The following is a 227383-nucleotide window of genomic DNA, read 5'->3' as shown; positions in this document are numbered from 1 at the left end:
TCTCAATCAAAGCATCCCTGACAGATGGCCATCCAGCCTCTGTTTGAAGACTTCTAAGGACTGCTTTAACTGCCCTGGCTCCAGGCTATGGAATCCTGGGAACTGTAGTTTGTTTTGGCACCAGACAGAGAAGGCTAAATGTCTCGCAAAACCGCAGATGTAATCTAGTTTGAGACCACTTCAGCTGCCCCGGCTCGATGCTAGGGAATCCTGGGATTTGTAGTTTGTTGAGGCATAGGTGCTCTCTGTCAGAGAAGGCTAAATATCTCAGCAAAAATGCATTTCCCAAGATTCCCTAGCATTGAGCCAGGGCAGTTGAAGCAGTCGCAGACTGGATTCTTTGTACAGTGCGTTTTGGACCATAGAAACCTGGGGTTTTTAATTTTTGTGAGGCATTACAGCCTTCAAAATCTCTGGTGCCTCGTCGCCACCAAACTACAAATCCCAGGAGTCCGTAGCACTGGGTCGTGTCTGTTATATTGGGGTCAAATGTGATCATTTCTGAAGTGAGGACACAGGCAGAGCTGGGGCCTCTAACCCCAAAAGAGGACAAGGCATCGCAAAATATCAAGCGTTCAGGAAAATGGGACGACACAACCAAACAAAAGCTCAAAGCGCTCATATAGATGTAAAATGCTTGCTTCTTAGAGGTGCCCAAAATGGAGGACATTTTGGAATTCCTCCTGGACAGGAGGCTAAAGTGGAGGATATGTCCTGGCAAAAGAGAACCTCTGGTCATCCAGGAGATTATCAGACGGGGGACGAAACCTCCTTGTCCCGTCCTTTTCCAGTTCTTATTACACAGTGGCCCCCAAACAGTGCTCTTTAAGAGACTTTGGACTTCAGCTACCAGGAGCCTCAGCCCCATTGGCCAATAATCTGGGATTCTGAGAGCTGAAGTCCAAAATCCCTTAAAAGGCACTGTTTGGAGACCACTGTATGTAACGTGATTGTGAGGTTTTTATACATCACACTTATCCTGTTATTATCCTGTCTAGAAAGCGGGACTGACTGCGATTGCCCAAACGGCTTTCAAACCACTTTATGCATATCCCATCTTGAAGTGGCATTGCCCAGCATTTTGAATTAATGGGAATTTGTGTTAATGTAATGCCGCCTTAATGCCGGGACAATAACGCTGTGATCTGAATACTGTGTCTAGTTCTGGGCACTGCAATTCGAAAAGGATGTTGAGAAGTTGGAGCATGTCCAGAGGAGGGCAACCAAAATGGTAGAAGGTCTGGAAACCATAAAGCCCTATGAGGGGAGGCTTAGAAAGCTGGGTATGTTTAGCCTGGAGGAGAGAAGGTTAAGAGATGATATGATAATCCCTCTTTGAATATTTGAAGGGATGTCATATTGAGGAGGGAGCAAGCTTGTTTTCTGCTGCTCCAGAGACTAGGACCCGGAACAATGGATGCAAGCTCCAGGAAAAGAGATTCCACTTCAACATTAGGAGGAACTTCCTAACAGTAAGGGCTGTTTGACAGTGGAACACACTTCCTCAGAGTGTAGTGGAATCTCCCTCCTTGGAGGTCTTTTGCAGAGGCTGGATAAGTCGAGGGTAAAACTTAGGGGCATATAGCAAAGGATTTAAAGGATGAAGCGAAGTAAAACAACGTCAGAGAATTTACACAATTCCAGCAGACACAACTCTTTGTGCTCACTCTTATGGCTGGGTAGATGAGAGAACAGAGGTCGTGGTCAGTGTTTCCAGGACAGATTATACTCTTGCTTTTCACCAGGGGATAATTCCTTCTTTTAAATAAGAGCTAAGATACAGTACTTAACCCTGACCCATGGATAAGTCAACTCAGGTTTTTTTGGGTCAGTTTTCTGACCTAAATTTCTAGACTTATACATGAGTATATATAGTAATTTGAAACCTGCCTCTGGAGTTATTTGGGTTCGGAACCAATATACATAGGTTAAAAATCCTGGCTAGTTACCTTGGCCCTCTTGCTGCTCCTTATTGCGCTAAATTAATTTCCCCATTGAATACAATTTGTTGTTGTCCTCCAGGGACCCTAGGTTTTTGGGTAACAGATTACTAGAGCAAACACCTGCAGTTTAAGAGGATGGGTGTATGAACACTCTTTGATACATTACAACTACCTGCACTGCCAGACAGTCTGCAGCACAGCTATGGGTGAGATCAAGCAGCATAACCCACCACGATTCGCTCAGACATTCTCCTATAGGGTGATACCCAAATCAGCTATCTGTGGCATTGCAACAGGTGTGTGGAACCCAGCCCAGTTTCCAAGTAGTGCTGGTCTACCAGAAAGATCCAGCATGCCACAAACCCTCCAACCTCTCTTGACTTTGAAGTCCCCTGCAATTAAAAGCTTTGCACAAAATGCTTTGCACAAGACAGGAAAGTTTTTAAAATGTCACCACTGGATCAGGCCTGCACAAAATAAGTAGTAAAAAGAGACCTGAAAAGCACGTAGAAAAGGAAAAAAACAATGAGGAAACAAGCTCCACATGCTCCAGGATGGTCAACGGTTTGTTCAACGTTTTAAAAGCCCAACATGTCATAGCCACAACGAGAAAGACCTTCTTAAGGCCCCTTCAAAATAACTCAATGGAGTTGTAAACACTCTCCAAAATACAGGACCATAGAAATTAAACGTAGAGGGCCAGAGGGGAAGGGAGTGACAGGTAGGGAAAATGTTTAGAGCTATTTTGTGGTATGCCTTTTTCCAGTTAGTAACTCTTTTCCAGCTAGAAACTGTTATCAACTCAGGCATCATGGGCTTGTAAACTCACATTTGGTTTTACAGCCCCTGTTGCATCATTTTACACCATTTCCAATAGCAAATATTGGAATCATACCGTCTGTAGCACAAGAGTGCACAATCCTTATGTGTCCCCCAAAGTTGGAAAGAGACCATCAACATCCCCCTTACTCTTCTCTGGCTTTTCAAATTGCCACCAGCGAGAGAACTGCATCTACAGAGAGATAGGAGATGGTGAGTGGGACAATCCCAAGATATATGGGAAGGGAGAAGAATTTTAAACTTCACATCCCTTTGCATTGAGGTCTGTGGGATAGGGAAGACACGCATGTGTGGACCCCTATTAACATCAGACAAGGATGTACAGCTCTGCTCCAGAAGGTAGAATGTGAGATTCAGGTTCAGATCCTCATTCTAGAATAAGGTATCTGAGTAACTGTGGCCCAATCACATCTCGCTCAGTCTGATCTACCTTACATGGTTGTAGCGATGCTTCTCACTTCTTTCATCAACCCTAGTTTGCCCCAGCTTGGACCACTGTAGTTCTAGTTTGCCAAAAATGGCCTCCTTCAGCATCTATCTGCCACACAGAGCAGAACCAATCTAATTTGGTGTGTGTACATGTCTGTGTGTGAAGCAAATACACCAATCCAAGATTCAGAGTCTCAGAGCAAATTGACCAGCCTTGTTCTTGAAACCTATTACCACACAGGTGTCCAAATTTTAACTATGGGACTCCCCTCCGCACCAATAACATTTAGTAATTTTGGAAACCATTTCATCATGTCTCTTTGGCACTTCTAAATGAGCGCATAAAGTCTTGTTATTGTTCTGATGCAGTGTTCATAGGGTGACCAGACATCCTCCTTTCGCAGGACATGTCCTGCATTTCAACGTTCTGTCCAGGTGGAATCTGAAAATGTCCTCCATTTTGAGCATGACTAAGAAGCATGAATTTATTCTTATATGAGAGTATTTTCAGCTATATTTTTCTTGAACGTCCTACATTTTGCCATGCCTTGTCCCACTATTAGAGTTATGACATCTGGTCACTTTTGAGGTTCACAAAGAATGTCTCTCCTCCAGCATATCTGCATACATATAAAAATGCTGCAGATTAAGCTAAAAGAAACAGATAACTTTCACTTTTTGATTTAGAGGATAGAGTATGTTTGCGCTGTGTCATTATAACTGAGATAAAACATGCCTTTGAAAATGTACACTAAGGCTAAATACACTGACAAGTTGTTTTGTTCCCTTCTGTTGTTTCCATACAACTTCTCGAGGCAGGCATGACTGCAACAATTCTCCGCAGAGGGAATCTGAAGCCCAGAGAGGAAAGAGCCCAGCTGAAGAATGGAGGTCAATGTCTCTGTTGCCACCAGCACACTAGGATCTGTCATCATTTTCAGCCATCACCATGTTCTGGTGACATCACAAAACCATGCTCACTTCTTACCAAAGTAAACAAACATAATTTTAAACCCACAGGTTCACCAACACAATGGCAGTCCTTAGCAAATTCAAAACGAAGACACAAAGATTCTATTTGGACACAAGCACCAGGTTTTAGCTTCTTCATCACCCATAGCTGGCAGGCCACAGCCTCCAAACTAGGAAAATCCCCCCCAGTCCATGTTACTGTACTTTATTACATGGCCAATGCAGCTATCCTTGGATAAGTTCCCCAGCCCAGAGTTTTTGTGCAGTAATTCCACAGCCTAGGATCCCATAATGTGCCATGAGAGGGACCACCACACTCATACATAATCTTGCACCACCCTTTTCAATGCTGAGCAGATATGAACAACATTATATAGTTATATATCTACATTATATAGCATTATATATATATTACAGTGGGCCCTCCACACTCGCTGGGGGTTAGGGGTGCAGGACCCCTATGAAAGTGGGGGGAAATGCAAATAAAAAACACTGTATAAAACTTGTCTAGGAATCTTTAGGTTCTCCAGCACAACTTTATGGCCAATATCTTTATGGCAGAAGCTGACCACAGAATCACACTGGATGACCTACAAATGACTAGAGAATTGTTCTTTCTAGGAATCTCTAGTTCCTCCAGCGTGACTTTGCCTCAACATCTGACAGAGTCATGCTGGAGATTGTTAAAGAGAACATACTAATCAAATCCATGTATAATAAAACCCACAGAAGTCAAAGCTGCAGATGTGGAGGGCCAGCTGTATATAGTCCAGTTCTTTGACAGATTAATAGTACAGTCCTGTGCATGTCAATTTGGAAGCCAGACCTGTCACAAATGGCAGAATGTGGCACTCCTCCTTGCAGAATAGGAAGGTTTGGTTTGCTGTAGAATGAGGTGGTCAACAGTCCGCTTTTCAATGGCATCAGTAGTCTTTTGGAGCTCCTGTAGGACCTCCTGTAGGAGGTAGGATATGGAAGACTTTGTCAGAGGCTTGAGAATACCAGTGTTGGACAATTGCCCTGTTATCATATTTAGGGAATGTTTATGTTCTTGAATGGTAGGTGGTTGCTGTATGCACATGTAGTCATTGCTAAGAGTCCATTTGATGCCTTTCACCAGCACCACTTTCCCACTTGGAGGCTCACACACCTCTACAGTTGAGTAGGCAGAGGTATGCACCATTTTGCTGCTATTACTGATCTATCCTCCCAAGTAAAAGCAGTCTTGGAAAAGCAGGTTGTTGTTATAAAAACAATTATTATTATAGAATTAATCTATAATATATCCAACAGCAATCAAAGTACAAATAAAACTGGTAATCCCCTGATAAAAATAGCAATCATGCAAAAAAAGACCCTTTTTGGCAAATGAAAAGATACTAACACTCTATCAGAATATATACAGACTAGAGAGGCGGTCTGTTCCATAGATCAGACAGTTTTTTGGCACCTGAGGAGACGATACACCTGCCATTTACATCTACAGGAAGAGAGGGGGAAAGAAGAGGAGAGAACAAGCAAAGAAGAATGACTCAAGAATAATGGGAGGAAATGGAGACCAGCACTTAGAGAGAGAAAAAATGACTTCAACTTCCAAAATCCCTTACCCACCATGGCCACTGACCATGCTATCTGGGTGATTTCTGGAAGTTACAGTCCAAAAAAGTCTTTCTCAAACTGCTGAGGCCCATTTGTCCAGGAGACCCACCATTGGCTGGAAGTGCAATTCCCTGAAACAAAAAATGAGGCTAAATTGTACAAAATGTTCAAGGATGTTTAGGAAATCTTATTTCCTGTGCAACTTTCAAAGAGTCCTTAGAACTTGCTGAGTTTGGCCTTTTCTCTCCAACAATCTGACATTAGCCTTGTCTATACAGGTCAAAATACCAGTTTCCCCTCTGCACACTCTGGCATTGTCCTGTTCAGACGATGCACAGTCCAAACCCTGGTTCTGGTGTGGGCAGTCCAGACCACGTCTGGTATGTCTTGTACCAGAACCAGGGCATAACAAGGTTGTGTGTGTGTGTTGTGTGCCTTCAAGTCATTTCCGACTTATGGCAACCTTAAGGCAAACAAACCTATCATGGGGTTTTCTTGGCAAGATTTGTTCAGAGGAGGTTTCCATTGCTGTTCCCTGAGGCTGAGAACATGTGACTTGCCTAAGGTCATCCAGTGGGTTTCATGAACAAGCAGGAGCAAACCCTGGTCTCCAGAGTTGTAGTCCAACCTTCAAACCACTGTGGTAGAAAAAGTACCTGTTGCTCTCCATCCTCACACCATGACATCTGCCTGCCTGGACGTCCCACCAAGCCACCCAGGGTTTTTAGAGCTGCATCAGGTTGCTTGTTCTGAGATCAGAACAAGGCACACAGCATGCAACCATTGCTGGCCATCTCATTCTGATCTGTGAGTGACTTGAGGCAGGGGCAGATGTGCAGGGCAGCTCAGCCCATGCAGATAGCCACGGTGGAGCAAGAATAGAGTGCTAAGTAAATGGGTCAGGTTGGGGCAACAGTGAGGCCAGGATACACCAGGCTATCCCAGTATTCTGAACCATGTAGATAAGGCATTAAAGGTAAAGGTTTTCCCTTTGACGAGGCTGTCAAGTTGTGTCCAACAGTAGGGAGCAGTGTTCATCTCCATTACTAAGCCAAAGAGACAGTGCTGTCAAAGACAACTCTGAGATCATGTGGCCAGCAGGACTGCACAGAACACTGTTACCTTCCCACCGAAGTGGTACCTATTTATCTACTTGCATTTTCACATGTTTTGGAAAAGCTAGGTTGGCAGAAGCTGGGACTCTGTCATGTGGCGCTTCAGGCTCAAACTGCTGATCTGCCCATCTTGTGATCGGTGTCTCAACTGCTGGGCTACCACAACCCTGTGTGTGGATGGTGGTGGTATGGGACTGGTTGTTGCTTACCTTCTGTGTGTGAATACTGATTACTCTGCTTGTGAGACACTATTTTTCACATTCCACAGCACAGAAGAGGAATACATTCCCCATAAAATTCCATGAAGTAAGCCAGCTGTATGCTAAAATGCCTCATCTAGATACCAGGAACACAAAACAATGTCTGAAATAATTTTCCAGTGCATGTATGAATGATACCATCTTTGGAAATGTAATTTTGCTTGGACTACAACTCCTATAATCCCCCACCTTGCATGGGCACTGGTTATCATCCAAAAAGTTAACTTTTCCAAACTCTGGTATGATTACTAATGAATATTCACTACATTGCCATGTGTGCTTACGCACTGCATGTAAATTGTATAACCATAAATGAAAGGAGAATAATAAAAGAAATTAAAATAAACTAAAGGACAATATTAAATCAGTCTTTTTCACAGAAAATGTCAAAGGATGTCAGAGGCAGATAAACTTAGGCGGGGTAGAGACTGCCCAAAAAGGGCAACTTGCCGGCGCCTGGTTTTCCGCCGGAGGGAAACCTCACCCGCCAAACAGCAAGGCTTCCCATCGGTGGAAAAAGAACCCATAAAAAGCGGGTTCTTTCTATGCCACAGTTACGCAAGTGCCACGTGGCGTCTGTACAGGACACCGCCATTTTGACACCCCCATCATGTGCGAGGCCCATCTGGACTGGGCCCTAGTTTTACAAATTCATAGGTCCAAAAAAATTATAGTAAACCATCAGATTTTTTTTTTAAAATCCATGGATTCAAGTATCCACAACTTTAAAATATTTTTAAAAATATATAAATTCCAAAAAGCAAACCTTGATTTTGCCATTTTATATAAGGGACACCATTTTACTATGTCATTATATATAATGGGACTTGAGCATCCACAGATTTTGGTATCCATGGTGAGTCTTGGAACCAAACCTCAGCAGATACCAAGGCCCCACTGTATGTTCAACATTGTATGCATAAGAGGACTGCCTATGTTGCTACCTGTTGAAGATAGGATATGAACCAATTTTTGTATGTGCAAACAGATGCATACACAGACGACAGCAACAGTCTTGCTTGTCTTGCTTCACCCACTGCAGGGGAAACCTAGAAAATAAATACGGCTGCAGTTTTCTGTCTCTTTTCAGGAAGTGCCTTTAGAGCCAGTTGCTATCCAGAGGTCACAGAAGTTTCAGCAGAAGTATTCTGGAAGATTTGCATTTGTTAGATACTGTGTCTTGGCCAGGGCTCATTCTCTCTTATTTCCTTTGCCAATCACAGCATAAATAATCAATATATTTTAAAACCTAAGAATTTGCAAATTTACTTAGGAAATGCTATAACAGTGGGAACAAGAGTAACAGGTATGGTACATCTTCTACATGGCACCCAGGATATGTCACAAGCATGATTCAACTATAGTAGCAGCCATGTCCTATAATGCTAACTTACCATTCATTTAATTCCTGTGAAATTAGTATATATAATAAAGTATATATGCATTATATATTAATTACAAATTCCAGGATCCCATAGGATGTAGCCACAACAATTATAGTGGAATGAAAATGCTATAATTATGTAGTATACATTCACTTCATGTTTGCTTTAAAAGAACCAATCTTGCTGACATGTTCTAGACTGGCAGTTTAATGTATTTTGAATTCTTTTGGCATTGTATTGCCTTTGATTTCATTTCTTATCAGCTTTTTCATCTGTATGCATGTATACCTGTCAACTAAGGATATCCATGTGTACATGTTCTGAAAAGGTGGGCTTTAAGAACACAACTAGCATATTCTTAGTTTTTAAGGCACCACAGAATTCTTCCATGCATTTAAATTATTCAGAACATCCGGCTGCTGGAGAAGGCAGATCAAAATATTAGGTTGGAAGCATTTAAAGAAAGTGTCAAACAGGGCATGATCCCAAATATTTTATGTCTGCAGCAAAGATAGCAATAATAATTTTCTTTTTGGTTTCCTGGGTCATATAAATACATGGACAATGGTGTTAATTACAGACATTCAATTATCAGTGTCCTGTTCAGATCCTTCTGCCTTCTTTTGTTGCCATCATTCCAGAAATGAAGAATATCTGGAGCTATAGTCATTCTTATTAATTCCAACGAAGGATGGGGGAAAACATTATAGAAACGGATAGAACCAACAGGAGCTTCTCTTTTTCCTCAGGTGATCCAAATCCAGAGTGTGTGGTGAGGAGTACTCTCAGGAGCACCTCAAGACATGAAGGCAATATGCCCCATGATGATGACGAACATTGATCTTCTTGTCCAAACCACCCAATGAACTTGGTTGCTGTTGGTGCTCTGAGAGAAATGACATGGCGGTCAAGGATGTAAGAGAACAGGAGGTCATTTTAAAGCTCTGAATGTAGAGAAGTCTGTTTTTCCTACTGATTTGACAGATGAAAATCTTGTTCCCATAGCCGTGGAGCTAAAGGTACCTTGGTTCTCTACAGCTTCTTGTCCTGAGTTCTTCTACGATGAAAAAGTCAGGATGGATAAAAATGGAGATTAAAAAATACTGGTGAGGGAGGTAAAGCATGAGGATGCGCACCATGTCAAGCCAATTCACAAGGAAACTTTCCCCCACTTGCATCATATGGACCACCATAATATTTCCCTGCTCCACAACACTTTCTTAGATGCCTCTGAATGATCCCCATTAGTGGAGTTACCAGCTCCTAGGCCCTCCATCATCACTGCTGAAAGGAACTGTTTTCTTACCCCTGGATCTTTCCTTGTCAACTTACCACAGAAACGGTGAACATGCAGTTATCAAAAGACGTCTCTGTGAAAGAAGCAGAATGAATAAGATGACTAAGAGAGGAGTTACTGAAATACCTTGACATCTAAAACAGATGTATACTGTGCCACTATTTATTTTCCTAGGAATAGTTGCCAAGGAAGGAATGATGCCACAAAATGCAGAAGTAAGATTAGCACTGAAGGCAGCACATATTCAAGTGCTCTTGCACTGACTGCTGGCAATAATGGTTCTGAATTCTTTCAATAGGAAAAGATTAATAGAAAATACAGCAATTTAAATACTGATTTGCCTCTTTTAGTGTCCCCAGTCTCTACACACAAACACACAAACCTAGCATTCACATCTTATTATTATACATCTGGTAACTCAGCTGGCAAAAAAGGTAGAAGGTCTGTGGACATGGGAGAGAAAGCTAAGAATGAACGACTAAGAATCCTCTGGTCTCCAAATTAAGGCATTGATGCATATGCCCAACAATTTGAAGTCTTCTATCCAAAGCACTGGATTCAAATTTCCAGCATTCTTTACAGCTAGTTTTTTTAACCCTGCTGGAAACCAACAAGTTATGATCAAACATAACAAGTGGGGTCCGGGTTGCAGTTTGGGCACTCAGTCTGTAAAAGGTTCTCCATCACTGCCCTAGAAGGTTTAGTTCCAAAGAAACAATAAGAAGGGTGGGATAGAACTGTAAATCTTTCCACCCTCTCTTTTCAGGAATAGAATGTAAGGACACAGTTTGTGTTGAAGTATTCATGAATATCATGAATATCTAGAGGAATACTGGATGATCCAGTGGAAGTGTGAGGGTTATGTCTCCTATTTTCTGAGCAATCTGTTTGTGGGCTTTGTTGTGTACCTTGGCTCTACAGAAAGATTCATTCAGAAAGTCTCATTATTAGCAGACCCTGCAGGATGAATAGTAGAGAATGCTTTCAGTTTTAGGGCTGAGGTCAAGAGGACCAATTCAGGGTCTCACTTCTTCAGAGGCTTGGACAATCCTGGACCCATTCCAGTTACATTTTTATGTTCTTTAAGTCAAATATTGCTAAGTGAGCACTTTCGATTAATTACCGTAGAAGCTGTCTCTATGTAAAGTTTTTTCTTATGTTCATCATGCCACAGAAAATGTGCCTTACTGAGGCATGCTTTCTTTCTCCAGCCATCAGGCTACCAAATGTCAGAGTCCCTTCCTTCCCTACCCCCAGTCAGTCTGCTTTTGTTTTGTTTTTCCAGAGCGTCTCAATTCATTTGCATTTCTTCCCTAGAATTTCAGACCTAAGTAATAGGCTGTCTTCTTGAAAGATCTAATTCCCATCGAGTAAGAATGAAGAGAAACTTGCAAAGCCCTCTTAGGATCAAGAGTACAGCTGCACCAGTCTCAAATTAAGTAGTGCTGTGGCATCTCTGGCAACTTATCGTCCAGTGCTAGCTCTGGGTAACTGGGATGGAGTGGGGAGAGAAATAAGTGGGTTTTTGGCATTTGCATTTTACATACCTGTTGAAGGGTAGTTTGTTTCTGTCCAGCAAGAATCTAGCACCCTATCAAAACAAAAACATATAACTAATTAATGAGACCGTTTCACAATCCCACAATACTTGCCTGCTCTGAAAACCTGGCTGAGGATTGCTGAGTATATTATCTTGCTTGTTACCTGTGTTCTATCTTAAATTTATTACTGTTATTGTAGTTTGTTTGTATTTTACCATAATTATATTGAATTGTGATGGCTTATAGCTTTTAGCAAAAGACAAACTCATACATTTTCCTCTTGCCAAGCATGGACAGGGGAGAAGAGTAAATCTTATCCTTTCCTAGAGCAGGATAAGATTTGCATAAGAGGATAGTGAGCAATTCCCTCGTATCTTTAGTATCCCTTTGCTGTGGAAAAAATGTTCTTCAAGGAAACGTTCTTGAAAGCACATCTTTCAGCCAAGGGGAAAAATACTCTCTGGCTGCATCCATACTGCAGAAATAATGCAGTTTGACACCACTTTAACGGCCATGGCTCACTGCTATGGAATTCTGGAAATTGTAGTTTTATGAGACATTTTGCCTTCTCTGGGGTTCTTCAGATAGTGAAAATAATCCTGGTAGGTTGAATCTTTTGTTGTTCACAAGCATTCTGAATGCACCCAAGTACATTTTTGAGAAGGCTATCAAAAAACCCACTTAATCCTGGATATAATCAATCTTGGTGTTTTTTTCCCTGAGTTTTCCTAAAAGATTCACACTGTTGGTTGTATGACTAAACGATAGGAATGGACAGGGGATAAATCAGGGTAAAACTCTGCATGCCTTGAACATATTTTAAATACATCCATATCATTGACTCCATCTTTATTCACAGTGCTGACAGTTGTGAGCAACAGAACCTGCAGAGATGTGCAGAAATGATATCAATTTAAAAAAAAAAATAGTGTGAACAAAACCAGAATGCATGAGTAAGATTATTTAGATAGCCACACTAAAAAAAAGTCTGAATAACCCCTCTATTAGATATTCCTAATGCCAGAACAAACTATGGCAGGGTACAGACCGCCCAGAAGAGGCACCTCCTTGGCGCCTCTCTCTGCTGCACAGCTGCGCCGCAGCATACAAATTGTGTGGCGCAGCTGTGCAGCAGAAAAGGAGCTCAAAAAGTGGCTCCTTTTTGCTGTGCCACAAAGCGCCACAAATGGCGCATATACGTCGCAGCTGCACAGCTCCGTATGGAAGCTGCGCAGCTGCGACGTAACGGTTACGCACACCATGTGTAAGGCGCTGCGTAACGGTGGCGTGTGCACAACGTGCTAGGGTTGCTGGGCATGTGCACACACCACCCTGAGGCAACCCTAGCACGTCGTGAACACGCCGCAAAGGGACCGTCTGGAGAGGGCCTATAATTCCCAGAATGCCATAGCCTTGAGCATGGCAGTTAAAGTGGTGTCAAACTCGATTATGTGTACAATGCAGATATGCTCCCTACAAATATTTTATTTCCACCAGACGTCTGGGACTACAGTGTCCACAGACTGAATTTTCTGGAAGTTGAGGTCCAAAATATAGAAAGAGTCAAAGGTTGCACACTCCTGCTCTGTTCCAACCAGCTAGTCCTTCCACTTGATCCTTGAAGGAGACTCATCAATGTTTCAACTTGACTACTCCATGTGAAAAACGTCCTACACATTGAAAGCTCTCACCTTTTTTTCTGTCTTCTTTCTTTCACTGTCAAAAACAAACAAACATAACTGAGGAGGGTTGGCATAATAGGAAAAGCACGCATAGCTTCACTAGGCACAATGAAAGCCAAATTCTGGCTTGTCCAGTGAAGGACTACAGTTTTATGTGTTGACAGCAGGCAAGCGTATTCCCTTACTGACCTAGAAATTGGAAAAGAATAGGCGTCCTTTTAAAAAGGACTATTGAAGGAGGGCAAAAAGAGAAATAGTGACCTCTTTACATTTTGGCCCTAAAGGCGGAGGAAAATTTTCCACACCATTGCTTATATGTGGCATCATCATCCTCATCCTCATCCTCATCATCCATCATCATCATCATAATCTAATAGAGAAAAGCAAGTGGCTCAAAAGATTATATATTTTAGATCGGTGGTTCCCAGACATTTGTCTTGCAGATGTTTTGGCTAGGGCTTCAGGGATCCAAAACACCTAGAAGACTAAAGTTTAGGAATCACTTCTTTAGACAATTAAAAACAAATTATTCCTTTACCTAGTGAAATCTAATGCTGTTGTTGTGTGCTTTCAGTTTGTTTTCAACTTATGGCAACCCTATGGCAATCCTGTCATGAAGATTTCGTGGCCAGATTTGTTCAGAAGAGGGTTGCCATTGCCTTGCTCTACAGTTAAGAGAGTGTCTTGGTCATCCAAGACCAAGCAGGCATTTAGGTCCTGGTCTCCAGAGTCATCATAGATTATTATACCACACTATACTACACTACATGTTGTTGTTGATGTTGTTGTGTGGGCCTTCAAGTGATCTCCGACTTATGCCCACTCTAAGACCGCTGTCATGGCAAGTGTGTTTTTTTTCTTCAAGATTTATCATAGGGTTGAGAGAATGTGATTTGCACAAGATCACCCAGTGGGTTTCCATGCCCAACAGGGTATTTGAATCATATTTCAATGCTCAAACCATTACACCACACTGGCTCTCTAGCTGAGCCTAATTAATATTGCTTGTCTAACACAGTTTTATTGAAACAACAACAACTACTACTACTATTACTTTAAACATTCTTCTGATCATCATAAAAGTCCCTAATCTTGTACAACTGCACATCTTCCCAAGGCTTTATGACTCTAGTGTCTCCAATTTATCCCATTGTCTGGTAAGCCAGCATAAGCGCTATCAAGCCACAGACACTGGAAGATGTAAGTCAAATGTTCTTAAAATAAGGCCTTGGCATATGAACCAATTACAATAATATATTCTCTTTAGCTGCCATGGTATCATCCCCTGGAATCTTGGGGTTTGAAGTTTGATGCCATGGAAGTTAAAGTGGAATCACAGCACTATAACTGTGTAGTGTGAAATGCCTATCATTACTCCAAGGGAAGCCATACGGTGAAATGAGCCCTAAGGGGTTTCCATCCTAAACATCATCTGTATTGCTCTGTGCTCTTAAACAGGCTGATTGATAGAAACCCAGTTTCTTCTTTCCACGTACATCGTCCAACTGCAATCACAGCAACTACTAGGATCAAAACCAACAGCAGTACTCCAGTCACACTCAAAGTGATGGGAAGAACCCCGGCTGAACCTGGAAACAGAGAAAAGAGGTCAGCTATAGAATCATAGAGTTGGAAGAGACCTCAAGGGTCATTCAGTCCGATCCCATTCTGTCATGCCAGAAATCACAATCAAAAAAACCCAACAGATGGCCATCCAGCCTCTATTTAAAGACTTCCAAAGAAGGAGACTCCAGCACCCTCTGAGGGAGCATCTTCCACTATTGTCAACAAGTTCTTCTTGAGGCTTAGATGGAATCTCTTTTCCTGTAGCTTGCATCCATTATTCGGGGTCCTGTTCTCTGGAGAAGCAGAAAACAAGCTTGCTCCATCCTCAATATGACATCCTTTCAAATATTTAAATGGGGATATCATGTCACCTCTTAACCTTCTTTTCTCTCGGATGAACATACCCAGCCAAACTCTGGCACCACAACAAACTACATGGTTAGAATTCCATAGCACTGAAGCATGGCAAATAAAGTGCTGTCAATTCAAACTGGATTATTTCTGTAGTGCGGAGGCAGCCTTGGTGGCGGTCTAATGGCCCTTGGAGGCTGAGAGAGAATGACTTCTGCCTTGTTTCCCTGTAGTGTTCAATGTCTGAGGGAGGTTGCAGAGGTGTGTGTATGTTTTCATGGAGGAAGGCTGCCAGCATTGCAGAGTGGCTGTAATTGCAATTTAAAATAAGAAAAACAGTAGAGGAGCTTCTTGCTAGAGGAGCAAATCTGTCATTTCCTTTCCTTTATAATTCCCCAGAAACGGAAAGGTTTTTAATTACCCAACGAGAAGGTTTAATTCCCCAAAAATTCCCCATACATTTTTATTACCCGGAAACCAGGGAATTCCCCGGAAATTGGCAACACTGCTGCCTGCCCTCTGAATTCCCCCCCCCCCAAAAAAGATTTTGAGTTGAGGGCCATCACCGCTCACCTTCTGAGTCAGAGCTTGGAGGATCTGTTGTAGCAGAGGTGCTCAAGCTGGACCCTGAAACAAAAGGAGAGATGATAACTGGGCAATTTTTTTTTATTCTTTAGATTAGAAGAATGGACAAATGAAAAAGAAAAAGTGGGTACACTAAAGATGACACCTTTCAAAGAGGAAGTTCAGCGTTACCAGGTCAGGACTATTGCAGTCACAGAGCCCCCATCCACAATGCAGAAATAATCCAGTTTGACACCACTTTAACTGCCCTGGCTCAGTGCTATGGAATTCTGTGAATTTGAGTTTATTTTTTATTTTTGTTAGAATGAAGTATTGCATTGTAGTATTGTTTAGATTTTAATGTGATAATAATAATAATAATAATAATAATAATAATAATAATAATACTGATAGTAAAATTGTGACCCTTATTAAAATGGCAAAATCAAGTTTTGCTTTTTGGAATATATACATTATTTGAATGTTTTCAAGCCATGGATTCTTGAATCAGTGGATATAGAGGGCCAACTGTGTTAGTATAATGAGGGATTTGCTGACAGAGGGGCACTTTCTTTTGGTGCACACAGCAGTTCCTAACTAATCCAGGCTCCTGTCTCTTCATTCCCAAGGAAAGGGATGGAAAGAGTGGCAAACAGACTCAGGGACTCGGTGACAATAAATGTGCCAATCCAGAGGAGCCACCTACCCATTGATCTCCTTTTTTCACAATGTACTAACATATTCATGTTGTATCGTGGGGAAACACTCAATCTTGCAAGCATGCGTGTATGATGTGTGCCTTCAAATAAATTATGACTTATGGAGACCATAAAGCATTGGGTTTTCTTGGCAAAATTTGTTTAGCTTTGTTCTGAATATCATGGGGTTTTCTTGGTAAAGTTTGTTCAGAGGAGGTTTGCCATGGCCATCTCGAGGCTGAGAAAGTGTGACTTGCCCAAGGTCACCCAGTAGGTTTCATGGCTGAGCTGTAAACTGAGCCTTGGTCTCCTAGCACTCCAGAACTGATCATGATTCATTATACTATGTTGAGTCCCAGGACTCAAAACACTACACCACACTGGCTCAGCTGATAAAATGCAATTCTGACTTCAGATATTTATTGTTGCTGCTGCCGGTATCTAAGTTGTACCATGGTTAAACAATTGTATGGAGATTTTCACACAGGAGCATTCCATTTCTCTCCCGTTTCTTACCTCCATGTGATAATGTCCTATCTATTAGAACATTGTCTACACTATCAGCATAAGACAGTTGCCATGCACAAGTGCTCACAATTTTCTTGTATTTCAGGGTATATTTAGAGAGCCGGCATGGCAGAGGAGTTTGAGTGCTGGACAATGACTTTGGAGACAAGGGTTCAATTCCTGCTCGGCCATGAAACAGAGAAGGCTAAATATCTCACAGAACTACAAATCCCAGAATTACAAATCATTGAACCATGGCAGCTAAAGTGGTGTCAAACTGCATTATTTCTGCAGTGCAGATGCAGCCTGAGTTTGATTAGAGCCACCCACAGTTGTCCAGGATCTAGATGAAATGCAGGATTGCTGCTTGTTCTAAACAGAAACTCTCACTTTGTTATTCCTGTTCACTAATGAGGAAGGACTGAGCTAATGTGATGTAGTGTTTTGAGTGCTGTACTATCACTCTGGAGACTAGGAGTCAATTCCCAGTTTGGCCATGAAACCCATTGGGTGACCTTGGACAAGTCATACACTCTCAGCCTCAGGAAAAGGCAATGGCAAACCTCCTCTGAACAAATCTTGCCAAGAAAACTCACCTTTTGGTTCCATAAGTCGGAAATGACTTGAAGGCGCACAACGCACACACACATTGAAAAGGAAGGACAGCACATAAACCCAGGACTCAGGGTAAAATAGGAGCAAGGGAATTTCCTTCATTGGCTAAAATCCTGGAAAAATACACAAAAATAAAAATAAGAAAGCTTTGCTTGTTTCCAAAAAGACTGAAGTAGGCACCAAATGAGCAATCCTGTGGTGAGCCATAAATGGATTGCCATAATCAGGGAGGGACCTTTTCTTATGTGTGAGAGACTGTGTTGATACATTTTACTGTTTCTTCATTAACAGTTAGCAAGGCCACAGAGGGGGCCAGATAAAATTCAGGGATTGAATCATCATCTGGCCATACTTCTGCATGACTCTTCTTTTGTGCCATCCACAAGCAAAGTAGTATGATGAATCATGATCATTTCTAAACTTAGTTGCCTGTTCTCCTGATTATGAACTTGGGAAATACTTACCCTCCACTGTAACCTCCAGGATGAAGCTGAGTTCAGACAGCTGCAACTGACTTCCATTGTACTGGCCATATTGGCACCTATACTGGCCCCCATCTCTGGTAGTGATGTTCTCCAGATGGAAGTCAACACGATGCTGGGTCTCTGCAGCAGGCAAAATCTGAAATGGCTGAGCTTGGCCCACCTTGTACAAATAAAACCAGGCATCCACGTAGGCCATGGGGGCATGGCATGCTATCTTAATGGAGTCTCCTTCTCTGAGACCATCAGACAATACGTTGAGGAAAATAAGTGGATAAGGAAATAGGCTGGAAGCCCCCAAAGAGCCTGAAAAAGCACAACACAAGGAGGGAGGTGTAAAGAAATTAATGTCTCTATACCAGGTCGTAACATTCATTTGTTTAATTGGGAGTGATGCTAACAATTGCTACAGGTACGTCTTTTGCAGGGATCAACTCTGGGTTTGCACATTCTCAAACAACATGAAGTTCTTGACCAGCAATAAAGCTTGTAGGCAAATTTTCAAAGAAAGCACAATTGAGTTTCTGCCGAAACCGCAGAAATAAAGCAATTTGATACCACTTTAACTGTCATGGCTCTATCCTGTGTAATCGTGGGATTAGTAGTTTGGCAAGGTATTCAGCCTAACCCCTCAGAGAGCTCTGGTGTCACACCAAACTACAAATCCCAGAATTCTGCAGGATAGAGTCATGGCAGTTAGTGGTGGATATACCCTAACTTTCTGCAGTGTGGATATACCCTAACTTTCAACACTTGGAAAATGTATTCTCCGTGTATATCGTACTCCATTGCGTTTACGCTGGTCAAGTCATGAAGCTGGAGAAGTGACAATTCACCTAAGCATTCCCTTTTAACCTCTTCTTTAGTTAGTTTTTATACATTTTAGGCATTTTTAAAATACATAATTGTATCGAAGACAATTAAAAATGTTTGTGAGTGAGAGGAGGGAGGAAAATTGGCAGAGTAAAACATAGTCATCAACTGGTACAAATAAGAAAGACCAGAATGGCAGTGTAATGTTATTATTGCAATAATTATTTAAATTTGCACTAAAATGTTTAACTGCTATTGCATTAAGTTTTTACTACGGTATAAAAAAGGTGAAACACATAAATTAAGACTGTTTTTTTAATGTTGCAAAAATGACTGAAGCCAGAAAGTTAAAAAGGAGAGCCCCCAGCTCACCATTACACCCAGCAAAACCAAAAGGAGGATGATGTTTTTCCCCCTGCCTCCTCTTCATACATTCTTAATGGTGTCCTGCATTAGAATAATAGAAATCTAGAGTTGAAAGAGACTACAAAGATCATCCAGTGCAACCCCCTGCCATGCAGGAAATCACAATCAAAGGACCCTCCCAACAGACGGCCATCCAGCCTCTGTTTAAAAACCTCCAATGAAGGAGACTCCCCCACACTCTGAGGAAGCATATTCCACTGTTTAACATCTCTTACTGTCAAGAGGTTCCTCCTAATGTTTAGGTGGAAAATCTTTTCATGTAGCTTGAATCCACTGCTCTGTGTCCTATTCTTTGAAGCAGAAGAAAACAAGCATGCTCCATCCTCAATATGACACCCCTTCAAATACTTAAACAGGGCTATCATATCACCTTTTAACCTTCTCTTCCCCAGGCTAATCATACCCAGCTCCTTAAGTCTCTCTTCATAGGGATTCATGGTTTTTGGACCCTTCACTATTTTGGTCGCCCTGCTCTAGACACGCTCCAGCTTCTCAACATCCTTTTTAAACTGTGGTGCCCAGAACTGGACACAGAGTTCCAGGTGAGGTCTGCTCAAAGCAGAATACAGTAGTACTATTACTTTCTTGCCTCTCTACACTTTATACTCCTAATGATGCAGCTTAGAATTGCATTGGCTTTCTTAGGTACTGTACCACATTGGTGACTCATCATCATCATCATCATCATCATCATCATCATCATCATCATCATCATCTCTTTAATAATAATAATAATAATAATAATAATTAATCATCATCATCATCTCTTTAATAATAATAATAATAATAATAATAATAATAATAATTACTTTCCTGCCTCTCCTCAAGGTTCGAGGCAGGGTACCCAAAGGAGAACAAGACACCCTGCCTCCAGTCTTGAGGAGAGACAGGAAAGAAATATTATTATTATTATTATTATTATTATTAATAATATTTCTTTAATAATAAAAACAATTTATTTCCTGCCTCTCCTCAAGACTGGAGGCAGAGTACGCAAAGGAGAACAAGGCACTGCAAAATAATAATAATAATAATAATAATAATAATAATAATTTATTAATTTGCTGAGGCACCAGAGTTCTCTGGCAGAGAAGGCTCAATGTCTCACGACACTACAGTTCCCAGAATTCCATAGCACTGAGCCAAGACAGTTAAAGTGGAGTCAATCCGGATCATTTCCCCAGTTCGGATGCAACCTAAGAGAAGGCAACTGTTCCAAAGGGAAGGAGAGTGGATTAGATTCACGGAGCATGGAGAATAAGGGAAAATGGATTGTTTCTGCACTCCTCCAAAATGGGTCAAATCAAGAAAGCCTTTCAAGAATTCTATAAAAATTTATATAAAAATAATTGTAAAGATGGCGAATTAGATGACAAGACCAAAAAGTATTTAGAAAAAAAGACAATAAGCAAATTGACCAAAGACCAAATAGACAGTTTGGAAAAACCAATGCAGATGGAGGAAATTATACAGGCAATAAGGGCTTTAAAGGAAGGGAAAACACCAGGGCCAGACGGCTTCACCTCTCTCTTTTATAAAACATTTGAAGGAGAAATAATTAAAAGTTTGTACCAAGTTTTTAATAACATTGCAGAAGAAGGAATTCCCAGCTCATGGGAAACAGCAAACATAGTATTAATCCCAAAAGAGGGTAAAAACGATATGATAATGGCAAACTACAGACCTATAGCCCTATTGAACAACGATTATAAAATCTTTACAGGAATAATAGCTAATAGATGGAAAAAGATCTTAGTCAAAATCATGAATAATGATCAGAATGGCTTCCTACCGGGAAGGCATATGCGAAATAACATAAGAACAATATTGAATGCGATAGAATATTATTCCATACATAAAGAAAAAGAGATGGCGCTCATATTTGTCGACGCGGAGAAGGCTTTTGATAGTACAGGCTGGGATTTTATGTTTCAAGTGTTAAATATCATGGGCTTGGGAGCAAATGGCATGGCAAATATAACTCAATTATACTCAAATCAAAAGATACAACTGGTAATAAATGGGCAGAAAACGGATTATATACATGTAGAGAAAGGGACAAAACAAGGATGCCCACTACTTTTTATAATAACTTTAGAAGTACTAAATAATGCAATCAGATTAAATACAAATATAAGGGGGCTTAGAATCAAAGGATATGAATATAAGATTCGAGCATATGCGGACGATATAGTATTAATAGCGGAGGACCCCAAAAAAAGTGTAGAAAACATTTTAAAAGAGTTAAACGATTTTGGACGTCTGTCAGGAATTAAAATGAATAAAGAAAAGACTTTAATGATTACAAAGAACATGAAAGTGAAGGATGAACAAGAATTAGTTATAAAATCGGGAATTCAGATAGTAAAGAAAGTAAAATACTTGGGAATCTGGATCACAAATAAAAATATTGAATTATTCGAAAATAATTACAAAAGCACTTGGAAACAAATTAAAAAAGATATAGAGAAGTGGAACAACATGGATGTGTCACTATTAGGAAGAATCGCAATTATAAAAATGAATATACTTCTGAGGTTAATATTTCTATATCAAAATGTACCGATAATTACAAAAGAAAAAGTATTTCAAGAATGGGATAAGGAAGTAAAGACATTCCTATGGAAAAATAAAAAGGCTAGAATTAATAATCATGTATTGAAAAAAGAAAACACAAAGGGCGGCTGTGCGCTTCCTGATTTAAAAATTTATTACTGTGCATGTGGATTAGTATGGGTAATGGATTGGATTAAGGCAGAGGATACAAAATTGTTAAGTATTGAATCATGCAACATAAGATTTGGGTGGCATGCCTATATGTGGTATCAAAAAGACCAGGTTAATATTGATTTTACACATCACGTAATTCGCAAGCCCTTGTTAAAAATATGGAATATAGTCAAGAAAAGATATTATCAAAAAATTCCAAATTGGGTGTCAACACAGGAGGCCTTCTTTAGCAGATGGGAAAATGGCAGAGATTGGCTCAGATACAAAGACCTTCTAAAAACAAATGAACAAGGGGTAGTAAATATAAAATCTAAGGATGAATTGGAACGGGAGGGGAAGGATATCCAGTGGTTTGGATATTTGCAAATAAAATCTAGATTTAAACAGGATAGTAAAGAAGGATTTGAAAAAAGAGAGAATGAAATAGACAAAATAATATGGGCTCAAGATAAAGGGAAGGTGGCAAAATTATATAAGGTACTTCTGACTTACGAGTTAGAGAAAGAATCCATCACTGATAGTATGACAAAGTGGGCACAAGAAGTGGGGCACACAATTAGTATAGAGCAATGGGAAAATTCATGGAAACGAACAAGTAAATTCACTGTTGCGCAAGATCTGAAAGAAAATTATGTGAAGGTAGCCAATAGATGGTATTTTACACCTGTTAAAATAGCCAAAATTTATAAATTGGGCAACGATAAATGCTGGAAATGTGGGACAGAAAGGGGTTCATACTATCATATGTGGTGAGGCTGTTCAAAAATTAAAAATTACTGGAAGGAAATTCATCAGCTCATACAAAGAATGTTCAAAAGAAAATTCCCCATGACCCCAGAGCTTTACTTACTAAACATGACAACCTTCATGGGAAATTCAATAGAAAAAAAATACTGGAAAATCATGCTCTACTTTGTTACAGCAGCCAGAATATTACTAGCAAAATATTGGAAAAAGGAAAATGTCCCAAATATAGAAGAATGGCTAATAAAAATAATGGATCTAAAAGAAATGGACAGATTAACGATGATACTAAAGGGGGAAAAAGAGGAGGTTAAAAATTGGAATATAGTAGACGACTTTCTGAAAAAATATTGTAAATTAGAAGACCAAGTCTGAATATATCATTAATAGGTTGGAAATGAAGAGTAATAAATAAATATATATGTATATAGGATATGTATAGGATTGACCGAATCTCAACGAGAAAATGCCTTATACCGGAAAAGATGCAAGGATGTATGGATTGCAGTAAAAATATTGGCCTGTTACAGACTGCCAAAATAAAGCTGCTTTGGGTCTCTTTGAAGGTATGCTATTTAAATGATGCATGCGTCCTAAGAATCCGGAAGCTGCACCAAAAGCTGCACTCCGGTGCTTAGGAATGGAGTGTGGCTTTGGCGTGACCTCCGGACTCTTAGGACCCATGCGTCATTTAAATAGCATACCTCCAAAGAGACCCCAAGCAGCTTTATTTTGGCAGTCTGTAACAGGCCATTGTAATTGCAAACGAAACCAATTTTCAAGAAGATGTATGTAATATTTATTTATTTAATTAACTGTAACTGTATTGCAAATAACTCTATGTAACAAGTACTGTTTTTAAATTAATAAAATTATTTTAAAAAAACAAAAACAAAATGGGTCTCCTTCAGATCCAAAGGATTTACTTCCAAGTAAAGCTGCAGCTTCTACACTGATTATGCTGCAGTGAAAGAAATTATCCAGCCTTTAATTAATTTAAAATGATTCTAACTCAGTGAGATTAGTGTTTTATAACTAACACATGTATGTATGATGTGGAGGGACTAATGGCAAAGGGGTATTTACCATCCCTCCTCAGTTTTTGGTAGATTCAACACACACACACACAGTACGGCCTCTGTGCTGGGTGCATGATTTTTTTTAATTGATAGAAGATTTGATTCACTGATTTTGCAACTACTTGCAATTACTTGAGCAGCAAGCCAGGCAATCGAGCTGATGGCAGCTCAGTGAGGCAAGCTGTAGCAAAACCAACGAATCAAATCTTCTATCAGTTCCCAAGCTGGGCTGTCACTTACATCACTGATGACACACAGATGATTGACATGCAATCCATTTCACCACATCTACGTCTACCTTCCTGTCATTGTCATCCATTTCAGCCACATATACATCTATCCTCCTGCCATTCTCCTCATCCATTTCAACCGCATCTATTTGCAAACAAGCTTGTAAAATGTAGGCTAGACAAGGTAAATGTTACATTGATTTGTAACTGATTGATCGGCCAAACCCAAAGGGTATTCAATAATGGCTCTTCTTCATCCTGGAGAGAAGTGACCAGTGGGGTGCCACAGGGTTCGCTCCTGGGCCTAGTGCTATTCAACATCTTTATTAATGACTTGGATGACAAAATTAGGGGCATACTTATCAAATTTGTAGATGACACCAGCTTAGGAGGAACAGCTAATACCTCAGAGGACAGGATCAAAATTCAAAATGACAGTATTCAGTACTGATCAATGTATTGGGAGGCCTGGACTTACACTCAGAAGATAAAACCTATTGCTCATTACTACTGGGTATGAAGCTGAGTCTTTGGTCCAAATTTGGGATGTTCCAGTTGTTTCTTTTTCTTAGTATATTTGACTTGTTTTGGAAGTTTCTCATCTTTTGAATCACTGCCATTTTCAAGTAGATGGTACTATCTCAGCTTTCTGGATATAACATACAACAGTTGTTCCGACTAAATGCTTTTTCTTTGAGGTGTTGTTTTCATTGGTTTCCACCTACTTTTTGCACAGTCATACTTCCATTTTTAGTTTTTGCTGATTTAGATTCTTTCAAAACCCTGGAAAATTAACAGCTGCTTGTTTTTATGTAAAATGGTCACATCCTATTATTTGGCTTCACTGTGTCTTCAGCAGAAATATATAACGTATTGCTGTAAATATAAATGGCTTCGGTCGAAACTATCTTCGGGACCACCTCCTTCCATATAATCCTCCCCGCACACTCAGATCCTCAGGGAAAAATTTGTTACAGCTTTGCAAAACAAGGCTGTCTACGACCTCCCAGAGGACCTTCTCAGCTACTGCGTCCGGATTATGGAATGGCCTGCCGGACGAGATCCATCATATTACCACCCTAAATATAAATCAATCATAGAATCATAGAGTTGGAAGAGACCGCAAGGGCCATCCAGTCCAACCCTCTGCCATGCAGGAAATCTCAATCAAAACATCCCCGACAGATGGCCATCCAGCCTCTGTTTAAAGACCTCCAAGGAGGGAGACTCCACTATGCTCCGAAGGAGTGTGTTCCTCTGTCGAATTGCTTTAAAAAAGCTATACCGATGGATCTCTTCCGGGAGGCCTTTCCTGAATAGTTCTCTGGCTATCAGAAAGAAAATCTAACTGCTGACCTCTGACTTCACCACAGTTATTGTATTGTTTTTAAGTATGGTTTATGTTTTAAATTCTACATGGTTTAATTGTATTTTAAAGGGTGGGTGGGTTGTGGGTTCGGACTGTATATTTTAATCTTGCAAGCCGCCTCGACTGCATTTTGTAGAGAGGCGGGAAATAAATAAATTTTATTATTATTATTATTATTAAACAGCAATACAAACAGCAAACAGTAGAAAAATTGAAGTCATAAAGAGTTTTTCAAAGATCGTATGAGGAACTATTGCTGTAGTTGGCAACCTGTTGTTCTTCTTGCAGTTTCAGAATTATACATGTACTTCAGTTTTAATTGATACACGGTTATTTTGCTAATCATTTGTTTCTTCTTGGAAAAATTAGAGAAGACTGTATACACCAGCAATGGGTTCTGCAGGAATGATAAATGAACAAGATAGGATAAATGGCTGTTGTTAATCAGTGTTGGGGAGTTCTAAAGAATCATAGAATCATAGAGTTGGAAGAGACCACAAGGGCCATCCAGTCCAACCTCCCCTGCCATGCAGGAACTCTTAGTTAAAGCATCCCCGACAGAAAACCAGACTCTTTCCTTTTATTTTTATTTATTTTATTTTTCATAGAATCATATGTTGGAAAAGACCACAAGGGCCTTCCAGTCCCACCTTTAACTATTTCAATTTCTTCATTGTCTAGATTGAATTTATGTATTTCTTCTGTGGTCATTATTTTTATTTTCTTTATGTTCAGCGTTAAACCTGCCTTTGCACTTTTATTAACTGTTTATTTACTATTATTAACCTTACTTATTAACTGATTAAAGTCTGTGATGTCTTCGGCCAATATTATGGTGTCGTCCATGTACCTTAAGGCTGTTGATGTTCCTTCTTCCTCTCTTCACTCCTCCTTCTTTTGATTCTAACTCTGCTTTTATTATGATGTTTTCAGCATAGACATTTCATAAATGTATGCTATGTTTACCTAATTTTGTTTCCCAGTTAGTAGTTGTATTCAGATATGGAATTCCAAAGAGCAGCACCTGTTCCCTCTTTACCAGCTGTGCAATAGTAGCTGGATGATGCCCAGGTGCAGAGAAGCAGTGGCGGCGGCAGCAGTTTTCATCCCGTCAGTCCTGCTTGAAGTCCAGAAGAGTGACAGCTATTCCTTTTTGGCTGTGTGACATTAGTCAGATGGCACGAGGACACTGTCTCCCCAGGACACTGGCTGGCTGGGGGGCAGGGGGGCACCGTACCACTTCTGGGCTACGGTTGCACAGCCAAGAAAAAGACACCAATAAAGAGGTACTGGGTACATCCCTGAACAATTCTCAACAAGCTATTTTAACCCCCATAATAACACTGAGCTATCTGGCAGGACTGGCAAACCTACAATCTCTAGACTGCTACCTTACCTCCTCAAAGATGGGTTTAATAATCACATTTCAAAATACCTAAAGTAAGGTCTTGTTCATGCAAAATGATATTCCATTGTAAAGTCAAAGGGTTTCATGGCCGGCATCCATAGTTTTTTGTGGGTTTTTCGGGCTACGTGGCCATGTTCTAGCAGTTTCTTTCTGACGTTTCGCCATCATCTGTGGCTGCCATCTTCAGAGAATGTCAAGATGCCAGCCACAGATGCTGGCGAAACGTCAGAAAGAAACTCTGCTAGAACATGGCCACATAGCCCAAAAAACCCACAAAAAACTATGATATTCCATTATCATTTCTTAAGAGTCCAATTACTGTAAAATATTGCAAAAGAAGCATCACTGGATAGGAACAAGCAGCATGAATCCGAGTTGTCCTCTTGCCCAGAAAGGGTTGTTCTTCAGAAATGCACAGTCCAGGTCTACCAGCCAAATTCTCAATAGGAATCATCACTCTGAAGCCCTTGCTATTTACCTAGATGTGCATCTGTCTGTGCAAATTTTATTACAATAATAAACGTAGGATTTAGGTGAGATAAAACACCCATGGGGAGAGAAACGTCTCATAGTTCTGCATTATCCTTTTGCCACTATGCTGGTACTAGCTATGACCACTGGAATAGCAGGACCTTACAATCAGCTATATCTGTTGACTGTGTATGTAAAACACCAGCTTTTCATTGAGGTTTTGTGACCTCTGCTCTTATCTGATGTCAATTTCTCATTTAAAATTCCTTTGTTATCCACAGGGATCCTGGAACCAAACTCCAACAAATACCAAGGGTCCACTGTATAATAATTTGGCATTAATCTTTTGGACTGTGAACAATTAATACTGTTATTGCAGTAACTAAATCTTTTAATCCAATCACATCTAAAGTTGCATTCAGTAGTTCAGACAATTGATTTCTAACGTTCCACTTCCTCCTCTTTCGCTCCCCTCTTGTGGAAGTAAATCTGCTTGGAACCACAGCCTATGATCCAGAAAGATGGAAGCCTGTACTGACTCAGAAAGTTAAACGTAACAATAAATAGCAGGATTCTCACCATAGGCGTTATGTAAATAACATTCCTTCACCCAAATCTCTCTCATTTTGTCCAGATACGTCTTGCAGGTGATATAGAATAAATCAGAAGAGTAAACATACCAGCTAGAAGAAAGAGAATTTTCAGATTTGGGTTACTGTAGAACATCTTGCATCTTTAGCAGACGGTGGGAAAAAGCCAACTTCTCATTACAAATTATTTACAAGATCTGAACAACAAAAAGGAGAAGATGCTTGCTTAATATTGGGTTCCATGGTGCAAGGAGGAAATTGCAATTTGTCCCACAAAGGGGAAACAGAAATTTTTCCATTTCCTCTTGCACACTGAACTTTATGTAGTGGGCCCTTGGCAACCATTGGGGTGTGTTTCAAGAACAAGGTACCAAAATCCGTCCCATTAAATGCAGTGGCACAGTAAAATGCTGTCCCTTATATAAAATGGCAAAATCAAGCTTTGCTTTATGCATTTTATATATTTTAAAAATATTTCAAAACCATGAATGCTTCAATCCATGGATAAAAAATCTAGGGATACAGAGAGCTGACTGTAGTTTTCTTCTAAGAGGCATTGTTTCAGCTAATGCAGAATTTGTTGGAGGGAGATTTAATTACTACAGTCACTACTTCCATCCAACATTTGCTAACCCAGAGGAAAGGAAGCATACTGACATACCATCTATCTTTGTCTGTCTATTCATCTGTCCATTCATCTTGCTCCTTGATCTGAAGCCATCGAGAAATTTTGGACTGGCTTGGTTGCAGAGGGTTGCAAAGAGGTGGGTGGACTTTCTGTGGGCTGCCTCATTTGGACCCAGTTAGAATCATAGAATTATAGAGTTGGAAGAGACCACAAGGGCCATCCAGTCCAACCCCCTGCCATGCAGGAAATCACAATCAAAGCATCCCCAACAGATGGCCATCCAGCCTCTGCTTGAAGACCTCCAAGGAAGGAGACTCCACTACACTCCGGTGCTTAAATTAATTCTCTTAGTACTGATCTCTCTACATATTAAGTCAGAAAGGAGAGAAGGCAGTAGACTTACTTATTTATAGCAATTTGCACTATCAGGGCTGCAGGGACATAGCCAGGATTTTGGGAAGGGTGGGTCCAGACTAAGTGCCACCATTATAATGGGGCTTGGGTGCGGAGGTGCAGCAGTGCACACCATTCATTGTATCTAACGGAAGGGGGGGGGGGTCCAGACCCCACGGACACCCCCCCCCCCAACCTGGCTACATCCCTGAGGGCTATCACTGGTTATGCAAATGAATACTTCAAGATGTGGTGTCTCACAGACCAAAGAGAGCACCAAAGAGATGAGAAATAATTGAACATTTATATACATATAACATCTGCCATGCAAGCCCTTCCCAATAGTATATTCACACCAAAAGGAATACACATGATGTCTTCTTTTCCACGTTAAAATTGAGTAAACCGGACTGCTAGCCACATACACATTAATAAGTTCTGGAAACAGATAAAAAATAACCCCAGGTTCAAATGAAACACAATAAATTGCTGGCGGAATGCCAGATTAGTTGAATTTCTTTATACTTAAAAACAAACAAAATAAAACCCAACCTTGCCAATATTCCCTTTAAAAAATGAAAGCACCACTTCATTAATACTATCACATTTTGGTTTCGTAGTATGGGATGGGAGGAAGTAAACAGGAGGGGGTGACACTATGAGTTACTGCACCAGGTGACACCAACCCTAGTGATGCCACTGGATGGAACCAGGATGGTTAAAGTAGAAAATGGCACTGTAACAGTGTAGTGTGGAAGGGTTCTAAGTGAGCGTTAGATTGGAGCCTTAAATGCTAAGACACAGAATCATAGAGTTGGAAGAGACCTCTAGGACCATCCAGTCCGACTCCCTGCCATGCAAGAACTCACAATTAAAGCACTCCATGTGACAAATGGCCATCCAGCCTCTGCTTAAATTCCTCCAAAGGAGACTCCACCACTCTTCAAGGCAGCTTGTTCTACTGTTGAGCAACTCTTACTGTCAAGAAATTCCTCCTAATGTTGAAGTGGACTCTTTTTTCACCGTAGCTTCCATCCATTGTTCTGGGTCTTAGTCTCTGGACATCCCCATAGGGAATCATTGGGGAATAACTGCCCATAGGGAATCATTGGGGAACCCTTGCCCATAGGGAATCATTGGGGAATAAGTGCCCATAGGGAATCATTGGGGAACCCTTGCCCATAGAGGATCATTGAGCAATAACTGCCCATAGGGAATAATTGAGGAATAACTGCCCATAGGGAATCATTGGGGATCCGCGGGAGTCGCGTCCAGCAGAGTTGTTCAGGGTAGTCAGGGAGCTAACTCAGCTCCCTCCTGCCCTGAACCAGATCCTTGAACCTTCTAAGGCCTGCTGTGACCAGTTTAACAACTTCTTCGCGGATAAAACCTCTCGGATAAGCGAAGGTCTTAACGCCGGTATTAAAGCAGAACCTAGGGTAGAGGCGTCCAGAGCCTCCGTGGACTCTATTAAACTGGATCAGTTTGAGTTGGTAAATACCGATGATGTGGACAAGATCCTTGGAAGTGTTCGGAAGACAACCTGTTCTCTCGATCCCTGTCCCTCATGGCTAGCGGCTCAGGGGGGACCGGCAGTAACTTTATTGTTACACCGGATTATTAATACATCCTTGAGGGAAGGGCAATTTCCAACTGATTTGAAATTGGCCATTGTAAAACCTTTGTTAAAAAAGCCCTCCCTCGACCCCCTGGTACATAGTAACTATCGGCCAGTCTCGCTGCTGCCATTTTTGGGGAAGGTGATCGAGAGGGCGGTTGCAATCCAGCTTCGATCGATCTTGGATGAAACGGATTATCTGGACCCATTTCAAACTGGCTTTCGGGCAGGTTACGGGGTTGAGACGGACATGGTCACCTTGGTCGATGATCTCCGTCTGGGCATTGACAGGGGAAGCGTGTCCCTGTTGGTGCTCTTGGACATCTCAGCGGCTTTCGATACCATAGACCATGGTATCCTTCTGGAGCGCCTGGCAGAGGTGGGAATCGGGGGCACTGCGCTCCAGTGGTTCCGGTCCTACCTATCTGGGAGGTTCCAGATGGTGCAGCTGGGAGATGAATACTCCGATAAGAGCGCCCTTACAACCGGGGTCCCTCAAGGAGCTATTCTATCTCCCATGCTTTTTAACATTTACATGAAACCGCTGGGAGAGATCATCCGGAGACATGGGGCGCGGGGTTATCAGTACGCTGATGACACCCAAATAATCTTCTCTATGTCTCCAACTGATGCAGTGACCGAGAATGGCGTCTCTCCTCTCGTGGCCTGTCTGAGGTCAGTAATGGGCTGGATGAGGGAAAACCGACTCAGTCTGAATCCAAGGAAAACGGAGGTACTTGTGATAGGTTCCCCTGGTCCAGGAATGGCGGTGGTTCCACCTGTTCTGAACGGGATCACGCTTCCTGTGAAGGACTCCGTGCGCAGTCTGGGGGTGCTTCTTGACTCGTCGCTCCACCTTACAGCTCAGGTGGATGCGACGGTCAGGAGCACCTGTTAACAGCTTCGGCTTATTCGCCAGCTGCGCCCATACCTGGCCCAGAGAGACCTTGAAACGGTAGTACATGCTCTGGTAACCTCTCGATTGGATTTCTGCAACGCGCTCTACATGGGGCAACCCTTGTACCACACCCGGAAGCTACAGATGGTACAGAACATGGCAGCCAGACTGGTCACTGGTACCTCCAGGGCCAGTCGTATTACACCTGTACTTAAAGATCTACACTGGCTGCCCATCCGCTTCCGGGCACAATACAAGGTGTTGGTGATAACCTATAAAGCCCTACATGGCTTGGGCCCAGGATACCTGGAGGACAGCCTCTCCCCATACATTCCGCCCCGCACCCTCATAACATCTGGGCAGCAACTTTTGAGGGTCCCTGGGGCTAGACTGGCCTCCACAACAAGGAGGTCATATACCATCGTCGCCCCGACCCTCTGGAATACGCTGCCCTTAGAGCTCCGCTCAGCCACCTCCCTGGCCCAGTTCAGGAGGGAGCTAAAAACCTTCCTGTTCAGGTTGGCGTTCCCTGAATTAGATCCCAGCTAGTCTCCCCCTACCCTTCGATGGTGATGGCAGCTGGCTGTTGGGGTTTTAATGTTCATGATGTGTTTTAATGTTTATTTTAATATTGTTATTGATATATGTATTTGTATTTTAATGTATTAGCTGTTGTTCACCGCCCTGATCGTTGGAAGGGCGGTATATAAATAAAACTTTATTATTATTATTATATATCCCTTGCCCATAGGGGATCATTGGAGAATAACTGCCCATAGGGAATCATTGGGGATCTCTTGCCCATAGGGAATCATTGGAGAATAATGCCCATAGGGAATCATTGGGGAACCCTTGCCCATAGGGGATCATTGGGGTACTCTTGCCCATAGGGAATCACTGAGGAACACTTGCCCATAGGGAATCATTGGGGAATAATGCCCATAGGGAATCATTGGGGAACCCTTGCCTATAGGGGATCATTGAGGAATAATTGCCCATAGGGAATCATTGGGGAACCCAATCATTGGGGAATAATTGCCCATAGGGAATCATTGGGGAACCCAATCATTGGGGAATAATTGCCCATAGGGAATCATTGGGGAACCCTTGCCTATGGGGGATCATTGGGGAATAACTGCCCATAGGGAATCATTGGGGAACCCTTGCAATTAGGGCATAATTGGGGTACCCTTGTCCATAGGGGATCATTGGGGTACCCTTGCCCATAGGGAATCATTGAGGAACACTTGCCCATAGGGAATCATTGGGGAATAATGCCCATAGGGAATCATTGGGGAACCCTTGCCCATAGGGAATCATTGGGGAATAATGCCCATAGGGAATCATTGGGGAACCCTTGCAATTAGGGCATAATTGGGGTACCCTTGCCCATAGGGAATCATTAGGGAACCCTTGTCCATAGGAGATCATTGGGGAACCCTTTCCTATGGGGAATAATGGCCAAGTAACCCCCTGAATTCTCTATGGGCAAGTATGGCTTGTGTACCTATTTGGCCTTGGTCCTTTGTTTTAGTAGGTCTTAAAAACAAGGCTGCTCCTTCCTCAGTAGGTCAGCCCTTCAAATGCTTCAACAGGGTTTATCAAATCCCCCCTTAGCCTTCTCTTCAACAGGCTAACCAACCAGCCTCTCCGAGTCCCAGGGCCTCATGGTTAATCCCGACCCTTCTTCCCCTCCTGCCTGCCAGGCCTTGGGAAAGGAAGAGGAGGAGAAGGAGAAGGAGGAGGCCTAGTAGACTGGAGGAGGGGGGCGGCCCGCCATTTCGCTCCCGAGTCGTCCTGGCGGGGCTGGCGGGCGGCTCCCTCTTCCGGAGGAAGGCTGGGCCAACAAAATGTCGTCGGGCGGGCTTCCTTTGCTGCTGGTCTTCCTTGTAGTTGTCGTCGTTGTGTTTGGGGCGCCTTCGCTGCTGGCGCTGGCCTCCCTCCCTCAGGACGCCGAGTTCACCTTCCTGCTGCCGGCCGGGCGCCGAGAGTGCTTCTACCAGTTCGCCCCGGCCAACAGCTCCATGGAGGTCGAGTACCAGGTGCGGAGGCACGGAGCCAGGGCTGGCCCTCCTCCTCTCCAGGAGGAACCCCAAAATGTCCTCCTAGTCAGGGCACCAGGCGTCCTCCTTTTCCAGGACAGCGCCCTCCATTCCAGCCTTCTTCTGCTCAGGAGGAATCAGGACTCAGAAGCCTGGGTTTAGGAGGGTTTCCAGCTTTGCTGTTGCTCACGTCCTACATTTTGTCATGATAATCCTACATTTTGTGGTGCCTTGTCCTCCTTTGGGGTGAGGAGGACATCCAGCCCAGTGTGACCAGGCGCCCTCCTTTCCCAGTTCGTGTCCTCCATGTCAGCCTTCTGTCCGGGAGGAGTTCCAAAATGTCCTCCTTTTTCAGCAGGACTAAGAAGCATACCTTTATATCGTTCTTTTTAGCTTTTATTTTAGTCACGCGCTACATTTTTTCACGAAGGTCCTCCATTTTGTGGCGCCTTTTACCTCCCCACAAAGGAGGACAAGGCTGGCTAAAGCCCAGGGTGACTAAAGACCCTCCTTTTCTAGGACATGTCCTCCATAATTGTCCACTATTACCAGGGACAAAATGTAGGACAAAATCGAGACCAAACTGTAGGACAACCGCAGGACAAAACTCAGCCCAAAATGTAGGACGTTGAAGAAAAAGGGAGGACCTTAAATGGCCTACATTTTGGGCTGAGTTTTGTCCTACAGTTTGGTCTTGAATATGTCCTACATTTTGTCCCTGGTAATAGTGGACAATTATGGCAACCCTCAGGAGGAATATCAAAACATCCTCCCTTTTTAGCAGGACTAAGAAGCATGGATTTATATTTCTGGGAGTGTTTTGAGCTTTTGCTTGGGAACGTCGTACGTTTTTCAAGATGGTCCTACATTTTGGGGGGCCTTGTCCTCCTTTGCGGCAAGGACACTGGGTCACACTGTCACTGCCTCCTCCTCTCACACGCTGCTGCTTTATGCCAAGGGTTTTTCTGTTTTGAGGCTCTGGTTTTTCAGCTAAGGTTTTAACCATCCGCTGTTTTGATCTGAGTTCCCCCCACAAACACACACTATTTGTGGTGTAACTTCTTGTTGTCGTCTGCCTTTGTTTCCAACTTCTGGCGACTAAGGCCACTTGACTAAGGCAAGATTTCTTCAGAGGCAGTGCGTCCCTTGCCATCCTGAGGCTGAGAGAGTGTGACTCACCCAAGGATCAACCAGTGGTCTTACATGGCTGAACTGGGAATCGAACCCTGGTCTCCAGAGTCATTGAATCGAACACTGAGACCACTACGCCAGCTCTGTAGTTGCTGTTGTTGTGTGCCTTCAAGTTGTTTCTGACTTAGCCTATCAACAAATTTCTTTAGAGGGGGTTTGCCATTGCCTTCCCCTGAGGCTGAGAGAGTGTGTCTTGAACCAACATCACTCACTGGGTTTACATGGCCGAGCTGGGAATCAAACCCAGGTCTCCATGCAGTCCAACACTCAAGCCACTACACCACACTTTATTGTGTAAGTACAGTAGGTCCTTGGTATCCACTGAGTTTGGTTCTAGGATACCAAAATCCACGAATAAACAAATCACATTGAATTCAGTGGCAGAGGAAGATGGTGTCTCTTTTATAAAATAGCAAAATCATGAGTTGCTTTTTGGAATTTATGGCCTGTTACAGACTGCCCAAATAAAGCTGCTTCAGGTCTCTTTGGAGATATGCTATTTAAATGATGCATGGGTCCTAAGAGTCCGGAGGTCGCGCCAAAGCCACACTCCATTCCTAAGCACTGGAGGGCAGCTTTGGTGCAGCTTCCGGATTCTTAGGATGCATGCATCATTTAAATAGCATACTTCCAAAAAGACCTGAAGCAGCTTTATTTTGACAGTCTGTAACAGGCCTATATATTGTATTTTTGAAAGATTTTCAGGCTGTGGATGATTGAATCCATGGATGCAGAATTTGTGGGTATGGAGGGCTGGCTGTAATTCCTTGAGTGAGAGCCAGTTTGGCATAGTGGTTTGAGTTTTAGACTAGGACCCTGGAGATCGGGGTTCGAATGTCAGCTTGGCTATGGAAACCGACTGGGTGGCCTTGGGCAAGTCACACTCTCTCAGCCTTAGAGGATGGCAGTGGCAAACCCCCTCTGAAGACACTTGCCAAGAAAACCCAGTGATATGTTCACCATTGGGTCACCTAAGTCTGAAACAACTTGAAGGTGCACTACAACAACAACGATTCCTCGAATGACTTCTGGGAGAAAGGGGGATATAAATAAAAGGATTGATTGATTGTTGGAGGGAACCCTTTTTGTAGCAGGACAAGCATATTTCCCTACATGGAGTAGTTCTGTTCTGGAAAGTTTGGGTACGCCATGAGTTTGATTTTCCCCAAACTAGTTGCTGTTACTCTTGCCCAGATGTAGCTTTTCCTTGTCACAGAAAGAATAGCTAGGGAGAAACTGACAAAATAATGAACTATGGCCTGTTACAGACTGCCAAAATAAAGCTGCTTCGGGTCTCTTTGGAGGTATACTGTTTAAATGATGCCTGGGTCCTAAGAGTCCGGAGGTCGCGCCAAAGCCACATTCCATTCCTAAGCACTGGAGTGCAGCTTTGGTGCAGCTTCCGGATTCTTAGGGTGCATGCATCATTTAAACAGCATACCTCCAAAGAGACCCGAAGCAGCTTTATTTTGCCAGTCTGTAACAGGCCTATATTACAACAGTGTCCCAAAGTTTATTTACTACCTACAGTTTCCACAACCTGTATTGCTGTAACCACCAATGTGGTGAATAATTGTTTATGATCTTGTGGCTCCAGAGTCCAGGAGCACCCCCAAGCTACGAACACAGTCCTTTAGGGGAGGTGTGACCCCGTCCAGAACTGGAGAGTTTATCACCATACCCGGATTGGGATTGCCTATAGCGAGTACCTCCGTTTTATTTGGATTCAATTTAAGTCTGTTTTCTCTCATCCAATCCATTACCGACTTCAGACAGTCATTCAGAGGGGAGATGCCATCCTTGGTTACTGAAACAGTCCGAGACATGGAGAAGCAAATTTGGGTGTCATCAGTGTACTGATAACATCCCGCTCCATGTCTCCGGATGATCTCACCCAGCGGCTTCATGTAAATATACGCAATGTGAACAAATAATTTAGAAAGGAAAAGAACTAGAGGAAATTGAAAGTATGAAAGGAATAACTAGCAAAATGTGTAAAATATTAATGGAGAATAAAAGAAAAGAAATAAACCAAAATATTTGGAAAGAGATATGGGAAGAAGAATTAGGATGTAAATTTTGTGAAAATGAATGGAATAAAATTTGGGAACAAATTTGGGAAGAAAGCACGTTCTACTATTGTTTGCTATCTTATCTACCACTTGTGGAAATCATTTTGCCAAAACATTTTGCTATCCGCTGCTTGTGGAAATAAATCATCATACTAGACCTGAGGTTGTTAAGATCGGGGGAACCACAGTGGACACAGTTTGAGATATATAGTTCTCTATAGCGTTTTGTATTGTGCATTCTGTGTTTGTAGCATTACTGCAATGTGATTACTTCCATATAAATATATGGCCATTGTATATATAGTGGAGTTTTGGTTTCATTCCTTTGACACATTTTTATAATATACACTCGTCCTTCCACATTCGCTGAGGTTAGGGACACAGGACCCCCGTGAATGTGGAAAATCTGCAAATAACAAAAACACCATGTTTTTACCTGAAAGACCACCTCTCTAAGAATCTCTAGATCCTCCAGTGCAACTCTGTGGTCAACATCTGCCAGACATTGAACATAGAACTGCACTGGAGGAGCTACAAATGCCTAATGGTGAGTTCTCTCTAGGAATCTCTCTAGGTCCTTCAGTGTGACTTTTGGTTAAAGTTAACCATAGAGTTGTGCTGGGGGAACTAGATATTCCTAGAGAGAGCATACAAATAAAATCCATGAATTATCAAATCTGCAAAAGTCAAAACCTCAAATGTGGAGGGATAGGTGTAGTTCATTATTTTGTCACTTCCTCCCTAGCTGTTCTTTCTGTGTTTTCTGTGAAACCCTCCTGTTGTGCGTTTCCCACTTTTGCTTGTCATGCTTCTTTTCACAGAGGACCTGCTCCTTAGCACAGCACTCCTGTAAGGCAGATTAGTTTGGAAAAGAGGAACTTTTTCTCTGGAGTGTTTCCTAATGCAAGCTCAGATTTGCACCCATTTGGCACTCCTTGCTGTCTTTCCTCCCTCATCAGTTGCTTTTTGTCTCCTTCAGGTTATTGGTGGGGCCGGGCTAGATGTGGATTTCTTCTTGGAAAGCCCTTCAGGCTCATTGCTAATTGATGAATATCGGACATCAGATGGGGTGCACACGTAAGTGGCATGTTTACTTGCTGTTTCACCCAGTCCTGCAGGCAGAGGCAGGTTATTTCATGCAAATGGTTGCACTTACAACACATCTAGAAGGAATCCAGTTCTCTCTCCGCCTTGGGACAGTTAGCTCGGATGATTGTCTTTTGCAACCAGGGGATGTTTACTTTTGCTGTTGATTTTATCTTTGATTGCAATAACATAATGAAGGAGAGGAGAGATTTTTATTTATTTATTTTGGCTTTGTAGCTTTGACTTTTGTGGATTTGATTGTTCATGGATTTCATTAATATGCTCTTTCTAGGAATCTCTGGGTCCTCCAGTACAATACTGTGGTCAACATCCACCAGAAGTCACATTGGAGAATATAGAGATTCTTAGACAGAACACTTCTTCAGGCATTTATAGCTCCTTCACCGAAATCATGTGGTCAACCTATGGCAGATGTTAACCATAGAGTTGTCTTAGAGGACCTAGAAATCCTAGAGAAGTGTTATCCAGCCCCCCCCCCCCCCCAGTCCCAATGAATATGAAGGGCCCACTGTAGTTCTTCAGACAGTGGCTAGCTAACTATGGTATTTCCTACCAGGTTGTGGTGATAGCCAACAATTTGAATAGTTTGGAGAAACGATTAGATAAATTTATGAATGAGAACTCTGTTTATCAATGGCCACCAGTCATGATGGTTCTAAATTAATCTCCAGTTTCAGAAGCAGTATGCCTCTCAGTATGAGTCATTGTGGTGTAGAGGTTTAAGTGTTGGCGTAGGACTCAGGAAGAACAAGATTTCAATCCTTCAGCCACAGAGACACTAGGTGACCTTCGGCAATTCTTACTCTCTCAGCCTCAGAGGAAGTAAATGGCAAACCACTTCCTGTCCAAATCTTGTGATGAACTGTAGCAACTAGGAGGGAGTTGCTATAAAATGAAGTGAACTTGAAAGGCACATAGCAACAGAGGTATCTCAATACTAGATGCTGTGGAACATGTGTAGGAAAGTGCATTTGCACCTGTGTTCTGCAGACATGTCAGACCATGGTGTGAAAGAATACTGGCCTGGATGAGATTTTGGTCTGATCCAGCAAGACTCCTATATTTCAGTATCCCCCTGTGTGTGTATATATGTACTTTTAAGTTGCCCGTTGACTTATGGCAACCCTGTGAATTTCATAGGATTTTCTTAAGGAATATTCAAGTGGTTTTGCCAGTTCCTTCATTTGAAATAGAGCATACAGCACCTGGTATTCATTGGTAGTCTCCATTGTTAAATTTGCTGATACACAGAACTAAGTAATGCATTAAAAGTCCTGCTGGAAATGAGCCACATTGATTGGGATGAACAAAAATGTGTCTTACCATTAAATGAGCTAGAATCAGAAGCTGAAGTAAGTGTGATCTTTAGATGAGTTAAGGAGAATAGACACATTTTTCACCTATTCTCTGAAGCAATAGAAACTGGAATGAGATTTATATGTCTTGTGCACATGTGCTGTTTTAGTATATATGAACTTTGGCTTGCCCAGCTGAAATGGAAATATGCTTTTTTTTGTTATGAAAATCTTGGCTCAGGCTCTCTACTACTTTCTTTTCTTTGTCTGCAGCGTTGAACCCATAGAGAGTGGAGATTACAAACTGTGCTTTGACAACTCCTTCAGTACCATCTCAGAGAAGTTAGTGTTCTTTGAACTAATCTTCGATAGCCCCCAGGATGATGAAGATTTGAATCAATGGGCGGAAGTGGCCGAACCAGACGAAATGCTTGACATTAAGATAGAAGATATTAAGGTGGGCAAAGAGGAAAGGGAACATGATTACCGCAAAGTGTAGAGAACCAGATATTTTAGACCCCAACAGAAACTTTGCACTGGGGTGGCATCATAAGACAGAGTAATGGAGAGTTTTCAAGATTGGGACTTAGAAACACAGTGCAAGTTCAGGAACCATATGTTGCTCTCTGTGGCTCCATGACTGGAGCTGGGAAAGGAAGAATGGGGAGAGCTGCTTGGATGAAACGGCCAAGCTAAAGTCAGAATTGGTCCCATCTGCCTCTGCTTTCCCCACTTCAGCTCAGAGCCTCCATGCCCCACCATGCTTTCCATGTGCTCACAGGGGCAGAGCTGTTGCCACTGCAGTGAAGAGTTGCTCCAGGAGAAGGCTATAAAAGAGAATCTGCTTTTACTTTTAATTAATGTTTTAGTTTGATGGCCAAGTAGCTGCTTGGTCCTCATTTAATTTACTACTGGTCTTTCAAAAAATAGGTACTCCCCAATAAAACCCAAGGTCTGTGCTGAACTCTAAGCAATATAACAAATGCCTTGAAGAGGTTAAGAGCTGACTGCTGCTTTCTTCTTTTTTATTTACTTGAGTTATATCATGCCTTTTTTCCAAAAATGGGACTCAAGGAGGCTCACAGTAAACCTGATTCTTTAAAAAATATGTTTAAAACATGAAATGTTCAAATAGGAAAACCCAACAAAATTTTAAAAAATCAAAATTTAAAAAAACAGTAAAGAAAATACAGTGCCTACCTGGTAAAAAGTTCCTTCCAGTTGACAAAAACTTGGCTACATAAAAGGGCTCCTTTTGCTTCTCAGAGTCTCTCCCTTGCCCCATATTTTTGCAGTGGGATTTGACTATCAAAGTCCAGAACGGGCTGATAGCCAAGACCCTCTGAACAAGCAAGATATTTAATTTTGAAACCAGCTTTTGATGTTTGTTAATTGGGGGAATAATAATGCAGACGGTTTTGAAAGTAAAGGAGTTTTGTGAAGAAGAAAAAGTTGAGAGAAGCGAGAAATTTGGACAGTGAAAAGAGGTGGTGGTGGGAGATTGTGATTCAAATTAATCCCAATGTAGTAAAGATGTAGGGAAGCAAGTGATGCCATTATAGAGGAGACTTTTGCAAATGAATGTCTCCTGGATACAGGGACTTCCCATCTTATGGCATGAGATGTAGTATTAAGAAATCAAGATAGTGTGCCTTTCTCTTCTGAGCTCATTTCCCAGTGACAATGGAACTGATTTTTTTATCCTTTTTGAACAGCAATAGTTACCATCAGGCCTCTTTCCTGTTTAAGAATAATAATAATAATATAGTTTATTTATATTTTCCCACCTCTCCCAGATGGATCAAGGCAGGATTACAGCTCACTAAAATTCACATAAAAACACATCAATAAAATAAAGTAACAATTAATATTAAAACTAGCTCAATTATCAGGTGGAAATGCGATAGAGTTATACAACGGTCAGGAGGATGGGAGATCTCTTATATAAGGTCAGGTGGATAAGCTCGCTTGAAGAGATCTGTCTTAAGTGCCCTCTTCAATACCTCCAAGGAGGCAAGAAGACGGATCTCCTCCAGAAGACTATTCCACAATTTCGGAGCAGCTACAGTAAAGGCTCTTTGGGAAGTTGATGTGAGCCTAGTTGATTGATGTTCTAATACATTCTTCCCAGTTATTCTTGAGAGTGCAGAGCGGATTATGTAAGGAGAGGCATTCCCGCAAGTAACTTGGGCCCAAGCCATGTAGGGCTTTAAAGGTAATAACCAACACCTTGTATTGTGCCCAGAAGCTAATTGGCAGCCAGTGAAGAGATTTTAAAACAGGTGTAACATGGTCAAACCTGGATAAGCTGGTGACCAGTCTGGCTGCCGCGTTTTGAATCAATTTATAACTAGGAAAGGATACAAGTGGTGTCTCTCTCTTTCCTATGATCCCTTGATTCCTCTGGGTTTGCCCATCATCAGGATGAATCGCACATCAAAGCCAATAATCTCTGTACTACCTTTTTTTCTGGTCACTATAGGAATCTATTGAAACCATGAAGAGCCACCTTGAGCGGAGTATCCAAATGCAGGCATTGCTACGTGCCTTTGAAGCACGGGACCGCAATTTGCAGGAGAACAACCTGACCCGGGTCAACTTCTGGTCAGCTGTCAACCTCAGTGTGCTGGTGGTGGTATCCTTCCTCCAGGTGTATATGTTGAAAAGCCTTTTTGAAGACAAGAGGAGAGTCTGGACGTAACAGAAAGAGAAACTGACTACCCCACCCCATTGGTAGCTGTGGGATCCAAGACCAGTGCCAGCACTCATATTACCAAAGCTTAGTACTGCCAGAATTCACCACCAATTCAATTTTGAGTTCTCTGCAGAAGGGGTTCAAGGATTATGGGCAGGATAAGGGCAGGAATTGGAATGGGGGCATGTAACATCCACACATGGAGCAGTGGCTGTGGCAAAGGGCAAAACAGGAGCATGTGGAAATTGTTAAAAGGACAAGTAGGAGTAGAGGAGACAGATCTGTTGGGTGAGAGCAGACCTGAATAAGAACACCAGGCAACTTCAGTGCCCCCTCTGCTTCAGTAGCTCTTCTGTTGACAACAAAGGATGCAGGGTGTCCTGAAATACTATAGCTTGCAAGGGGTTTGTCCGTTGGCCTTAATCCTGGATATTCTGCATCAGACTGGATCCATGTGTGCCTTAACCAGAGGTGCTAGCCTGATTGGAAGTAGGTGTGCCCCTACTCTTCTGTAGTGAAAACGTTCTTAGCCCTTCCTCTGTTTTGAATTTCCTCGCCCAAAAATGCGTCACAGTATTTCAAAACATTAAGAATCTCCCTGGCTAGCTTTGATGATCTTTGCCCTCCATGATTGTCTGCCATTCCTTTCTAGGCATGGATACACAAGGAATATGTGCAATTGCTGAAGAGATTGTTGAAAAAGCTTTAGTTCCAGCAGTCTGGTAAGGATGAGGTGGAAAGGGCTGCTGGTAGTCTCATTTGGATTACCCACCTCCCCTCCCTTGGTCCAGAATTCTTACGTATGAATTCTTACATACATTATTCACATATGAAATGTGAAACATTTCTTTCCCTGGAAGGGGAAAAACCCATTGCATTTCAAAATTACCTGTTTAGGTGTCTTCAGATATTAGAATTCAGTAACAAATAGCCTCTCTTGGATTTATTTGGAACTGATATTCATAGTTTATGAGTTACTAATGCAATCTGAGTCCATACTGTTTTTTGTCCTCAGGTTGATACTACAGTACTTGCAATTTTTTAGCTGGTCCTCGGATATGAGGTCCCTTTCACATGACCATTGTAGTACTATGGTTCCTCTTTAATTGCCATGGCAACATTCCGTATAATGATGGGATTTGTAGTTTGGCCAATTCTCTGCCCAAGAATTCTAAATGCCCCTCCCTCAACTGCAGTTCCCACAATTCCTTTGGACAAAACCATGACCATTGAAGTGAAATCATAGTGCTATAACTGTACAGTATGAAAGGGGCTAGAGATATTTCAGTTGTGTGATGTGTGCATATATTTCTATGAAGGTAGCAGATCCCAATCTTTATATATAATAACCAGGAGAGATCTGTGTTGGGTAACAGTGGGTGAGACGCCAAATCCTTCCAATCTGCTGCTACCTGTGTTATTCTTTAGACCCTCCATGATCCTTTACCCACTAGCTAGGCTCCAGTTCAGGAAATAAACTGGGCTAGAAGAGCAAGTGTAAGAGGAGTGGCGGTGAGGGTGAGGAGGATTATGAACAAAGCAAGAATTTAGCAGCCCCTTCACATTTGGCACTGCATCCCTGCCCTGACTTTACACAATGTTAGGGTGAGATTCCTTATAGCTTGAGCCTTGGCTCTTTCATCTCATTGGCAATGATTTGAATGGTCAAGAGCAATTGATGTCTTGCCCCAACAGCCATATTCTAATGCGGAGTTAATTTCACTTTCTCCTACATATGATAAGTGTATGATAAAACTTACTTGAATATAGCAATATGTAAGGCCTAGGCTGGTTTTTCATGGTACTATGCCTTGAGCAGGACAGGTTCCTAGCGGTTTTGGAAGCTGCATCCAAAGGCGGGTGATGGTAGGAAAATAATACATGCTGAAATATTTTAGGCTTTTTTGGGCTTCCTCATCTTACAGAACAACTGACATAGTGTTAACGAAAGAGACTGACAACATTGACTCCTTTGAATGTCAGTGTTTCTGGTTCAATAAATTGTCTTTTGAATTAGATCTGTTACTGGTCTTGGATGGTATTAAATAGTGTTAACATACCCTTCCCTTCTGTAGAAGTTCTAGTGTACATGGATGGGAAAAGAGCAGCCTATGCAGGATGACCAGATGTCCTCCTTTTCCAGGACATGTCCTCCATTTCAACTTTCCACCTAGGAGGAATTTCAAGCTGTCCTCCATTTTGAGCATGACCAAGAAGCATGAATTTATATTTATATTAGTGTTTTTAGCTTTTATTTGGTAGCACCCAACATTTTTCTTCAATGTAGCATTTTGCAGTGCCTTATTCTCTTTTATGGTTATGACATCTTGTCACCCGGATCCCCCACAAAAACGGAGGGCCAACTGTACTTTGTCCTTCCTGTGTATGCCTTTATAGGATTTTCTTAGGCCAGGAATCCTCAGATTTTGCCAGTTCTTTCCTCTGATATTCATCAACAATCTCCCATCCCAAGTACTAACCAGGGCTGGCCCTGTCTAGATTCCCAAGATCAGACGGGATCTTGTGACTTTAGGGTATTTAGGTCTATACTTTACAATAAATGTCTGACTCCAGACAAGCCCCTGTTCTTGAATCAAAAAAGGCTGCCTGCTTATTATGCCAGTCAGCTCAAATCTGCATTGCTCAAGAAGCCAAGTTAACGCAAGGCTCTCCAATGGAACACCCATCTTTCCCACCTAAACTTAGCTTTGATTTGAATTGTTCACCATTTTCTTGTTGAAAAGAATGGCTTTGATAAACCTCATTCTTCATCTAATAATACTTAGTTGACCTTGCTTTGTCGATACATTTCCAATGTGGTTTAATATTATTTATTACATGTCTTACATCCATCTAAGAGATGAGCACATACCAATAGATTTATCAGTGAGACTTTCTATTATTTATTTGTAATGCTACCTTATGGAACAATTTGAAGGCCACATACCTTGGTAAGGCATCTTTTTCTCATAATGTATAAGGTATACATTATATGTCTAGGACAGACATAATAAAAATGCCCATTGATACAGCTTCACAGATAATTTGATGAGAAGGACCTTTGAGGTCTCAGATAGTTTATTATTCTTATAAGTTTGGTATTTAGCAAAAATTATTAATGAGCCAAACTTCTCCCAAATATTTGCAGGAATATTGGGAATGGGGATGACTTAGATTAATAAGGTATCTCCTTCAGTTAACAGATCAGAGGGATGGCAAACAACAGATGAAAGAGACTTATAGAAAATCTATAAAACTCCATATCATTTTGAACAAAGCTGCTTATAGCTGTAGTTCCAAAAGTAATGGTTCCAAATTCTGGTTTTGAGCAGTAATAAGAGCTGATTAATTAAAATCAATTAAACTGGAAATCTGTCAAGAAAAAGGAATTGTTTAATCAAAATATGATTAACTTAGGTTGAAATTTCAGCATTCCCCAGATTGGTTATTATGTAATGAACCATAGTGTAAAGAGACATTTTTTTTTGTTATCCAGTTGGTGCTTTATCAAAGGCAAGTTCTCTTGGATTTTTTTTTTTTTTACCTAAAACATCTTTTTCCAGTTCTGGGCCCCACAATTCGAAAAGGACATTGAGAAACGAGTGTGTCCAGAAGAGGGTGACCAAAATGGTGAAGGGTCTGGAAACCATGCTCTTTGAGGAGTGACTTAGGGAGATGGGTATGTTTGGAGAAGAGAAGGTTAAGAGGTGATATGATGGCCCTGTTTTAATATTTGAAGGAGTGTCATATTGAGGAGGGAACAAGCTTGTCTTCTGCTGCTCCAGTGACTAGGACCTGGAGCAATGGATGCAAACTGCAGGAAAAGTGATGCCACCTCAACATTAGGAAAAACCTTCTGACAATAAGGGCTGTTTGACAGTGAAAGAACTTCTTTGGAGAGTGGTGGACTCTCCTTTGGAGGTCTTTAAAAAGAAGCTGGATGGCCATCTGTCTGGAGGGCTTTGATTGTGAGTTCCAGCATGGCAGAAGGGGGTTGGACTGGGATGGCCCTTGGGGTCTCTTCCAACTCTGATTTTACTTTTATAGTCCTTCAGGGCTAGGTTTAGATAATAGATGGTAAGGGCAGTTTGGCAAAGTGATTCCCCTTGTATCCAGGTGGTGTGCTTGTTTTTACACTGAACACCACACAGGGGCTGTCCATCTGTCCAAGAAAACTGAATTTTGACACTCTTAAACCTGAGACTATGTCTGTGGTCTACAGGGTCCCAGAAAGTGGGAGAGTAAGGAGATGAGACTATAAGAGACAGACAGACAGACCGGAGAGGGGGGGCGAAGAAGGTAAAAGAAGAGAAGAATTGTTGGAGGGGTAGGTGAGAAATAAGATTTTCAAAAATCCATGCATTTATTTTCTCATCTTCGCACATGACAGGTGGGGGGCAGGGGTAGAGTAAGATGATGGTGTTTTCCAACATGTAATAACCATGAGCAAGCACGGCATAGCAGTTTGAGTGTTCGCCTACAACTGGAGACCAGGGTTCGATTCTCAGCTCGGTCACAAAACCTACTGGGTGACGTTGGAATAACAATGGAATAACAGAGTTGGAAGAGACCTCAAGGGCCATCCAGTCCAATGCCCTGCCATGTAGGAATAGAGAATCAAAGCACCCCCAACACATGGCCATCCAGCCTCTGCTTAAAGACCTCAAAAAAAAAGGAGACTGCAATTTAATTGCTCTCAGCCTGAGGAAGGCCATGGCAAACCTCTGAACAAATCTTGCAAAGAAAACCCCATAATAGAGGTCTGCTCTGGTGTCGCAACAAACTAAAGTTGCCAGAATTTCATAGCAACGAGTCATGGCAGTTAAAAGTGGTGTCAAACTAGATTATTTGTGCAGTGCGGATGCAGCCCATGATACTGTACTTGCAGAGCTTTGGACTTTACTGCATGAGAAATGAAAGGCAAAACCAAGCAGCAGCTTTCTCCATGCAGTTAAAGGCATGCTTTGATGACTGTCTTCTCAGGAAGAACATGAAAGTGCTATGAAGGCATATGGAGAGGCATGGAAAAAGTCACTATTCTTCCAATTGGTTTGGCTTTCTTTTCTTGAATGGTCAAGTCCTGCAAGTTCAGTGTTGCAGTTGGAGGCTGCATAGAATCAGAATCCACGTTTCTTTCTTGGCTGGTATCTGAATGTAGGAAATGCGGAGACTCGACACAGATTTTCTAATCTGTCCGAAAGGTTTAGAACCTGATGTAATCTGCTAATAACATTTTGAAGAATTCAGTTTCATTCAAAATTATTTGTATCTCATGTTTATAAGGGAGTAATCCAACAAATATGCCTCTTATACGTGTTTGCATTTACTGAAAGTAATGTCTACTTGAAGTAGTTAAATTTTTTTGATTAAAGTGAATACTCTGAATTAGTTAAGAATGTAGTCTTATCAATGGGTGTAAATTCTGATGTAATGAGATTCGTACAGGAAGATCTCAAATTAGAGCTCAAACTAAAGATAAAGGATTAACAATATGTGTGAGATTCATTCTAAGAAAGGAAGCCTCTTGTGCTTAAAAGCTCTCGTTCCTGCCAAGCATGATGGATAATTGTTTTATTATTAACAGCAGTCGAATTTAAATGTTTCTTTTCAATAGCATACAATAATGAAAAGCACATTCTGTGCAGAAAAGTAACTATTTGATCTGTTCAAGAATGGCTGCTACGTTCTTAAATGAAAACATATAGTGAAGGAGAAATCTAATATTAAATCATAGTGTTTCTACTCTGACTTTACTCCAGTGAAGGGGATAGAGTTCAGGTTCAGCTTCCTTGCCTCCCCACCTTTGCATGCAGCCTGATTTGATGTTCCAACATCTGCTCCTGTAGAATGCAAGAAACATTAGGAATGGTGTGTAAACACCATTGCAACTATTACTGTGCAGTAGCATCTTATTACCCCAATGTCTAGCCTCCCTGTGCCCCTTTCTTTTCTCATATCAAGGTGATAGTAAAAGGGACGTTTAAGACATGTGGTTGCAAGAGTGTGTCACTACGGGAAATTGCCTTGCCACATTGAGGATGGAGCAAACTTGTTTTCTGCTTCTCCAGAGAATAGGGCATGCAACAATGAATGCAAGCTACAGGAAAAGAAATTCCACCTCAACATTAGGAGGAACTTCTTGACAGTAAGACTTGTTCAACAGTGGAAGATGTTCCCTTGACAAGTAGTGGAAAGTCCTCCTTTGGAGGTCTTTAAACAGAGGCTGGATAGCCATCTGTCGGGGTGCTTTGATTGTGTGTCCCTACATAGCAGAATGGGGTTGAACTGGATAGTCTTTGAGATCTATTCCAACTCTATGATTCTATAGTAGGAGATCCAGGTGGCTCAGCATGAGGAAATCAAGATAGATTGATCAAGATTGGAATCTGCATAATCCCTTCACCGATAAGAGTGATGCTAGGTGATAGACCTTGTGCTTACAAGTGAACAGAAATCCAAGTACACGTCCCTCTGGGATGCACAAAGATATTTGCACTGATTGTCTGGCCATTCCCAACTTCCCCATTCTTTCCTCCTGGAAATATAATAATAAATAAATAAATAAATAATAAAACTTTAATTTATATCCCGCTTTTTGTTACCACAATCAAAGCGGCATACAACCTTTAAAAAATACAATATATACAATTCCCCCCCTTTAAAAAAGGATTAAACAATTCTATGCATTAAAATTACAAACGATAAAATCTAAAAACAATAATACGATGATAAAATAACAGTGGGCAGAGTCTTCGCTCATATATCTCTGTGGGGGGAGTGTTATATGGCCGGGTTCTATTCCGGGAAGGCCTGCCGGAAGAGATCTGTCTTGACAGCTTTCTTGAAGCTCTCTAGGTTGGCATTTGATGGATCTCGCCCAGCAGGCCATTCTATAAAGTGGGAGCGATCGTGGAAAAAGTCCTCTGGGAGCTTGTCATCAATCTGGTCTTTGTGGACTGCAACAAATTCCTTCCAGAGGATCTGAGGGTACGGGGGGGGGGGGGATTGTACAGAAGGAGGCAATCCCTTAAGTAGGTTGGGCCCAAGCCATGGAGGGCTTTAAAGGTAATGACCAACAAACACCTTGTACTGTGCCTGGAAACGAATAGGCAGCCAGTGGAGTGATTTTAATATAGGTGTATCGAATACAGGAAACTACCCCTGAATCCCAAATTCTGCCCCAGGACAGGTTTTGCCCTATAACAACACCTGCAACAAATTGGTCTTGCTTGAGGTCAGGCAGACACTTTGTCCATATCTTGCTTTACTCCCCAGCGTTGCTGGCTACACTATGATCCTCACGCAAATTGCTGAGCCACTTCTCTTCCCATTATCCCCCGACTGGAACTCTGCATCTGGGATAAATACAATATCTTCCTCTGCAACCCCTTACGTCACTATCTGCTACCACTTTTCATTCCATTAGTCCTTGAACGTGTGTGAGTGAATGTATTTGTATGGATGGTGATTGTCTTTGACGCATAAAAAAAACCTGTTTTGGAACTTGCACTCTGGAGTTCTGCTTTTCAGAACTGGTATATCCAGGTTTGAGACCCATTTTGAATTTCTGAAGCCTTCTCGGCTGCTTTTAATTAGAATCGTAGAGTTGGAACATACCACATGGGCCATCCAGTCCAACCCCATTCTGCCATGCAGGAACTCACAGCCGAATTACCCCCAACAGATGGCCATTCAACCTCTGTTTAAAGACTTCCAAGGAAGGAAACTCCATCACACTTTGAGGAAGTGTATTCCACTGTTGAACAGCCCTTACTATCAGGACGTTCCTCCTAATGTTGAGGTGGAATCTCTTTTCCTGCAGTTTGCATCCATTGCTCCAGATCCTAGTCTCTGGAGCAGCAGAAAACAAGCTTGCTCCCTCCTCAACATGACACCCCTTCAAATACTTAAACAGGGCTTTCATATCACCTCTTAACCATCTCCTATCCAAGCTAAACATACCCAGCTCCCCAAGTCTCTCCTCATAGGGCTTTATGGCTTCCAGCACTGCCATTTGAGCTACTAAAATTCCCCTATTTGTGGTTGCCCTGGCATTTTGAGCAACAGTCTTATTGCAGATAGCTCGAGGTGGACAAAATTGCCATGTCCTTATGTGAAATGAGAGACTAGGAGAAATTCTCTTGGATTATTTTGGTTTAGTGGAAGATAGGCCGATAGGTTGAGTGAAAATTATGTAAGAATCGTGCGAAGAGACAGCTCTCAAAGAAGAAAACGGGCTTTCTAGAGCGGTGGTCCCCAAACTGTGCCCTGCAAGAGATTTTGGATTTCAGCTCCCAGAATCCTCAGCCATGTTGGTCAATAGTCTGGGATTCTGGGAGCTGAAGTCCAACATCCCTTAAAGAGCACAGTTTGTGGCCCAAGGGTCTAGAGCAAACAACAGCAGGAACTCAAACTGTCAATGACATTTAAAAGCATGAAAAGGGGAAAAATTGGGAATAATTGGGAACAGGACAATATTCTGGAAATTAAGTTGACAATGCCTGCCATGTCAAAAAGAACAGAAGATAATAATTTAAGGTTTTATCCGGTTCAGCATGAAATATGGGGAGAGAAAATAATAATTTAAAATCTGAGATAAACACTAGCTCAAGAGACCTCCTGCCTGTTCAGAGGTTAAATGGTATTCATTCCCAAATAATTGCATATAGGAGGACAGCCTAAAATAACAGCTTTACAAATTATTCCTTTCAAAAATGACAGCATCCACAACCTGTAATTATAATAGTGATTGCATTTTTCCCTATTGAGCAACGGAAGTACCTTTAAAGTACATATTGGTTTTTCCCCTCTTAAATACAAGTCTCCCAAGGAGGCTTATATAAAGAAAAATATAGCAGATATTCCAACCGTGCCAGTTTGGCAGGGATAGTTCTAGTTAATCCACTGCCATCCCACTGTTTCAGCTGCTTCTAAAGTGTCCTAGTTTTTTTTCTTCCTCCCATTTTCCCCTTTTGTCCTCAGCTACTTTGGGTGCTGCAAAGTTAGTTTGCAGTAGTTTATAGCTCTCTGCCAGATCAGGCTGAACACCTCACCAAACTATAAATCCCAGGATTCTGTAGGATAGACTCATGGCTGTTAAAGTGTGTCTAATTCTACAGTGTGGATGCAACCTCAGGTGCATATGCTGCTCCTGGAATCTGAACCGCAGGTAATACATCTGAGGATAGTGAAAAGCAGCTAATTGGCTCAAACCTCATTGAGTCAATTTTAATAGAAACATTGCAAAGTATTATATTACCAGCAGTCGCATTTAACTCCCAAATGGCCAAAGGAAGATTTTTGTAACTCCTCAATATGGCCGTAATTCCAAAAAGAACATCCGCATATTTGGGTTTTAGTTTCATGAGAGGTAGCAAGGAATGCCTCCATGAAAGGTATTTGACAAATGGAATTTTTTAAGGTGTGTGTGTATTATATTAGTAAAATAGATTGATCGATAGATAAGTTCCTTTATTTCAATCCATTTACCTAATTTATGACTTAGGTCCGAAACACATTGCAGAAATAATCCACTTTGAGACCGCTTTAACTGCCCTGGCTCATTGCTAGGGAATCCTGGGAACTGTAGGTTATTGTGGCACCAGAGCTCTCTCTGACAGAAAATGCTAGATGTCTCACAAAACTACAATTCCCAAGTTATTAGAACAACAGGAAACAGAGTTAGTGCAACAACTAAAAGAAGGTGACTCAGAGGGAGAAATTTTATCAGATCAAGAAGGTGATACATTGAACAATTAATACCTTTTCTTTCTCCTGTCGCTTCCTTTTTATTTATTCCATCGACTAAGTAAAGATGAATACCCTCAAAATCACTTCATTAAACGTGAAAGGACTAAATGGCAGAGAAAAAAGAGGGAAGGTATTTTATTACCTAAAGAAACAACGATCTGAAATTCTCTGCCTACAGGAAATCAGAATAAGGAGAGATGTAAGATTTCTTAAGAATCTCAAATTGGGGGATGTTTTTGTCTCGGCGGCTAAGAACAAAAAGAAAGGAGTTGCATTATATATTGACTCTAAATATGGAGCCAAAGAAATTCTGAATGATACAAGTGGTAATTTTGTTGGTGTGCAACTGATGCTGGAAAGAGAAAATACTTTAATTTTAGGAGTATATGGTCCATTAGAAAGGAAAGGGAACATTTTAAAAGGAATTGTTAATAAATTGTCCAAATCTCTTTTGATTCATGTTTGGTTATGGGGGACTGGAATGGTGTTGTTGATCCAGTAATTAATAATAATAATAATAAAATTTATTTATGTTTCCCCACCTCTTCCGGTGGATCGAAGTGGGGTTACAGACTAAATAAAAGCACAAAGTGTTTACATCAAAATTCAATTAAAAGCATCTAAAAACAATAAAATATCCAACATCAGACAATAGCAATAGCATCAACAACAAGACAGGGGCATATCATTCATATCATATTGGGAGGGTATTCATATCAGGTGGGGTATGCTCGGCTAAAAAGCTCGGTTTTAACTGCTTTTCTAAATGTTTCTAATGAGGACGCCGAGTGGATCTCCTCAAGGAGACAGTTCCAAAGTCTCAGAGCCGTTGATGAGAACGCTCTTTGCGAAGTAGCAACAAATTTAAAGGTTGCTATTTCCAATAGGTTCTTACCCGATGTTCTAAGAGTGTGGGGCGGATTATATAGGGAGACGCGGTCCCATAAGTAACTCTGGCCCAAGCCATGTAGGGCTTTATAGGTAATAACCAACACCTTGTACTGTGCCCGGAAGCAAATAGGGAGCCAGTGAAGATCTTTTAAAATAGGTGTAATATGGTCGAACCTTGATGAACTGGTGACCAATCTGGCTGCCATATTCTGCACTAACTGAAGCTTCCGAGCTTGGTAGAAGGGTAGCCCCATGTAAAGCGCATTACAGAAATCTAGACAAGAGGTTACCAGAGCGTGTACCACTGTTTCAAGGTCCCTTCCGTCTAGGTAGGGTCGCAGTTGGCATATCAACCAAAATTGATAGCAAGCACTTCTGGCCGTCGCATCTACCTGAGATGTCAATTGCAGGGACGAATCCAGTAGTACTCATAAACTGCGAACATCATCCTTCAGGAGAAGTGTGACTCCGTCCAGGACAGGTTGGCAAATTTTCTTCCTTAGACCCGAGGAAACTATCACTAGTACTTCCGTTTTCTCTAGATTCAGTCTGAGTTTGTTTTCCCTCATCCAGCCCATTACCGACTCCAAGCAGGCATTCAGAGGAGAGATGCCATCCTTAGTCCCTGTATCAGTCGGAGACATAGAGAACATATTTGGGTGTCATCAGCGTACTGATAACATCGCGCCCCATGTCTCCGGATGATCTCTCCCAGCGGTTTCATGTAAATGTTAAACAGCATTGGGGACAGAATAGCTCCTTGAGGGACACCAGATGTCAGTTCCCTCTTAGAGGACCAGGTGTCACCCAGCTGCACCATCTGGAATCTGCCCGAGAGGTAGGAACGGAACCACTGGAGCGCAGTGCCCCCAATGCCCAACTCCCTCAGGTGTTCCAGAAGGATACCTTAGTCAATGGTATCGAAAGGTGCTGAGATGTCCAAGAGCACCACCAAGGTCACACTTCCCCTGTCAATGCCCAGACGGAGATCATCGACTATGGCGACCATGGCAGTCTCAACTCCATATCCCGCCCTGAAGCCGGATTGAAATGGGTTCAGATAATCAGTTTCATCCAAGACAGCTTGGAGTTGGAAGGCGACTGCTCTCTCAATTACCTTGCCCAAGAATGGCAACAGGGAGATAGATATTCAAAAAAGCATAAATCCTAATCAAGGGAAACTACTTAAAGATTTTTTTAATCTTATAGATTTTCTATCCATAAAGGGTATATAGAGAGAAATCCATGGGGAAAAAGAGAATATACCTTTCTTTTTGGATAAGCACTAATCCTGGGCCGGGTTAGATATGTTTTTTGCTTCTCCTCTTTTTATTTCTAGAACTATAGATATTAAAGCTAACCCAAGATTATTTTCGGACCATAAAATGGTGGTACTAACTTTAAGAACAAGACAAAGACAATACGATTGGAAACTAAGGGATCAATTACTATTAAAGGATAAAATAGTGGAAGAAGTGTCGCAATGCTTAAAATATTATTTTAAGGAAAATATGAAAGGAGATACCCCAAAGTATATAGTGTGGGAAGCTGCAAAAGCAGTTATGAAGGAGGGGGGGTTGAAAAAATTGCGAAATTAAAAGAATAAAAGCCCCCAAAATTGAAAGATTTAGAAAAGGACTTAGTTAAAAAGGAGGAATGTCTGAAACAACTACCTAATACAGTGCGCCCGCATCATCCGCAGCTTTCAGTATATGCCGAAAGCCACTAGGGAGCTCATGGGAGCGCATGGGGCACGCGGTTGGCGTGTCCCATTAATGGGGTGCGTGCCCTTGGCGCACATGCGCCACCGCACCGCCACACCATGCACAAACCCCATTATTTTTAATGGGGCATGAGCATACAGGGGTTTTTTTTACATGGGGGGGGTCTGGAGCCGACCCCCCCGCGTAAGAAAAGGGCGCACTGTAATAAAGATTTGATGAAAAAGATAAAGCTTATACAAAACCAGATCTCTTTAATTTTAGTGGAAGAAATAGAAAAGAAGCTTACATTTACTAAGCAATTTTTTTTTGATGGAGCCAATAAACCAGGTAAATGGTTGTCGTACCAACTGAGAAAGGAAAAAATCTAAGAAACGGATGGTATCTTTAAAAGATATGGGTAAATTGTATACGGAACAAGATAAAATAAAATAAATTGTATATGATTTTTATAAGGACTTATATAAAAGAGATCATATTCAGCTCGATAAGATCAGAAACTAACTAAATGTAACGTGACTCCATTCAATAAGGAGCAAAGAGACTTTTTGAATAAAAAAATTACTCTTCAAGAAATATTAGATGCGATTAAGAATGCGAAGTCGGGGAAAACAACAGGATCCGATGGATTTCCATCAGAATATTATAAAAAGTTTGCATATCAGCTAGCCCTGATAATGTGCAAAGTAATGAATGAGTGTTAATGGAGTTTCACCTCCTACCTGGGGACAAACAAATATTACGGTAATATCTAAAGACGGCAAGGATAGCTCAGATATTCGAAATTATAGACCGATATCTCTTCTTAATTGCGATTATAAGATTTTTGCAGCAGTATTAGTGGAAAGATTAAAAAAGATACAGTCGGCCCTTCTTATACATGGATTTTTTATACACGGATTCAAGCATACACAGTTTGAAAATGTTCCAAAAAAGTATAAATTTACCTTGATGTTCCATTTTTTATAAGGGAGACCATTTTGTTATGTCATTATATTTAATGGGACTTGAGCATACACGGATTTTGTTATACACGGGGGATCTTGGAACCAAACCCCAGCGTATAACAAGGGTCCACTGTATTGTCTACTTGGATAAATACAGATCAATGTGGCTTCCTTCCATCTAGAAGAATTAAAGATAACATGAGATTTCTGTTAGATTTAATTGAATCCCATGAACGTAAGATTAATTCTAAGGTAGCTTTAATTTTTATGGATTTCGAAAAAGCTTTCGATAAAGTAAATTGGTCATTTTTAGTTCAGGTTTTGGAGAAAGTAGAAGCAGGAGAAAACTTTATGAAATGGGTCAAAGCTATTTACTGTAGACAGGAAGCCCAGATTTTGATTAACGGAGAAAAATCAGAAAGAATCCCTATACAAAATGGTACTAGGCAGGGATGCCCACTTTCATCCTTATGATTCTTAATGGTGATGGAAATCCTTAATAATAATATTGGAGATGAAAATACAGTGGTACCCCGGGATACGAATTCACCGCGTTACGAAATTTCCGGGGTACGAAAAAGTTACATTGGAAAAAACTGTTCCGGGTTACGAAGGATTTTTCGGGTTACGAAATTAATTTCGGCGCGAAATTCAAATCGGAAGCCGCGGCTAGCGGCTTTCCAGCGCCTTTTCGGGTTGCGAAATGTATCGGGTTACGAACGGCGCCGCGGAACGAATTAAATTCGTAACCCGAGGTAGCACTGTAGAATAAAGGGACTTAACTTCCCAAAACAAGAATTTACGCAGATGATTTGCTTATTATACTATCAGACCCCATTAATGATTTAAAATTGTTGTTAAATACTTATTTTGTGAAACCTCAGGATTGAAAATAAATAGTAGTAAAACGTCGGTTTTAACGATGAATGTGACAAAAGAGGAAAAACAAGTGATTAATGAAGTATCGGGATTCCAAATAAGTCAAAAAATTAAATATTTAGTGATTTGGTTAACAGCTGAGAATGTTTGTTTGTTTAAGAATAATTATGAAAAGGTCTGGGGAGAAATTAAAAATGATTTGAAGAAATGGGGTAAACTAAACCTGTCATGGCTCGGAAGCATCCATGAAAATCTTGCCAAAGTTTATGTTTCTTTTTCAAAATATACCCATTGTTGTGAATAGTAAACCTTTTAAGTTATGGCACAACGAACTCTCCAAATTTGTTTGGAGTGGGGAAAAACCAAGGATAAGGTTTAATGCAAGACTCGAGGGATAGAGGTGCTTTGGCAATCCCTAATTTTCAGATCTACTACGAAGCATGCTGCCTAGATTGGTTGATGGATTGGTTTCTGTTAAAGAACAAAAGAACTTTAAGGCCTGTTACAGACTGCCAAAATAAAGCTGCTTGGGGTCTCTTTGGAGGTATGCTATTTAAATGATGCATGGGTCCTAAGAGTCCAGAGGTTGCTCCAAAGCCACACTTCATTCCTAAGCACTGGAGTGCAGCTTTGGTGCAGCTTCCGGATTCTTAGGGTACATGCGTCATTTAAACAGCATACCTCCAAAGAGACCCCAAGCAGCTTTATTTTGGCAGTCTGTAACAGTTAAGAAAGTGCGGGTTTACGTTTTGGTGGCATGGCTATCTTTTTTATGAAAAACATAAAGTGCATAAAGACTTCCTAAATCATTTTGTTAGGAAATCATTGATGGTTGTTTGGTTAAAATATAAAGCTAGGCTTTGTCCAGGACTTTCGGAATGGACTTCAATTCAGGAAGCATTTCATAAAAGGGGAAAAATAATGGAAGATAGGTGGGTCGCATATGCTGACCTGACAAATAAAAATGAGACGGATAAAAAATTGGAATTTAAAACATTGGAACAATTACATAAAGGAGGTTTCTCTTGTGGATGGTTGCTCTATCGACAGCTGAAAGAATTTTTTTTGATAGACAATATTAAACCAGGGAACCTTAAATTTGAAGTAATTCTAGCCTCAAAAAATTCCCATAAGATTGCTTTATTTTATAAATGTTTGCTGGAGAAAGAGGTGATTAAATAACAAATGGTTAAATGGTCCCAAGATATAAGGCAAAATATTTGCTTAGATCAATGGGAAAAATTATGGCAAATCAGACTGAAATACACCTTATGTAATGAATTGAAGGAGAATTTCTTCAAGATGCAATTTAGGTGGTATTTAACACCTGTTAAGCTAGCAAGAATATATAAAGGTATCTCTAATAAGTGTTGAAAACGTGTTTTGGGATATAATGTTGTTTTGTGGTGATCTTGTGATGTAATGTTGTTTTTTTAACTCAATAAATGTTATTTTAAAAAATCTAGATAGGAACCTGGAACAGTCACTTCAAATAGCGACACGTTACAAAAAGTAATGGGTTACTCAGTAATAGTGAGTAGGGTAATGCATTATTCACACATCATTGCCATTTTCTAAAAAGTCCACTGAGAAAAGCCAATCCCTACCCACACCGTTAACATTTTTGCCATAACATGCCAAAATTACTCATTAGGTTAAAAGCTCAGGCCCTAACATTTGCCTTTCTTAAAAGATCTGAGAGGAAGCAGTGATTTCACTTTTAATGTTTCAAGTTTTGGTAATTTGGTAATGCGTAATTGCTGAAAATGTTAGATTTTAGGCAGACATTTTGAAACCAAACTAACAAAAAATAAACCAACACTAAACTGGAGTAAAATATGTATAACTGAATGCTGTAGTAAACTATGGCACAAAGCTAGATTAGCTTCAATAATCAGCGTGATCCCCATTTCTGAAAACTTGAGATTGTGTTTGTGTGTGTACATATGATTGCAGGAATGAAAAACCACATCCTCACCCCACAGCAACTTTTTGGCAGAATATGGCTTTACCCCTTAACCTCACTTTGCCCTGGGAATTGGTAAAGCTGGGAAAGCTCCAGTGTTTCCCTGAAACCTCAGGTTCATTGTGTGCCTTCAAGTCGTTTCTGACTTACGGTGACCCTATCATGGAGTTTTCTTGGCAAGATTTGTTGGGAAGAGGTTTGCCTTTGTCATCCTCTGGAGCTGAGAGTATGTGACTTGCCCACCCAGTGGCTATCATGGCAGAGCTATTGGTCTCCAGAGTCATAGTCCAATGCTCAAACCACTATGCCATGCTGGCTTCCAACCTCAGGATGTAAGTAGGGTTTTGTGGCATGCGAACAGCTGGATAAGGCCAAATCAGGCCACACCATCTGTTCATACGTCAGCAGGGTGACCTCCATTCCAACTTTCAGTCCAATTCCAAAATCTCCTCCATTTGGAGCATGACGAAAAAGCATGAATGTATATTTCTATGAGCGTTCTTAGCTTTTATTTTGTAACATCCCCATGTTCCTTGAAATGTCCTCCATTTTGCAGTGCCCTGTCCTCCTTTGTGGTGAAGACATCTGGCCACTCTGTACACTAGGAGCTGTGTCATCTCGCATCCATTTTCATAGGAGCTCTGTGGGGAGGACACCTGACACATCCCAGCTTCTCCTGAGGGGCTCACCTGAACAACCAACAGAATGAGAGGGTCGAGGGACTCCCACCTCTTCTCTTTGATTGTAGTGAGCCCACCATAAGGAGAAGAGGTCGATCTGTGGATCTCCTGCAGGGACGGAAGCAATGGAGGCTCTGGGTACAGAGGATGGGTCAGCCGTGTAGATGTGATGTCAGCCTGGCTGGCCCATGCAAGCAACAGTATGCTGCTGCTCCAGGTACAGACTAGAAAGCTGGGCCAAAGCTAACAAAATGAATTTCAACACAGAAAAATGCAAGGTACCGCACTTAAGGCGGAAAAATGAAATGAACAGCTATAGGATGGGTGACATCTGGCTGAATGAGACTACATGTGAAAGGGATCTGGGAGTCCAAGTAGACCACAAGTTGAACATGAGTCAACAGTGCGATGTGGCAGCTAACACGGCCAATGTGATTTTAGGCTGCATCAATAGAAGTAGTGTCTAGATCAAGGGATGTAATAGTGCCACTCTATTCTGCCCTGGTCAGACCCCACCTGAAATATTGTGTCGTTCTGGGCACTACAATTTTAAAAAGATGTTGAGAGACTGGAGAGTGTCTAAAGGACGATTAAAATGGTGAAGGGCCTGGAAACCATGCCCTATGAGGAACGACTTAGGGAGCTGGGGATGCTTAACCTGCAGAAGAGGAGGTTAAGAGGTGATATGATAGACCTGTTTAAATATTTGAAGGGATGTCATACTGAGGAGGGAGCAGGCTTGTTTGCTGCTGCCCCAGAGAACAGGACCCGGAGCAATGGATGCAAGCTCCAGGAAAAGATTCCAGCTCAACATTAGGAGGAACTTCCTGATGGTAAGGGCTATTCGACAGTGTTGTGGAGTCTGGATGGCCATCTGTCAGGGATGCTTTGATTGAGATTTCCTGCATGGCAGGGGGTTGGACTGGATGGCCCTTGTGGTCTCTTCCAACTCTATGAGTCTATGATGCATGTAGCCACCAATTTGGCCAATCCAGAGCATAATCCTCCAAACTAGCCCTGGGGCTCATGGCCAGTGCAGACAGAACCAGAGTGGCTGGTTAGGTAGGCAGATAACTAGTAAAGAGAAACATTTGTTTTTGTATTAGCAAAACCAGTAATGGTTGCTGTGTGCTTTCAAGCCATCTCCAATTTATGGCAACCTTAAGGTGAACTATCATGAGTTTTTCTTGGCAAGATTTGGTCAGAGATGGTTTGCCATTGCCCACCCCTGAGGCTGAGAGTGTATGACTTGCTCAAGTTCACCCAATGGGGAATGTTTACTTCTTTGCCTGTCCAGGAACCTGTTTCATTCAACACAAGAAATATATCCGAGTTATGTCCAGTCTTCACAACATCCAAATACGAATCAGACATTGCTTGGTTTCATAATCCAGGGTGTAACCTAGTACCTGCAGGGCCTGGCAGGACCTATATCCGTGGACAACAAGATCCATAATCATGGCCACAATACCTAGCCTAATTCCCCACACCAATCCCAAGTTTTTGGTACTATTTAGGGACAGGTTCTGGAGAACTCAAAACTTTGCATGATCTTTTATTGACCACATTATTATTATATGTAGATTATTATGGTCCTAATAAAGGTATTGCCCAAGTATCAATTTCTATTTCTGCCTCCTTCACAGACTATCATCCCGCCCTTTGCTTTTTTATTTAATGTATAGAGACAACTAGACATTATGAAAGCATACTACAGTGGCCCCTGCCTATACGCAGGGGATCCAATCCGTTCTGGACCCTCCCGCGTATGGGAAAAAACAAGTTACAGTTAAATCCCATTATTTTCTATGGCAGTGATTTTCTGTTTCAGCTTTAACTGGATTGCTTTAAACTGGTGCAACTAGTAGATAATGTACAACTACATGTATTGAACAGGCAGGCCCAGCTCCATCAGGGCTAGCCTGAAGAAAGAGAGCCCTCCCTCCACAACTGTCATCCTTTAGCCTTGAAAACCAGAAGATGAGACACAAAAAAACCCAACAACACCACAAGCTGCCAGAGACCTTCCACCAGCAGAATTTCCCTTTATTTTAGTTTATTAATAAGATACATAATGGAGGCACTTATCTCAAACTGCTGGGAGCTTTTCTCATCTAAAGATGCGGGAGAGAAGGTCCCATAGCCCCTTCACACAGTGGTAATGGGAAGAGTCAAGAGGAAGCAAATCAGAACAACTGAACTGAAGTAGAAGTCCATGCTCTCAAGCAAAGGCCAGTTTTCAGGGCGTTAAGTTTTCAGGGCATTAAGTGGCAGGAGGTCATGAAATGCACTGGAAGACAAGGTTCAAAGTTCTTGCTAATGACTTTGGAGGCAGAGGGACATTTGCAGGAAGGCAACATTGGTTATGAGGGCAGACGGCATAGAATTCAAGCGGTAAAGGCACAAAGGTAGTATTGTCTGTGGAAGGTTCATATCCTCCAGGACGTGAAACAAGCAACTACTGCTCCAGCTCAGGTAGAAAGGGAAGAGGCCACTGGAAGGAAACATTTAAGGCCAATGGTGTGTGTCGCTGTTCCTTACATCTTGTCTCAGGAAGGGCTGAGGAATCCCTGATAGGCATGTGCATGAGGATGAAGGGGTGCCTAACTGATGATTTAAAAAAAACCTTTTTTTAGAATTTATACAAGTATTAATACAGTCTGTCTTTATGAAAAAATATATACAACCACAGCCCAGGGAGGGCAGAGTGCTTTCAGTAATCCTGCTGAGAAGGTTCCAGTGTCACTTCATGAACCCTCAGGACAAGCAATGGCTCCACAGATAGAGCAGCCATCCACAGAAATCTCTTCTGAGAGAAGAGGCTCCTCTAGGAGCTTCTAAAAGGTAGTGGGCCTTCCAGCACTACAGTCGTGTGTTTCTGGACACTGTTCGCCATGAAGAACATTCCTCAACCTAAAGACAAGAGGCAAGCTGCACTACAGCCGATCTCAAAGTGAGTGGGACAAAGTCAGTCTTCTGAATAGAATAGGGAGGGGAAAGCTTCCCACAGAAACAGGTCACGCTGAGGAGGATCACAATCCTGATCAAATCTTTTGACACCCTGACTCATTGCACCACTTCTCCACACTGGGCTTGGCAGGTTACTAGTAGTAATAGTGAACTGGGGCACGCTGGCATTAACACTAAAAATGACTTGACATGCCTGCAAACTGGCCATCTGGATGTCTCTCTGGTATAAAACAGGAAGGATCTCCAATCATTTTTATCCAGGCCACAACTGGCAAGCTCAGTTCAAACACCACTGCGTCTGTATTAAGTCCAAGCGCTGGTTGGGCAGAGGGTAACCTGGCATGAACATCAGCATTAAATCTGAGGCCCAAGAGCAACCCAGTGCCTTCCTTGTTCCATTTATTTTGCTTGGTAAAGTCTGGCTCCAGTTCAATGAAATGGATTTATTAGCAATTTGCTCTCTGTAGTCCCATCATTTCTTTTTTCTCCTTCCAAGCTATAAAACAGAAATTAAGTGATAAATTCTGCACTGAACTTTAAAGGGGCAAAGTTATGGCAATCTAAGGGGGAGATTGTTTTTATATATCTTATAGTACAAAGAAATCCATTGCAGGATGGGTGGGGCAAAGGAGATGAACAAGTTCAATTAACATGAATGGCAAAAGGAGATTCAATGTGCTGAATGTGTAACTATTGGTGGAAACACATTCTCCAATTGTACACATTCCCAGGTAATCCCTTGGCAGTCACTCAGCTCCGGGTTCTATTCCATGTTTTCAACAAAGTGCAAAACAACTCCACAAAACAGAATCCTCTACTTTCCCATGTGGAATGGGTGTGGTGTGGCCACCAAGAGAGGATGAAGAAACTAACTCTTCTCCCTAGAGAAGGGACTGATCACCAAACCTCTCCCAAGCCAAGACCCAGGGACAGAGAGAGGGAACTACTACAAGGAATGCTTGGCCTCTCATAGCTATTTACAGGTAACTGATCCACAGCACCCATCCCATGATGACTTCTGTTGTTGTTGTGCTATGGTAGTAGGGGTAGGGGTAGGGGAAGGAGAAAGAGGAGATGGGAAAATGGGCCTTGGCTACAGCTGATCAGTTGCAAAGAGCAGTTTTACATGAGATTAGGCATGGGTTCTGTCCACAAGATAGTTAACAAGCAATCATCCCTGCTCAGGGTAGTGGTCATGGTTAATCTAATAAGGAGGGCTCAGCCGGTCTGATAATGGTGGGCCGGTTCGGTGCTGCTGGGGGTCTTCTGCTGCAGAGAGGAAAAAAAGAGAAACAGTGAGATGTGAAGAGTAGGAAGGGGGAGATTACAAAATATTAGTAGGTGAAGTCACTGCTCACAACCCAAGTCAATTTGAGCTAGGGATCTTCTGTCCTGAAAGACGAAACAGCCGCACCTTGGTGCATACTTTGCCAATATGTGAAGAGTACAGAATTTTTCATTTGCTGGAAAAAAGGGGGCCTTTGTCACCTGTTAAGAGACACCAACTCTAGCTTGCTTCTAGCTTGGCCAAGCAGCAGGTAGGCTATGCAAAAGACCGGCCCATTCAGGTCCACTGATATACCTTGTGAGCTTGCAAAGAGACACTAGTTGTTGTTCTGCATCCCTCAAGTGGATGGGTGACTTCTTTAAAGGTCTGCTGCTATTAACACTACTCTCAAGGCTGGGGCACAAGTCACATCAATTAATTAATAAATATATAAGCTTATTAAAAATGCTGTGTATTCTGTGCTTCAAAAGTTACCAAAATTCTGTACCAAGATGTCTCTGCAATAAGTAAAGTTGAATTTTGAAAATAAATGTATTACATAAATTTGGATGGGACTGTTTTAAACTTTTTGAATAGTCTATATTCTGCTGACTTTGTGCAGGTGGCTACCTAAGGGTCTGAACCTAGTTGGTCATCCCAACTATAGCAGACAAGGACTGATAATTTAACATTTGTGTAATTCATACCGATTACTCTAGATGGGACTAGCAATTGAATTTGGATATTAAAATCCAGTTCAGTCCAGTCTCTGATGACTTATTTCAATTACCCATTTTCTGAGAATTCAATAGGTATTGAACTTTTAAGCATATCTTTACATCATAAAAATTAGAAACTTACAACCTTGAAAGTTTCTAATTCTCAGAGAGCTATATTCCATGAACCCTATACCATATTCTGTAACATCTTCATGCTTCATGTTGAGAATGATGGTCCCATGTTCTTCCCACACATACGCTAGAGTGTTTTCAGAACAAATGCTCTACACCCCTTGCCAGCTTTTGGACAGAAGGAACCATGGCAGGCTTGCCCAACTTGCAACCCTCCAATGTACTGGAGTACAATCCTCATCCTCCATAGCCAAGAGGACCATTTTTGGTCTAAAGGGGATGGAGGCTGCAGTCTAACACATCTGGATGGCATGAGGTTGAAGAATTGGGAGAATAGCTTCATTGGGACCATGACAAAATATTTCCATTCTGATGTGATAGCTAAAAAACCATCTGGGAGAGCATGGAACACTACAAAAATTACAAAAGGTTTAGCCAAGATTAAATTATTTGAATTAACTATTAGCATGACAGAGACTGCATACTGTTTGCTCAATCACATTTTTTTCCATCATGGAGCACACTGACACCCTATTCTTGACTACATTCTTCCCTTCTTAGACATCACCAGCCATTTCCCACACACTTCTTTCTACAGCCACAAGAGCTACAAGTTTAAGATGAAAGCAGTAACATCAAGGCAACTAAATTCTACAACCAATGCTAAAATATGCACATTTTCTAAGGAACATTGCAGCCCTAATTAGAAAGAACCAGTCAATTTTAATGGCACTGTTGTCTCAGGATGACTCTGAATTCAGAAATCATTTCTAAGGTACATTGTACTAAATTCCTAGTTTGGAAATGGAGTTTTTCTCTAGCCTGTGGTAGTGAAAATGATCTCTCTCTCTCAAGAAAGAACAGCCATTTCTAAGGTGTGGTATAACAGGTGAACAAAAACGTAGAAGCAGTCTCTTTTTAACTAAAGACAAGGAGACTAGATACCACATCTGATCCTCCTTAAACATACTCCACTAATTCTAGTGAAGCTGCACCAAACCAATGTTGCAAATGCTTTTTTCCCATTTTCAGTTCTAAATTCTTTCATATTCTCCTTCATTTTTAATGGGGACACTGTTATACAGGGGAAAAAAGTAAGACAGATAAGCTTGAGGGTCTACTGAAACAATGTCTCTGGCAGCCCTGCAAAGCCAAGAGAAATGCTGTGGAAAGTGAACTGGCCTCTACCTGGGCACGCCTGGAGGAATGCCGGGTGGAACGCGTGCTGGCCGTGAAGGAATCTGAGGAGGGGCTGAAAAGGGGTCATTATTAGCAACAAAAGCACTCTGGGGTCCAGGGCGTGAAGGAATGGGTGGTGCCACAAAAGAGGAAGGGCCTGCTGCTGGTACTGGGATCAAGGGAGGGCCCGGCATGGGCCCCCTCACAGCTGGGGGTCTCCCTGGTGGCAGAACAGTAGAAGGAGGCCTGCGCTGTGGTGTTGGGCTGCAAAGGAAAGAAAAGAGAACCATTAGAATAGGCAAGACAGGTTAGCACAGATTAATATAGCAGACTCTCAAGTCTGAAGTCCAGTGTTAAAATGGAAGCTGCATGCTTTACAATTTGCATGTGTCTGCCATTTGTTTCCAGAGCTAATCAATGAAATCTAAAAATCCTACTGAATGAGACTGACAATAGAAGAAAACTACCAAGAAACTCAAGCCAAAGATTATATATCTAGTTCAATGCTAAAACTGTAGGGGATGCTGGTCAAATGTAGTTCTCTAAGGTCTTGCTGCAGTTCTGGGGAGAAGATGGATCTGAAAACATCACTTTCACTTTGATTTGTCACTTGTATCTTCTGGACTTGCTGGTTCTCCCTATATCTTAACAAAAAGCCCATCAGATCCAGGTGGTAATCCACTGTAACTCACCTATGACCACTGCTCCCTGCCTGAAGCCACGTGTCATCCACAGGAGGAGGAACTGGTGTAGAAACGGTGCTGGTACTGATGTCTCCAATTATGTGCAAGGCTTCCTTCAGAGCATGGTACATTCGCAACATGTCATCCCTGCGCTGTGCCTGGTCTGCAGACTCCTCCATCAAGCTGTTTTGGTCTGCGGAGGAGTACAGGTAGGCCAGCAGCTCTGAGTGTATGAAATCCTTGGTCTGTGAGGATGAAGGAACATGGGTTACACTGAATAGGTAATATTTTCTGTATTTGATGGGTTGGATGTGATGACCTAAATCATGTTCTAGTCTCAACCAGAGTTAACCCACTGAATCTACAACTGAATGATCAATCAACACTTGTGTAAATCCTATTGACTGAATTGGGATTACTCTACGTGGGATTAATGACTGGCTTTTGGGTAGTATATTCAAACTGGAGCAATGTTAGGAGTCAGTCTTAATCTTGGTCACTAAAACATATGTATTCCATATATTTTGCTGAAAAAGAACTCAAAGAGACAAACAAAGTCAACAACATCATCTTAAAATTCCATGCAAACAATCAACACAGAGAGACAAATCCCACACCTATTGAAACTTTTAGCCATATGCCTTCATGAAGAGCCAGGTTTTACTTATGTGCCACCTTATAACAGTGTGTTCTTAGTGTCAAGAGTCTGACTCTGCTGGCAGAGAATTCCACAAGGTGGATACAAACATCAAAAAGATTCTAGATCAAGGTGGAGTGTTGTGGGTCTGCAGTCCTCTGCACACCACTCCATTAGTAGCCAAAAACTAAACAGAGAGAAACTTGCACTTTCTGGTTTTGGTCAATTTTCTTGGGTAGACAGGGAGATTTGGGGTGGCTGGGGTGTCTCAAAGGGTTGTGCCACTCTCAGAGGCCTCCAGGACTGTCTTTTGGGACAAGTTCGCCCATCAAACAAGATAGAGACCGGCTGGAGGGGGGAGGGACTTCAGGGTTTGCAAAAGGCTATGGGGACTTCATGTCCCCTGTAGGTTGCATGCAGTTCATCAGCCAGTGATTCAGATCTTGAGGCTGCATGTTGAATTTCATGAGGCTGGGGGAATGGGATCAACTGCCTTGTGCTTCCTGCTCTCCAAGAATCTGCATATTACCTAAAACCAGTCTTGTGCATTCTGTAAGTGGCATGCACAAGCTTGATTTTAGAAAAGATTCAGAAGCACAGGAATTAATGTCAGCAAGAAATATGAAGCCAGCAGCTACAAAGGTAAGGCTAAAACTGAGAAACAATCTTAGCAGTAATGGAAAACTCTGTTTCATCTCTGTAAGGAAACAAAAAGCCAACACTCACATTGTTTATCATTAGGTGCATTATCGTCTTTGGCATAAGGTCCCGGATAGACTTGTTGATGATACTGACATACGAGTCAACAAGATTTCGAATAGTTTCCACTTGTCGCTCCAGTTGAGGATCCATGGAAAAGGTGTTTTCCTGACCCCCATCTTCATTCTCTGCCTGCTCAGAGAAAAAGTCAGATGCTGTTGCAATAAACATTTTCATGCCAGCATAGGGACAGTCCATACATTTCTTCAAGACATCATTAAATCTTTCTTTCCTCCATTTTCAAATGGGAAAGCAAGCTGCAGCAAAATCAATGAACAGGGTTCTGACACCTTAAAGACTAGGGCATTTACTACTGTGCAAGCTTTTATGGACCACAACCTACTTCAGGTATGTGCATTGTTAACCAGAATTTCACCTTCTGCATTTAATTTCTATCTGACCCCACTATTTACAAATCCCTATTCCACTCCAACAACCATGTATACTGTATATACACACATACAAAAAACTTTGGATAAAACTTCATGAAACCAAATGAAGTGATCTGTAATTTAAAAAACTTATTATGGCAGTGAGTCGTTAAGATGCCATAAAACTCTACACTGCTTCTGAGTTCCCATCTGCCAGGTTCTGAAGCCACTTGGATCTCCTATTCTGCTTTCAAACTTGCATTTACAGTAACTTAGTGAGGATCTGGAATTTGAAGGACTGCGGGTCCTTCTTCACCCGCCTGCAAAATCTTTCAGTGTCATATTGACTGAATGGGATGAAAATCTTTCTCCTAACAAACAAAACAAACAGCTTCATTTCTATACCACTTCATACCGAACTAGCAGTGTCTAAGTAGTTTACAACTGTAATCTAATTGCCTTCAACAAGCTGTGTACCCATTCTAGATACCTTGGAAGGATGTGAGTCTGAGGCGAGCTTGAGCCCTTTTTGCTGGTACTGAACTCGCAACCTTATGGTTTTGAGTGAGTGGTTGCAGTACAGGCATTTCACCACTGTGCCACCAGGGCTCCTAACATGTTGATTGCCTCCATCTCTTCTCTCATTCTTCCTACAGTTCCCAAATGCTCCTGCCCATTCAATTCTACTTTCTTCTTGCCACTTTAAACTTCCCATATTTTCCGAGGATGTCTTCCCTTTCACTATTCAAAGATCAAGATCACCTTCCTCTTCAAATTTATTCTGCTACTGGACTACCAAGAGATTCACTGCCTACCCTTCCCGATCAATGGAGGATCAATCTAGCTGCAGCTTTTCATATGACCTTGCCAATTTAGAACCCCATATAAAATAAACAATCAGCAAAGGATTTTGAGAAACAAACCAATTATTAGAACAGTTAAGCAATGGGGCTGATGTACTGAGGGAAGCTATAACATTTCCAATAGAAGGATGAAACAGATCTGCCCACCCCTCTCTGGGTCTACATTACAACAGGTCTCCTCTTAAGATAAGATATAAGACCTGCCATTTCTGATTATGTTTGTATTATCAGTTTGAAGTAATTATCTGCTTTGTCACTACTTTTGGCTCACCCTCTTGAATGTTTCACTGCACTCATATCAAAACTAAACTTTTAACATCTAAATGGTTATTACCTTTAAAATATAACTGTAGGGGGAGAAGCAAATAGAGACAGGAGGATACAGGTGATGTTTCTTGCACCTGTCTCTCTCTAAGAAAATGCTATTAAAACCTCAGGACATGGACTACCCCATTCAGGATATGGTGCCTAGCATGTCACAGCCTCTTCTTCTTGCCTTGGGCATTCCTCAAAAGCCAGACTGAAGAATTGTGCCTTAGCATGCCCACCCTTCCCCTACTGCTGAGGAGAAAATGAATGTTTACTTGGTCTTTCTCAGGGTAAACACCAGCACGAAGGAAGGAAGCCTTCCAGCTGTCCACATCTTCCTGGGAATCACAGGCAAGTTCAATCTGGCGTAGGTCTTTATACACATTTCTAAATTGGGATGAAAAAAAGAGGGTAAGAATAACATATTCCCCTGGCCAGTGAGAAAAACTCTACAACATGCAATAAATAAGTTAAGTAGCTTTGCCTTTCTTTACTAATTTCTCTTGGCCTAAGAACATTTAAGATTGCAAGAAGATTCAGTTGATAGAATACTTGAGTCAGCCATGAAAGAGATGCTGCTGCACCTAGACCAAGGGTTCCCAAACTGGGAGTGAGAGATTAAATTTCAGGGCATGCAACAAAGAGTGACTTGTGTCCTTGAGTGACGAGTCATCACTCAGTTTTTTTTTAAATAAAATAGAATCCAATTACTCAATTTAGATCCATTTGTTCACCCACAGTATTGCATGTGGTTCAATTTGTGGTTCAAAAATTAAAAATTAGACTTCTTCATCTTCAAATGTGATAGTTACTTTTTTAGGAGGTGCGAACATTAATGAAACATTTCCTAGAGATGTGGGGTATAGAAAAGGTTGGGAACCACAGACCTAGCAGATCTGTGCCAAATAGTTGTGTACCAGTACGAATATGCCCCAGTCTCCACTGAAACTTTACATCCTTAAAGGGCTTCAGTGTGTTGCTTTTCCTTGACCTCCTTCCCTTCAGGTATTTACATGAATACGTCCATCATCTCTGTGGCCAGGCCAGTTGGGATCACAAAGTATAGTCCAAAACATCAAGAAGCCATCAGTTTACAAGATCTTCACTATATTTATTGATTTTACTGTAAGCTGCCCAGAGATCTCATAATATGGACAGGTTGCTTACCTGTAACGGTATTTCTTCGAGTGGTCATCTGCGAATTCACACAAATGGGTTATTCTGCGCCTGCACAGTTAGCTTCGGAAACTTCTTGGAGAGACTAGAGGCGTTTTGGCGGTAGCCCTGCCCACTCTCCAACTGCCTTTATCAGTTGGTTTCCCGCCTAAACCTTCAGTTCCATGGACGCCGAGTAGCAGCAGCCCAGGACCAAAGGAGAATCAGGCAGGGCATGACTGTGTGGAGAGGATGGGCGGGATTTGTGTGAATTCGTAGATGACCATTCGAAGAAACACTGTTACAGGTAAGCAACCTGTCCTTCTTCGTGGTCTCTGCGAATCACACTAGCAAGCTTAGGTCAGTGGAGGTGGAAGTGCCATGCCACACTAGAAAGGCATATTGACGCCAAATAGAATCACCAGGTGGGAAACCAATCCCAAGGGCATGCAAACGTGGGGACGAACAGTCCCGCTGACATGACAACTCTACAGAGTCATGTAGAAATCCAATAGTGAGACATAGTGGAAACAGTCACCAATGCAGCTGAAACACGCCCACTGGCAGAAAAACAGGCTTGCCAGCTAACCATATGTTTGAAAGACTGTAGGCAGACCATGATGGTCCTTAATAAATGGCAGGTGTAAACTAAAATCAGGAAAAAACCCTGACCTAGATAGCACAGGTTTGTTGGCAATGGAGATTATGCCAAAGCTAATAATGGTGTGGAGCAGAAGGAAGCTCACTACTGTAAGTAGTTAGGGGAAAACAACAAACAAGAAGGTCTGGTATACAGACATTGTCTAATCCAAAGGGTGGATTGAATCCAACATGAAGGGCAAAGGGCTCACAGCAATGCGAGGCTGCAGAGGCCGGGACATTGATAACTAGGAAAGAGGGGCTTGCAAAGCCCTTAAATTTGAGCGTGTTGTTGAAAGGAAAAAGGACAGTGACCTGATAAAGCCTCTCGAAGCCATGATTTGGAGACTATAGCATTAACAAACACACCCAAGGATGCCAAGCAGTCTAGGGCTGAATGTTCTCTTTAACAGAGTATGAAATAGACAATCTGTGGTCAGCAACAGGATGGTTGGGAAGTCCATCCATAGACAGAGAGCCTAATAACATTGAAATGGAGAGGAGCTCCAGTACTAATTTCTGGAACAGAGGCAGACATCAGAGAGGAGGAATATTACCTCATTCAGTCACAACTAATTTGAGACAGAAAGAAATGAGAAGACTGTAAAGTCCAATTGTTGTGACCCATGAGACACACTGTATCTGAGCATGATGTTTCAGGCTATCAGCATGAAGCCTGCAGATCTGAGACACAGCCAGAACAGCCAAAACTGATAGGTAAACAGTGTGGCAGGAGTGACATGGTATCAATCCATCATGGATGGACCCTGGGATGGAAAACAGACATATATTCCTCATCATATATAGTAGCCCATGGTAAAAGGCAAAAAGTGCCTTAACTGACATTCATACTGGGAAGTAGAAACCCTTTTCCCTGTGAATGATGGTGATAGTACCAAAGCCCGTCATTGAGGGAAAAAACGATCACAATCACGCTGGCACTGAGAGTACAATGGTATTGTCTCTAGGTACAGAGGGAGCAAATCAATTGACGAGTGATTGTAAAATCCCAGAGGCCATTCATATGGTGAAGGATTATCCGTACCAAAGAGCACAGGTTGTGCTCCCAAGATTATGGGGGACAACCCAGAAGACAGGCTTGAGAGTCCACATTAAGTGACGTTTAGCCGTCTCTGTTAACGGAAAAATTAAACTGTCAAAGGTATCTGTACATAGTACCATGAAGCCTGAGAGGGAGGACGTCCTCATAAATTTGTAACATTGGAATGGTGATGTCCTCCTTCAGTATGGAGGTGCACCACATTCCCCAAATCAACTATATAAAGATAACCGTGATGTCGGGTCTCGGTTACGGGAGGAGCATTGACACTGTTTACCAGTCCAATGACAATGGCATCTCTTGATATCGATGCCATGATATCATGAAATAGATCTGGGTTTTGAATGAAATAGGCCCAAGGTGAGTATGTGCCAGAGGGATCATTTTTGATTCGTAGGCAACAAACGGACCCCTGGTAATGGTTGGAGGGATGAATTGTAGGAGTCGGAGAGGGCCTTGAGAAGGGAGAAAGAACATGGCCCTGAATTTGGGAGAGCACTCGCAGATAGTGAACCTCAGTACCGAGGAAACACAATGGTCTCGAGTCAGGGAGGCAAGAGCCAGTGGTGCACCTTGCTGTGCAGAGGGGAAATCACGGAATCAAAGTGGCAGAGCACTCGCTAGAAGTTGACCTCAGTACAGAGGGAGCCACTATGGTCCCAAACCCAAACCACATTGGCTGGAGGAAACAGCTAATTGCAGACACGAAAGCAAACATGTAGCGGCGAGAGGCAAGTGGTGTTAGCAGTAATGGCCCTTGGAAATTGAGAGGCCAGCTGCATCCAAGTCCTCTTGTGCAGCTTAAATGGAACCGATGGTGGGCCCTGAATATTTGTCCTCTCAAAAAAGTGTGAGGATGAAATACAGCCATATCATAACGGTATCCTGGCAACCACCTGATTATCGGGGGAGATGCCCTGTAAGATCATCTGTAGGACAATCTGGGACTCCACAGACAGTCAGGGGCCAATGAGCGTCGAAGCAGGGATGCGAGGCAATAGGTTTGATTCTGAAGAGACGAGGGCAGCGGTAGGCTGTAAGCCAAATGGTTTGACCCTGAAACATCAAAGGGTATCAAGATCCAAGAGTCAGGGACCAACAAGGGTCGAAGACAGGCTGCAAGCCAATCGGTATGACTCCTGAAAAGTCAGGGACCGATGAAGATTGAAGTCTGGCAGCCAGCCAATTAGTTTGACCCAGAGAGTCAAGGACCGACGAGGCTCGAAGTTGGACCACAAGCCAATCTGTATGACTCCAGAGAATCAGGGATCAATGAGGATCGATGACAGGCTGCCATCTAGTCGGTATGGGACTGATGTGGATCAAAGTTGGGCTGCCAGCCAATTGGTTTGACCCCTGAGAGTCAGGGACTGACGAGGCTCAAAGTCGGACAACAATCCAATTGGTATGAGTCTGGAGAGTCAGAGACCGATGCAGATCAAGGTCAAGCAGCCATCCAATTGGTTTGACCCCAGAGAGTCAGGGACCGACAAGGGTTGGAGCCAGGCTGCATGCCAATCGGTATGACTTCAGAAAGTCAGGGACCGATAAGGATCCATGTTGGGCTGCCAGCCAAACCATATGACCCCAAAGAGTCAGGGACTGATGAAAGTCCAAGTCATGCAGCCAGCCAAATGGTTTGATCCCGGAGAGTCAGGGACTGAAAAGGCTCAAAGTTGGGCTAGAAGCCAATTGGTATGATTTCAGAGAGTCAGCAACCAATGGGGATCAATGTCAGGCTGCAATCCAGTTGGTATGACTCCAGAGAGTTAGGGGCCGATGCAGATCAACATCAGGCAGTCATTCAATCAGTTTGAACCCGAAGAGTCAGGGATCGATGAGGGCTGGAGCCAGGCTGCATGCCAATCGGTATGACTTCAGAAAGTCAGGGACCAATAAGGATCCATGTTGGGCTGCCAGCCGAACGGTTTGACCACAAAGAGTCAGGGACTGATGAAGACCCAAGTCATGCAGCCAGACAAACGGTTTGACTCCAGAGAGCCAAGGACAGACAAGGCTCAAAGTTGGGCTAGAAGCCAATTGATATGACTTTGTGGAGAGTCAGGGACCGATGAGGATCCATGTTGGGCTGCAAGCCAGTCAGTTTGGCTCCAGAGAGTCAGGGACCGATGATGATGACATCCAATTGGTGTGACCCTGAGGAGCTGGGGACCGGTGAGGACTGAAATCAAGGCAGCTAGTAACAACTCCTCCTCAGGAGAATGAAGAGACAAAAGCAAGGCGAATGGCCCTGAGACGGTTTGTCCGCAGCAAAAGAGCGGTTATAGTCAAGCAATTTTGGAAGGAAGGCTGGTGTTTTTATAAGTTTCTTTAAGAGATAAGATGGTGAAAGTGCCCCATTCTAAAAAAAATTCTAGGAATAAAAAGGGGCTTTGGCAAGCGCGCCAGTAAGGCGGGCTTTATTTTAAAAACTTTTCAAAGCTCTGCCAAGCACACCAACTGAGGTGAGTGGCCGTTTGTATTAAAAAAAATTCTCTGAAAGGAAAGGGCCTTGCCAATGCAAAGGCGAGGCAAACTGCTGTTAAACAACTTCACTTCAAAATTTAAGTTCACATTTAAGTATATGATTATCTATAAAATCATAGCATTTGTTTTAAAATATAAACAACGATGTTAAAAAATGACCACCAAAACGCAGATTGATCCTGTCAAATCAAGGAAAATGAATCTCTGAAGAGTGCCTAGATGCTGCTGCTAGTGCGGCGGACAAAAGGAACGGAGGGTTCAGGCAGGAAACCAGCTAATAAGGCAGTTGCTGGAGAGTGGGCAGGGCTGCCACCAAAACGCCTCTAGTCTCTCCAAGAAGGTGCCGAAGCTAACTCTGCAGGCGCAGAATAATAACCCATTGGTGTGATTCGCAGAGACCACAAAGAAGAAGGGAATGATATAAGATGTTATTTTATTTATTTAAAATGTTTATGACTTCTGAAACTCATCCAGGTATTATCATTAGATGCTCTTGTAGGTTAACAAGTTTTCCTAAGCTTGAACAGAATGCGTGACTCACATCTAGTAGATTTTTTTAAAAATAGGTGCTCTTTTCACAAGCATTTGTCTTTCTGTAAAACCAGCACAGATATAAGTTTTCCACATGAACTGAGCTAAAAGAATACAATGAGTTCTTAAATGTTCTGAAAAGAAGGAAAGGTCTATACTATCTCATTATGTTATGACTCCCTTACCTTTGTTCTGTGTTAAAGATGGCAAACACATGCTTGTTGGACATGAAACCTTTCTCCACATCTCTGATTTTTAGGTTGTCCAGAGGCAGCATGTATTTCTTCTCTTTCTCCTGTGAGGACAAAGTGGGGATGAGGTAGGGACAAAATTATGCATGTTGGCTTTGTCCTGTAACAGGAAGCTCAATAAATTAGTAGGAAGGAACTTCATAAAATAGTCTTTAATGTTTGCTATACATTCAAAGGCAGACTGATTTGTTAATTCGCTGAGAGTTCAAAATTTGGCAAGTCCTTGATACTACAGTTAGACCCTGGTGTCTGCTGGGGTTTGGCTCCAGGATTCCCTGTGGATACCAAAATCCATGGATGCTCAAGTTCCATTATATACAATGGCAATGTAAAATGGTGCTATATAAAATCGTAAAATTAAGGTTTGCTTTTTGGTATGTGTGTATATATGTATGTTTATGTGCAATTTTCAAGCCATTGATGGTTAAATCTGTGGATAACGAATCTGTGGATACAGAGGGCCAACTGTAGTCTTGCCATCACCAAGTCTTTAAAAGTAAAGCCTAAGCGACTCATTCAGTGCTTACACATAGCAACTTTTTTCATGCTCACCATGTTCATAAATTTGCTGCACTTTCCATGCTTCATTTTTGTCCATATGTGGTCTGAGACAAATGTAATATCCAAGAACTCCAAAATCCTATATGCTCCACTACAGGTTCTAGCATTTTATTTTCTTCAGTATAGCTTCTCCCCATCCCTGGCCCATAATATCAAGCAATATTCATGGTTTTTTTAAAGTACTTTGGGGACAGAGTGCTGCATTAGCAGTAAGTACTGTATGTCTGGCAGGCAAAATCTGCCCAGCTTGTGAACCTATTGCCTTTTAAACCTCGCAGATCTGGCTGAAGGAAACACTGAGAGCACAAAGATAATGGCAAGAAATGGGAGAAAGGCCCATATTTCTCTTAGGTAGCTGGGCAAATTATGTCAAAAACAGACTAAGGTTACTAATTGTTTTCCAGGCTCAGTTCAAACAGTTTCAACTTTTAGATTTCTGAGCAGCTTACAACTTGACTATCTGAAGGAATGCCAGTCTCATTAGAGCCCCCCCCCCCCCCGGACCAATATAAATCTCTTTAACTTGGTGATTTAAATATCTTTATTAGTAGTGCCATTTTTAGTAACTCATTGGAATGTTTTATTGTGCATTTAAACTTTCTTGCTCGGTGTCTTCTAGTCATTTCTGACTTATGGTGACCCTAACATAAACTTTATTGTTGTTGGCCTTAGGGATGCAATAAGACAAAAAGTCCTGAAGGCACCCAACAACAACAAAGACAAACCTTTCAAAGAGTATTCTCAGCAGAATTTGTTCAGAAGAGTTTTTTTGGGCTTTGTCTAAGGCTGAGCGTGACTTGCCTGTGGCCCAGTGAGTTTTCACGGCTGAGCAGGGATTCAAACCCTGGTCTTCAGAGTCCTTTTTCTAAGGCTCAAACGCTACATCATGCGGGCTCTCTTTTACTATTTGCTTTTTTATCTGTTATGCACTACCTTGGTAATTTAGGCAGAAAGTCATCAAAATAAAAGTATTGCAAACCAAAGAATGAATCTAAGGGAAGTCAGCACCTAGAAGTGGAAGGCTGGTGATGGCGAAGCTTTTTGAAATTTGATCTAAAGCTCAAGGTAGATCTGTTTCACAAGGTCTACATGCCTGTTTCTCAAGGGGAAACCTTTACCATTACCTTTATATGCCTCTCATTACTGCCACTGACTGCAATAGTTTCGTCTGGCTGTTCTGGGTACAAAAATTAGTGGATACTTCAAAAGCTTGGTAGAAAGGCACAGGGAGATTCTGCTACAATCTGTTACCTGAGATTGTTGCCTAAATTGTACAGGATACTGAGTGGGTGGGGGGGGGGTGCTGTATAAAGAACAGACTTGGAAATGTAAAAGCATTTCTGGCCACAAAAATCTGCTTTCCTTAACAAGCTGTAGCCAAGCTGGTAAGCCCCCCCACCCCATGACTCACACAGAGCTGCCGCTGCAAAAACCCCACATCTGGAATTGTTTATAGCTCCAGATGCTGCTCCCCTCCCTCCCTCCCTCTCTGCACGCACACACAGAATCCCAAAAGTGATGTTTCCTTTGTACGGAGGCCACAACCCGCACCCCCCACCCCCACCCTGTGATTTCCTGAAAGGCCCCAACTAGTTTCCAGACTGGATTCAGCTGTAGACATTGCCACGTCAGAAGAGAGAGAGGAATTTTTCACAGAACGTTTCTACTTGCAAAACCTAAGAAAGAAGAAGAGAAGAGGACTTGCACACAGAAGAGTCTTCTGTACGCCAGCCCCGCCTGCCCAGTGTTCAGACTACCTGTTCAGGAAGCTACAAAGGTGTACAGTAGTCTGCACATTGGTTAGACTGGGCTTGGGTGAGCAACATTTCAAGGGGGTTTGCTGTCCAGGTAAGTTTCTACAGCTGCTTTCAGTGGTGGGGAAAGGGGGAGAGCAGCTTTACTCCAAGTTTCAAGTTTTAACAAAATCTACTGAACATGTGCTTTTCTGCCTATGCAAGCAATGGTTTATGGCCTTCTTTATGAATTACAGATGATGATGTGATAATCAGACAATTTATTTTCAGATACAGGTGCTTTGATAACTAAACAAAATTCTTAATCCAATGCATTACAGGAATGTGTACTCAAGCCGCATTTCCTAGTGAAGTAGACTGACTGTTGCAAACTCAGTTCAAGCAGCAGCTCCGTTTCATCAGCTCAGTTTCTCCTGGAGAGTGCCTTGTTTACACTGAGCCTGCTGGTTCTCATCTTCCAGACAAGCGCTCCCCCACAAAGGCCTCCCCATTTCTGGACATGGGTTGCCTATGATATGGAGTGAGGGAAGAAGAAAAACATTTTTACTGGCTCCACAGTTCTTGACGGTGCACCATCCTTTATGTCCTTCTTTTCTTTGCAACCACTTGGAATATAAAAGAGATCTTCCTAGCTTGGATGGCTATGTATAGTATAGTATAATATAATATAATATAATATAATATAATACAACATAATACAATATAAAATAATATAATATGTGTGCTTTGTGTGCATGTGTGGATGGGAGAATAAAAACTGTTCAAGGAACACATGTGCTACACTCCAGTAGCTCAACTAAGCCTGCTACCATTTCTAGAACCAAGTATTACGAAGAAAATACTAACTTGTCAGACTCTACTCAAAGAGTAAGGCAGAGAAGAGGTGCCCCCCCGAAGACATTGGAGGTGCCCCCCCACACAAAAAGAATATATCTATTTATTGCACCCAAATGCCCTCCGGGGACAATTTCATCATGTATTGAGCCTGCCAGGCCATTTTAAAAGACATAGAACCTGACATGGAAATCAATTTCCAGTTAATTCCTTGTAAGAGAAAAAAAATCTTCCTCTGGGTCTAAAAGAGCAGCAAAATTGCCGCTCATATCTCCAGAAATATAGTAATAGTAATGATGATGATGATGATGATGCAATGGAATAACAGAGTTGGAAGAGACCTCAAGGGCCATCCAGTCCAATGCCCTGCCATGTAGGAATAGAGAATCAAAGCACCCCCAACACATGGCCATCCAGCCTCTGCTTAAAGACCTCAAAAAGAAAGAGACTCCACCACCCTCCGAGGGAGTATGTTCCACTGTTGAACAGCTCTTACTATTAGAAAGTTCTTCCTCACTTTTTGGTAGAATCTCTCTTCCTGTAGTTTGAATCCATTGCTCTGTGTCCTGTTCTCTGGGGCTGCAGAAAACAAGATTGCTCCAACCTCAATATTTAAATATTTAAAAATATTTAAACAGGGCTCTCATATCACCTAAGTTGCTCCTGATAGGGTATGGTATAACAACAACAACAACAACAACAACAACAGCAACAACAACAACAGGGCACTGGGGACCAGAGCCTGATTTTCTCCCCCCTGATGTGGAAGGCAGCGACCCTATATCTCTGTATATTGCCACATTTACAGTCCCTTGTCCTCCCACCACCTGGCATCTGTCAAACCCCATGGGGAGCCTCTACTGCTGTCACTTAGGAAAGGAAGGAGAAATTCAGCCCACGGAGGAGCAGTTGGTCTCAGCTGTGGAGGTCAAGAAAAATGAGGATGCACTCTCAAATGGAACCCAGAGCAGCCAGATCTTCATGGTCTGAACCACCTGCCCTCTCCCTCCTCTCCCCTTTGCTAAGGAGTATCAGCAGTCCCTACTCTGTGTGTGGGATGTTTTTGGAGAAGGGGCAGGAGAAGAGCCCTCTGCATTTTATCAAAAACATATACATGCATAAGTCACTAAGAGCAGGCAGACGCTCTCTAGGGTATGTGCTTTAAAACACTCATTCTTCTATAGGCTCACAACGCTTTACTGCCCCCAGAGAAGAGATGTAGAATATTCCTGGAACACATAAGTTTTCTGAGCTTTGTTGGTCTATAAGGTACAGTATTCAAAAAAGGCTTTAAAAGGTTACCTGTGTAACATTTAATAAGCAAAATAAAATGTGGAAACAATAAAACTGAAGGCAATTTGAGAGACTTGAAGGGACAGAAAAAGTTAATAGAATGAAAATTGATATAAGCTACTAGTTTTGAGAATGCACAGAGAAAGGAAAGATAACCTTTTCTCTTAGTAATAATAATAATAATAATAATAATAATAATAAATATTTTTTATTTATATAGGATAAAGTTAAGGGTAAGGTGGAGAAAACATGAAATTTAATGATTAATATGATTAAGAAATATAGGTATGTGTGAGAAGATGTAAGCATTGGTGGAAGATTAAAAATACTGATGAGAAGGAATATAAGTTTAGAAAAGATTACAGAAATGACTTAAAGCAATATGTGGAATCACAATGATGTTGATCAATGAAGATGCTTAAATTGAACAGAAAGTAAATGACAAAGTTTTGTTTTAAGGTAATTTTACAATAAAAATATTTTTTAAAAAGTAAACTATGTGAATGGCCTTCAACTAGTATGTTTTTGGACATGCTGCTGTTTTAAAGTTTTACTGCTGCAGCTTTGGAAATGGTTTTAACACTTGTCAAATTATATTGTTGGGAGTTCTGTATTTTTAAATTTTTAAATGCTTTATTAAAATCTTTTGCAGTTACAGTATATGCATTATTACATTATTGCATTTTAACATAGAATCATAGAATAATAGAGTTGGAAGAGACCACAAGGGCCATTCAGTCCAAGCCCCTGCCATGTAGGAAATCTAAATCAAAGCACTCCCAACAGATGGCCATCCAGCCTGTTTAAAGACCTCTAAGGAAGGAGACTCCACCACACTCTAAAGGAGTGTGTTCCACTGTCGAACAGCCCTTACTGTCAGGAAGTTCCTCCTAATGTTGAGGTGGAACCTCTTTTCCTGTAGCTTGCATCCATTGTTCCGGGTCCTGTTCTCTGGAGCAGCAGAAAACAAACCAGCTCCCTCCTCAATATGACATCCCTTCAAATACTTAAACAGGGCTATCATATCACCTCTTAACCTTCTCTTCTCCAGGCTAAACATCTCCAGCTCCCTAAATTGTTCCTCATAGGGCATGGTTTCCAGACCCTTCACCATTTTAGTGGCCCTCCTTTGGACACACTCCAGTTTCTCCACATACTTTTTAAATTGTGGTGCCCAGAACTGGACACAATATTCCAGGTGAGGCCTGACCAGAGCAGAATAGAGTGGCACAATTACTTCTATTGATGCAGTCTAAAATTGGATTGGCCTTGTTAGCTGCTGCATCACACTGTTGACTCATGTTCAACTTGTGGTCTACTTGGACTCCCAGATCCTTTTCACAAGTAGTCTCGTTCAGCCAGGTATCCCCTATCCTATATCCATGCATGTCATTTTTCGGCCCTAAGTGCAATATCTTACATTTTTCTGTGTTGAAATTCATTTTGTTAGTTTTGGCTCAGCTTTCTAATCTATTAAGGTCATTTTGAATTTTGATCCTGTCCTCTGGGGTATTAGCTACTCCTCCTAATTTGGTGTCATCTGCAAATTTGATAGGTATACCCCCAATTCTGTCATCCAAGTCATTGATAAAGATGTTAAATAGCACTGGGACCAGGACAGACCCCTGTGGGACTCCATTGGTCACTTCTCTCCAGGATGAAAAGGAGCCATTATTGAGCACCCTTTGGGTTTGGCCAGTCAACCAATCACAAATCCATGTAACAGTTACTTATCAATGTACCTATGTATGTTTTCTATGATGTTTGGTTTTTTTAAAATTAATTAATAAAAAACAACAAACAAACAAACAAAAAACCAGTTACGTTGTCAAGCCCACATTTCACTAGCTTATTTGCAAGAATGTCATGGGAAACCCTGTCAAAGGCCTTACTGAAATCAAGATTGCCGCCTTGGGTGGACATGGTCCAGAAAGTCAGCTTATACAGTGGGCCTTGGTTTCTGCTTGGGGTCTGGTCCCAGGCCCACAGCATGGATACCAAAATCCATGGATGCTTAAGTCCATTAAATATAATGGTTATTAAAATAGTGTCCCCTATAGAAAATGGCAAAATCATAGTTTGCTTTCCAGAATTTATATATATTTTTGAATATTTTCAAACTGTGGATAAGGATTCCGTGGATAGGGAGGGCTGACTGTATGTATTTTAAAATAAGAATATCCAAATCAATACAATACAATGAGCTTTGACTGTAACAGCCGCAGACCCACATAATGACTTGGCAAACAGGGATTAATGCCCACCTCTTCATCGCTTGGTCTATGACAAAAGTAGTTCAGAGAAGAAAACTCCAGAAACAAACATGAAGGATCTATTCCAAGTCCTGTCTTCATTCCTCATCCTGTCAAATTTGTACTTTCCATCACCGAGACTGCTGGGCAGACATTAAAATGGTAGACAAAGATACTGGAACCAGTTTCAAAGCTTGCTGATCAAAACAAACTCAGGCATATCATTACTTGCTAACTGTAAAAAAGGCTCTTCCAGTCCCTAATTCCATGAAATGGCCATCTGTAGGGAGACTCTAACCACTGGAAGACCACCAGCTGGTTCCAGAGGTGTTGTCTGCAGTACTCCTGGTACTTTCTCCAACACGTAACTTAATTTATGAAATAATTTTCCAGTCAATTAATTGGCGTTTGAGCCTACAAAAGGTTATCAGTAAACTGGATGTCAGGGAAAGGGAAGGAAATGGGAAATGCTTCCTCTTGCTTTCAATTAACAGGAAGCACTAAGAACTCTGTGTGTGTTGTGCACCTTCAAGTTGTTTCTGACTTATGGCAACTCTACGGCGACCCTATCACAGGATTTTCTTGACAAGTTTCATTAGAGGAAGTTTGCCAATGCCATCCTATGAAGCTGAGTGTGACTTGTCCAAGGTCATCCAGTAGGTTTTTGTGGTCAAGCGAGGATTTGACCTCCAGAGTCATAGTCCAAAGCTCAAACCACTGCACCATGCTGGCTCTCTTGGATGATTTTAAAGCAATCAGTCACACAACATCTCCATCACCCTTCAAATTTCCCCTCAATGCTTAACAATTTCTAGCTAAGTTGATATGAATATGGCAGAAAAGGTTATGTAGATAACTCCAAGGCCCTCTAAGCCAATGCAGTAATGGTAACTTCACCAACATGAAAAATGGGGCTATCACTCTAATGACAATAGGAATGATGCAAGGATAGGGATAACCCATCAACTCAAGGCTGTACTGGCCCACTGCCTAATCTTGTTGCCAAAATAGCACTAGACAATGTAATTTCATCCAAATTAACCTTTCAACATTCTCAGAAATGCTGTATTCGATTAAATAAAAGATGTAAATTAGCACTGAGCAACATTTGAGGAAAACCTCCCAACTCTGTTTACGGGCGGTCTCTTTCCTGGATCAGGAACAAGACTGGGCATATTTGGAAGCAATTTGCTTGTCTGTTCTTTAGCTTCAGGGGCAAAAAGACTGATTTGTTTATTCTAATTACATTCTTCTCTTTGCATTTACTGTAGCAAATCACCTAATGGTATATCAATACTCATTTCTACAAGAATATCTCAATGTCATTCCAGCATGGTATATATTGTTCTATTACAGAAGTCCTCCTTTAGTATGTGAAGGGCCACAAAGAGTACCTTCTCAATGTAGCCCTAGACTAGGTAATAGTTTGCCAGGAGGAGTTTGCTTGGACTCTTCCATGTCTGCCTCTTTGTACTGAAATTTATTTTATTCCAAGCCCTCTGGTCTATTTCATTTTCCTATTGCTACTGCATTATTATTTTTAGCATTTTTATGAAACTCCTAACATAGTGAAACTGCTGTATACTCCAATTCCTATCTTTTTCTCACTTCAAAATAAACTTCACAAATATTTTCCTTCATTACTTAAAAATACTTAAGCCTTCCTGTATGACTTCAGCTATATTTAATTGTAATCTTTAAACATGTTGTCAATCACCCTGAAACATAGGGAGAGATGGGTTTGAAATATTTTCTCCAAAATACTTATGTGTGAAGACTTAGGAAATATTTTGTTTTTTCAGTGACAATACCATAAAATTCTCATGTAAGCTTCTGGTATGCTATCAGAATTCCCTACACTCCAGAAGCTGCATTTCTGAATACACATTTGCTGTTATTACTATTATCTCAGCAACCATAGTGTAGAACTATTCATGGTGTAGGACCAAGAAACCTTTGATTTAAAGAGACAGTTAAGTGCTTACATGCATGCATGACAATACACAGAAGTTATAAGTTAAGATGCTCACCTTAACTTCTGTGTCATGTAAGGAGTAAATGTGTCCCACAGTCTCATATATTGTGCTAGCTTACAACCTGGTCTCCATGCATCTGCACTTGCCACTGGATGTTCAGCCTTAATGGTTTTCTTTCCAGCTGAGGGAACACCAAAGCTAAGAATACCATGGCAGCCATGCCCACTTAACTGCACAATTCCTCCCTGCTATCTGTTCATTTGGGTCAGAAAGGGGGAAATCAATGTTAGTTGTGACAAGCTGCCTAAGAAGACAGATGGACAGGACAGAAGACAAGAAGGAGAATCCCAATACATTGCTGGCCAGGTCCAAGGGCAATCTGCATTGAAATAGGTGAAAATTAAGGCCTCTCTTCCCAAAAAAGACTTATACTTGGCACAGAACCCAAGTAAAATGATATTGCAACACACAGTAGGGTGGAGGAGGAAGATGCACCTGGAAGTAAGGGGAGGGCTCTTGTATGGTGTTCATGGTGGGATACACAAAAATTGGTTGGCAAAATAACACATATTGGGACAGGGAATCCAAGAAGTGCAGCACATGCCTATTCCATACAAGGCAAGACCTAACATAAAAAGAAGGCAGACTGTATCCAAAATGGAAGTCCCTGCCACAAACCAAACCAGAGGTTGGAAAAATTATTTTTAGACCACAATTCTCAGAATCCTCCCAGTGCATCCTGAGTATTAAAGTTCAAAACCAAACAATCTGAAGTACAGGATGGTGTCAAATGGGGAGAATTGCACCTGTGAACAGTGATGAGAATTACACAAGGCTGTTGTTATGTGTCTTCAATTCATCTCTGGCTTATGACAACACTATACTGGATTGTCATAAGATTTATTCAGAGATGGTTTGCCATTGTCTTCCTCTTAAGAGGAGAGAGTGTGATTTGTCTAGGATCACTCAGTGAGCTCCCAAGACTGAATGAAGATTTGAACCTCTATTCTATCAGAGTCCCAGTCCAACACGTAAATCACTACATCATGCTGGCTCTCTTGATATAAGGGCACAAGGTCAATAAGGAGGAGGATGCAGCAGGTGGCCACTAAGAAGAGTATTTGTATCATGAGGAGCCACACAAGCCAGCAAGCAAAACAAAAAGGTTAAGTTCTACTCGGTTGGTTTTACATTGGTTTAAACATGCATAAGATTTGCAAAATTTATCTTAAGCTTCAGAGCACAGAGGCTGGCAGTCAAAATTAAAAGTTTAGAATTTCCAGGCACATAATTGACATACCACTGAGCCCAGCTCCAGTGTTCCCTCACTTGCAGAGGAAGAAGAACAGGATTGGGGCTGAAAGACCAAAGGGAAGGGTTGGTGGAAGCACAATAGGAGAAACTGCAGAATGTGTGTACTACATATTTATATGGATGCTGGAGTGGGGGTGCTCCGATGTGTAAACCTGTACTGATCTCATGGAAATTACCCCAGAAAAGTGCATTACATGAATATATTTTGAGGTAATCTCCTTCACTCCCCAACAGGGTTATTTTTAAAAATCAAGATTACAATTTATGCATTTTTTTTTGTCCTTGGATGGTCTGTGTTCTTCTGACTAGGTGCTTAAAAGGATATCTATGTTGGCACATATTTGTAGATCGATGAAGCGGCACTGAAAGTCCCCCCTCTTTCCAAAAAATCAATAGGATACACTAGGCCTCTATGCTGCAGGCTTGAGCAATCAATCTGGGTGAAATGTCCAAATGACAAAAACTCACAAAAGCATATGAGAACTTATGGAAATGTCACTAATACAAACTAACAACCACCAATATCAAGTGAAAAAACAGGCCCTCCCTCGAGTAAGTGCAACTTTTAAAAGTTTGAAAGCTTTTTTTTAAAAGCCAACACTGCAACTTTGGTTCACCTACCTCCCTACTTGCATTCTTTATTTCATCTTTATGAAAAATCTCAGATTACAGGTGGTAAGGGGTAGTTGGGCTGCCAGTGATTTGCCAAGTAAATGGCTTGTAGCCACCATACAAAGCAATTCAAAATTTGTTTTTTATACTCATGCATCACTTCACTCCATGACTGTCACTATCCCAGTCTATGCACCAATACAATCTCCATATTGTCCTGTCTTTTCCCAGTGACTACACTCCTGTTGGAGACCCACACTGTCACTTAATAAAGGAATGCTTAACACAAACTGCAGGAGGCACACAGCAACAAGAAGTGGCAAAAGACACAAGAGATGTGAAGACCAGAGGACGGGGGGGGGGGGTAATCTGTTTCCTCCCCACACAAGCTTTTCTTCACTCAAAATTTGTATTTCTTTTAAAAATTGAAACAATGGGTTCTGGAATAATTTCTTTCAGATCAAGTAATAAAATGTTTTAAGACAAGGTATTCACATATTTACTACTCCAAAATTATTTCTAAAAGCTATGTAACAATAAGACTTCAAGGAAAGACCATGTGTATTATCAGATCACTGCAATTCCTGTTTTGTTTTGTTTTCCTCAGTTCTTTTTGAGTAATTCATTTCTACTGACACTCTTGAAGGCTATAGGAAATGATGAAGTAATTTTTTTTGTTTTACTAATGTTGATAGCTTCTTCTGTATCTATTAGTTTTGCCTACTCTTAACAAACCAATGAAGAAATTATGAAATAGCCCTATTTGTAACAAAAAATAAAAATTCAATTTATCATCATGTGAATTAACTGTACTTTTAATATATCAAACGTAATTGTGAAACAAAATTATACATTATATATTCTATAATAAAGTGACTTTCAGTCTGAAAAGGCTTTCTTATCCTTCTCACCCACACCCACCTGAAACGAAGCCTCCCCCCCCCCCCATGGCTTCCAAATTTCCAGAGATTTTACTTCTCTAGAAGCCACCCATCTTACAGGAAAAAAATGCTGCTGATGCCACACTTTCTACAGAAAGAGATGCTATGTCATGTTTGCAAATACAGAGTGGCAACCAATCAAGGAGTTAAGCATTCTTATGCACAATAAAAGGAATGGGAATGTTTCATGGTTGCATTGAGAAAATGTACATATATTCTAAAAGTAAACCACATATGGATAGGTTGCATACCTGTAACGGTATTTCTTCGAGTGGTCATCTGCGAAGACATACAAATGGGTTGTACTGCGCCTGTGCAGTGCTGCTCAGAAAACTTCTAGAATCACTGGGCAAAGTTAACTTTGCAACTTTTTGACGGTAGCTCTGCCCATCCCTTATAAGCCTTCTGTATTCCCGCTCTTTCCCCAGTTCCAAAATTTACGCCGCGTGAGCGACATGAGAATGAGCCAATGAAGAGCAGGACACTGAGGGGAGGACGGGCAGGATTTGTATGTATTCGCAGATGACCACTCGAAGAAATGCCATTACAGGTATGCAACCTGTCCTTCTTCATGGTCTCTGCTAATCATACAAATGGGTTGAGACTGACAAGCTTAGGTCAGCGGCGGAAGGAGTGTCAGGTCACCAAGTAAGGTTAAAATAAAACTGTGTTTATTAATCACAATAAAGATTCTTTGAACCCCAAAACTGTGTCAGCTGTGTTTAGTACTTAAATAAATAGTACTTTAACTTGTTCAGGTCAAGGCACATAACAACACATTAGGTCATGCAAGACCAGTGTGTAAACCATAGGAATGCTGTAAACCCAGCCAATTCAGGCAAAAAGATATCCCTTTCAAACATGTAAACAAATGAACTGCAGTGCAATCAATGTAAACCTGAAACCAACACTGCCCTCCCAAAGGCTGCATCCAGTTTGGCCGTGGTGTCCAGCCTATAATGCTTGATGAAAGTCAAGGGCTGGAACCAAACAGCAGCTTTGCAGAAATCCTCCAACGGGACCCCAGTCAAGAAAGCAGAGGATGTTGCTACCGCCCTAGTTGCATGAGACCGAACCACCGGGAGAGGTCTGCCCAAGAGTTCATAGCAGAGGTGGATGGTACCAGCCACCCATTTTGAAAGCCTCTGCGCAGACTCAGGCAGTCCCAACTTCGGTTCCGAGTAGCATTGAAAAAGTCTCTCGGAACAGTTCAAACCCGCAGTTCTGTCCAAATAGAAGGCCAAAGCCCTCCAAACGTCCAAGGTGTGCAGGTGGCGTTCGGCATCGGTGGTCGGGTTCGAGGCCAGGGTTGGTAAAACAATGTCTTGACACATGTGGAAGGCAGACACCACCTTATGCAGAAAGTTAATGTCAGTGTGGAGGACAACCTTATCCTTATGAAACCTAAGGAAAGGCTGGTCCCTCCGCAAGGCACAAAGTTCGCCCACACGGCAGGCAGAGGTGATGGCGACAAGGAAGGTTATCTTCCATGTCAAGAGTCTCAAGTCTGAAGTGGCCATGGGTTCAAAGGGCTTGGATTGGAGGGCAGACATTAGGTGTTGGTACCGAGACCGGGGGATGAAGGTTGTTGCAACCTTTCAGGAAATTCTTCACAAGAGGGTCCCTGAAAAAAGAAGGTCTGCCATCAAATTGAAATTGGGAACAAATGGCAGAAATGTAGCATTTAAGAGAGTTGAGGCACAGCCCTGCCTCCAAAAGTGCCATCAAGAACTCCAACACAACTGGTGTAGTCACTTGGGATGGAGCAAGGCCTCTCGCAGAGATGAAATGCAGGAACTTCTTCCATTTGGAAGCGGACTTCTTAGTGGATGGTTTCTGGGCAGCCAAGATCACCGTCCGTACCGAGGGAGGTAGTGAGTCTAAGGCCGGAGCCTCCATGCCACCATCGGTTAGGTTGATGCTGTCCGGATGGTGAACTCGTCCGTCCTGGAGAGTGAGGAGATCTGGACGGAACTCAAGGCGGAGAAACTGTCTCCTGGAGAGGTGGAGCAGGGATGGAAACCACGTCTGTCTCGGCCACCAAGGGGTGATCAGGATGGCATCCAAGCAGTCCCTTGCCATCTTGGACACCACCTGGTGATCAGTGGGAATGGAGGGAAGGCGTACAGCATCTCTCCTGACTAAGCAAAGGTTGAACGCGTCTCCGAGGGCGTTCTCATTGCGCACTCGGGAGCAGAACTGGGGACAGTGGCTGTTGAGAGCAGTCGTGAAGAGGTCGATCTGGGGAGTTCCCCACCAACTGAAGAGGTCGTCAATTGTCTCGGGATGAAGCGTCCACTCGTGGCAGATTGAAAAAGATCTGCTGAGGTGGTCGGCTAAGTCATTCTCCTCTCTGGACAAGTGAATTGCTTGGAGCAGAATCCCTCTCAGGATGCACCAGTTCAAGATGCGAAGCGTGATGTCCAGCAAGGTCTGTGACTTGGTTCCCCCTTGCTTGTTGAGGTAGTACATGACGGTGGTATTGTCCGTCAGCAGAAGCACTACCTTGCTGGCAAGGTTTGTCTCAAAGGCTTTCAAGACCTTTCCCATGGCCAGGGCATTGATGTGGAGGGACTGTTCCGTGAGAGACCACTTGTCTTTGGTGAAGAGATTTGACATGTGGGCGCCCCAACCTTCCATGGAAGCATCTGTCATCAGGGTGACTTGAGGCTGTGGAGGAGAAAAAGGCATGCCAACGCAGATGTTCCGGGAGTTGAGCTACCAACGGCGGGATCGGGTGACAGGTCTTGGGACGGTGAGCCACTTGGATGGAGGGACCATTAGTGCATTGAAGGCCGACAGAAACCATGACTACAGGAGCCGAAACTGCAGTCTTGCCCATGGGGTCACGAATGTTGTCGAAGCCATGTGTCCTAGGGCTACCTGGACATCACTGGACTTCACTCGCCTGTGGACGAGGCAAGTCCTGACTGAAGAGCAGAGAGCATGGAAACGGTCCTGAGGCGACGCAGTCTTCGGAATCGAGGACAGTGCTGATGAATTTGATCGTTTTGGATGGAGAAAGATGAGACTTTTCCAAGTTCACCACGAGCCCAAGGGATGCAAGGAGGGAGAGGGCGAAGCATACATTTCTCTGTAGTTTGTCCACGGAGGCGGCGGGAAAGAGCCAGTCGTCCAGGTGCAGAAAGACTCTGGAGCCTCTCTGGTGAAGGTAGGCGACGATCGGAGCCATACACTTGGTGAAGACCCTCGGAGCTGTGGAGGGACTGAAGGGAAGGACATTGTCAACAGCCTCCTCCGAGGGTTGATGGAAGGCCAAAGTAGCAGGCGGAGAGGCGGCCGAGGCCGAACAGGCCCGGGGAGAGTGTGGTACCGAGGTATCCCGTCTGGGAACCAAAGGCAAATGATGGTCCTTGGAAGAAGACCAGGCCCCATCGGGAGTCTTGGTATGGGCCTTCTTATGAGAGGAGCCATGAAAGGAGCAGTCTCCAGAATCCAAAGGCCTTTTCTTTGAGGAGCCCCGAGGAGAAATGTCTCCTGCATCCGAGGGCTTGGACCTCTTTTTAGAGAAGGATTTCAGGCTTGAATCCGCAAGGAAGCTGTTTTCCTTAACATGGGTCGAATCCTTCTTGGAACTCAAGTCCTTCTTGTCCTTTTTGGAGGACTTTGAGGTAGAGTTCGACTGGCGAGCTCCTTCGGTGCCATCCCCTTTTTCAGGGTTAGTGGTGGTGGCACTTGGCTCAGTGGAGGAGCTCTGGGCCACAGAACCAGCAGTGGCTGGTACCGTTTCCGAAGCCGCAGGTGCCGAAGCAGCGAGGGCAACAGGCTGGGGCTTGAGGGCCTTCTGGTACCGGGCAGCCAACAGACAGCAGTCGCGGTTTTTCCTGGCTTGAGGAGTCAGGGATTTACACAGGGCACAGGCCTTGGGATTGTGAGTCTCGCCAAGGCTGGAGATCCTGCCCAGGGATCTTACCATCGCAGACGTCACATTTCTTAAACGGTGCTGGAGACATTGTGAGCCGAATCAATGTCCATAAGCAAAGTCGTTCAACACGCAGAAGAAGTCAACAGTACAAGAGGGGGTCAGATCAAGAGAGGTCAAGACAGTCCGATGGTCAAATTCCAGTGAAAATGTAGCAGAAGCAGAAGCGAAGTTCCTAAAGCAGCTAATGTGGTGGAAAGAAGGAATTGGGGAAAGAGTGGGAGGGAATGCAGGGGGCTTATAAGGGATGGGCGGAGCTACCGCCAAAAAGTTGCAAAGTTAACTTTGGCCAGTGATTCTAGAAGTTTTTTGAGCAGCACTGCGCAGGCGCAGTACAACCCATTTGTATGATTCGTAGAGACCAAGAAGAAGAAATATAATTATGAAGCATTTTCACACTCAAGACACATTTTTCTTGATTGTTCTCTAATGGCAGTCACATGTTGAGTGACTTGCAATTTGAGCCAACAGAATTTGCCCATCTCTGCAATAACACCACATTAATGATTTTTATAATGGGAAACATTTTATATTCTTTTTGTTTAAACAAAGGAGTCTTGAGTTACGTATTTATTGTTGTTTTTAAAGCAAATCCACTGAAGTGCAATGGACCCCTCTGATAAAGAAATGTTAACATTGTTGATACTGCAATGAAAAAACCAGAGGAGGGGTACGTATGTATCTTCTCTATATTTTTATCACTCATGGGAACACATGTGTGTGGCTAGCTGAGGCACCTTCTCCAATCGGATTATTGGACTGTGAAACCACATTCACTTGAGCATGAGGATTAGCATGAAGATAATCCTCCCACTAGCAGAACTCTCTTCAAAATTTAGATTTGGAATTTCTAAAGCATCCAAGGACCCAAAAATATCCCCATTCTAATCCCCTATACAGAAGACTATCTGACTGTTATTGCATCGGACATGCTATCGCAAAGTTCTGCACAAACCCATCACCCAAATAGAAATACTAGAATCATAGAGCTGGATGAGTCCACAAGGAAGAGACCTTCCCTTGCTATGCAGGAAGACACCATTAAAGCATTCCATCATTCTCTCCACATCATGCAAATGATTACACAAACATTTGTCACAGAAGTTCGTGGAACAATAAATATTAAAAGTACCATGTTAGCATATTACTTCTAAAGTTCAATGGTAGAAAGTTTATGATTTGAAAGACTTAGAATATTACACTCTGATGTTTTACAAATGTGATTTAAAATAAAAAAAGTTTAGCTCACCATCAGTTACCAAGGGGCTATTTTTAATAATAATAATAATAATAATAATAACAACAACAACAATAACAGCAACAATAATTCCTACATGGTAATATCATTTGCTTGATATTGCTTACACCTCTAAAATAATAGTTTTATGCGCTTTAATCTATATTGTACCTTACCTCGAGCCTTGGGGAAAGGTGGGTAAGAAACAACAACAATAACAACATCAGAAATTAGAGAATGCACAAAAAACTATATACTTCCTACAAAAGGGACAAAACTTCAATTCCTGAGTATACTAAAGCTATCAAATATCAGAAGCACTGGGAAAGCACTGCGGAACTATTATTATTATTATTGTAGTCATCATCATTATCATCATTTTTTACCCACCTCTTCCCAAGGATCAAGGCAGGGTACAATATAGATTAAAACACATAAAACCATTATTTTAGAAGTGTAAGCAATACCAAGGAAACACTATTCCTATGTTGGTACATGTGAGTAATCTCAAGGATTCAGTCCAAGATTCTGCAGTGTATCTCATCCTCCTCGATGTAGCAATATGCCACACATGAATCACTCACCTCTTCATCCTTGTACCAAGATAAACTCTCTGCTGTCAAGACGAACCAGTACTCCTTGGAGCCACCTTTCATGATACTAATATTGTTGATGGTCAGCCAACCTCGTCGGATAACCTGGAGGAAATCAAGGAATGGGAAGGAGGATGGAGGAAGGAAGAACAGATTACAGACCAGCTTGGTGAACACAAGGGGGAGGTGACTGCTTGAAGATTTCAGAAATATGATATAATGAATAAAGATTCTAGCCTTAGTTGCAGCAGAACCCAAAAGAAAAGGTAACAATGGACCACAGCTTACAGTACCTTCATGTTCTTGGCAACCTGGCTCATGACTAAAAAAATTAGGAGTATCACCAAGGTTAAGCAAGGAAGCATAAGACCAAATACAGATTTCACAAGATTGCACCAGAAGCACACATTAACACCATTTTACCAAAATTTAAGTGCAGTGCAATAAGAACCTGTATAAAAAGCAGAAAACCAAGAAGCAATAGGCTTGAAAGTCAGACTTTAATATGTTCCATGACCCAGGTTATGCAGCAGATGGCAAACCAGAAATAGCCAAGATGGACTATTGAAGTATTGTACACATTAACCCAATGGTCACTGATAGACATGCCCACATTCCGACAAACAAAAAAACCAGGGCAATTCTGCTTCTTTTTACAACAACAATCTAAATACTATCTGTAAGTCCATCTTGGCAGTAAAACCCATCCGTAAGAACACCAGAAGAAGCATCTACAATTCTAAAAATGATCTCAGAGTAGCAAGGTTACTATAGCTCTGATAAAAAAACATGAGAAGAAGAGACAGCAGCCACAGTATATTGAAGGTGATACTCAGTCACTGCAGTAGACTGCAGTGCACAGAAGGCTACAAAACCAACAGCAAACTTGGGGAGAAAAAAGGAAACTGTTAGCTTGAGTTCTGCTTATTTCGATGGCACACTCTTTGCTTCAAGTCTGCTGCTTCTCAAACTCTAGTCATATTTGTTCCTATCAACAGGCTCAGGTGCATATCCAGTTACTGAACTTGCAATGATCATAGAATCATGAAGTTGGAAGAGACCCCAAAGGCCATCCAATCCAATCCCCTGCCATGCAGGAAGACACAGTTAAAGCAGATGGCCATCCAGCCTCTATTTAAAAACCTTCCAAAGAGGGAGACTCCATCATACTCTGAAGCAGCGTATTCCACTGTCAAACTGCTGTTTAGGTGGAATCTCTTTTCCTGTTGTTTGAATCCATTGCTCTGGGTCCTATTCTCTGCACCAGCAGAAAACAAGCTTGCTCCATCCTCAATATGACATCCCTTCATATTTAAATAGGGTGGTCATATCACCTCTTAACTTTCTCTTCCCCAGTAGCTTCCCACTTGTAGCTAACTGGACAATTTGCTTGAAGAAACAATTCTCTTGCCTGACAGGGTTACACTATGACTACTAGCAAGTATGAACAAACCTCTGAGTGCCTCACTATTTCACCAAAAAGGCCAACCCTATCTGTCATATTACTAAGATCAGTTTAAGAAAGAAAACTGCTCTTGTTCCTGTTCTTGCCACTTACTTTTTTGTGTATGTGTTATACTCTGATTTCATCCATAAATTCACAAATTAAAACATAAATGAGAGCAATCACTGAAATATCAGTATCATCTGTTTTCTCCCTCTTGGTGGGATGATTCTCATTATTTATAATTAAAGTTGGCTCCAGGATGACAGCATTCTTTTATTCTGAAAGAAATTTCAAGGCTTCTTTTTCCCTCTCAAATGAGACAACAAATAATTATTTATTATAATTTGTTACACATGGAAATGTGTGTTTTAGAAGTAACACGCCTATGAGTACTCTACGTGAAAAGTAAGCATCCTGAATGGTCTGTTGTGTACAGGGTCTGTTCATTCAGGCTGATATCGGAAAAATTTCCAGAAGGATGTATAAAAACCACTGTTTTATTAAACTTAGAACCATCCCACAAAATGGATTAGGCCACTATATGCCCACTGAGCACCATGTCTGAGGGGATTTTGAACCTGAATTCCATGGTCCTGGGCAGCAGGTAAAATCCCCAAAGGAACATCTAGTTAGGACTTCAAGTACACCAAAGTCCACTTAGTAAGCAGAGGTGTCCTATTCCTAAAGGATTTTATGCCTTCGTCCATGGGTGTAACAACATATCATCCAGCTTCACTGTAAATTTTTTGGAATAATAATCAGCAAATCAGTTTCGAGTAGAGAGGGAATCATAGAATCATAGAGTTGGAAGAGACCACAAGGGCCATCCAGTCCATCTCCCTGCAACCCTCAATCAAAGTATCCCTGACAGATGGCCATCCCGCCTCTGTTTGAGCCAATGCTAGATCTGCAACTCGGTTGCTCATCTCTGAGTGTATCCACCACAGGTCTACTTGTATGAACTGAGACCTCTAGGACCCATTTAACCTTATAAAGTTCACAAAGCACATGAAGGAGTAGCCATCCCCCCGCTCCCCAGCATGCTTTAAGCAACTGAAAGGCTGACATACACTTAAGCAGGTGGTGGTGATGGGTAGCAGGGGAACTGCCTACAAAAAAGCATCTGGAAAGAAGACTTTGGAATGTCGCAAGGGAGCAACCGAAACATGCCAGCATTTTATGACAGGGCAATTGGAAACTTTTCAAGGCAGAGCTGAGTCCAGCCCCAGGAATCCAAGATTGGCTGGCTAGCATCATGTTGACAATTCTCAGCATTCTCATGAATTTGTTTCAATTGTCGTATCATGTTCTTCCTTCCAACAGGAAGTCTAGAGAGCTAACAGTAACATAGAAAACTCATTCTACGCAAGTTAGTATCTCCACGCTGGTTAGCAATGAGCAGATTGGAAAGAAAGCAGTCTATGTTTTGAGGCACTTGAGCAGTTATGTCAAAGCATACACACTGGAAGCAAGCCTAAGGGCTATGGCTGAACAGAGTTGGACACAGCAGCTACAGATGTTACAAGCAGGACAGCTGAACAGCATGGAAAGGGATCAGGAATTTGGCCAGGATTACATCACAGTTAAGTTTTCCAACCAAGTTTTGAAAAGGTATGCAAACCAATCAGGTGCACTGCCATCTTTCCAGAACTGTTCAGGTTGCTGCCAACATAAACATCAAGGCCACAGAGACAGAGAAGTGGTGCACTGGTGGGCATGGGCTGTTACAAACTGTCATTTTAATTCATTCAGTTCACATGGAGGAGCATGGAAGGGGCTGTGAATTCATGACATTGAAAAGGACACCAGGTCAGAAAAAGGAGGGGTGGGAAAATTTAGCCTATGGACCATATGTGGCCCTCAAGGGATTTTTGCAGCCCCCAGACTGCAAAAGCCTCCTCAAAACTTCCACACAACCTAAAGGGATTGTCGTGGTTGATTTTATTTATTTGTTGTTGTAGTTGTGTACCTTCAAGTCATTTCAACTTATGGCAACCCTAAGGCGAACTTATAATGTTTTTTTTTTGGGGGGGGGGGCAAGTTTCTTCAGGGGGGTGTCTTTGACATCCTCTGAGGCTGTGACTTGCCTAAGGTCATCCAGTGAGTTTACATGGCTGAGCTGGGATTTAAACCCTGGTCTCCAGAGACCTAGTCCGATATTCAAGCCACTACACCATGTTGGCTCTCTCATTTTATTGTACCCTGCTCCAAATGGTGAATCATTGCTCCTTGAGGCCCCAAGAACAGTGGTTTACATTACCACAGCCCCAACATCCTAAATTAAAAACGAAAAAGGACAGACAGAATCCAGAAGTTCAAATTGAAAATGTCTTCCAATTTAATTTTCAACTCGAAATTGATCAAAATTGAAGGGGGTACTGCAATGTGTCACAAAAGCAAAAGCTGCCCCTCACATTTTTCTTAAAGTATTCCTTTTTTATTTAAATGTGCATAAATCAGAAATCACTCACAATTAAAAATATAAATTGGTTTTAAAGGAATGGGGATAGAAGACTGGATCAAAGGCAGCTAAGACACTTGTCCAGAAAAAGAAGAGGAGGCTGCCATTTTTGCTATTATTGGGAGGGGGGGAAAAGAAGAGCCTTAACAGAACAAGGGGGGACAAATAGTATGGGGCAAGGCAAATTTTAGGAAGAACAACAGATGCTCTTTCCTGGGTATCAGTGGCTTTCAACTTTATCCTGCAGCTTCCTCATCTAAGCCCTGAAGAATTAAAAATAAATTAAAGGAAGAAGAACTAGTTTCCTTAGGGCTCCCCACTTCCTTTCAAATGTAGCAAGATGCCTTCTAAACCAAGTATTGCCTGAGAAGCAAGTTTTACCTTCAGAACTTATAAAAAGCAAGACACAGCCCAGCCAGTCAGATTTCCACCTTCCTCTTACTGCAGAACAGTCTACATTCTCACACTCAGCAATAAGAAAACACCATCTAGGGATGGCATTGGCACTGGAGTCATAGAGAACAGGGGCCCTCATGAGGCTTTATGTGTTACCCAAATTCAAGACAGCTGGTAATTTTTTATTTTTTTGTAATCTCTCTTTTAGAGACATATTGCACTCTTGAAAAAGGGTGCATGTGTTAAGACTAAGAATGAATCAACCTCAAAGGAGCTCCTCCACATTTCTGGAATGAGTTACATTTCCAAACATGCCTTCTGTGCAGGAGTCAAGCCCAGATCAGTGACTCATGAAAACACAGTGGGCAGCCTCTTCTATGGATGGGTACTTTGGCATTAACTCTAATTTCTTGAAGCATACTAGTGTGCCATTGCACAGTACTTGAGTATTAATGTTTTCAAGTTTCCTCGGAGGAATCATGAAAATGGATATGTCAGAAATTTCAGATTCTTCAGGACATTCAGAATTTCTCAGTGATAGGAATTTTGGACAAGCTGCCTGAGATTCTAAGAAAAGCAGGCCAAGGCATTTCAGTAATACATACAGACTTTACATCAGTTAAGCATTTTGGTCTGCTAGGAGTGAACACAGAAAGCGGGGAGGAATTTTCACCCAGTGGAAAACATCACATGGACAGGAAACTTCCAACATCTCAAATCTTGAGTTAAATGAATGCATAAGTATTCAAAGTGGCTCTGTGAGCATGTACGTTTTATATGTAGATAATATTACTGCATCCATTTTGAAAAGAAAAAAAACTATCCGCAGGACAAAAATGGGTGGAGGAATTTCTTGTTATTAAGGCAACATCCCCTCATCCACAAAACAAAGTTTCTGGCAATTCCATTTTCTTGCCGAGCTAACAAGAAGTGTGCCAATTTGATTTCCAACTCCAAGACCATCCATAACACATCCCCCAGAGACTTCTGAGTTGAAACGGTTTCTCTAATCAAGCCAAATGATTCTATGATTCTGATGTTACCAGCCTAAATTTCATAGGAAATAGTGCACTTAAAGGAAAAACATGGTACAGCATTGGGTTTCACCAGACATGGGAAAGGAATGCAACGGAACGGTGGGGCATGCAATTTCTTTGCCCAGGAATGAAATAGATGTGCACGTAGCAGGAAGGAAGGCCACACGGTGGTAATAGTAATAGCTGCCAAACAAAATGGGCAAATGGATGTAGCACATAACATATATCTCTGTTAGCCACTTGAGCCTGGGCAGACAACTCTAGCTCTGAAGGAGTCTCTGCTGTTTGTCAACATTCTTAGATGTCCTTCTGAACTGCAAACAAACTGTAGACATTCCTTTTACCTGAGACTGCTGTCACTATTCCAGTTGGACAGGATTGTCAAGCAACACTTTTGACTGGGATAAACACCACCTAGACTGCAGGTGCTTCTTCATATAGCCTGCTCTATTTGACATAATGTTGCTCTGAAAACAGGCAATGATAGCAAAGCAAATGTTGGTAATATACAAGACTAGAACTGTTAGTCACCTGATTTGCTCTTATTTCACTTGGAGTCTGGGACCATATCCTAAGCCATATCCCAAAGTTGCCTGAGATAATACTCCAAAGAGCAAACTAGCCTCCACAGCATGGCACAGTAAATAAAGGATTTAAATGTAATTTCAGGGGGAGAGAGGAGGGGGGGGAAGAGTAAAAGCCAAAACTGGCAGAGAAGACAGTAGTTCATTGTTGTAAGTTGTGTGCTTTCAAGTCACTTCTGACTTATGGCAGCTCTAAGGCAAACCTATCATGGGGTTTTCTTGGCAAGGTTCTTCAGAGGGGGTTAGCCATTGACATGCTCTGAAGCTGAGAGAGTGTGACTTGTCCAAGGTCACCCAGTGGGTTTCCATGACCAAACTGAGATTCAAACCCTGGTTTCCAGAGTCCTAGTCCAACACCCAAACCACTACAGCACACTGACTGTAGTTCACAGCATTTCAATTAAGTTTACCAGCACTCAAGGCATCCCACTCTCATCTCACAAATCTATTTCTCAATCTTAAATGAAGGCAGAGTCCAGGGATTCACTTACAACTGAAGTCCAGAGTCTTAATGACTGGTTACCAGAATGAGCATGGCACTCCAGCATACCAAAAGAGCACAAAGAAAGGATGGGATAGCTTCCAGCCAGGCACAAAGCAGAGCCTTTCTGTAAGAAATTGCCCAGTCTATTTCCAATATAGCAAAATGCCTTGGCGTTGCCAGGAACAAGGGAACTAGTACTAACTCTCTTCATGCTGAATAAAGGTTTAGAAAGTCACCATCATTATCTAAAACCATGTTCATTGCAAGTTTGGTAAGTCCAAGACTTCATCACTAGGTTTAAGATCACAATTCCCATGTCTGGATCTCCTCCATTTGAAGTTACCGCTTTTCTATGCAATTAAGTGCACTTTGTATGAGTTAGCAAGATGACTCAATTTGGGGAGGAAGCAAGTCTCCATCACCAAAGTTTATCTATCACTAGCACATTATACAGGTACTTACCAGTATCTCACCCTTTAGAGGTTGGCAAAATTAGTGGTGCAGGTAAATAAAGAAAAGCAGGATGAGAGACAGAAAAGTGAAGAAAACCAAATAATGGAGTAGAAGGGGAAAGGGGGAAGCAGGAAGCACAAAAATAGTAGAGAGAAAAAGGAAAAGCAGAAAAAAAACAGTAAAAGAAAAAGGTTACATGCTATTAATTATAACTGTACAGTGTTAATATTTCATTACAGTCTTTCCAAACAAGATTCAACATATTTAGATGTATTATATACAGATTAACATCATGCAACAAGCTACATTTACAGTCTTCTGCTCAAGTCCTGCCTACCAGCAATGGGAAGAGACTCAAAGATGACAAATTCCCTTCAGGGATTTTAAGATTGCATGATTCTGTCTTGGAGGGTTTCCTCTTCTATCATGTTACAACTGGCGTAGTGTGAGGGTCATTTCTAAAGGGAAAAATGAAGGTAGACTGCAGAATTTATCCTGGTCTAAATGATTTAGCAGCAATTTGATAGATGCACTATATGTCCTGCAGTTTATTGCCACCATTATGTCACTTTCTGTTTCTAAATGATATATGACAAGAGCATCAACTCCTTTGTTAAACAACTGCCATGCTTACAAGCCAGGTCAACCTTTTGCAACTACACAAAGCGGGCCCATATGCTCAGTTGAGTGACTTGACATTGTTCTATCAGCTGAAGGAAGAAAACGTGAACCAGTACCTGATTTGGTATTGCTCTTTTCTTGTTTGCCTGAGTGTTCCTTTGCTGTGCACTGGAGGAAAAAAAAGGACAAAAATATGATTTTACATTAAGTGTATCTACTATCATTATCACACCTCCACAAAGTAAACCTGCATGTTAGCAACACTTGGAAAAAGCAAAGCATTCATTCCTATTCACGTCAAGCAAAATTAAAGAAGAGCAAACAAGAAAATGCTAATGCCTGAAGGAAAAAGCCCATCAGCAACAGGGCAAAATAGCTACGAGCATACAAAACAAACTTGTTTTTTGTGGGTTTTTCGGGCTATGAGGCCATGTTCTAGAAGAGTTTATTTCTGCCATTTCACCAGCAGCTGTGGTTGCGGTCTTCAGAGAATGCTGGAATGGAAGGGAGTGGGGTATGTATACTGTTGGTCGAGAGGATGTGATTTGTATGTTAATCTGTGTATTGTTCTGTGTTGAATGGGTCAGCCATAAAAACCAGCAGTAGCAGAACATGTTATAAACTATCCTGGGCTTAAAATGCTGTTTGAAAACACTGAAATTCTGGACTGTGCCAACAACTACCAGGTTAGAATGCACAGGGAAGCCATTGAAATCCATAAACACATGGACAATTTCAATAGGAAAGAAGAAACTCTTAAAGTAAAGAAAATTTGGCTACCAGTTCTGAAAAACACCATAATAATAATAATAATAATAATAATAATAATACCACCAAAACCACCCAGTATGAGGGGGATTCCCAGCAGAGAATGGATCACTAAGTAAATGGACACCCGGAGGCCTTGACATTCAACAACAGAACAATACACAGATTAACATGCAAATCACCTCCTCTCAACCAACAGTATATATATCCTACTCTCTTCTATGCCATGTGATTGCTTGGTTTCATCTCCCACTAAGATGGGGTGGAAGGAAAATCTCTGCAGAGTCAGAAATGGAAAGTACAAGTCTAAGTTCCCTTACTGGCTAGATACAACTGACCTTAAAGTAATAAGTGCCTTGCTACACAGCTACGTGTACACAAAATAAATTCTACCATATATCCTTATGCTAAAAGGGGTTAAACATAGCCATCCAACTCAGAACACTTTGCATTAACCAGATCAATCTGCATCTTTGATTTTGAGCCTGAATTCTTATAGTAACAGGGAAAAAAGGTCAAGATAAGTGAGGGGAAAGACGTACATATCTATCTGAAAGCATGGGGGCCAAAAAACCACAGAGAGCAAAAGTCATGATCCCTCTTTGCGAGAACCCTCTAAAGAAAGCACATGCGGGCTTGGAAAGAGGTATCTTAATCAGCATAGAGGGCTAGAATTGTAACAATCAAGCATTGTATTTCTGATCACCTCAAGTTTTTCTCTACATCTCAGATGCCATTAAAGGTCTCTGCTTGAGAAATAGTACTAGCTTTACTATTCCTGCTCTTTCCTTCTCTTGATCTACTGAACTAAGGAGGCTAGCAATGAGAGGATCTTTCCACTGTGAGATACACTAATGCTTGCCAAATATTTTGTGTACTGTCTTATTACAGTTTCCACCTCAGTCTTCTTAAAACCCCTTCAACTTGTGCTCCAAAGGTTAGTCAAGCTGGAATGCAATCATAATAGTGACAAATTCTCACAGGCAGATACGCACCCAGCCACCATGTGCTGCTCAGTGTAACAGCTGGGGAGATTGAGAGAAGTTTCAGAGGTATCCATAGAGAAGACAAATATTCAAACAAGACCAAGAAAGACGAAGGAAAAAGAAGGACTTGTGAATTCAGTGTCAAAGGAACAGATGCAAAATAGAGACCGAATGCAACACACACATGTGCTACACTAGAGAAAAGGGTAAAGAAAAAAGAGAAAGAACAGGATACTCTGTTCAGACTCCCTGAAGTTTTCTTGTTGTACTGGGGATATATATACTATCTGTAGTCCTAGCCACGGTAAGTGCTCAAGGTGTCACTACAGAATAATACAAAAACAGATTTTTAAAAATGCAGAGATCTTCTATGTAGAGACTGTTTACTGTAGGTCTAAAAAGTGGCAAGATCCTTGAAAATGTTGCAACCAATGTTTATGTGGAATACAATGAAAGGAATTACTTTAACTTGTATGACAAATATAAATCTGCAAATATGTGCAGAAAAAAAAAACTATCCCTGCAAGGGAGTCTGACTTGGTCACCACTTCTGGAGGCACCCACATTGTAGAATATAGATAAGAAGAAGGCTGGCAATGAGTCCAGGGACTTGCGCCAAGCATCTCATATACAACTGTCTACCCTGAGCAAAGGCTGTGGAAGTTGCTCAGTGAAAAAAAAAGCATCTGACTCTCAAAAGTATTACTAAGTTGCTCAGGAGCTAGAGCTATAGAGACACTACTTCCTGGACAAAGAGCAAAAACCAACAGATAGTTGGGGCATGGCAAAGAAAGCCATAGTCTGGCAGGTCCTGTGGTTGAGTAGATAATGATGGCCTTAATGAAGAATGGCAACTTATTGGGAAAATGGGAAGCCGTTCTTACCAAAAGGAGTCACAATTTTTCATTAATGGGCCACAAATATATGTATCTTAAAGACAGAAATCTTGGGATATTTGATAATTACAAATATAAACATAACCTATAACTGGGTTTGTGATAGGCATGTGACTTAAGCTTGTGACTAGAAAAGCACTCAGACAGATAAGAGGGGAAAACTTGAAGTTGCTGGTGATAACTAGTAGTAAATGGAAGTACAAATTAGCTTGGTAAACAGAGAAGACATCCTAGATTCCAGTACACTATATAGTTAAGCAGTAGGGTTTAGGCTCACCACAATAGCTTAAGAAATATTACCTATTCCATGAACAACACAATTACTGTATATATTTGTGTATATGTCGACCTCATGTATAAGTCGAGGACAGGTTTGGGGGCCAAAATAATGGATTTTGATATGACCCGTGGATAAGTCTAGGGTCAAACTTAATAATAATTAATAATAATTTGTTTTATTTATATACCGTTATTCCAAAGATCATAGCGGTGAACAGCAAGTAAGCTAATTGGCAAGTAAGCTAATTTGCCCCCAACAGTCTGGGTACTCATTTTAGCGACCTCGGAAGGATGCAAGCCTGAGTCAAGCTTGGGCCCTTTTGCTGGTCTTGAACTCGCAACCTTGTGGTTTCGAGTGAATGGCTGCAGTACAGGCATTTAACCACTGCGCCACCAGGGCTCCATAGGATCTAACTTAGGATCTAAAGGGGGAAAGAAAACACCATTTCCTTCCTGTCTTCTCCCTCTCTGGACCTCTCCCAAGGGTCACAGTATCAGTAAGTAAAATGGGGAGACAAACCTCTGTTCTCTCTCTCTCCCCTCCTTTCACCACCAACTTTTCCAAGGCTCATGGCCTGCAAAATGGGGAACACAAACCTCTGTTCTCTCTCTCTCCCCTCCTTTCACCACCAACTTTTCCAAGGCTCATGGCTTGCAAAATGAGGAATATAAACTTCCGTTCTCTCTCTTTCTTTCCCCTTCCTTTCATCACCAATTTTTCCAAGGCTCACAGTCTCGGCATCTGAGCAGTATTACTGTACTGACCTGTATATAAGTTAACCCAAGATTTTGGAGCCCATTACTGGTTTTACATTTTTCAGTTTATAGACAAGTATATATGGGACAAATAATCAGAGATTAGAGCTGTTACATGCTAAGATCATTCTGAGTTAAAGAGAAAGTACATGAAGTAGGCAGGCTCATCTTGAACAATGAAGAAATTAAATGGCTGCTACTAATATATATATATATATATATATATATATATATATATATGTAAAATCAAAACCTTATTAGAGATTACGGGGTAAATTAACCCCACAAATAAAAAAGGACCAAAGGAAAGTCAAAATCCTTGGGAAGTTGGAGGTAATAGTTGATTTAGACAGCAAAACCAAGTACAACATATAGCATATATTGTAAGGTGCATGAACCTGTTGAAAACTACATGATTTAAGCAGTCAAGGAAGCCATAAAAACATTTCTTCCATTAAATGTGAAGCATTTCTCTCATAAAGAGGGGGAGAGAGATACAAACTCAAAAAGACCAAATGTAAGATTACAGTAAAGAAAGCCAAGAAGCATGTGAGAAGTCAGATGAATATACTGTAATTATACAAAGGCACCCAAATACAAAAAACAAGGAAACTAGACTGTGCAACTGCTAAGTAACAAGGAAGAAAAATAGTAGTAGAGGGAGTCAGGGAAAATGCAAACAGTTGCCCCCCTCCCCCCCTCTCTGTCTTTTTAGAATAGAGGAAGGGTTACACTTTACTAATATCCCTCAGAGCTGCATTTTCAAAGCATGAATATAAAAGTGACAAAGAATGACTTTAAGAAGTAATCACCAGGACCTGAATGAATCAAAGCATTTTTGAGTCCCCAAGATGCTCCTGGATCAGCTGTTTGCTATTAAAGCCCAAGTTGTAATTCAAAGCTAGAGGTGTTTGTTTGTTTCCACATAAGACAGAAAGATGCATCTCTTTTTGATGTTTTCAGATCTGTCAATCATTCGTGAATGTGTTACTCTACAGCTATTCAATTATAATGTACATACTTCAGCTATTCAATTATAATGTACGTACATAGCTCTTTCAAACTTCAAAACAATAATCCATATAAAAAGACAAACCATATAACAATGATAGATACCAGAAACTCATTGTACCAATCATCCAGCATTTTGCTTAGCCTCTCCATTTTCCTCTGGTCACAATTCAAAGTACTAGCTTTTCCCCTTCAAAACTCAATCGTTGAACATGCCTGTGAATTGTCTTTTTTATGTTTCAATAGGACACCACATTTCAATAGTTCATTTACTCTCAGTACTATCTGTGCACAACATCAGACCATCTCTCTCAAATACACCCACATGGAGAGGCTCTCCCAAGGACTGCACTGTACAGTATATCAATTTACTGAAAACTAACCAAAGCATTTTTCTGAATGTGATATAAGACTTTCAAGTTTCGGCTGGTTTTGGATAGCCGGAGCCTTTGGTGCAGGGAAAAATAATAATGTATATAAAATTAAAAGGACTGAAGTTTTAATAATGTAATTTGCATTTCAACTGGGTGTATTCCTGAGTTGCTTGAAACATCTCTTTATAATGGGGTACGACACAAAACTAAAGTAATATATGTGTTGTCTTTGATCTCATTCATTCTCAGGCTGTGGTTGGCCAGCAAAATAAACCAGGCAACACAGAGAACCCTGGTCTTCAAAATGGCTCCTGGTAAACCACAAAACTTTCTGCCACAGTCTGTTTAGCATGTCCTCCAAATGTATTCACCGCTTCCCTTCCAAACCTGAAACAAACTCTGATTCTTTTTTCTGGTTTATTGGGCGATAAATAATCAAGAAAAGACATTGTGTTCATGTTTGAACAGCATGCTAAGCAAACCAGAGCTCTGTGCAATGGTTTGTTCAGCTGTTCCTACTACAGGTAGAAGCAAGTGAGCAACATGTATCAGTAGACCACTTATAACTGGTAAGCCAGGGCTTTCATAGTTCCTTGGTTTACTGTGTATCGGAATCCTTCCTCTGTGTTACCTACTCTTAAGAATTTGGAAGAATCTGAAGGAATCTTCAATGGTCTGAAAGCTTTTATTTTTCAGAACATTCAAGTCTGATCTCAATATATAACTGGTTTTAGACAATCATCCCATTTCACTGAATCTCAGTATTGGAATCTGTGAAAACAGCCAGAATCCCTGAGTGAAGAAGCAATTAAACCACGTTTAACTTTGGTTTGAACCAGCTGAACAGGCATCCAGTCACAAAATGCTGGTTAACCAAGAAATTCAACAGTCACACTATCCAGGCCTCATAATGCTTCCTCGAATCTCTTGGATTTTACTTTGCAGCAGATACTCACTTTGCAAATCCGATGAAGTCCTCATGGTTGGTATTGATGTAGGATAGCTCGATGTCTATCAACAGGAGAATCTGAAGAGAGAAAAGATGAAAAGGCAAGCTCACCTAGATGGCAAGCAGTCGAACGAATAATCCCACCTAGTATTTAAAATACAAACTCAATAAAGACTTGCTTAATTTTTATGCATAATTTCTTGATAGCACCAATCAAAATGACTTCAGTTTAACATAAAAGAATGATCACATTTGAGTCACATCCTAGAAACTTATAACCTAACACAAAACTATTTTTTCCATGAATGCCCATTGTTAAAAATGTCCCTGCCAAAGAATTTCACTAAGTCTGTGTGCATTTTTTCCACCTGACACTTTTTAAATTCTTCTGAGGAAATCGTGTGTTGCCACACTTAAAATCTATGATTAAATTTGCAGTATTTCATATATATCAAGAAATCTGATTTGTAGCCATATTATATGTACATAAGAAATCTGATTTGTTGTCCTATATGTAATATACAAGCCTCATCACTGTAAAGGTAAACATCAATTTCTTTTGTAGTGATATGAAATTTATCTTCCAGTTAGACACTGTAACAACTCATCTGGAAAAAAGATTTTCCTCAGTACTGCAAGGAGTTAAGATTGTAGAGGTGAGGCCTGCGAAAGGTCTCTGCCCACCCTTCACCTTGACACTGGCTCTTTAGACCCTGCTCTCACCTAATTTATGTGAAGGGCCCCAAGATATTCTCCTATGGTGGACCAACCCCTCTGCGTTTCTAAAGATCAGTAGCGTGGTTTGATTTCAAAACACAGGCCAAGTAGATATTCAAACAAGAATAATAGTTTATTTTAAAACAGAATGGAAAAAGGTAACTTGGACATGAAGTTGTTACTGTGTCTTTCTTGGTTACATATATACAGGTTTGTTCTTAAATCCCAATTAATAACTCAGCCACACAGGCTATAATATCCCTCAGGAAATTAGGTAACCGAAACCCCTTTTTCAGAGTCTGGCTACACTGAGTCTCTCTTCTCTAGACTCCCAAAACTAATACTGTCCCTCTCTGGACCGATCAGACCCTTTCTACATCCCACTCTAACAAAATGCTAAGCCAGCACCTGATTGGCTTAGGGTCTCTGGCTTCTGATTGGCTGGTTTGCGAGTCAGTTCATCACACAAGAGATGTGGAAATAAGCTGGTGGAATTCAAAGAGGCAGAAAAATTCCCAACGTCCTTCCATTAGTGTGGAGTTTTATTAACAGGAAGCATAACAAACATTCCAAAGGGGATATGGCAGACATTTAAAAAGCTATAATTAGTCAGAGTGTCCAGTTAAAACCTAAGTTATTTTCTTTAAAATTAACTTTTTAAAACTTCCTGGCATCAGAAGATGCCTCTCAAATAAATATTTGTGTTATCTTTGATCCAGTTCTCAGGGATGAAGTTCTTTCTGTACTTCTTTTAGCAAAATCTAGCAATGCAGCAATAAAGCAGTTACGTATTTCTTGTGTCTTTAAATAAAAGTTGATTTCTTAAGGTGAGGGTATTGAGTGTGTTGTGAAAGAGGAGGTGTGGGTATCCAAGGTGAGCTACTGAGAGAATTCCAGTTCTTTTTTAGAGCTGATTTCCTCAGTTGAGATCAACTCTACAGGAAAAGTAAGAGGCATACAGAACAGGGACACTTTAAAGAGATAAGGTTCTGTATGTTTTTTCATGTGTTTTTACAGGTGAAATTGTCCAACTGGATGATGACAGCAAGTAATCCAATACAAATGGGTACAAATGTTGCCAACTCCCAGTCCCCAAAGGGGGCAATTAGTTTGGAGGGGTGTTGCCAACCCCACCATTTATACAATCAGGGTGGAGGGTAGAGAATCTGCCATGGAAGTTTGGGAAGGGGCAAACCAGCATATCAGTCAGGACGGCCCTTCAAGAGTAAACGGAACAAAAATCAAAAGAGAACCCAAGATGCCTGGATGAAATACTGGACTCAAAATAAATAACATAACACGCCCAATATACCTAACAGGGGTGCACATGCATTTGAAGGAACTGTGGAAGCCTATCCAGAAGCAACCTAAAGGTCTCTCAAAATGGTGGCCATGACATTGTGACTGGGCCCTTCAGAGATACTACAGTGTATCCACTGTCACCTAGCAGCAAAGAAAGACCTTTAGGATTGTGATTGAGCTATACTCACTCAGTCCCATCCAGTTTAGCAGGGAACAATTATGACTGCTCACCTGGTCCTTGGTTTTCCCTTCACGTTCTCTGATGTATGTAGTAACAATTCTTTCTGTTTCTTCTCGCAGCCTGGGGTAAGAACCAAGCTAAGGACAAGCGGGAAAGAGATCAGATCTCTGCAACTTTACATATTAATTCACACAGATACACAGGGGCAGAGGAAGGGAAGGGATGGGCTGCCTCCCAGTTTTACCATTTACAAAGGACTGAATAAAAAAAAAAAACCCCAAAACAAAACAAAGTGTTTGTGACTTCAGTAAAGATCCCAAATAATATGGGGAATGGCTTAATATGTGTCCTATGCTCCCCCATGGCCTCCTTCTGGGAAACAGCCTAAGATCCCTATGAAGAGAAAAGGAAGACAAAGGTAACTAACGTCTTAGTGCCACAGGAGAAAAGAGAGCTACTTGCGTTTTTATTAAATATAGAAGACTACTACAGTTCACTTGATTTCATAGTGCCAGAATGTTCCCAAAGCATAAATCATACCACAGGTCCTTATGTAGTATTTATGTACAACTCTGGGCACACAGCAACCCAAAAGGGCAGTCTCCTGCCATACATAGCGCCCCTAGGGTTTCAGAATTTGGTTCCACTAAATCTGCTCCAGCCAAGCAATATCTCTGCAACATTATTGCCATTCCAAGTATAACAGTCCACAGGAAATGCAATCTAACAACCAAGAAGCCAAGTGGGCAAATAAGCATTCAGGTTAAGATTCTCTGAAGAGGATGCAGTCTTTGGGATGTTTTACAGAATGGCAACTGTTAGGAATCTTGCTTGGCACAAACACAGACTGGCCTAACATAAATACAGGTCAAACTTTCTTTTACCTGGGCACCACAAGCAGCTATATTTCAGGTGTTAGGAAAACTTGGGAGATGAGAAAGAAGAGTACAGACTCATTACCTTCTCTGCACACTTTTTAATGACCATGGCCAGCTCTGAGACCACCAGATCAACACACTTCAAACTGGGCTCTTTGAGCTTTATAATCTGTTTTTTCACTATGGCTTCAAAAGCCATGTCAGGTGTGAAGAGCCCCGTCCTGTACCATGCAGAAAACACGAACACAAAGGAGAGAATCCGAAGAACAGGGAGAAAAAAGTGACAGATTTAACAGGTTAGTAATGTGCAAATGAAAAAGCAGCAGCACTTCCTCAGGAAGATCCTTCTTACACTGTCAACCACCAACAAGGACTCAGTCCCTCCAAGTATCTCTTGAGGTGAGCTACCCAGCAGCACTTACAATGTGAATGAAGATATGCCCCCTCAATGCTCCTTTAACAACAAATCCATTCCTTAAAAGTGGAAGTGGATTTTTAAAAATCAGGGGTGACCTTCTAGTCATTGCCTATTTCATTCTAAATAACTGGTGTAGCTCAGGCAAAGTTTAAGAACCAGAAACAATGGCCCTCTACCCTGAAACTTGTCTTCTCCTGACAGAAGAGTAATGGGTAATGTCATCAGAAGCCATCTATAGAATTTCTGAAGGAAATGGAAGGCTCAATAGCTAGGCTAGGTTTGAATCAGACCTACAATTCCACCTTCCTTGAGAGCTGTGTCTGGGTGCTACCTGCTTGCTCTCTCAGGAGATTATCATCAAGGAAGATTATCTTTGAACATGGGTTGCAGGTGGCTGCATGTGGTTGAATTTGTACTACAAAGCACACTAGAGTGACACTACATTATATTTTAGACTTGATCTGTAGAAAACGTGGTAAAAGATTTCACTATTTGGCAAGAGACTGTCACATGCGGAGTGCAAATTCCTTTCCATTTGCCAAGCAGTTGAGGGGGAAGAGAGGAAGGATAAGAGAAAAATATGCACAGGTTTGGATGATGTTTGCTGTTTCTAGCTAGCCCAAAATTGTTGGCCTTGCACACCTGCAGTAGTTATTATCAACACAGGAGATCAGATTCCAAAGATGCTGGATTACACATTGATATAAGTCCAGTCAATGTGTTTCCATACTGTAGAAGGAAAGAGGGTTTACGTGACTTAATGTTGCTTCATATATAAAACTAGTTCACTGCTACTGATGTTTGTGAGAATGCCAGGCTACAACACTTCTCCTTAACTTGTCCACTTTCAATAAGTGGGAAGTGTTTTTGTCTCATATCATAAACCACCACACGCAATCTGACATGGTACAAGCCCACAGACAATCAGTAAAAGTGTGGCTTGAATTGGCATTCAGCACTTCATGTTAGCATTCATAATCTACCCACTTTGTCCCACAATGTTGAAGTATTTGGTATGCAAGAAATGTTCCTTCCCAACACAAGGGTCCTTGAGACCTCTGAGACTTGAAGGCAATCCTCTGTCATTGCAGTGTCTCCAAATACTCCCATTTCATAGCTGTCTCCTACATCCACCTTTTTTTTTACATCCACCTCTTTTGAAGGTCAATAGGACTCCATTCAAGTGGTACAGAAATGCTTACTCAAAGTATGATTATGTCAGAAGTTAGGCCCCCTCTAAATAGTCCTTTAACTCAAGAAAGCTGCTCAGCCTCTGCTCAGATACCATGTGGGGTAAAAGACAGCAGATGATCTTGCCGCATTTGGATAGATGGGAAATGAAGGACCTTGGAGAGCAAGTGCTGGCTTCTTCACGTTACATCAACAAAAGCTCACAATTTCTCTGTCAGAAGCAGACCCAAAATCCATCCTACAGCATACACCACAGCAACAAGCAAGCAATGTAAACCACTCTTAAGGGGAGCATTTTCACTGCTTTATTAATAATCAAAGTTCTGCCAAGGCAAACACTCAGGCAACATGATCCTGCAAACGCACTCTATACACCTTGCTTTTGAATCCAAAAATAAAGCAAGGAAAACTAAGTTATGTAACATGTCAGCTTTTAGATATATAAATAACCATATAGACAGGACAACCATATAGAACCACTGCTTTTCTCAACAGACTGAGAACTTTAGAGTGGATGTAGTTCATTACTCCAACCAATACATTTGAAACTAATTTGCAAAAGTAACAGGTTTGCTTTTTATTCATGGCTTTCTGAAAAACTTAAATTTTTGCCCCCCCCCCCCAAAAAAAAACTTAAGGAAGCAGTTTAAATGCCAAATCAAGAAGCCATGCACTTAGAGAAGGGGCAAGATCCAAGAAGAATCTGCCTACTAGCCTTGGCAACCTCCAGAGGGTTCACAACAGCTTATGTTGCTTGTATTGGCACAAAATACCAAGATTATAGTCTGAATCATATTGATGCCACATTTTAGAATCTCTGCAGCAGCTCATAAAACAAGACAGTTTCTCCTGCTGAATAAACCCTAATCCCCATCTCAACAACAGACAATCAGAATTTCAAAAAGTGCCTGCAGAAATACCTGGAGGTTGTCTAGGCATTGTGGGCAGATTAGAATAGTGCAGCTTGGGCAGGTTTCCCCAACACACTCAAGAAGAGCTAAGCTGCCTTCAGCTAGTTTCAATACCTTACTGGTACACTGTCTAACTGTATTGATTAACTCCTGAATAACCAGGTCGACACACTTCAGACAAGGCTCTTTCAGCTTCACCACCTGCTTTTTCACAATGGCCTCAAATGCCAAGTCTGGTGTGAACAGCCCCGTCCTACAGTCATCCACGCACAGGAGGTAGAGAGGGCACAGACATGGCAAAAAAGAAAAACAAAGGGGGAAGGAAAACAGTTTAAAGACTGGTAATATTCTAGATTTCAATTCCCAGCAGACTATAGCTTTTCTACTGAAATAAGTCCCCTCCCACCAGTAACATACTTCAGTTAAATTATACAGCCCCCCAAAAGCAAAACACAGGCTTCAGAAAATGAAGAGGTTGTTAAGGGCAGGGAAGAAGAAAAAACAAAATAAATTTCTGCTACATGATAACATTTTGCAAACTAAATATTGTAATGGACCTATTGACAAGAATTTTTATAAGGAAGTTGTCTTCTACCTAAGATTATGAAGGAAGGAAGCAGCTGACAAGAAAGAAAATTCTAAGGATAAAAGCTTCATATGGGGGGGGGGGGAGGATAACACACAGTGACTAGGAAGCAGAGGACAGGGAAAGCAGAGCTGGCAAGAGTTCACTACAAATACTTTTGCTAGGGTAGGTAAAGGGGAAAGAGGGACAAGGTTTTTTGTTCTAGAAGCATGGAGGTCACAAGCAATTATCCTACAACATGAAGTGATAATCTTTTCTTCCTGCAACAGGACTTCAGAACCTCTTAGCCTATGTATTCTATCTTCACCCTATTTATACAAATATTAAAAATGTTTCTTTCTGAGTCGAATTTACATTTACTGTAGTTACTCACAGGAGCAGCCCACGGTATCTTGAGAACAAGTCTGTACATTGCATCGTTGCATGCATGGTAAACAAAATAAAGATTGCTGAGAGGCACCAGTCAGAAGCAGTGAACCACTACAACTACTTGCCAATGGAGGGGCAGTCTGAGGCACTTTTCTTCCCTCCTCTCTTACTCAAACTTTTTTAAGGAAAGGAGGCCTGTAAACCTCAAGGCATACTCAAAAAAGAGCATCATTCCATTTCCCTGAATCTTCTCAGTGACATTTTTTCTTCTTAGGAAGAATGAGAGGTACTACCAGTAGCAGAGGCTTCCCAGCCCAACTATCAGTTTGCCTTAGGAGCCTGATATCTCACTATGTCCATATTCCAAAAGCAGATCTTAAGGTGACATATCAAATCAGCTAAGTGTTGCAATACTTGCCTTACACCATGGATATTTTTGATCGCATAGCTGATTTCTCGTCTCAAATCCTTCTCATCAAACTCCATCTAGAAGAAAGAGAGCCAAACACTGAAGCAGGTGGAAAGACAACTGGTACACACCTTCCTAACAAACTGGAATCTTCTTTCTTTCTTACAACAACTGCTACCATGTTTGTGCACCATGATTGCTAATTGTCTTTAGTGAGTACTAGTGAGAACTAGGCCCAGGAAGCAAAGATATAGAAACCAAGAGCGGAGTACTTACCCATGAACATTTTCCTCAGTGGAAAGAGGGCATCCCAAAAGTGGTAGCTCCTCTCATCCAATCCCGGAGGCAAGTTCTGTCTCCATCTGGTGGAAGTAGGGCCACTGAGACTCAGTGTATACTTCAGCCCTGGGACAAAACCTTAACACCTATGTGAATCATCAATTGGGCCACCAACTGGTGGATTAGAAAGAGATCACACACTTTTGCCTCTGCTGAAGATACCATGGTATGACAGTGTGTCATCTCAGGAACAAAAACTATGATTAGGTTGTCCTGCATTTCCTCCTAGTTCCCACTGTTGTATCTATTCTGTTACAGCTAGTAAACTGTCTTCTTGATTTCCTTAGCTAGATTTAAGGCCAGGATAATATCCTTCCATTAAATACTAAAATCAGTCAAGAAAGAAAAGCACACAGTGCAAAACTAATTAACTGGTAGGGAACATAACACACTTGTGGAAGTTCACATAAAGGTCTTAGCAAGTAAGAATGTTTTCACTGTCTCTAAAACTACAGAGGAAAGTATTCTATTGTGTCTCTCTAGAAAAGAAATTTCACTACAGGTAAGAATTTGCCTTATCTCAATCATCTGATATTTCACATAGGAGGCGTCCAGAATAAAGCCTCTCTCCCTCTCCCCGATAAACTGGACCCAGGCCATTTAGTAGCTAATAAATGTGACAGCATTGGTACAGCTAGCAGTTGATCTGGTATTGCCTCCAGATAGGCTAAAGAACGTTCTACCAATTGAAGCTGTTATTTATTTTTACTGTTTAACAACATACAGTCCACCCTTGGTATCTGTGGATTTGCCATCTGCAGATGGCAAGCCTGTGTTGAGGTGGCACTGGTGGTGGGGGAAGAGGAGGAGGGGACAGGAGGAAGAGGAAGGAAGAAGAGAGGAGAAGGGAAGGAGGAGGAGGAGGAACTGGCGGCAGTGGCAGTAGCCCCATGCTGCCAGCCACCCCCCTGCCTGCCACCAGTGAGAGCTGGGAGGGAGGAAGAGGCAGGAAAAAGAGGAGGAAGAGGAAGTGGCAGTGGTGGCCACATGCCTCCAGCTGCCCAGCTGAGAGTGAGAGCCAGGAGGGAGAAAGAGGAGGTGGGAGGAGAAGGAGGAGGAAGTGCAGGTCAGAGAGGGAGGAAGGCATCATCCCTCAAGCAGCATGGTAACGGCAATACAACTCATCCGGAGTGCACTCAAGATAAGGAGAGTTGGGATTAATCACTGCAACGATCATAGAAGGACCAGCCCAAAATGTTTTTCTTACTTTGATGGAAAGATTTGGCAAACCAGGAAGGTTTTAATTAATCATAGGCATGATGGCCTCCATTTGAAGTACCTTCCATGACAGCAGTCCCATAGAGCAGACTTTTATCATACACCTAAATATCTAGTCAAAGGCAAGTGTAGGACACATAGCAAATTTCCTAACTGTCATGTGGAAGAAAACTGTTTTTATAAATATGTGCTTTGCGCTCATACATCCCTCTATTGAAACCTACAGCTACAAATGGAATAAACACATGTGAAAATCACATAATTCCTCTGGAGAGCACCACCCTCATCAGGTTTACCTTGACTAGCTCAAAGGGGAATCTTTCATGGAAGATGCGATTTATTCGAGCACCACCTGAGAGTTCAAGAGTGTCCACTTGGTCTCCAGATCCTTCAATTCTCTTCTCAAAGTCCACAGCAAACTGCTGGACCATCCTGTACAGAAATAAATGAAGGTGAGTTTCCACAGACCCAACGTTTGCTGAATCAGCAATAGCCCTGACCATCTAATCAGGGACATACATTCAAAGTAATGCTTTACTAGATCAACTTCTGTTGATCTGTATTCACATAAACTTAACCTGGCACCAGGAAAAAATAGACAAATTTCCTGGTGAGACTCATCTTCATGCACAAGGCATTTTTTTTTTACTTCTGCATCACTATCACAATATAATTTTCTACACTTTCTTCATATTGGGGGAACAAACAAAAATCTCCTTCCACATACAGTCACAGAATTAGTACACAGAAGATTCCATTTTTAAAAGAAGTTGCCTTGTCCTATCTGAATGGTTACATTATACAGTAAGATGCAATTCTCCCTGAACACTGAAGTAAAATAAATAGGGCTCCATACGGCTTCTAGGAAAGCCAAACTGGAGGCAAAAGGACCTTGTACTAAATACTGCTTACCCAAAAGGATGCAGGAGACATTGGCTGTTTCTTTATGAACAAGGTCAGCCAAAGCTACCAAGACTTACAGCCCTGATGCTCAGATAAGAGGAGACTGTAACTTCTGCAGAATTTCAGGCCTCTGGACTTTTCACAGCAGTTGAGGATGGCAGGCAAATCAAACTCACATAATGAATGATTTACCCCAAGAAAACTAGTCTGTGGGTTCTGAACAGCTTACATTAAAAAAATCTCCCATTGTGGCACAATAAAAGTTAATCTACTTCCAAAACCTAGCTTTCAAACACATTGAAACATTCTGGCAAGGTCACAGGGGGTAGAAGATACTTAGCAGCTGATATGTAGGCCTAAAGCCACACTCTTTGATGAGACCTCCCTCCCCAGTGGTCAGTCAGAAACTTTTGCACACAGTTCAAAATCATAAATTAATAACTTTATTTATTGAAAAAGAAGCTTAAGATGCCAATCTGAATCCCAGACTGCATAGCGGTACAGTTATTCTCCAAGCAAAAATGGAAGGTACAAGACTCTACTAACAATTGTAAAGGGCACAGGACAGTACTTTGCCTTTATGCCATAAACCAGTGATGGTGAATCTTTTAGAGGCCGAGTGCCCAAACTGCAACCCAAAACCCACTTATTTATTGCAAAGTGCCATGTCCCTCTGGCTTTCTAATAACAAACTCTGGCAAACTCTGTGCTGGGGTGATGGAACATGTGCCCACAGAGAGGGCTCTGAGTGCCACCTCTGGCACGCGTGCCATAGGTTCGCCATCACGGCCATAAACATTAGACCTTGTCTCCTTTCACAGGTACCTTTTTGATGCACAATGCACTTTCAAGACCAATCCTTTCTCTTAAGATAAATGAAAATGAGGTGTATTATCTTTCCGTAACATACCTATATCAACTTTGCCTCAAAGATCTCTGTCGTGTTACATCTCTATCCCTCCCTATACAAACCTCCTGAAAATCTTCCTGTTCATCAAGACTTTGACAAGGCCCACCTACAACTCCAACAAATCCTAAGTAAATGTCATTGCATTAATTCACACCCATCTCTTGCAATCTTAATTTAAAAAAAAAAATCTCTTGCAATCTTTATCTTATTCTCTCTCTCCATTTACCGGTAGATGTTTTAGAATTCTTCCAGGACAGAGGTTCATACTGTGGAACACTATGAAATACAATATACATCAGTGGCATTGTACAAATAATGTAAGAACAAATAATATTTGACATGAGATAGGGTTTTCCCAGCCAATCAGAAGCCATTGGCCCTAAGCCAATCAGGTGCTGGCTGAGGAGTTTGAAGATTCCGCTTGGCAGTTGGTTTTAGTCAGTTAGGGTTTGGAATCTAGAGGGATGAAGCTGGTGTTCAGTTGGAGAACAGCAGAGTCCAAGAGAGGACTGGGTTCCAGAAGTTCCTGAGGGAACAACATTTTGTTAGAGTGGGGTGTTGATCATCTATCCCACCAAGAAAGGGTCTGATAGGTCCAGAGAGGGACAGTATTAGTTTGGGAGTCTAGAAAAGAGAGACTCAGTGTAGTCAGACTCTGAAAGAGCGGTTTCAGTTACTTAATTTCCTGAGGGATATTATAGCCTGTGTGGCTGAGTTATTAATTGGGATTTAAAACAAACCTGTACAGTGCTACCTCGGGTTACAAAATTAATTCGTTCCGCGGCGCCGTTCGTAACCCGATACATTTCGCAACCCGAAAAGGCTTTCCGTTAGCGCTGGAAAGCCGCTAGCCGCGCTTCGGATTTGAATTTCGCGCCGAAATGAATTTCGTAACCCGAAAAATCTTTCGTAACCCGGAACAGTTTTTTTCAATCTAACTTTTTCGTACCCCGGAAATTTCGTAACGCGATCAATTCGTATCCCGGGGTACCACTGTATATATGTAACCAAGAAAGACACAGTAACAACAATGGACCATCATAGGATAATATCTTGGGGCCCTTCACATAAATTAGGTGAGAGGAGGGTCTAAAGAGCCGGTGTCAAGGTGAAGGGTGGGCACAGACCTTCACATAAATTGGTGGCCGTGGTGGGATAACAAAAGTCCCAAGCACCTGCCACAATAGAAAGCTTGTTTGTCACAAAGAAAACTACATTTTCTTGTTTCTGAGGGCTCTCTAGATATTTGGGACTATGAGTCGCATTGTCCATCAATGATGGCGAGTAGTGGAAGCATAGTCTAATAACAACTGAAGGGCCAAAGATTCCCCACCTTTGTCCTAAAGTATGACACATGGAGGAAAGAAACAGTGAAAATAACAGGCAGATTTCAATATAGATATGACCTACTGCAGCAAGGCTTTGGTTTTCCGTGTAGGATCATCAGGGCGAAAATTCTTGTATTCTTCCACCTCTTTTTCTAGGGACAGCAGCTGACTCTGGAGTTTGCTACGCAGAGACGGTAGTGTTTCTCGTATATGGTTTGTTAATTGCTTAGAGGAAAGGAAGACAGAAACAAACAGTAATTTTACATCAGCATCACAACAAGAAAGTGAAGTTATTGCCAAGAGAACAAACTGGTCTTCCTTTCAAGCAAAAGTGAGCCCCCATCATGCTTCTTGCTAGTCTTTTTTGCTCTCGAACAGGTGAGAGGTGTGTAATCATTGAGCTCTTAGGAGACCAACAGGTTGCCTACCTGTAACTGTAGTTCTTTGAGTGGTCATCTGAGAATCCACACAAATGGGTTATTATGCGGCTGCGCAGCAATTTCGGATCCTACTGGAACCGCTAGGGAAGACTTTTTGGCAGTAGCTTCGCCCACCCTCTATATAGGCTCGGTGTCTTCCCGTCCTTTCTCAGTTCAAACAGTACGCCGCAAGAACAGACAAGGAAGAAAGCGCATGACATGAAAGAGGGGAGCATGAGTGGGATTTGTGTGGATTCGCAGATGACCACTCAAAGAACTACAGTTACAGGTAAGCAACCTGTCCTTCTTCTTCGTGGTCTCTGCGAAGCACACAAATGGGTTAGACAGACAAGCTGAGTCCTCTGTGAAGGAGGTTGTGTCCTGACAATAAATCAATTATTAAACCAGAGAACCATGCGATTGTGAATTATTGAACATTTGTCAACTAACTTTAATGTGCAGTGGAAAGAAGAACAGCTCTGCCAAAGGCTGCTTTGTGGCGTTGTCTGGTATCAAGTCTGTAGTGCTTGATAAAGGTAAACAGTTGTGACCATACCTCAGCCTTACAAATGTCCTCCAAGGGAATGTCGGAGAGGAAGAGAGAGGAAGTAGCTACCGCCCTGATTGAAAGGGTTCGAATTCAAGCAGGGGGCGTCTTCTCAAAAAGTTCATATGAGAGGTGGATAGTGGAGGTCACCCATTTAGAGAAATATTGAGGGGTGACAGGCAATCCCAGGTTACGGCTGGAGTAGCTGACAAAAAGGACCAAGGTCCTATCAAGGTAGAAAGCCAGAGCCCGCCTGACATCGAGAGAATGGAGCTGACGTTCGGTGTCGGTGGTTGGGTTCGGAGCAAGCGCTGGAAGAACAATGTCTTGGTTGAGATGGAAGATAGAAACTATCTTTGGCAAAAAGGAAAACTGTCTGAGGACAACCTTGTCCCTAAAAAATCTGAGGTAGGGAGAATCAGTTCGGAGGGCACAGATTTCACTGGCCCGGCGTGCAGAGGTCAGTGCAACCAAAAATGCCGTCTTCCAAGTGAGGAGCCTGAGGTCACAGGAAGTGAGGGGGTCTAAGGGAGCCGGAGAGAGGGCTGACAAGACGAGTTGAAGGTTCCAAGCGGGTGCTGGGGCGACAGTTGGGAGCTTGAGGTTTTTGAGTCCTTTGAAGAACCTTTTCACTAAGAGGTCAACAAAAAAGGACGGGCGACCAGAAAATTGAAAGTGGGCACAAATGGTTGCCAGGTAGCATCTCATGGAGGAGATGGAAAGGCCAGAGCCAGAGATGGAGTTCAGGAACTCAAGGACAATGGGGACTTCAATGTCTGAGGAGGACAATCCCTTGTCAGTCAGGAAGGACAATTTTTTTTCCACTTCAAAGAGTAGGAACGCTGGTTAGAAGGCTTATGAGAAGCCAGGATGACCCTTCAAACTGGAGCTGAGAAACGGTTCATGGGAGAATCCTCCAAGCAATGAGGCGGAGAGTCTTGATGTCTGGGTGATGAACCTGACTGTTGTGGAGAGTCAGGAGGTTGAGACAGAGAGACAGGGGCCAAAAGCAGTTGTTGGAGAGTTGGAGGAGAGGGGCAAGCCACGGATGCCTCAACCACCACGGGGTGATCAGAATCCCGTTTGAACGGTTCATTCGGAGCTTGGCTATCACCCTTGTGATGAGAGAGAAGGGAGGAAACAGGTAGAACATGCTGCCCGACCAGTGAAAGAGGAAGGCACCTCCAAACCACAATCCTTTTCTATGATGGCAGGCACCTGAGAGGTTTTATCCCACCCCGCTGCCACCAAAATATGTAACGAATCCCCTTTCTTATGTGGCAGGCGCTTGGGACTTTTATTATCTCATCGCTGCCACCAATTTATATAACGACTCCTTATGCTCTATCACAAAATATAATTGATGACAACACCCTGGTCAAAACTCAGGTTCCCAATATTATATAATATAGTAGCATGGATATAATATATATGGCAGACCAGCCTTTAGATAAAACAAAATATTAACTTTATTAAACAAAGGGTTGAACAGATGTTACTTGAACGAAATGGCATTAAACAGCTGTTAGTTCAAGCATGTGTTACTTCTTAGTTACATTTGTACTCTTTACTTTGTTACAGTTACCGTTGGGTTTATAAATCTCTATCTAAATCACCAGTTTCTTATAACTAAGATTCACTCAATCTTTCTCTTAAATTTCTCTCTTAAACTTAGACCTAATAGTCACCAAATCTAACACTATCCCGCAGGATTATCACACTCCAGCCACTCCCTTTTCTAGAGTCCTGGAAGTGAAACGGTAGGGAGCCCTTTCCCACTCACTCTACCCCTAACCGTCCTTCTCTATCCCTGGAACCCTCACTCTCAGGATTCCAAGCCCCAACTAACTATTCCCTCAGGAACTCATGGAACCCAGTCCTCTCTTGGACTCAACTGTTCCCTCAACTGTCAAATCCCAACTCTCCCTCTGTCAACATTCCAACTTCATCTCTCAACATTCTAAACCAGGGGTCGGCAACCTACAGCCCGTGGGCCGGATCCGGCCCGGCAAGGCCTTGGGACCAACCCCAGCCTGGTCCTGCCACCGATTGCCGCCCCCGCCACAGCTTCTGCGCCACTCTGGGTGCCATTTTGAGTTCTAAAATGGAGGCCGAAGTCTCACATGACCTTTCCCATCGCGGGGCAGGACGGGAAAGGTCGCACGAGACTTCGCCGCCATTTTAGAACACAGCAGTGGGCCTGTAGGATGCCCGTTGCAGTCGCCAGAGCCCTCCAGCAGGGCTACAGCAGCCGCAGCGGGCCTGTAGGAGGCCCGTTGCGGTCGTTGGAGCGCTCCTGGAAGACTCCAGCGGCCGCGGCGGGCCTTATTTTTATTTATTTATTTAAATTTAAAAAATAGTTATTTATTTTTTGGCTTTGGCCCCCCAGTTGTCTGAGGGACAGCAACCCGGCCCCTGGCTCAAAAAGGTTGCCTACCCCTGTCCTAACTAAAGTTCTAAACTGTGCCAGTTCCAACTGACTCCCAACTGTCAGCCCGGAATTTTTAAAAGTCCAGCTGACCAATCTGAAGGCAGCTGAGGGCCAGCCAATAGAATGTGGGCTGGGACCTTAACATTCCATGTGTCCGTTGGTTTTCTCAGTTGGGGTTCTCTGCATCACAGCGTCTCCTAGTGACTGGCTGGAGGGAGTCCTGGAGCAGAACCGTCTGCATTGAGAGTTCAGATGAGAGGCAAACAGGTCGATGCCTGGGGTTCCTCAAAGGGAGAACAGATGGCGTACGACGTGAGGGTTGAGTTCCCACTCGTGGAAGGAGTCTGGAGCTCTGACATACGTTATGGATGCCATGTGTCCCAGCACCACTTGAGCTGTCCTCGCCCGGATACGACGAGAGACAAGGCAGATTTAGATGGAAGACCTGAGGTTATTGAACCTGTCATGGTTTCAACATCGTGGAATCTAACATGGCGCCGATGAATCTCACTCTTTGTGTGGGACAGAGAGTGGACGTCATGGAATCTAATATGGTGTTGATGAACCTCACTCTTTGCGTGGGACAGAGAGTGGACTTTTCCGGGTTGAGTGTAAGCCTTAAGGTTCAAAGAACGGAGAGAGCATAGATGAGATGGTCGGAGAGAGTGGATCTGGTTGAGGCCACAAACAACCAATTGTCAAGGTAGGGAAAGACAATGATGTTTTGCTGGCGGAGGAATGCTGCCATGACAGCCATGCACTTGGTGAACACCCTCAGAGCTGTGGAGAGTCTGAAGGGCAAAACACGGTAGCAAAAGGAGTTGGTACCGACAGAAAAGGCAAGAAGATTCTGGTGGTCCTGTTGGATGCTGATGTGAAAATAAGCATCCCGAAGGTCCACAGTGGCAAACCAGTCTGAGTCCTGTAAAAGAGGCAAGATGGAAGACAGAGTCACCATACGGAAACACTTATAGTCAATGAAAGAATTTAAGGCACAGAGGTCTAAAATAGGACGGAGGCCTCCATTAGGTTTGGCAACAATGAAATATCTGGAGAAAAAAGTCATGGACCTGGGAAGAGAGCATGGGTTCAATGGCCCCTTTGGTGCAAAGAGAGCGCACTTCAATGAGAAGGGTGTCTGAGGGGGGAGTGGAAACAAAATTACTCCCTGCAGACAATTTTGAGGACCCAAGAGTCAGATGTTATGGAGGCCCAAGAGTGGTAAAAATGGGCCAGGTGATCCCCAAAGGGGATGACGGGGCGAAGTGGGCTGGAAAGCTTCAGAAGCGTTGTTTGCCCTGATCAGAGTCCTTGTTTTGGAAGGGCTGCTTATATTTGGATTTTGATTGACACTTTCCCGAACCAGACTGTTGTTGAGGGGAGAAGCGTTGTTGTTGATAATCAGATGATTGATTGGGCCTACCCTGGTTGCGGGGGGGGGGGTAGGAATGCTTTTGCCACCCCAAACGGCGTTGGTAGGGATGCAGAGACCGAGAGGTTGTTGACGATGGCATACTGTATTTACGGGCTGTATTTCTCATCTTGTTTCTGAAATCCAGCTTGTGTCATCAGTGTCTTCGTGGAAAAGGCCAGAGGCATCGAAGGGGAGCTCTTCAATGGCATGTATGGCCTGAGGTGTCAGGTCGGAAGATCTGAGCCATGTGTGGTGACAGCTCCTGAAAGTTGCCTGGTGGCACAATAAGCAAAGTGTCTGGCTGAGGTAATTTGTTGGGCAGCCAGGGAGTGTGCCTCGGCGTGAATCAAAAGTGCTAGGCACTTCTTCTCCTCCGAAAGGTCATCATAGAGGGGAAGAGCCCGTTTCCACAAGTGTTGTTGGCAGGCGGCCATACAGGACGCATAATTTGCAACCTTGAGGTCCACAACGGCTGAAACGTAAGACCTTCAAGCCATGGAGTCCAGTTTGCATCCCTCCAGGTCGTTTGGGATCGAAGCTACTTTAGGGGTGAAGCAGAGTTGAGATGCTTCCACAATAGCAGAGTTGGGACATGGCGTTTGACAATCCTGAACATGGAACACAAAAACAGAATTGAAGGAGGCGTTGGGACATCTATGTGCATCTATGGGATCAAGAGCTGTATTTCTCATCTTGTTTTTGAAATCCAGTTTGTCATCAGTGTCCTTGTGGAAAAGGCCAGAGGTATCAAAGGTGAGCTCTTCGGTATGGAGAACGTCAACACGGAGTGCCTTGCTCATACGGATCACCTGTTCGGTGAAGGATTTAATATCGTTGGAGGGGAAAGCGGCCCCAAGAGCTGTGAGGGCCAAATCCTGATGGAGTTGGGAATAGTCCGAGTCACCATAGTTGGGTGACTCAGATGAAATTGAAGTTCTGCGGGTGGGTTTCAAGTGGAGAGGTCAGGACAGGTGGGTGCACAGCAGAAACAAGGGGCATCTGAGACAGAAGATGCGGTTGGTCAGTGTGGATGGAGGACAGAAGCGAGAGGCTACAGCCAAAGTGGAGGCCATGCGAGATGGAAGCCGTGGTTCTTTGGTACCGGGGACATAACGTCCAGCTCGAACTTCTGAAGGATCGAGGAGGAGGTAGTAGGTCCCAGCCTGGTCGTCAAAAATGAGGTCTCTACTGGCAGGTTCAGGGAGACCGTAAGACAAATCATCAAGTTCTCCATCAAAGTGGACGAGGTCAGAAGTCTGGGAAAGACATTCCACAGGCATGCAGTGGGGTGCTGTGAGGATAGGATCAGGAAGCTGACGAGGAGAAGCATCAAGCTCCACGTCAGAGAGTTGGTATAGCTCCGAGAGCCCCTGAAGAATCGGAGAGACTCGGCTTGAGGTGGAGAGCGGAGGTCTTCTCAAGATGGAAGAGGTGCTGTGGGCTGAGCGGGCAGCTGGCCGCACAGAGTCAGTGTTGGGAGGAGGCAAGGGTTGGTCGGTACGGGATCAACTGTCGGCCTCCGGGGAGGTGGAAGGATGGGGTTTCTTTTCCTTGTTGTGAGAAGCATGCTTGGGCTTGTCTTTAGAAGACTTGTACTTCTTCTTGTCGGACTTGAAGCCATCTGAGGATTTTTTGCGTTTTGGGGAGGGAGCATGTCCTCCGGTTTGCGTTTCTCCATGGAGGGAGGGGAGATTGCAGAATCTCAGCAGAAGATGTGCCCTCGGCGGTAGGAGCCTTGGCAGTGACCCTAGTAGGAGCGGGAGGCCTCATAGGGCAGAGAACGAAGGTGCATCTCTCTGTTTTTCCTGTCCTGCAGTGTAAAGGCCTTGCAATGAGGGTACAGAGAGACGTTGTGACCCTCACCCAAGCAAAGGAGGTACATGGAGTGTCTGTCCTGGCTGGGAATCTTTCCTCTGTACTCAGTGCATCTTTTGAAAGAGTGCGAGGACATTGTCAAAACCTAACAGTGAGACAAGAGAGTAGTCAAACAAGCCAAAAATTACCGTTGACCAGAGTCCAAATCAAGTCCAAATCACTATCCAAAGAGAAGTCAAGAGCCAAAACTTGGTCAAAAAGCGGAAACGAAAGTAGAAGGAAGAAGCCATTCCAAGCGAGGTTCCTAAGCTGCTCATGCGGTGGACAAAAGGAACTGAGAAAGGGCGGGAAGACATCCTGCCTATATAGAGGATGGGCAGAGCTACCGCCAAAAGTCTTCCCTAGCAGTTCCAATAGGATTCATAATTGCTGCGCAGGCGCAGAATGACCCATGTGTGTGCTTCACAGAGACCATGAAAAAGAAAGAGAGTGAAGGGAAATTACCATGCTCTAAAACACCTGGAACTTCAAGGCACTGTTTAAGGTAGACATGTGTGCGTGTGACTATGGGACTTTAAGTCGCCTCTGGACTTATGGAGACCACATGAATGCATAGGGTTTGCTAAGGCAAGGAATACTCATAGGTTATTTTGCCAGTTCTTTCTTCTGAAATATAGCCTGCAGCACCTGGTATTCATTGGTGGTCTCTCATCCAAGTCCTAACGAGGGCTGCCCTGCTTAGCTTCCAAGATTAGTCAGGATCTGTTGCCTTTAAGGCAGGGGTTCCCAACTTGGGGGTCGCCAGGTTGGGAATCCCACCTGCCTCCCCTGGGTGCTAGTGCTGGCGCAGGCACCGCATGGGGAAAAGGGAATGGGGACGTGTCTGCCTCCTCTTTCCCTTCTCCATGTGGGTGCCGGCGCTTCTGCCAGGCAACTATGGGGAGAAAGGGACAGGGCAGGGCTCATTACTCCTCACTTTCTTCCCGCGGCTGCCAGGCAAGCGTGGGGGAAAAGGGACAGGGCGGGGCTCCCTCCTCCTCCCTTTCTTCCCGCGGCTGCCAGGCAAGCGCGGGGAGAAAGGAACGGGCACGGGGCTCCCTCCTCCTTCCTTTCTTCCCGCGGCTGCCAGGCAAGCGCGGGGAGAAAGGAACGGGCACGGGGCTCCCTCCTCCTTCCTTTCTTCCCGCGGCTGCAAGGGAACCGTGGGGAGAAAGGGACGGGGGCGGGGCTCCCTCCTCCTCCCTTTCTTCCCACGGCTGCCAGGCAACTGCGGGGAGAAGGAGACGGGGCACCCTCCTCGTCCTTTTCTTCCCGCAGCTGCAAGCCAACCGCGTTGAGAAAGGGAGGGGGCACCCTCCTCCGCCCTTTCTTCCCGCGGCTGCCAGGCAACCGTGGGGAGAAAGGGACGGGGCAAGGCTCATTCCTCCTCACTTTCTTCCCATGGCTGCCAGGCAAGCGCGAGGAAAAAGGGACAGGGCGGGGCTCCCTCCTCCTCCCTTTCTTCCCACGGCTGCCAGGCAACCGCGGGGAGAAGGGGACGGGGCACTCTCCTCCTCCTTTTCTTTCTGCGGCTGCCAGGCAACTGGGGGGAGAAAGGGACGGGGGCGGGGCTCCCTCCTCCTCCCTTTCTTCCCGCGGTTGCCAGGCAACTGTGGGGAGAAAGGGACAGGGGCAGGGCTCCCTCCTCCTCCTTTTCTTCCCGCGGCTGCCAGGCAACCACAGGGAGAAAGGAACGGGACTGCAAGCCCCAGCAGCCTTTGCGGCCAGAAGTCCTGCCCCTTCTCCCCCAGCGGCTTCCCTAATTGATTGGGAGGCCGGGAAGGGGCAGGACTTCCAGCTGCAAAGCCTGCTGGGGCTCGTAGGTGGCCGAAAGTCCCGCCCCTTTCTGGCCTCCCATTTGATCAGGGAGGCCACAGGCAGGACTTTCATCCCCAATGGGGGTTGCAGCCCAACAAAGGTTGAGAACCGCTGCTTTAAGGTATTTAGGCCCTAGGGTAATTATAAAGATAAAGGTAAAGGCAATCCCTTGAAATGAATGTCTAGTCATAACTGACTGTTGGGGGCGGTGCTCATCTTCATTCCTAAGCTGAAAAGCCAGCACTATCTAAGGACTCTGGTGGTCATGTGGCCAGCATTACTGCACTGAACACTGTTACCTTCCCACCGAAATGGTATCTATATCTACTTGCATTTGCATGCTTTCGAACTGTTAGGGTGGCAGAAGCTGGGACTAGCGACAGGAGCTCACCCCATCATGCAGTATTTGGGCCTTGAACTTCCAACCTTCTGATCTTCCACTTTTTGGACTTCACACCTTAACCACTAAGCCACCACATCCCCCAACCCCCCAAATCCTTGCAGCAGAGTCTGGAGTCTTTCCAGAGTCCCTGGAAAGGGTGCAATCACCATGGCGCAGTGGCTTTAGGACACTCCTTTGGTGCTGTGTTGTGTGGATGCAGCCCCAGAGTGCTGTGACGCTGCACACCATGTGGAGTGGTGCGTGGCGCCACGGCAACCTGGCGGTGGAGATGAGGCATGCGTCATGTGGACACCACGTCATGGCCGGTCTGCACAGGGCTGTAGTACCCTATGATCTTACTTATCCCTCCTTTCTCCTTGAATAGGATCACTAGTTAGAAAAAGACAGGAAAAAGATTCAGGCATCCACAGGAACAGCCTACCTGATTGAGGACTTTCTGCAAGTGTGGTGTTCCCATGCGGTCTGCCATATGTCTGTAAGCAGGATGGGAAAGGAAGAACTTGCGTTCAGCTGCCAAGGCTGCCCTGATGTCCTTTTTACCATCAATATCCTTCTGGCTCCGATTCACAACTCCAATGTAGCCTACAGGTGGACAGGTCCAAATGTTATTTTCTGTCTTATAGGGCTTCAGTGCAAATTTTGAGAGGAGGGCTAGGTCACATCAAGGTAGCAACTAAAGGAAACCAAGTCATTGTGACAGCACAGGAGACTGGGAAGTAACTCATTTTTGCTACAAAATTGTGACAAGTCACAGGTGGGAAGGTTCTCTCACTCCTTCTTTACTTCAAACTATATGAAGGGCAAAGCTCGGGTCATTCAACTCAGGCTCTTTTCATTGGTCCCAGGTCTCATGTTCAAATTCTCAGACTGCCTTCCTTAGTAACAAACATATTGGAATTCAACATTTACAGAAAACTAAAGGATATATACTAGTTGAATGTTTTTTAAATGTGGTTCCATCAATGTCTAAAGTTTAGTTTGGAGGTCAAATCATTGTTGAATTCAACCCTGAATGGGCAAGGGACTGAAGGATTCAAAGCAGCCTACCAAAAATAGCCTATAACAGGATAAAGCTAAAAACTAATACAGTTGAGCCTCACCTTACGCAGGGGATCCGTTCTACCCCCCCCCCCCCGGCGTAAGGTGAATTTTGCCTATGCTTGAGCCCCATTCAAATTAATGGGGCTCGTGCATGCGGTGGCGCGGGCGACCCCTTGCACACTCCCTTGAGCACGTATACTCAAAGCCACATATAATGTGGGTGCACTGTAATGTGATTGTTTCCAACAAAGTATATTAAAATCTGTGGTGCCAACCACCTACGGCTTGCATCATCATATCTAGAAATCCCCAAAGTTCATAATGAGAATGGGTCAGGGAGAAAACAGCAAGTGAACTGAGTACATGCACTTATTACAGCATCACTGGGCACAAGTCAACTGCATACACATTAACTGTACACTGCATGATAACTGAGACATATCATTAGGAGCATATAATTAATTCAAATACTTCCTTCATCCAAACGTGTTGCTTAAACACCTGCTTTACAGAAGACTATGAATTCAACAAGATTGAGTTCATTCTCCAAAATATCTGTTGGCCATAAGTTAAAATCAGATTTCTACCTCTCCGCAGAGGTAACAGTTTGTTCTCAAGGACATCTCTGGCATCTGTGCCTTCATCCATCAGATCTAGTTTGGTTATCACACCAATTGTCCGTAGGCCTGAGAAGAAACAGAACTGCTGATCAAAAGAGAAGCAAAAATGTAGGAGAGCAATTAAAGATGTGAAGTTGAAGGCTTTCAGGGCAGGCATCCATAGTTTTTTGTGGGTTTTTCAGGCTATGAGGTCATGTTCTGGAAGGGTTTATTCCTGACGTTTCACCAGCAGCTGACATTCTCATGAATTAAAGATGTTTTCATGAATGACTTCTACACGCTATTATTTAGCTGGTAGTTTTGCCTCAAAAAAAGTAACATTACCATGTATGCAAGGTATACATGGCATGCAATACAGTGATAAGAAGCAATATAATAAATGACAATATACTACAACTATATTACCTTCATATTTCTAGGCTTCTCAGGGTCATTAGGCCATTAGTTTATATATTTTATCAAACTCCAGATCCTTGACATTACAGTGTAACACAGAATAGAATTAAAAATTACTAAAACTGAGGGTAGAAATTACTCAGTTTTATTCTGCACTGCACTTGAAAGTTATAAGCTGTCTTAATGTTATGACTTTTTCCGCTATGTTCTTCCAGGCTGATTCCAGCAACCACCGTCCTTCTTCCAAGCCCCCAACTAGGAAATTCTTTTTAAAGATCAGGATCTCCATTGAATTAGGCATTTTAATATTGTGAAGTCGAAGGCTTTCATGGCTAGCATCCATAGTTTTTTGTGGGTTTTCCAGGCTATGAGGCCGTGGTCTAGAAGAGTTTATTCCTTACATTTGCCAGCAGCTATGGAAGGCATCTTCAGAGAAGATGCCAACCACAGCTGGTGGTAAAACATCAGGAATAAACTCTTCTAGAACATGACCTCATAGCCCGAAAAAACCCAAAAAACATTTTAATATTGATATATTCTGCTTTAGACAGGGCTCCCTGTTGTCAAAAGAGCAAATCAGAGTTTTATTTCAGAATCCCACCTTACTCTGTCATGGGACTGTATCCATTTATCAGCTCAGAAGGTGAAAGTAAAAAAGGACAACACACCACTTTACCTTGAGGGTCAACTTCTTTGGCCATTTTGAGAGCATCTGAGTTGGCCAAATCCATGTTGGCTGGAGTCACAGCAAGAATCAAGCTGCTCTCTCTGCTAATGAATTGAAGGATCATATCTTTGATTTGGTACTCAATGTCTTGGGGTTGGTCACCCACTGGCACCTTAGTGATACCCGGAAGGTCAATCAAAGTCAGATTCAATACTGTACATAAAATAAAATAAAATAACTAGATAAGACACAGTTTTGCAAAAGCTTACCACACAATGGATGGACAACTCTCAGCTATTAGAGTGACTCAACCTGCATACTTAAATAATAGTTTACATTTTCTGTAACACATAAGAAACAAACAAGAATTTCAAGTGGGTTCTTTATCATAAAGTTCCATTAAAATTATTTTTTAAAAAGTCTTAACCTTTCTACTTTTGTATTTTACAAGTCATAGTTGTGATGATTTTATTTCCAAAGAGTTACAGGAGCATGCCATCTCAGCACCTCACATTTTCCCAAAGGGAAATGTTGTAATGTTCCCTGTTTCTACCCTAGTGCACTTTCAGTAGTCCCAACAGTTCTCATATCTATGTATGTAATCAGTAACACCCACTTTTAGGGAGTTCCCCCAGAAGCACAAAAGCATACCTACCATGCGGTGAATACACCCTCAGGTTAATGGGAATGGGAGAAATGCCTTTATTTGTTCCTGTGATCCTGTCTGTTTCTGCTTCAATCTCCTGCCGGACTTCATCAAAATCTGTAAATTTCTTCGACTTGCAGTGCAAAAATTCTGCATATTCTGAAGAAAAAACAAACAAAACAACCTTTTGTGTATTTGGTCATTACACAATATGCTCCAGTTTAAGAACTTGGAATAAATATAAATGCAGAGTATGCCAGAAGTTATCATTATGGATCTCCGGGCAGGAAGCCTTTCATAAGATACATAAAGATGGCGGTGAAAAATGGATGACATACTATGATTTGTTAGTGTTACAAAATGATCAGTATAGTGTGCATCTACACTGTAGCAATAGTGCAGTTTGACAGTGCTTTAATTGCCATGACTCTAGCCTACGAATCATAGGATCTGTAGTTTTGTGAGGCACCAGCCCTCTTTAACAGAGAAGACTAAAGACTTGTCAAATGCCAAATCTCAAGATCCCATAGGATGGAGCTACAACACTTGTCAAATCGGATTATTTCTACAGTACAAATGCACCCCTAGATTTAAATCAGAAGAAAATATGGCAGGTTTTGATACTCAATGGTACTACCATAGACAGTTAAAAGATATAATATAGACAAGAAATACGTGGATTTGAATGCAAGAAAACAGGATTTGAGGTACAACTTTGTACAAATGAGAAACATCTGACTGACAAAACGTATGAAATTATTACTGAGGTATAAGATGGAAGATAAAGAAATTAAGGGCTGTATGGTAAAGTGGGCACAAAATTTGGGTTATAATATTGATTTGGAAAAACGTGGAAAATGATTTAAATTAAAGTTTCTACAGAATTAGGTACAGGTGGTAATTAACACTTTGCAAAACTAGCAAAATTGTACAAAGGTTGTAATAATTTATGCTGGAAGTATAAACAGGAAGAAGGTTCATTCTATTGCTTTCAGTGGACTTGCGACAAAGGAAGAAGATACTGGAAACAAATACAGGGGGATGATTCAGAAATACTTAAATACAAAATCCCTCTTAAATCAATTTTTTCTATAAGGAATATTTGATGCTCACGAAAAACATCAACACAAAAAGATTTTATTACACATTTTATTATTATACAGTAAGATTCCTTTAAGCACAGCTGTGGGAAATTGTAGAAGATTGGATAGCTAAAGTATTTGAGAAGATAGAAATGGATAAGTTAACTATGCTAAATGTAAGTAAAGGTTTTCTCTTGCCATGAATAATGGTCCTCGTCTCCGTTTCTAAGACAAAGAACCAGCATTGTCAAAGACAACTCTGTGTTCATGTGGCCAGCATGACAGCACCAAACGCTGTTTGTTACCTTCCCACTGAAGTGGTACCTATTTATCTACTCTCATTTGGGTAGACAAGGAGGTGAATAAATTTTGGCTGGACCTATGTAAGCAATCATGAGTTCTTGTAGACAATGAAGCTTGGCTTTGCTTCTTGCTCTATGTAGACAAAGTAACTGTGTCTCTTTTCTGACTACCCATCATTTCGAGAAGACCTGCAGAGGAAAACAGGTATTTGGGTGTATAATGGGGGGTGGGGTGGGTGGCGTGGTCTGAGAGGGGAATTGGACCCTAGTTTCCACATAGTTTCCCACACCTATTTTAAAGGTTCACTAGCTCCCATCAGAAGAGGTCAGGAGCCTAACAGGCTGAGATAAAAGGGAAAAACTCTGGACCAATCTCCCGTACCCCTTTAAATTCCAGTGGGAGCCAAGCTGCCAAACCTCTAAACCAGGAGACAACACTAGGTTGTTTAGAGGAAGGCAACCAAATTGTTGAAGGGTCTGGAAATCATGCTATATGAGGAAAGACTTGTGGAGCTGAGTATGTTTAGCCTGGAAAAGAGATGGTTAAGAGATGGTATGATAGCCCTGTTTAAGTATTTGAAGGGATGTCATACTGAGGAGGGAACAAGCTTGTTTTCTGCTGCTCCAGAGACTAGGACCCAGAGCAATGGATGCAAGCTCCAGGAAAAGAGATTCCACCACAACATTAGGAGGAACTTCCTGACAGTAAGGGCTGTTCGACAGTGGAAAACAATCCCTTGGAAGGAGTCTCCTTCTTTGGAGAGCTTTAAACAGAGGCTGGATGGCCATCTGTCAGGGGTGCTTTGATTGTGAGTTCCAGCATGGCAGAATGGGGTTGGACTGGATGGCTCCTTGGGGTCTCTTCCAACTATCTGATTCTAGGGAAAGATACACTAACCAAGCATCTCCTAGCCCTCTAAACAGTCAGTAGGGCAGTAGGACATCTTTACTAATGAGAAAACTTCAACAGTCTACACCTTATGCTGTAACAGGAAGTTCATTATTCTTGCTTGGTTCAAATCTAAATACATTTCGGCCCTGGGGCCTGTGACCTTGAATACTCAAGGAGGGACTGTTAATGTATATTTGTATTTTGTATTTAAAATGTTCAGATGTGACAATGGTTTGCTAAAGTAAAAAACTGGTTCCTGTTGAAGGCCAGGAAGTCTAGGCTTGAAAACAGAACGTTCAAGGCAAATGGCCGAGACAAAATGTAAACATGACATGTTTGTTGTTTGTACTGTGATTGGTTCCTATGTGGGAAGAGGCTGGACTACATCATGGGAATGTGTTTCTGATGAGAGAACAAAGGACTGTTCAGAAGTTGGTTTTTTTGTTGTTGTTGAGCATGGACTCTGAAAGAGAAGGATGTGATATATAGTACTTGTAGCTGTTAGTTTTGTAAATAGCAACTAAGACAATAAAACCCTCATTGAGTGAAGTCTGCTGAAGTCTGTTTCTTTAATTAAGCAGCTGAAGCTTGTGTGTTGGAGTTTGCTTTGATCCTGAGTTCCAGAGAAGACTTCATCTGATCCAGTTGGTACCAGTTCGGGGCTACGAGGACAAGAGACATCACCCATAACAAAGATTTTTCTAACAGGGACGACCTCAGCAGCGCATGCTCCATTCAAGCCTATGGGGCTTGGACATGTGCAAGCCTCCTTTTTTGTGAGGGATGGGGTGGGTGAGTCCAGAAACGAAGGGCCAACTGTAGTTCAAACTATGGAAGCGAAAAACTATTAAAAATCCATATAGCCAACACAGTCTTTTTAGTGAAGATAGTAAGGTTGCCTAGTTCTGGAAGCAAACTGGATAAGAATGGGAGGCCCCACTCCACTGGAATAGAATCCCTATCCTTTCTTGCTAGTTGGTTCTATTCTAAATATGCCTGAGAGAGGCACAAACTGCAACCTTGGTCTCAGTGAACATCCACAGGGAAGAAATCCCATCTTCTCAGACCAACCTCTCTCAAGTTTTAAGAAAGTAAAACACTAATTTAAACTCATTATTTTCATGTGTATGTGTCCTATAGGATTCAGTTTACCTGCTTATATCGACTACATGCACATGTGATACTCTCTGGTGCGCAATGGCTTAAAAATACAGTGGACCCTTGTTATACGCTGGGGTTTGGTTCCAAGATCTCCCATGTATAACAAAATCCGTGTATGCTCAAGTCCCATTAAATATAATGACATAGCAAAATGGTCTCCCTTATAAAAAATGGAAAATCAAGGTGTGATATTTGAAATTTATACTTTTTTTGAACATTTTCAAACCGTGTATGCTTGAATCCGTGTATAAGAAGGGCCGACTGTAATAAAAATAAAACAAAACAGCCGTTCATACATTTAAGGTTTTTACAGTGACGATCGTAACAAAGGGAAAAGAGGAACATTTCAGATAGCACTTTCTCTCCAATGTAACCTTAAGACCAAATGGGAGTACCCACCTGACAGCACCAACCACTTAGAGCACAGATCCAGAGATTATCAACTACTGTGCATACTCATGTATAAGTCTTAAAAAATTAGTTAAAAATTGACCTGAGTCAACTTATCCATGAGTCAATATAAGTACTGTACTTTAACTTTTATTTAAAAAGGAACCACACCCTGATGAAAGGCAAGAGTGTAATCTGTCCTAGAATCACTGACCCTCCTCTACTCTCTCATCCATCCAGCCTTCGTTTAGCGTGAGTACAAACAGTCATGCCTGCTGGAATTTTGTAAATCCTTTGGCATTGTTTTCCTCTGCTTTTTCCTTTACATCCTTTGTAAATGAACCTAAGTTTTACCCTCGACTTATCCACGGGTCATATCAATATCCATAATTTTGGTCCTTAAACCTGTCCTCGACTTACACAAGGTCGACTTAAAGTTGAGTATATACGGCACACTGTCAACAGTTGCCTCCTTCTCTCTAGCTATCAACAAAGTTCAGACCTGAATGCTTCGAGAAGTGTTGTATTTTTTTCTTCCTTTTTAGCTTGAGATTTAATGATTGAGATGGAGTGACTAACTGGGCATTTTATTTTATGTATTTTGATACTTGTCCTTGTAAAGAACTGACAGTGTGCAACGTGAATTCAAATACAAGGAAATCAGTTGGTCTGTTTAATTCTGTTACCTAAGCAGTAAATCAAAACAGGAATGAAGTTTAGCAACTCACTGAATATGAGATTAATTTGATATACTCTCCGATACATTTTATACAATTCTGAATCAAATATGTGCATTTTTAAAACAACCTACTCCACCTTAGGCAAGCAATAATTGGAGTAGAAGAAGTGCATTTCTTTTACTTCTAATCTATTACATCTAATCATAATAATTTATTTGCGAATGTGCTAATTTGCAAACATCATGGAATTATTTGGAATATAAAAAAAATTCAGTCAGTTAGAGCAAATAGGAATTCCTCATTTTTTGAAAAGTCACTCTTCAAGAAGAAACGGTGCATAACTACAGTGCTGCATGAACAAAGATTTGGGACACTCTTATATACAATGAAACAACCACATACCTGTTTTAGAGAAAATAAGCTGAAGGATAAGGGGTCGTCTTGTAACAATTCCAGAGCCACGGGGCAGGAAATCTCTGTAAAATATTTTTATAAGATCATATTACTTCAATGACTTGAAGTATCACAATTAAGAGCATTTAAAAATATTTTATATCCTATTATCTACTTGATATATCAGAACTAGGCAGAGAACATACTATCCCCAGAATCTGAGTTCCACAGTGTGAAATGGCCACATAAATGATAAAGCTCAAACATTTTGTGAGAACACGGAAAGGAAGTCAAAAGGAAAATCATTGTGTAAACTATAGTCATAGAGTTGGGAGAAACCACAAAGGCCATCCAATCCAGTATAGGAAATTGCACCATTTTATGATGCACTGGAATGAAAAAAATGAACAAAATTAAACATTTTAACAATTTTCAATTTTAATCACAGCCTTTCCCTTTATTTGCTTCTGTTGTAGTTAAAACAGTTAATATTAATAAGGGCTGATGGACCTGCTGCTCCCCTATTCTGACAGAACAAACTGAGTCTCAGATGTTTAAAGAGCTTTTATGGACACAGATGTGGAGCTGGATGTTGATTTCAAGCCCTAATAATTTTACAATTCTAATTATTTTACCAACTACAACCTATAAGCTACACTCCCCCATAATTCTCTCTAATTTTAAAATATTGTGTTTGTAGCTCTTAGGGAGGGGAAGACTTAGAATCTATTCCATTTCTTAAGATCTATGGGCTCACCCAGAAGCACTTCCCTCAAGGCTTCAAAGATGACTGTCTTCCCAGTTGACGAAACACAACAAAATTTAGGGCCATGTCAGTTTTCTCATTCCCTTTCCCATTCTTCAAATCTCTTAGGCAGATCCAGATGTCAAGAGAGTGACATCTCTTGGCATCTGGCACTCAAGAGAAGTTATTTTTTGTTGTTGTTGTTAACAAGAGTTGAAATTTCATTATCGTCGATGTTGTGTGCCTTCAAGTCTTCTTTGCAAGTTTCTTCAGAGGGGGGTTGCCGTTGCTTTCCCCTGAGGCTGAGAGAGTGTGACTCACCCAAGGTCACCCAGTGGGTGTCCATGGCCAAACTGGGATTCAAACCCTGTTCTCCAGAGTCCTGTCTAATATTCAAACCACTACATCATGCTACCTGTCTTTTACTGCTCTTTGTCTCTAGTCCTTTTTTTATGTGTACGCAGAAACCAATAAAGGAAATGGCTTCTGCGTACACTAATTGTATTGTTCCTTTAATATTGCTGAGCTGGTTTGAGTCCCAGTTCTGGTAAGTGAGCGAGATACTACTACTACTACTACTAATAATAATAATAATAATAACAATGATACACTGAAATCCCTTAACTGGCAACATCTCAGATAGAATGTAGTCCTGTAACTCTACCATCACCACCATCCTTCTGCATTATTTTAAAAATCTTTGCCTGATAAAGAATCCAGTGAAACTTGGAAAGCCTGCATAAGTTATTTCATGGAGCTGGCCCAAACAAAGTATGGCTACTAGTAGATTTGGGATTTTGTTGTGTGGCCAACACAGCTACCCCTGAATATTTTTGGTAGCTATAGCTATAGTATGTTAGCTATAGTACAGGATTGTTGCTTTTTTTAACCCTCTGGAAATCAGGAGAGAGAGAGAGAGAGAGAGACCAAAAGAGAGATTAGAACAGATCTTTGTACTGCAAGATAAAGGTGACAGGTGTCTCAGGGTTATTCAGATGGTGAAAATAATCCAGGATGAATCTGAGTTGAATCTCTGTAGTTCACATGCATCTCAAACACACCCGATACTTTTTTTTTTTTTTTGGGGGGGGGTGCTGCCAAAAAGCCCACTTAACCCGGGAGAAGCAACATCAGGTCCCCCCCCCCCAGTTTTTAAAAAAGATTTGCATTGTTGGCAGTGTGAATAATTGATGTGAATATACCTGGGATAAATCAGGATTAAACTCTGCATGCCTTGAATGAGTTTTAAATGCATGTGCATGGTCAACTTTCATGTTTATTCAACAGTTGGCATGTGTGAGCAACTGAAATTCCAGAGATGCACATAGATGCAGATCCATAGTGTGAATAACAAGCCCACAACACATGAGTGAAGTCATTTGTATCGTTCCACTAAAAAAACAACAACAACGTCTGAATGACATTTTACATTTCTGTTAGTTTCCTTGTGGTTTGTCATTAAGGGGTTAGGGCTATTATTATAAAGACAAGTTCTAAAAAAGAGGTCCATTATCATATGTGTCACAGTTAAAATCTGTGGCTCTACTTTACATTCACACATTTTGAAAAAAACATGTTGGATTTCCAACATGTACAATTACTTCACCAAATGAAACACTATCAAAAGGGGAATAGAAACCAGAGTTAGAATATCTCTCTCTCTCCACAAAGATGGCAATGATCAGTTCTTTTGTACACACTCTTTGGCTCTGAGTGGCTCCGAGTGAGGCACTCAACCAGCCTCAATCCCCATCATTACCAGAGGTTAATACTGAGATAGGTTTCCCAAATACCCTTTTCCAACCTTGAGCGGTAAAAATAATAAATCAGGACTGAACTGATTTTTAAAAATCATTATGGAAAAAAAGTAAACTACAGTCTAACAAAGGTATGCTCAATGCATGAAGCACTCTCATTCTACAGAAAGCATGTGATGAAGCAACAGCAAAGGCAATAGAGCTTTTCAGCAAACAGTGACATTACAAGACAGGAAGTGCAACCACAGTGAATCAGCAGAAGAGGACCAGATCTCTCCATTACACAATGCCAAAACAATAAAGCTTTACAACCCAACTGGCAGACTACTGCAACCACAGTCAATGGCCGCACATATGAGAACACAGAGAGACTGTCTCTATTAAAGAAAGCTTCAAGGCATATTGCAAAGTGGCTACTTCATGGAGATAGAAGGAAAACACCCACTGTGCAAACATGATAAACAAAGCTGTATGTAGCCTGGAACCCAATTCTCGCACTGAACAGAAACAGCAAAAGCACCAGCATCTAGTCTTCAAGCTCACTTATCTCACTCAGAGCACCAAATAGGAGGGGACTGGCCCTATCTGCCAGCAGCAGTCTCTGCTGATGGATCTTTAGGTAGCAAAAAATGGAACCATCCACGCCCAAGAGAGAGATGGTTTGCAAATGGCCAGAAAGCTTTTGGAGAAACTATCTTGAGGTGGTTGTTGCTGTGCGCCTTCAAGTCCTATCCAACTTATGCCGACCCTAAGGCGAATCTATCATAGGGTTTTCTTGGCAAGTTTCTTCAGAGGGGGGTTGCAATTACCATCCTCTGAGGCTGAGAGAGTGTGATTTGCCCAAGGTCACCAAATGGGTTTCCATGGCTGAGTAATTCTACAGAAATTCAAACAGAAATTCGAACCCTGGTCTCCAGAGTCATTGTCCAGCAATCAAGCCACTTCGCCATGCTAGCACTCCATCTTAAGAAGGGGGCCTTGAAACAGAGGAAATAATTTAGCATTTTAAGGACACTGACTGTTGGAGAGAAGAGGAGAGAGGAGGAATAGAATATCCTGGAAGAGGGCATGACTGTCTCACAATGTACACTGTAGCAGGATGCATTTTGCATTCCACTGGAATTCAAAATCCACAAAAGAGCAGCAACTTTATAGGCCAACCAAAATGCACAAAACACACCACACAACTTCTGAAGCACCACTGGCTTCTTCATCAGGCAAAGGATGTTAAAAAATTATACAGGGGAAGCAAAGTGACAGTGGTAGAGTACAGGCCTACATTTTGTATCAGATAGTATTTCTGTTGTTCAGTTGGTGGGGGGATCTCAATGCAGCCAGAGGCCAATCCCCATCTTGGTCATATGGAGAAGGGGACAGTAAAATTTAAACTCCATTAACAGCACTAAAATACAGTGGTCCTTCCACATTTGGGTTGAAGGACCCCCGTGAATGTGGAAAAACAGCAAATAAAAAACCACTCTTCTAGGAATCTCCAGGTCCTCCAGTGCAACTCTATGGTTAACGTCTGCCAGAGGTTGATCACAGGATCATGCTGGAGGACCTACAAATGCCAGAGAAGTGTTTTCTCTAGGAATGTCTAGGTTCTCCAGCACAACTCTATGGTCACCTTCAAGTAGAATTGCGCTGGAGGACTTAGAGATTCCTAGAGACAACATATTCATCAAAACCGCAAATAATCAAAGCCTTAAAAGTCAAAGCCACAAATGTGGAGTGCCAACTGCAACTCCTCTTGGGATCCAGGTGTCTCTGTCTTAACTCTTTCAAGTTTCTGCCTCTAGCAAAGGTAAAACTTTTTATTTTGGACTATAATTGGCTGAGCTTTTATAGTACTGTACTTAAAAGTTTTTCCATTATGTAGCAGTACAGACATTTTGAGAAATTCAACATCCTTTATTGACTTTGATCAAAATTCAATTTCTGAATCTGAACAAACCACTGTCTTTGAGTTATGTATCTGCCTGGAAGAATCTTAATCTCAACACATTCAAGAGAGGGATCAAAGATTATTTTGTAGGTATAACACACTTGTGACAGGACTTTAATCAGTTCGTCGCGTTTTTTAGTACATTTGTTGTCACCTTCTGTCTATTTCACAGAAAAGCAAGACCATCCAAACCCCAGAAGAACTCTGTGAAGTACGAAGGAGAGAAACCAGACACAACCAAACCAGTAAAAAGACTGTTTCTGTCTGAAATAACTACAGTCTCCTGCTCACCACCATAACACAATGTTGTCTTGTGAAACAACTGCCAAAAGCAAGAGAGAAATTCTGATGACCCAAATTACAGTACAGTTGGCTTTGACTTTTGTGGATTTGCTTATTATGCTCTCTAGGCATCTCTCGACCCTTCAACACAATTTTGCTGGTTGTGGACCAGAGAGTTGTGCTGGAGAACCTAGGCATTCCTAGAGAAAACACTTCTCTAGGCATTTGTAGGTCCTCCAACATGATTCTATGGTCAATGTCTGGCCAACAGAGTTGCACCGGACAACCTGAAGATTTCTGTCAGGTAAAAATAATGTTGTTGTTTTTTAATTTGCATTTTTTTCTCCATCCCTAACCCCAGTAAATGTGGACGACCACAGTACAATCTACAGTAGGAAGATCCACAGCATTTTGCACTTTTTTAAAAAAAAAGAACCACAATTATTTTACTTATTAGCAGCTAAAATAGGATATCAGAGTAACCTAGCTGCTGTATGTCCTGCAACACCATGCAGATTACAAATCAGCAGAATGGGAAGCAGGCACTGGTATTTTAAAATCTTCTTTCACTTATCCTCAATCTCAAATTCCAATTTCCCTGAAATCCCTCAGTAGTGTCTTCTCCAGTCACTCCCTCACTCCTACATCTTTCTTTCCACAGTTGAATATGCACCTACCTACCTCCTTTGTTTTGTTTCTCATTTCCTGTCCTCAAAAATGTTTGTTTGCTTAATATAAAAATCTAATGGACTTGCTATAAGGAAGAGGGACTGGCAGGGAAAAAAATGGAGTGAAGTTCTTTTGTGGAGGATGTATTGGGTTCAGTAGATTTTTTTTTAACCTCAGGAGTTTGAAAATGAAAATAAATGTCTGCTGAACACTGCTTAGGAACAAATGAAGCCCCTGCACTGATGGGGAAAGTGCATAAAGCAGAAAGTCTGCCTATGGCAAGAATTGTGGGGAAGGGGAACATTTTAAACATCAAAAGATGCTTGAGGAAATATTAAGATTTAATAACTACTGTGTTTGCTGGGAATGCACCAACAGATTTCAGAATAAATTCACCTTGTGCTTTAAAGATTAAGTAAAATTTTCGATTGTGTAGATTATGAAAAATGATGGATCATTCTAAATGAAATGAAAATGTCATAGCATTAAATTGCCCAGACAATGTTGCATTTTTCTCAACCTAGCTGTGTAATTTACACCCAGAATTTATATGTATAATGCATCAATTGGAGGACAAGGCATGCAGTAACACTAGACAGCAGAAAACAGTAAAGGGGAAGTCAAAGGGGAAAGTGCAAAAGAAAGGATACAGCTGAGCATTAAGGAAATGAAAATGATGACCACAGATGATTTACACCATTTTAAAATGGATGATGAAGCCATCAAAATAGTCAAAAGATTTTCTATACCTTGGCTCAAGTCATAAATCAAAATTTTAAATAAATCAAAATCAATCGCTTTATTACAGGTAACAAACCATAAGGCAAAAGTACAACAACACAGCTACAACAAAATCAGCAAATATATATATAAATCAAAATGGAAACCGCAGTCAGGAAAGCAAAAGAAGATCAGTGGTTTTTCTGCACAAGGGGAAAAAATCCCCATCCAATCTGGCACAATAAGGCCACATTACGTCCACCATTATCCCCAAATCTGGTATGATAAGGCTACATGACTCTGTATGGCCCTATCCGCACCAAACTATGGGTATGCCACCTCAACCTCAGTTTTAAAAACTCTCAGGCCTGTTACAGACTGCCAAAATAAAGCTGCTTCAGGTCTCTTTGGAGGTATGCTGTTTAAATGATGCATACATCCTAAGAATCCAGAAGCTGCACCAAAGCTGCACTCCAGTGCTTAGGAATGGAGTGTGCCTTTGGCGCGACCTCCAGACTCTTAGGACCCATGCATCATTTAAATAGCATACCTCCAAAGAGACCCGACACATTTTTGGCAGTCTGTAACAGGCCTCAGTTTTCTCCTGAGTTTGCAGGAAATTCTTGTATTTCTTGTAATGTGAACAATGTAGTGTGAACACCTTGGATTTTGGGAGTGGGATGGGAAGGCATGGGAGATTGCTGCCTGGCAGGTGGCACTGTTTACCTCAATGTCTATGCCAGTTCTCAGCCCAGAACGGTTACAGAAAAGTTTTACTTCTTCAGTGCTGCCATTACTGTACTTGCTCTGAGATCAGAAATGAGGCGCCCAGATCACAGAGGTGCCAAGAAGGGAAAACCCTTTCTGTAACTGTTCCAGGAGAAGAACTGGCCCAAACACTGAATGGTAGCGCCTGCCAGGCAGTGATTTGTCCTGCCTCTGCCAGGGAGCTGACCGAAGAAAGGCGGCAGCAACATCTGGATGCAAGGACATGTATAGACATCTACATGATGTCCCTGTAGAGAAACAGGTAGCAGGCTGGCTCCTGGTCAGGGAGTCCATTCAGACCTCTCGACTTGGCCCAGGACTTGGAAAGGCATCTATGAATGAGCAAGACAAGTTCTTAAAGTGCAAAGATATGCCACTGAATACCAAAGTCAGGATCATCCTTGCCATCGTATTTCCAACTTTTGTGTATGGTTGTGATAGCTGGGAGTAAAAGAATCCTGACAGGAAGAAAATCAGCTCATTTGAAATGCAGTGCTGGAGAAGTGTTCTATGGACACCATGGACTGCCAAAAAGACCAATACAGTGGGCTTTCTGGGGGTTTGGTTCCAGGACATCATCACCCCTAGTAGATAGCAAAATCTGTGATGGTCAAGTCCCATTAAATATAATGGCACAGTAAAATGGTGTCCCTTATAGAAAACTGCAAAATCTAGGTTTGCTCTCTCTCTCTCTCTGTGTGTGTGTGTGTGTGTGTGTGTGTGTGTGTGTGTGTGTGTGTATTTTCAAGCTGTGGATGGCTGAACCCATGGATAAAGAATCCGTGGATACAGAAGGTTGACTGTAAATGGGTCCAAGATCAAATCAAACCTGAACTCTTCCTAGATGTGAGAATAACTCAACTAAGGCTATTGTACTTTGGCCATATTATGAGACAGTATGACTCTTTAGAAAAGCCAATCATGCTTGGTAAAGAGGAAGGCAATAGGAAAAGAAGAAGACTGAATTACAGCTGGATAGACTTATCAAGGAAACCACAGTACTTAATTTGCAGGATCTAAGCAGGCTTTTGAAGAAAGGACGTCTTGGAGGTCTCTCATTCTAGGTGGGTCTCCATAAATCAAAAGTGACTTGATTACCATTAACAACATTTCCCAGGGAAGGTGAGAGTGGTGTTTCATTTCTAAGGCAATGTGTCTTAGAAACTCAGATGTGTGGGTGTATGCATGCCTTTAAGTTGCCTGTCAACCTATGGCAACCCCATGAATTTTATAGTGTTTGCTTAGGCACAGTATACTCAGAGGTGGTTTTGCCAGTTTCTGAAATATAACCTACAGCACCTGGTATTCATCAATAGTCTCTCATCCATGTACTAACCAGAGCTGATCCAGCTTAGCTTGCAAGATCAGATGGGAGCCTTTAGGGTACTGAGGAATTCCATTTGTCCTTTAAGTACCTAGCCAAGTGGTAAAGTGCAGGGCATGCTGTACTTGCTTAGTAAAAAGGAACAGGCCCTGTGTATGTGCTCAGAAGCACCTTTACTATATTCTCACTGGCAAGTACAAGTAATTGTTAACTAAGTAGGGAGTCAATTTTTAGCCTCCTAGGACTCAATCTTTTCAGAGGCTAATGATGGGTGCTAAGCTCTTTTACTTGAAGTGTGATACAGATGAAGTAGAGAACAGGATGGATAACAAAGCTATCGACCCCCTAGAGACCATATTCTTTTAGATACTGTTAAGTGAAACCATGGGTACCAGTTCCATGGATATTGGCGTCTACCGTATTTTCACTCTCCCTTAGTTTGGACCCATACACCTTTATTCCATTCTCTTCCTACCTGGTAAGATATTTTCGTATCCTTCGAGCACAGGCATAAGAAAAAGAGACTAAAGGAATGGTGCCCTTCTATGTGACAATAGATATTGGTGTCTGGAGCTCTGCTATGGAAAAGAAGCAAGAGCTCCAGTTGTGCTGACTATGTATTGCCACTTCCTAACTAAAGTGACTGAGGTCCAAAACACACTACACAAATAATGCATTTTGAGACCACTTTAACTGCCCTGGCTCAGTGCTAGGGAATCCTGGGAATTGTAGTTTATTGTGGCACCAGAGCTCTCTCTGACAGAGAAGGCTAAATGTCTCACAAAACTACAATTCTCAGAATTCCCTAGCATTGAGCCAGGGCAGTTAAAGCAGTCTCAAACTGAACTATTTCTGCAGTGTGTTTTGGACCTGAGTTTCTTAAGAACAGATTCTCAAGACACAGGAAGCTGACTAACAAAGATCTACTTATTATATACTCTAACAAAAGCTTTAGTTTTCAGCAGTTTTTCTAAACCCAACTACCCAAATTCCTTTCACTCAAGAGGCTGAGAAGGACCCCAGCCATGCTCGGTATCTGTTTTGCAAGGCACCAGAAATTGTTCTTGTAGGGCTGAACCAATACCAAGACTCACAGTCCTGACACAATCATCAAAGCATGTACACAAATGTACTATTACTCAATAGTAATTAGACTGTTAAGGATTATATATGAAGATGCTTAATTTAAGTAGTTGTCATCTGCTTCACCTCCCCATTAAAATGTTGTCAGACAAAGCCCCACTGACCATGTAGTGGAAAAACCCAATGCCTCACAAGATGGCAGAACTACAAGACTGCAAATTTCACATCTCAAACTAGGAAAAAGTATGTGGGTTCTATTTTATTGTTATGTTAATAATTTTCTGAGTGGATCTATTAGGGTTGCTCTGATCATTTTCTGCAGTTGTATCAATTCAGTTCAACAGCAGACTGCCAACTACTGTTACTGGCCCACTCTGACCATACAGTGAGAGAAACGGAAGGCCAGGACTATCACTAACAATTATAAACAGTAGCTCTTTCATAACAAAACAGATTGGGGAAGGAAAGACTATTTTCGGTGGCCTCTCCACATTTGTTGGCATTAGGTGACCACAAATAAAAGAAAACATTATTCTTTTTACCAAAGAGAACAGCTCTCTAGGAATCTCCAGGTCCTCCAGTGCAACTCTATGGTCAACATCTGCCAGAAGTTGATCACAGAACCATGTTGGAAGACCTACAAATGACTAGAAAAGTGTTTTCTCTAGGAACATCTAGGTTCTCCAATACAACTCTATGGATAACGTCTGGCAGAGTTGTGCTGGAGGACATAGAGATTCCTACAGAGAACATTTTAATCAAAACTGCAAATAATCAAGTCCGCAAAAGTCAAATCCGAAAATATATTACTAAATGAAATGACAAAGAAAGGAAGTTTGACAGCAGAGGCATCAACACACAGGTAAGCCTATCCTAGCTGGATGCTGGTAACATCAGAATCATCCCAATTATTTTAGCAACTGGCATGTTTTTATGGGAGTAAGCAGCCTTTCAATTTCCCCGATCTCAGGCTTCCCCAATGTAAGGGAAGGTTTCATCTTTTATTACAATTTACCATCCTGCCCTTCCTTGAAGAAGCTTAAGGCAGTATATATGGTTGTTCCCAATCACTGACCCTCCCACCTCACGTTGATTCTCACATCATCCCTGTGGGTTAGTTTATGAGAGTGTGAGCCTTGCTTGAATCATAGAATAGGAAGAGACCACAAGGGCCATCCAGTCCAACCCCCTGCCATGCTTTTTACTAAGGGACACTATTTTATTATGCCACTGGGACTTGAGCATCCATGGATTTCGGTATGCAAGGAGGGATCTTGGAACCAACTGTCAGTGGCTACCAAGGGCCTACTGTAATTATTATTATTATTATTATTATTATTATTATTATTATTATTTACTGTACTCTGCTAACTAAGGCTAAATGCAAAATCATCTGTTTTGCCCCAAGAAACATTCTTGGATGATCCTGATACCAGTCTGTACCTGACGTAAATGAGAGGTGGGCACCTGTTAGTGTCTGGGCACAGCCTGTAGTAGCCACTCACACACAAATGTTAACATGAAATTCCTCCCTACCTGGCTCACACAGTACATACATATCCAGCTCTTTTCTATGCCAACATTCTCTGAAGATGCCAACCACAGATGATGGCAAAATGTCAGGAATAAACTCTTCTAGAACACTACCACATGGCCCGAAAAACCCACAAAAAACTATGGATGCTGGCCATGAAAGCCTTCGACTTCACAAACCTATAGTTCCCAACCATTATTCAGACCAGTATTCTGAACTATAGTATTGTGAAAAGTATGAATGGAAGATTCCATGTTAAAGAGATCACAGGCCTTAAACCTAATTAAGTGAAAAATGCAATGCTAACCCCTCTATTACAGGCTTCTTATGAACATGTAATAGCTCTGAAACAAAAGATAATCATCATGATGACTTAGTAATTTGATTATAAATTAAAACCTGCCAACGTTTTTATTCAAAGTGTTTGTACAGATTTAGTAATGTGAGCTTATATTGTGACAGTAGCTGAAGCAAATCCACTTGAACAGGTGCAAAGTTTTGTTCAGAAAACAAAAAGATTTCAAGAACTTGAAAGTAGCATTTAACTAGCTTATTCATATTGGACATGAACAATTTTGTAAGTCTCAGAATGAAAGGTTAGATAACAGCTCTATTGACAACCCGTGTGCTTTGCCCAAGGCAAGAGAAGAATATGAATTGCAGGTGGCTTTAGATTTTCAAAAATGGAAACCAGCAATCCCCTCTTCATGCCACAAAGCATTGCCAAGTGCAGTTTGATATCTTCAATACCTACTAGTGACTACCATATATACTCAACTATAAGTCGAGAAATTTATGCCTAAATATTGACCCTAAAATCTGGGGTTGAATTATACAGGGTCAATACAGTTACCATAGCTTAAGATTGACTGGAGGACAGTTAACAACAACAACAACAACAACAACAACAACAAACAGTAATAATGCTCATAAAGCTCCTTTTAAAAGTAGCCCTGATGTCCCACTCTCCGTGCCTCGGCAGTGCTTGCTGAAAGAGCTGAGACTCGCGAGGCACCAGTGTGAGTGTGCATGGAGTGATTCCCTTCTCAATCCCATCTCCAATCTTTTGTTTCTCCTCTTTGCATTTCCCCATTTTCCCTCCGTTTGCAAGCCGATCTCCAAACCTTGCCTCCTCTTTGCATTTCCCTATTTTCCTTCCGTTTGCAAACTGATCTCCAAACCTTGCCTCCTCTTTGCATTTCCCTATTTTCCTTCCATTTGCAAACTGATCTCCAAACCTTGCCTCTTCTTTGCATTTCCCCATTTTCCTTCCTTTGCAAACTGATCTCCAAACCTTGCCTCTTCTTTGCATTTCCCCATTTTCCCTCCGTTTGCAAACTGATCTCCAAACCTTGCCACTTTTTTGTATTTCAGACCACTTGCAAGCTGATCTCCAAGCCTTTGCTTCTCCTCCTCCTCCTCCTCCTCCTCCTCCTCCTCCTCCTCCTCCTCCTCGCGTTTCCTCTGAAAACCAAGCTTCTCTTTTCCCCCCTCCACTTCCACTTTGAAGTCTCCTAAATTCTGCCCTCGACTTATCCATGGGGCATATCAAAATCATAGATTTTGATCCTAAAACCTTCCCTCGACTTATACATGAGGTCGACTTGTACACGAGTATATACGGTAGTTCATTCAGCCTTTTGAGACTGGATCTAAATTGCAGACTACATGATAGTTTTGGGACTTTTCTTTTTCTTCTCTTATTTTCTCCATCTTATACCATGCAACTAGATGAATGGCTAGAGAATGTAAAAGTTTATATTTTTGTGGCATTTTAATTGGTTCAAATAAAGATATGGCGTATCTGTAGATTTTGAATTTTCTCATGGACTAGTGCAGCTATCTTTGCTTGGTACAAAAGGTCTCTTCATCCTAGAAAACGTAAATCTATTCTGTACCTAGAACTCAATAGCTGTATAATATACTAGCAATGTCATCAGTGATCATGACACTGATGATGACTGATCATGACATTATTGGCTAAAGTGCTGGATAGACAGCCACAGGTTCATAACCTTAGTCATATCTTCTGCAGGGTTAGCCTGACCTATTCACATCCTTTCAACCTAGTTTACTTCATGGCGCTGTGAGGATAAAGTTAGAGGATGAACCACACTCACCACATTCTTCTCTTTGAAAGAGCAGGTCCAACTGTTGTAATATATTGTCTGACATCTTTGGTATATTGATTTGTTTGGACCTGCGGTGAGGAGCATCTTAATAAATCCTCATCTTTCAGCTTACCAACCTTGCACATGAGACAAACAAGTTGTTCCCTGGTCTTTTTGCTGCAATTGTTTTAATCACTTTGTTAAAAATAAATGTAAAGATAACGTATTGCCTCCTTTCTTACATTTGATTAGAAGCTTCTCTAATGCATTTCCAGGCCTCAGTGCTGGTTGTTACATTTAGCTTTAAATAGCTTGGAAATAAGTTATCCAAAGGACTCCCTTCATCCATATAAACCTGCTGGGTCCTAAGATGAGGCAAAAGGACCCAGCTCATGGCACTTGCCAGTAAACTCTATTCAGCCCCATTTTTACAACAACAAAAAATCACATTATGTCTAAATCTAAGTCTTATTACAAATTGTTTGTTTGGAGCTGGCAAGCCAGAAGCTGAAATCATTGATTATGAAACCAACACTTTGGCGGCTTTCATATCTACACAATAAATATTTTTATTGAAGATATGGTAGAGACAAAATAATAGGATTCCATTCCTCTGGGGATCAGGAATGGTATAATTGGCTTTGTAAGAGTTCTGTTGTGACTAGAAAGGCAGATTCAACAATGTTTCTCTTGGACAGCAGATGTCAGAAGGACAGACCTATCCCCCAGCATCATTCATTCTGTAAAGTAGGTGATGATAACTGCAACCACCCAAAATATAGTTCCCAACCTGTCTTATGGGATTCCTCAGGTCTCCATATTGTCGCCCATGTTCTGTAACATGTACATGACTCCATTCTGGGGACCCAGAATACAGCATAATTAGTACTGTATTTTCTAGTGTATAAGACTATTTTTTAACCCAGGAAAATCTTCTCAAAAGTCGGGGGTCATCTTATAGGGCTGGTGCTGAAACTTCCGAGCCAGACTGGAAATCTGCGGTCGCCGCATATGGTGGGAGAAGAGCTCAAAAACAGCTGTGGGGTATGGAAAAAAGAGCTGTGTTTGCACTACCGCTCTGATAGTCTTGGAGACAGGGAGGACTAGGCAGGCAGGGAGAGCTGACCAATCCAAGCAGGCTTTGTATACAACAAGTTTTCCTGCTAAGTACCTGCATGTCATAAGCATTTGAATTAAAATTACCATACTGAAATTAAATCTGATGTTTTAAAAAATTTTATTTGGTGTGCGTTGGAAGAGGGGTAGTCTTATATGGCGAATATATCCCAAACTCTGTATTTTAACTGGAAAAGTTGGGGGTCGTCTTATACGCCGGAAAATACGGTACTTCTCGTTTTCATCTGATGCAGGTAAAGCTATGGCCTCCTTGAATGAATATCCATAATTCATTATGGACTAGATGACACTGAATCGACTAAAATTAAACTTAAACAAGATGTGAGAATGGTGGGGGAGTCAGCCAACTGCTGGGCAATTTTTTGTTCTCAGTTAAGTCATATTCCTCTTCAAGGTTGAGGTCCACAATTTACAAATTCATTTCAACCCAGCTTTGTCCCTGAAAGATTAGACAGAAGCTACAGACCAAATTGCCTCTTGCCAACTTTATCTGATTCATCACCATCACATGCTGCTAGAAGACAAAAATCAAGCTACTGTTATTCATCCTTTGGCAACTATTAGACTATTGTACTGAACGATTATGTTCCTCTCCTGAAAAGCCATGCAGAACCAGTCCAAAATGCAGAATTTTGTTCCATGACGTGTAGAAGACACCATGATGATATAAAACCATTTTGAAATCTCTTCACTAGCTTATTTGTTTTTAAATCTCCCTATAGAGATCTGGTTAGCTCCAACTTTCAAAGTTTAAATGAAATGCTAGAATTTATTGTAGATTAAAGTCCTCTGTCCCTGTGTTTCATCCTGAAATGTTTTAGTCTCAGCTCTTGGTTAATCTGTATGTAATTTGCCTTTAGTAAGGCCCAGAAGCAGATATAGAAACATTCTGAGAAATTTAAGATACTCCATTTGTGAAGTGGGAGAAATAGAGGATATTTTACACTATTTACTGCCAGCGTTATCAAAACCCAAAGAAGAGATTCTTCGGACAGATTTTGGCTTCCTTACAGTGAAACTAAGGGACTATAATCCATCTGGTACACATAAAACAGCCTTATTTGCTATAGCTCCTAATGTATTCATGGTAACATTGAAAGATATAGATTGTGTAAGGGATTCATTAATCTGATTTTCTGTGAATAAACGGGTGTACATTTGATTGTCCTATAGTCAGGATAGAAGGTTACCTTCAGAACATAATATGGAGAAACAGAATGGTTCCCAATTGGAATGAAAGTCAGACAAGATCATATTGTATCACCCTTGTTTGCAGAAAATACCATATGAAGAGCAAGTTTAGACACTGAAGGGAGAGTGAAGATAAGAAGAAGGAATATCAACTATCTAAGATCTGCAGATGATACCAGAAACAAGTCTAAAGTTTTTAGGATCGGCCATAGAGCCCTTTTTATGGATAGGAATTACAATACTCACAGCCCACCTCTGAGGCATTTGCCCATACTGATTTATATACGTAAATAATGAAGCAAGAGGTGGAGCCCACCAGTCTAGATTTGATCTGAATAATTCACCGGGAAGCATGTCTTCTCCTGGTGCTTTATTATTAATCAAAGAATTAACTTCATCGATGCCAGCCACAGATGCTGGCGAAACGTCAGGAAGAAAACTTTCTAGAACATGGCCACATAGCCCGAAAAACCCACAAAAAAACATGGATGCCGGCCATGAAAGCCTTCGACTTGTTCAGAACTTATTTTTAAGATCCCTGTTGGCTGTCCATAAGTGTACCCCTGTCTCTTTTCTGAGAGCAGAAACAGGCCAAACTACGCTTCTAGCTGGTACACATACCGCTCTTGCCTTCTACTGACTAAAGTTGTTATCCATGAGTGATTCCAGGCTCCCAAAAAATGTTTTTTAGAACAAATATCTGTTAACACTCCAAGCTCCTGGGTATCTATAGTTAGAACAATATTGCAAAGCTATGGCCTGTTACAGACTGCCAAAATAAAGCTGCTTTGGGTCTCTTTGGAGATATGCTATTTAAATGATGCATGGGTCCTAAGAGTCCGGAGGTCGCGCCAAAGCCACACTCCATTCCTAAGCACTGAAGTGCAGCTTTAGTGCAGCTTCTGGATTCTTAAGGTGCATGCATCATTTAAATAGCATACCTCCAAAGAGACCCGAAGCAGCTTTATTTTGGCAGTCTGTAACAGGCCTATGAGATTAATATGGACTCACTTCCAAATTATGCCACCCATAGAGTCAAGCAACTGATTAAAGAGAAAATCCATCTTGCTTCCAAATGGAGCGATCTTAATTCACTCTCAAACTCTTCTTTTTCTTTTTGGTACCCATTGTACAAGACATTGTTTGGGTTAGAGCATTACTTTATTAATCTTACTCTGGCCCCTGCTAGAAAAGCATTTACAGCTCTAAGATACCAATGTATGCCTTCTGCCTATTTGATGGGAAGATATAATAACACTCCTGTCCATCTAAGATTATGTATCTGCAAAACCAGGGAAGTGGAGAATATCGAACATCAGCATCCTGAGTTACTTAATTAGGACTTCTTATTAGAAAAGTCAGTAGAAAAGTAAAGCAGCTTAAAAAATACATAAAAGCATCATAAGTCAGTCATGTATTGTATTTGACTAAAAGCCATTACAAATGCAAAAAAACAACAAAAATATTCATGTGTTGTTGTTGTTGTTGTTGTCAGCTATCTTCGAGTTGACTTCGACTCATGGCAACCCCATGAATGAGACATCTCCAAGCCCCTGTGTCTGCAACCACTTTGCTCAGATCCTGCAGCCTTAGTTCTTTAATAGCTGTCCTTCCCAGTCATAGCCTTCTGATTGTTCTGATCAATGTTTGAGCCAAGGTATGGGAAATCCCTCCTTGTCTAGATCAAATTTCTGTAACTCCTCTGTGGTCATTCTTATTATTTTTCTGAATGTTCCTCTGTCCCTCGTGGCTAGCGGCCCAGGGGGGACCGGCGGTAACTTCGTTGTTACGCCGGATTATTAATACATCTTTGAGGGAGGGCCAATTTCCATCAGAACTCAAATTGGCCATTGTAAAACCTATTCTGAAAAACCTATTCTGAAAAAGCCCTCCCTCGACCCCCTGGTATATAATAATTATCGGCCAGTTTCCCTGCTGCCATTTTTGGGGAAGGTGATCGAGAGGGCGGTTGCAATCCAACTTCAGGCGGTCTTGGATGAAACGGATTATCTAGACCCATTTCAAACTGGCTTCCGGGCGGGTTACGGGGTTGAGACGGCCATGGTCGCCTTGGTCGATGATCTCCGTCTGGGTATCGACAGGGGAAGCGTGTCCCTGCTGGTGCTCTTGGACATCTCAGCGGCTTTCGATACCATAGACCATGGTATCCTTCTGGGGCGCCTAGCGGAGGTGGGAATCGGGGGCACTGCGCTCCAGTGGTTCCGGTCCTACCTCTCTGGGAGGTCCCAGATGGTGCAGCTGGGAGACGTGTGCTCCGACGAGAGGCCCCTTAAAACCGGGGTCCCTCAAGGGGCCATTCTGTCTCCCATGCTATTTAACATTCACATGAAACCGCTGGGAGAGGTCATCCGGAGACATGGGGCGCGGGGTTATCAGTACGCTGATGACACCCAAATTATTTTCTCTATGTCTCCGACTGATGCAGTGACTGGGGATGGTGTCTCTCCTCTCGTGGCCTGTCTTGAGTCAGTAATGGGCTGGATGAGGGAAAACCGACTCAAGCTGAATCCAGAGAAAACGGAGGTACTAGTGATAGGTTCCCCTGGTCCAGGAATGGCGGTGGTTCCACCTGTCCTGAACGGGGTCACGCTCCCTGTGAAGGACTCCGTGCGCAGTCTGGGGGTGCTTCTGGATTCGTCGCTTCACCTGACTGCTCAGGTGAGTGCGACGGTCAGGAGCACATGTTATCAGCTTCGGCTGATTCGCCAGCTGCGCCCATACCTGGCCCAGAGGGACCTTGAAACGATCGTACATGCTCTGGTAACCTCAAGACTGGATTTTTGCAATGTACTCTACATGGGGCAACCCTTATACCAAACTCGGAAGCTACAATTGGTGCAGAATATGGCAGCCCGGCTGGTCACTGGTGCTCCCAGGACCAGCCATATAACACCGATTTTAAAAGATCTTCACTGGCTGCCTATTCGCTTCCGAGCTCAATATAAGGCGTTGGTAATTACCTATAAAGCCCTAAATGGCTTGGGTCCAGGATACCTGAAGGACCGCCTCTCCCCATATATTCCGTCCCGCACCCTCAGAACATCTGGGCAGCAACTCCTGAAGGTGCCAGGGGCTAGGCTTTCTTCCGTCACCAAGCGGACATTTTCCATCGCCGCCCCGGCCCTCTGGAATACGCTGCCCGCTGAGCTCCGCTCGACTACCTCCCTGGCCCAATTTAAGAAGGATTTAAAGACCTTCTTATTTCATCAAGCATTCCCCCCATGAACATCTTTTAGGGCCTCCCTCCTCTTCCGTGGCCATGAGGAAGGGCTAATTGGGGTTTTATCTTTTTCATTGCTTTTATTGTTTCTTTGATGCACTGTTTGCGCGCGATTTGTTGATTTATGTATTTTTCACTGTTGTACACCGCCCTGATCTATGGAAGGCTGCGGTATATAAATAAAACTTTTATTTTTTTTTTTTTTTTAAGCCTTCCTTGGCACCTTCCTGTTTCTGGTAAAAAGGATTTCAACCTTTAAGGCCCTAAACAGTCCAGGACCCAAGGTCAGGGACACTACAAATCACCCTTTTTTAATATCTGCTGAGGAAGCCATGCTCCCAATGCTAGTGCTTACTTTTTTTAAAACAAAGGACAGCAGATTACAGTGGCTCTCAAGAAATTTACACTATGCATATGTAAGATTATAACCCTTCTTTTGGTCTGACTGGTTATGTAACTCCAATTTAGAATCTCTTTCCAATAAATATAGGCCACCTTGTGTACAATTAGAACAATGTATACACCTCGCAAAAAACAAAATCGCAGGAGAATTTGAATATTAAAAATATTTCGCAAGTAAAATGGGTTACACATTTCACTTACACTCTTCAAGGTGGGGCTTTGAAGAAACTTGCAGTAAGAGTCCTCAAGAGAGTAAACAGTACCCAGGCCGGCACATAAACTTGGAAGGACAATACTCAGAGCTATCCCTTGCCCCAGTAGTTCAAACAATATAAAATGGCCCTAAATATTATACTAAATTATAATTCATACCTAGGATGACACTTATTGACTGACTGATACAGGTGATCTATGTGCACAGAGAAATTGTCTTGTTTAAACACTTTCTTTGAAACTTTGGACTATTCAGAATTTTAAAACTTAACAAAAGCTTCTCATAGGCCTGATACAGACAGCCAAAATAAAGCTGCTTCGAGTCACTTTGGAGATATGGTGTTTCAATGATGCATGCGTCCTAAGAGTCTGGAAGCTTCACCAAAGCTGCACTCCAGTCCTTAGGAGTGGAGTGTGGCTTCGGTGCAGCTTCTGGACTCTTAGGACGCATGTATCATTGAAACACCATATCTCCAAAGTGACTCGAAGCAGCTTTATTTTGGCTGTCTGTATAAGGCCATAGTCACATTTCTACATTTTCCTGCACACAAAAGGTAAGTGGAAAAAAACAATCCTTGAGGTACACTTCCCTAACCACACCTTAGACAGCAATTGTCAAATGGCAGGTTGCAAAAGCAAAGCAGATGAAAACATAAAGAATTAAGAAGTGGGGAACTCCTTGCTTAAAGGTGTAAAAGTTATATCTCCACATAATTTTTAAGGTGTTCTCAGGCAGATTTTTTTTAATGTTATAATCATTGTTTTATGAAAAATCAAATAACAGAAAATCCCACTGATATCAGCAAAAGAGAAAGTACAGTTTAGTTATAGAAATACATTTAAATAAAAATATATCTTAACTATTTCTACCTGGAACTGTCAAACTGTTTATCATTCTGGAGTGGGGATGGTGGCACAAGAGAGGCATCTTCACAAAGTGTAAGTAATATCCTTCTCAATATTGCCACCGCATATCCCAAAGTACAATACAAATGTTTGAAGGGGAAAGTAGAAATGCTCAAACCACTGCACCATGATGGCTCTTTTTACATACATAGGTGACAGAAGAAGGTTATGCCCTTAGGATGCAGTTCACAGATGACGTTGTTGTTCTGTGCCTTCAACTGTTTTGTGACTTATAACAACCTTAAGGCAAATCTATAATGGGATTTTCTATGGCTCCATCCTATGGACTCCAAGTATATGTAGTTTGTTGCGGCACCACAGCTCTCTGACAAAGAAGGCTAAATATCTCACAAAACTAGAAATCCCAGATTACATAGCACTGAATAGAACATTATGAATACTCAGAGGTGGCTTTGCCAGTTCCTTCCTCTGAAATATATCCTTACAACATCTACTATATATTGGCAGTCTCCCATCCAAGTACTAAGAAGGTGTCCTTAGGGTATTTTGGCCACCTAGTGCCAATACTGATTAATATTTGGCACAAGGTTGTACCAAACAATTTAAGTTCTTCAAAGGTTGAGAACGTTGAAATGTGGTGGTTTGAACTCCTGTATTTATTGGTTACATTAGCCCCTGCATTTTACATTGTATTGGCTTGGGTATTGGTAGGGGTTTCTTTAAGTTTTATTTTACAGTACTGTATATTATTACTACATATATCTAAGTTGGTATATGGTATTTAGGCAACTAGCTTTGTTTGTGTTTAAAAACAACTACTGATTACGATGCTTTGGTGAAGCATTATTTGTTTCTTGACAGATAAATTACTGCCTGCTACATCATGGAAATTATACAGATAGACAAATCCTGCCTCCTCCTCTGCTATTTGCAGTGATGACCAAACCCTTTCTCTCATTGTACACTCAACGCTTGGGAAGGGGGAGGACAATGCAGAAAGAAGCCTTCCATTCCCAATCTAGGAAAACCACTTTAAATTTCCTTACCAAACAGAAAACATCTCCCTCTCCCAAATCTGCCACAGGTAAAAGGACCTGTTACGATACACAGTGCCATGGTTTCTTTCTCCCTTGGTACTCAGTTTGTGTATATAACAACCATGCAAATAGGTACATGTTTTTGTAGCACAAGACTAAGATGACTATTGTCTTTGGTGTTGTGTGCCTTCAAGTCATTTCCAACTTGTCATTTTCAATTTATAGCAATCCTAAAATGAGCCTATCATGGATTTTTTGGGGGGCTGAGAGTGTATGACTTCTCTAACACCACCCAGTGGGTTTCCATGGCCAAGGTGGGAAGCAAACTATGATATCCAGAGTACTAGTCCCAATGTTCAAACCACTACACCATGCTGGGTCTCCTACTATTACTATGGCTGCATCTGCACTGCTGAAATAATCCAGTTTGGACAACACTTTAACTGCCATGGCTCAATTCTATGGAGTTTAATTGCCATGCTCAATGCTATGAAATAATCCAGTCTGACATAATTTTAACTGCCATGCTCAATGCTATAAAGTTGTTTGAACAAACTACAGTTCCCAATATTCCACAGCATTGAACCATGGCAATTAATGTGGTGTCAAACTGGATTATTTCAGCAACATAGATTCAGCCTATGACTATGCTGCTGAAAATTGTAGCAAAGCTCTGGCACCACAACCAACTACAGTTCCCAGGATTCCGTAGCATTAAGCCATGGCAGCTAACATGGTGTCAAACTGGATTATTTCGTCAGTGTGGAAACAGCCTGTGACTACGCTGCTGAAAATTGTCGCCTGGCTGCAATCAGCACTTCCCACGGCTTGGATTCCTTCTCTCAAGAGGAGCCCAAGCCGTGCCGAGGAGAGGTGTGGGCCGTCAGCCCAGGCCCCTTCTCAGGGCAGCTTAGCTTCCTTCTGTCCCCAATCCCTTTTGTCCCCAATGGCGGCGTGCACACACCGTCATTAGATTATCTGACATTTTCGGTTATCTGATGATCAGACGGCTCGTTTATGTCGGATAATCAGGACTCTACTGTGGTATTTTAGGTGGGTTACACACCACCATTTAGTACGTATTCTATACGTACTAGGGTTAGGAAGGGGCGGTGCTTCTGCACCCCCTAACCCTAGTACGTATAGAATACGTACAAGATGGCGGCGCCCTGTTCATGCGGGCGCCGCCATCTTTACGTATTGGACGCATCTTTACGTATTGGACTCATAGAGGCGCCGCAAAAAGAAGCTCCAAAATGGAGCTTCTTTTTTGCTCCGCGCGGGAGCCACACGGTGTGGCTGCTGCGGCTCCCTCACGGAGCAAATGGCGCCGGCGGGAGACCGCCGCAAAGCGGCGGTCTATAACCCACCTTAGTTTATGAACTATGTGACATAACACTGACCCACTAGAAAACAGAAAACGTAAAATTGACTGTGTTTTCTGAACAACCATCCAATCAATAAAATTGTACTGTATTGCTCTGTATTATATTACATGATACATGATACTGTATTGTATTGCCTTTTATTATATTACATTAAACCTTGGCTATCTATGGTATTTTCAGCACCACATCTCAAATGAGTTGATTTTCTTTCTGCTTTCTTCACTGTCCACCTCTCGCACCCGTTCATAGTGATGGGGAATACAATGGCTGCAACAAACTTCACTTTAGTGCTCAGTTGTATATCTTTGCACTTTAGGATCTTGTCCAGGGAGCCAGCATGGCATAGCTGAATGGAACTTCCTTAATCAGAGAGTGGAGCCATCTAGAGAAGGGCCATGGGAGACTTCTTGTTCTTAAAAGCAACCCTTAAAACACACACATTCTCCTCTTCCATTTTACCAGTTCAAGGAAGATGCATAACATGTATTTCAACAGGCTATGGGGTTAGGAAAGGAACAGGCAAAGGAGGTGCCTAAAAGCAGAGATACAGGAGATGGAAAGTGTGGCATAGTGGTTTGAGCATTGGATTATGATTCTGAAGACCAAGGTTCAATTGCCCACTCTGCCATTAAACCCACTGGGTGACTTTGGGCAAGTCACATGCTCTCAGCCTTAGGGGAAGACAATGGCAAACCATCTTCTGAGGAAACTTGCCAAGAAAACCCCAGGATAGGTTTGCCATAAGTCAGAAGTCACTTGAAGGCACACAACAACAATATATATATATATATATATATATATATACATACATAAACACACACACACATTTTGTTGTTGTTGTACGCCTTTAAGTTGCTTCCAAATTATGGCGACCCTAAAGCAAACCTATCCTGGGGTTTTCTTTCTTCAGACTGAGTTTGCCATTGCCTTCCCCTGAGGCTGAGAGAGTGTGACTTGCCCAAGGTCTCCCACTGGGTTTCATGGCCAAGCTGGGAATTGAATCCTGGTTTCCAGAGTCAAACTCCAACATTCAAACCACTACACTATGTATACACAGACATGCATATACACTTCATCTCTCTCTTTCTCTTGCTATATACACACACATATAAACATACATATACAATTTATATACATGCACATACAACACACATATACATTATACACACACACACACACACACACATATATATATATATATACTGGGTTACACTCTCTCAGCCTCAGATGAGAGCCATGGCAAACCCATTCTGAAGAAATCTTGCCAGGTTTGCCTCAGGGTTGTCATAAATTGGAAAGGACTTCAAAGCACACACCAACAAATTGTTGTATGTATATATTATATATAACAATTTCCATCCTTATAAATCCCCCATTCTCTCTTAATATTATATATATATATGGATGCACATAGTGATATTATAAAATTATTATTATAAAATTTGCTTATATTTCCTGCTTCTCCCTTCGGATCGAAGCGGGATTACAACAGTAGAAACACCATAAAATCCATAGATAATATAAAATACATCAATCAAAATAAAAATAAAAAGGGGAAGAGTTGTTGCAGTGTTGCTGACAGTTGTAAGAATGGAGTCATCATATTCAGATGTTCAAAATCGGATTAGAGGAGCTCCATTGGATAGGCCCGCCGGAAGAGATCCGTCTTCAATGCCCTCTTGAAGGCTTCCAAAGAAGGTATAAGACAGATCTCTTCTGGTAAGTTGTTCCAAAGTCTAGGGGCCATCGCAGAAAACATTTTACAAGAGGTGGTTTTCAACCGGGTTTTGGGTTGTTCTAATATTTTTGTGCCAGATGTCCTGAGAGTGCGGGGCGGATTATGTAGGGAGAGGCGTTCCTTTAAGTAACTCGAGCCCAGGCCATGTAGGGCTTTATAGGTAATAACCGACACTTTGTATTGCACCCGGAAGCTAATCGGCAGCCAGTGTAGGGATTTCAACACCGGTGTAATGTGCTCTGATCTCGGTGTCCTGGTGATCAGTCTGGCTGCAGCATTCTGAATCAGTTGGAGCTTCCGAACTTGGTACAAAGGTAGCCCCATGTAGAGCGCATTGCAGAAATCTAAACGAGGGGTTACCAGTGCATGTACTACTGTTTCAAGGTCCCCCTGAGCCAGGTAGGGACGCAGTTGGCGTATCGGCCGAAGCTGATACCATGCACTCCTGGCTATCGCCTCCACCTGAGATGTCAACTGTAGAGGTGAGTCCAGGAGCACTCCCAAACTGTGGACTTCATTCTTCAGGGGGAGTGTGACCCCATCAAGGATGGGTTGGCAGATCTCCCCCACTGGACCAGGGGCACCTGGATTCAGCTTGAGTTTGTTTTCCCTCTTCCAGCCCATTACAGACTCAAGGCAGGCATTCAGAGGAGAGATGCCATCCTTAGTCACTGCAGCAGTCGGAGACATAGAGAAGTGAATTTGAGTGTCATTGGCATATTGATAACACCGCGCCCCATGTCTCTGGATGATCTCTTCCAGCGGCTTCATGTAAATGTTAAAAAGCATGGGGCGTATCCAGAGTTTTCGCACATACACACTCACTCACTCATATAAACTGGATTATACCCTACTGTTTTGTGTGTGTGTGTGTGTGTCGGAAACAACTTGAAGGCAAACAACGGCATGTGTGTCTGTGCGAATAATGTACATGTGTCTGTGACCTTGGGCAAGTCCCACTCTCTCAGCCTCAGAGGAGAGCCGTGGCAAACCGGCTCTGAAGAAACCTTGCCAAGAAAACCCCAGGATAGGTTCTCCTCGGGGTTGCCGTAAAGTCGGAAACGACGGCACTCAACAACAGCATGTGTGTGTGTGTGTGTAAAATGTACACGTATAATGTGACTTTATGCAGAGGCTGGATGTCCATCTGTCAATGGGGATGCTTTGACTGAGAGTTCCTGCATGGCAGAAGGGGGTTGGACTGGATGGCCATTCTTGGGGTCTCTTCCAACCCTATGATTCAATGAACAACAACAACACAACAACACAACAGAGAGAGAGAGAGAGAGAGACTAGGAGTCAGGACACACAACCACCACAAAACCAGTGTCTCAAAGGAGACTTAAAACACGGCCCTGGAAGCTCCTGGAGACCTCAACACAAACACACACACAGAGCCACACAACGAGCGGATGTGACAAAGGCGCCGGCGAGAGGACTCTCTCTCTCTCTCTCTCTCTTTCCTCCTCTTGCGCCTTTTGCGTACCGCGCCGGAGCGTCCTCGGCTACGGCGCCGTAAGGACTGCTATTCACAGAGAAGAGGGCACTTCCGCATGCGCGTCGGGCGCGGCATTCTCGAACGGCACTTGCGCAAACTGCGCAGATTTCCCTGACTCGACTCACCGGCCGACGAAGTTCTCGAGGACGGAGCTCTTGCCGGCGCTCTGCCCGCCCACGACGGCGATCTGCGGCAGGTCGAGATGGCAGCTCTGCCCGATGGAGCTGAAGGCGTCCTGGAGCTTGTTGACGAGCGGGATGAGCTCCTCCATGCCTCGGTTGCCCATGGCAACGGCCGAAGGAGGGCAGCCCCTCTCCCTCCTTTCAGCGCTCCGCTTCCTCTCCCCTCTGCAACCACCGCCAAACTTCCCCCTCGGCTTCCCCTCTTGCTGCGCGCCTCGTCCCGCCCTCCTCCTGTCCTTCGCCTTTGCTATTGCTCAACCGAGCCGTCACTTCCCTCATTCTAACCAATAGGCGACGCGAAGCAAGGAATTCCGTCCTCCCTGATAGGGCGCGGTCGCCAATGCCCGCCTTATTTCCGGTGTGCGTTTTCATTGGTCCAGGCAAACTGTCATTCGGTGCTCGCCCAGCCAATAGTGAGCTTATAACAGAGATAAGCCCCACCCCCTTCCCTCGGTAGCACTTTTCCGTCAGTAACCCTTGCTCTCCGTCGCTTGGAACAAGGAGTTGTCTATCAAACCGGTGGACTCCGCCCTCTCCTGGGCCAGCCTCGCTTTTTATTGGCCGATACTCCCGTCACTTAGAGCGAAGAGCCAATCGCTTCAGTGAAGTTCACTTTCAGTCAAAGCAAGGCCGGCTGCTGCTCTGACAAAGATCCAAAACTCACACTGCGGAAGTAATCCAGTTTGAGGCCGCTTTAAGTTCCCTTTCACCAGGCATTTAGCCTTCTCTGTCAGAGAGAGCTCTGGAGCCACACTCCCCAAGATTCCGTAGCACTCAGCCACTGCAGTTAAAGCGGCTTCGAACTGGGTTATTTCTGCAGTGTGGATTGGATTTATGACTCTGGAGAGCAGGGCTTGAATCCCCCCAGCTCAGCCATGGAAACCCATTGGGTGACCCTGGGCAAGTCACACAGCCTCAGAGGAAGGCCAAGGCAAGCTCCTTCTGGAGACCCTTGCCAAGAAGGCCCCTCAGAGTCCACAGGCCTCAGACTATGTGAAGGCACACAACAACAACATGTATATATATATATATATATATATATATGTCTGTGTGTGTGTATATACATATATATATATATATATATACATACATACATACATACATAAAAATTTGGTTTTTGTGTGTGTATATATATATATATATATATAGTCGGATGCACATAGTGTTATCCAGAGTTTTCATACATATATTTACTGCACCCTACTGTTTTGTCTCTCTGTGTGTATATATTTATAATTTATATATATGTATGTCTATAATATACACATATCAGTTATACATATATAAAGCACATATATATGTTCATATATCCTACCGTTTTATATATTCGCGCACATACACACACACACACATATATATATATACACACACAGTTTTATAAACACACATATAACATATATATATACACACACACAGTTTTAAACACATATAACATCTCTCATATATATATATATATATATACACACACAGTTTTATAAACATATAACATCTCTCATATATATATATATATATACTGTATATATACACACAGTTTTATAAACACATATAACATCTCTCTCTCTCCATATATATATATATATATATACACACACAGTTTTATAAACACACACATATAACATCTCATATATATATATATACACACACACACACACATACTGTATATTCTCTTTCCCCCCCTCTCTCTCTCTCTCATTCTGTATGTATATATATATATATATTGTTGCTTTGTTGTTTTGTGCCTCAACCTCATTTCTGACTTATAGTGACTCTGAGGAAAGCCTATCATGGGGTTTTCTTGGCAAGTTTCCTCAGAGGGGGTTTGCCATTGCCATCCTCTGAGGCTGAGAGAGTGTGGCTTCTTCTTGCCCAAGGTCATATATACAGACACACACACATATGTTTATGAGACGTTGTAACAAAAGAACTAGCTACTCGCATAGCTTTTTATGCAAATCTGTCCGGCAAACTAGAAAATAACGTAATGACGTGATTCAAAGATATAGCCATGTTAGTCTGGAAAATCAGTATGGAAAGGGAGCTTATAGCAACTCATTCCCATGGAGAGCGGTGGAATCTCCTTCTTCAGAGGCTGTTTTTGAACAGAAGCTGGGTGGCCATCTGTCGAGGGTGCTTTGATTGTGAGTTCCTTCTTAGCAGAATGGGGTTGGACTGGATGGCCCTTGTGGTCAATGACTTGAAGGCACACAACAACACACAGACTGCCAAAATAAAGCTGCTTGGGGTCTCTTTGGAGATATGCTATTTAAATGATGCATGGGTCCTAAGAGTCTGGAGGTCGCGCCAAAGCCACACTCCATTCCTAAGCACTGGAGTGCAGCTTTGGTGCAGCTTCTGGATTCTTCGGATGCATGCATCATTTAAACAGCATACCTCCAAAAAGACCCAAAGCAGCTTTATTTTGGCAGTCTGTAACAGGCCATAGTTCTTATAGGAATACTGTGAGGTCATTCAGACATCGTTCTCTTTTAGAGGAACAATAAAGCTCACTTGCACATCTTGGGTTTGTTATCCACACTATGGAATTGCATCTATGTGCATCTTATGGAGTCCGGTTGCTCACCCGTGCAAGAACTCAAATAAACATGGAGTCAACAATGCAAATATATTCGAAAAGCATTCAAGGAACGCAGAGTTTAATCCCGGGTCTATTCGCATCGGTTATTCACATTGTCAACAATGCAAATCTTTTAAAAAAGGAAAACTCAGAGAGAAAAAACTGGTATCGATTATCCCAGATTAAGTGGATTTCTTGGCAGCCCTCTCCCCCAAGACAACTTTAATCAGGTGCAGAGATTCAACCTGGATTCATCCTGGATTATTTTCACCGTCTGAATAGGGCCCCTTCTAATTGTTAGAAGAAAGTGAATAGGGAACTACTTGTTATCCCAAATGTGACCTCAGCAGTTATTCAGGTGGTGAAAATAATCCAGGATGAATCCAGGTTGAATCTCCGTTGTTCACATTCATCCCCAATGCACCTGATTATTATTATTATTATTGATGGGCTGCCAAAAAACCTGCTTAACCCAGGATAATCAATAGCAGGTTTTTCCTTGAGGTTTTTAAAAGGTTCACGTTGTTGACAGTGTGATTAATCAACGTGAATTAAATTTGCATGCCTTGAATGTATTTGAAACACATTTGCATCATTGACTCCATCTTCAAATGCTGGCACGTGTGAGCATCTGAACTCACCAAGATGAGCAGAGATGTGGTTCCACAGTGTGGATAACAAACCCGGAAAGTATCGTTCCACTAAAAAAGGATGTCTGAATAACCCCTTGGGGAAAAAACGGTATTGATTATCCCAGGTTAAGTGGCTTTTTTGCCAGGCCACCCCCCAAAACTTAATCGGGTGCATTTGGGATGCATGTGAACCGCAGAGATTCAGCCTGAATTAATCCTGGATTATTTTCACTGTCTGACTAACCCCTGAGGTCACATTTGAGATAACAGGTAGTTCCCAATTCACCTTCTTTGAACATTATTGAACATTATCCCAGCCCTTAGCAATTATGGGCCCCATACAGACAGGCCAAAATAAAGCTGCTTCAGGTCACTTTGGAGATATGCTGTTTAAATGATGCATGCGTCTTAAGAGTCCAGAAGCCATGCCAAAGCCATGATCCAGTCCTAAGGACTAGAGCGCAGCTTTGGCACAGCTTCCGGACTCTTAGGATGCATATATCATGTAAACAGCATACCTCCACAGTGACCCGAAGCAGCTTTATTTTGGTCTGTCTGTATGGGGCCATGGTTACCTTTCTCATTGAAAACAGAGATCAATTAATCTGTAATCCTGTAGTCAGTCATGGCATGTGTACAATTGGAGGGTAAACTGAGAACTGTTATCTTCTTCTTCCTCCTTCTCCTCTTCCTATCTCTAGGGGCCGTTGGTAAAATTATCATACCTGGCAAATGTTATTCTACCTGGTGGCTCATGAGAAGGAGGTGAGATCATTCATTTTTAATAAAATCCTACATCCATAAACCTAAAGCAACATATTTGCTTTAAAAAATGTTAACACTATAAATAATAGGGTTTTTTGTGGGTTTTTTGGGCTATGTGGCCATGTTCTAGCAGAGTTTCTTCCTGACGTTTCGCCAGAGTTTCAGGAAGAAACTCTGCTAGAACATGGCCACATAGCCCGAAAAACCCACAAAAAACTATGGATGCCGGTCATGAAAGCCTTCGACTTCACATTATAAATAATATCTTGTAATGCAGAAATGCATCGTTTCTGCTTAGCCAAAACTGCCATGCTTAGCATGGGCCACTGTTCGAAGTCTGTACGCAAAGGGATCTTGTAGCACCTGCGAGACTAACTGAACGAAAGATGTAGATTAGTTAGTCTCAAAGATGCTACAAGATCCCTCTGTATACTGATATTCCAGACTAGCATGGCTATATCTTTGTTCTAAGACTGTAACTCTATATGTGCTTAGTTGCAAGAAGATGCCATTAAGTAACTTAACATAGGATTCCACGATACCTGAAACTGAAAAAATATAATCCAAAATCCAACAAAGTAGCTTCATAAAGAATTTCAGACAAACTGGATTTCAAAGGCAGTAGCTTTCTGTCTTGCTAATGGAATTTAACGTGTATTTGCTGGGCTGAATCTTGCAGTATCTACATGGCCAGAAAGCGGAGGGGCCTACCTGCACAAATGCCCTTCCATACCATCTGAACTGAGGACAACAACCACAACGTCTGGAGCAAATGAAGGCCTAGGACTAATACCGTCAATTATTTTTCCCCTTATCCAGTGTAATTTTTAACACATTTGCTGGATGAAGCAGCCAGTGGAGCTTTGAAAGTTTGCAACATGTATTTTGTGCATTATGATTGTTTTCATAAAGGTATCTCTGTTTTGTGGATTTTGGAAGATACTGGCCTGTTACAGACAGGCCAAAATAAAGCTGCTTCGAGTCAGTTTGGAGGTATGGTATTTCAATGATGCATGCGTCCTAAGAGTCCAAATGCTGCACCAAAGCTGCACTCCAGTCCTTAGGACCTACTCATGTCTTCCCTAAATGTGGTAAAATGGAGAATAAGGGGCTGGACAGATGGGGAGAAAGGGGTGATGAGACACTGCCCCTTTCTATCCTGGATGGAGACCACAGCAACCAAACATCATGGCCTCTAGGAGGCCTTTTTAGGCCACACATAGGGCACCATTGACATGCTCGCACACAATGATGATGTCCGTGCGGCACGGCGCTGTTTGGGTGCCACGCCGCATGGACGTCATCATCACACGCCCTGTATGGACAATGATGGCGGCCAGGGTGCACAGCAGTGTTTCTGAGTGTGTAAACGCTCAGCCCCCACGCACCCTACTTCAGGTCCAGACTGGTGCAATGATGACATCCGCATGGCGCAGTGCTGTTTGGGTACCATGCCACACGGACATCATCACGTGCCCCGTATGCACAATGATGACGGCTCTGCCCCCACGCACCCCTAGTTCGGGCCCAGGCCAGCACAAAGCACCCGTCTGTACCAGCCCTAAGTCTTCCCTCCAATATCTCAAAACTTGGGCAGGCTCATATAGGGAGACACAAGCTGCCTCCGCACTTCAGAAATAATCTGGTTTGACTCCACTTTAGCTGCCATGGCTCAATATTATGGAATTCTGGGAATTGTAGTTTGTTGTGGCACCAAAGCAAAGCTCTGCAGAGTGGATGCAGCACTAGCCCTTCAAAGAGCCTGGGCCTGAGTTTTATTAAGGACTTTATATGTCATGACCAGCATGTCCAACTGTCCAGAAATGGACTGGTAGAAATTATGGCTGCCCAGAAATGGACTGGTAGAAATTATGGCTGTCCAGAAATGGACTGGTAGAAATTATGGCTGTCCAGAAATGGACTGGTAGAAATTAATTAATTAATTAATTTCTATGCCAAGGCGGCTTACAAGATAAAAACATTTTAAAAGCGTCACAGTAAAATGTAAAAACAATAAAAACCATCTATTTAAAACAATATAAAGTAAAAGCATACAAAGTTAAAAACATCACTAAAACACACACTCCATATAAAACCACCTATCCTGATTATATGTTAAAAAGCTTGCTTTCTTATGACAGGAGACTCCTTAATAAATAATAAATAATAAAATATTTATTTATATCCTGCCTCTTTCGTTTTGGGGATCGAGGTTTATACAATACACAACAATAAAAACAACAAGACCCACAAGACCCCGGCCCAACCCTCCCTCCCAAGTATAAAATTAAACAATAAAACATGGTTAAAATATACATAACAATACATCAAAATTAATAAACAATCCATGGATGAGAAAAATAATAAGAGGAGGAGGATTCAATTGGTTCTGGACATTATCAATCAGGGAAGGCCTGCTGGAAGAGAAAGGTTTTTGTCACCTTCATAAGCAAAGGCAACAATCTGGTCACAGGTTCAATTTTGGACCCAATGCAGTTTCCAAACATTTTCCAAAGGCACCTTCACCTAGAGTGAGTTTACAGTCATTCAAATGGGATGGAACCGATATCACTGTGGACAAATTTGGGACAACTGGTGCACTGGTTTGTACTAAGCAAATATATTCCTGGCCACCTTTGAAACCTATACATCCAGGTTCAAGGCTGACTTCAGGACCAGAGTAGGCCCTTGGTATCCAATAGTGTTTGGTTCCAGGACCTCCTGTGGATACCAGCATCTTTGAATGCTCAAATCCCACTAAATACAATGCATAGTAAAATGGGGTCCCTTATATAAAATGCAAATTAAAGGTTTGCTTATTGGAATTTATATATATATATGAGTATTTTCAAACTGTGGATAGTTGAATCCATAAATAAAACAATCTGTGGATATGGAATATCGACTGTATACTCATGAAATAGTTGTATTTCACGTGTGCTTCTGAGCAGCGGCTGTTATATATCTGTATGGCTGTATCTGCACTGTAGAAATAATGCAGTTTGACCCAACTTTGGCTGCATACTCATTGCAGAAATAATCCAGTTTGATACCACTTCAACTGCCACAGTTCATTCCTATAGAATTCTGGGAACTATAGTTTTCTGAGCTATTTAGGCTTCTCTGTCAGAGAGCTCTGGTGCCACAACAAACTACAATTCCCAGGATTCCATGGCATTGAGCAATGGCAGTCAAAGTGGTGTCAAACCGGACGCAGCTCTAACTGCCATAGCTCAGTGCTATGGAGTTTTGAGATTTGTAGTTTTATGAGCTATTTAGCTTTCTTGGTCAAAGAGTTCTGGTGCCACAACAAACTACAAATCCCAGGATTCCATCACAATGAGCCATGATTCTACAAATCGCATTGAGCCAATGTCAAACTACATTATTTTTGCAATGTAGATGCAGCCTATGTCCACTTTCATCAGCTAAATTTCTAAAAGTAGTGGTGAGATATGCAGTCTAGTTCTTCTCACACATCTCTCCATTAGATGTTGTGTCAGTGCCTTAGCATCTTCACACATGGTGTTCAGTAGGCTAAGATCTGTTTTATCCAGACCCTATATTTTCAAAATCCTTTTGATTGTCTACCTTGCTATGGACTCTAAAATCCTAAGATTCTAAAAACTGACAACACAGATTTCATAGAATCATAGAATAATAGAATTGGAAGAGACCACAAGGGCCATCCAGTCCAACCCCCTGCCATGCAAGAACTCACAATCTAAGCATCCCTGACAGATGGCCATCCAGCCTCTGTTTAAAGACCTCCAAGAAAGGAGACTCCACCTCTCTTTGAGGGAATGTGTCAGGAAGTTGCTCCTAATGTTGAGGTGGAACGTCTTTTCCTGGAGCTTGCATCCATTGTTCTGGGTCCTTTTCTCTGGAGCAGCAGAAAACAAGCTTTCTCCCTTCTCAATATGACATCCCTTCAAGTATTTAAACAGGGCTATCATATCACCACTTAACCGTCTCTTCTCCAGACTAAACATCCCCAGCTCCCTAAGCCATTCCTCATAGGGCATGGTTTAAAGACCCTTCAACATTTTAGTAGCCCTCCTTTGGACACGCTCCAGTTTCTCAACATCTTTTTTGAGTTTTGGTGCCTAGAACTGGACACAGTATTCCAGATGGGGCCTAACCAAAGCAGAATAGAGTGACACTATTATTTCCCTTGATCTAGACCAGTGATGGCGAACCTATGGCATGCGTGCCAGAGGTGGCACTCAGAGCCCCCTCTGTGGGCACCAGTGCCGTTGCCCCAGCACAGAGTTTGCCAGACTTTGTTACTAGAAAGCCAGAGGGACATGGCACTCTGCAATAAATAAGTGGATCTTGGGTTGCAGTTTGGGCACTCAGCCTCTAAAAGGTTCACCATCACTGATCTAGACACTATACTTCTATTGATGCAGCCTAAAATCGTATTGGCCTTTTTAGCTGCCGCATCACAGTGTTGACTCATGTTCAACTTGTGGTCTACTTGGACTCCTAGATCCCTTTCACACATATTCTCATTCAGCCAGATGTCCCCCACCCTATATCTATGCATTTCGTTTTTCCGCTCTAAGTGCAGTACCTAGGGTGAACAGAGTCCATGTCTTTTGCAAACATTTCCAAGTTATGCCAATTAAGGTGTGTTGTTACTTAAGAGTATCTTGTAAAAGAGATTTTGATGACTTAATTACTTGTGATATCCTCAGTCAAACAGACTTACATGCACTTTGAACAGATGCCAATCAGTTTTTCTTCAAATTCCAGTAAGTGCCTTCCAAGATTGTGCCAAGGTCCAGTTGAAACGTCATGAGGCAACATGTGCTCTCACTGTTGTCATTTTTATACCCAGATATTTGACATCTGCGGCATTTGTCAATACCAGATCTTCAGTCTGATCATACATTCCTAGTCAATCAATAGCCTTTCAAGCCCTTCTTCTGCACTGTTCAGCACTCACACAGAGCTTGTGTTCAGGTTCAGGTCCTCTCCGTTACCCAATAATGCCGGGATCCAAAGAGGGGCAGCCACAGTCAATATTCAAATAGGGGAATTTAATTAGCTCAGATGACGGCTGCAAGAGGGCTTCAGGTAATTAAAAAGATGGGGTCAGACCTATGTATAACGGTTCTGAAAAGCTGTACTCCAGAATGCAAGGTCCAAATGTAGTTCTATTTGTAAAAGCTAAAGAGAAATAAACTTTCACACACACACACACACACACATATATACAAGAACTAACAATATAAAAGGTGTTAGCAGATTGGGGTTTTTAAGACTGCAAAGGGTGATGCTGTACAAATTCCAGAAGCAGAGGTCCAGTTGGGGATTCTATGAAGTGAAATGGCTCAACAGCTGTCTATGGATCCAGCAAACCTGAGGAGTGAAGGGAGGTACTGACAGTCCATCTGATCTCAACCCAAACCAAACTAGTGATGTTTTGGGAGGCGCTTTTATAGGACAAAATATATCCTGGGGCAGTTTTGGGATTCAGGTGAAGCAACCCAGGACTTACTGTCTGTAAATGCCAAGACAATCACCATGAATTTCCCTGCACAGAGTGAGGTAACCTTGGACTTCTGTTCATGTGTCAACCCAAGGTCTATCACCCACCATCACTCTATCAGTGAAGGGACTATGCGTCCGATCTTAGTTTATCTATCCTGGCTAAGTGTCCCAGCTTCCCCCATGCTGAGCCAGCAGGACCTCCAAATATGATCCTTCTATGGCATGGCTAGTTTTCCTGCACTGGGGTGCCCTCTCGGCTACCTACCTAAAACATCCCTTTTAATATTAAGTTGGTATCAAAGGTTGTCAAGAAATCATAAGAATAAGAATGGGGAGGGCAGCTGTGCACAAATTCTCCCAAGAAAACCATAACGTAAGTTTGCCTTAGGGTAACATAAGTCAGAAATAACTTAAATGCAAACAATAACAAAGAAGTTGACATTATGGTTGGTGCCCCACTTATAGTTTTTAGTTTTTGTTAGTGTTTTTGTTCTTTTTTGCTGAGACTGATTGTCTTTTGACTTTGCAAAACTACTTTTGCATTGTAAGGCATCTGTTTCCTTCTTTTCGTGGCCCAGCTTTCTCAACTCCTTTGCCTTGCATATCTATTGCACGGTCCGAAATTTAATCCTCCTCTCCCAGTCACATATTACACAATTTTAAATGTATTCATATAGCTCTTCAGATGCACACGGTTGAGCAAAAGGCTTTAAATCAAGATGCTTGTTTTCTCCATACTCTGAGTTGTAAAATGTGTGCTTTTCATGTACAACAAAATAATTGGATTCTTATTATAACCCATTTTGGGGATCAAACATGGTTAATAAAACCTGGATAATAAAACTTAAATAGAGATCTGCCAGTTTTTAACAGTGAAACCCCAAACCACCAATCTTGCACACGTACCTTAATTTTTTATTTAGTTTCTCTAAACTGGTATTGCATGGAGAATATTGTTTAAACAGGCAGAACAATAAAGCAACAATGCAGTCTAATGAAGGGCAAGTGGTTAATTTTGGAACTAAACAGTGTTAATTAAATCCCTGGCTCATATAGACAAATAGATTAAACAGAGACTTTCAGAGGCCCCTTTCTGTGCTAGTGGCAGATGTCTTGTTATGAAAGCCTCTCACTTGATTATTTCTGCAGGCACAGGTTGCATCCTCACTACAGAAATAATCTTGTTTGACACCACTGTCAAACTTGCTCTCATGCCCAAATAAACTACAGTTTTCAGAATTCCACAGTATTGAGACGTGGTAGTTAAAGTGGTGTCGAACCGGATTATTTCTGCAGTGCAGATGGAGTCACAGTGGCAAAAGAGATTCCTTATAATCCTGCCTGGTAGGGCTTAGTTTGTTAGCACTCAGTTGTAGATAACTTCAGACTGTGTTTTCAGAACCTTAGCTTAGGCCCGAGACAGACTGCCGAAAATGGCAGTCTGCAGGCACCCATTTTAACTCCAGAGGGACACTGCAGCCACCAAACCGTGCGATGTCACTCCGGAGCAAAAAGAACCCAGTTCTTCCGGGTTCTTTTGCAGCGCTTGGGTTATGTCGCAAGCGTGCCACTGGCGCACTCATGATGTAAGCAACGCGCAGCGATGTGCAGACGCTGCGCATTCCTTATGTCAAGATGGCAGCACCTGTTTCAACAGGCCGCCGCCATTAGGCCGCCAACATTACACACTGGGCTTCTGGACTGTGCAGTTGCTGTGCGGTACAGAACCCTAGTATCGCTGCCACCACACCACTTTTGGCCCATCTGTCTCAGGCCTATGTCACAGAATATGGGAAGTTAATAATAAAGAAGAAAATTGTTCTTCATTCACCCAAGCAAAGCTCAGAAACTTTTACACAATATCTGGTCTTTTGAGCATGTAGAGAAAACATTTTATTATTATTATTATTATTAACCTTTATTTATAAAGCGCTGTAAATTTTCCCACTGAGTAACTGCAAACTGTTTCACTTGGTAACAAAATAACATTTATTTTGTCCAGAATATCAATATATCTATGTTAAGCTTTATTTCTGGGACTTTAAGTTAGGCCTTTTGGAAGATGTCTTCTCCCCTCTCCATCCCATTTATCAATATTGATTTTCACCTTCACAAAATCCAGACAGACTACCACACTTGGTGTCACCGAGTGTGGTAACTCATGGTGTCACCCCACACTGATCTCCACCCATCCCACACCAAACAGAATCCTTAGTAATGTTGTTTTGTACTAATGTTACTTATAAATTCTAATTCCTCATTATTACTGAATGTAATGGCAATCGTTGTGACATAAACAATTAGCAAAATTACAATTATACTTTTAAATTACAATATCATACACACACCCTAAATGCATTTATATGTATATAGTTTTATGTGGTTAAAGTAAGGTGTGATGTTTTTAAAGAAAATTGTAAAAGAATTTAATTTTAATTATTTAATTTAAAAAAAAAACCCAGGGGCCTCTCCTTTCTCACCACATTCATACCATCTCTTCAGCATTTTAAAGGGATGCAGGCAAACACCACAGCTCATTTCTGCAAAAAGTAGATGTTTGGGGAGCAGTAGTGTCACCCCCCATACTTACGGTGTCACCTTGTGTGATCTGCACCCCATGTCTCACTAGTATCACATAACTTCAGCTAACAGAAGAAAGTGGGAAAAAATCATCAAAAGATCATGACATGGTACATGTCAGTAGTCAGGACTACAAGTAATATTTGCCTTGCATATCAATAATAATAATAATAATAATAATAATAATAATAGGATTTATTTATATGCCGCCCAATCACTGGGAATCTGGGTGGCTTACAACAGAGGGGATAATAGACGGTTCCCTGCCCTCAGGCTTACAATCTAAAAAATCTATTACAATCTATTGCATGGTCCCGAATTTAATCATCTTCTTCCAGTCATATATTACACAATTTAAATTTATTCATATAGGTCTTCAGGTGCTACATCTGATGAGGTCAATTAGTTTTCATATTTCAGGGAAAGACAATGGTAAACCATCTCTGAGTGTTCATTCCCTAAGCAAACGCCTGTGAAATTCATGGGCTCACCATAAATTGACAGGGAACTTGAAGGTGCATGCACCCACTACACACACACACATTCCCACACATGCACACACATTTACCCCACTGTTGTTTCCAAATAGACAGGCTGGTAATTTGTCTGTTTACATGAGAGACCTATGGAAACCGACTTAACCAACATTATTCTGTAGCCTTAACGGATGTTTGAGTTTTTCCATAAACAAAGCCAAACTAGTTTTGGTCTCAAAAGTCAATAGAGCATTGCTGAAATGAAAGTTGTGCTATCACTATTCAAATGTGAATCGACTTTTTGGTTAATTCTAGTTCTACTATTTAAAAAAAATATTTAAAGCCTAGAATCACTTCTGATACTCTGATAGTTTGCGATATCATCCCATAAATCTGTAACAAATAGTCACTACTTTATAATCCCACCACACACATATGACCTCTTTACAATATCTAATTAAGTCTTACTGAGGCCTGTTACAGACTGCCAAAATAAAGCTGCTTGGGATCTCTTTGGAGGTATGCTATTTAAATGATGCATGGGTCCTAAGAGTCCGGAAGCTGCACCAAAGCTGCACTCAGTGCTTAGGAATGGAGTGTGGCTTTGGTGCGACCTCCGGACTCTTAGGACCCATGCATCATTTAAATAGCATACCTCAAAGAGACCCGAAGCAGCTTTATTTTGGCAGTCTGTAACAGGCCTGAGAAAGCAATATATTCTAAAACAAATATGTAGAAGAATGGCTCCCATAATTTCAAAAAAGCCAGTGTGGTCTAGTGGTTTCTGTGTGGGACTATGATTCTGGAGTTCAGTGTTTGATTCCCCACTTGGCAGCAGAAACTCAGAGTAACCTTGTGCAAGTCACACTCTCGCAGCCACAGAAAACACCACGATAGGTTCACTTTAGGGTTGCCACATGTTGGAAATAACTTCAAGGCATCCAACAACGACAATTTCAAGTGTTGTTTGCACCCATTATCTGGCCTCATTGTCGCGGCTGCAAAAATAGCATCCAACAATTTAAAACATCCAACTTTCTAAAAGCGAAGAGTTAAGACTATTACAAATGCACTCATATTCCAAGAGCATGAGCCTTTAAAGCTGGGGCTTAACTTTTCCATCAGGTAGCAGTAAAGAAATTACACAGTTTCACATATTGTGCATACCTGGTTACAAATTTGCAGTGCGGTGTAAATTTACAGTGCTATATAAATAAAGCGTAATAACAACAACAACTCACGTTTCATGTCACAAAACAAGTGGGAGGGAGCCTCCCAGTGTCAAGAGTAAATGTCTCCCTCCTTGGTCTCCGAGACCTCGGTTCATCCAACAGAATGAATCTGGCAGCAATGAGAACAGAACAAATTAAGTTTAAACAGGCGCCTAATTTTAAGATGGAATTAGATAATTTGGAACAGGTTCAGAGAAGGGCAACAAGAATGATAAGGAGGAGGAAGGGAGGGGGAGGAACAAAAGGAATGTGGCAGCACCTTTAAGACTAACCGGGTTTTATTTTAGACTATGTTGTTTTTGTTAACTGCCCTCGAGTCGATCCCAACTCATAGTGACTTTGTGGATCAGGAGTCTCCAAGATGCCCTATTTTCCACTGCTCTGCTTAGATCTTATAAATCCATGCCTATGAGCTTCTTAATAGAGTCCATCAGTCTAGCATGTAGTCTTCCTCTCTTTCTACTTCCCTTCACCTTTCCTAGCATGATTATCTTTTCCACTGAGTCTTTCCTTCTCGTGATGCAACCAAAGTACAACAGCCTCAACTTTATCATCTTGGCTTCCAGCAAAATTTCTGGCTTGATCTGCTCCAGGAGTCCAGAACCCATTTGTTTGTCTTTTTGGCTGCCCACAGGATCCTCAGCACTCTTCTCCAGCACCACATCTCAATTGAATTTCTTTTTATCTGCTTTTATCACTTTGGAATTTGGTGTGTCCATGATATATTTCCTGTTTCTATGTCTGGTCCTGAAAGACAGGTAGCAGACGAAAGTGGAATGTGCTCTCTTAGGTTTTTCACAACCTCTGGTTCAGAAATATTATTTCCACAAGTTCATAGACAACAATCCACACATGAATGGTTGCAGCAATACAGCAAACAGGTTGTGTTAACTGTGCAGACAGTAAATAGATAGCAATGGAAAGATGACTACCTCCAGAGTTTTTTTGACACCGTTTCTACTATTAACCCCAAAAATCAGTATTCAAGATGCAGTTTTTCCAAAAAACTTGAAGGCACTTAACATAAATGTTCATATAGGCTGCATCCGCGCTGCAGAAATAATCCAGGTTGACACCACTTTAACCGCCATGGCTCAATGCTGACTAATTTTGGGAATCCTAGTTTTGTGAGGTATTTCGCTTTCTCTCTTCAGAGAACTCCGCTGCCACAGAAAAAGACATTTCACAGGATTCCATAGCACTGAGCCATGATTATTTCTGCAGCCTGGATGCAGACAGAGAAGGCGAAATACCTCACAAAACTACAGCTCTGATAACTCCATAGCACTGAGTGATGGCAGTTAAAGTGGTGTCAAACTGCATTCATTATTCAGTGTAGTAGATGCCAGTCATAGGCTCAAGGCTATGGAATTGTGGGGATCTGTAGTTTATTGCGGTGCCAAAAGCTCTCTGACAGGGAAGGCTAAAAATGTCTCACGAAGCTACAATTCCCAGAATTCCATAGCACTGAGCCAGGGCGGTTAAAGTGGCGTCAAACTGGATTATTTCTTCAGTGCGGATGCAGCTATAATGTATGATGTCTCTGAACTTTTTCCAATCTCTATAATAATAACAACAACAACAACAATAACAACAACTTTATTACAGCCATTTGCTATTATTATTATTCTCTATTGTTGCTTCGCCCAGTCGCCTGCTGGGGGCGCTCGAGTCCAACCAGTGGCAGATCCAGTTGGACACTCTGGCCCTCAGGCAGAGACTCTATGGTTTACGTCACGGGGTGAAGGAGAAGCCTCTCCTTCCAGTTTTTAGCCCCGCCCCCGGGTCACGTGACGCGGGGACCGAGCCAGCGGTTGCTATGGCGGCGGCTGCGGCCTTGTCGCTGCGAGTGGTGGCGGAGTGTGGGCGGAGCAAAGCCCGCGCCTGTGAGCTGCGGCTCCCGCACGGGACGGTGGATTGCCCGGTGTTCATGCCGGTGGGGACGCAGGGGACCATGAAGGGCCTCACCGCCGCGCAGCTGGACGGCCTCGGGTGCCGCCTGTGCCTGGGCAACACCTACCATCTGGGCATGCGCCCCGTAAGCCCCGCCCCCTCCCCGTGACGCGGCGGGTCCCTTTTCCTCCCTCTTCCTCCTGGGTCTGAGTGACAGTTCTCCCTTGAGAACGACAGCGAAAGCCTCCCGATGTTTCAACTGTGCCCTTGAAGGGATTTTGGACTTCAGTTCCCAGAAGCCTCAGGCACGTTGGCCAATAGCTTGGGATTCTGGGAGATGAAGTCCAAAATCCCCTCAAAGAGCATAGTTTGGAGATAGTCTCCATTTCACTATCTAGTGATATAGTTGCCCCCAAACTGTGCCCTTTATGGGATTTTGGACCTCAGCTCCCAGAAGCCTCAGCCATGTTGAATCCTAGAGTTGGAAGAGACCCCAAAGACCACCCAGTCCAGCCCCATTCTGCCATGCAGGAACTCTTAATCGAAGCATCCCCGACAGATGGCCAATCAGCCTCTGTTTAAAGACTTCCAAGGAGGGAGACTATCACACTTGATGTTGGCCAGTAGCCTGGGATGCTGGGGAACAAAGCCCCAAATCCCTTAAAGGGCACAGTTTGGGGACCACTGATTTATACTGTGGTAACAGCCCAGTTTGTTATTCATTTACTGTGGGGAATCCTTGAGGCCAAAATTGGGGGGATATAGGAGGGAAATAGGTGGGAAATAGCACGAAATTGACGATTTGCCTAATGTCAGCCATTGGGTTTCCATGGCCAAGTCAGGATTCGAATCCTGATCTCCGGAGTCGTAGGAGACATTCAAACCACTATTTGCTCCAGTACCCCAAAGGAACAATACATTACTTCTGCTGGCTTAAAACAGGCTCTGAAATGGCCTAAGGGCCTAAAAACATGGTAAAAAAGACATCAAAACTCCTGAGGCGATGGAAGGCAAACAAAACAAACCCTCTTTTGATTTCTTTATGTGGGGGATGCAGTGTGGGGTGCAGCGCTCCAAGGTCTCTAAGGGGCGGCTATTGCGGTCCCTGGGCCTTCCACAGTTGTCCACCTGTGATATATGTCAGTGGTGCTCAAACTGTGCCCTTTATGGGATTTTGGACCTCAGCTCCCAGGAGCCTTAGCCATGTTGGCCAATAGTCTGGGATTCTGGGAGCTGAAGTCCAAAATCCCTTAAAGAGCACAGTTTGGGGACCACTGATGTCTAGGACTGAGTGGACCTTGGGAAACTCACTAACAGTCTTCCAGGCAATGATGGCAATCTTTTGTTCTGCTCTAGGGACCAGGCCTTATCGAAAAAGCTAATGGGCTCCATGGCTTCATGAACTGGTCCCGGAACCTGCTGACGGTAAGGATAAGGAAACCATCTATCATGAAGGAAAAGGGCTTTCTCTGACTGAGCTTTATTGGTGGCAGAAACTGAAAGCAGTGACATAGGATGCAGGCCTTAGTCCAGAATGGCATGCGTAATTATTTTTTTATTATTATTATTTAATTCCCCCCCCCCCAAAAAAAAATTGCAATCTTACATTTTTGATATTTTAGTATAAAATATAAAAGTTCGGAGCATGTGGTGGTCTTCCAGCTCCAGGTATTCTTGAATGAAAGGGATTCGCTAGATCCATCCGGTCTGGCTTTAGGTATGGCTATAGAACAGGGGACAGCTTTGGTCGCTTTGGTGGATGACCTATGCAGGGAACTGTACATAGGGAGCGTGTCCCTGTGGGTTCTGCTGGACCTCTCAGCAGCTTTTGATACCATCACCCTGAGCTACCTTTTTGGGATGAAACAGAACAGGACTTCGGGACCATGCTCTGTAGTGGTTTCGGTCTTTTCTGGAGAGGCAAACGCAGAAGGTGATGCTAGCAGATGCCTGTGGGCTCAGTTTTATCCCGTCTGCTATTTAATATCTACATGAAACTTCTGGAAGAAGTTGTCATGAGTTTTGGGGTTGGATGTCACCAGGTGCCATAAGTCAGAAACAACTTCAAGGCACACAAGGAGGAGGAGGAGGAGGAGATGCAACAAGGGTAGCCAACAGCCACACTCTTACAGAAACAGTAAGCAAAGGGATCTTGAAGCACCTTTGAGACTAACTGAAAGAGAAAAGTTGGTAGACTCATGGCGACCTTAAGGCAAATCTATTATGGGGTTTTCCTGGCAAGATTTGTTCAGTGGGTATTGCCTTCCTCTGAGACTGAGAGAGGTTTACTTGCCCAAGTTTCCATGGCCAAACAGAGATTTGAACCCTGGTCTCCAGAATCCTAGTCCAATACATAAACCACTACACCACACTGGCTCTCATGAGCAGCAGTAAGTACATTTCAGAAGTTGAGTAAGTCAACAGACTGTCTCAAGTGATTGAGCAATATATGTTACAGTTTGAGTGCTTTACTGAAAGAAGCTGGGGAAATTATTAGAGCTGTTTGCCTCATTTAAAATAAATATAGGGAGTAGAGTTTTACTTCCTGCTGGATTGTACGCTTAGACTCACACACATTACATGTACAAGAAATGGAAAAGGTGGGAAATCACCAATGAACAATTCAAACAAGTAACTAGCTGTAGAGGTAAAGTCAGAAAAGCAAAAGCGCAGAATGAGCTTAAGCTTTCTAGAGAGGTTAAGAACAACAAAAAGGGCTTTTTTGGGTATGTCAGTAGCAAAAGGAAGAAGATGGATTTGGTAAGGCCACTGCATGGGGAAGATGGCAAAATGCTAACAGGGGACAGAAAAAAGGTAGAATTACTCAATACCTTCTTTGTCTCAGTCTTCTCAGAAAAGGAAAAGGGTGCTCAGCCTGAGGAAAATGGAGCAGAGGACACAACAGGAGAAGTGCAGCACAGAATAAGTAGAGAGGAAGTACAGGAATGCCTGGTTAATCTAAATGAATTTAAATCTCCAGGACCAAACTTCCTACATCCAAGGGTATTAAAAGTATTGGCAAATGTAATCTCAGAGCAATTAGCAATAACGTTTGAGAACGCTTGGAGAACAGGAGAAGTTCCAGCAGACTGGAGGAGGACAAACATCCCCATCTTCAAAAAGGAGAGAAAAGAGGATCCCAACAATTATCATCCAGTTAGTCTGACATCTATAGCAGGAAAGATTCTAGAGCAGATCATTAAACAGAGAGTCTGTGAACATCTAGAAAGCAATGCCATAATCAGAAAAAGTCAACATGGCTTTCTGAGAATCAGGTCATGCCAGACTAATCTAATCTCCTTTTTTGATAAAATTACCAGCTTGGTAGACAAAAGGAATGCTGTAGATACAGCATATCTCAATTTCGGTAAGGCCTTTGACAAAGTCCTCCATGATATTCTTGGAGACAAACTGTTAAAATGTGGGCTAGATAATGTGACAGTTAGATGGATTTGTAATTGGTTGACTGGCCAAACCGAAAGGGTGCTCAACAATGGCTTCTTTTCATGGAGAGAAGTGACCAGTGGGGTCCCACAGGGCTCTGTCCTGGGCCCAGTGCTATTCAACATCTTTATCAATGCCTTGGATGACACAATTGGGGACATACTTATCAAATTTGCAGATGACACCAAATTAGGAGGAGTAGCTAATACCCCAGAGGAGAGGATCAGAATTCAAAATGACCTTAATAGATTAGAACGCTGGGCCAAAAACTAACAAAATTAACTTCAACAGGGAGAAATGTAAGATATTGCACTTAGGCAGAAAAAATGAAATGCATAGATATAGGATTATTTATATTTGTTTGTTTGTTTATTTATTTGTATTCCGCTCTTTTCCCAGGATTGGGACTCAGGCTATCAGAGCAGCTTACGGTTATTATTTTTCATTAGACAGTTCTCTGCCCTAAAAGTTGCACAGAAAGACCTAGAGATTCCTAGAGAGGATACTCTACTAGGCCTTTGCAGCTCCTCTAGCGCAGTTCTATGGTCAGTGCCTGTCGGACATTGACCACAGAGTTGCCCTGGAGGACCTAGAGATTCCTAGAGATGTGTCCTCACAGGTAAAAACATGATGTTTTTGTTATTTGCTGTTTTTTCCATATTCATGGGGGTCTTGTGTCCTTAACCCTAGTGAATAATGAGGGACAAGTGTAGTACGAACTTCCTGAAAGTAAGAGCTGTGGAATACACTCCCTTGGAGTGTGGTGGAGTCTCCTTTTTTTTGAGGTCTTTAAGCAGAGGCTGGATGGCCATCTGCCAGGGATGCTTTGATTGTGAGTTCCTGCATGGCAGGGGTTGGACTGGATGATCCTTGTGATCTCTTCCAACTCTATGATTCTATAATGCTGTGGATCAAAAAGATGCAACTAGAATAGAAATATAATTTTATGTCTTTCTGATGTCCATCACAGCTCTTCTATTAATCTTATGCTCTTCTGGTCATGTAAAGTAGTGCTTGTGATGTTATGGAGAGTAAAGTAGCACAGTAGATGATCCCTCTTATCACTTATTTTTATAGTTTCTGTCTTTTTCTGCAGGACAGTGGTGGATTTCAGATGGTCTCTCTGGTGGAGCTCTCCAAGGTGACTGAAGAAGGAGTCCAGTTCTGTTCTCCTTATGATGGCAAGGAGATTCTGCTGACTCCAGAGAAATCCATTGAAATACAGAATGCTCTGGGTAATACTATATCTTGCATAATACCAGCTAGTAAGATGACTGATTTTTCTTTGTAATAGTGGGATATATTTCTTACTTGTTACAGCTGTTTCACTGCTGCTTTAGAAATACCAAATGCTTCTAGAAAAGTTTAAATAGAAATCTAATAAGAATAATAATAATAATTTGACAGTTGTGGTTAATGTTAGTGTGCTTTGCAGCTTGTAAAGTACCTACCAGGATAAAAATTATACACTCACTAATTTCTTCTCATACTGTACCTTCCACACTAGTGTGGTAAGGATAATATGGGCATCAAATTTTCAGCTCTGCAGGGAACAATCTACATTGAGCAATTGAAATATAATCTTAATAGACCATAAATTATTATAGAAATTTTACGATTTCTGCATTGTAGAAGCAAGTATGAATATGGCTGTCTGCTTTTATCCATACGTTGTAAATCTCTTTTATCATAAAAAAAAAGAAATGCTCCAAAAATAGTGGAGTAGGATATAAAAGAAGACCCTTTATGGAAGTTATAAAGTCTGCATGGTTAGAATTTTAAGATGAAGAGAAGAAACAGATGCAGATTTAAATGTATTAAGGCTCTACTAGGTGCCCTGCAGGTTTCAGGGTACATCTAAAACTTGCAGAAAAGAAACCCATATTGACTCATTTTCACTACTAGAGATGTATGGGAAAGCTTCATCCTTCTTGCAATATACATTTGAAAAGTATTGCTTACTTGCTTATTGTACTTGTGTTGTCTTGAGTAAAAATATATGTTACTTGAAACCAACAATGTAGGTTCCACTGTTATCCAGTCTTAAATAATATTTTCCCTCCTCAGGCTCTGACATCATCATGCAGTTAGATGATGTGGTCAGCAGCACCGTCAGTGGTCCCCGTGTAGAAGAAGCCATGTTCAGGTTTGTGCTGTGTATTATGTCTATCTGACCCCACTGGCCAGTCCAAGTCAGTTCCTTGCTCATGTGGTCTGCCTTACTTTTCCAGTTATGCAGCTTTTGCTCACTGCTACACATGTCCCCCCACATTCGCTGGGGTTAGGGACACAGGACCCCTGTGAATATGGAAAAACCACAAGTAACAAAAACACTGTGTTTTATCTGACAAAATATCTCTCTAGGAATCTCTAGGCCCTCCGGTGCAACTCTGTGGTTGACATCTGCCAGACATTGAGCATAGATTTGTCCTGAAGGAGCTACAGATGCCTAGTAGAGTCTTCTTTTTAGGAATCTCTAGGTCCTTGAGTGCAACCTTTGGTTAACGTTGACCATAGAGTTGCGCTGGAGGATCTAGATATTCCTAGAGAGAACATATTAATAAAATCCATGAATAATCAAATCCACAGAAGTCAAAGTGGCAAATGTGGAGGGACAAGTGTAGTGAAATGTTCACATTCTTCATGTTAAGTATAAGTGAATGAAATTATGCAGACTTGATTCGATTTTATAGGCATTCTGGTTGGTTTTAGATGTAAACTTCATTCTCTTAACAAGAGTAGTTTGAGATAACACTTCATCTGTGCTAAATGAAGCTTCAGAATCCTGGTAAGCCATAACCAGGTTTCTATGGCGGGGAGAAGGTGTATGGTGAAAGAATTACATCTTGCCCTGGACTACCCAGAACTATTCCAGAAACTTCTGCATACTCAGTTGTCATTGTCTAAATGTTTTCTTTGCAGCTATGAAAATCAACTCATAGAGTCCACTCACTGATTATATTATTTTAATGTATCTCAGTGCTTTTAGCTATGTTCCCACAAAATAGAATGTTATCTATTTAGAACAGTGGTTCTCAAATGGTGGGCCAGGATTTGTGCAACAGTTGCTCAAGGAGGCATGAGATTTGCAAGTGTCGACCCATCTCCTCTTCCCAAACCTTTTTATGTGTAAAATTTCCACATGCATTGAGCAAAATATTGAATTTACTTAAATAAAACTGTTCTAATATGAATGATGTTATTTCCCCATAAAATGTTAAAATATGAATATACATGAATGTGCGAACAAAAATATGCACACTAAATAAAGAAAATATTTTTATTCATATACTACATCAAGTATGTGTGTGTGGGGGGCACAATATCCACAGGTAAAGGGGGTCCCAAGGGTAAAAAAAATTGAGTACCACTGATGTAGGATATCTATCTAGGGTATAGAAGAGAAACTCTGGGTGCTACACATTGCCAGGAACAAGACCACAGACCTAGATAGCTGGGTTTTAGATTAGTATGGCTGCCTCTGCTCAAGTCCCTCCTTGAAGTATACACCTTAAATCCTGAAAAGCAGTGAGCCTCCTTAGGGGTAAGTTACATTACTGTACCTGATACAATGTCTGATAATGAAGTGATATGACAAATACTTCTTTTTCTTAACTGAGCAGGCCTCTGTTTCTTGCAGGTCCATTCGTTGGCTGGACCGATGTATTGCAGCACATAGCAAGCCCAACAAGCAGAATCTATTTGCTATTATCCAGGGTGGGTTGGATCCTGCCCTTCGAACCAAGTGTCTGGAAGGTAAGTTTCCATCTGTATATGATCTCTGTTCCTCAGTAATATATGTGTTCATGGAAATATTCAGGCTGCCTGATACTTGAGGACAGTACTAGAGGAAATTAAGTTGAAATTCCTTTCTTGGACTTGCACTTTCTGTTGATCTCAGTTCCTCAGGGTCTTTGACTAGTGATCTGAAAAAGCTTATAAAGCTTCACTTACAGATAAGGACTATACTACAGGCAGAGCTATAAGCTTTAACTGGTAGGTTAATAAGCCAAAATTTTATCTGTGGTAAAATCTGATTTTATTCAGCAGGGTTGTAATTTAAAGGTGCATTGGTTATTCAAAACGTTGTTTTGGGTCTAACGTTGTGTCATAGCAGGGAGCAAAAGATGAAATATTTAATGAATTTATGAGCTTGAGAACGCCCACAATAATTACTGAATGTAATTATCTGAGACACCCATTTATCCCTGGTGTATAGACCATAAGCAAGGGTGATCTCCTATAAACATACAGGTGCATACCAGCCACAAGAATATTTGAAAACAGTTGTCACAGATTATGGAAAAATAGCATGTGATGAATTTGTAGTTTGCTTTCCTGTGTGGTAATAAATAATCTCAGGATTCACAGTGGCAGCTCAGGAAGTTTTTGGATTGGGGTTTCCATGAAAGGCAGTTTTGTTATCTGAGGCCTGGGACAGACCACCCAAAAAGGGCGGCCTGCCGGCGGCCTACTTTCCTCCAGCCACCAAACCGCACGGCTTCCCTCCAGAAGAAAAAGAACTCGGGAAAAGCGGGAGTAGGGTATGAGTAAATGCTGCACACTTCAAACAATACCATCTGGTACAACAGCCAATGACGCACTCATTACGTAAGCAATGTGCGGCAACGTGCAGACACCGCACATTGCTTACATAACAATGGCAGCGCCCCTGTACACAGGGCGCACCATTGTTACGCCGCCTGTATGTTCTAGGATTAGGCACTGTGCAGTTGCCGTGCATTCCCTAACCCTAGAATTGGCACCAGTACGCTGCTTGTTGGCGGTATGTACCGCACCTTAGTTTTCTTTGGATGCTGCTCTCCTGTATGATGAAATTCATGACTCTTAACAGCTGTCCTTCCTTCCTCTGTCAGAAATGACTAAACGAGATGTGCCAGGCTTTGCCATTGGGGGCCTGAGTGGTGGCGAAGCCAAAGATCACTTCTGGAGAATGGTGGCTCTCAGTACAGATTATCTCCCCAGGAACAAGCCTCGCTATCTTATGGGAGTAGGGTACGAGTAAATGCTGCACACTTCAAACAATATCATCTGGTACAGTTTCCTCTGTGCTCCAACAGGAACATGACAAAGTGGATTGCTGCTGACAGTGTGATTAGCTGTTAGTATCCCCATATACTGTGAAGACTTCCTATTTTCTGTTTTGAGAAGGAGAATGACCCGAGTGTTTTAAGTCAACTCCTTTGTCTATTCTTCAAGGTGTTTGTAACCAGGAAATTTTAAAGTATCCAGCAATTAAAAAAGAATGGTGCAAAAGTAAACCTGTCCTTATTTGGTTTTGCACCATTCTTTTTTAATCACCCTGTGTAAGATTACCACCAGTCATCTGCTTGAGGGCATAGGGTGGGGAGCTGGGTTTGGGCAAGGCTGTTCTTTAGGCAGAAAGTGGGCAAAATATTAGGCAGCTACTTCATCATCTGAACTATGTCGGTTCAATTCTTTTCCCACAAAGCTATGCCACAGACCTGGTGGTGTGTGTGGCCCTCGGCTGTGACATGTTTGACTGTGTATTTCCCACAAGGACCGCAGTAAGTAGCTGCCTCAGCTATGGGGGAAACTGGGAGTGGCAGCCTGGGAGGGAGAAGAGTGTCATTACGTGGGGAAGGGTGGGATAAACTGGGATGGAAGCCATTTATTAAACAAAAAATGGGGTGGCTTGAAACAGCCAGTGCCCCAAGAAGGCAAAAGTCCTGAGAGCATTTCTGTAGGTCTTCAGAGCTCTCTGCCTTTTCCACTTTCAGCGTTTTGGTTCAGCCTTGGTCCCCTGGGGCTCCCTGCAGCTGAAGAACAAGCAGTATGCCAAGGACTTTCGCCCTATTGATGAGAATTGTCATTGCCTCACCTGCCAGAGGTTTGTGTGGGAAGTGCCACTTTCTTTTTCCTGTTTTTAATACATTATTTCATCATCCAGCAAAATATTAAAGTGCACTGCTAAGGCAGGTTGCTTGCTCAAAAAGCGGTACATTTTTCATCCATGTCTGAGGAAGGTGGTCAGAAGGCAGAGAAAGCTGTGCTGCTCTTTTGAACAGAATGGGCAGCTCCACATGTAGGGCTAGCATAAGGCCTGAACAGACAGGCCAAAATAAAGCTGCTTGGGGTCACTTTGGAGGTAGGCGGTTTAAATGCTGCATGCGTCCTAAGAGGCCAGAAGCTGTGCCAAAGCTACGCTCCAGGCCTAAGGACTGGAGTGCAGCTTTTGTGCAATTTCTGGCCTCTTAAGATGCATGTGTCATTTAAACAGCATACCTCCAAAGTGACCCCAAGCAGCTTTATTTTGGCCTGTTCGGGCCCAAAGTTAAGAAGTATAGGTTGTTGTGCATCAGCAGTTCTGCAAGTAATCCAGAGCCATTTGAGTATAATATTCCTTAGCTTCATGCCCATTGTGGTATCTTTGAAGGAACGTGTTATTCCATATGCTTCCTTCACACATTTAATTCTGTCAGAAAGATTGTACTCATATGAGTAATCTGCTTAGAGTGCCTTCAACATCTGAACATTTGCAAGGGACTACCAGGTCTGAGTTTTTCTGTCTCCTGCACTCTCAGGCCAATCTGTCTGATTTCCTTTAGGAAGTATCCTTTAGGAAGTCTGTCCTTCAGGAAAGAGAAAGCCTCTTCTGTTTAGGAAAGCTTTGGAGTACTAAATTGTTGAGCCTGGCTCATACTCATGCCCTGCTGGTTAGTTGTTTTTAGTGATTTTTATAATGAATAGTTATGTTGCTTAAATCAGTCTAACTTTTTGTTGTGTTACTCTTCTGTTAGTTCTTGCAAGAACCCTTTGAGTTAGTTAGCAGCTTATCAAATGTTAGAAATACAATGAAAGCTGTAGTTGAGGAGTGAAAAATTCTTCGATGTGAGAAGATTGTCAACGAAGGAGCTGAAGGCTTTGTTGGAAACAACACAATCTAGTCTTTCATAGCTGGTCCATGCAAGCAGGTGCTCTCTTCATTCCCTACTTTGGACTTCCCAGACACACTCCAAGAGCAATTGGAACCACACAAGTGGAGGGACAGGAAAGACGAAGATTCTGTTTTTCCAATGTTTTCTCAACCCCCTTTCCAGGTCCATTTAAGTCCAGCCTAAGTCCACATTTTAATAGGATTCTACAAGTTCCTGTTCCTATGTTTTCCCTGCCCAAGTCCAAGTCTCCTTTTCTTTCCCAGTCCCCTCCCAGGACACACACATAACCCTAATGTTTCTTTTTCTGGCTGACCATCAAGCTCACTTACCAAATATTTATTAACCATCTTTCCACTGCTCAGACCAGTTAACAATACAATGCAGAAATTTCAAAATTATAAGTAAAGCATGAAAACACATCAACACTCACCTGCTTAAGACCTATTTCATGAGCAAGTTAGCGTAAACGCCAAGCAGCAGATGCCTTTGCCTGCTGGCAGAAGGAGAACAGAACATACATAACAGATACCAGGCATGTGGCTTGGTCCAAAGTCCTTTCCCATCTTACATGGCTCTTTAAGGAAGCTTATATGACCCCTGAGACTCCTAACAGAGTAGGTTTCTGTGGCTTTATGTTTTCCATATGGTGTCAGTTGTCCTTTCTTGAGGACAAATGGAGACCATTTCTCCTCTACTCCTTTCCCTTTGAGCTGGTTGAAACAATGCTTTATTCTATCCTGCGTGAAAGTGTTTTTGTTTGTTTGTTTGTTTACCACCATATACCGGGCCCTCCTGGGAACTGCCGTTCTGTCCCAACAAGCGAATAATCTCAGTGTCTTATATCAGTTGGAAAAAATGTCTGTTGCTGAGTGGAATAATGGGCTTATGTCATATTCAAAGCTTAACAACAACATGAATCAGTGGTATCTGGATATACAGCAACAATCGTTTTAATCTTCACAGAGTAGAGTAGTACTTGAATCCTAAGTAAGTATGGAAAGAAAGAAAAACAGTTCTTACATTTTAGGCTTATATGTGAAAAGTCAATTTGTCATAATAATTAGAATATCAGACTAACCCCAAGGGAGACCTATGCTGAAATCATTGTTTAGCTTAGCTAGATAGACATCGCTTAGCTAGTTCAGTTAAAATACACACCACAAACTGCAGTTGTGAATTAAAAATGTGCAAGAGAAAATCACGCATGATGTCTGGAGTGAGATAAAAGTTGGGTAAAATGTTTGATTCTGACTAGACTAGTTAGACATTATCCTCTGTGTTTGATAGAATACCTAAAGACAACTTAGTGTCAGGCAACTTCTGCCTTAGGCTGTGAGCAATAGTGGGAGAGGCTGGTTACAATTTTGGACGCAGTGCAACGATAGGGGTGTTTTTTGTGTGTTTTGTGTCTTGTTGGTCCTCAGGAAGTGAAATTTAAGAGGATGCATGAACTCTTCTTTAGCGTTTTCCAGAGGTCTGGAAAGTGCCAATGTTGCATTATCCAATACAGCACAAAAGGCTTGGCACATCACAGCCCTTGTCTTTGAAACTTCATGATGAAATAAAAGTGCTTGTCTTTCAAGTGGCACAGGATTGTTTTGTTCTCAATTTGACAACTAGACCCATGCTGCCTCTTTTTGTTGTGTGGTCTCCCCTGTAGTAATAGGCCAAGGAAGAATATATTTCTTTATTAAAATAATTCTGACAACTTTGAGCTAAAACATTGATGTATAGAGGGAAACTCCTTTCCAGTGTTCCCTGCATCTTAGTTGCCATTTGCCCCCCATTTTATCTGGCCCTTTTCCTTTCCTGGAAAACAAGGAGGGGTGGAGGGACAATGATAATTCCCCTCTCTTATTCTTCATAACTCACATATTAATTGCCCACTTTATATCCTGGATCATAAGCTGATGCCTTTGTGCCTTTTTTGTCTCGTGACAGGTATAGCCGAGCTTTCTTGAATGCTCTCTTTCGTATTGACACAGCTGCCATGCACCACGTTACTGTCCATAATATTACTTACCAGGTTGGTCTATCTTCTGTACCATTTTGTGGCCTCAAAACTGTCTTCTATTCAGAGTCTGGCATTGAAGAACGTGAAAGATTTTGTTGTATTCTGACTCTGATATGGCAATGAGACAGCAGGACAATTTCTTTCTCTCCCTATCCTCTCTCTTACCACCAAGGTTTTACTATTGCATAGTTCACTCTGCTACCAAGATGTGCTCCTGGATTGCAACTCCTAGCAGTGCCTATCATGGTTAAGACTCCTGGGAGCTGCAGTCCAACAACATCTAGAGGGGCCACATGGTACCAGTTTATCTTTTAATGATTCTTGGCTGTCCCCTCTTTCTGGCCCAGTTTCACTCATCTCCATTTCCTTCTCTTCCTTGATGTTCTTCCTATATAATCCTGATCCATATTTTACTAAATTTTACAAATACTCTGGGAACATAATACATTATAGGGAATTTGATCAGTTTGCATAAGTTGTCTAGTATAGAATTTGAATCCCTAGGCCTAGTTGCCTGCATCTTTTTGAAGTACTGAACTCGGTTTGCAATATGAGTGGGTGTTTCTGTTTTCACAATAGGTGGAGTAGTATTTGTGATATTAGTCTCTGGGCAAATACATTTATTGTTGTGATTATTACAATTATTATTTGGGGGGTTTCCCTTGTTGGATGGAATTATTCCTTCCTTGTGGCTAGTTATGCCTGCTGGGAAACTGACAGTGTTAAAAATGCACTTGCTGAAGAGACTATTCCAATCCCTTTCTTCTCCAGCTGAATCTGATGCGCTTGATCCGGGAGAGCATCATTGAGCAGAGATTTCCAGAGTTTGTTCAGGAGTTCATGAAGACCATGTATAGAGATTCAGATTGCTACCCTCAGTGGGCAAAAGAGGCCCTGGCCTCAGTTGGAATAACGCTAGAGTGAGTGGTGATAGAGTAAGGCTCTTGGTGCGGCTGTCAGCAAGCAAGGTGCAACTTGGAGCATCCTGCCTTTCGGACAGCAAGAAATGTCACGTGCTTCTTGAACCCACAACTTTCATGCGGGTTGGCTTCCCTGCTTTCATAGATTGCCTGGTCTTTTCAGAACAATTGTCTGGACCGATGTGGCAATGAATATCTTTCCAAAAATTTCAGGAGAAGAATCTGATGAGCTGGCCTGCTGACAGTCTATCACAGTAACTCTTGGGTTTACCTCTTTATTTTTATATTAAAGTTCCTATTTTCCTCTCAGAGATTCCTGTGTGTTTTTTTCTAAGCAGTGTCACTGAGTCTATAAAAATTTGTGCAGAGTTGGCAGAATGAGCAAAGCTCTACAAATTCTGAGAAGACATTCTGAGCCTCTGTTCAGAAGTGTAATTAAAAATGTACAATCGAAAACTGTGTCCCTAATGTTTGAATTCTTTATCAGGGTTTTTGCAAGAGCGTACATATTTGGAAAAGAGAAAATGTGGAAACAGAGGAAAAGTAGAGGTTAAACCGAGGCAAAAAGAGAGTGAAGGAAGCATAACAAGCCATCAGTCTTGCTGGTGAATTACTAACCAACCCTCCTACTGACTCCTTTGTCCTACCTGTCCTCCAATCATTCTTCTTCCCTTAGAAGATCTACCCATATTCCTAAAAAGAGAGAAAACTGGGTAGCACTGAATGCCAAGAGAGCATTGTTAGCAGATCAGGAGAAAATGCTAAGGGAATTGTATCTGCCACTGGCCATCTAGAAACAAAACAGTAGTATATCAGCATATCCAGCTACCTTTTTGAATAGAGACACTGGACATGTACAACAATGCAAAACACTTTAAAGAGTTATGAAGCTGGGCACCAACTTGAACTGGTACACAAATGACTGTGAAAATATACTCCTGGGTCCAGCATATGAGTTAAAATACTTCCAGGTAAGTCCTTTTCATTCACCCAGCATCTTTTTTAAATAGGTTAAGTCATTTATTTGTAGGTTGGCTCCATTTCCTGTAAAGAACTGAATTTAAAACACATTTAAACATGATGCTGGATACAATCTTTCTCATCCCTTCCCAAAGTAATCGCTTGAGCTTTTCAAGTGTCTCTTTTGGATGCAAGATTTCTCGCCCCTGAAAAGATTGAAATGTTCTTTGATTATCTTTCAAATACTGCCATTTTTAATGCTAGAATTGTGTTTATTGACATTAAATTCCTGCAGAAGCAAATCTCATTGAATTAATGGGGGTTTACTCTTAAAGTAAGTGGGTACAGAATTGCCACCTTAGTCCTTACACAAACTGGTCTATTAAGTTACAAAGGGGGCATTGTTAGCCATCAGCCATACTGTCAGAAATTTATCCTCCTGGGACTATGCTGCTGATGTCAGTGTTATTGTTTAACAATAACAATTCAAAGGGAGGTTTCAGATTTAAATTGCTGCTTAAGGTTTTAGTAGCAAATTGGATTCTGTTTATTCATACTCATTCCAAACCAATACAATCTTTGCAGTAAAGAAAGGAATTGCCTCTTATTGCCAGTGACCACTGTCAGTTTAGTCTTACACTGTGTGCACAGGAACAGGATATTCCTATTGGGTTGTGAGCTGGGCTTCTGCCACTGGGCATCACAGCTAAACATTAGAGTAGAGAAACTCAACTTGTATTTGTGACATTGATACTTTTTGCATTACCTTGGCACTTTGAGGCTGAGAAAAAAACACATAAATCCAATTATTTGTCAAATATGGATACAGTTGGCCCTTCTTATACGTACATGGATTTTTTTATACACGGATTCAAGCATCCATGGTTTGAAAATATTTTTTAAAAAGTATACATTTCAAATATCAAACCTTGATTTTCCAATTTTTATAAGGGACGCTGTTTTGCTATGTCATTATATTTAATGGGACTTGAGCATCCACAGATTTTTTTTTTAATTTAGTATTTTTGAGATTTTACAAACCAGATTTATCTACTTTCGATACATATATATACTTTTATATCTTAGTCATTTTTTTTACAAAACCCCCTAAATATCCCCTCAGTGCCCCCCTTTCCCCCCGGAGCCATTCCTGTCTTTATACTCCATCCAAAATTTTAACTCCTCCTATGGAGGTAATTTCCCATCTTCTTTTCTTAATACATTTTCAATACATTTTTTCAATATTTCATCAGAATCATTTCTTTTCCATAATCCTTTGTTTACTTTCAATTTACATGTTAATTTGTCATTAATTGCTAACTTCCAAACTTCTTTATACCAGTCCTCCAATTTCACATTTATTTTTGTCTTCCAATTTCTTGCTATGATTAATCTCACAGCAGTAAACAAATTTGTTACAAGGTTTTTTCCTTCTTTCCATTCTACTTCATTATATATTGATAACAATATTATGTTTGGTTTTCTGTCTATCTTTATATTCATAACATTTTCTATCTCTAATATTACTATTTCCCAAAATTTTTGCACATATTTACATTGCCACCACATTATATGTAGATATGATCCTACTTCCTGACAGCCTCTCCAACAATATTTTGAATTATCTTTGTGAGAGAAGTGACCAGTGGGGTCCCACAGGGCTCTGTCCTGGGCCCAGTGCTATTCCAGATCTTTATCAATGACCTGGATGACAGAACTGGGAGCATACTCATCAAATTTGCAGATGACACCAAATTAGGAGGAATAGCTAATACTCCAGAGGACAGGATCGAAATTCTGAGCCAAAGCTAACAAAATGAAATTCAACACAGAGAAATATAAGGTACTGCACTTACGGAGGAAAAATGAAATGCACAGATATCGGATGGGGGAAACCTGGTTGAATGAGACTACATGTGAAAGGGAACTGGGAGTCCAAGTAGACCACAAGTTGAACATGAGTCAGCAGTGTGATGCGGTAGCTAAAAAGGCCAATTCAATTTTAGGCTGCATCAATAAAAGTATAGTATCTAGATCAAGAGACATAATAGTGCCAGAAGCCCTTTCAGCATTGGGTAAGCAGCGGCGGCTGGAAGGAAAGAGAGAAGATAAGCAGGATGGAAGGAAGGAAAAGAAGGGAGGGAGGAGAGGGGAGGGAAGGAAGAGAGAAAGAAAGCCGCCTCCCCCTGGCTCTATCTAATGGGAACAACAAGTGTTCCCAGCGAAAAATGCGATTCCACAAAAGGTCCCTTTTCATAGTGAGAATGAGGGACCTTTTGGGAATTGCTTACAAAGCAGAGCAGAACCGGGTTGTGACACAGATTATACCCTAAGTGGGAATGACCCCAGGTATACGGGTCCCAAGCCATTTAAGGCTTTGCAGATCAAAATAGAAGAAGATTAAGAATGGGGAGGGCAGCCATGAAAGAACTAAACAAGATCCTAAGGAGTAGGGATACACAACTCAGCACTAAAGTTACAGTCATGCAAGCCATTGCATTCCCCATCACTGTGTACAGATGTGAAAGCTGGACAGTGAAGAAAGCAAATAAGACAGTGACTGCACCTGAGATGTGGTGCTGGAGAAGAGTGCTGAGGATACTGTGGTCAAAACAAACAAATGGGTCCTAGAACAGATCAAACCAGAAATCTCTATGGAAGCCAAGGTGACCAAGTTGAGGTTGTAATATTTTGGCCATATCATAAGAGGTCATGGATCACTAGAAAAGACAATAATGGTAGGAAAGGTATAGGGCAGAAAAAAGAGAGGAAGACTGAATGTGAGATGGATGGAGGGCATGAGCAGAGTAGTGGAGGACAGGAGGTCCTGGAGATGTTTCATCCACAGGGTCACCATGAGTTGAGATCAACCCAAGGGCAGCAGACAACAACAAAAGATCAAAACAAGCACTGATGATATATGTATTAAGCAATTCTCTTATCAATCTTAAGGCTTTGGAGATGGGGAAACAAATACAAAAGTAAAAAACAACACAACAAGTAATACACCGAGCTACTCTTTAAACACTGAAATGAGTAATAGCAGTGAATTACTTAAAAGCAAGATGTGAATAATGTGAATAATGGAGAAAATGTCTTTTAAAAAGTAACTTTCCAGGCTGCATGCTCCAGCGTGTTCCTCCCACCCTTAGGAAATGATTTAATAAGGAATCCCTTGAAGACTTGAAAGTTGTACCCTGGACTACATCCATACTGTAGAAATAGTCCACTTTGACACTGCTTTAACTGCCAGATCTCAATGGTATGGAGATATGGGATTTGTAGTTTTGGAAAATATTTAGCCTTCTCCATCAGAGAGCTCTGGTGCCACAACAAACTACAGTTCTCAGAATACCACAGCATTGAGCCATAGCCATTAAAGTGGGGTGAAACTGGATTATTACTGCACTGCAGAGGCAGCCCTGTAGTTCTTGCTCCACCTCTCAGTACTGAGGTGGTAAGCTTTTGGATTTTCACAGATCGTATGTTTATCTTTGTACGAATATAGAATCTTGCAGACGTACCTGGTATTTCCCCCCACTATTATTTGTACTTAGCACTGATGGTGCATTTTTGAATTGTTAAAATACAACGATACATTCTGCCAAGTTCATGTGGCCTTCTTGCAACATTTGCAGTGACTTTTGTTAGTTGCCGATGCAAGAGATAGGGGCACTAATTTTTTTTTTGCGTGCACAGTATATTGTTTCTTTGTATATTGTTTTGCATTGTCAGTCAGTCATAATTTATTATGGTCTATAGACCCCATATTTAAGCATTCAGTCAAAATATACATGTCATCAAGTTCCACAAAATAAAATTCCCTGCACTAATACAAGAATCACGGAGGTTGCTCAACTCTGACTGTTCCTTTGTAGTTTTGCATTGAAATAAGAGATCCCCCCCCCCCTTCTTAAAGTTGCAACTTTCTCATTTTTACCTGGAAATAGTTTTCAAAGCAGCTAGTCATGACAAGCCAAGAATCAGTCAAGAAAGGAGATAAGGTGGTGACACAGCCAGATAAGGGTTTTTATTGCTGGGATTTGTTCAGTTTTGGTTTGCTTAGTGTTTTGTTCTTTGTTCTTGCTTTAATTCCAGCCTCTCTCCTATTGTGCTTGGTTGGCCCTTTGGTATTCTTTACTGTAATAACTTTATTTGCATAGTGGATTGCTTACTAAACAAGAGGGCCCCAAAAAAGACTTTGAATGTAGTGTTTGTTAAACACTAGAGACGTCAACTCCTTCCTGCTCTCCAGGACTAGCTTCCATTTCACTGACTGATAGGGAAACAAGGAAAGTAAGCTTGTGCGACAACAATTTCCTAAATTTGTGCCTACTAGCATACCTCTGTTAACAAAGCCTCTGAAAAACAAGGTAATTTTTACCAAGTTTTTTTTTTCTGGATGCCTGGCTCCCACTTTTTTTCTTGTCCTCTGTCTAGAATGGAGGTGTAATGGTTTGAACGTTGGATTGCAATCCTGGAGACCAGGGTTTGGTTCCCAGCTCAGCCATAGAATCATAGAATCATAGAGTTGGAAGAGACCGCAAGGGCCATCCAGTCTAACCCCCTGCCATGCAGGAAATCCAGATCAAAGCATCCCCGACAGATGGCCATCCAGCCTCCGTTTGAAGACCTCTAAGGAAGGAGACTCCACTACACTCCGAGGGAGTTTGTTCCACTGTCGAACAGCCCTCACTGTCAGGAAGTTCCTCCTAATGTTGAGGTGGAATCTCTTTTCCTGCAGCTTGCATCCATTGCTCCGGGTCCTAGTCTCTGGAGCAGCAGAAAACAAGCTTGCTCCCTCCTCAATATGACATCCCTTCAAATATTTAAACAGGGCTATCATATCACCTCTTAGCCTTCTTTTCTCCAGGCTAAACATACCCAGCTCCCTAAGGCATTCCTCATAGGGCATGGTTTCCAGACCTTTCACCATTTTAGTCGCCCTCCTTTGGACATGCTCCAGTTTCTCAATGTCCTTTTTGAACTGTGGCGCCCAGAATTGGACACAATATTCCAGATGGGGCCTGACCAGAGCAGAATATAGTGGCACTATTACTTCCCTTGATCTAGACACTATACTTCTATTGATGCAGCCTAAAATCACATTGACCTTGTTAGCTGCCGCATCGCACTGTTGACTCATGTTCAACTTGTGGTCTACTTGGACTCCTAGATCCCTTTCACACGTAGTTTCATTCAGCCAGGTGTCCCCCATCCTATATCTGTGCATTTCATTTTTTCGTCCTAAGTGCAGTACCTTACATTTCTCCCTGTTGAAGTTCATTCTGTTAGCTGTGGCCCAGCTTTCTAGTCTATTCAGGTCATTTTGAATTTTGATCCTGTCCTCTGGAGTATTAGCTATTCCTCCTAATTTGGTGTTATCTGCAAATTTGATAAGTATGCCCCCAATTTTTTCCTCCAAGTCATTGATAAAGATGTTGAACAGTACTGGGCCAAGGACAGAGCCCTGTGGGACCCCACTGGTCACTTCTCTCCAGGATGAAAAGGAGCCATTCTTGAGCACCCTTTGGGTTCGTCCGGTCAACCAGTTACAAATCCACTTAACAGTTGCCTTGTCTAGCCCACATTTTACAAGCTTGTTTGCAAGAATGTCATGGGGAACTTTTTCAAAAGCCTTACTGAAATCAAGATATACTATATCGACAGCATTCCCTTCATCTACCAAGCTGGTAATTTTATCAAAGAAAGAGATTAGATTTGTCTGGCATGATTTGTTTCTCTGAAACCCGTGTTGACGTTTTGTGATTATGGCATTGCCTTCTAGATGTTCACAGATTCTGTTTAATGATCTGCTCCAGAATCTTTCCTGGTATTGATGTCAGACTAACTGGATGATAATTGTTGGGATCCTCTTTCTTCCCCTTTTTGAAGATGGGGACAACGTTTGCCCTCCTCCAGTCTGCTGGGATCTCTCCTGTTCTCCAGGAGTTTTCAAAGATTATTGCCAATGGCTCCGATATTACATTTGCCAATTCTTTTAATACCCTTGGATGTAGTTCATCTGGTCCTGGAGACTTATATTCGTTTAGAATAACAAGGTATTTGCTTATTCTGTGCTGAAATTCCCCTATTCTGTCCTCTGCTCCATTATCCTCAGGTTGAGCACCCTTTGCCTTTTCTGAGAAGACTGAGGCAAAGAAAGTGTTGAGTAATTCTGCCTTTTCTCTGTCTTCTGTTAGCATTTTGCCATCTTCTCCACGCAGTAGTCCTACAGTTTCCTTCTTCTTCCTTTTGCTGCGGACATATCCAAAAAAGCCCTTTTTGTTGTTCTTAACCTCTCTAGCAAGCCTGAGTTCATTCTGCGCTTTAGCTTTTCTGACCTTATCTCTACACTTGCTAGCTATTTGTTTGAATTCCTCTTTGGTGATTTCCTCATTTTTCCATTTCTTATACATGTTCCTTTTAAAATTTAGCTGAGCTGAAAGTTCTTTTGTCATCCATCCTGGGTTCTTGCAACACCTCCCATTTTTCTTTCTCACTGGAACTGTTTTAATTTGTGCCTTCAGTATCTCCCTTTTGAGAAACTCTCATCCATCTTGAACTCCCTTCTCTTTTAGTATTCCTGACCATGGGATCGCCCCCAGTATTTCTCTAAGTTTACTGAAATCCGCTCTCCTGAAGTCTAGAATGCGTGTCTGACTATGACTGGCTTCTCCTTTCCACTGTATAACAAACTCCAGGAGAACATGGTCACTTCCACCTAAGGATCCCACCACTTGCACTTCATTAACCAAGTCATCCTTGTTGGTTAGGATCAGATCTAAAATGGCTGATCCCCTTGTTGCCTCTTCCACGTTTTGGACAATGAAATTGTCTCCAAGGCAAGTGAGGAATTTACTAGACCTTGAGGATCTGGCTGAGTTTGACTTCCAACAAATATCAGGGTAGTTGAAGTCACCCATCACTACTACATCTCTCCTTTCTGAGTGTGTGGTCATCTGTTCTAGAAAGGCATCATCCAATTCCTCCGTCTGACTTGGGGGTCTGTAGTAGACTCCCATCATAACATCCTTGTTGTTTCCCTGCCCTTTAATTTTTATCCAGATGCTCTCCACCTGGCTTCCAGGATTGATGTCCTGGATCTCTTCACTGGTGTAAATGTCCCTGACATATAGGGCCATTCCTCCTCCTTTCCTGTTTGGCCTGTTTATCTTGAAAAGGTTATATCCCGCTATTTCCACATTCCAATCATGAGACTCATCCCACCAGGTTTCAGTGATGCCTATTATATCATATTTGCTTTGTTGTACTAGGAGTTGAAGTTCATTGTGCTTATTTCCCATGCTCTGCGCATTAGTGTAGAGGCATCTAAGACCATGTGTTCCCTTTACTTGCTGCCTGTTGAAGTTCTTTTGCCTCCCACTGTTGGGTCCTTGCACTGTTTGTCTTGTTCCCTCTCTGTCAGTTTGACTATCTTCTCCAGCCTTTTTGCCTTCCAGAATACTGTCTCCCTCCCCCACATAACTCAGTTTAAAGCCCTCCTGATCAAATTCTTGAGACTGTTGGCAAAAATGTTTTTGCCAACTGGCGTGAGATGCAACCCATCCCTGGCCAGAAGTCCCTCCTCATGGAACTGCAGCCCATGGTCCAAGAATCCAAACCGTTCTTGGCGGCACCATCTACGGAGCCAGTTATTTACATCCGCTATTTTCTTCTCCCTTCCTGGACCATGCCCTTCAACTGGGAGAAGAGAGGAGATGACGACCTGTGCATCCACCTCTTTCAACTTCCTACCCAAAGCCTCATAATCCCTTTTGATATTCTGAAGGCTATGCTTTGCAGTATCATTGGTTCCCACATGAACCAAAAGAAAGGGGTAATGGTCAGTAGGCTTGACCAGTCTTGTCAGCCTCTCTGTCACATCACGGATCTTTGCCCCAGGGAGACAGCACACCTCCCAAGACATCTTGTCAGGCCCACAAACCACTGGTTCAGTGCCTCTCAGCAAGGAGTCTCCCACGACCACCACTCACCTCCTCCGAGGCTTAGCAGCGGCTGTTCCCTTTGGTGGAGCTCTCTGGGTCCCCTGCTCTGTCCCTGAGGTCTGTCCCTGCTGTTGTTCCTCATCATCCTTGATAGTAGAGAGAGATTGAAATCGATTCTGTAGCTGTAAGCTTACAGAATGTTCCCTGGTTTCCCTACTTCTGTGTGTGACCTTCTTCCAACTATCTACTTCTGTTGTGTGTGAAGTGACCTCCTCCTCCCCAGCAACCTCCTCTGTGTGTTTCCTGTCCAGGACCATCTGATCCGTTCTGGTCAGGAAAACCTCTTGCTCCCTATGATGCTGAAGTGTAGCTACCTGGGCCTCCAGCTGCTGTACTTTCTCTTCTGAGGGCTACCAACTTGCACTTGGGGCAGGTAAAGTTCCCCATATCCCTAGGCAAGAAGACAAACATCCCACAGGTGTTGCAGGTGACTGCAGCAGGGCCTTCAATGTCCATACTGAGAAGTCTTAGGGAAACTCTGAACAAAACTGTGGGTTTCCCCTGCTAAACACAAGTGTAAAGACCCCCTGATGGCTTGGCCTTTGTCCCCAAACTCTGTCCTTGAGTTCAATTCACTGGCCTTATAGTTATGCAGACTAGCTCCTTTCAGAGCAAGTCTCTGACTCACTTCCTCTGAGCAAAAGTACCCACAAGCCCCTTAAGGAAAAGGGAAAAGAAAATGTGGAAAATTAAAGGGCCTCCCTCTAACAATATTCCCAGGCCAGCTTCTCCTGTGTACTCCAAACACTCCTTGACTATATAACAATTTTTTAAAAATAAAAATAAACCATGAAACCCACTGGGTAACCTTGGCAAGTCACACTCTCTCAGCCTCAGGGGAAGGCAGTGGTAAACCTTCTCTGAACAAATCCTGCCATGAAACCCCTATGATAGGTTTGCCTTAGGATTGCCATAAATCAGAAACAGCTTGAAGGCACACCACCAGCACCACCAGCACCACCGCCCATATGACATCCAGTATGGTGTAGTGGTTTGAGTGTAGGACTACAACAGCGGAGTTTGATTCCCAGCTTGAGCATAAAAACCCATTGGGTGACCTTGGGCAAACTACGTTCTCTCAGCGTCAGAGGATGGCAATGCCAAACCCCAACTGAAGAAACTTGCTAAGAAAACCCTATGATAGGTTGGCCTTAGGGTCGCTATAAATCAAAAATAACTTGAAGGCACACAGCAGCAACAACAACAAATATAATACTCAAGACCACACTGATTTTGTTAACTGAAGTATGCCTATATAGTAAAACTAGAGTAGACTGATTAGTGTGTCTCACGTCTCCAGCCTGGGTGTGTTCTGCTTCCCACCCCTTATTCCCAGCAAGTGAATGTCAAGGAATGAGTTAGAAGGACGGGGAAGAAAAATAAATCAATGTGGCAGTGCACTCGTCCCTCCACATTCGCAGCTTTGACTTTTGTGGATTTGATTATTCACAGATTTGATTAATATGTCCTCTCTGGGAATATCTAGCTAAAATTTAACCAAAAGTTGCACTGAAGGACCTATAGGGATTCCTAAAGAGAACACTTCACTAGGCATTTGTATCTCCTCCGGCGCAATTCTGTGGTCAACGTCTGGCAGATGTTGACCCCAGAGTTGCACTGGAGGACCTAGAGATTCCTAGAGAGGTGTTCTCCCAGGTGAAAAACATTGTGTTTTTGTTATTTGTCATTTTTCCACATTCACAGGGGTCCTGGGCCCCTAACCCTTGTGAATGTGGAGGGAGGAGTGTACTTTTAAAACCAGCTGGCTTTTATTTTAACATGAGCTTTCAAAGATATAAATCTACTTCTACACTTGTATTAAGACCTCAGGTATAAAATAAATTTATGTACTTGTGACAGTGGAACAGAATGTAATATCAGATCCAAGAGGATGCAAATCATGTCTCTTGCCCAATCCTCATCCCCTTACTGTGTTTGATTTACTTTCTAATTGTGGCTTCACATTTTAAAGGATTACTCTTTCTTTCTTTCTTTCTTTCTTTCTTTCTTTCTTTCTTTCCCCAGACCTCTCACTGAGCTCATGACATGGATGAAAGCGAGTCCTTTGACGGTCTTCTGTGGTCTTAGCCTTTCTCAGTTTCTCCCCATTATCTCTTTTCTGGATGCTGTGGGCTTTGCCTTTCAGAAGGCAGTATGGTTGTCTGGTCACTTTGTGCAACCTTTGGCCACTCCCTCCTTAGGAAAAGTGCAAAAACCTAGCCGGCATGCAGCAGAGTGCTCAAAGGCAAGGAGGAAACACAGCTGGACAGATGGTACTTCAGGTAGAAGGTAAGGCTTCAAGAGGCAATTCAAGGGGGAGAGATGGAAGGAGAAGAATGCCTCAAGTAAAGAGAGAGCAAAGAGTCTCACCTTTCCATCTTGAAACAGAGGAAGGGGACAAGGGTTTATGCAGCACTATCTGCTTGATGGTCAAAGTTGGCATTAGGGAGGTGCAGTGTGTGTGGAACACACCACGCGACCCCATAAGGGGTGCGTGACACCATTGCTCCCCAAACATCTGCCTTTTGGCAGAAACATTTTTTTTAAATGCTGAAGAGATTGAAAGAGTGGAGTGAGACTCAGTGGAAGGAGAAAGGAGAGGCCTCCATTTTTTAAAACTGATTTTTAAACTTAAACTATAACTTTTTTACTCTTATAAGTTTTCTTTTAAAATGTCACATCGCACCAAATTTTCACTTTAACCTCATGAAACTAAGTATGTGTAAGTACATTTGGACTGTGTGAGTGATACTGCAATTTCAAGGTATAATTTTATTTTTGCTGGGTGGTTATGTCACTAATATTGTGACATGATTACGGAAGTAACATGAGTACAAAAAACATGACTAAAGCTCTGTATGGTGTGGGATGGGAAGAAGTCAATGGGGAGGTGGCACCATGAGTGACTGCACTGGGTGATGCCAAATCTAGAGATGCCACTTCACTTGACTGTGGGTTGATGGAAGAGGAGCAAAAGTGACTGCAGATATTTGAAAAACGCTTTCTTTAGATTCCAAGATATAGCAGTCTTGAACTGGATTATTTCTACAGTGTAGATTAATGCTCAGTCTGCTCAGACTGTAGAATCAGTATGTGGAGAGATTTTGTAGCCCCTTTGAGACTAAGGAGGTTATCACATCGGAGGCAAGTGTCCTCCTCCCATTGTTAAATCATCTCATTCGTGCTATCGGTGGGAAGATTATTACACCCTTGTGGGCTTATCCCATTCTTCTTCCATCAATAAACAGTAATGGACACATCATTGGGTATTAAGGAAAACTCCAGTTAATACCCAGTGATGGGATAAGTGTGCGGGGTGTGATAATCTTCCCCCCTGATTGTACAAATGAGACAATTTAACAATGGGAGGAGGATGCTTGCCTCCTCCGTGTGATAATCTCCTAAGTGAAAGAAAATGAAAGAAAGAAGTTGGCAGCAGGAGCTTTTTTAGACTTCAGTTTACAGGGGGATGGCACAGAAGGAAAAGAGCAAAAATGGTGGAAAGGGCATGAAGGAAAATGCCACTGGGAAGTCAAACATGCATCCCCCCCTTCCACTGAATTGTTTGCTGTTGTCTGTAGTTATGTCTTTACAGAAGAAATAGGAGCAGCAGAAGCTGAAAAACCAGGGAAAGATGGAATAGGGGCAGTGTGTGGTGCAATGCATTGTGGAGGAGCCATCGGGTTATGTGGACAGAGAAATTAGACTAAAAATCAGCTGCTGTTTATGTTTCTACTGACAAGAAAATGTGATTAAAAGGGTGGCATTCTTTTTTAGCAGAAGACAGGGAAAGGTCTTTGTCCTAATCTGGTCTCCATCATCAGATCAATTATTTCAACAATGAACCACTTAGCAAGGCAAAACCTGTATCAGTGCTGTCTAGAGCTCACCTGAGAACCATTCTCCAGATGTCCTGCCTAAACTAGAGTCTTTGGATTGCTTTGTGGGGAGCCTCTGTCCTTTCCTTTGTTAGCTGGTTGACTGGATGGTATCCACTGCTTTTGCAACCATCACAGGATAGCTGACTTTCTGGAGCCACTTTCTATAATAACCGAAAGCTTCACACCCCAAGGAAACGGATTCCTTTTTTGGAAAACTCTCTTTCTCTTCCTGTTAAACTGGTTTTTTGTCTATTTATAAGGGTTGGAAATTATCGGAGTTATCTTTTGAACAGGAGTACTGCTGTTAATGGATATTTAATGATATCAGCCTAACTTTAGACTTGCACCTTCCCCTTGGCTTGAAAGATTGCAGTGCAGTTAAGGAAATGTCTACCCCCATGGATAGCAGTTTCCATTCTCCTATGATTCAGGAGGTGCCCTTCACACCTCCTTTTTTAAAGTGGGTTGACATTTTACCTGTGTAAGTTTTGCAAGTGAGAGACGAGAACCCAGTTGGCTAAATCCACATTTATGGTCCCCTCTATTTCAACCCCTTAATGCCAGTAAACCATTGTTGTCTTTGTGTACCTTCAAGTCATTTATGACTTATGGCGACCCTAAGGTGAACCTATCATGGTTTTTTATTTATTTGGGGGGCAAGAATTTGCCTCAGAGGGGGTTTGCCCTTGCCTTCTTCTGAGACTGAGGTGTGTATCACACAGAGGTTTTTGCAAGTCAGATCCGGGGTGATTCCTGGTTCAGCTATGCGAATTCACGTTATAATGTGAATGTTTTATCACACCTGGTTGCTCTTCCATTGGCCTTCCGAATTGAGGGGGAATTGGATAAATCAAGATCAATGCAGCTTTCTTCCCCAAAGATATATAAAACAAAACATCAGGACAGTAATAAATTTGGTTGAATTCTATGATAAAAATCCAGGAAAAGAGGCAACAATGCTATTCCTAGACGCTGAGAAAGCCTCTGATAATTTGAATTGCATATTTATGGGGAAATTATTAGAAAAATTAAATTCAGGCGAAAAAATAGTAAAGTGGATCAAAGAAGTGTATAAAGAACAAGAAGCAATTTAATAGCCAATGGGCAAAAGACAGGAGCATGTAAGATAACAAAAGGAACGAGACAAGGGTGCCCATTGTCTCCCTTATTGTTCATTACATGTTTAGAAATCCTATGCAATAAAATCAGAGAAGACAAAGATGTAAAAGGAACTCAAATAAGAGGAAGAGACATCAAGCTTCGGGCATACGCCGATGACATTGTATTGATAATAGAAGATCCGATAAATGTGGCCCCAAAACTGTTAGAAATAATCCATCAATTTGGAATGTGTGCTGGGTTTAAAATAAATAAGTCGAAATCAGCCTTTCTAACCTTCAATATGCACAAAAAGCAACAGGAACGACTACAAGAAATAACAGGAATACAAACCCAGAAAAAAAAACCAAATACCTAGGAATAGTGATCACGAACAAAAATATAGAACTGGCCTGTTACAGACTGCCAAAATAAAGCTGCTTGGGGTCTCTTTGGAGGTATGCTGTTTAAATGATGCATGCATCCTAAGAATCCAGAAGCTGCACCAAAGCTGCCCTCCAGTGCTTAGGAATGGAGTGTGGCTTTGGTGCGACCTCCGGACTCTTAGGACCCATGCATCATTTAAATAGCATGCCTCCAAAGAGACCCAAAGCAGCTTTATTTTGGCAGTCTGTAACAGGTCACTATTTGGCAACAACTACAAAAATACCTGGAAAGAAATAAAAGATAAATTGACAAGCTTGGGAAAGCTGCAACTATCATTAATGGGGGAAATTGCATTAATTAAAATGAGCATACTGCCAAAAATGATGTTCCTGTTTCAGAACCTCCCTATTATACTAAATGAATCTATATTTAAGAATTGGAGACGCGACTTAACTAAATTTATATGGGAAGGGCAGAGAGGAAGGATAAAATGGAAATCATTAATAGATACAAGGGACAGAGGCGGTCTTTCGATGTCGGATTTTCAAATCTATTTCCATTCTGCTGTCTAGATTGGCTTAGGGAGTGGGTTCAATTAAAAGAAGATTATTTACTGGATCTAGAAGGTTTTAATATAGTATTTGGGTGGCACGCATTTTTTAGGATATGGGAAAGTTGAACAAAACAAACAATTTAAAGACCATAGAAAAGAAGGTTAAGAGGTGATATGATAGCCCTGTTTAAATATTTGAAGGGATGTCATGTTGAGGAGGGAGCAAGCTTGTTTTCTGCTGCTCCAGAGAAGAGGACCCGGAACAATGGATGCAAGCTCCAGGAAAAGAGATTCCACCTCAACATTAGGAGGAACTTCCCGACAGTAAGGACTGTTCGACAGTGGAACAAACTCCCTCGGAGGGTGATAGAGTCTCCTTCCTTGGAGGTCTTTAAACAGAGGCTGGATGGCCATCTGTCGGGGATGCTTTGATTTGGATTTCCTGCATGGCAGAATGGGGTTGGACTGGATGGCCCTAGTTGTCTCTTCCAACTCTACGATTCTATGATTCTATGATATTATTAGATGTTCATTGATAAAGATTTGGGAAAAATATAAAGGCAAAATCTATACAAAAATACCAAACTGGATTTCTACGCATGAAGCCTTCTTAAAAAGAGACAAAATCGAACTGAAGGGCTGGCTGAGATATGGGGATATTTTGAAAAAGGAACAAGGGAAAGTAATACTGAAGAGTCAAGAGGAATTAAATGAAGAAGGTATTAAAATAAACTGGTTCGCATATTATCAGATAAGAGAACTATAATTATGTGATGTAAGAGAGGAGGGAATAACAGAGGACAAAAATGAATTAGATGAAATACTGCTGAGTGAGAAAAGGGGGATAATTTCAAAACTATATAAATTTTGCTTAAGCATACATTTAGAAACAGAAATTGTAAAAACAAACATGGTTGAATGGGCAAAAAATGTGGGCCATAACATCCCTCTGAAACAATGGGAGAGAACCTGGGGCAAAGAATTTAAATTCACACTTGGTACTAATTTGAAAGAGAATTTTATAAAGATGTTCTATAGATGGCACCTATCCCCCTCCAGATTAGCAAAAATATACAAAAAGAGTGATGGTATATGCCAGTGATGGCGAACCTATGGCACGTGTGCCAGAGGTGGCACTCAGAGCCCTCTCTGTGGGCACACATGCTGTCTCCCTAGCAAAGTTTGCCAGAGTTTCTTACTAGAAAGCCAGAGGGACGTGGCACTTTGCAATAAATAAGTGGGGTCTGGGTTGCAGTTTGGGCACTCGGTGTGTAAAAGGTTCTCCATCACTGGTATATGCTGAAGGTGCAAACAACAGATTGGTTCTTACTATCATATGTGGTGGACATGCAAGGAGATAAAAGAGTATTGGAAACAGGTCCATAAAACAATTCAAGAGATTTATAAGATTAAAATAAGGTTAGAACCAAAGGCATGTCTTCTGAATATGATAGACAAGACAATAGATAGGAAGTACGTGAAACCGATCTTATATTTAATAATCACAGCTCGTATTACAATTGCCAAACACTGGAAAAGGGAAAATGCTCCTGAAATAGATCATTGTTTTAAAAAGGCCCTGGATATCGCTGAAATTGATAAGCTTACAATGTATTTAAGAGATGAAAATAATGTTAATGTTAACGTGAAACAAATCTGGGAGCTGATATTTGTTTACTGCTCAGAAAGATGGAAAAATTGAATAAGGGAATGATAAGCACTGATGTTTGCTCTTCAATTAAGATAAAGTGGCCTGTATAAGCTCGTGGGAGAAAATAAGATACAACAGTAATGGAAATGGAAATACTTAGTTTGGTAAGGAATAACATTTTTGAAAAGCTTCCTTGGAATAGTAATGCACGCTTCTCAATGATAAATACAAAGCATCAGAAGAAATTGTGAGATGTGGAAAATGTAACAGAAGTATGATGAGGAAGAAAGAATGATAGCTAAATGCATAAATATATTAATTTTGTTTGACTAGGAAGTACAAAGGGGGGGAGGGGAAAGGAGGGTGATGGAGAAGACTATGTATTTTGTATTTTGAGATATCAATAATGGACTATGTTGACATCGAGTGTACTGTGTTTTTTAATAATAATTTAAAAAACAAAAACAAATTGAGGGGGAATCGAATCCAAGACAAGTCACGTGATGCGGATTCAAGCAAAGCGGAGTGAGTGCAAATTGTATTACGACACCGGTGGGATTCAGCAATTCGAATCGGCAACCTTGCGCATGCTCAGTGGGGGTCTGAACGTATCGTGACCTTGTACGTTTCTGGGGTGAAAAGGGGTGGAAGTTCTTGTTTCCCTGTTTCGCGTAATCGTGTGATTGCGTGAATATTTGCCTCATGAATATTTCTGTCTTCTTCATCCCCCCTTTTTATTTTCTCTTCCATTTCAGCAATTTCAACACACACACACACACACACACACAGATAGATAGATAGATAGACAGACAGACAGACATATCTGTATATACACAGTCACGCACATACACACGTATAAAAAAATGAGTTGCCCTGAAAGTTGCCCTGAAAGTGAAAGGACTACTGAAAGGAAATGGAGGAAATTGCAGTGCTGCATCATGGGAAATTTGCAACCGGGGGGGGGGAGTTGTGGTGGTGTACCAGAACAGAAGCAAAGTTGCATTCCACACCAGATCAATTTGGAGTGAAATCAAAGTGAGCTTGAAAGTGAATTCTGTGAATTCACTTTTTTCCGAATTTATCAAAATGAGGAGTCACTTTGGATTCACTGCGTAAGTGCCATGGAAGGAGCTCCCATAGAAAGGAATCTCGTCTGATAACACATTCATGTTGTAATGTGAATTCACATCGTTGGACCTGTAGTCACCCCGGAACTGAGCTGTAAAATGCTGCAAAAACCTCTGTGTGATAAACACCTGAGAGAATGTGATTTGCCCAAAGTCACCCAGTGACAAGGAGAGACTCGAATCCCAGTCTCCTACATGGTAGTCCAATGCTCAAACCATTATACCGCTTTGGGTCTAGCAATGCCTTCAATGAACGTAATGTCATTCTTTCTCACTCCTTACCACATGAGGTGTTAATTCTACACACAACCCTGCTTCCAAAAGGGATTGGTGTCACTGCTACAACTGCATCTCACACAAAAAGCTGCCAAGAGTGCCATACTTTTGAGCTGAGAATGAATTCTGAAGAATGATGTCTAAGTTAAACAAGGAGAAGCTGGAAGGAAAACAGTAGTGGTATAAGAAAGCTTATAAGTCAAGACCTTTGAGAGAAAAGGTTTTCAATATCTGTCCCAAGGTGGGACTCAAGCATTCCTCTTGATGCTGTACTGCAGCATCCAGCACTCCTTGACACAGGCTATGCTGGTTATAGTCCAACCACATCTGGAGGGCCACATGATTTTCACCCCAATCTATTCCAAAAGCCACATTGCTTTGCCATTACTTTTATCTGACCAATCCAAGAGGCACAATAAGGTGCACTGGCTTTTGAGAACTTCAGTTCTCTTCATCAGGCTGGACATTAGAAACGGCAGCAGGGCAGAGAGTTGATCTTAAAAATCATGTGGTCTGTATGTTGTCTCATCCTCTAATGAAGAAGAAATATCGGCAGACTGTCAGATGGGTCTCATCAGTCAGTGATGACGCTAGGGAGTCATTCACACTATGATATAAACCAATTTATAAACTGGTTTAAAATGGGGTTGTTCACACTGGTGCTGTTTTCCCCCCGATCCAAATTCAAGGGGGGACATGTCAAACCCTCCTTAAGTCAGGTTTTCCAGGATCACCTTTTCCCCCGTGTCTTTTCAAAAGCACCGGGTATTATCAGGATACTGCCAATGGAACTGCTCCTATCCCATTTGGGGCATACTAGCGGGAGTAGTGTAACGGGCAGAGGTAGGCAGAGGGGTGGAACATACCCATCCTGCAGGTCTAGCATTAGTGACAAGTGCCATTTTGTTGTTCACGCCTAGTTGCCATCCTCCTCTTCCTCCCCTCTGCACCTGCCGCTGCCACCCGTCCTCCTCTTCCTCCTCTTTCCTCAGAAATAAAACCCCAAGGCTAACCTATCCCAGGGTTTCTTGGCAATGTTTCTTCAGAGGGGCTTGTCATCACCATCATCCAAGACTGATGGGGGGGGGGGATTCCTCCAAATGGCTATATCTTTGAATTCTTCAAGCTAGATGGATAGGAGTTCAGGGGCCTGAATTTACAAGACCTAGCAGAGCAGTGGAGGACAGGGGGTCTTGGAGGTGTCTCATCAACAGGGTTGCCATTCAAAGGCTGTTAGCAATAACAACAGTAACAACAATCTCTATTTCTCCAAAAGAGAGAGTGAGCAATCTTCCTGACAGTTCACACCCATCTGCAATGGACCTTTCTTTCCTTCTTTTTTCATCTCCATGCAGAGGTTGAGAGTGGAGACCCCTCACGTGAGACTCCCTTTGCTCAGCCTGTCCTTTGAGACTGGCTGGTATCCCTTACAAGATGTCCTGGATTACTGATGGTGGAATCTGTCCAGCCAGCAAAGAGGGGGAAAACTGGACGGAAGTTTGGAAAGAGAAACACGCAGCCCTTAATAGTGGAGAAGGCATTCTAATGGATTCCTAATTCTTAGAACAAGCGATATCCTTATAGTTAAGTTTTAATATGGTACCAATGCAGTGCCCACTTTGGGGGCATTTTAGATGCAGGTGAAAACAGTCAAGAGGTCAGGCCTACATGGTGTTTGTTGTTGTTGTGTGCCTTCAAGTTGTTTCTGATTTATGGCAACTCTAAGGCAAACTTATCCTGGGGTTTTCTTGGCACATCTGTGAGCTGTTATTTAAGAAAAAAATGTTGTCAGATTAATAAAGCATTTAAGCTCCTTCTTTTGTCCAAACAAGTAGACTCTCTCTCTCTCTACACACACACACACACACTTATTTACTTTGACATATCTTGACTTGAAGGAAACGATTTGAGACTTTCCAGCAGTCTCCTCAGAAGGAAGCTCACTTGTTCTCAATGGTATTTTGACTCCCGAAAACATGTTGAAGGATCACGGGGCCAGACCCAGCGCTTTTCCTCGGAAACAACATTCAATAAGTCCTCTGCCAGATGTTGCTGTTGTTGTGTCTTCAACTCATTTCCGAGTTATGGCGACCCTCAGGCAAACCTATCCTGGGGCAAAGTTTGTTCAGAGAGGGTTTGCAATTGCCATCCTCTGAGAGTTGACAGAGGTGGAGGGGGTTTCCCCAAAACAGTAATTGTGATGTAGGTGAGCATCATTTGATTGGCAGTTTTTTTTAAAAAAAGAGAACGATTGATATGCCAGCTCCATTTTAAATCGATACAAATGGCAATGTGAAAGGGTGAAATTGCCACAGAGAGATTCAGTCAGGGTAAACATAGTGGTAACTTCGATTTGGTACTGCATCATTGAATCTTCCCGGATCTACTCGGCACAAAAATGCTAGCGTGAATGGGGCCCTGGTTTCATTGCAAGTAGCTCCTACGTTCACTGGGAAGCAGACGAAGCAATAAAGTTTGTACCTCTATTTTGAAAACAGTAAACTTTACTGGAGTGATTGGGCCATGATCCCAGCAGGTATCATGTCTCATTCAAAGCAGTAGGGTTGCTTGCTTCTTCAATCACAAACCATCGTGCTTCATTATTAACTCCCAACTGTTTCCATCCTCCAAAAGCTCACAGGTTCCTTTGTCAGGGGGAAAACAGAGAGTAACTAGGCAGTTTCAGGGGATCACTTCAGTTGCTCAATTGATAAAGAAAGTCAACAGAAGCCAAACTGGGTAGTTTGACGTAGTAGTATGAATCAATTTTATGTTTATCAAGGGTGTGATTAAGTTTTCCAAGCAGATTATAATCTGCTAATAGAACAGTGATTGGAATTTTTTTTTAAACACCACAAAATTGTAACACTGAGATAACAAGAATAAAATGTATGAATCATCATGATAAACCTGAAAGTAATTTGAACTGCATTTGATTAAAACAGATTTCAAGGATGGATAGATGGGATGGCCAGGCAGTCATGTTTTCATTAGAGCTTTACTTGTTGCGTGCTTTCAAGTCATTTCTGACTTATGGCGACCCTAAGAGGAACCTACCACTAGGTTTTCTGAGTTGTTCAGAAGGGATGCATGCAGGTATAACTGTGTTGGCCATTTAACAAATACAAACAAAAATCCATTAGTGATACCTTTATTGGCCAACCGAAATGCACAATATACTTGTTGCAAGCTTTTGAAGTTCCATGGGCTTCTTCATCAGGCAAGAAGTTACAAACCAAACAGGAGGGAGGGGAAAAAAACAATTGGAGATGTTAGTCAGATGCCTGCACATTGTTTCAGTCCTTAGTAAAGATGATATGTCATCCATTTCAAATTCCAAAATGTCCTCCATTTTGAGCATGGCTAAGAAGCCTGAATTTATATTTATATAAGTGTTTTTAGCTTTTATTTGGCCATGTTCTACATTTTTCTTGAATGTCCTTCATTTTGCAGTGCCTTGTCCTCCTTTGTGGTTAGGACATCTGGTCACCCTGAGTTTTACCCACGATCTTCCTACTTAATTGAGAATTTGGATGCTTGCTGTGTTTTGGGAAGTGTCTTTTGTCAAAGTTCCCAGTTGTCTTCATGTTCTCCTGTAATTCCATTGACACTGGGGTCAAAGTGAGGTAGCCCCATGCCATCCATCTTGAAATCTGTTTCTCCCAATTGGCCATACATGTTCCTTGGTGGTATGAAGTGATTAATTCTTGAGTTGGCTAGAACCCTATCCTCCACCACAGATTGTGCCACCTCTTTTATGAAAGAAAGGAAGAGACGTTTGTGCCTAACCTCTCGTCCCCCGTGTCTGCAATTTCACCCATCTTGCCATTTTTGTTAAGAGTGCCACAGACTATTTTCAAACACCAGTAATGTTTACATCAGAAGGCCTCCAACACCTTCTTGCACATGATAGCAAAAACTCCAACTGCTTGTACAACTGCCCAGTTATACAAGTGTAAAGTCCAGCAGGAAGCCTACCACTATTGGTACGGCTAAATTGCTAAAGGCAGGGTAGTTTGAGGTGACAGAATGATTGAATGAAACAACAAAAAAAGACCGCTGGCATACGTCCAGAGCATTAGCAAAGCTTCAGGCTCTACCAGTTAGTCAAGGAACAATTCTATTTCTTCTCAATGGAGGTGAGTCAAGCTCAGAATACATTGGGAAAGACTTTCCATTTGGACTTCTTCAAGGATTCTCTGAGCTTTTGAGAACAGGAATGGTGAACAGTCCATTTACAGGCAATTTTTGTTAACTCCTGCAGCTAATGCTGGGGACCTTTGATTCTTCAGCTTTTAAAATAATTACTATGTCTATTAAAATAATTTAAAATAATTACTACTTCTATTACGACAATACTTATTATATCCCACCTTTTTTGTGTGACTCAAGATGGTGTACATTTTTAAAGAATACAGAGTAAAAATGATACAAAAACTTCAGTCAAAGCATAGATATAAAAGTTGCTTAAAAGACAAAAACATTAATTGAAAAACTATATACAAACTAAAAATAGCACACTAACGGCACACCCTTCAAAGCCCATTGGCACAATATTTTTTTTTAACTGAGAGGGGAAGGTGAGAAAGGATGGGGCCAACCTGGCCTTTGTAGGATTGTTGTCGTCATTTGCCCTCGAGTTGAGCTCAACTCATGGCAATCCTGTGGATGAGGCACCTCCAAGAACCCCTATCCTCCACTTCTCTACTCAGTTCTTGCAAGCCCAAGCCTATAACTCCTCTGATTGTGTCTATCCATCTAGCATGTGGGCTTCCCCTCCTTCTTCTCCACTCTACCTTTCCTAGCGTCATTTTTTCCCAATGACTGATATCTTCTCATTATGTGACCTAAGTACGTCAGCCTCAATTTACTCATCTTGCCTTCTCAGGAGAGCTCTGGCTTGATCTATTCCAAGACTCATCTGTTTGTCTTTTTGGCTGACTGTATCCTCAGCGCTCTTCTCCAGCACCACATTTCAAATGAGTTGATTTTCCTTCTATCTGTTTCCTTCACTGTCCAGCTCTCACATCCATACATAGTGATGGGGGATACGATGGCCTGGACAATTCTAACCTTTGTTCTCAGTTGTATATCTTTACTCTTCAGGAGCCCCTCTAGTTCTTTTATAGCTGCTCTCCCCATTCCTAATCTTGGTCTTATTTCTTGACTGCAGTCACCATTCCTGTCTATTTCATCCTAGGTATGGGGATTTTAAAACTATTTTTAGATTGCAAGCCTGAGGGGAGGGAACTGTCTAATTAAAAATAATAATTGTAAGCCACTCTGATAGCCTTTAGGGCTGAAGGGTGGGGCATAAATACCATAATAAATAAGAATAATAAAACTATTTCAATTGCCTCATTCCCTAACTTGAATTTATGTATCTCTTCTGTGGTCATAATTTTTTGCTTTCTTTATGTTCAGCATTAATCTTTCCTTTGCACTTTCCTCTTTAATCTTCCTTATTAGCCTTTCCAAGTCTGTGATGTTTTCTGCTATTATTATGGCATCATTCCCATACCTTAGGATGTTGCTATTCCTCCCTCCTATCGTCACTCCTCCTTCTGATTCTAGGTCTGCTTTTCTTATGATGTGTTCGGCATATAAGTTGAACAAGTAGGGTGGTACAATTCAGCCTTGCCTCATCCTTTCGCCTATTGGGAGCCATTTTGTTTCTCCAAATTCAGTTCTGACAGTGGTCTCTTGCCCTTGGTACAGATTTCTCATCAGGTGTGCCAAAGTCTGGGAGCAACCACCAAGAAGGCCCTCTCCCTTGTTCCCACCAAATGAGACTGAGAATGCGGTGGTACAGAGAGATGGGTCTCTCCAGATGATCTTAGAACTCTAATGGGCTCATAAAGAGAGATATGGTCCTTCAAATAGTCCAGACCCAAGTCATATAGGGCTTTATCAAAGTCCATCACCAGCACTTTAAATTGTGCCTGGAAACAGACCGGCAGCCAGCAGAGCTGCTGCAACAAGGGGATTGTGTGCTCCTTGTAGCCAGTCTCATTTAGCAACCTGGCTGCAGCTCTTTGTACCAGATGAAGTTTCTGAGCACTTTTCAAAGGCAGACTCATGCGGAACACATTACAGTGATCTAAACGCGATGTAACCAAAGCATGTTCCACTGACTTCAGCTCCCAGTAATTCCAGCCAGCATGGCCAACTGTGGGAAAGGATTGTGAAAGGGCCCAGAGTGCCTCATCCTGTCTTATAAATTGAAGTGATAGTAAGTCCCCAAGATACTCTCTGCATAAATCATTACACATTTACAGTTTCATTCATTCATACCTTCTGTCATGGCAAACTCCCTGCCTTTCCCACTCAGATGTCATTCTCGGCTTGACATCTGTGTCATAATGATCTCTTTTATTGGCTTACTCACTTGCCCCAAGTAGGGTTGCCATAATTGTCCACTGTTACCAGGGACAAAATGTAGGACAAATTCGAGACCAAACTGTAGGACAACTGCAGGACAAAACTCAGCCCAAAATGGAGGACATTTAAGGTCCTCCATTTTTCTTAAATGGAGATTTTGCAGTCACCCCGGATCTGAGATGCAAAATCTCCAAAAAGCTCCGTGTGATAAACACCATGGTCACTGTGTCGAAACAAATTCACTGACCGGCAGACCAGTTTCAAACATCCAGAAGGTACTGAAGGAAACTAGTTTACTGAGAATCATTGGACATATTATTGGCTGGGCCACATGAGTATAAAATGGGGAAATTAGATTCAGATATGGCATATTTTGTTAATCCAAGTGTCTGATTTGCAAGCTTTAGGGAGAATTGGAGTCTGATGGTATCTGAAACCTTTTGCATTGGATTTAATAAATAATTTTCATTCATATTTAGTGAGATCTATATATTGGAAGGATGAGAATTCCACTCTCTGAAACTGCATCTTTTTTCTTCCAGGAACAAATAGAAGAAGTGCAAAGGAATACACCAGAAACAAACCTAAAGGTAGCTTTGACTGAAATCTCTTCAAGACATGATCCAAATAGAGCTTTGAAAGACAACCATGAAGGCCCTCACATGCCAGCTACAAGCCTTGCCTACTTTGCTGTTTGCTCTGTCCTCTACATTTCTTTTCCTCCTTGTTGCTTGGCCTAAAAGTGAATTTTCTGAAAATCCCCCTCTGATGTTGAAACTCTGCAGCAATCCCCAAAGCAGCCCAAATTCTGCACAGGAGCAGAATTTGAATGTCCCAGAATTTGAATGGGAAGCTGTACTTGAGCAGGGAAAAGAGGCCAGCTCCCTTGCCTTGCAATCTCCTGCACCATCAGCAGCAACCACACACCATCCCTTAGAGGTTGTCTATTCCAAAGGGTATACATTCCGTCTCAATGAACCTGATAAGTGCCAGGAGAGGCCCCCTTTCCTGGTCTTGTTTGTGATAACAGAGCCCCAAGATATTGCCAGGAGGAATGCCATCCGGCAGACCTGGGGCAATGAGAGCTCTGTGCCTGGCGTCTCCATCCTCCGCATTTTTTTGACTGGCGTACATCCCTTATTTGGGTCCCTACTCCAGCCCTTGCTAGAAGAGGAGAGTTCCATCTACAGAGACATTATCCAGCAAGACTTCCTGGACACCTACAACAACCTTACCCTGAAGACGCTGATGGGCATGGAGTGGGTCAACAAGTTCTGTCCCAATGTCCCATATGTCATGAAGGCAGACAGCGACATCTTTCTGAATGTGGAATACCTGGTGTCGCAGCTGCTACAGCCTCACCTGCCCCCCAAGAAAAACTACATGACGGGGTACATCTACCGCAACACAAAGCCAATCCGGGACAAGGCCTACAAATGGTATGTGCCATGGGAGGTGTATCCCAATGACACCTACCCACCGTACTGCGGAGGCCCTGGGTATGTGCTTTCTGGGGATCTGGCCAAGAAGATCTACCAGGTGGCTCAGACCATCAAAGTAATCAACATGGAAGATTCTTTCATGGGGATCTGCCTTCATGAACTGGGCATTAGTGTGACAGACAGCCCCAGGGGTCTCTTCAATGTTTATAAAATCACCTATGAGAAGTGCCAATTCTCTAAGCTCATAGTTGTACATCACTATGGGCCTGAGGAATTGCTGCAGATTTGGCCAAGCTTTCAGGATCAGAATAAAACTTGTACTAGCTAAAGACACAGGGAGATGAGCTCTTGCAGGAAAGCTGGTGTGGAGGACTAGAGGCCATATGAAGGCCACAAGATGCAACGTTAAGACATTTACACTTGACCCAAACATATGCTGCTAGAGGAGTGAAAATGTCTTGTAGTTGTGTCATAATGTTAAAAGATCACACAGGAGATCCCTCTGCTTTTGTGACCTCAAAAGTAAGTTTCTCCCACCTAAGTTTGGTTTTGTTTATTTACAATTCATACTCCTACCCTCTGGGACTGTTCTTGTTTAGTCTATTCTGGACTGTAGTTGTACCCTGGACACATTTACACAGTGACGCTGCCAAGTCAACAGTGATGGTGCTAAGCCAACAGCCTCAGAATTGTGAGACCATGTGCTCACCTATCAGAACATCATCATCTTCTTGACATGCATGTCCTGTGGTGTGCGATCACACAGTGTGACTCCTATTCATAATTTTTTGGAATAGGTCAGCAGAAAGAAGACAGTACAAAGCTGCAGTCTTATCGACAACTTTTATTCACAACTTTTTGGGGGCATGTGATATTTTGGAATATACACAAGAAGAAAGGTGACTTTTGAGTTGTGTCAAATGTCAATAATTGGCATCAAGAGGCTGTGCTTAAAAATTTGAGCTGACTAAATATAGACTTAATATAGATGATGGGTGGCTACGTTATTTAGCCTCACCCTTAAGAGTTTGCATCATAATTTATTTTTATTTACCTGTATTTATAAGACACTTATATCCAGAGATTCCGAAACAGCCCACTCAAATAATTAAAATATACAATTTTTAAAAAAATGTAAAATCAATTTCCTATATAAAGTGATATAAATTAGTAGATGTTTCTTCAACATGAACCTTAAAAAAAAAATTGTTAGCACATGCCTAATCTCAGAGAAATCTTATTCCAGAGGGTGCCACCATGTTAAATGCCCTGGTCTGAACTACTATGGAGTAAACCTCAGGAACCTATGGCATTATGAGGAAGGCTTCTCCAGATGATTTGAAAAACTAAGTGGTTTATATCTGAAAAGGCATTCTTTCAGGTGAGCATATCCCAAGTTGTTTAGGATGTTACCCAATGAAAACCTTGATCCTAACATGAGACAAATAAGAAGCCAGTGCAATTCTTTCAGCAGGGTCAAACCTTACAGCCAATAGATGGTGTCACTTAACTAAAATTTCCATACTAACTCCAGGTTCTGGACCAGTATTATTAACAGGTTAGCCCACATGAAGCAAACTGCAACAATCCATCCCGGAGGCTATTATTACCTAAACCACTGTGGCCAAACTCTTGGTCCAAGAATGGCCCAGCAGGCCTATTAATCTGGTCAAAGGCACTCGAGGCTGTCAAAACAGTTGGCTTGTTGAGCTCCCAGACCAGTGAACCACCCACCTACAAGACCCCTACATATTGCCAGATTCAGCCTCAGCATACTGGCTCCAGGCCAGCACTGCATCCAGGCATTGGTCCAGGGTTCGTACTGTCAAGCTTGATTCAGATGCAAAGGTGACACAGAGGTTTGCTCTAACACTCCTGGCAACTCCTCCCAACAGCATCACATAGAACAGGTGTTGCATGGGGGCCAAAATGGTTGCCTGCACCATCTCATAACACAATTGCCAGGAATCCAAGAAACAGTCTTCCAGGAACCAATCCTCAAGGCTGCAGGAGTAAGACACCGGAGGCCATTGCACCAAATCCAAGCCTACTGAATAAGTCCAGGAGGATTCCATGGTCAATGGTATCAAAAGCCACTGCAAGCAAGCAAGAGTATGGCCCTCTCTTTGTTGGTCTCTTGAAGAGGTCATCCACCAGGACACACAAAACTGAGTCCACAAATTCAGGCTCAGCTTCACACTCTCTGACCTGTCCATGAGAGATTGCTGGGAGTGGAGGAGGTGTTTAAACCTGTGGAATGGTTTATTTTTAGCCAGCTGACATTATTGCTTTATATTTTAAAAAATCTAACCTGTTTAAATTGAGTTTACTTGTATACCACGCTGCGAACCTATGATACTGGGCAGGGGAAGGGAGGAAAATATTTTAATAAATAATAAAAACAAGAAGAGCTTGCACCACTTTTGGTCTGTTGATGTTGTTGCATGACTTCAATCCATTTCTGACACATGACAACCCTAAAGCAAACCTATCAAGGGGGATTCTTGGCAAGATTTGTTCAGCGGGATTACCTTTGCCTTCCTCTGAGGCTGAGTAAAGCCAAACTATTCTGGAGCATGGTAAATAATTTAATTAAGGGAATAATGGGAACAAACCTGACTTTGAAACCCCAATTGTACTTATTGGATATATTAGAAAATGAGGTCAAAAGAGAGGAGGAGAGAATCATTTTCTACATGATATCCTTAGCACGGATAGGTTCTGCCCAGAATTGGAAAAACGAACACCCACCATCAAAAGATTGGCTAATGAAACTTTACGATGGTATGGGTATGGCTATTCTAACACATGCTCTGAGAAATGACTTCGATACAAAAGTACGGCACCAATGGAGGAAAGTGATTAAGTTCTTCAAAGTGGAATGGGGCAAAACAGCAGTCATCAAATTCTATTCAGTTTGAACTCCATGTCCCTCTCCTTTAAGGTGGACCTGAGGAAAAATAAAGGTAAACCCATCAGAAAGTTAGACTTAATTAAGGAAACTAAACGTTTTTGTTTTGTAAATAAGACAGCCACATATTGACAACTTGGAGACAAAGCTGGTAGGTAGGAAGTCGGTGTGTAAGGTGGATATGGAAGAATGAAGGTTTGAAGTAAGGAGATATGAAAATAGAGACTAAAGCAAGCAAGCAAGGTTAGAGTAAGTAGATTTAGCATGTTGGTATGATGTAAGTATGTAGTGTTGATTGGTAGTATGTAAGATTTATAACTACGCATATTTGTTTTCTTCTTTTGGACGTCTTTATGTTTTTAACTTTTAAAGTTTTAAAGTTTAAAGTTTAAAATTAAATTTAAACAACAACAACAAACAAACAATACACCACCAACAGGACGTTCTTCTAAAGCTTTCTGTTGTAAACACCTGTCTAAAGGTCTTAGCCTACTGGCTATTACCATTACATTCAGTGATATGTGGGAATTACAATTTAGAAGTCATATTAGTACAAAAAACATTACAAAGGATTCTGTATTGTGTGGGATGGGAGAAGGAGGTCAGTGGGGTGTGTGTGACACCTTGAGTTACCACAACGGGTGACGCCAACCCTAGTGACCTCGCAGCAGGGAGCCAGTGCAGTACAGAGTTGGGCCATCTGATTTTGATGGGGAAGACATAGGTTTGAACTGCCCGTCATCCACAAAATGCATTTGGTCATCAAAAACCCTGAACCACATTCTCTCCCCTTAGTCTATCTTGCAGGATAATGGGATGTGGGCTGGGAGTGCCAGGACAAAGCAGGCCATCGTAGGTGACACACTGACCTTTTGGGATTAAAGATACAATTAAAAAGTAATAAACTTGCAGAAGCCTCTAGTGATCCCCCCAGCTTCAAAATTAATTTGTTGCTTAGCCACATCTCCTTTGTTTAACTTGTTTCCATGGAGTCATCAGTGTTGAATCCATAAGCTGTGTCACCTTGACAACATCAGTAAAGGATGTCGGGAGAATTTTGTGTCCCAGTTTGCAGCCATTTTGGTAGTTCTAGGCCCAGTTGATGTCTGCTTTTGCCTAGCCATTGGTCCTTTTGTCACACCTGTGTCCAGGGCTCTCTTAGAGGAAAAGGTGCAGTCTTCAGAGCAGAGTCTGGGGCTGCATCTGCATTGCAGAAATATTCCAGTTTGACACCACTTTAATTGCCGCTACTCAATGCTATGGAATTCTGGGAACCAACTACAATTCCCAGAGTTCCATAGCATTGAGCCATGGCACCTAAAGTGGTGGCAAACCAGGGTACTTCTGCAGTACAGATGCAGCCTAGGAGTATCTGTCAGGCAGAATTAGTCACAGACCAGACCAGACCAGCCTTTCTTTTATCCTAATACAGAATATATTTTTTTTCTTTATCATTCTACATTTGGGGAAGTAGAGTGAGGCTGGATATGTTTTGTCAATGTTCTTAGCGAAAACCACCTCCTTGAAAAACCATCCAAGCAACTGGGAAGATGGGCATGAGAGCCAAGGTTGCATTATATTAAGAGGCAGCATAGGAAACCCAGGGAGATACACAATGTCTCTATTATTATTTTTATTATTATTCTCAGGATGGGTAAGAAATCAAAAACAGTACACTGTTGTTGTCCCTTCGCATTTGCGGCTTTGACTTTTGTGAATTTGATTACTCACGGATTTGATTGATGTGTTCTCTCTAGGACAGTGGTGTCCAAACTCTGTTCCTCCAGATGTTTTGGACTTCAGCTCCCAGAATCCCTGACCATTGGCCAAAGTGGCTGAGGCTTGTGGGAGTCGAAGTCCAAAACACTTGGAAGACCAGAGTTTGGGAACCACTGCTCTAAGAATCTCTAGGTCCTCCAGTTGATTCTGTTGTCGGTTTCTGTCAAAAGTCATGCTAGAGGACCTAGAGATTCCTAGAGAGCACACTTCTCTAGGCATTTGTAGGTCCTCCGGTGCAATTTAATGGTCAACGTCTGGCAGATCTTGACCACAGAATTGCCCTGGAAGACCAGGATTCCTATTCTCTCAGGTAACTTGTGTCACCACAGTGTTTTCCCACTTCCACAGGGGTTCTGTGCCCCTAACCCCAGCGAATGTGGAGAGACCACAGAAAAACCCAGAAAAGCTGAAATTGTTGCAGGGCTTCTTGATTTCAAGAGTTGTTTGAGAGTGGAATTGACTACCTCAAAGTGTGGTGGTGATCTTTAAACAGACCATGTCTGGCCATTTTTTGAGAATGCTTCAGTTGTGTATTCCTGCATGGCAGAGGGTTGAACTAGATGTCCCTTGGAAGTCGCTTTCAACATTATGATTGTCGATCAGTAATTTCCAACCTTGGGTCTCCTGATGTTGGCATACGACTTCCAGATTCCCTGATCATTAGCCTTGGATATACTAGGAATTGTAATACTGACTCAAGCTGTGGGAGTTGAAGTCCAACAACATCTGGGAATCCAGTACTGTGAGGACCACAGTTGTTCAGCAACACCCAAACATAATTTCTCAGTTCTCAGTACAAATTTGTAAGGACAGGTTGCTTACCTGTAACTGTAGTTCTTCGAGTGGTCATCTGCGAATCCACACAAATAGGTTATTCTGCACCTGCGCAGCATTTCCACATCCTACTGGAATCGCTAGGGAAGACTTTTGGCGGTAGCTCTGCCCATCCTCTGTATAGGCAGGAGGTCTTCCTGTCCTTTCTCAGTTCCAAAAATGGTCTGCTGTAAGAGCAGACAAGGAAGAGAGAAGGACACGACAGAGGGGAGGATGGGTGGGATTTGTGTGGATTTGCAGATGACCACTCAAAGAACTACAGTTACAGGTAAGCAACCTGTCCTTCTTTGTGGTCTCTGCGAAGCACACAAAAGGGTTAGACTGGCACGCTTCTCCCATTGTGGAGGAGGGAGTGTCCTGGCAATAAACAATTATTAAACCAGAAACAGTGTGAGTGTCATGATTTGACAAGTGCCAACTAATCTTAATGAAGTCCGGAGAGGAGAACAGCTCTGCCAAAGGTTGCTTCACATTGATGTCTGGTATCAAGTCTATAGTACTTGATAAAGGTCAGAGGTTGTGACCATACTGCAGCCTTGCAAATGTCTTCCAAGGGAATTCCAGAGAGGAAGGCTGAAGATGAAGCTACTGCCCTTGTGGAATGGGCTCGAATTCGAGCAGGTGGAGTCTTCCCAAAAATCTCATAAGAGAGAAGGATTGTGGAAGTCACCCATTTGGAGAAACATTGAGGTGTGACTGGGAGCCCCATGTTGGGGTTGGAGTAGCAGATGAAAAGTCTGGTGGAACAACGAGAGGACAAAGTCCTGTCGAGGTAGAAAGCTAGCACCCGTCTGACATTGAGGGAGTGGAGTCTGCGCTCAGTGTCGGTGGTCGAGTTCAGTGCTAGTGTTGGGAGAACAATGTCCTGATTGAGATGGAAGGTGGACACCACCTTCGGAAGGAAGGAAATGTCCAGACGGAGGACGACTGTGTCCTTAAAAAATTTCAGGTACGGAGAATCCATACGGAGGGTGCATAATTCACTGACACAGCATGCTGAGGTGATGGCTATCAAAAAGGCTGTCTTCCAAGTGAGAAGCCTGAGGTCACAGGAAGCCAGAGGTTCAAAGGGTGAGGTAGCGAGTGCTGCCAGAACAAGGTGCAGGTCCCAAGAGGGAGTAGGGATTACTGCTGGCGGTTTGAGGTTGGTAAAGCCTTTGAGGAATTTCTTCATGAGCGGATCAGTGAAGGAGGGATGGCCTGAAAATTGGAAGTGGGTGCAAATGGCTACGAGGTAGCATTTCAAGGACAAAATGGAGACTCCAGATGCTGAGAGCTGATGGAGGAAGTCCACGACAATAGAGACATTAACCTCAGAGGAGGTGAGTCCCTTTGAAGTCAGGAAAGCCAAAATTTTTGCCCATTTAGAGGGGTAGGAGCGCTAAGTGGAGAGCTTTTGAGAAGCCAAGATAATTTCTTGGACTGGTACCGAGAGGTCAGTCAAGGCTGGATCCTCCAAACCACGAGGTGGAGTGTCGACGTCCAGGTGTCGAACCCGACCATCATGAAGGGTCAGGAAGTCCGGACGGAGTGGCAAGGGCCAAAATTGTTTCTTGGAGAGATGGAGGAGGGGGGCGAGCCACGGCTGCCTTGGCCACCAGGGAGTGATCAGTATCGCATCCAATCTGTCCATGTGTAGCTTTGCTACCACTCTGGTGATGAGAGGGAATGGGGGGAAGGCATAGAACTTTTTGCCGGACCCCTGGAAGAGGAAGGCGTCCCCTCGGGATGGAGGTGATGGGAGCCTGGAACAGAAGTGGTGGCACTGAGTGTTGAGATGAGAGGCAAAAAGGTCGACGTCCAAAAGTACCATGAGTCTCGTGGAGGCTTACACCCCCTTTTTTCTTATCAAATCATACTCTACCTATTTATTCCATACATCTTCAAAATAATTCCTTTTCCATAATCCTTTTTAAACTATAAATCTACCTGTTAATCTATCATTAATAGCAATATCTCAAACTTGTTTACACCATTCCTTTATTTGGTAGCTACCTTGAACTTTCCAGGTTCTTGGTATTACCATATTAAGAATTGGAGTTTTGTGAGGCATTTAGCCTTCTCTGTCAGAGAGCTCTGGTGCCACAATAAGCTACAATTTCCAGGATTCCCTAGTATTGAGTCAGGGCAGTTAAAGCGGTCTCAAGCTGAATAATTTCTGCAATGGGTTTTGGACCTTAGTCAGTTCTTCTACCTACACTGGAAGCCAGCTACTTTTTTCTTAGAACTAAATAGATATTTTAAGCAAAATAAACCTCCACTGTCCTTTCAATTACAACATTTCTGGTGTTTGTCCATCCTTTGCTAGTGTGACTCGACTGTCATCTTATTAACTCTTAGAAGTTTATCACATGGGGAAAAATTGAAGTTTAAATGGGGATTATCCCGTGAAAATCACACAATCACAATTAAAACACGATTAACATTTTCACACACAAGAGTCATTATCCTGTGAATGATTTGTTGCTGTTTATTGCTTGGTTATTCACGGGTTAATGGCATTTTAATTGCTTTTCAATGCGACCTCGTATGAAAATTTTTATTGCAATTATGTGATTTTCATGGGACATACCCAGGACAATGGCCATTTAATTGTGACGTCGTGTGAAAATCTTAATTGTGAATGTGCGATTTGCACAGGATAATCCGTTTATATTTCCAATTGTCCCTGTGTGATAAAGTCCTTACTGCCTGTTAGTCTCAAAAGTACTACAGGGTCCTTTTGCATGGTGATCCAGATTAACACATCTTTATCTTTAAATTCCTCTGACCTGTGCACAAGACATGCCAGCAGCAAGCAAATAAGGAATCCTTATGTTCCTCATCATCCTTGATAGGAGAGAGAGATTGAAATCGATTCTGTAGCTGTAAGCTTACAGAATGTTCCCTGGTTTCCCTACTTCTGTGTGTGACCTTCTTCCAACTATCTACTTCTGTTGTGTGTGAAGTGACCTCCTCCTCCCCAGCAACCTCCTCTGTGTGTTTCCTGTCCAGGACCATCTGATCCGTCCTGTCAGGAAAACCTCTTGCTCCCTATGATGCTGAAGTGTAGCTACCTGGGCCTCCAGCTGCTGTACTTTCTCTTCTGAGGGCTACCAACTTGCACTTGGGGCAGGTAAAGTTCCCCATATCCCTAGGCAAGAAGACAAACATCCCACAAGTGTTGCAGGTGACTGCAGCAGGGCCTTCAGTGTCCATATTGAGAAGTCTTAAGGAGGCTCTGAAACAAAACTGTGGGTTTCCCCTGCTAAACACCAGTGTAAAGAACCCCTGATGGCTTGGCCTTTGTCCCCAAACTCTGTCCTCGAGTTCAATTCACTGGCCTTATAGTTATGCAGACTAGCTCCTTTCAGAGCAAGTCTCTGACTCACTTCCTCTGAGCAAAAGTACCCACAAGCCCCTTAAGGAAAAGGGAAAAGAAAATGTGGAAAATTAAAGGGCCCCCTCTAACAATGTTCCCAGGCCAGCTTCTCCTGTGTACTCCAAATCCTCCTTGACTATATAACAATTTTAAAAAAATAAAAATAAAAAATTCACGCGCCCCCAGCACTTAAACAGAATTAGGCTTCTGGCCACCCCCACCAATGATCCACAGCAATATCCCAAGTTTCAAAAGGTCAGATCTCACTGAAGCACATGGAGAAAGAAAACCAGCTTTCCTCCTTGAAAGAGCGAGCTAGAGCTTATCCAACCCTTCTCTCAGTCACTGGGGGGCGGGGGGTGCTCACCTCGTTCATGATGGAGGACCTATAAATCCCTGGAGAGCCGTTTTCTCTGGGAATCTCTAGGTCAGTGGTTCCCAACCTTCCTAATGCCGTGACCCTTTAATACAGTTCCTCATGTTGCAGTGACCCAAAACCATGAATTATTTTTGTTCCTACTTCATAATTGTAATTAAATAGGTGTTTTCCAATGGTCTTAGGCGACCCCCATGAAAGGGTCATTCGACCCCCAAAGGGGTCCTGACCCACAGGTTGGGAACCACTGCTCTAGGTCCTCCAGTGCAACTCTATGGTCAACGTCTGACAGAGATTGATTATAGAGTCATGCTGGAGAACCTACAAATCCTTAGAGAGGTGTTTCCTCTAGGAATCTCCTAGGTCCTCTAGCAACTCTGTGGTCCTCTAAGGTTTCGCTGCTGGTGTTCCGGCGCGAGGCAACACTGTGCTCTGTGGAGTTCTGCGCCTGTGCGGAGGGAACGTGATGCATGCACGGTGAATGCCTTCGGCGCGTACGTTGATCCACGGTTGGAAACTAAGGGACAGAACGAAGCCAACTATTGCTCTGGCTTAGCGCACATGCGCTGGAGGACCCCTTCCTGAGAAGAATACCTAGCCAAAGCCAGCATGGTGTTAATAGGTAGACTAGAGGTAGATTAAGGTTTGAATTCCTGCTCAGCCATGGGAGCCCTCTGGGTAGACCTTGGGCAAGTCACACTCTCTCAGCCTCTGAGGAAGGCAAAGGCAATCCCCCTCCCCAAACAAATCTTGCCAAGAAAACCCCATGATAGGCTCACCTTAAGGACTGCTGTAGATTAGAAATGATTTGGAAGCACATACCACCTAGGTCCTCAGTATATGCATGGAACTATAACAAGTCCTAGTTAATAGACTTTCTCAACCACTACTGGCCATGCTGGATGAGGCTGGTGCATTTGAACAATTTGGAGTGATGCAGATTCTTCACCCCAATACAGTGGACCCTTGTTATACGCTGGGGTTTGGTTCCAAGATCCCCCGTGGATAACAAAATCCATGTATGCTCAAGTCCCATTAAATATAATGACATAGCAAAATGGTGTCCCTTATAAAAAATGGAAAATCAAGATTTGGTATTTGAAATTTATACTTTTTTTTGAACATTTTCAAACTGTGGATGCTTGAATCCGTGTATAAAAAGGGCCGACTGTACCTCAACTTCAGCGTTGTGATATGCGGAGAAGACAAACCACCCTATTAGAGTTATCAGGAAGACTATATATACATGAACAACATTTAAGAAAAACACTAACCACCAGATACATAGTACTGCCTGCATAGTTTCAGCTTGGTAAGCCGTCATAGAGATATTCTACATAAACATTGCTCTCAAGCCTGTGAAAAATCCCAATACTCTTCGTGCTACTGTCTTCCTAACTCAAATCTCTTTTCCCCAAAGCCAGATGGAAAATGCCCAAGGGCTGCGATAGGTTGACAGAGCATCGAGGTTATATCACCAACACCTGGGTGGAACTGGTAACTTAAATAAGCTTTAATGGGAACAGCTGCTTTTGTGTCCGTCTCTAAACCCAGTTTAGAGGAAAAAGGGACTTGTTTTGAATGCATCGTCTTAGACCCCCCACCTACTCTAACCATGTCAGAATGTCCCTTCATTTTGAGTGATCAAGGATCCTGTCTTACATCTGCATCATAAAAACAGAGGGCTGTAGTAGCTTAAAGTGCATGAAATACATTATGGCATAAGCTTTTACTTTGATTTCTATGTATGGATGCAAAATCTGGGCAGTGAAGAAACCTGACAGGAAGAAAATCAGAGATAGGCAAGGAAAATGTTTATAAAGTGAGGCCAAGCAGCACAAAAAGCTGCAGATGTGCCCCATCTCCAGACCTACTGTAGTATTCAACGTTCAAGATCAATCTCATGTTTTATTTGACAAAACACGAGCTTTTAAAATGTTTATATATCCTGTCTATATCATGAAATTTTACGGCAGTGTACAAATAAAACCAATTTATGACAAATAGGAAAACACTGGTAGTTCCTTAATATGGGGAAACATTAAAAGGCCACCACAACTGCAGTGGTTTAGCAACATCTAGTGGTAAAGCCATCCATTTTCAGGCATGCTGCTTCAGAGCCAAGCCAGTTTAAAACAACCTTTACTACTACTGCTTTTCCTTCAGCCAAGTAAGACTGGCTAGAGTTAGTATAAATTAAATAGCAAGTTTAATTAGTTGTATTTAAATCATAAGGCTATTTTATTGACAAGCATGTTATTCAAAATAGCTGAACACAAAAGGAATACTAGGTCAGTTAAAAATTAGTACAAAAACAGCTCTAGTATATCACTGAGATTTAATTATCAGTGGCTCTAGACATCCTGCTGGAATGAACAAGGTTCTACTGATCTCTCACCTATTTGCAACACATAGGTCTGACAGATATTCTCTTACATAAACCATCATCTTTAATGGATCTGCTTCTGATATAGCCCTCACCTTGTTTAATTTTGTGGCTATGCCTTGTTCCAGTAAAACTAGCTTCTCAATAGCCTCAAAGACTTCTCATACACAAAACCAACCATACACCTTGCATTTGGTGCACTCTGCTTTTGGGATATGATCTTTTTCTAATGTGTGTGTGTGTGGGGGGGGGGGGGGGGTTGTATTTTTTTCTAAGCCTACTGTAGTGGTTTTAAAGACACAAAGTTTCTGGAAACTCAAGCTGGCTCCTTCTTTCAGTTTCCTATTTTTAAGAATTCTAATAACTAATAAGAGTTCAAAATAACTAATGAAATTTCAAAGCAACTCTTCTGTCAAGGTATTATAAAGTCCAGCAATTATCAGTACTCAATATTCTACTTGACTGAAGAGCCTTCATGAACAAGACACCATCGGATACAACCCAGAGACACTGAACTTGGTTGTGAATACAGTGTACTTAATTTAGAAAAGAAAGCAGAACTAGGTCTACAGATAGATCTGAGGTGTATCACCAACTGAAACAATTTCTACATAATGCAGTTAGTCTGCAGCCCAAAAAAATAAACAGTGATATCTCAAAAGCTCAATTTATTATTGCATAAGCTGTAAACTGTACATTTAACTCGGTGCTACTCAAAGAAGTGGTCTGTGGACTAGTCAGTCTGCACTGAGTTTCCAATAAACAGTTGAAACTAATGAGCACAAATATGTTTTAGTACCATGTAAGAAAAAAATATATAGTACATTTGAAAAAAACCCAACCAAATGCTGGTCCTCCATGTCAGATATCCTGAAAAACACTGGTTTAATTCCTTCATCATAGCTTTCAAACTTTTAACTATGTGCCTGAACAGACAGGCCAAAATAAAGCTGCTTTGGGTCACTTTGGAGGTATGCTGCTTAAATGATGCATGCATCCTAAGAGGCCAGAAGTTGCGCCAAAGCCATGCTCCAATCCCAAGAACTGGAGAGCAGCTTTGGCACAGCTTC

The 227383-nt window shown here is 42.1% G+C and overlaps 5 protein-coding genes across 11 annotated transcripts; 3 read left to right on the top strand and 2 right to left on the bottom strand.

Moving 5' to 3' along the window:
• Positions 1–8440: 8440 nt before the first annotated feature.
• On the bottom strand, positions 8441–27866 carry CUNH19orf38 (chromosome unknown C19orf38 homolog). Its single transcript, XM_089511421.1, has 8 exons — positions 27797–27866; positions 17829–18152; positions 15554–15607; positions 14560–14652; positions 13073–13097; positions 11388–11431; positions 9876–9913; positions 8441–9600 (listed from the first exon to the last, which is right to left on the bottom strand). Exons 1-8 carry the CDS (start codon positions 27840–27842, stop codon positions 9475–9477), a joined length of 750 nt encoding a protein of 249 aa, XP_089367547.1. The 5' UTR covers positions 27843–27866; the 3' UTR covers positions 8441–9474.
• A 5218-nt stretch (positions 27867–33084) lies between these two features.
• On the top strand, positions 33085–43663 carry LOC149323522 (transmembrane emp24 domain-containing protein 1-like). The gene is made up of 4 exons (XM_089489126.1): positions 33085–33285; positions 37528–37625; positions 39224–39407; positions 41433–43663. The coding sequence occupies exons 1-4, from the start codon at positions 33094–33096 to the stop codon at positions 41649–41651; spliced, it is 693 nt and encodes a 230-aa protein (XP_089345252.1). The 5' UTR covers positions 33085–33093; the 3' UTR covers positions 41652–43663.
• Positions 43664–60488: 16825 nt separating this feature from the next.
• Positions 60489–160183, bottom strand: DNM2 (dynamin 2). Of its 7 annotated transcripts, none has more exons than XM_089489120.1 (22): positions 159895–160183; positions 134129–134202; positions 129229–129378; positions 128583–128786; positions 127478–127576; positions 126271–126431; positions 117046–117188; positions 114119–114254; positions 112275–112342; positions 111016–111154; positions 107554–107640; positions 105311–105381; positions 101048–101077; positions 99401–99452; positions 98673–98684; positions 91793–91906; positions 74426–74535; positions 68644–68755; positions 66793–66957; positions 65439–65674; positions 64756–65010; positions 60489–62718 (listed from the first exon to the last, which is right to left on the bottom strand). In XM_089489120.1, exons 1-22 carry the CDS (start codon positions 160053–160055, stop codon positions 62649–62651), a joined length of 2649 nt encoding a protein of 882 aa, XP_089345246.1. In that variant the 5' UTR covers positions 160056–160183; the 3' UTR covers positions 60489–62648. The 7 variants fall into 7 exon arrangements, with proteins under 7 accessions (XP_089345246.1, XP_089345245.1, XP_089345249.1 ...); XM_089489119.1 differs by lacking the exon at positions 111016–111154 and adding an exon at positions 108464–108602 and having other exon boundaries at positions 159895–160182; XM_089489123.1 differs by lacking the exon at positions 101048–101077 and having other exon boundaries at positions 159895–160182.
• Positions 160184–175498: 15315 nt separating this feature from the next.
• Positions 175499–189212, top strand: QTRT1 (queuine tRNA-ribosyltransferase catalytic subunit 1). The gene is made up of 10 exons (XM_089489118.1): positions 175499–175748; positions 176960–177028; positions 180144–180282; positions 181115–181193; positions 182688–182803; positions 183925–184063; positions 184521–184596; positions 184810–184919; positions 187909–187993; positions 188753–189212. The coding sequence occupies exons 1-10, from the start codon at positions 175530–175532 to the stop codon at positions 188903–188905; spliced, it is 1185 nt and encodes a 394-aa protein (XP_089345244.1). The 5' UTR covers positions 175499–175529; the 3' UTR covers positions 188906–189212.
• Positions 189213–200115: 10903 nt separating this feature from the next.
• Positions 200116–217072, top strand: LOC149323519 (beta-1,3-galactosyltransferase 2-like). The gene is made up of 2 exons (XM_089489117.1): positions 200116–200159; positions 213767–217072. The coding sequence occupies exon 2, from the start codon at positions 213873–213875 to the stop codon at positions 214992–214994; it is 1122 nt and encodes a 373-aa protein (XP_089345243.1). The 5' UTR covers positions 200116–200159; positions 213767–213872; the 3' UTR covers positions 214995–217072.
• The last annotated feature ends 10311 nt before the right edge of the window (positions 217073–227383 follow it).

Source organism: Sceloporus occidentalis, unplaced genomic scaffold (assembly GCF_023333645.1).
Source record: "Sceloporus occidentalis isolate IW3139 unplaced genomic scaffold, rSceOcc1.0.p SCAF_1, whole genome shotgun sequence".
In the NCBI taxonomy this organism is placed as follows: domain Eukaryota; kingdom Metazoa; phylum Chordata; class Lepidosauria; order Squamata; family Phrynosomatidae; genus Sceloporus; species Sceloporus occidentalis.
The sequence above is the reverse complement of the archived record's forward strand: the minus strand, read 5'-3'. Positions and strand labels throughout refer to the sequence as shown.

Coding starts and splice junctions, on each gene's coding strand:
- CUNH19orf38 (XM_089511421.1), bottom strand. CDS start 27,842: ATGTTCTACAGTAACCCAAATCTGAAAATTCTCTTTCTTCTAGCTG. Junction 15,608..17,828: donor CCTGGAGGTTACAGTGGAGG/GTAAGTATTTCC, acceptor CTTTTGTTTCAG/GGTCCAGCTTGAGCACCTCT. Junction 13,098..14,559: donor TGTGATTGCAGTTGGACGAT/GTACGTGGAAAG, acceptor TGTTTTTGACAG/TGAAAGAAAGAAGACAGAAA.
- QTRT1 (XM_089489118.1), top strand. CDS start 175,530: ATGGCGGCGGCTGCGGCCTTGTCGCTGCGAGTGGTGGCGGAGTGTGGG. Junction 177,029..180,143: donor GGTCCCGGAACCTGCTGACG/GTAAGGATAAGG, acceptor CTTTTTCTGCAG/GACAGTGGTGGATTTCAGAT. Junction 182,804..183,924: donor TCGAACCAAGTGTCTGGAAG/GTAAGTTTCCAT, acceptor TTCCTCTGTCAG/AAATGACTAAACGAGATGTG.
- LOC149323519 (XM_089489117.1), top strand. CDS start 213,873: ATGAAGGCCCTCACATGCCAGCTACAAGCCTTGCCTACTTTGCTGTTT.
- DNM2 (XM_089489120.1), bottom strand. CDS start 160,055: ATGGGCAACCGAGGCATGGAGGAGCTCATCCCGCTCGTCAACAAGCTC. Junction 99,453..101,047: donor GAGCAGCACATGGTGGCTGG/GTGCGTATCTGC, acceptor TTTTTCCTCCAG/TGCACAGCAAAGGAACACTC. Junction 74,536..91,792: donor CTTGGTACAAGGATGAAGAG/GTGAGTGATTCA, acceptor TTGTCCTCACAG/GAGAAAGAGAAGAAATACAT.
- LOC149323522 (XM_089489126.1), top strand. CDS start 33,094: ATGTCGTCGGGCGGGCTTCCTTTGCTGCTGGTCTTCCTTGTAGTTGTC. Junction 33,286..37,527: donor CCATGGAGGTCGAGTACCAG/GTGCGGAGGCAC, acceptor TGTCTCCTTCAG/GTTATTGGTGGGGCCGGGCT. Junction 37,626..39,223: donor ACATCAGATGGGGTGCACAC/GTAAGTGGCATG, acceptor CTTTGTCTGCAG/CGTTGAACCCATAGAGAGTG.